Here is a 288358-nt window from a genome sequence, read left to right on the forward strand (position 1 = left end):
CTACTTGCAAAATCGCCAGAGATCAAACTCACCACTGTTTGCCACTGCAGCTATACAAGTCTACAATGTATGAAGCTGCGAGTTAGCAAACTCAGGAGAGTTTGCTTCTAAACACGCCAGATACAACACACTGCTTGATAGAAGCGTGTTGTATCAACACATCACTGTTACACTGCCCTGGCAGTGTTAAAAAGTTAAAGAACAGATAAAAGTTTAAAAAAAAAAAGCGTGAGGTCCCCCCGCTATTTATGCTTAACCCTAGTGCTGCCTGACTAGTGCTGGTCCCGTGAAAATCGGGGAAAAATTTTGCGTGGGGTCCCCCCGATTTTCACTTTACCAGCACTAGGCAAACCAGCCAGGGTTGGCGGCACTATAGCAGTGGGACACACGGCAGGGGTCCCCCTGCCATAATGACTAACCAACACTAGACTGTTCAGCGCTGGGCTGGATTCCTTAGGGAGTGGGGTCCGCTGAAAAAAATGAGCGCCCCCCCTAGAAAGAACCAGCCCAGTGCTGATAGCACTAGGGCTCTTCCTACTACCCCTGGGCTGTGGGTAGTAGGGTAATACGGCGCTAAATGGTTAAAAAAAAAAAAACTGACACCAATTTTGTTTGTGGAACTACAAGTCCCAGCCAGCCAGGTTGCCAAAAACAGTGTGGCCATGCTGGTGCTTGTATAACTACAAGCACCAGCGTACCCACGGCAGCCAGGGCATGTTGGCACTTGGAGAACGACAAGTGCCAACATGCCCTGACATTCCTGGCTTGCTGGGCCCTGTAGTTCCACAAAGAAAAAAGTTAACAAAACAACAACACCCTCATACAAACCACACATATTTATTAAAAATAATAAAACCCACAATAAAGACACTAACCACACTCTTTTAAACCACAACTATTTATTAAAAATAAAAACAAACAAATACTTACCAATGATGTATTCTTTCTTGATCCAATGTCCCTTATTATTTGTACATCCATCTTGCCGGCTTGCCCCAGTCCCAGCCATTTGTACCTCCATAAACGAATCTGTGTCAACTGGAACACTTCACCCAGAAGGGGCACATATTTGTAATTTTCCGATTCTTTAGTCTTGATTGAAGTAAAAAAAAATAAAAGCCAGGAGCCGCCGCAAACACCTCCTACCTAGTAGGAGGTCCGTTTTGCAATGCTTTTACGCTGTTTGCGTAAGAGCTAAGTACTGTATTATGGTATTTTCCCACGCTGGTGGGGAAATCACATATTGCAGTATTTAGCACTTACGCAATTAACGTAGCGCATTGCGCATGCGCTACGCTACTTGCGCAACCTGTATTTACTGTATTACAGGTTACGCAAGTAGCGTAGCACATGCGCAATGCGCTACGTTAATTGCATAAGCGCTAAATACTGTAATATGTGATTTCCCCACTAGCGTGGGAAAATACCATAATACAGTACTTAGCTCCTACTAGGTAGGAGGTGTTTGCGGCGGCTCCTGGCTTTTATTTTTTTTTACTTCAATCAAGACTAAAGAATCGGGAAATTACAAATATGTGCCCCTTCTGGGTGAAGTGTTCCAGTTGACACAGATTCGTTTATGGAGGTACAAATGGCTGGGACTGGGGCAAGCCGGCAAGATGGATGTACAAATAATAAGGGACATTGGATCAAGAAAGAATACATCATTGGTAAGTATTTGTTTTTTTTTATTTTTAATAAATAGTTGTGGTTTAAAAGAGTGTGGTTAGTGTCTTTATTGTGGGTTTTATTATTTTTAATAAATATGTGTGGTTTGTATGAGGGTGTTGTTGTTTTGTTAACTTTTTTCTTTGTGGAACTAAAGGGCCCAGCAAGCCAGGAATGTCAGGGCATGTTGGCACTTGTGGTTCTCCAAGTGCCAACATGCCCTGGCTGCCGTGGGTATGCTGGTGCTTGTAGTTATACAAGCACCAGCATGGCCACACTGTTTTTGGCAACCTGGCTGGCTGGGACTTGTAGTTCCACAAACAAAATTGGTGTCAGTTTGTTTTTTTTAACCATTTAGCGCCGTATTACCCTACTACCCACAGCCCAGGGGTAGTAGGAAGAGCCCTAGTGCTATCAGCACTGGGCTGGTTCTTTCTAGGGGGGGGGCTCGCTCGTTTTTTTCAGCGGACCCCACTCCCTAGGGAATCCAGCCCAGCGCTGAACAGTCTAGGGTTGGTTAGTCATTATGGCAGGGGGACCCCTGCCGCGCGTCCCCCTGCTATAGTGCCGCCAACCCTGGCTGGTTTGCCTAGTGCTGGTAAAGTGAAAATCGGGGGGACCCCACGCAAAATTTTTCCCCGATTTTCACGTAACCAGCACTAGTCAGGCAGCACTAGGGTTAAGCATAAATAGTGGGAGGACCTCACGCTTTTTTTTTTTTTAAACTTTTATCTGTTCTTTAACATTTTAACAGCTGCCGGAGCTCTGGCAGCTGTATGACAGGTCAGTGTAACAGTGATGTGTTTACAACTCACTGTTACAACACAGGAGAATTTGCCAAACACAGGAGAGTTAGCTAAACTCGGGAGTGTTTACATCGCTCAAAATCGCCAGAGATGACCAGCGATTTTGAACATGAGTGTCAAACTCGCAGCTTGATACATTTACCTCCTGGTCTCAATCCCCCTCCCCCATCCCCCACTATTGCATACAACGCCACACTCCACAGCATCCGTTTAAGAATCTTCATTGTTATATTGTTGTGAAATTCTTCTACCTCTTTGGGGCATATTCAATTGTCGGGAAATCCCGCTGCGTAAAAAGTACTACCGTTATTACGGAAGTAGTTAGCTGGATTTCAACTCGCGGCTCAGGGAGCTGCTTGCTGAAATCCAGTGAGAAAATTACCGTAGTAACGTTTTTTCCGCACTATTACCGTAATAACGGTAATAGTGCGCGGACCCCAGGATTTTAGGCGTTTCCGCCGACAATTGAATACCCCCCTTTATGTTTTATAACCATCCCAAGTGGACTTGTTCTTTTTACTCTGTTACCCAACTCACAATGTAACTTGGTGTTGCCGTCTTGGGCTTCAGTTGTTTACAATTTAAAAAAAAAAAACTACACATATGGATGTCACTAGCTAGCACATAACATGTGTATGCAAGGAAGATTGACTCTATGAACGCATTGTGTGTACAATACGCATAATGATTATACTGTTAAGAGTTGTTAATTTATTTTACAATGCAAAATTATTTGTATGTGTTCTGATGTGACTTTTTAGTGAACAGACACTACTGTGTATACTGCAGTCTTTTGTGTGTATCTACATATGGCAAGTAACATATAGGCTGAGTATACTTACACCCAGATTCAAATTGAAACGTAGCTTAAGATACGTTTGTATTTGAATATGTTCAGAACTATGCACAAGTTCTGTGCTCTTTTGAATCATGGCCATTATTCCCCATAACAATCTAAAAAAAAAATTACACATGCTTTCCTCATTTCATGTTTTTTGAACGCGCCTAAGCCTTTTAACAGTTTCTATTGGTCCCAGAGGATGGTACATCTTGTCTCATGTCTGACTTCTCTGGTAGACATTACACATATTGAACTTATGATCCTAAAGAAAAAATTAGCATAGTCCAATGTATTTTAATAAGTGCCATGAAAAAAATGAATACCTGAAGTAACCTTGTTCTTTCATTCATAGTTCTTTGAATACTCAGGAATGCATGTCTTATTCAATTGTTCAATGGCATTGTTCAATGCAATAGCATGTAGTTTCCCATAGAATGTAATTAACCCATTCTGCAAGAAGAAATATCAGTATCAGTTCTTAGTAAACAAAATCACTTTACATCAATCAATATGTACAGTTTTGACACTAATGTCTCTTTTGTTTCCCATTTACATACTAACAACAGTATTACTTATAATCTGGAGAACGACAAATGAGCTCTCTCAATTAGAATCCCATTTCCCTTTATCATTTTTATCTTTCTTATCATTGTTAGCTTTCTTTTCTTAAGTCACCATGCTAGAATTTTAACAGAATCCTTGCTGAACTCCTATTTTTAAGGCAACTGATCTGTGGTTAATACTGTACTAATAATCATGTCCATTTAAAAAATAAAACATAAAAACTATCGAAACATACTGGAAACCTTATTTTTCCACTGGCAAGGTTCCAATATAATCAATCTATATTAACTATAGATTGCATACAATCCTATAGATTGTAAGTTTGCAAGCAGGGCATTTTTAGCTCTCTTTCTGTCTTTATTACCCAGTATTGTTCTATTACTGAGTTTGCTCCCAATTGGAAAACGCTACAGAATTTGCTGGCGTTGTATAAATAAATGATGATGATGATGATGATGATAAACTATCAAGGAGCATCAGCAACTAGTGCTTGCTAAAGTAAATGTTTATTTTCCTTCTTACATTATTTTGACGACAGATAAGATGTCAATCTCCAATTTTAACACAGTTCTCAAATTAGAATGTAAATTTTGAAAGGGTTTACAGTGCATGTAACTTATACACCATCACACAACTAATTGTCACATAATTATACTTCTTTATAGCTTTATTAATTTTTTCAAAAGCATAAAACAACTTTACACCAACTGATTATATTTTAATAATCCTTTATCATTTGATATTAAAATGAACTATCACCATATGTTTGTATTATTTCAATGAGATCAGAAAGTGTGTCTATCTCTTGTCTCAGACTTGATTTACCTATGCTTAAACAACAATCCCTGCATATTAATTGAAAACAGTAGTCCACGCTCACAACATAGACATCACCAATGATAGCAAAGCGTTCTGTAACCCAGTCAAATATATTTTTTTGATGCCCGGCAAACATTCTAACAATTTGTCTTAAGCAGGTTCTGTTGATATCAAGATAAGATCCATATACTAAAATATTTTATTTTATCTCTGTATCCCAAAGGTCATAAAACTTTTCAGTATTTTCCATAGGCAAAGTTGCATATTTTCTTCAGGAACACCGCAAGAAGCGATAACTTGCATCCTTCCAAAGGGCTAAATTAAAAAAATCCACCATTATTATTATTATCGTTTATTTATACATCATGAAACTTGCAGGTCAAAATATATCCATAGCAATGATTGCCATGTCTAAAACAGGATTTATAAGAAAACACAATGAAAAGTATACAAGAAAGCCCCTTTTCCCGTTCTTAATCTCAAGCTAGCGAGACAGCTCATTTTTGCTTCAGACTATAACCCATTAAATCAAGTGGTAGTATATACTACCTCCTCACCTAGGGAAATAAAAGCAAAGAGGGAAAGGGGTGCGTGTTAACACCATCAGCCATCCAACTTTTTCACATGTCATATTCAGGTACTGTAGCTTCATCATATACTATTTTAATCAGTCTCTGTGTGCTAAGATCTCTAACAACACTAACATAAAATCATTAGGCTGTTGGCCCTTTACTTTGAAAAATGTTTGATACAAACTTTCAAGCGTTCTCTGAAAACCCACCTCTTCAGGAAAGATTATAATATTCCTCAACCACCATCTTAACCTCACTAGGTAACCCTAATACCATTATTTACACAATTCACACAAGACAACAACCCTGACAAACATTGCTGTGTGACTGGATCACATAGCATACTAATCCCTTTTTACCTTTGCAATTTGGCTGGACCAATATGCAGTATGTAGATTTAACCTCATGTATCTCACTCCCATTTACCTATAGATTCTAAGCTTGTGAGCAGGGCCACCTTACCTCTTTGTCTGTTTTACCCAGTATTGTTTATTATTGTGTTTGTCCCCAATTGTAAAGCTGGAATTTGCTGGAGCTATATAAATAAATATATGATGATGATGATGATACTTAGGACACTGCCTTTTTAGGTATCCTTCCTAATTACAGTTAAAACAGACAAGAGTCTTCAGTTTCCTAGGGAACCCAGTGATTGTGCCCAATATCACTGGTTGTACATGTCCCTGAATTAAATTACCATTTTTACATTATTCCCTGTAACTCCAAAAGTTAGTTTTATGTTAAAATAAATAACTTCATTGATATGGCATTTTCTAATTCCGGCTATAAGATCTGTCTGACGTACGCCTTTTTCACTCTACTGTTTATTCAAATAAAATGTTCTGATATTCTAGCAACAGTGAATTTAATGATATAACCCTACTATTGTCTGTATGATCTATTTTACTGTGTACTTCTTATTATTCCAATATCTTCATATTTTCCAAAGTTTAAAATTCAAAATCTCTAAAATTATTTTTTTTCATTTAAACTTTATCAATACAAATGTGTCCTCTTTTTCTTATATTTCTGTTTGTACAAGAGCTCTTGCATTTCTGTAAAACTGTCACTGTTGCAACTGTTCACTTTACACAAACCAAAGCTAACAACTCACAGAAGTTAGTTCTTTTTGTAAACAACCTGTTTTGCAATTTAAAAATCTCAGTGGGGCGATTCAATTGCTGATGTGGTACGCGGACATAACCGCGATTTCCAACTGTGCACATTGCCAGTCGTTACAGTTCAAATTGAGTATTATTATTATTATATTTTATTTAAATGGCGCCACAAACGTAAACAGCAGTTGAGTTAGAGAGGGCTTTGTAAGTGAGGGTGATGTGCTTAAAAATGATTCTGTAATGGAGGAGGAGCTGTCATTTATTTAGTACATTCTGCAAAATGATAGCTAGAATCTGATTGGTTGATATAGACAACATCTCCAATTTGCAAACCCACAGTTTACTAAATATACCCCTATGAGTTCAGATTTGACCATGTTAAGTTTAAGGAAATGATAGGAAATACAAGAGGAGATGGCAGAGAGGCAGCATGACACCTTAGTGAGGAGGAAAGGGGAGAGGTCAGGAGATGAGAGGTAGATTTGGGTGTCGTTGGCATAGAGGTAGTGTTGAAGGCTAAACGAATGGATAAGTTCACCCATTGAAGAGGTGTACAAAAAAAAGAGCAGAGGGCCGAGGACAGAGCACTGAGGGGCTCTTACAGGAAGTGGAAAAGATTGGGAAGAGGATCCCGAGTTTGAAACAGAGATGAACCATGAGAGGACAGTTTCAGAAAAGCCAGTGGTGTGAAGGGTGTGCAGCAGGAGAGGGAGGTCAACTGTTTTCAAGGCCGCAGATAGGTGCAAGAGGATGAGAAGTTAGTAGGGGCCCTTAGATTTGGCAGACAGAAGATCATTCGTGACTTTAGTCAGGGCAGTTTCTGTGGAGTGGAGGGGGGCAGGAGCACATAGGATGATAGTTGGAGGGCAAGGGAGGTGAGTGAGGCTGGGGGTGTATGAGAGAAGTAGGAGGAATAGATTTTGTTTCTGATTCCATCTTTTTTGGAGGTGACGAAGGTGGCAAAGTCAGTGGCAGGGTGGAAGGGAGGAGAGGGAGGGGAGAATAAGCAATTGAAAGTGGTGAAGTGGCGATGGGGGTTTGATGACTAAGATATTATGAAAGATTTGAAGAAAGATTGTTTGGCTAGGTAGAAGGTAGAACTGTTGAAGAAGAGGATGAACTTAAAGTGAAGAAAATCTGCCAAGGATCAAGATTTCCTCCAGTGGCGTTAAGCAGCACATGAACATATTCTTAGGAAATGTGTAAATTTAGAGTGCCAAGGTTGGGGTTTGGAATGGCAGAGTGAAACAGAGGTGGCGGGGCATGTAGAGTCAAGGGCAGAAGAGAGGGTGTGGTTGTAAAGGGAGGTCGCCAGGTTGGGATAGGTCAGTGTAATTAAGGGGGAGAGGAGGGTTTCAAGGGAGGAGGAAAAGACAGTAGTGTTAAGTGTGTTAAGATTACACCGAACAAGAATGTGTTTGAATGAGGGTAGAGGCAAGCAAGATGAGGACAGGGTAAAGGAGAGGAGATGATGGTCTGAAAGAGGTAATGGAAACATGGAGAAGTAAGAGAAAGAGCAAAGGTGGGAGAAGACAAGGTCAAGGAATTGGCTAAGACAATGGGTGGAGGAGGAGGTCCATTGTGATAAGTCAAAAGATGAGGAATTGATAAGGATGTTAAAGTCACCCAGGATGATGGAGGGTAGGTCTGATGAGAGGTAGTGACAGAGCCAGGCTGCAAAGTTATCAAGGAATTGGGAGGTGGGGGCTGTAAATGACTGCGATACGGATATAAAAAGGATGGAAGAGATGGATGGAGTGGACCTCAAAGGAGGAGAATGTAAGGAACGGTTCAGTAGAGATGACATGGAAGGAGCAAGTGGGAGAAAGGAGGATACCCACGCCACCACCAAGATGGTCACCAGGCCTGACAGTATTGTCGAAGTCGTATAATTGAATGAACGAAAGTATATTGGTTTAATATTGGTTTGCCGTGTGATTGCAAAGCGTACGCCACGTAACACGTGGCGTGATGCTATCGCACGGTAAAATACGCACGCACACACTCGCATTACAACATTTAGTTATTTATATAATTCATATTCATATTGGTTTCGTTACACTGTAATTTATGAGCAGATAATATTTGGTTTATTATTAGTCTATATATATATATAGTATGATTATATGTACATTTTAGTGTTATTAAAGGTTTAGGTTATAGGAAAGGTGTCATGCCTGATATCATATTGATCCCCTAATCATCAGCAGCTGTCCAGTGCAGTCGGCGAAGAGATCGCACATTGCATACTTTAGTTATTGATATTAGGGAATAATCCTTTGTATGATGCTGGCTATGAAAGGAGCAGACCCCCTGGAGAGACGACCCCCACCTTTGGATTCCTTAGATCGAATCAACTTATGATCTGTTTACCCTGGACCCACCCAACGTCTGGACCTATAGAAACAATCTACGTCATCTCTATTGTTCAAGTGTAACACTGTACTGTATATAATCATAGCTGCACACACCCTGGCCCTCAGTCAACTCTGACACAGTATTCTAACAGATATACTGTCCAGCGGGTCCCGTGGGTGCGCAGCGAGCGCATGCGCTAGCATTGGTATGTACTTATCTTTTGGTATTGGCTGTACTGTACTTTATCATAATATAATAATGTATTGAATTGTTGACTATTTACATCTGCTAAAATAAAATAACAAAGTGCTTTGGAAACACATACAATTGATTGGGCAATGCTTATTTTAAAACGATAGAATTACTTTACTAGTATGGGTGTAAGAAAGGCCTTTATAGGAAAGACCAGCAGGGGAAGCGGTATCAGAGGTGGAGAGCCAGGTTTTGGTGATGGCAAGGGTTGTGAACAGATGGATTTGGCGTTCCAAAGGGCACAGGAGAAAGAGAGAGTGGAAAGTCTGAAAATATTGATAATATTGGCAGAGTTACAGGTGTGCAAGAGTGTTCTGGGTCTAGGATGCAGAATAGGGCAGAGGGAGAGTATGGGTATGGGACATGACCAAGTAGGCATGGTATGAGGAAAAGAAGAAGGGGAAAGAATAGGAGGGGGGATTGAAAGAAGGAATAAAGGAGGAGGCTTAACGAGAAAGAGAGGGATGGAGGGTACGGGGGCATTTGGTGAGTGAGCCACTAAATGTGAGGATGCAGTAAGGAAGTGGGAGGGGGCATGCGGAATTGGCGAGAGGCAGCAAGGGAGAACAGTGGAAATATGACAGACATCATTTGCCAGGATTTCAGGCAAGCAGTCTGCTTAGAAAGATATCAAAATAGAGTATCAAAAAAGAATAATGATATGAAATAAAGGTATAGCATGCTGTAATTTACAGTGCAACAATAGGTACTATTCCAGATACAGCATACAGTAATTTATAGTACCACAATGTGTATTATACCAGCGAAAAGAATGTAAATGGCCCATGAGGAAAAATGGAGAGTGGGAGATTGTCCATATGGCAAATGAGGAGAAAGTTTATAAGGTGACTCAATGGAAGAGTACTGAGGTCCAGGAGAGAGGACTGATGGGAAGAGACCTGGGGGTATATTTATCAAACAGCAATTTTTGAAAGTCGTCGATATCCGGCGACTTTGCATGGTAAATTTAAAGCAGCAATAGCTTTAAAGGCAAGTTTTGCCTTGAAAGTCATTGCCGTTTTAAATTTCCCCTGCAAAGTCACCGAATATCGGCGACTTCCAGAATCCGCTGGTTAATAGGGGGGCACAGCGATTGTAAGAATATTTGCGGGTACCAGACACCCTTACCTGATACCATTACATACATTAATGAGATCAGAAATCATTAGCAAATCTATCTGATGTATGTGCATACAGGGCTTAGGTAATCACAAGGAAATCCATAGATTGTAAGCTTGCGAACATGGCCTTCTTACCTCTTTGTCTGTATTGCCTACTATTGTTTATTACTGTGTTTATCCTCAATTGTAAAGCGCTACAGAATTTGCATAAATAAATGTTGATGAAATGTTCATGAAGGAAATCACTTTCAATCACAAATCTCTGAAGGATTGACAACATGAAGGTCTACAAGATCCCTTTTGAAAGTGTTCTTGGTATCTAAATAGAGGAGTAAAGATGGTACTTCTTTAAATTAGGCCAATATTTCACCTATATTTTCCCAGGCTTCAAATAACTTGATGTGATTATTTATTAAGGATATACATAGGTAGCTTGTGTGATAGTCCTTACTTATCTTATGGATAAGTGTGATCCTTGCCTCAAGAGTTTGGGGGTAAACGTTTTACCTTTGACGATCTTGTTAAAGAAGTTATGTTAATGTAGATTTAATGTATTTTGAATTTTTTTTTAATATGCGTCCAAGAAGTCGCTCGGTTCTGGAGCCTTATCCGCCATTTGGCCCTTCATAGCTTGAATATTTTCCTCTATTGTAATCTTCCTCTGTAATTGCTCAACTATAAAATGTGAAAGCCTAGGCAAGTGACAACCCGAAATAAAGGAGTTACTGGTTCTGTCAGAGTGGGATGAGGTTTGGAATAACTGGATTATAAATATATATATAATATTATATTATTATATATTAATATATAATTTTGAAATTATTTTTCATGTTTTTGTAAAATTATAAAAGTACCCCTTTATAATCTTTGAATGTGAGAATGTTTCTCTGAGCTACCCCTGATCTTAATTTGTGTGCTAAGAGTTTATTAGACATATCCCCTTTTTCATGGTACCCCTTAATAATCCATTTTAACACTCACTTTTCGGAGCATATAAGAAACTATTCAGTTCTCCACTGAGCTTAATCAGGTCATTAAGTAATAATTTGGATAATGTAGATTTATGCTGGGACTTTAACTTCTGGAGTTGACTAGTTAGAACTTAAATCTTCTTAGTACTCTCTCCCCTTTCCCTGTCATCCTCTAGGCCAGTGGTTCCCAAACTTTTGCAGTTCGCGGCACCCTTAGAGTCTCCAAATTTTTTCAAGGCATCCCTCCAAAATAATTATTGAGCAGTCCTGTTTTAGAAGTAGTTGGGTTAAAAAATTGTAATAAGTATTTAGGTCAGGACAGAAATACTTATTTAGTTGTATGCAAAAATGCCCCTCTGCATCCAGACACTCTGCCCTCAGGCACTCTGCCCCCTCTGCATCCAGACACACTGCCCCCTTTGCATCCAGACACACTGCCCCCTCTGCCCTCTGTCACACTGTCCCCCCTCCTCTGCTCTGTCACGCTGTCCCCCCTCCTCTGCCCTCTCTCACAATGTCCCCCTCCTCTGCCCTCTCACACGCTGTCCCCTCCTCTGCCCTCTCACGCTGTGTCCCCCTCCACTGCCCCTCTCACGCTGTGTCCCCCTCCTCTGCCCCACTGTGCCCCTCCTCTGCTCTCTGTCCCCCTTCTCTGCCCCGCTGTCCCCCTCCTCTGCTCTCTGTCCCCATCATCTGCCCCTCTGTCCCACTCCTCTGCTCTCTGTCCCCCTCCTCTGCCCTGCTGTCACCATCCTCTGCTCTCTGTCCCCCTCCTCTGCCCCGCTGTCACCATCCTCTGTCCTGCTGTCACCATCCTCTGTCCCCCTCCTCTGTCCCGCTGTCCCCCTCCTCTGTCCCCATCCTCTGTCCCACTGTCACCATCCTCTGCTCTCCTCCTCTGTCCCGCTGTCACCATCCTCTGTCCCCCTCCTCTGTCCCACTGTCACCATCCTCTGCTCTCCTCCTCTGTCCCGCTGTCACCATCCTCTGTCACCAACCTCTGTCCCGCTGTCACCATCCTCTGTCCCCCTCCTCTGCCCCGCTGTCACCATCCTCTGCTCTCCTCCCCTGTCCCACTGTCACCATCCTCTGCTCTCCTCCTCTGCCCCGCTGTCATCATCCTCTGCTCTCCTCCTCTGTCCCGCTGTCACCATCCTCTGCTCTCCTCCTCTGTCCCGCTGTCACCATCCTCTGTCACCAACCTCTGTCCCGCTGTCACCATCCTCTGTCACCAACCTCTGTCCCGCTGTCACCATCCTCTGCTCTCCTCCTCTGCCCCGCTGTCACCATCCTCTGCTCTCCTCCTCTGTCCCGCTGTCACCATCCTCTGGCCCCCTCCTCTGCCACGATCCCTCTCACTCTGCCCCGCACCAGGCGCCAGTCATAAAAAAAAAAAAAAAAACACAGAAACTTACCAATCCGTCGGGTGCCGGGACCCAGCAGCCTCCTCTCTCCTGCAGCTTGTTACTGACGTCGATATTCAGTGACAGCTGCAGGAGAGAGGAGGCTGCTGGGTCCCGGCGCCCGACGGATTGGTAAGTTTCTGTGGTTTTTTTTTTCTTATGTCTGGCCCGCGGCACCCCAGTGCCAGTGCCGCGGCACCCCTGGAAGCCGCGGCGCACAGTTTGGGAACCGCCGCTCTAGGCGCTTGAATGAGTCACTTTTGCATAGCTCAGGTTGGCAACAGTTCCTGGGTCAGGCACTGATGTATTATATATATTACATTAAATCAAAAGCAAGATATTAGTACTGTGATTCTATGGAATTTTCCTAAGGTAGTCATGAGAGGCCACTTCAAGGGGTATATTTACTAAACTGCGGGTTTAAAAAAGTGGAACCAATCAGCTTCTAGCTGTCATTTTGTAGAATGTACTAAATAAATGATAACTAGAATCTGATTGGTTGCTATAGGCAACATCTCTATTTTGAAAGCTGCGCATTCACAAAGGTCCATTGTGATGTCATGTAGAATTGTTGTGGTCAAGGTGGCTCTGTACAGTAATGTTCTAGTTGGATTTATGCAAGCCCAGTGTTAAGACATGCTGACTGTAAAGGAATTCAAAAATAAAGCTGCTTGGTAAGTAGATATAGAAGAGAACTTATATTCATAAATGACTATTGTGCGTAAACACTTCTGCAATGAAATCTAGAGGCCAGCAATGAGATATATTGATGGGTCTGCAATGAGAGAGACATGGAGGGGGCAAAGGGAAAGACTGAACTGGTAAATGGAGAGATGGAGGGGGAAATGGGAGAGATATGAGTGTAACAATACGGTTTTCCCTCTCTTTTTATGTGAATGATGACACTATTACCTTAAATTTGGGTCATAGGGGAGCTCCTGTCTTAAGTGCCCGGGCCATCCAAAGCCTTAATCCAGCTCTGATGTGTTCCACTATATATTCTATTAAAAATAATTGTTTATTTTTTATTGCTTTAGAATAGGACACAGCTCTGTCAAATCTGCACTGCTAACTGTATACAGAGAGCAACTTTTTAAGTTTATACAAGGGCAAAACAAATGATGAAAGACACAGGAAACTAGTGTTTGCACTGGAGGAAAGAGGACATGCACAAAGCAACACATTAAATTCATCTAACGACAGAAGACATGTTTACATACATACATGTTTTAAAAACGTGGACCATGTGGATCTTGGATAACATGAATCATTCGTGTATAGCTTTTCGATCTGCAGCAAGTCTTTAAATAATATGTATTGCCTTCACATTTACAAAGTAACCATGGCACCGAAGCTAGCACATATATACCTCAGGTGACCACATGAATTCATAGCCCTTAAGTGATTAAAGGCTAAAAACATACCAAAATTTAAAACTTTTAATGATGGAATCGGAAACACAATAGAACAAATTATAAATACGTTTTACAGTCATTTGTGTGTAATTTTTGTAAATCTTCCATTACTCAATAAAGCTTTTGCTTACAAAAAAAAAAAAAAAGTCCAACAATAACAAACAGCCAGACGGCTCGGTAGCTCCTCCTCGGGCGCAGTGACGTCGGTGGGGGCGTGGTATCACGCGTTACCGTGCGCTTTGGGAGCACGTACACGCGCGAAGGGGGTCGGGGTTTGATCTCGCGGACTCCGTTTAGTACATCGACCGCTGCGTCACTTCTGTGACGTCGCCACCAGGACGCCATAATCTCGGCCCGCAGTTGCCAGCCGCAGCCCGAGGGTGACATAACAATAACAGCGTGTCTCTGTCGTCACACGGGGCCTAGGGCTCCTGCGTCCTGGCATCGCGGCCGTCTCGCCGGCTCTGCTTGAGGTGAGTGCGACACTCGCTGCTGTGACGCGCTTCTTGTGTGCCGTATGTTATTGTGTCTTTGTGTATACAGCTCCGACTGCGTGAGGCTCACGTCCTGGAACCCATAGCGCAGGTAACCTCTCCGACTCTCGCTGTGTATACAGCGCAGTACTGCGCCTCAAAGTGGTGGCACAGCTACATTTTGTTGTCGTGTAACACTAGGACAGATTACCATCCATATATCTGGTTGGTGACACCACTACGCAAATGTTACATAATGAAGATAAACTAAAGAGTTGTGCCTGTACTGAAAATAAAATGGAGCAGTTTAAGTTAATTAACTAGACTACCATTGTGTATTTTGCAAGACGGGCATTCACAAAGGTCCATTGTGATGTCATGTAGAATTGTTGTGGTCATCAGGGTGGCTCTGTACAGTAATGTTCTAGTTGGATTTAAGCAAGTGAAGTGTTAAGATATACTGACTTAAAAAATAATGCTGCATGGTAAGTAGATATGGAAGATTACTGACATTTGTAAATGACTTGTGGGTATACATTACTACTAAAATTAGACATAATGGGGACAAAATATACTGCAATTTATAGTAAAATTTGAATATGCAATATTTATAAAATGTCTTGGCATTTTTAAATGAAACCTTGGTTATAATGTATTATGTCACTTAAAGCTTTCAATCTAAGCCATTGACTTGGATTTTCCATTATTTTTGTTATATTTTGTGATCAGAAATTTCTATGAAAATAAGAATTTGCCCTATTTGCTTATTGACAAGCATCATATGTAAATGGTTAAAATAATTGGAAAAAAAAGTGATATACAAATAGTTTATTGAAGCCAGTATATATTGAGCAGACTTCACGGAAATTAGTGATCAGTAAAATGGTCTGATTTGATGTGTAATGTAACAGTACAAATAGCTTTGTGTCCTCAACAAAATACCAGCATATTTAGATTTAGGCCCTCTTTGAAGGTGAAACCTTCATTTATAGCCATGTCAGTAGGGTAGGCCTGGCCAACATGTGGCTATCCAAGTGTTGTGAAACTACAAGCCCCAGCATGCTTTGCCAGAAGATAGCCAACCGTTAACTGGCAAGGTATGCTTGGACTTTTAGTTTCAGAACAGCTGGAGAACCACAGGTTGGCCAGGCCTGCTTTAGGCTTTTACAAAGATTTTTGGAGACCTACTGTTAGTAAAAATCTGATAACCTAATACTATATCTGGGCTTCTGCATATGAAAGTTTCATATGTGTATAACTTCTTGCAAGCGATTCCTTCTGTGTTACCTACATTGGCAAGATCTGCCTTCTGATCTTTTCCTAATGTTCCTTGCTTGGGGTTCAAGCAAGCAGATTTTTATTTGGTTGTGTTTACTATGCTCCTCTGTGAATGGGGAGAAGTTGTTGTCACAGGCCTCCATGGTTCCTATGGTGGCTATTTGTAGCCTTTCTGTTTGTGTTGAAAGGACAGTGGACACTGCGTCTTTCTCTTCTACAATTAAATAATAAAAGTAACTTTGATTTCATGGTTCTTAGTTGGGGGGGAACAGGAGTTAATTAAGTTTAAGGGTATTTATTTTTGTATTCGAATAGGGAAAATGTAGAAGGAACCATCTCTGCAAAAATTGTTTAAATAATGAACGAAAACAAACTGGTAAATTCGTTTTTAAAGTTCACAATGACAACTTTAATATCGGCAATTGATAAACCATAATTATCATAGATTTGTAAGGTGCCATACAGTGTGGAACAGGACATATCCGTGTTCTCCCCAGATAATTTTGCCAGCCGGGTGGCATTAAGAACCAGTTGGGTGGGGTATGTTGTAATATTGAAATATGTTGGATGTTATTGCCCACACCTGCCAGGACTGGTGGTCAGTGGTTTAACACACACTGCTGATTGTAGTGCTCACATAGTGTCTGTTCTAATAGGAGAATAAACCATTGTTTCTATTATAATAGGACTCTGTTGTGCTCCCAAGTGGCAAGTAAAAAACAACTGGGTGGAGCACCCGGGAAATAGGTGCTGGGGAGAACACTGCATATATAAAGCAAGGACATACAAGGCAGACAAAATAAATGCAGGCATGAAAACAAAGGGTATGGACCTTACAATCGAAGTGGAAGAGGGCACAGCTGAAACAAGAGGAGCGATTGTGACTTAGAGTGTAGATTGGGACAGCTGTGAAGGTGTATTGGTGGGAATAGTATCATCAGGGATAAGATAAGCTTTAAAAAAAAAAAAAAAAATGTTTTTTTGAGAATATTTAAAGATTTGAAGGTTGTGGGAATGCCGGATTTGGCATGGTAGGGAATAACAAAAGTGGGTAGAAGTACAGGGGAAGTCCTGTAGTCGCGAGAGAAAGGTGGTTACCAGAGATGAGGCAAAGGTCAGAGGTAGATCAAAGATGTTGGGAGATATAGTATTTTGATATGAGATTTATGAAGGGCGGTGGTGGTGTTGAGGGCTTTGTTGATAAGGTTGAGTAGTTTTAATTGTTTTTGGGGGGACACGGGGAGCCATTGTGGGGATTTGCAAAGTGGTGCAGCAGATGTGAAGCGTTGAGAGAGGGGCATCAGTCTTGCAACAGCAATGGATGGATGGAAGTGTGGATATATGGATGTCGGGAATGCCAGATAGCCGGATTTTGCAGTAGTCAAGATTGGAGATGAGAGAATGGATAAGAGTTTTGGTAGCATGTTGTGTAAGAAAAAGGTGCATTCTGGCAATGTTTTTAAGGTGGAATCGACAGGACTGGGAGAGTGTCAGGATTTGAGGAATAAAGCAGAGGGTGGAGTCAAGTATGACACCAAGGTAGCTGGCTTGGGTGACTGAGGAAATTACGGTGTTATTGATAGTGAGGAAGATTTGAGGGGGGGTGGTAATTCTAGCAGGAAGGATGATGCCTTTTTTTTTTTTGGGGATATGTTGAGCATTGGGTAGCGTTGGGACATCTATGTGGTGACAGCAGTAAGACAGTTGTAAATTAAACAGGATATAGCGAAACAAGTTCACAGTTAATAGATTACACAAGTTATAATGCGCAAGAAAATTGGCGCTAAAATCAGCTTGTATATACACTAACACCACACCAATGTAAGGAACAAAACATGCCAATGGGTTTCAGGGCACATGTCAGTTATTGTATATATCAAAACATATGAGTGTGCTATGAGTAATTGTAGATGGGGCACTACATGCAGCACACTGTTTAAAAAGCAAGCGGATAAACTTTAGTAGGTCATGGGGATCAATGTCCAACCAGTTGTTCATTTTTTTTATTTAGCTTATTTGGAATATTTCGACTATCCAGTTTTGCTCCTACAACATCTCTACATGTACTTGTATGGGATTCTATACCCAATTGAAAGTCATAGATAATGCATGCCCAGCCCACATCTGGTTGGGTAACTTAACCCGATGCAGAAAACGCCAGCATGGAATAGCCCGACTTGAGACCGAAGGTGTCATCCATGACATCGTGGTAATAGCGGCAGCTTGAAAATGGGACTTCTGACAGTTCCAACGAATGAACTTCCCGGCAGCCTAAATTGCCGTCAGTTTCAAGGTCCCAACTGTCATTCGTGCTGTTAAGCTGCTAATTTAAGGAGGCACTGGCTGTCTCCTCTTGTAGGGATATTCCATGTCTGCATTTTCAGCTTCCTGATAATGACTACCACCACAGAGATCCCATAGATCACTTAGTGTTTTCATTTTATTCTTGAAATACAAGGATACTGTATTGAAATGAGTATGTTAGCAGTTTCGGAAGTGATTGAAGTCAATTAAAACTTTTTGTTTTAGCCACTTGCTTAAGGCCTGCTGACTAATATGGTTGATCAGAGTACCAGTACAGATCGGTATATTGGGCCCAGTTGACCCTGAATGCTTTGTCTGAATATTTGAATGTTGTCTTTTTTCTTTTTTTTTTTTTGTATTCTTTACCTAAAAATAACTGTTGTTTTAAAATACCCTCGGGGTACATGCACCATTAGTTGGTCATCTATGGTATGATTTGATCGGTCTGTACCAGTCGGAACCCCAGTGATGTCGTACCCATAACCTGAAATTGACACTTCTAAAGTCATTGTATTGCACATTCTGATTGGAAGTTCTGTGTCTCAGTGTTCCTTGCTGAATGCGGCTTAGGAGTACTTATACGTCTGGTATTATGCCCAAATGGAACAAGATTTTGTTTAGTCTGACCAGATTAAAATGAGATTCAAGTGTTGAATACATTAATAGGGGCATTACCTGCCTATTGAAATGGGGTGGGATTACTTGCGCAAAAGGATTTGTATTTTTTTCATGTGCTCAAAGTTGGAGAAGATCCATGCTCAGTCTATGTACTCGCCAGAAGCGCATTATATGGTAAAGTATATTTTTAGGAGACTTTCCAACAGTGTAACAAATGTGACATGTCGTGTACGGCCCTGATGTTCGTCGCTCAGGGTGAGTTTGAGCTAAATTATAATGAAACAAACTGGGTGTGAAAATAGGTCCTAAGAACAAAGTATTTAGCAAACAAACATGGATGGGGTTGTATTTGCGTGCTATTTTGCACACTTAACACCCCTCCACTCCATGCCCCCCAAAAAGTCCCCAAGGTAGACTTAGCCTTTTTAAATTGTTGCTTATGTGTGTTATACTTTATGGCTCCTGATTTGTGGTTAAAATCCCCTGCTCAACAAAAATATTGTGTTAAAAAAGTGATGTCTTTTTACAGTAAACATCACAAATGCATAACCTACCGGTCACACTCGTGAATACATTTTTTTTAATTTTTTTTTGTAGGTTGAAGAATATTTGCAGATAAAACAGGATTTAGGAACGCTGCTCAAATCTGCACTAAAACCATAGCAACCAATGAGATTTGTTTTCATTCTTCCTGCTCTAGACTATAGCTAGTTACTACTGGTTTATTGCAGTTTTTCACTTTTTGAGCAAGCTTCATTTCATATTTTTCTGTGCTGGCTGATTTTGCTCTCTGGTGGCCTCCAAAATTTTGTCATTGTTATGTCTATTTTTCTTATTGTTTTAACAGGTTACTTTTCCATTATGTTACTGAACTGAGAAATATGATTGCTGCCATTTGTAATCATTCTGCCTGTCTTGTTTCTTATCTTCTCTTGGTTTCTGGAATAGTACAACAATAACAGATAAGTGTTGTGTATTCTTTGCAGCATATCACTTCCTGTACCAAAGAAATGGTGATGGAGAAGCCTAGTCCCCTGCTTGTAGGGCGGGAGTTCGTCAGACAATACTACACTCTGCTAAATAAAGCACCAGACTTTTTGCACAGGTATCGTAATGTTTTATATTTAAATGTTTTGGCAACAGCAGAAATACAAATTGATGCTATCATTGTTGACTATAAATAAGCCTGAATAATATTACCAATAAAATAGTTAATGACAACGTATATCCATTTTGGACAACTCCACAAAGGTTTCCAATATTCCACAATTATTTTTTTTTATTTTTTTGCCATTTGTTTTGTGTTCGTATGACCTCAAACAATACTTTAACCTATTGAATGTTAGCATACATGGATTAGCCTATTGTCAAATAACAATGTTTTGTTACTGATTATAAAAGATCTTAAGACTTTTAAACAAAATGTTACTGTTTGGAGGAGGTTCAGTTGCCAGTGATGTGGCACGCGGACATCGTACTGCACATATTGGCAGCAATTACAGTAGGAATCGCAACTCATTTGAGGTGCGTCGAAAAATGAGCTGCGAGTTCTGTCATATCTCTGCTTTGGTGGAAGCATATTTCAATATAATATCTGATCAAGTGTAAATCGGGGATTTATAAAACTTTTAAAATCTAAGAGTGGCCCTATATATTTTAGAGCCAGGAAAAATGGCTTCCACTTATGGTGAACCATACACATAGCTCCTACCTCCATAACACAGAACTCGCACCTTTTGCAGACGTTACATCCCTACAATTAAAAACATATCCTTTTATCCCCCCTCAGTCTGTTCTTTATGCACTCATTCACCCCACTCCTCCGCTTCATTATTACCCACTCAATCCCTTTCTTCATCCTTTCATCATAAACCCTATGTACATATCTCCATCACAATTGCTACCCTGCCCTATCATCTGCCCTTCATCATTACAATCCTACTTAATTTTCATCCTTATTTACCCACCCAATCCTCAGTCATTATTAATACCCCATCCCCTTCTGCATCATTACCATACTATAATTTCCTCATGCTTTACTATTAGCAGCTCCTCCCTCACTCACAGCTACGTCCCTTATTTACTCATAGGGGGACTGATCATACATAAGTTCGACTCTGAGTACTTCCATTCTCTGTTTGATCTGAGACTTTTTGCTCTGAACGGAAGTGATCAGTGACCAGATCCCCTCTTGGCATGTTTAAATCTCGTGCTCAAGAATGATGTGCAGCATTCTGTGGCATCACTTGTTGTTGGTGGGCAACGCAGAGGGCTCCTTACAGGGGGCTCTCCCACTGCATACACTAGAATTTGAGTGCTGCACGACGCTGCAAATCTTGGAGGAGAAGGACAAACACAGCCCTGACAGAAATGATATTTTTCATGCAGGTGAACTACAGTTATTCCACAAAGTCAACACCTTTAAGTCTTCAATACTGGAAAACATCTAGTTGTAGTAAAGGTGTTCATTAAACTGGCCAGAGCAATAAGGTTAAATATAAACACAAAATAGCTAGAGAGAACATATAATCTTTATTGCCATGCACCTTTTCTCTTCCTTTAAAGATCTGTAATGTTTAGCTAGTCTTTAATACTCAAATTTTTGTTTGGCCTTGTTTGTCACACAGGTTTTATGGAAGAAATTCCTCATACGTGCATGGGGGACTGGACCCCAGTGGAAAACCACAGGAAGCTGTGTATGGTCAGGCGGTATGTCTTACTGCTAAAAGCCATTTTTCTTAAACCTTTTACCGTTGAAATGTTAATCTACCACACATTGTTTAGGAAAATACACCACATTTTTCAATGTAGCTTATTTTTAAATTGGAAAAAGGTATTAAGTGTCTGCACTCAAGTAATAGATATAGTATTGTATTTACTATATGGGTCATATTAAATATTACTATTTTTAATGTTTTCATATAAAAAAAATATCTTTATGGGGATAAGTAATGAAAATGAGAAAAATAGGGAGCATCCCTTATTGTTAAAACTTGGTATATAAGGATGTGGGCGTACATTTTAAGGGGTGGAGCTTAAAATGCCTCAAAATAAAGCAGGAATCCCACTTAAATGTTCTGCTTTGAATGTTTCTTTTTTTCCCTCATTTTAAACACTTATTTAAATAGTTGAATCATGAAATGCTACACTTGTCCTCTGTTTAATCCCTGTATTGTCACAAAATGTGTATTTTCTTTCACAAAGCAAATTGCAAGGACACTCAAATATTTTACATATCACGTGAAGAGGTTAATCGACAACTAAACATACCCAAATATATACAGTTTTTAATATTGTACATTTTAAAGAAAGTTATTGACCAATGAGTTCAATTCTCCTAATGTTGTCTCCTGGCTATGGCCTCATGAAATATCAAGGACATATAGTGTATGTATGACAATATTGATTTTAAAATGATTTTGAGAGTTTAAGAAACTGCTTGTAAATCTTTTTATTGTGCTATTGCAGGAGATTCATAAGAAGGTGATGTCCCTTCAGTTCAGTGAATGTCGCACCAAAATTCGACATGTAGATGCACATGCTACGTTGAGTGATGGGGTAGTTGTCCAAGTTATGGGTGAACTTTCCAATAATGGCCAGCCAATGAGAAAGTTCATGCAGACCTTTGTCCTGGCTCCAGAAGTAAGTGTTGCTTTTTGGTATCTGCATTTAATTGTGGTCAATACTTTTTTAAATACTTTTCTTCAATAATGTCTTACAATCAATATCTAACTTAATTTATGTCCACCCTTTGCTCCCAATTGTTACTGGAATTATTTTCAGTGCATTTTTAATTGGGGAATAACCAAATTGAAGATGGCTGCCATAGAATAGGAGGCTTTTATGTGGAGAGGTCGGTAACAGGGCCAGTATCCAGGGGGTATCCATGGAAGCTCCTGGTTTGGAGGGTGCAGGACCAATTATTCCCTTTTGTTACTCATGCCTTACTGCCATCTGTAGATTTTGACTGTATATGTTTGAGGGAGCAAAGTGTCGTTTCCACAATAAAATGTACTGACGTCTGGGCACTGTGAATGCCCAGTATTGCTTGTAAATGTACTAAATTACTTTCAATTGCCAAGCTGGCTAAAGCAAAATCTTAGTCACGGGAAAAAAACAAAGATTTGTTTTGAAAGGATATCGCTGTGAAAACTGGACAGTTGACTTTTGTTTTTGTTTTTGTTTTGTTTTTTATTAAATATTTTATGTTTTAAAAAGTCCTACTGTTTTATGGTCATAACTTTCATTAGCAAGATTTATAATGTCCCTTCCATTAGAATTGTCCTTATTGGTTATGAACTTCATTTTATTTCGTAGGGATCTGTTCCAAATAAATTTTATGTTCACAATGACATATTTCGCTATGAGGATGAAGTCTTTGGTGATTCAGAAGCAGAGATGGATGAAGGTACATGTTTTGAATCGCCTAATATGTTGGTTTTTTACAGAACTGTCCATTATCTACTTTGTGTGGATCTGGCAGTCAGTGTAATAGTTTTGGAGAAGAAATAAGACCTTGTTAGGTTAATCCCATATTATACATTGTACGAGCTACTTTGCAATATAAATGCCCTATATATGAAACAATAAGACCAGCTGGTACCTCATTGCATACAATGAGGTACACTTCATGTTGGGATGCAGGCTTAAATGTTTTGATCAAAATATTAACCAATACCTCCATGTTTTCATTTTGCTAGATACACACAAACACATGCAGTGTTGAATGCAAGTGCTGACAACAGTGGTCTTAACTTTCTAGTTTTGAAGTAGTGGTCTCTCATGTTGCTTGTTTTTTGTTCTTAAATTGGGGCTAGCGTAGCCGTCGTAGTGGTTGGTCCAGAAATGAGTATAGTTGCTTCTGCACACAGTTGCCTATGGCAGCGTAAATCGCTGTATGTTTTTACATGTACTGTGTATCCTGTAGTAATATCTTCACACTACTGCGGCAACGACTTTACTGGGCAGCTCATGTTGCAATATGGAGAGGGCTGAAAAGGTGGTGTCTCTGGCACATCTCTGCTGACCTGCAGCCTTCATAGGTCCAGGGACCATGGGGGGGTTGCATGCACAGGTGAGATGGCAGAATCACCCTGGACTAAGAATTTAGCGGTTTCTGTTGCTGAGCTTAGAGATCTTGCTGCTTGCCCTAAAGAGGTAAAGGTAGTTGATCCCACCTCCCACTTTCTTTGCCGATACCACAGGAAATAATCCTTTTCCTCAGAGGGTTTTCTGGGGGGGGGGGGGTTCGGGACTTGTAGTAACAGCACAGGCGGAGCCAGCTTTGAGTCAGAGCCATGCAGGGCCTGGTGCAAGTTTTTTCCTTGTTGGAAAGTATTTTGGGAGTCCACGTCAGCTCCTAAGCCTTGGCAACACAGTCAGGTTTAATCTCAGGAGGAAGGTGAATAGCTAGAGAATTTTGACTCTGAGGGTACATCATACTTTGATGACGATACGTCCAAAAGGCAGAGGGTTCGAGCTGTACGACAGGCTCTTAACATTCAGGACTATGAGGAGCCAACATGTCCTGATATTTCATTGTTTAAAGGGGAAAAGAAAATTATTGTGCTGGTTATGTTCCGTCCTGTTGGACTCTGTTTCGGTCTAGAATTCCTCAAGCAAGGGGATTAAAAGGGAGAGGAGTCTTTCGAATTTGTGGAACTTTAATGTAAGAGCTTAATTCCTGGAACAGCTTCTATATCCCAAGGTTGTAGTGTCTCCCAATTGAATTGGAGAAAAAAAAATTAACACAAGTACAAAAATCATGTTAACACCATGCCAAGTACTTCAGTTTATTTATTGATGTCTCAAACCCTAGAATCTGAGGAGGAAGTAGAAGAGGAACAGGAGGAGCGACAGCCAACTCCTGAACCAGTGCAAGATAACTCTAACAATGCTTATTATGACTCTCATCCAGTGTCGTAAGTGTCAATCTGCCACTTTCCCGTATAACTTGCAAATTTGAGTCATTCTCTCACAACTGTTTCTTTACCAAGATTCCTTTCATATTTTTAGGGGCTGACAACTTTTGAATAATGTATGTACTTAATCATTGAAGTGTGTGTGTGTGTGTGTGTATATATATGCATATGCAAGCAGAGTTTATTTTTATGGAATGTTAAGAGAAATCCATTCAGGGAACTTTCAGAGAGAACTGTAAATGAAAAGGGGAAATTACTTTGAGTACATTTACAATTTCGTTATGTCAACTCTGGTTGAAACGTTAGCCATACAACTTGGCATGGGAGAAAAATATAATTTAAAACTCCCTTTTCCCCACTTTATCATATTCCCTGCTACGCATGTACCTACTAAAGCTGTGGGGGCCCATGATCACCCCAATATCATGCTGGCTCAGTTTGGCCACTGTAGGGGTTGCTGTGTATTGGGAGTTGCAATCAGTGACCTGTGTGTCTGTTACACTAAAAAAGTCACTTCTTTGAGGCTTGTTTATTTTCCAGGCTAGCACCACTCCAGGTTGGCTAGGAGCAGCCTCTGGGCTCTTCAGAGCTGGGATTGGTTGTATTTAGTATAAGGTTTATACACTTCTGCTCGCCCTCCACCCTTTAATTTAATCGCCAAGCTCTGCACTGAACAGCCCAACAGCTGGCACTTGTTATTGGGTTGTAAGTTGCCATAAAAACAGAGTGCCAGAAACTGGCCCAGTAGCATGTAAGTAGGTGGATGTGTTGTTACTTTGCCAACCTTATTTACTTAATAAACCTTGCATTTGTTAAAAGCAGAGGACAGTCAATTTAGAAGTGTAATTTTACATTATATTGACAAAGCATATGAATTATAAATTTGCTTGCAGTCATTTAGTTGGTTTGAGTTTGATGGACCTTTCTTTTATCAGTGGAAGTAAAGAGTGCTGTTTATATGTGAAGTAACTGTATATTTGATTTGCTCTTTCATTATTTTACTGTTCCACATCTTGTCCTCCCAGTAATGGTGTAGAAGAATCTTTGGAGGAGCAGATTAATGAACCTGAGCCAGATCCAGAACCAGAAGTAAAGAGTGAAGAAATTAAACCTGAGCCAGAAGAAAAGAACATGGAGGAAATTGAGGAAAAATCTCCCACGCCTCCTCCTGTTGAGCCTATTGTCCTGCCACAAGAACCACCAAAGGTTGAATATTTTAACTATGTATCTGACCTTTTCATTGCCCCCCTCCGCCCACACATTACTTATTGCATTAACAAGTATTTAATTTATAGTTTTGAGAATGGCAAGCTGTAAATTTATTACAAGCTGTGCCTTATGAGGTGATTCTATGTGACAGAATGCTGCATGAGGAACATGGGTGGGTGTAGTGCTGATGCTTGGTGTATTTGTAAAGGAGTGTAATGAGGTCAATTAGGGGTAGCGAGTTTTTTTTTTATGCCTATAAAGTATTTGATCTGTTGCACTGGCATGGTTGTGGAATGCTGTAACTTGGTGACTGTTGTGAGAAATAATTAGGGATATTTTTCACAGGGGTTTATAGGGATATTCGCACAGCTTGTGTTTTATAGATGACTGCAAGTATTTATGGTACAGTATTATTGAGGAAACCATTTCCTGTCAGTATGGAGGTGTTCAGTTGGCTGCCCAGGTTGAATTGCCTGCCTATCTTAAAGTGTCATGGGAAGTGTGAAAAGTGTGAATTCTATGGGTAGATATGGGCTTGGTACGTGGAAAATTGAGGGTTTATTGGACCTGAGGCAAATAAAACAAAAGCATTTACATATCTCATGATGCCAGATTAAGAAGTTAGGAAACCCAAGTTAACTCCATATTCTATGGAGACACCAAGAACCCAGTGCTTTTATATTGTTTATAAAGTACATATGAGGTAAAGTGATGGTAAGTTTATAGAATTTGGTGTTCAATTATCACAATTCTAAAGACTTCCTTCCCTTGCTTCCATTTCTGTAGAATTCACATTTTTTAGAGCCAATATTTTAAAGCCTTCATCAGCAAAAACTGAGATTCAGCAACTGATGCAGTCATTATAAATGGCTATATCTTATTTCCCCCCTTATACCAATGTATTTGATTCACTCTTAATTGATTCCTACCCCAGTGTGTGTGTGTGTGTATATGTAAATTCTTAGTCATGAGAGCATTCTTATTAAAACCTCCCTAATATGTTTGGTTTAACTTACTGTTTGGAAGATTTGAGTATTTCTCCATGTTTGCAATCTCTTGCTTTTTTTTTTAATTTATTTTTTTATTGCAGTTTAGTGGGTTGTAATCGATTGTGTGGCAGTTCCCAATAACAATTTATGCCAATCTATAGATGGATTTATTTTTACATAATGGCATTTTGTGCTTTACTGAATACTTGAAGGGTGGGATATAGAAAAGTTTTAAGGTAAAATCTTTCTTTCAAACCCTGTGATTGAAATAAAGATCTGAAAGTCATATGTATAAATTTGGATGTCACTGATGTAGATAGCTTTAGCATATTAGATGTAATTCAGTGTAAATTTTAAGTTTTGGCATTTATCATTTTCTGTAGGCTTTCTCGTGGGCATCAGTGACCAGTAAAAACCTGCCTCCCAGTGGTACTGTCCCATCATCAGGAATTCCACCCCATGTAATAAAAGCTCCTGCCTCACAGGTAATTTAACTGTGACTGCTCCCCAAAGTGCACATTATTTTTCATTAGGCCTTTTTCCTGTGTCTTTTAAATTCTGATATTTGATTAGTGTTTTTATAATTGGCATGTTGTCTTAAATCAGTCTTGCTATTTTTACTCAATTTCTGAGGAGCGACAGTTTCTTTTATACAGTTGTAGTATTTTCAAAAGAACTGCCTTTTTATAATATCGGCTGTTTTATATGGATATTTGAATTTAAAGGCTAGTCCTTTATGCAGTTTTTAATGTGCCAGGAAAACACTTTGAGAGGTCCATCGATCATATAAATTTATAAAAAGTAAAACTTATGTGACTGTTACAGCTTTTTCTTTTTGTTACTACAGACAAGAGCTGAAAGTAAGCAAGAAACTCAAATTCAGCCAAATCGTACACGGGAACAGCGTCCTCGGGAGCGTCCAGCTTTTCAGCCAAGGGGGCCTAGATCAGGTAAACACACTGAAAAATAAACACTACATTTTTTGAACATTACAGTAATTCTGTGTGGTTGTGCTTTGGTTATACTGCTACTAAATACTTGGTCACAATATACTTCAGCAGGCTTTCCCTCTTGCGAGTGTTTCTAAATACAGTGTAAGCTGAATTGGTTACTAACTGGCATGCCATCTATTTCATGCAGTGAAGATCTATTTGTAGACTGGCAGTGGAAACCTGATTTCAATTAACTTCTGCTTGTCATGTGGTGTACTAGTGAAATTGCAGTATAACACCACAGGTTTTTCTTATCAAACAAAATCGCTGTGTACTTGTTGGTGTTCAGTTTGAGCACTGTTTCTATCAAGAACCTAACAAAACTGTAGAATGACTGGACTCTCATATTCTATCATCAGACAGAGCGTACTGCCGCCATCTTTTAAAGATCCCAACTATAAGAATGAGTTAAAGACCAACTGTTTCTACCTTTGATCTTTGTATCTCATTGTTGGTGGCATTGTATGGTATTTTGGTAAAAAAAAAAAAAAAAAAAGCCACCCCAAACTCTACTGAAGGCTTTCCTGCAGTTTTTGACTAAAACTGCCTAAATGTCTCAAGTGTGAATGAGCTCTTGTGAGCAGCAGACCAGTGTATGAACTTTCATGCTGGGATGCTGCTCAGACAGGCTCCTTCAGGCTTAACTAAGCAAAACCCATACCACTTCTGGAGTGCATCTAAAAGCCTTCAATGTTTTTGCCTCCCTTCCTGCCCTCACCCTTCAGGCAGTTTTGACTTTCCAGTTTTTCCTAAAAACTCTTTTACTGCTAGGAAATTAGAATCCCTTTATCCCACGATTTAAGTAGTTTTAAGTAGTTTTAAGTATTTTACATATTTTCAGTGATTATGTGCTCTCGTGCTTGGCTGTAGACCTAATGAAAAAAAATGATCATTGTCTGTTTGTGCTAATAGGACGAGGTGAAACAGAACAAGGAGAATCTGATAATAGACGCATGTTCCGCTATCCTGACAGTCACCAGCTGTTTGTTGGTAACCTGCCGCATGATATTGATGAGAGTGAATTAAAAGAGTTTTTCATGAGTAAGTAAAACTGAAGGTATTAATGGGAAACTTGCTTTCCATGTGGACATAGAAAAATGGAGCTTCAAAAAAACAAAAATAGTTTGAAAATATCTTTGCTGGAGAACGTGTTCTCAGTAATTATTTTGTCCATTGTAGGGAGTGTTAAAGAACATCATGTTTAAATATAAGTGCATGGTTACTAATGTAGGTTTCTTTGTAAGCTTCAAGAACTTTAAAAGCTACCTTTAGTAGCCAAGTTGGCTATGTTTCCGCTAAAAGCTCTGTGTATGTCTCTTCTACTTAACTAAGAAATAACACCAGAACTCAGAGTTGCATATATAGGCTAACACAACATTGTCAACAATGGCCTAACATGAATATAAATGTCAATGATTGATGTAGTACCTGAAGCTGGCTAGTCCACATCACATGCTTGGGCTTTACTAGCTAGATCAGGGTTTGCAAACTGGTCACTACATGCACTTTATAATGCACACATTGCAACAGTACTCCAATTCTGTGTGCCTGCATTGCTGCAGATGCAACCTGACCATTTGGCAGCACGAACTTCCCAGACCTACATGTGTGACAGGACAGGCAGCACTTAATGAATAAAACAGTGTGTGTGTATATATCTATCTCTCATCTTAGAAAACAGTTTAGCTTTTCAGCAAGTGGCATTGTTTATAATTTAACTCCATTCAATTGTTGCAGGTTATGGAAATGTTATGGAACTTCGGATTAATACTAAAGGTGTTGGTGGAAAGCTTCCCAACTTCGGTTTTGTTGTGTTTGATGATTCCGATCCTGTTCAGAGGATTTTGCTTGCAAAAGTATGTATCTTTTAGAAAATGTTCATACCAAATTTTAAATTTCTTGCTCATTTTTTTTTAAATATATTTTCACATAAAATGTAACATTAAGAACTTGTCCACTTGTTATAAATTAGAGCTGCCTTAAAAATTAATAGACTAGTGGATCTGGAAATGTTAACTGCAATAATTCCAGGAGTAGCTGTGGTTTGTATATGTTAAGTTCTTTTGTGTTGTACATTCTAGCCAATCATGTTCCGTGGTGAAGTACGTCTGAATGTGGAGGAAAAGAAAACCAGAGCTGCCCGTGAAAGGGAAATTCGTGGTGGTGATGATCGCCGAGATATACGTCGGAATGACCGCGGTGGTGGGGGATCTCGTGGAATAATTGGTGGTGGCATGATGCGTGATAGGGATGGAAGAGGGCCTCCTCCGCGAGGTGGCATGGCACAAAAGCTGAGCACAGGAAGAGGAGCAACGTCTATGGAGGGTCGTTTCAATAGTCAACGTCGCTGAAGAGTCAATAACATTAAAACCTACAGTGGTACATTATTCGTCGTGTTTGCATTCTTGTTAATTTTTAGCTTTGGAATGTGACACAGCCTTTTTTTTTTCTCTTCCCCCATAATTTCTTTGATGTGAAAACATCTTTTTTGTTTGCAGTTTTCAATTGAGGTGAACTTTGTTTTTTGCAGTTTCTCAACAGGAATTAAAATGTTAATTTATACATCCCAATTTATGAAAATATAAGGACTGAGATGACCATTAGCACTGCAAGTAATTACAATGACATTGGAGGCCCATGTCCTAGTAAAGTTCTCTGTTGCATCTTGCAAGTATTATGGTTTCTTCATTGGAAACAAAAGTAGTGCGATGCGTGCCTCCTAACCACTTAAAACTTTTGGTATGGAAAGAACTAATGGTTAAGCACTCGTCAAATGCACGCACGAACGATCTCCTATCACGGTTGTAAGAACCCAGAATAGAAGCTTATAAGATGGTGGCATCTGTGTGTTCTGCCACAAACAGCCTGGTGCAAACCATATCAAAAGTTAATTCTCTGGAATTAATTTTAATTCTGAACTTAATCTGATACTACATAAAGTATGAGCAGAAGTAGTCAAATGTTTCATACATGAAGAATTTTTGCACTTGTCCATCTGAGATACCAAGATGGCGGGCTGCTCAGCTGACTCCACCCTGCCAAACTTCCCCTTTTTTCCAGCTTTGTACAGTGAAACAGAATTACAAATTGTACTCAATTGTATTTAGTTTTCTGGTAATGTAATAAGCATGATGGTGCCTTCTATGAACACATCATTCCAGTCCTTGCTGGTGATTTTGTACAGTGAATGATTTGCTGTGCTGCAAAGCCAAACCGCTTCAGTACATTCAAGAATCATTGAAAAGCCTGCCTAACCAAACTGCAGTATCTGTACATCGGTAGAATTTTTTTTTTGGTCTATATGTTTTTATGATCCACCTTAACTACGTTGGTATTTATTTACCAACTGTGGGGGCTACAGTATGTGGATGAGACAAAAGGTCATGTCTGTTTAAAGCCCTTACTGTAACTCTCAAGTGCATATAAAGTGGATAATCTGTACATGGTGCCCTGCAAATGTCCAATTGAACATTTCTGTTGCCCTATTCACGTCCTGTTGAACCTGGAAGCAGAGTATGTACTTTAATGCTCCTAGCAGTGAGCAGCAGCTCTAAATGTATGCACTTTACAATCTCATACAGGGTCATTGTCTTAGTGTTTTTTGTTTGGAATTTTTCCCCCCATTTTCTACTTGCTTTATTTCATACAGACCTCCTCAAGTGGAATCTCCTGGAATGCACCATTTTGGGATAGCCACCTGCCTATAACCATACATTCCAGTAAACTACAAATGTATTGGGAGATACTGACCAGCCTGCCGTAGTTATGTTGGGTAGTGTTCTGAAGGAGAAAGTGTGAACACTTAAAGCTGCCTCTGGAAGTGCAGGAAACCTTAAAATCCATATTAGCAAAAAATACACATGGAGTAACATGCTGCTTTTGATGTATGCAACTGTTTGCTGAGCCTCTTCTGAATCTAATGATTGTGCACAAATGTATTCTTTCAAATTACCTAGACAAAATCAGACTCTTGCATATGTCAGAAATTTTTTTTAAATTTTTTTTTTACACTTGAGGTCTTCTGTTTTTGATAGCAAGTCTTGCACTATTTCATACATTTCTGGGACACAGATTTATCATGGAGAATATATAGATATATTTTACATCTGCAATCTGTTACCTGGAAGTATTGTACTTGAATTCCCTAGCATACAGTAAAACAGGAACTGGCTTTTAATGTCATTCCAATCGATCCGTGGTAAAGTTCGCAAGCGGTTATGTGTTCTTGTTTTTCCTTTTTTACAGTTTGTTTTGGATTATTTTTAGTCTATTTTTTAAACGGTGAACACCAGTCATAACCTGAACTGTAACAGCAAATTAAATGGGACTAAGTATAAGTGTAACATATCCTGCTAGAGGAGTATCAGAGCCATTAAGCTTTCAAGTTTGACTTATGTTTGAATACCTTGAATAAACCTTTATTCATCTGAGACGTTTACCTGGTGGTTGTTCACCTACTTTACTGTGTACATTTAAGTGTTGTCTTAAAATCTTTCAGTAAATGTACCTCATCCAACATGGCAGCAGTCTCCACTTTCATTGTGTTGGGCAGTTAATTTGTTTGTTGTAATAACCTATCATTGCATTTCTGTTTCAGCACAATTGGCATACTTTGATTACCTAGCTGTAGAAGACAGTGGTGAATGATTTATCATCTTTGTTGCTGTAATGTGTTTAACATTATGCCAGTAGAATCTAGTCATCTAGTCCCCTCGAGGGTTTTTTTTTTTTTAAACTTCAGTTTCCATATTTTGAATGTGTTGAAATTAAAACCTTCGACAATAAACTACTGATGTCTACAGCATGGCTGATCTCCATAATTACATTTCTACACTTTCATCAAAAGAGCTCTATAATAATCCATAAATAAACAGTTTTATGGAAGGGGGGTTGGGGAGCACAAACCAAATATGACCACATTTTGGGTGTCCTGTCTCCGAAGTAGTGCCAGCTCAACTTCCACAGTGATTCCAAATTGTAGTTAGGCTGAGTCTGTTTCTAGAGTATCTCCCTGCTGCCCCTACCTGTCCAATTGCTGATTAATGCCAGGAGAAATGTCAAAGATGAATGTGGAATTTTGCGGTTTTTATCCTTTGAGCTGCAGCTCCAGTCTAGCCCCAATTAGAAAATGACCAGCTGTATGACACATCCAACAGGACAAAATGCATTCCTCAAAGGAGACCACTGCTGTGTGTGCTATCTTACTACTATATTATGTTGCAGAAACCTCTAAATGTGTGCATCCCCCCTTTAATACATTGAAATATGACATACTTTGACTTCACACACCCCAATTTTCTATTTCAAATGATGCAATTAAACTTGTGAAGTAATCATTTTCTGATGAAGACTTGCTTTAAGGAAACCCAGTCAAGGCTTTTGTAATGTACTTTTCAGACCTTTTCTTATTTTCTTGAAGTGTAATGGTCTTTAGTTTAGTTTTACTTAAACAAAGTCACTACTCTGTGATCAATTGTAACTTCACATTTAAGTGTGACATGATCTAATTTTGATGGAAAGTTGAGCTGTTTTTAAACCTAATTGGCAATCTGTATGTATAAGCCCAAAAAGACCACTTACCAATTTTACGTTATAGGGCTCTACCTCAATAGGGTGTCAGAAAAATCTAATGTAATTTTGCAAATAACTTATTGATTGCTCTGCATGCCTGGTCACATTTACTGCTCTTGATATTAAATTAGTATACAGTTTCCTACCCCCATAATGCTAAAACATTATTGTAAAATAAGAATACAAATCATATCCTCACTTCATGTAATTTAATACTATCTTTAAATATTTGGAGAAGGTAAGTTAATAAAATGACATCACTCATTAAGTATTATAGGTATTGCTTGGCTAAATTTGGTGAAAATACTGGTCATTTGAGGTTACACAGGCAGGCTGGTCTATTGTAGTGTCCATGTACCTTGACTGTCTTCCCTTGAATATTTATATGCTTCCAAAACTCAGATCTGTCTGAAAGTTTTCTCAGCCAAGGCAGCCCCTGTCAATCCTTATTCTAGTCTTTCTGAAGATATGAAATGTTATGTCCTTCTGTGACTTAATAACATCATGCCCTTTAGTTTGAAGGTGTAATTAAGTATAGGCTTGTACATTTGTATTCCACCAAGACATTCTCATGTAAATATGTACACTATATGGACAAAGTTGCCACACCTGTTAATTGAATTGAGGTGTTTGAATCAGACCTATTCCCAGAGGTGTATAAAATCAAGCACCTAGCCAGGCAGTCTCCATTTGCAAACATTTGTGATACAAAATGGGTTGTTCTTAAGAGCTCCCTGACTTCAAGCGTAGGTAGGATAGGATACCACCTTTGCAAAAAGATTGTGAAATTTCATCTCTGCTTGATATCCTGCAGTCAACTGTAAGTGATATTAGAAAGTGGAAGCATTTAGGAACAACAGCAACTCTGCCACGGAGCGGCAGCCCACGTAAAAGCACGGAGCGGAGTCAATGACTGCTAAGGCGCATGGTGCATAAAAGTTGCCAACGCTTTGCTGATTCCATAGCTTAAGAGTTCCGAACTTCCACTGGCATTAATGTAAGCGCAAAAACTGCAGTGGAAGTTTTATGGAATGGGCTTTCATGGCTGAGCAGCTGCATATGCGCCCCCCACTGTGACCAATGTCAAGTTGGTTGGAGTGCTGTGAACAGGGCCGGATTAACCATAGGGCTAACTGGGCTACAGCCCAGGGGGCCCTTGAAAATGCTCAACAGCAGTATTGATCGGTCGGGGGCGGGTGCGCCCCCGGCACGATCAGTGCTGCTGAGCACTTTCACTGTGGTCCTTCTCCTTACTGAGGAGATCTCGTGAGTCTCACTCTCACGAGATCTCCTCAGTAAAGAGCGCACAGCGTGCCGAAGGAGGAAAGTTCTGGGGGGGGGCGCAGCTCGGATCATGGGGGAATGGAGGCCCCTTAGCCCAGGGGCCTCCATTCCCTTAATCCGGCCCTGGCTGTGAAGCACACACTGGACTGGCGCAATGGAAACATGTTCTGTGGGTTGACGAATCACACTTCTCTGGCAATCAGATGGGTGAGTCTGGGTTTGTCTGATGCTGGCAGAATGTTACCTGCCTGACTGGATTATGCCAACTGTGAAGTTTGGTTCAGGGGTAATGGTATGGGGCTGTTTTTCAGGGTTTGGGCTAGGCCCTTATCTCCAGTGAAGGGCAATCTTAATGCTTCAGCAAACCAAGTAATTTTGGACAATGCTATACTTTCAAATTTGTAGCAACACTGTGGAGAAGGTCCTTTTCTCTTCCAACATGATTGTGCTCCAGAGCACAAAGCAAGGTCTACAGACATGGTTTGATGAGTTCAGTGTGAAGAACTTGACTGCCCTGCACAGAGCCCTCATCTCAACCCCCATCGAACACTTTTGGGTTGAACTGGAACGGTGATTGTGAGCCAGGCCTTCTTGTACAACCTCATAAATGCTCTACAGAATGAATGGGCATAAATTCTCACAGAAACACGCCAGCATCCTGTTGAAAGCCTTCCAAGAAGAGTGGAAGCTGTTATTGCTGCAAAAGGGGGACCAACTCCATATTAAAGTATATATGTATTTGAACACAATGTTATTACAGTACCTGTTGGTGTAATTGTTAAGTGTCTGAATACTTTTGTCCATGTGGTGTATATTTTTCTTTTTAAGGCCATACCCAATGTTATCATACTGTAATATGGTTCCTACAATAGAGCTTTCTTGCATTATGTAAACTTTAAGCAGATCAGCAATACAATACCAGCAGGACCACATGATTCCCTGACTGAATACTATCATCCCGTTAATAAAGCTGCTTCTCTAGCAAATTCAATGGATCTAAAAATGGAAAACTTTCCTCATGAGAAGTGACATCTTGTGCAAGTTTATTTAACACTACACCACCCCCTAGCTTTAACTAGAGTGTGGCGGGATCATTTCTCACTACAGGTAGGACATAAGCTTCTCTGAAATTGAAATAATAAAAAAAAAAAAGTTAAGCAGGTCGATACCCTGCTAGTAATAACAATAACACACACAACTCTGCGGAAGTTCAGACAAATGAGACTTTATCTAAAGTCTGCTTTCTGTAGTAAGGTATACCTGTGGGATGTGTTAAATATGATATTATTTGAATCCCCAAACATTCCGCCTGCTAAAAGAAGGAGGCCTAGATCTGATATTACCCTTATGGTCCTTTCAGACTCAGGAGTTTTCAGAGGAAGAAGGGGAAATTATTTCTGATCCTGAGCAGGTTCAACCTTTGGGACAGGAAGAAAGCACTAAAAGCCAATTTATTAATGATTTGGTTTTAGCAGTGAGACAAGCGTTGGACCTCCCAGAACCGGAGGATACTACTCCTAGAGACAGAAGTCTCCTTAAGAAGGCCAAAAGAAAGGCTATCCGTTTTCCCCCTTCCGTAGAACTTAAGGATATTGCAGAAGGAGCCTAGAAACAGCCTGATAAGAGCTCTGTTCCCTAAAGGGTACTCTTCCCTGTACCCATTGCAGGAGGAAGATGTCGTTTGCTGGGAGAGTATTCAAAAAGTGGATACTCCAATAGCCCTATTGGCCAAGCACACTTTACTCCCAGCTCCAGGTTCTGCATCTCTGCAGGATGTCAATGACCGCAGAGTGGAATCCCAGCTGAAATCTATATGGCTGCGGGTTCTTCCTTTAGGCCCACATTTGCTTCGGCTTGGGTGGCTAGAGCCATGGAAGCATAGGCAGATCAGCTGGCAGAGCCCTTGCAGCACTCTGATTTACATCCCCTGGCTTTGCATTTGAAGGAGGTATCGGGGTACCTTTATAAGGAGGCCCAGAACACAGCGGCTGTATCCTCTTCTATTCAGGCTGCATCTACTTCAGCAAGAAGAATGTTATGGCTGAAACACTGGGAAGGAGATGCAGAATCAAAAAGTCTGGAAACCATTCCTTTTTCTGCAGCAGGTTTGTTCGGTCCGTAATTGGATACCCTGATCTCCCAGGCAACGGGGGGCAAGAGTACTTCCTTGCCGATATTCCCTAGCAGGAGCTGAAACCCTCGGGTCAGCTCCTTTCGTCAGCCTTTTCGGGGGACCTCCTTGCCTAGAGGACAGTCCTTTAGAGGCAGACAGCCCAATTCTCCTCTGCCAGGGGGAAATCCTCGTTTGCAGCTAGGCGCCAGGCCTCCAAGACCCAGGAAAAGCCTGCGTCCTGACGACCTCTCTGTTCTCCTGGAAGGGGTGCCAGTGGGGGGAGTCTGTCTTTGTTTCAGGAACAGTGGGCAGCGTCCTCCCAAGATTCTTGGATTCGGGGCATTATATCAGAGGGTTACAGGATAGACCTGCTGGGCCCGGTTCCACATCGCTTCTTCATGACCCCGCTCCCCCGAGATCCATCAAGAAGGCAGGCAATACAGGATTATGTCGCCTCTCTTTTTTTCTCAAAGAGTATCTGCAGGGTCCCAGATTACCAGAAGGGACAGGGGTTTTTATTCAAACCTGTTTCTGGTCAAGAAACCGGACGGCTCCTTTCATCCCATCCTAAACTTAAAGGGCCTCAATGTGCACTTACGGGTGGACAAATTTCGGATGGAATCCCTAAGGTCAGTGCTAAACGGATTAGAGAAGAATCAGTTTATGGTGTCCATAGACATAAAAGATGCATACCTCCATATTCCCATTTGGATCCAACATCAGTCTCTTCTAAGATTTTCGGTGGGATCCTTCCACTATCTGTTTCGGGCCCTTCCCTTCGGCCTCTCAACGGCACAGAGGGTTTTTTCACGAAGATCATGTCAGTTATGGCAGCATGTCTTCACCTTCAAGGAGTTCAGGTCGTGCCCTATTTAGACGACCTGCTCATCAAATCCCCCACGGAGAATTGCTTACATCATCACTTATCCCTCACCTTGGCGGGTCTCGAGGGCCATGGATGGCTAATAAACTTAAGGAAATCCCAGATGGTTCCGTGTCAACGCATGGTTTTCCTAGGGCTCATTATGGACACCAGCAAAGGGTGTTCCTGCCTGTCGAGAAGAGCCACGACGGACGCCAGCCTAAAAGGTTGGGGGGGGCGGTAATCCTGCACCTCAGGCTCCAGGGACCTTGGTCGGTTCAGGAATCAGCCCTATCCATAAACGTGCTAGAGTTGAAGGCAATTCTACTGGCCCTCCGGGGGGCCCAGTCCCTCCTCCAGGGCCACCCTGTCAGAGTTCAGTCAGCCAATGCCACGGCCGTGGCATATGTCATCAGGCAGGGAGGAACCAGGAGTGCAGCTGCAATGAATATTGCAGCTCAAATTTTGGTTTGGGCAGAACTGGGGGAGTGGTCACTCCATCCGGAAGTTTTCCAGTCCCTGGTTCAGAGGTAAGGTCTTCCGGACATAGATCTCAGGGCCTCCAGACACAACAGTAAGGTTCACAGGTTCTGCGCAAGGGCAAGAGACCTCCTAGGCGGTGGCAGTGGACGTCATGACGTTGTCATGGGAGTTCAGTTTGGGATACCTGTTTCCTCCGATCCCCATGCTTCCTCAAGTACTCAGACGAGTAAGGCAGGGAGGTCTGCCAGTAATTCTAATAGCTCCCTCATGGCCGCGCCGAGTCTGGTACGCGGGCATAATCTCTATGGCGGAAGGACAGGGTTTCCGTTTTCCGTCTCGAGACGACCTTCTTTTGCAGGGTCCCTTCCGTTACCAGAATTTACCTCAGCTCAGTTTAACGGCATGGCTGTTTAAGCCAGCCTCTGGAGGGCTAGAGGTTTTTAATCCAGCGTGGCGAACACTATGATGCGAGCCAGAAAGCCGGTCTCAGCTCGCACCTATCTCCGGATTTGGAAGGCCTATATCGGATGGTGCGAAAATAGGACAGGTCATACGTCCTCCTTTCGTCTTCCTCGTTTATTGGCTTTTCTTCAAGGGGGCCTGGAAGCAGGCCTTCGTTTAGGTTCACTAGAAGTTCAGGTATTGGCACTTTCAGTCTTTTTGTCACCTGAAATTAGCGGATTTGCCAGATATTAGGACTTTCCTTCAGGGAGTCTTGCATATTCAGCCTCCCTATGTTCCGCCTACAGCACCGTGGGATCTCAACCTAGTGCTGGACATGCTTAAAGGGCCTCCCTTTGAGCCATTATTTGTGGCAGATTTGAAGTGGTTGACCTGGAAGGTCCTCTTTCTTTTGGCTATTGCATCTGCGCGTAGGGTTTCAGAATTAGGAGCTCTGTCTTGCCGAGAACCATATCTGGTTTTCCACAAGAGCGGTGTTAAGAACCCTCCCTTCCTTCGTTCCTAGAGTAGTTTCGGCTTTCCATCTGATACAGGAAATTGTAATTCCGGTCTTTTCTCCCATTTCCATTCAGATTCAGAGTCTATGGAAAAGTTAGATGTGGTTAGGGCTCTCCGCATTTCTGTCAAAAGAACTTCTCTAATGAGGCGTACTGATTCCGTGTTTGTTCTTTATGATGCTAATAAGAGAGTCTGGCCAGCCTCAAAACAGTCCATTGCAAAATGGATTACGGCTACCATTAGGCAAGCTTAAATAAAGGCTAACCGTCCGGGGTCAGAGAGACTTACGGCCCATTCTACCAGATCGGGAGGGGCGTCTTGGGCAGCGAGATATGGGGCTTCTGCAGACTAGCTTTGCAGGGCAGCCACCTGGTCCTCTGTCCACACCTTTACAAAGTTTTCCAGTTTAATATATTTGCTTCCGCGGATGCAAATTTCACTCGTAATGCTTTACGAGCGGGGCTTTCAGAGTAGTCCCACCCTTAGGGAGGTGCTTCAGAACGTCCCCATGGTAAGCAGTGTCCCCCAGACTGGATGAAAGAGAAAAGAGGATTTATGTACTTACGTTAAATCCGTTTCTCTGATTCCCTCTGGGGGACACTGCGATCCCTCCCTTCTGCCTTTCCTCTATATGCTCTTGGTGGATTGACCTATCTCCTTGGGGCTTTTTAAATAACTGAGGAGGAAGAGGTGAGGGGATTGTAGAGGGGAGGGGTCTGTAGGCAGTACTAAAGTTAACTAGTTAGGTGCCAACTCCCCAGCTCCCCTCCACAACCCATGGTAAGCAGTGTCCCCCAGACGGAATCAGAGAAACGGATTTAACGTAAGTACATAAATCCTCTTTTTAATCTTTATTATGGATTTAACTTTTGGTGTTGGAGACCAGATAAGTTTAAAGGAAAACAATGATTGTTTAACATCAAGAAAACTATTCTAATTATTGTGTGTACTTAGGAAGTGTAATTACTGGTTTTCTGAATCACTTGTATTTAACAAGACACGAGAAGATTTGATGGCTGCGTTTGAATCTGACATTTAAAACGCCAGTATATTCAACATAATAACCTAAAAAAGAAGAAATAGATTGTTTGCACTGTTTTTCACTATTCAATAAAAATATGTTTTTTTATGGTAAGACAGGTTGCACTATGTGTTTTATATCATTATATGCCACCATGGATTTAACAAAGAAAATCAGATCCAGGCAGGAGAAGAAACATTATACATGCATCTGAACTATTTTTCAAGATGGAACTGTGAGACTTTTACCTTTTCACCTTTTTATTGTAGGAACAAGAAGATATATATATATATATATATATATATATATATATATATATATATATATATATATAGTCACACTTTGTTTTCTAGGAAGGTGGTTCATTACTCTTTAGCGCCATCTCCATTGTTGTAATCTGTTTCTTCAGCAACAAATTGTCAGTACCACTGAAAACTAGAAACCCATAAGGGATTCCACTAACCTATTTTTTTTGTCTTCGTGGAGCTTAAATTTGGATAACTTGATGAAATCCTTAAAGTGACGTTTTAATACAGAATGGTGTATGTGAAATGTTACAATGTTTAACTTTATTAGCAAAATTGCTGGTTTGTGACAGGGGCAAGTCACATCTAGACCTAATAAGTTTCATGATGACATATAGATAGTCAAAAACTCTATGGCATATCTAAACTTGAACTTTATAACTAAGCATGCCACACTGATTTTGATACTACAGTCATGGCCAAAAGTTTTGAGAACGACAGAAATATTGGTTTTCACAAAGTTTGCTGCTTCAGTGTTTTTAGACCTTTTTGTCAGATGTTGCTATGGTATAATTACAAGCATTTCATATATGTCAAAGGCTTTTATTGACAAGTATATTAAGTTTATGCAAAGAGTCAATATTTGCAGTGTTGACCCTTATTTTTGAAGACCTCTACAATTCACCCTGGCATGCTGTCACCCAACTTCTGGGCCACATACTGGCTAATGGTCGCCCATTCTTGGCTAATCAAAGCTTGTGGGGTTTGTTTGTCCACCCACCTCTTGAGGATTGACCACAAGTTCTCAATGGTATTAAGGTCTGGGGAGTTTCCTGGCCAAGGACCCAAAATTTCGATGTGTTGATCCCAGAGCCACTTATTTATCACTTTTCCCTTATGGCATGGTGCTCCATCATGCTGGAAAAGGCATTGTGCATGATGGTGCTCCATCATGCTGGAAAAGCCATTGAACTCATGACTACAGCGCTGTGAGGCAGAAGTGCTAACCACTTAGGCACCGTGCTGCCCCATATTGTCCGTAATTAAAGCATACATATGCTTCAATTACTGTGTATTAGACAGTTTGCATAGATATCTGCTATGTTCTGGACTTTTTGTAGGCTTTTCTACAATGTATAGTCATTACTTATGATCAAGTACTGTGGAATACGTGTTTGTAAAAGTTAAAAACTTTTCAAAGTTTCTAATTGCTAAGGCAAGCAAACGGAAAAATCTCCTTTTAAGCTATGAACCCATATCCCATTGTTTAATTTGCACAAGTTTGCACTATTCTTTGCCTTTCATCAATGCAACAATACAGTGCGGAGGTCAGAGTTTTTACAGCTCTACTGTTTTACAGTAGAGCTGTTTGTAGTATAAGTATAACAAAGCAATCTGTGTCAGCAAAAGCCCACATCATGCTCTAAAGCCTAGCGGTTGGGACATTGGGCTCACAGGGCTGCCATGTAAATGACTGTTCCAGAAGTCCCTACTCCTTTTGGGGAGGATTATATTTGAAAGAATAATTCTAAAATGTGTGTTTTTATTAGGGAGTTGTTGAATACTAAGACTACATATTTAAATAAAACAAGAATTAATTAATTAATAATATCACAATATTCAAGTATCATTATTAAATTGTAAATTACATTATATTACTGCAAAAATGTAAAAGTTAATGTTACAGCAGCAGTTATCATTATATCAGAGCAGCAACAGCAGCAAGTGATGGGGTGGTTCATTTATTAACATGGAAAAATGTGGGTTAATTAGAGCCTTCGTTTCCTGCTTGGTGACATCAAACAAAATGGTGTAGATTTGGAGATTAGAAAATAATGCACTTTATTACACTAAAATGCTAAATGCGATTTTATTCTGCAGAACAATAGATTGCAAAACATTTCTTAAGACCTGGTGAATGTGCATATCTGTCGGAGTCTAGTAACTTGTTTTTAGCCGTGCAAAACAGCGATATTTTTACATTGTAAGTGGCAGCAATTGGAAGTTGGGTGCTATTTGGGACATCTTGTGCTTTTAGTCTTGGTGTTTATTTGTATTGAAGCAACTCCTTAAAAGATGCACATCAACCAGGAGCGGATCTAGAAAAAATTTCTACCTCGGGCGATTTAGGGGGGGTGATTTAGGCCCCGACCCCTTTCTGCCATCTAAGGCTGCCGGCGGCTGCACACTATGTGCAGGTCAGTTCGGCAGTGACAATGTGCTGCCTGGCTGCTGTGATTGTGTTTAAAACACAATCAGAGCGGACCTGCACATAGTGTGCAGTCGCCGGCAGCAAGCCCCTGCTAGGGGGGGCGATTGCCCCGATCGCCCCCCCCCCCCCCTGGATCCGCCACTGACTTCAACATTGTAAATTGAGAAAATAATACAGGACAGGAGCTTGGCTTAGACAGAAAATACATAGACACTTCAGACTTCAGGCTCAACAATACAAATAATAATAATATAATAATAATATTATCATGGGCACCCACAGGCTCAATCATCCAAACTATTCCCCTCCTAAATGTTATACATAAGGAGAACCAAACCTCATATTTCATATATTCTCTTATATCTTCAAAAACTATCTGCTGGCATATACTTATATTTATCCATTTAGGCCCTTTATCCTCTACCCAAAACTTTTGTACATATATAATTTCAAACCAAAGTACAGATATATAAAATAAATGGTTATGCATACAAATATCAACTTAATGCCTTTAAAGGCAATATATATCATTGCAAAATCAAATCTTTCAAAAATAACACCAATACTTGCGATTGCAACCATCCAAGACTGTCCTTCTCAAAGAGACTAGTGTGTAAGGGGAATCACATCATCTATACCATATATTTTCAAACTTCTTTAGCGCCTGTCTGCTGGTGTAAACAAACCTTTCATGCCCTATTGTGGAATTAACTAATGCTGTCCAATATTTAATCGTAGGACTCTGGAGCTAGCCAATACTTGGCTATACTAAGTATAGCCACAATAAACAGATGTATTCTATATAATTGCGTCAGTCTATCTACTGTCTTTATTGTAGATAAGAGAAAAACATAGTTCAAGGTATATTATACTCTCTAGAAAATATTTCAAATGATTTAAAAGTAGCTACATCATACAATTGGCTAATAGTCTTCACTCCCCAACAATACCAGTGAAGCCCCCTTTACTGTTATCCATTTCTCTTAGCTTAGATGTACCCCAATAGGTGCTTTGATCAATATCAACATAGCCTATTAATTTATTACAAACCGTCCAATTCTTAATCGCCTGAAGTAATAATGGAGGGGCGTTAGTATTAATCTGACCCGATACAATGCCTGCATAGGTCTATATATATTATTTATTTGGCACACCAATTTCCAATGCAGGTCATGATATTCAGGGGTCAGGAACCCAGTATTTAATTTGTGCTAACTGGAAAGCATAATAGTACAGTTTCAAATTAGGCTAGGTACACACTGAAGAATTTAGCGACTGATGTGCTGTCTACAATGACTGTACCTTCAACCGAAGGTCCGATCGCTCGGGCGATTAATGCATACACACTAGTCAAATTTTAGACGATTACCGTATATACTCGAGTATAAGTCGACCCGAATATAAGCCGAGGCACCTAATTTTACCACCAAAAACTGGGAAAACTTATTGACTCGAGTATAAGCCTAGGGTGGGAAATGCAGCAGCTACTGGTAATTTTTTTTTCTTCAAAAGCTCACTTCTGTTTAATTACTGTAATTTCAGTCAGAGTTTTAAACACTCAGGATAATCACAGTCTTAAAAAATGATGTCATAACTCAAACATTTCTATAGGGATTCTCACCAGATCTTTTGTAGGTCTATTAAAGTCCATATTAGAGGACTTTAAATGTTTATGTGCCATTCATTCTCATTTTACTCACACTCCCAAAAACCAGGCATTCCAAGGATAATTGTGAATGGTCTTGTATGCATTAGTCTATTTATCTTAAATGAACATGCACTACATGTCTTCCATATATTTTAATGGAGATGTGATGGCTTGCAAATAGTCCACACTTTAACCTTTTACTTTACCAGCGCTGTATATTTGGCACAATATTTTCATGGACCTATTAGCTGCCCTATTTTACAATGTGCACCAACTTAATATAAAGCTACACTGTTTCCTGACCAGCACAACAAATATACTTTACAAGGAGACAGCGAGACAGCGAGACAGCGAGAGAGACAGCGAGACAGCGAGACAGCGAGACAGCCTTTCACTTACCCCGCAGTGCGTTCCACTGACAGGAAGTTCGGCATTTGCGTTCCAAATGCCGAAATTCCTGTCAGTGGAACGCACATGCGTTCCACTGCGGAAGATAGGAGCTCAGGGACCGGACACCAGGTTAGTTCACCCGTGTATAAGCCGAGAAGGCTTTTTCAGTATACAAAAATGTGCTGAAAAACTCGGCTTATACACGAGTATATACGGTAGCAAAAGACCGACCATCTGGGAAGCGACTTTTCACAGTCATATTGTTGTGCGCAAAGATCAGAAATTTGTACACACTTAAAGGACTATGTAACGATATCCCCTAGGAATTTAAATAAGGGGCAGAGCATGTTCAATAGTAACCATCCCAAACCTCATAAAGAAGCGAAGGCTTTTTTATGCGGTTCATGAGGCTGATGAATATTTTAAAGAATTGAGAACAAACATCAGTGATGTAAAAAAAATAAATAAAAGAAACTAGAAAAAAACTTCATGGAGAACCTTATGCAATAAAGCACTAGGTACTTTCAGCATTAAAAAGTAAAATTTTATTGTAATAAAAATATGTTGAAACATTTTTTTTCATGTTTCACTTTATTTTTTGAAGCATAATTCAACAATAAATCTGTTGAATGTACAATGTGTGGTTTATTCTGTGTATTTTACAAATATATGCATTAACAAGTAAATAAAGGTTGGAATATAAAACATCTCAAATGTACATGTAAAGGGTTTTACAGAAAACAGATGCAAGATGCAGAACAAGTTACACAGGTGTACTAATATGCAACCAGACATATATAAAATACACATCTATACACATCTATAGAAAACACAAACGTGTGTTATGTACAAAAATGTATATAATTATGCAGGCAGACAAATGTAATACTCATATTTAACCTTTTTTATTTATGTGTATTGAGTGTACCATCAAATGACATAACTATAATTAAGGATGCAGACATAAGCAATACAGGTATAAATAAAACTTTGTTTGTTATAACACTACACTGACAAAGGTTTATAATTAAACTGGCAGACATATGCTGTACGCATTAGTACAATAGACACCTGCTATTGCTTTTACTGCTAGAAGCACCTAATTACTAAATGAGTGACGTTCAGACACCACACCATGTGGGACTGGTACAGGCATTAGAAATTAACATACACACGCCCCCAAAGGAGTCGCAATTCGAGGAACTATCGGCACATGGTCGTGGAGCGGAAAATTATACACACTACATGATCGTTAGGTGGATTGGCCGGAAAATATTAAACAGTATGACCAATCAAATGAGCCGACAATCGACACTTTGGCACGTCTTTCAACCATCGTGTCACTATACACACTAATCCGTTTTATTCAATTAACAAATTTAGGGCCCATCCCAAAAAGGAGACAACACCTCCCTCAGGAACGGCCACTCCACTGAATCCAACACTTTTGCAGCATCCAAAGAAACCATGACCACAGATGTATTAGAGAGTGACCGTACCTGATGGAGGGTAAATAACCTTACAAGATTTATAGATGTTGAATTACAAGGCATAAATCCCGTTGGATCAGCATGTACCAGTTCCAGTATAACCCTTTTCAACCTCAAGGCCAATAATTTAGCTAATATTTTAACATCTGTTGTTAGTACGATCAACCAAATTCCACAGCGCTGTACAGAGAACTCACATCATTCCTTCCCCAATGGAGCCTACAGTCTAAATTCCCTAACATCATCATCACCATTTATTTATATAGCGACACTGATTCCGCAGTGCTGTACAGAGAACTCATTCACATCAGTCCCTGCCCCATTGGAGCTTACAGGCTAAATTCCCTAATATACACACACAGACGGAGAGAGACTAGGGTCAATTTTGATAGCAGCCAATTAACCTACTAGTATGTTTTTGGAGTGCGGGAGGAAACCGGAGCACCCGGAGGAAACCCACGCAAACACGGGGAGAACATACAAACTCCACACAGATAAGGTCATTCTTGGGAATTGAACTTATGACCCCAGCGCTGTGAGGCAGAAGTGCTAACCACTTATCCACCATGGTTTGGCATAGTTTGGAATACTATCAAACAAGATCCTGGTGTCCGAAAGTAGGCATGAGGGGAAGTAAGAAAGGGGTCTGGCCAACCCCCTCTGAATGAAGGCTATTGGGAAACAATTATGAAAAGAGTATCCACTAGCTCAATATCAACTCTGATTAAAGAAAATGCTTCTAAAGTCTATTTTACATGGTACTACACCCCACACAATTTATCAGCTATGTATCCCTCAACCATCTTAGACTGTTAAAGAGATTATGGTCAGAGAGGTCATTCCTACATATTTAGTGGGCTTGCCCCAAAATTTGACAAAGTACAAAACCTCTTGGCCTCACTCCTTCAGTGCCCTGTGATTAAATATCTCTGGACCTTTCTTCTTTGCTACCCACTACAAGATGTAGACAAGCATTCACCTAAATTAGCTCCCCACCAGAGGCGGAACTAGCAAGTTGAGGGCCCCAGTGCGGGGACGAGGGAACCGGGGTTCCCAATCCTCTGCATCTGCCATGCAGTGGGCCCTATTATCTCCATGGGCCCCCGGTGCAAGGCACCTGTTGCACCAATGGTAGTTCCACCACTGCTTCCCGCATTCTGGTTGCAGTTAAATGCCTTATTGCTAAATTTTGGAAAAAGTGAGACCCACCCCACGTTTCTTCACTTTATTCCTATATTTGGTTTATAGCACGCATGGAAAATTACAGATTAAACTAAAAACCTCGACTGTTTACCAAGGACATCATCAACATCAGCTACCTTTCTAGCAAACCCTTACAATGTCACAGGAACACAGGATAATGTGCTGGTAAGTTTAGCAGATTTGCAGCTACTCTACTTTGCATTTTTTATGTCAAATCTCACGTTTGTTTTGTTTTTTTTTATTAAGTGTTATCTCTATTTTGGTCCCAAAACCATCTTCCCTTTTAATTGTCCATCTTATTAGAATGATGCATAACACTCTATATATCAATGAAAGAGAAATATTTGCACACAAGTTATACGTACTAGGGCTGAGGGCTAAGGAATGTTGTTCGATAACTGCTAAGATCTAAAATGGCATCTAAACCTTAGTATTAAGGTAGATCTAACACTAGAATAACAAAGGTAGTGGTGCTGGAACCTATGAAACCATAAGATAACAATAGTTGGGAATACAGCAATCAGTAAAAAAAAGAACAAATGTACATTGTGTAGTTTATATAAATGAGTTCTCTCTGGGAATCTGTCCAATTTCTGATCAAAAGTCTAATTAAAGTCTAAATAAATTCCCTAGTGGCCTATGAACTAGTGTTTAGGCATGTAACAAAAAAGGGTAAGCCATTGTCATTGTCCTCCCAGCAATGCATTTCAGATGGAATCCTTCTACAGGCACTATGGATCATCTTAGTTATTGCCTGTAGAAGGATTCCGCCCATAGAGCATTGATTACTTTATCTATTTCATTTCCCCTTTGTTTATTTTATACAATTCCAATGCTGATGTGGCAGTGTCAGGGGACCCCCCTCTGTTTCATTCATCACAATCAGCACTAGCAGACGTGCTTCCTTTCCCAGCACCTGGGACACACTCTCATGCGACACTGTAAACAACTTTAATTCATATCCTCATAATCTCCCAACATTCGCTGTCACAATGTTCTCTTTACATGGTCTTCCCCTAAGATTTTCATTCCTTCAATGCATTCTGAGAGCAGTGAAGAGACTAATTTTCCTTGTCAACCTTTATTCTATTGCTGCCCTGCTCTGCCATTCCTTACACTGGTTGCCTGAACTTTACAATATCCAATATAAAATACTTCTACTAACATGGAAAGCCATTCAGAGACCTACAGGAACATACATTGCTTCACTAAATTTCAAAATATCTCTGAACTCGAACCCTCCACTTTGACCAAGATATGCATACTTAACCTCAGTCACCGCTTGCTCTTATTTCTGGGTACAGGGCATTTTGCAGGCTACACTCACTTTGTGGAATACCCTCCCACATACATAGACTTTCCCCTAACCTTCAAGCATTCAAGGAAAACACATTTCTTAAGCCAAGTTTACCAATTTCCTAAACCACCTTATAATCATGCTATTCTACCTGATTACCATACCCTACACAGGTCACACAAAACTTATTTTTTTTCCCTTACTATACCTATACAGACCAAAATTACTGTGTGACTGGATCATATTGCCCCACTAAGCACTTTTTGCCATTGCAATTTAGCTGGACCAATATATAATCTATTCATCATCATTATTTATTTCTATGGTGCTACAGATTGTGTAGTACCTGACATGTTTGAAATAAATGAGACCAGGAAGCATAGTAACAGGTATATGGGTAAAATTGGGCAGAATAATTAATACATGAATGCAATTAACAAAACTAATCACATGACAAATGAAAAATTCAGCATCATGAAAAAGAACATACAAGGTAAATTGATAGAGCACAGACATGAGACATTCTTAACCTCATGTATCAAACACCTATTTTCCTTGGATTGTGAGCGGGATCATCTTACCTCTTTGTCTGTTTACCAATACATAGTCCTGTTTTTACTGTGTTTATTTAAAACTGTAAAGTGCTGTGAAGTATGCTGGTACTATAAAATAAATGTTACTGCTAATAATAATAATAATAATAATAATAATAATAATAAACACAGTGTTTGATTGCTTCCACTAGTCTATGTGCAGGTGTACTCATTGTCCAATCACTATTTTGAGGGGTGGAGTTTTCACACAGTTTGTGCATTGCTTCAGCCCTCATCAGTCAGTGATGCTTGAAGGTACCATTGATTGTACTGCATATGATGCTCATGATGGTTCTGCTGCAAGGGAGATAATCTGCACGTTAACCCTCTACTGCTTCTCCATGACCTTCTACTCAGTGTATTCTGTCATCGCATACACAGCTCATGGCTTCTACATTTGCCAGTATTCGTATCCTACAGAGGTCAAAATATGGAACTGCAAAATCCAGCATGAGCACCTGGAACAGAGGTTGTTACATAGGAATGGGATGTAGCAGGTGAGAGCCAAGCCTGGGTAACTGCGCCAATTCTTGATTTGCTTTGTTTGGAGCTGTGCTCGGTCACCAACAAGCTCCTTTTCACTCACACAGATGTTTTGCTGTTATACTCAGTAATAACTATATTATACAGGTGATTGCAAGTCATTGTAAAGATTGTGTTTTGCTCTCATTTTGTAAATATACCTTCATATTGAGTATACACATGAATTGTATTTGTTAAAACAATGTGATTGTTTTAAACTAATGAAAACTCGGCTGTTCTCTTCTGGGTGTAGAAAGGAAAGTAAAGGAATGCTTACAGTATGGATTGCTGACATTTAAAAAATAGACGCAAATTGCATGGTGTTATGCAAAATATTTTGATAGCCAATAAAAAGAACTATCAACATATGAATATTTAAATGCAAGAGATTCATAGATACTTAGTTTATTGTTAAATGCAGGAGCCTTACTCACGTTATGTTAAAAGAACAAAATAGCTTTTTTAAATATGTCATGCAAAGTATTTATATGTTTTAGTTTAAAAAGTGTCTTCTATGTTGGGTAGCACATTTTACTTGACACTGACAATGATTAGATGTTATCAATGTCTGTTTCAAACTCCCATTGTCCTGTAGATTGTAAGCTTTCGAGCAGGGTTCTCTTACCTCTCTGTCTGTAGGTATTACCCAGTATTGTCTTATTAATGTTTGTTCCCAATTGTAAAGCGCTATGGAATTTGCTGGCGCTATATAAATAAATGTTGATGATGATGATGTTAAATAGAATTATCATGGCTACAATTTGTGTAAATAGAGTTTTTCGGAAGAAGAGGCTCCTGCTTTTGCTTCACTATTCCATACTGTATTTGTATATTTGTATTTGCTAAATTCATAGTCTATGATTGGAGCTGGGAAGATGGTTGATTCCCTCTGTGGTGTGGTGTGGTTGGGGTAGCACTGGAAACACCAAATGGCCAAATACTAACTTTTATCTATTAATTTTAACTATTTTGCCCATCTCCATTTAACAGTATAAATACTAGAAAGCTTGGATATGGCCCCATTATCTGAATATTTGCTATAAAACAAGAGTTCAGTACAAGAGCAGTATTCTCACATAGCATCGCTTTGTACAAATATCTCAGTCTGTTCTGTTTTGCTGTAAGGGTTACGCGAGAATAATATTGTAGTAATTGGTAATCAGTTATGTTACAGTATGTCCTATATATAATTACATCTATGTGACACTTTTAGCAAGATAACACAAACTGCTCCATATCTACAAAATATTGTTATGACATCAATTAAATAGTTCTTTTTAAAATAATTAATATGTGACTTGCATGTATCTAAGAAAGGTATATGCTTTTAATTTAAAAAAAACAGCACAATGAATTACGGTATACATTGCATATATATGTTCGCGTACATGTAATGTGTATGTTCTATACAGTATATACATGCTGCTGGCATTAGTGGTTTTTGCTATATTACAGTGCTTTGTCTTTCAGGCACAGATTAGGGATAATAATGTTTATTGCAGCAGCAGCAGCAGTTTCCCCTTCACACTCCACTAGTTTTAACTGATGACTGCAGAGCTGGAGACATACAAAAGGCAAGGACTCTCCATATGCCAGCCCCTTTATTTACATCCCTGCTATATACTATGTACTGTATTTTACTTCCATGTATAGCTTTTCCAAAATGTACAATTTATATATGTGCCACAAAAATTGACGTGCAGCCAACTTCCAATCGGGCACTATATATCAAATGACCTATATTACTCACAAATCATTTGTTTATTTTTATTATTACCTTTTACTGACTTGTTTAGGACTAGCATATTACACAGTGCTATTACCAACAGAGAATGTTTGTTTATTCACATCCGTCCTTGCCCTAATGAATCAATCGAATTCCCAACATCAAACACACAAATGTGCAAACCACTTGGGACAATTTAGTCAATTATTATATTTTTATTTTTAGACCATGGTCAGAACATTGCAGTCCCTAGAGAAACCTACATAAGCATGGGGAGAACATATAAATAGCACCTTGATTAGAATTAAACCCAAGTTCATTACTAACCACTGTGCCACAATACCACACATCCATATGTACATTTTATTTACATTTTCTGCATAGCAAACATTAAAAAAGACATGTCCTCTCTGCACACTTTCTCTGTTTCCTCTCTGCCCACTTTCTGTTTCCTCTCTGCACACTTTTATTGTTTCCTCTCTGCACACTTTCACTGTTTTGTCTCTGCACATATATTCATATTGTCGCTACCAATAAATATTGTCTGATGCGATTAACGTGGTTCCAAAGCACATAGGTTTTATTCGCAAGGTATATTAAAAGGCAAAGTTTGGTATGCATGAACATCCGCCTGCAAGCACTGACACAAGCTTCTATGAGAACACTCTGGGGTCCAAAACACATAGCTCAACAATTTATACACTGTACAGTTGTAAAAGTAGTTACATCACTGAGATATACAGTTACAGTTGTAAGGTCTTCATTCATTGGTTGAAGATTCGTGCACTCTCAGGTACTCTACTTGGCATTGGTGGATTCCTCTTGTCATTGTTCTTGAAACTGCCAACTGTCCTTTCCAGAGGCTCCCACCTCTAGACCTGTATAACTGTTTTTTTTTATGACCCCTGTGTACTAGCTATTTGGTGTATTAAATAGTGATATTGTTTATAACTTGTGTTCTCAAGGTGCGAATGATACACAAATAACACCAGAAGCGTTATCATAAAATTGCGAGCAGTTTGATACCAAACTGGATGTATTTTAGATGTTGTAAACTTTTTTTAGCTTTTTCACTACATTATATTTTATATGAAAAGTTTGTAAAATACATTAAACAAATTTAAATGTTATAATAAAATTTGCTCTATATGAATCACATTGCAGCTGATTGTAGTGTACAGAAAATATCGAATTTCACCTTCATTCAATTATTTAACTTTGACAACAATTTCTCTGTTTCCTTTCTGCACACTTTGTTTCCTCTCTGCACACATTCTCTGTTTCCTCTCTGCACACTTTCAATGTTTCCTCTCTGCACACTTTCAATGTTTCCTCTCTGCACACTTTCAATGTTTCCTCTCTGCAGTTTGTTTTCTCTCTGAATACTTTCTCTGTTTCCTCTCTGAATACTTTCATTGTTTCCTCTCTGCACACTTTCTCTGTTTCCTCTCTGAATACTTTCATTGTTTCCTCTCTGCACACTTTCTCTGTCTCCTCTCTGCACACTTTCTCTGTTTCCTCTCTGAATATTTTCATTGTTTCCTCTCTGCACACTTTCTCTGTCTCCTCACTGCACACTTTCTCTGTCTTCTCTCTGCACACTTTCTCTGTCTCCTCTCTGCACACTTTCTCTGTCTCCTCTCTGCACACTTTCTCTGTCTCCTCTCTGCACACTTTCTCTGTCTCCTCTCTGCACACTTTCATGGTTTCCTCTCTGCACACTTTCTCTGTCTCCTCTCTGCACACTTTCTCTGTCTCCTCTCTGCACACTTTCAGTGTTTACTCTCTGCACACTTTCATGGTTTCCTCTCTGCACACTTTCTCTGTCTCCTCTCTGCACACTTTCAGTTTTTCCTCTCTGCACACTTTCATGGTTTCCTCTCTGCACACTTTCAGTGTTTCCTCTCTGCACACTTTCAGTGTTTCGTCTCTGTATAGCGCCTGCGGGGAACAGGACAGACGCAACACAAAAGAACTTACCTTGTAAACAATGGTCACCTCCAGTCCGCTTCCGATATCCCAGCTGCGATTCGATCCCGGCAGATCAGCAGCCGCAACCCTTGTCACTTCCAACCACGTCCCTCTAAGAAAGAGACAGAGATTACGGCCATGCCTACCAGGAAAGGGCTGTCCGAGAATACGGCAATGAACGAGGACACTCTCAGTCCAAGCCCACTTGCCGCCTCCTCACTTTGCTCTCGCCAAGGCACAGGGGACTACAGGCACTTGAGGCCAGAAACAGTCCCGCCTCAAGTACCTCGCACACCTCCCGGTGAGGGCCTAACCGAAAGGGGGAATCGAGCGTGATACTCACCGAGACACTCCCACTTCTGATCCGGTTCTCCTGCACCTCCCCGACACCTGCAGATGACAAGGAACACACAGCCTCCCTCTGCGCTAACGGTGAGACTAAAGGTGTGCACCCACAAACACTAAACTGACTACAACAGCGACCAGACCCTAACAACACTCTAATGGTCGGCAACGCAACTAAGTCAAACAACTATAACTAATTAGGTGTGGTGCACTAACGGAACTACTCACTAACCACTACGGGGAACACCAGCCGGTGTTCACGGACTATCCCGGAGGGCGGGTCCTAACCCCCTCACCCAGGTCTAACCAAGGAGACTGTCTCCTTACTATGAGGTCACCCACGGACCCTAAGGACCGGCTGCACCAGGCCCGACTGAGGCTTGCTGGAACAGCACACTAACCCACGGGCCGACTGCCGCACGGAACAGCCGATCAAAACTGAACCGCCCGACTGCCTGTACTCGGGTATCGAACACGTGTCCTTACACCCGGAACCACAGGATAACCTGCACGGAACTCGAGCTTGGGGACCCTCAACCAGAACCATGGGCCGCCCCTGGAACTGCCTCAAGGTGTGCTGCACCGCCACTGACTCACTCAGTCACCCTCACTGGGAACCAGCGTGACCCCAGGGACCTAAGGGACGGGAAAGCTATGTTTATTCTTCCCTGACTATGTGTAAGCTGGTAACTACACTTGTTCCCCACAGCACGGGTTAGTAGAGGAAAACACAGGAAACAAGAGCCTACCTTTAATGGGGGCCTGACGTCTTGCCCCTGGACACAATTATGTAGCACACCCAAAGATACAGTAATAAAGCCAATACTCGCCGCACAGACAGAATAAATACAGTACTTTGCACGCTACTCACCAGAGCACACAGCTGCTAGCCAACCAGTCGGTTGCTACAGCACCCACAGGAGCCTCCGCTCTACTGTACCTCCTAACTCCATGTGCTCACCTCACAGGGCCGCACCTACACTCACAAGGCTCTCACGCCTCTGTCACACCACCAGGGCCTTCCGCCCTTCACACCATGGGCCTCTGCCCAGCTACACACAGAGCCTTGTGCTCTGTTTACGGGCTTTGGCCCCCTCTCTAACTCAGCCCACTACCTAGGGCCTTGTGCCCTGCTACCTAGGGGCACTAGCCTACTTAGGCCTTAGGGCCTTCCTATCTAGCTACTAGGGCCTTGTGCCCTGTCTACAGTCTATGGGCTATCAGCCCCCTGCCAAGGCCATGTGGCCTTTCCAATGGCCTCTAGGCCACTAACTAACTAAGGGCCTTCTGCCCTTTTACACCTGGGGCTCTGAGCCCCCCTGCCTAGCTAACTAAGAGGGCCTTGTGCCCATTTACCACTTTATGGCCCACTACTTATCGAGGGCCTATTGCCCAGTTCCCTGGGCCTTGTGCCCCTAATACAATGTCCCCACGGGCCTTGTGCCCGACCGTGGCCACGGGCCTAGTGCCCGACTTAATGCTGAGCCTACTTACCTGCTCCTCGCAGGAATCTCAGCTTGCCACGCCGTCTTCTGCCTTCCTTTCCGGGACTTTTAGACCCTCCAGCCTGCGGCGCCTCTTCTCCCGTTCGGTGCGGGTCTTCTGGCTGCTCTGGAGGCGGGGGCACTCTCAGCCCTGACAAGGGCTCCCCGCCTATGGTCTCTGCTCTGGCGGCTTCTTCTGTTCTTCTCTCTCCGCCAACGACTGGGTTCTGCCAAAATGGCGCCGGCCGGCGACTTATATAGTCGCCAGCGCGACGTCATCAGCCGGCGCTGATTGGCTCGCCGCGGTGCCAATCTTTCAAATGGCCGGGCGCGAGCCGTGATTGGCTCACGTATCCGGCCGCTGATTGGCCAGCAGGGAAAGATGAGCCCTGATTGGCTCATCCTTCCTCCGTGGAGAGGACCTGCAGGAAAGAAGACATACTTACCGCCGCTGGAGCGCTGGACGGATAAGTCACTTCTTTCTTCGTTTTTCACCCTCTTGCTGGGCACAGGAACCGGAGACATCTCCTGTCCCTCCAGGGACACGGCAGCAGCGGGCATCTTCGCCCGCTTCTCGGGCACCAGCTCCGGGGGCATCTCTACATCTGCATACTTTGTTTTCTCTCTGCATACTTTCTCTGTTTCCTCACTGCACATTTTCTCCATTTCCTCACTGCACACTTCCTCGGTTTCCTCTCTACACACTTTCACTGTTTCCTGTCGGTACACTTTCATTGTTTCCTCTCTGCACATTTTCTCTGTTTCCACTTTCCAAACTTTCACTCTTTACTCTCTCCACACCTTCTCTGTTTCCTCTCTGCACACTTTCATTGTATCCTCTCTGCATACTGTATTGTACTGTACTGTATGAATTTTGTGTTAAAAAAAATTAATAATTAAAAAATTTGCATTGTACTTCCCTCCCCTAAATCTTCAACCAGCCTCAGCGCTAAACGGTCTGGGCTGATTTCCACTATAATAGGAATACCACCGTCCTGCGGCTGCGGTGGAATAGTGAAAAACAACCCCAAGCAGATTAGCAGAGGGGGATTCCACTATGGGAAGGAAGGAGTGCATATATAGTATGCTCCCCCTTTATAGATGCTGCAAGCCCTGCTATTAAAAAGTGCTGGGGCTCTTCCCAACCCCATGGGCTGTGGGGACTGGAGTAATTAACAATATTGGAACCCCTGGAGTTGCAAATTATCTAGTATATTAGACAGAGGTTCCTATGATCCCTACATTTTATACTAAAAGGCAAAAATAAACAGACCTACAAATATTTTTAATAGGCTTCACTGAATAAATTACTCCTCAAAACCCATTTTATTCAATACAAAACTTGAATCATCATCATCATCATTTATTTATATAATGCCAGCAAATTTCGTAGTGCTTTACAATTGGGAACATACATTAATAAAACAATACTGAGTAATACATACAGACAGAGAGGTAAAAGGGCCCTGCTCGCAAGCTTACAATCTATGAAACAATGGGAGTTTGAAACACAAGGGCATGTGCTACATCATATTGCACATTGGACCAGCTAGAATGCAAAGGTAAAAAGTATTGAGTGGGCTGTGAGATCAGTCACACGGCAATGTTGGTTAGAGGGTTGTTGTCTTGTGTTAGCTGTGTAGAGGGTGATAATTGGGTAACCTAGGGAGATTAAGATGCTAGTTGAGGAATATCATAAGCTTGTCTGTAGAGGTCGGTTTTCAAAGAAGACTAGAGGAAAGTCTTGTTGTGCGAAGGAGGGAATTCCACAAAGTGGGTGCAGCCCGAAAAAAAGTCCTGAGAGAAGCAGATCTTGTGCAGAACGGAGGTGTCAAGTTGGGAAATATTTTGAGACAAGTAAGGAGATGTATGTCGGTGCAATTTTGTTGACGGCCTTGTATGTTAGTAGAAGAATATTATATTGGATTCGTTGAAAAACAGGCAACCAATGTAGAGACTGACAGAGTGGCTCAGCAGAGGAAGAATGGTTTGCAAGGAAAATCAATCTAGCTGCTGCATGCAAAATAGATTGTAAGGGTTCAAGATTTTGGGAAGGCCAGTAAGGAGGGAATTGCAATAGTCGATGCGGGAGATGATGAGTGCATAAATTAAGATTGTTGCATTGTCTTGTGTGAGATATGTGCGTATTCTGGAGTATGTAACATGATTTAGATATAGAGTAGTTGTGGGGAACAAAGGATATTTGTGGATCAAGGATTACACCAAGGCATCGAGCTTGTTAAACACAGCAGAGAGATCAAAGAGAATTAGAAGAGAGTAATGGCCTTCAGTTTTTGCTGTGATGAAATCATTGACAACCTTGGTCAGCGCAGTCTCTGTGGAGTGTTTAGAGCAAAAACCTGACTGAAGAGAATCCAGTAGGTTGTTTGCTGTAAAAAAGTGTGTGAGGACGAGTGTAGGCTATTCTCTCGAGAAGCTTGGAGGGGCATGGGATTTGAGAGATGAGGCAGTAATTTCGGAGAGAGTTTTAGTCAGAATTTAGATTTTTCAAAATAAGAGTAATCACTGCATTCTTGAATAGTGATGGAAAAATACCAGTAGAGAGAGAGAGAGATTACAGATTTTAGTTAGAGGTGGAATGAACACAGAAGACAGAGACCTACCAATTTGTGAGGATATGGGATCAAGAGGACAGGAGGTAGAGTAGAAAGATGAGAAGAGAGTAGAAACGTCCTCTTCATTTGTGGGATGAAATGAAGAGAAAGTGCCAGAGGGTGCTACAAAGGAATTGTGCTGATTGCTTGTCGAGGGAGATGTTCCCATTTCAAATTTCTAATGAGAAATAAAATCTTTTTTTCTTCCATCTTGGTCCGTCAGAGTCTAAATAAAACACTTCAAAAAAAATCATTGTAAAATATGACCCAGCAACTCCCTACAAATGTAAAATGCTAAATTGTTATAACTGGAAGTAACTCTGAACTTTGTCCATTATACTGAGACTATTGGGGTCATTGAGGGTCCCAATCTTGTTAATTAAGCTAGGTACACACTACAGAAAATATCATCCGATGCGATATCTTTAACGATTTTATCAGTGACTGAAGGTCGTAATCGGCACGACGATTCATGTGTACACACTTACATGATTTTACACAATTTGCCTTCAGATCTGTTCTCTTTATCTGTCATAGCCATCTGCTGAATACCTTGTGACTCTGCACACTCTATGGAGATCTAATTACACTGCTGGTCTTGAGTGCATACATACTGCAGAATTTGCCCGACATCGTTCAATCGTTTATATGTAGATTTTTAGTCCGGTTGTAGAATCAAATGAAACGATACGGTGTGCTTTGGTATGATAAAACATGATCGTGGGAGTGTACACGCTAATGCAATATCGGACCTAACAGTCGTTTATGCTGAGATTGACACTATACTCTGGACTTTGCTTTTCAGTGACAGCTTCTGGGGAGGGGGGACATAGGGGGTGCACACATCGTGTTTCTATGACCCTATAAAAAGTCCTAGCCTGGGACTGGTTTGTACTGCAGCAGGAGCACTCTGCACTTCTGGTCTCTCTGTTGTGGTGGGCCCAGGGTGTCTAGTTCTTGGGCTGGTTGAACATTTGGGGAAGCACGCTGCCAGTTTTTTAATTGTTTGTTTTTGTATTTAAAGTAGGTTAATTGGCTGCTATCAAAATGGACCCTAGTCTGTCTCTCTCTGTCTGTCTGTGTGTGTGTGTGTTAGGGAATTTAGACATGAATTTAGACTCCAATGGGGCAGGGACTGATGTGTGGTGAGTTCCTTGTACAGCGCTGCAGAATCAGTGGCGCTATATAAATAAATGATGATGATGATGATAGTACATACTGTGTAAGGAAACTCTTTTGTCCCATTAAAAGTATAAGACAAGACTCGATCTTCACCATCTCTGAGAATTCAAATCTCTATATTGAGAGGCAATGGTCTTCTATAGTGCCCACACCACCAATTTTTCTCACTACAATAATCTCAATCTGCAAAATGAAATCTTATTTGCAAAATCTATACTAAACGAGCCATATACATCTTCTGGACTTCAGTGGAAACTCCAACACTCCTACCCCTGTGCAAAATTCTGAATTTCTGCAAATGTGGATATTTTGCTCTGCACCAGAAATCTAGGCACATATGCGCAAATCTAGGACCACAGCGGATCATAACCTGTATTTGAGCTGTGAAGTGGCCATTTTTCCCTTCATAAATGACATCCACAGAAAATATTTTGGTTGTTTAACACACAGAGATAAAGAAAGCCTGTATCAAGTGACTATATTTTCTTGTTCTCTAAATCTTCAACTTATAATAAGTCAGTGAAAATTAAAAGTAATCGCTCAAAAATAAATTCCTCATCAGATGATATCTTACTAGTATTGGGTTTTTGATGGGACCTGTGTTTATGGTCAAATCTAACAGAGATCCATTCGCTCGGCAATCAGCATGGGTGACCTGACCTGATGGTGTATATCCAACTTAATTTAATGTTGTAATAAAAGCTGGTAATTACATTGCTTCAGGTTACAAATTATTTTGTAGTGCTACTGCCATTATTGAACCAATGTAAAACACTTTAAGCACACTATATTAGTTTTCTTTAAATGTCATATACATACATACGAGGAAAGAATGCTACAATGTCTATTTTTTTTTATAAACAATCATTAATCAGTAGGAATATGGATTTTTATCATGAATCTCAAGAATGTTATCACAAATTATGAGGAATATAAACAAGTGTGATCATGTTTGCTGTGTAAATTGTAATATATTTGTAAAATCAATGCTTTAGCTTCACGGTGCCTTATCTCATTCCTTGTTCTGTTCACTGAGTCTCGATTTATGGTACTCGTTCTGCACCATGATTACAGTCATTATTGAAACAAAGGCTTGGCCTGTAGTTAAATATGTGTACATCATGCCAGATAACATTGAAATAATACTAATAGCTATCAAGTCCTTTTTGCATTTTATCTTTCCTGAAGTTTGGAAATGTAGTAGTATGGTTACTGTTAGTGTGAATGTAATTTATTTTAAATGCCAAATAAGCTGTTTTAAGCCTGCATTTTAACATTTAACTAGGGATAATTTTAATGAACCCCATAATATATTGTACACATGAGATTTTGTACACAAGGTAACAATTTTTTATACACTATAAGTACTATCTCATCACATGGACTTGATGTATATGGAAACAAAACAAATCTGGGGTGGGGGGGGGTGAGCTTACTGGTGATCGCACATTTATATTTCCTATCTGTAATGGAAGAAGTGCGTTCCATAACATCCACCTTCCCCAAGGCTTTGCTCTTTGGATTTAAGCTGCTCCCAGATATTGCTTTGCAGCAATGATGGGAGTAAGTTGTCATGGGACCATCATCTGCTAGTTGGGGAAGTGTTGGGTAGAATGTGACTTTAAGTAGACATAACCTTTAATGCCTCTATGGGGCAGGTGTCTCATATCTAACTAATGTTTCAGGCTGATAACCCTTCATCAGGTGTTTTTCCTATTGCAGTGAAGAATTACCATCAAGAAGAAGCTGCAGGAAGTATATGCTCGGTGGACAACAGGCAACCAGGTGCTGTATAGATTGAAAGGAAAATCATCTTCTCTTTCATTGTGTTGTAATATATTATTATGGTTCTGAGGAATTCACAAAGCCATTTAGAGAGCATCAAAGAGCAACTGCACCTCCATAAGCATACAAACACAACTACATTCAATTACAAACATAAGTACTTTTCTTAAAAAATGTAGGCTTTATGCTGCAAACTCACATTTACTTTAACCCTGCAGGAAACAAATCACAATGAGAGGTAAAATCCAAACTGTTGCTCTTGGATGTGGATGCACGTTTGGCTAGTGACACAGGAGTGCTGTGAGTGACCTCAGCCCTGAAATTCAGTGCTTTTTGATGAGAATGATGTTTTTACAAAAGTTAACTAATTAATCCATGCCATGTGACTGCAAAAATAAATTATGTGGTTAAATTCAGTAGCAGAGCGTTTTGTACTGGGTGAAAGGGGTAATGTTGGATGATCTGCTATCAGGATGCATGACGTTGATGGATGTACCCTCCACTTAAGATTGGGGAAGACCATCAGGGAGATATGGAAAATAAATAGCACTTTGGATGTTCTCAAGGAGGGCTGGGAGCAACAGAACCCAATGTGATCCAGTTTGTGTCAAAGTTGTAAAACAGGTTGGGGAAGATCACACCTTTGGTACAACAACATATACATGAGGCACAGGCGAGACAAAAAAGAACCTACGATAAGTCAGCAGTAGTTAGGGCTTTCCAACCAGGTGACAAAGTTCTGGTCCTGGTACCCACACAAGAGAGTAAGCTCTTCACCCATTGGCAGGGGCTATATGAGGTGATTGAGGCTGTGGGGCCTGTTAATTATAAAGACAGGCAGGAAGGCAGGATATAACCTATTCAGACATATCATGTCAACTTGCTGAAACCTTGGCATGATAGGGAGAAACCACAAGCCGCGTTGGTAAACGCAGTTGTGCAGGAAAACAAAGTTCCCATGAGAGACGATCTGTCCCCAGGGCGGAGACGACAGACTGAGGAAATGGTTCAGAGGAACCTTGACGTGTTTTCTGAGGTGTCCGGCCATACCACGCTCATAGAACACAACATAGTTACACCTTCAGGGGTGTTGGTGAGAGTAAGACCATACCGCATTCCTGAAGCTAGACATGTAGCTGTGAAACAGGAGATTAGGAAAATGTTGGACCTTGATATCATTGAGGAATCCAATAGCAACTGGAATAGCCCTATTGTGTTAGTGGCCAAGCCAAACGGGAGTATTCGTTTTTGAAACGACTTTAGGAAGTAAAACGAAGTCTCCCATTTTGACACATATCCGATGCCCCGCATTGATGAATTAGTGGACACCTTAGCCAATAGTCGGTACCTTACGACATTAGATCTAACCAAAGGCTACTGGAAAATTCCTGTAACACCATCTGCAAAGGCTAAGACAACCTTTTCAACCCTAGATGGGTTGTTCTAGTATAAAGTTCTGCCTTTTGGGGTGCATGGGGCTCCCGCCACCTTCCAAAGAGCCATGAATCGTCTCCTAAAACCACACTAGGAGTATGCAGCTGCATACCTAGATGATATAGTCATCCACTCCCAGGACTTGGAGACACATCTACCCAAAGTGGGGGCAGTATTATGGCAGTATTATACTCGCTTAAGGAGGCGGGTCTAACCGCCAATCCAGAGAAATGCGCATTGGCCAAGCATGAGGCCAAATACTTGGGGTATGTTATAGGACAGGGTCAGATCAAACCCCAAGTTGATAAAATAAAGGATGTCAGAGATTGTCCCACCCTGTGCAGAAGACCCAGCTGAGAACCTTTCTGGGCCTAGTGGGCTACTATAGCCGGTTTATGGCTAATTTTGCCACTAGGGCTGCCCCTCTGACAGAACTCCTAAAAAAAGCTTGTCCAGACAAGTTGGTCTGGTCGGAAGCAGCGGAGGCCGCCTGGCAGGACCCTCAGGTGGCTCTGTGTTCAGCACCAATATTCCAAGCACCGGATTTCAGCAGGAGATTGTATCTCCAAACAGATGCCTCTGGAGTAGGTTTTGGTGCTGTGCTGTCGTAGAGATTTGATAGGACAGAGAAACCCATCCTCTATCTAAGCCGCAAACTTCTGCAAAGGGAGAAGAAATACTCCACGGTGGAGCAGGAGTGGCTAGCCATCAAATGGACTTCCGAGGCTCTCAGGTACTACCTCCTGGGTAGGGAATTCACCTTGGTCACTGATCATGCACCACTGAAGTGGATGCACAGGAGCAAGGAGGTGAATGCCTGGGTAACTAGGTGGTTCCTGGTGCTGCAGCCCTACCACTTCACAGTGGAGCATAGGCCAGGAATTCTACACACAAATGCAGATGCCCTTTCCCGCCGAGATGCGCTCTCCACAATGTCAACGTTACCAAGGTTGGGGACGCTAAGGGGAGAGGTATGTGGCAAATATGCCTCTTTGCCATAGTTCCCCTATAAGGGATCTGATAAAAACACAGCCATTCTGCAGCAGCAGGCTGCAGACAGGGTTAAAGGTTCCCTGGGAACTTCTTTTAGCACACACATACACATGTGTTCCATATGGGTGTGATTGGTTTGCTGTGATTTGTTTGTAGTGCTTGGGGTGAAGGATAAAGACACTGTCTCTATGTGTGGGTGGGACCACCAATGCCAGTAAGTGGCCAGCTTGCAGACAGGGAAGTAATGTCTAGCCAGATGTAGGTGGTTTTGTGTACTGTTTCTGATATGATTGCTGAACCAGCGTTGGAACTGTTTTACCATCCTGACAACTGCCAATAAACAGTTAAATGGTTCAGCATACCTGTGTCTGATTCCTGTGAATGCTGTACCTTCTCACAACATATACATACACATGCATACATACACATACAAATATACATACACACCTACATATACATACATACATACATATATACACATATATAGATATACATATATAGATATATATATATATATATATATATATATATATACATACATATATATATACATACATATATATATATATATATATATATATACTGTAACAAAAAAACAGGCAGGGCGCCTCAATGTGCATTACCAAACGTATAAAAAAGATAGATATATTATCTCCATCCCAGCCTCATTCATTGGCGGCAGAAATGACAAGGAAGGGCATGGTGTAAGAAATACAATTGTATTTTATTAAAAAAGGTAAAACAATGCACTTACATGAAGGAGTGCTAATAGATGTTGACAGGATAGGCTCAACGCGTTTCGTCCTGGTGCAACGGGACTTCCTCAGGAGCAAAATAACAGATACATATACAACATACATTTCCAGCCTTATATATAGCCGAAGCGCCATCTTGGCGCATGCGCAGATGCCGCCCATCACGGCGAATGCGTCCAAACAACTTTATTGATGCTAACAGGAGCTTATCGGACAATAAAAAACAAATATATACAATATAATAGTGCCCATTCATCATATGCCATCTAAAAATATGTGGCACAGATGTAATAACCCCTCATGCATGAATGATTCTAACACTATTAGTATACATCCAAAAATATATGAAAGTGCCTTGTAAGACAAAACAATGACATTAATTTGGCCAACTTGATAGTAATGAGTGCCATTAATTCGTTGAAAGAATCTATATACAAGCTATCCATATAAAAAAACCCTATAGCAAACATTTGTGTCAGCGCATGCGCAGATGTCATTACTCATCGCGCATAAGCTCCTGTTAGCATCAATAAAGTTGTTTTGACGCATGCGCCGTGATGGGCGGCATCTGCGCATGCGCCAAGATGGCGCTCCGGCTATATATAAGGCTGGAAATGTATGTTGTATATGTATCTATTATTTTGCTCCTGAGGATGTCCCGTTGCACCGGGACGAAACGCGTTGAGCCTATCCTGTCAACATCTATTAGCACTCCTTTATGTAAGTGCATTGTTTTACCTTTTTTAATAGAATACTATTGTATTTCTTACACCATGCCCTTCCTTGTCATTTCTGCCGCCAATGAATGAGGCTGGGAGGGAGATAATATACATCTGATTATCCAAGAAATCACTTCATGCTGTCATCTAGAGATTATCTGGTACGCAGTTCATACTTCTATATATGAGTGGTCTATGTGGGTGTTTTATACAGGTTATTCACTTCCACTTCGGGCTTATATGCTTCCTCTCACGGTAAAGAGGTTTAATAGGTGGTACATGTGTTCACAAGTGGTGTGATTTTATAGCTTGACAGTACTACTCTATGTTGCTCTATTTTCTGCATTGTCTGTTATTTGACCTACTGGGAGGAACAGCCTATGAGGAGGATCTTCCATCCCTGAATAGACGACCTAACTATACCTCACGGTACGCAGTATATTACCTCTATCTTTTTTATACGTTTGGTAATGCACATTGAGGCGCCCTACCTGTTTTTTTGTTACAGTGTCTTCCATTCTGGACTAACCATCTGGATACAGGTTATCGTGACTGCCGCTCATACTTGAGCTAAACTACACATCTGGAATTTTTCCGTTGGATATTGTACCTAATTGACACTAATATTGTTGTATTACGTTGTGGTTACTAGCGCCATTGTATATCATTTGTTGGCTTTTAATATATATATATATATACATACACATTTATATATATATATATATATATATATATATATATATATATATATATATATATACACACATACATATATAGATACATATATATATATATATACATATACATACATAGAAATATACATACATATATATATATATATATATATATATATACATATATATATATATATATATATATATATATATATATATATATATATATATATATATATATATACACACATATATACACATATCATATATATATATATATATATATATATATATATGTGTGTATAATATATTATATATAATATCTATAATATAAAAGCCTAGTGCCGTGTGTTAGTCTGTGTGTGAAAAAAACAAACAAGCTGCAGCGCCACCTGCTGGGCGGAGTTATACACTGACCTACTAAATTCTTAGCATTATCTAATATATAAAAGTAAAAGCCTAGCGGCGTGTGTTAGTGTGTGTGTGTAAAAAACTATTTTCTCAGAAAGGGCTCATCCAATTGACCTGAAATTTGGTATACTGACATTATTTGACAAAAAAATTAGAATAGTGAAGTCAGTTAACTTCCATCATCCCCCCTTCCCCCCGTGGGAGGGGTAGTAAAGGCTAAATTTACGAGTTGAGGGGTCACACTCATTTTCGTGAGGTAATTTTACCTCATGAACACACATTGAAAAGGGCGCTTGTGTCGGGAAGTAATGCTTTTCCCCTGAGGAGGCCTGGGCTAGGCCCAAATGCATGACAAGAACCTTTTTAAGACCTTAAGTAGCTTGATTTGACTAGAATGCATCAGTATCATGCACGGGTTAACTTGTATTATATATATTAGAGATGTTCACTGACCCCATTGTTTTGGTTTTGGTTTTGGATAACCAACTCACACCAAAGTCCTTTCCCTTCTGGCCAGTTCTAACATTATCAAATGCTATGCTTTTTTATCTGGGCTAAAGGCTTACCTGCGCTATATGTACTAGGAGAAATATAAATATGTCTTTAACTGCTCACTTGAGAAAACTTGAGACTTTACTTGTAGGATACAATTGCATGTTACTCCTCGTATGTTGCAAATTGGTGTGGTGTACACTAATGTGCTCTTTGGCCTTGCTCAACTAATGCTTTTTAAAAATGCCTTGGTGGCACCACAAATTTATTGCAATCTTCACACACTTTTATTTGCTTAACAAAATCATGGACATCAAGCCATTTTGACCACAGAGCTTTACATCCATAACATGTAAATGAAACATAAATAAAATGGATACTATGGGGCAGATTCAACTGGCCGCTATGTGCTGCCGCACATTGCCCGGTTGCTCACATTGATGATGACAAGGCGATGTGCCTCCATAGGCTGTTCTGAAGACACCTCGCGCCAAATTGAATCTGCTCCTATATATTTAAAAATGTATTTAATAACTTTTTAATAATTTTTCAATTTCAGAATATTCTGCAGATCCAAAGCACATGTTATCTCAGGAACTAAACTTGCCAAAGAAATACAGAAAGAGGTCCAGAGGGATGTGGAATCCTGGTTGTGTCTGGGGAACAAAAGACCTCATCTTAGTGTTATACTAGTTGGTGACAACCCTGCAAGCCATACCTATGTAAAGAATAAGATCAAAGCTGCAACCACTGTAGGTAATAACTGTAAAAAGAAAACAAGAAGTTTGTATCTATGACAGCAATAGGGATGAACTTATATATGCTCTTAATCAGGCCTAGGGCCAACATGTGGCTCTACAGATGTTGTAAAACTACAAGCCACACTGCGTGCTTTGCCAGTAGAAAGCCAGCCATAGCTAACAGGTTATGCTGGGACTTGTAGTTTCACAATATCTGGAGAACCACAGATTGGCCGGCCTGCTCTAAATCATTATGTCTCATATTCAAAGATATTGGTGCTGCCATAATGAGGCAACTTTCTTAAGCAGCTGTATTTGGGGCCTTAAACATTTTGTGAATTAATTTTAAAAATGTTTTGCTATGTATAGATATATGATTTTTATTGTATTTATTGATCCTATTTATTTTATTCTGCTTTATTGCTTATCATAAACTTTGATCAGGTGACCAAATACTATTCACATGATTTTGTGTACATAGAAGTTTTAAAGGGTGCATTGACACCAGTTTGCCCCTAAGTTTTAAACATTGTGTAAGATAAATAGGGAATGTCACATTTGTTAGCAGAGAATTTATGGCAGGGATGCTAATGATAGCACTGAGTGGTCTGCGCATGCGCAGACCCATCTTTTATGTTTTTCTCTGTTCAGCCATTTGCTGATTGCTTTTCACGTCCCCTTATCCTCCAGACTATTTAAGTCACCTGTTCTGCCAATATGGTGCCAGATTTTCTTGTCCGGTAGCCTGCTAAGCTGCTGGATTGTTTGGCTCCATTGTATATCTGGGGTATCCAGGTATTGTGTATGTTGAAGGGTTTTTTCCTCCTTTTGGGTTTCAATCTCCTTAATATTCTGGCAAATGTATGTATGAACATTTAATACCGTTATATATATATGACTATTACCGTCAACCAACTCCTCGCAAAAGGTATTTCTAAATTGACCCAAGAAACATCATTCTTATATTCCCTTATATCGACAGACTTCAAGAATAATCACAAGATATAGCTTCATTTAAAGTGTGTTGTATTATATTATAGAACAATAAACAGCGTAACAATATTTTACACAAAATATAGATTTTGTGCCATTCATCATTCTTATTGCCTGTAATATACATATATATGTAATTGTGTGTGTGTGTGTGTGTGTGTGTGTGTGTGTGTGTGTGTGTGTTAGTGTATGTATGTGAATGTATTGTGTGATGCAGTGGGAGGAGGTGGAAGACCCATGTGACCTGGGGGTAGGGAGACCAAACACACACACTCCATTCATCTCACTCAAAGTCCATAATGAAACTTATTCTTACAATGTAGTCACTGTCACGGGCACTAGGCGTTGCTTACCTGAGTTTCACCAGATGGAACTCTGCTAGAGAGGCGGGGTTATGGCACGCACCTCAAAGCAGGCAGGTGAATAATTGGAGCGACACAACAGCAGGAGAGTAGAGATAGTCTGAGGAAGTCAGCGACTTGCAGCTATGGTTAGAGGAAAGTCAGCGACTTGGAGCAGTAAACTGGAGGCTGAAGATAATGTAGACACGAGGAGTGGACGTGGATAGGTGATGGTAGGTAGAGGAGGAGTCAGTGGTCTGCGTACAGCAAGTTGTACCACTGCAGTGATGGGAAGGATAGTACTGGTGCAGGTAGGAAGCAGGGTAGTCGGTGTTCTGCATTCAGCAAGTTGTACCACCTCTATGGTGAGGAGTCTGGTCCAGATGTAGGTAGGTAATAGAAGAGTCAGTGGTCTGCGTATAGCAAGTTGTACCACCGCTGTGATAGGAGGACTTGTCCAGGTGCGGGTAGGTAGCAGGGAAGTCAGTGGTCTGCGTGCAGCAAGTTGTACCACTGCTGTGAGAAGGAATGAGGACTTGTCCAGGTGCAGGATAGTGAAGTTGAAAGGCAAACTGTGGCTGTATGGAAACAGCGCGAGTAGAGCAATGTCTTGTGAGGCAGAGATGGAAGGCACAATGAATAGTCTGTATGGAGTAGATGCCTTGCAGGGAGGAGAAGCTGGTCACAGCAGATATGCACAATAACTCTAAGTAGTAGCGTGAGGGGATATCGTAGCTTGAGTGAAAGCTTGTCCTAAATGAAGCAATGCAGTAACACAGTCTATATGGGTACTTGTACCCTGTGCAGCAAACAACAATGGATACAACTGGTATGCGAGCAATAGACAGTAGGGCATACCCAGTTGTGTAGATCCGGAATCAGCTGAGAAGTGAAGCGTTGTAGCGGTATGGGAACCGCCGCTGAGTTGAGCAGGGAGCAGCGTGGAAGCTGAAGCACGAGTAGAGCTGGAAGCAGTTTGGAAACTGTACACAGGAGTAGAGCTGGAAGCAGTTTGGAAACTGCACACAGGAGTAGAGCTGGAAGCAGTTTGGAAACTGCACACAGGAGTAGAGCTGGAAGCAGTTTGGAAACTGCACACACCTATAGAAGTTCACTGGGAGTGAGACTTCAAGATCAGGCCCCTACCTAAGGCTGCAGGTGCCTTAAGTAGGGAGGGGTGATTGATCCATCAATCACATTAGTGGTCAGGTGTAGTTGTTAAAGGGACCTGCGCATGCCCAGTGCGACAGGATGGCGGACGGCCGCGGTTCCACACAGGTGCGAGCGGGAAAGATGGAGAACCAGTGACCAGTGAACCAGTGACTCCGGTGAGTGACAGTACCCCCCCTTTTAAAGGTGGGCACAGAACACTTGGAACCGTGTTTGGCCGGAAATTTTTGGTAGAATTTTTTAAGCAGGACTGGAGCGTTAAGGTCCTCAGCGCGAATCCAGGATCGTTCTTCTGGTCCGAAGCCCTTCCAATGAACGAGGAATCGGAAAGTTCCTCGCGAAATTTTAGCATCCAGGATCTGAGAGATCTCGAACTCCTCTTCTTGATGAATCTGTACTGGTTTAGGTACAGAAGGAGGAGCAGAAAAACGATTGATAACAAGAGGTTTGAGCAAAGAGACATGGAAGGCATTGGAGATCCGGAGGTTCTTTGGTAATAGTAGCTTGAAGCATACTGGATTTATGACTTGAGTGATCTTGTATGGTCCGATGAAGTGTGGCGCAAACTTCATGGACGGAACCTTCAAGCGGATGTTTTTTGTAGAAAGCCATACACGGTCTCCAAGCTTGAGTGGTGGAATGGCTCGCCTCTTTTTATCTGCGAAAAATTTGTATCTGGCTGATGCTTTCCTCAGGGATGATCTCACCTGAGTCCAGATGGTTTTAAAGTTTTGACAAAGTCTCTCCACCGCAGGGACTTGGGTGGGAGGGAGGGCAGGAAACTCTGGGAGAGACGGATGGTGACCATAAACCACGAAAAAAGGAGTTTTTGTTGAAGACTCATGGTACATGTTATTGTGGGCAAACTCAGCCCACGGGAGTAAATCTACCCAATTATCTTGATTGGCAGAGGAAAAGATTCTTATGAAGGTCTCGAGATCTTGATTGACCCTTTCGGTCTGGCCGTTTGATTGGGGATGGTAAGACGATGATAGAGACAGTCGGATACCCAAGTTCTTACAATGAGCTCACCAGAATCTGGAGACGAACTGCACTCCTCTATCGGACACAATCTCGGACGGACAGCCGTGAATTCGAAAAAAACTCTTTAATAAAATGGTCAGACAAGGTAGAAGAAGATGGTAATCCGGTGAGAGGGACGAAGTGAACCATCTTGGAGAATCTATCCACCACTACCCAGATGGTATTACATCTCTTGCTAAGAGGAAGTTCGGTGACAAAGTCCATACTTATGTGGGTCCAAGGTTTGGTAGGGATAGGTAGTGGTTGGAGCAATCCCCCTGGTGTTCTGCGGGAAGACTTAAATTGAGAGCAGATCTCACAAGCGGCCACAAATTCTCTGACATCCTTTCTGATAGAAGGCCACTAATAACTCCGGGAAAGGATCTCATAAGTCTTTCGTTCACCAGAATGTCCAGAGAAGCGTGAAGAATGGTACCATGACAATATTCTCTTGCGTAGAGATGGTGGAACAAGAGTTCTCCCAAACGGTAGCACATTGGTGGACGAAGTGGCCAAAGTCACACATTTGGGATCCAGTATAGGATGATCGGAAGAATCCAGGATGTCAGAAGGAGGGGCAAATGCCCGGGATAAGGCATCTGCTTTCCTGTTCTTTGCAGCAGGTTTGAACGTTATAATGAGTTTGAAGCGAGAAAAGAAAAGTGACCACCTCGCCTGTCGAGGGTTTAGACATTGGGCTGTTTGTAAATAGAGGAGACTTTTGTGGTCGGTGAAGATGGTTACAGGATAATGAGCCCCCTCCAGTAAATATCTCCACTCCTCCAATGCGACTTTTATTGCCAACAGTTCTTTGTCACCGATGGTGTAGTTCTTTTCCGCGGGTAGAAGACCCCGGGAGTAGAAGGCACAAGGATGGAACTTCTGTTGTTCAGATCTTTGGGAGAGAATAGCTCCTAGTCCGACATTGGAGGCGTCCACCTCGAGAAAGAAGGGAAGGTTTACGTCAGGCTGCCGAAGAAAAGGGGCGGTAGAAAATGCTTCTTTAAGGCTTTGGAAAGCATGAAGGGCATCGGAGGACCAGTGTTTAGTATTGGCGCCCTTCTTGGTAAGGGCCACAATAGGAGAAGCAATAGATGAGAAGTTCAGGATAAAACGTCTGTAATAATTCGCAAACCCCAGGAAGCGTTGTATAGCCCTGAGGGTAGTTGGCTGGGGCCAAAGTAGAACGGCATTAACTTTGTCTGGGTCCATCTCCAGACCTACTCCGGTCACGATGTATCCCAAGAATGGAATTTGGGATAATTCGAAGGAGCATTTTTCTAATTTGCAGAATAGGAGGTTCTTCCGCAGTCTGGAGAGAACTTCTGCCACATGTTGATGGTGGGAGACAAGATCTTGAGAGAAGATTAAAATGTCGTCCAGATAGACTACAACGCACACGTATAATAGGTCTCGGAAGATCTCGTTCACGAATCCTTGGAAGACAGCGGGGGCATTACACAGTCCAAAGGGCATAACTAGGTATTCGTAATGCCCATCCCTGGTGTTGAATGCTGTCTTCCATTCGTCGCCTGACTTGATCCGGATTAGGTTGTAAGTGCCACGGAGATCAAGTTTGGTAAAAATCCGAGCACCTTTTATACGATCAAAGAGTTCGGTGATTAGAGGAATCGGGTACCGATTTTTTACGGTTATGGTATTGAGCCCCCGATAATCAATGCAGGGTCTTAAGGTCCCATCTTTCTTTTTCACGAAAAAGAAGTCCGCTCCAGCGGTAGAGCTGGAAGGTCGAATGAATCCGCGATGAAGGTTGTCCTTGATATACTCTGACATAGACTGTGTCTCTGGTAGCGAGAGAGGGTATACCCGGCCCCTAGGAGGGTTTTTGCCAGGTAGTAAATCTATGGGACAATCCCATGTCCGATGAGGTGGCAGGCATTCAGATTGCGCCTTATCGAACACGTCAGCGAACGGGGCATACTGTGGAGGAAGACCCGGAGGACCAGGTGTTATAGATGATCTGTTGATTTTGAGTGGTACCACTCGGGTTAGGCATCTATGATGACAATCCGGGCCCCAGGATGTGACTTGGGGAGTACTCCAATCAACTTGTGGTGAATGAAGCTGAAGCCATGGAAGGCCAAGAACGATGGGACTAGTAGTAGCAGAAAGGACCAGCAAAGAGATTTTCTCTCGGTGTAAGGCTCCAATTTGATGGGTCAAAGGAGTCGTACAGTGGGTGATAAGTCCATTAATGATGCGAGAGCCGTCTATAGCGGTGACCGCTATGGCGGTTTTTAACGGGGCCACTGGTAGGAACCACTGGTTAACAAGAGCACTGGAGATAAAGTTGCCGGCAGCGCCGGAATCCAGAAGTGCTTGAGAGATAAAAGATTTGGTGGCTGAGAAGATGGTAACATCAAATGCACACACTTTGGAATCCATAGAAGATGGAGAGGAGTCCAGGGACCCTAACCTTACCTCTCCAGAACTGGTTAGGGCCTGGTATTTCCCGACTTCTTAGGACATGAGTTCAGGCTGTGAGTAGGGTCAGCACAATAGATGCAGAGTCTATTTTGTATTCGTCGATCCCTCTCTCTAGATGTTAACTTAGAACGTCCTACCTCCATGGGTTCCACTGGAGGAGGAAGATGACGAACTTGAGGTGATGGGCGAGTGAACCCCTTAGAGGTGCTTGTTCTTTCAGACTCCCTCTCACGGAATCTCATGTCTACCCTATGGCATAGGGAAATTAGATCGTCCAAGGAGGAGGGTAACTCTTGTGTGGTCAGTGCGTCTTTGATCTTATCCGTCAGACCCTGCCAGAAGGCAGCTATCAGGGCCTCGGTGTTCCACTGTAGTTCAGAGGCGAGTGTCCGAAACTGAATGACGTACTGGGCCACAGAGTGTGATCCTTGGCGTAGTTGGAGAATGCTGGAAGCCGCAGAGACAACGCGGCCAGGTTCATCGAAAATTTTGCGGAACGTGGAAATGAAGAGTGCACTATCCTCCAATAGGGGGTCATTTCTCTACCCACAGAGGGGAGGCCCACGCAAGAGCCTGTCCGGAAAACAGAGAAATGAGGTAGGCAATCTTGGCACGGTGAGTGGCAAAATGGTGAGGTTGAAGCTCGAAATGGAGAGAGCACTGATTCAAAAAACCTCTACACCTCTTGGGATCTCCATCATATTTTGAGGGAGTAGGCAGGTGTAGCGTGGAAGCAGTAGACACCTGGGATGGCACTGGGTAAGGAGAAGGCGCTTGAGGTTCAACAGTCGCTGAAACAGTTTGTAGAGGAACTCCTCGGGTGGCCAGAGTATGGAAACACTGGAACAGATGTTGCTGCCAAACATCCTGTTGTTCTACCCGAGTGATCAGATGCTGCAGCATCTCCTTAGCTGTTGGTTCCAATCCTGGGTCTGTCATGGCCTGATCTTACTGTCACGGGCACTAGGAGTTGCTTACCCGAGTTTCACCAGATGGAACTCTGCTAGAGAGGCAGGGTTATGGCACGCACCTCAAAGCAGGCAGGTGAATAATTGGAGCGACACAACAGCAGGAGAGTAGAGATAGTCTGAGGAAGTCAGCGACTTGCAGCTATGGTTAGAGGAAAGTCAGCGACTTGGAGCAGTAAACTGGAGGCTGAAGATAATGTAGACACGAGGAGTAGATGTAGATAGGTGATGGTAGGTAGAGGAGGAGTCAGTGGTCTGCGTACAGCAAGTTGTACCACTGCAGTGATGGGAAGAATAGTACTGGTGCAGGTAGGAAGCAGGGTAGTTGGTGGTCTGCGTTCAGCAAGTTGTACCACCACTATGGTGAGGAGTCTGGTCCAGGTGTAGGTAGGTAATAGGAGAGTCAGTGGTCTGCGTATAGCAAGTTGTACCACCGCTGTGATAGGAGGACTTGTCCAGGTGCGGGTAGGTAGCAGGGAAGTCAGTGGTCTGCGTGCAGCAAGTTGTACCACTACTGTGAGAAGGAATGAGGACTTGTCCAGGTGCAGGAGAGTGAAGTTGAAAGGCAAACTGTGGCTGTATGGAAACAGCGCGAGTAGAGCAATGTCTTGTGAGGCAGAGATGGAAGGCACAATGAATAGTCTGTATGGAGTAGATGCCTTGCAGGGAGGAGAAGCTGGTCACAGCAGATATGCACAATAACTCTAAGTAGTAGCGTGAGGGGATATCGTAGCTTGAGTGAAAGCTTGTCCTAAATGAAGCAATGCAGTAACACAGTCTATATGGGTACTTGTACCCTGTGCAGCAAACAACAATGGATACAACTGGTATGCGAGCAATAGGCAATAGTCAATAGTCAGTAGGGCATACCCAGTTGTGTAGATCTGGAATCAGCTAAGAAGTGAAGCGTTGTAGCGGTATGGGAACCGCCGCTGAGTTGAGCAGGGAGCAGTGTGGAGGCTGAAGCATGAGTAGAGCTGGAAGCAGTTTGGAAACTGTACACACAAGTAGAGCTGGAAGCAGTTTGGAAACTGCACACAGGAGTAGAGCTGGAAGCAGTTTGGAAACTGCACACAGGAGTAGAGCTGGAAGCAGTTTGGAAACTGCACACAGGAGTAGAGCTGGAAGCAGTTTGGAAACTGCACACAGGAGTAGAGCTGGAAGCAGTTTGGAAACTGCACACAGGAGTAGAGCTGGAAGCAGTTTGGAAACTGCACACAGGAGTAGAGCTGGAAGCAGTTTGGAAACTGCACACACCTATAGAAGTTCACTGGGAGTGAGACTTCAAGATCAGGCCCCTACCTAAGGCTGCAGGTGCCTTAAGTAGGGAGGGGTGATTGATCCATCAATCACATTAGTGGTCAGGTGCAGTTGTTAAAGAGACCTGCGCATGCCCAGTGCGACAGGATGGTGGACGGCCGCGGTTTCACACAGGTGTGAGCGGAAAAGATGGAGAACCACGTACCAGAGTGGAGGCACTCACACTCCGGTGAGTGACAGTCACCATCCAAAATGGCTGACTTGCCATGCTTTGTTACAAAGCATTTTGGCTCACAAGGCCTCACTTGCCAACAATGTGAAGTCAGTACAGACCCACAAAGCATGTTGGCTCACAAGGCCCATTACTCATTACAAGCAATATTAGCCAGTCCACCACAAATAGCTCTCTATTCAGCAGTTAACACACAATGTACACTGGCCAATTTTAACACATGGTATTTCACATAAAGCACCAATGTTTCCATGACCAAAACTTAACCAACAAAGAACCATGCATAGCACAAACGTCTCCATTTATATCAACAATCTATCCCAAACACAACAGGAAATTAAACTATGTATAGCATAAATGCTTTCATTTAAACCAACAATCTATCCCAACAAGGTATGCATTTATTTAACTCTGTCCATATCAATCCAATCACATTTACCATCTGTATTCAAACTTTCATTCTCATATACTCTACACATAATCATTCATTCCCATGTAACATTTATGTATCCATACTCACTCACCTTTTACTACATTCAAGCTCCATCATTCACACTAGCCAAAGCCTAGGGCCTGTTCACTTAGGAGCAAAAGCTGCATGTCCTCTCCGTCCGAGCACCAAGCATGAAGAGAGAGATTATTTCTCTCTGTACAGTAAAAGCCTTTCTTGTGGGCGGAGTCTAGAACCTGGCTACAGTCTTTCATATGTTAATTACTGGCCAACTGCTGAAAACCTGTTTAAGTATTTACAACTCATAGTCCCAGGTGGGGGGAGGATTTTTTCCTAGTCAGTGTGTTAATTCAATTGTAGCTGACTCTGTTATATGTTATAAAATGAAACATAAATAATAGATTATTTATGTACTCTTCATCAGTGTATCCATTCCTATTCTGCAGATCCTGGTAGCCAGCGCTTTATGCTTCTCAGCTAATCTTGGTTTCCTGGTATTGTGTATCCTAATCAGGGCCATCTTAACAACATTATGTGCCCCCAGGCAAAGCAGTGCTCCAGGGCCCCTAGATATAGATATAGATATAGATATATAGATGTATACAGATACAGATATAGATATAGATATATATAGTCATAAAGGTGGTCGTCGTGAAGGTGGGGGGGGGAGCAAGGTCTGCATTTAGGGTATAATCACTGAATAGCAGGCACTATTCAAATGTGGATAAAACCTTTATTGTCTTCAAATGTCAAATGTATGTCAATTTAAAGTATATGACAGTATATGCAATTTCCAGACTGATATTTCTATTTTAGGGATTTCCAGTGAAGTGATACTAAGGCCCAGTAGTGTTTCCCAGGAAGAATTACTGGATATTTTAAGCAAGTTAAGTGATGACTCCAGGGTCAGTGGTCTACTGGTACAATTACCATTACCAGGTAAGAAAAATGAATATATTTATTATACACATAGTTATTTTCAAATAAATATATGTTAGGTTTATTGCCATGTTTGATATTCTATTATATTGTTGTTCATGTTACCATCCTTTTCTGCAGAATTGTATTTTATGTTGGTGTACAAAAAATACTATTAGGTACTGTACTCTACATTACTGTGATAGCTTATAGCAAAGTAGTTACTAAGCAGGATATAATTCTACAAAAAGAACAAAGGAACTTTTCTCATCATTGGCTTGCGTTGGACATACTCCCATTTTTCTAGTGTAAATGATAAAAATTTGAACTGCGCATGACCACAAAGAGAGCGCTTGTATATGTCTGTAAAACTGCAGAGATGGAACGCGGGGGGGGGGGGGGGGGGGAGGCTGGAAGGGGTGGTCTATCGTAGGCTGAGTACTTTTAGACTTCCCTCACACAAATACGACTGGGACCAGCATGGAGATGCATGTACGCTTGTCAGGAGCCATCAGGGGTGCAGGGGGGGGGGGGGGAGTACTGATTACCGGGGTCCGGGTATGTCAGGAGGCGATATATGGTGATTCAATTAGCCATTCATTGAAAATCATTAACCAATACTACTCAATGGGGTAGATTTACTAAGCAGTGGTTTTATGTGCGCTTCACAAACCTCCACATGTCACATGCAGCTTCAGAGCCAAACCAATAAATTTACTAACCTGCTGTTTGGAGGCTGAAGACTCAAACCACATCCACAATGTGTCAAAGTTTGAAAAGTCCCAACCGCCAAACATAGGCTGTTTTTTTTTTAAGACATGATTCTGCTATGTGGCCTGTAAAAAACAGAAAAAACGATTTATTAGGGATTCAACATTGACTTTTTAAACATGGGATCAATAATAATTAATTTTTTAAGCAGCTAATATTAATTAATCGTTTTAGTAAGGATCCAATATAAATTGTGTATTTTATTACATGGGTGATATTACTTTAGTATTTTATAATGAGGCAATATTAATGCATGTGATTACGGGGGCAAAACAAAAACAGACATAGATCCTCTGCACTCACCATGTACAGACTGGGGTGCAAGAGGGGGTTGCCCACATTGTATAGACAAGAAAACAGGGACAGTCTGCACTCTCCAAACACATAATTAATGCTGTACCAATTACTGTTCTATATTAAAAACAGGGAATGTTAGTTCCACATATTGCAATATATGTTAAGCTGACCAACTCACGCTAAAGTCTTCCTATTCTGGTCAGTCCTAACATGTGCAGAGGATCTATGTATGTTTTTGTTTATACAATGTAAGTCCCATGACTCTTGCATCCCATTCTTTACATTAATTAATTCCAACTTGTGTCAGGTGAGTCCCAGGTCACCCATGGCTGCTAGTGCTAGGGAAAGTCTTGCCTTTAAAAGCTGTCTGCAGGTAAGCCTTAAGCCCAGATAAAATAGCATAGCATGTGATCAGGTTAGGACTGAACAGAATGGGAAGTCTTTGGCGTGAGCTGGTCAGCTTAACATATATTGCAATATGTGGAACTAACATTCCCTGTTTTTATTATAGAACAGTACTTGGTACAGCATTAATTATGTGTTTGGAGAGCGCAGAGTGTCCCTGTTTTCTCATTTAAAATGTTGACAATATTATTAGCCAAACCCTAACCCTATTCCTAACCCTAACCATACAATACTATCTACATTTGAATTTTCAAACTAATAATACTGTCAACGTTTGAATTGTCAACCTAATGTTGTAAACTTTCTGAATGTTGTCTGAATGAATATTTAACCATCGATGGCATATCGTTTAGTAGCAGATCATTTAGATTCCGTGAAGATGACATTAATTTAATGGGGAATGAAGAGACCAGAAATAGAGGCTTGTTAATTGTGGGGAGTAGAGTTAAATAGAGGAAGCTATTATAAATAACAGGGAATCAACAATGCTATGTAGATTGTGAGATAAAAGGAATTAGTGACAATATAATTATTAATGTTTATTTATACACTATAGCACCAATCCTATTACACAGCACTGCACAGAGAATATATAATATTTCACATCTGTTCCTGCTTTATTGGAGCTTACAATCTAAATTCTCTACCTCTCACACACAAACTAGGGTCCATTTTGAAAAAAGCCATTTAACCTACCACTATGTTTTTGGACTGTAGAGGAAACTGGAGCTTACAGAGTAAACCCATGCAAATATGGAGAGAACTTACAAACTCCACACAGTTATTTCCGTGGTTGGTATCAAACTTGTGATCCCAGTACTTCGGGACAGCAATGCTAACCACTGTGCCTCCATTCTGCCCCAATAGCTATATCACTCTATGAATATGAAGCAGAGTGAATGTTTAACTTACAATAGTAATCTTAAAGAACTAAGTGATAATAGTGTAATTTTAGCGTTTCTTATTAAGGGTATTTAATTCCATAATAAAGGTAGAGAGAGGAAGAAGCAAAAATGTTTCTTTGAAAGATCGTGTTAAACAAACAAGATAACACAGTCATAGAAACTTAATGAGCCCAAACATATTAAACAAGGTTTCTAACAACACAATCACTAACAATTTAATGACTCAATAATAATTGAGGCTCAAGGAATTTCTTATGAATACACCTTAGACTAAAGCAGACTGAGTCCCCAATGTTACATCTTATTAAGAGAAGCTTTATAAGACTATTAAAGTAGTGATTATAACCCTATTCAGTAGTTCTGATTATATTATTTTATTATTATATTGGTACACAAGTAAGAAAAAGACAGAATAAAGTCATGAAATAAAAATTTCCATTAGTCCCAACACTGACTTTCTGTGAAGTAATTCAGACCACAAATTGAGGTTAGGTGGGAAATAATATTCTATCCTTTGAGAATAGACTGTAATACATATTTTACACATTAATATCCAGAGACAGCAGTGAGCATAAGTTTTGGGGATAATGAGAAATAATAACTATCGGCATGAAAATAACAAACTTAATGCAATGATTGAGGTGACATAATAAACATCATTTCCATGAAAGTACTCACCGTGTCTGTGACTTGAATGTTACTAAAAGGGGTTAAACAGGATTTCAGCACTCAATTTTATACTCACCTGTCACACAGGCTAATGATTGAGCTGAATCACACCCCAAAGCTGTTCTCTCACATCCATGTACAACTTAATCATTTCCACCAACTATTGTATTAGTGCAATTGGAGGCTATAAGTCTGTTACACAAATGTACACGCTGGCACACACTAAATCACACAATGCTCTTTAGCCAACAACAAAATTCATACTCTAGCATTCATAGGATTACCAGGAATCAAAGGGTTAACACAGTTAAGCAATACTTCTCTTCTTAAAAAGCTTATGGAATTGATAGAGTAACAAACTTATTATATTTTAGATTAAATGTAAAAAAGCACAGGGCTTTGGATATCATAAAAACTACAAAATGCATTCAAAATAAATTAAATAATAGAAAATAAAAGGGGAAAAAATGACACAAAATAGAATACTTATGTAGTATAATCTGCATGCAAGGGGAATGGCAGAAGTGGACAGCTTCTCGTTTCGATTAATTCCTCAAAAGACTGACAACTTCTCCCTCCCTGACATGTCATTATAAGAAATCATGCAGTACATAGCCCCTCCTCTTTATGATGTCAGCCAAAGAAAATGAGTGTGAATGCTAAAAGGGTTTAGAACTCTAGTATTGTAATGGACTTTTTCATCAGAACTTCTTAAAAATATAAACTCTCTTCCCAGGAACATGGAAGAAATATAATTTCACAGTCACTAACCATCTACATGCCAAATATCAATGTGACATATTCATCTTAGAGGGAGATATATGATTTTACTTGTTTCAATGTACAGCTGCTATCTATACCTGCAACACCTCATGTAGCTCCTGTATTCTTAGATTGGCACAGAGATCTCCCAAAACATGAAATATGAAGAAGAGTGTTTTGAAGTCTCATAGTTTTGTCATGAAACATGGTGATCACTCTAGCAAGTCAGATCAGTTGCCTAGCAACAGTGGATGGCTTCCTTTCTCTGTCAGGCCGCAGTGGATTGCATCTTGACGTGCTAAGTGCTATGTGATCACCTCTCCATACCCAATTGATTCTTATGTCCTTTCCATTTCAAGTTACCATGGATTGCGCTCTATTTTGCCCAGGAATCTTTGATCACCACTACCTGTCAGATCATGTTACCAGCATTGTCTCCTGTCAGTAGGTTTCCTCATATGTTTGTTATGCAGTTGTCTCCCCCGCATGTCCATTCAGTTGCCAGGATTCTCCTTGCTAAGCGAAAGTAGTTATGCTAAGATCCGTAAGTCTGCTGCTGCACTTCAGACTGTTGCCTAGCAACCACATTAGCATCCTCTCAGCTCATGCAGCCGGTGACTCAGTGCATCAGTTGGCTGCTAGGTAAATAGCAACCAGCCTCTCATCAGCTCTCAGTCTGGCAGTGTCAGCCGTACAATTACAATCACACTCATGCACCTGATCACCCTGCAGTTCTGATTGGTGCTGCTACCTTTATAAGCCTTTTTCTGGCTTCATACCAATACTGTTGATAGTTCCTGCTTGTATCCTGACCTATTCTGTTATCAGTGTTTGACTCGGATTGTTTAAAGGATTCTGCTGTCTCCTCTACTCCTGACCCTTGACTTGTTAAATGCATATATATCTCTACCTGTCCTGGCCCCTGGCTTGTTTAAAGGAACAGCTGTCTTCTCTACTCCTGATATTGGCCTGTCTGTTTTTTTGCATTAACCCCTGCCTGTCTAATTCTCAGTTTGCAACACTACACCATCTGGTTGCTTGCTACCCCCAATTGTGTTCTGTCCACTCTATCAGGCAATTGTTAATCAACAACTACTACTACACGAGCTTAAGACTTGGGGGGACACTGAGTACTTTGGATAAGATCAAGTTCCTTGGAAAGGGGGCTGCTATAGATGAATATCTCGAGAAGTGATTCTAGTAGTAGAGGATCATATATACATTGCCCTTAACATGTTTATATGTAATACATAGGCCCTGTGTGAGGAATCATCAACATCAACATTTATAGTATGCAACTCATATTATTGGAAGCTGTAATTTATAATATTCCCTTATGCATATGGGATAGAGATGGTTAAGTTATATAATAAACCCACAAAAGGAAAATAGCATAGTACTCAATATATTGATTAAAATTTTGTGCAAATGAAACCATAACTATATAAAAGTCGTTATGGTAAAAATTTAGGTGTACAATAGAGATTAAAAACCAACAGAGTGTTACCCTACCATGTTTTAAATATTTTTTTCTTTTCTTTCACATCACTTTCCTATTTTAAAATATTTCCTTTGGTTTTAATCTAAGCCCTATTTATTGAGACCGGAGAAAAATTCTTCCTTGGATATTTCAGAAAATCACTGTATACCTGCCCAATGATATTTAAAGTGGTGATAATGCTCCTTGCTAGGGGAGTGCTAGGGATTTTGTAACAAGAAGCATGGAAGCAGTTTCTGGCACTCAAAATAATTGTGCTGTCTGCCAGTTGTATAAATGAATCTGCTGCCAACTGGAGACAATTAAACTACCATCAGCCAGCAGTGTTCATCAGTTTGAGAACTGGGGCTTAACTACAATGGTTGTGATAGCCTCTGCACTTTCTAGAACTAACAGATCTGGACCAACACCAGTGGTGAGAACTGGGGTCTACTTGCTTGCTATCAGATTGGGAATCTTGCATATTCAAGCAATCTAGTAGCTAGTAGCCATGTCTGAATGTGAATTGCACAGTAGCATATAGTACAACTAAGACACAGCACACTGGTGTCACAAGGCTCCAAACCATCCATATAAAACCAGAAATTTTAATAGGATTGTCAGCAAGCAAAAAGAGTTTGTAAGAGGTGAGTTGATACATTGAGAAAGATTCCAAAACACCACAAGGTGGCAGTAAATACTAGTGTAAAAACAATGCATGTGTCAAATTTTGCACATCTTAATTATACTGCAAAATTCTACCAGCTAAGTGCAATATCTCAATCAGGGCAAGAGTGAACTTAGTAATATTAGTAATATAGTAATTTGCACAGCCTCCTCTTTTAAAATGTTCATTACAGCAATTGACACTATTACATCAAAATGTTTGCTTGAGATGTTCATATACTGAAAGGTTTGAACTGTTTAACATAATACCTATAAGCAGTAATTTTAACAGCACCACTCAAAGAAAAGTGACTCTAAAGGTAACAGGTTTGTAATTGCGGAAAGGTGAAGTAACACAACAAATGAGATATGATTTGACCAATAAGTCGGACAATCATTTAATCTAATAATAAGCTTACTTAATTTTTAGAATTGTTACGTGAACACTCACATTTTACATGTTATCTTTACTTACTTACCCATATGAGTGCTATCTATATTAATTTCTTACACAGGGCAACACTTAAGAAACATCAGATTACCATAGACATGGAGTGAATTTTCTTCTCCACAATCTATAAAGTCATTTTGGTGTGCAGTCACAGCTAATAATATGTTTGATTACTTACCTGGAACTTATTGATACCACCTGTGACTGTTATAAAGAGTGCTTTTATGCTCATATCTACTCTTTACAAATCTTTATTTTACTTTTTAGTTATGTCATGATTGAGCGCACACTGGCATAATGCCTACTTTTCACTGGCATAGTTCTCTATACTGGCATTCAGCATAATTCTTCTCCCTCCTCAGCTCCTCCATACATTTATTTGAGAGGAGCACAGTGATTGTTTCATGCACTGACAAATAACATGGTCTGCTCCTTCTCCTCCTACATAAGTGTATGAAGAAGAGCTTTGGAGAAAAGAGGGCCGTATGTTAGTACAACTAGATAAATACCATTACTACAGTCTACAAAGTACTAACCACCCTAGATGTCTTAACCCTCATGTCCCTAAAGGTAGCCATGTGCGTTTGGTATCCCCTAAATGGGAGACAGCATACTTAAATCTATTGACTTTAGAACAATTACATGGAAATAACTTGTCGGAGGATTTGAATGCCATTGTTTGCTTTGGATCAATCACTTTGTCTTCCTGTGCCCCAGTCATCAACATAAATTGTAATCTATATTGGGCAAGGGAACTATGCTTTTAAATTCCAGTAAGCTCTACTAACAGATAGTGTGCATTTTTTACAGGTCATAATGTTAACACCCTGCTCTTTATCACCCTTATATAGTGCCTGTAATATTGTTGACTCTACTATGTCATTCCTTAAACTTTGTAGTTTTTAGGGCAATGATGGACAACCTGATACACTCGCTAATAAGTTAAAACAATACGTTTAATCAAAGAAAGAGACACCTATCTGTAATAGCACCTCAGTAGGCATATTAAATAAGTGTTACAAGCTATAACAATCAAATCTGTCAAAATTTAACAATAAAGCAGGAAGGTGGTTTGGGCCACAGGTGACAGCTCTGAGGGCTGTATGTGGCCCTAGAGCCCTTTGTTGCCCATCACTTTCTTAGGTTTACTGGTGAACTCATTGCCTGATATTTATGACTATGACTACTGCAAAGGAAATAAAAAGTAGCATTTCCCATAGCAACCAAATAAATTCTAAATCATTTTCCAGTTTGAAAACTGAAAGCAAACTAATTGCATCTCAGTGATGTCACATATGGACATGCTCACTTTCCTATTTTCTTATGTCATATCACAATGATGACGAATGCTCTTCAACTTCTCAAATTGTCCTTAACATGATTAAACGATTTGATAGACATTAACATTATTATTGATTATTAAAGTGCCAACATAATTTAGGGATGTATATATTAAGAAGTACATTTAGGACATTATAAAAATTACATTATTTTAACATTTGCATAACATTGAAACAGAGTAGGATTAAGAATTTGACGCTAGGACTGAGGACTTCAAAGGTCAGTGTTTCAGACTTCACAACTACCCAGTGAAGAGTGCACTAGATTTTTGAATATTCTTAGTATAAAACAAGTGAGGCATTCAAAAGGATGTCACTTGTTAAGTTATTTAATCGTGACTAGTTACTGCAGAAATAGCACAATTAATAGATAGCTGTGGAACAATTAAGTCAGGTAATAGATCAAGATATAATACTGTAAATTAATACTTTAGATAGAAATTGTATTATAGCCACTGGGTGGTGCTATCAGTTAATCTTAGAGATTAGTGTAATATTCAAAGCCTAACCAAAATATTCATCTCACTCTGCATTTATTCGCAGAATTGAGTTCACAGTCTTACCCCAAACACACTACAGACAAGGATGAACTGATTGTCGCTGTTTCATCTGTAATTATTCAGAGAAACATGAATTTGCAAATATATTGCAGAATGGCATTCTGAGGAATGGTGCAGTAAAAGCTCCTCTGGGAAACAGCCTCTTCCACAACAAATATATGTATTGTATGATGTCATTTAATATACTAATTCAATGATAAAGCTTTGTGAAATATTTAAAAAATATTTAAAAAAACATAAAGGAAAAAGTGCAATGTGAATTGTCAAGAATAAAATGATAAAGGTCCCATCTATCTAATTTGTCTATTGAATGATAAATTCATTCTGTGTGCTTGTTCAGTAGAGAACACCGACTCCTCGGCAATACATTGTTAAAGTACATGTTGTCATTCTAAAGGATGTAAGTTTACAAGTTGTAAAATAGGAGCTAATAGCAAGGCAAACATGCTAATGACCATTTAATAATTAATCTCAGTAAACACTCACAAAGGCTGTTTTCAGTTTATCCATCAATAAAGTTCCTTTTCTGCTCTAAATTAACTCTTTGCGTTATATGTATGTATCAATATATATTATTCACATGAACACCATAGCATTCATCTTAGACATGACACTTACAATCATATACACGGCCCTTATAATTTCCTTCCAGCCACTTGCACACAGATGCTGCTATGTATTTATGCAGAATGAATAGATATGCCGTATACATTTAGATACACATAACACATCATAGGCATATTGCAGGAAAGATTGCATGCAGATATGAAGCTTCATATAAATTATACATTCTCATTGACATACTCTTCCAGGGTCGGACTGGACCAACGGGGGACTGGACTATCCCCCGGTAGGCCCCGACCCTGATCGCTCCCCTCACCGTTAGTGGGGGGAGCGGGAAACGTAAAAAAATAAAATAAAAAGTACTTTCATGACCACGGCGCTCATCGGCTCCTCTCTGCTCCATCCGCACTAAATGTCAGGCATGACATCATCACGCCCGACGTTCAGTGAGGACCGCAGCAGATAGAAGTTTGGAAGAAGACAAGACAGGAGAGAAGAATAGAAGAAAGAAGCAGATAGAAAAGGTAAGTGAAGGAACTAAAGTAGGGGGGGAGCATGGCAGAGTAAGGGGGGAGCACAGCAGAGTGTAGAGTGAGCACGGCAGAGTGAAGGGGAAGCGCAGAGAGTGAAAAGGGGGAGCATAGACAGCATGGCAGAGTGTGAAAAGGGGAGCACAAACAGCATGGCAGAGTGTGAAAGGGGGGCCAAAGCAGCATGGCAGTGTGAGAAAGGGGGACCAAAGCAGCATGGCACAGGGTGAATGGGGGCCAAAGCAGCATGGCCAGGGTGATGAAGGAAGGCCAGGAGAAGTGGGAAGCAAAAGCAGCATGGCATAGGGTGAAGAAGGGGTGCCAGGAGAAGGGGGGGGGCAAAAGCAGCATGGAGGGCGCAGTGTGATCATAAGGAGGCACAGCATGGTGATGAAGTGGCACAGTAATGTGTGTGTGATGGCACAGCGGGCTTGTGGCAATGTAATGTGTGTGTGGTAGGTGGAGGCTAAATAATGGGTGCTATTTTGTTTGTAGAATGAAGGTGGGGCAATTTAATTTTATATTGGGGACTATGAATTTAATATGGGGTGGTTTGGGAGCTATTAATTGAATGTGGGGCTGAGTTTAAGGAGCATGAGGTCTATTTATTAAATGTGAATATGAATTATTTAATGGCAATGACGGTTGCGGGAAATAGATATATTTATTATACGTAAATGCGATAAACTTATTGCAGGGGCTGTCTGGAGAGAGGGAAATAGGTTTATTAAATGGGAATACTATTACTTTAATGTTAGGGCTGGAGGAAGGCCTAAGTATTAATTGTGGGTCCTATTGATTTAACACCGGGGCCGGTTGGAATTTTCTAAATGTACCCATTACTTTTTCCAAATAGGGCCCCCAACATTCCAGGATCCAGACAAGACACAACCAAAGAAACCAGCAGCCACAGGTGGTAAAAGTAATAAGAACAGGTAGGACAGTCTGTCAAATATTCTGAGTCTAGTGCAGGCTTGGCTAACCTGTGGCACTCCAGGTGTTGTGAAACTACAAGTCTAAATCTAAATCTAAATCTAAGGGGCAGATCAAGACTGTTTACTTTTTATATACACACTGCATACTTTATATACTACACTATGGTGCTAGCTGTCCTTCGTGGGCTGACCACTCCCCCTCTAGTGTCTCGTCTTGCCTCTATGATGGCTGACCACACCCCCTCTGGTGGGCCCCTAGCATTGCAGTCCCCCGGTGGGCCCTTCATGTCCCAGTCCGACACTGTACTCTTCAATATTAATCTTACACATAATATACAACAGGATAACATTGATAGTACAATATATTTTTATTTATTTATATAGTGCCAATTATATTACACAGGTGTTACAGCTAACAGCTTGTAGAACCAGTTGTAGAGGTCTTCACCTATAGCAGCCTCCTTTCCCGTAGAGCTAGTTACACTCACAGGTACTCGGCTGCCCCCAGGACTTAAACTCAATGTAGTACAAGCTTATGAACGTACTGCCGCCTGAGATAGCGGGAAATGGAACAAGCGGAGTAAGGGACAGGCTAAAGGTCTAGGGTCTGAAGCAGGAAACGTGGTCAGGTACAGGCAAATGGTCAGTGTTGGCAGCGATCAAAGGAGTAACAAGGCAGCGAGCAAACAATCAAGGTCCAGGTTCCAGGCAGAAGGTCATACACGGTAATCAATCCAAAGCTCTCACAAACAGCAACTGGATTAGGCAAGCAGACAAGGTACTGAGCACTATAACCAGCAGGGAGGCTAAGCCCTCCTTGCCTTAAATACACATGCTGCCCAAGGAGGATGCAGGATCTGCACATCATGACCTGAAAGAAAGTAGAATTGCCCTATTCATATGAATCTACGAACCACAACAAAACAACATGCTTTGAGTAACAAAATATTGTGCTACACCAACCGTTGAAAGCCTTGGTTGTGCTTTGGTTCTTTTTTGACAGATTCTTACATCGTTATGCCCATTTGTCTTTCTGGTTCAGGGGATTGCTCATCCTCTGTAGCTGGACTGGTTGTAAAGAAAAATGGATATATAAAAGGACGAAAATCAAACATATACATTGTATATCTCTTCCAAATTCTTGCCTTTGAATTCAGCCAGTTTTCCCCTTTTGTAAGCCATGTTGTCACTCACCGGACCGTGAGTGCCTCTTCCCGGACATTTAGGAACCGTGGCCGTCCTCCATCCTGAGGGACTGCGCATGCGCAGCCCTTTCCATACCTCCAGTGTATGTTCCTTTAACTAAATTGGCAGATCAGGCAACCTCCCTATATTAAGCACCTGTGGTCAACACCACGTTGCCTGATCTTGGAGTCTCATTCCCCATGAGTCTCTGAAGGTGTTCCTGTGTTTCCTCGTTTATTCAGCCCAGCTGATTCCTGTGGTTTCCAAACCACTTCTACCGCTGTGGTTTCCAAACCACTTCTACTACTGTGGTTCCCATACCACTTCTACCATCTACTGTGTTTCATCGTGACTGTTGAGCTGATTCCTATCCGCTGCCTCCGTGCACTACAGTCTTCTAAGCACTTCAACTCTACCATGTATCATTGGGACTGTTAGCTGATGCCTATCCGCTGCCTCCGTGCACTACAGTCTTTCATTCACATCCACTCACCTGTTCATGATTGTGACTGCCAGCTGATTCCTATCCGCTGCCTCCGTGCACTACAGGCTTCAACCTGCAACTCGTCTGTGTTTCATCATCGTGACTGTTTGGCTGATTCCTATCCGCTGCCTCCGTGCACTACAGTCTTCAACCTGCAACTCGTCTGTGTTTCATCATCGTGACTGCTAGCTGATTCCTATCCGCTGCCTCCGTGCACTACAGTCTTCAACCTGCAACCCGTCTGTGTTTCATCGTGACTGTTTGGCTGATTCCTATCCGCTGCCTCTGTGCGCTTCAGTCTTCAGTCCTTGTCATCTCTCCCGTGTTTCCTTGAGTCTGCTGCCACTATTGCTACCCGCTTCTCTCCGTGACCAACTGTTCCAGTTCAACTCTGCTCCGGTGTCCCATCGTTACTGCACCTACTGGTTGCTATTGGCTACCTCCATGTTCCCGCAGAGACCCGCTGCTGTTACTTCTCAGCGCTACTCATCCATCTACTACTGATCCGCTCTCCACGCCTTCCTGTGTTCCCTGCTGGTCTACCTACCTGTGCGCTGCACCTGCTAGACCACCGCTTCACCCATCCAGGGACTTTGGATCCTGTCGGCCTCCTGCCCTTCAGGTATCTCTGCACTCCTGTCTGACTGCCTTCTCCTGAACCACGGTATGCATACTTCCCATTGACTGTGCTGTGTATTGCATACCTTGCTGGACTGTGTTGGTTCTCCTCTGGAGTATACTATCCGCTGAGTCTATTGCCATCATTGACTGTGTTGGTTCTCCTCTGGAGGGTACTATCTGCTGACTCTATTGCCATCATTGACTGTGTTATCTCATGCTGGATTACTTCAAGAGACTTTCTACATTGGCAGTGTTGTTCAGTCATTTATACATTTATATTGTGCATATTACTGTGGATCATAGTCAAGGTGCCCGTGTATATATTGTGTTGCAGTCTCTCCCCGTGCACCTCCTCACATATATATTCAGTGGTACAACTTGCTAGTAGCAGACCACTGACTCCTGTTTACAGTTTCACCCGTTCCAGTATCCTCTCACATAGCAGTGGTACAACTTGCTAACGCAGACCACTGACTCCCCGGATACCTCCACTTGGATTCCATTCCTTCACTCAGACAGCGGTACAACTTGCTATCCGCAGACCGCTGACTCTCATCACCTCCTCGTTTCTGTTGGACATTCCTCCTCACTATAGCAGTGGTACAACTTGCTACCGCAGACCACTGACTACCTTCACGTGTCCTTTGTCCATACAGTTCCTCGTGTATTACTACTTCCATATTGCCAGTGCTGCTAGTCATAGACTTTCCTGAGCATCTCATCATCTGCTATTTCCTGTTCCGTGATCACCCCGCTACCAGAGTACCATATTACCACCTATACTGCTCTGGTAAGCCTACCACCTGGTGATCCCTGGGTAAAGACTCCTAGTGCCCGTGACAGTAAGATCAGGCCATGACAGACCCAGATACGGAACCTACCGCTAAAGAGATGCTGCAGCATCTGGTCAGCCGTGTGGAGCAACAGGATGCTCGCCAACAGCTGTTACTTCAATGTTACCAATCTTTAACCTCCCAAGGAACATCTGGACAGACCGTTACAGCTAATGTTGAAGCTCCTGTGCTTTCCTCCGTTTCCCCAGGGCCATCCCAGGTGTCTACAGTTCCTACGCTACACCTGCCTACTCCGTCAAAATATGACGGGGACCCCAAAACTTGTAGAGGTTTCCTTAACCAATGTTCAGTCCATTTTGAACTTCAACCTCAAAATTTTTCTACCCATCGTTCCAGAGTGGCCTATCTTATCTCATTGTTTTCTGGACAAGCCCTGGCTTGGGCCTCCCCTCTGTGGGAGAGAAACGATCCAATTCTACAAGATAGTGCCAAATTCATTTCCACGTTCCGAAGTGTGTTCGATGAACCAGGTCGTGTGACCTCCGCTGCTTCCAGCATTCTTCGTTTGCGACAAGGCTCCCATACAGTAGGACAGTATGTCATTCAATTTAGGATCTTAGCCTCTGAACTTCAGTGGAACTCTGAAGCATTAGTTGCCGCCTTCTGGCAGGGGCTCTCCGATAAAATTAAGGATGCACTGACTACCCAAGAACTTCCTTCGTCACTAGAAGATTTGATCTCTCTTTGCCATCGTGTAGATATGAGATTTCGTGAAAGAGAGTCTGAGAAAACAACGGCTGTCAAAGCACCTCTTCGTTCTAACCCTCAATTTCGTCCAGCTCCATCCTCTGCGATTCCCATGGAGATAGGACGTTCCAAATTATCTTCAGAGGAGAGGAAACGAAGAGTAAAGAATAGACTCTGTATCTATTGTGCTGATTCCACGCATATGCTCAGCTCTTGCCCTAAGAGATCGGGAAATGCCAGGCCCTAACTAGTTCTGGAGAGGTGAAGTTAGGGTCCCTGGAGTCCTCTCCATTGTCTATGAAATCTAAAGTCTGCGCTTTCGATGTTACGATTTCCTTTGCTACCAAATCCTTTGAGTCACAGGCATTGATTGATTCCGGAGCAGCAGGAAATTTCATTTCTAAATCACTAGTGAATCAATGGTCCCTACCAGTGATCACTTTAAAAACACCCATTACTGTGACGGCTATAGATGGATCACGCCTCATCAATGGTCTCATCACCCAGAGTACGTCTCCAGTAACCCTTCAGATTGGTGTACTACACCATGAAGAAATTTCGTTTTTAATTCTTCCAGTTACGACAAGTCCGATTGTCTTAGGCCTTCCATGGCTTCAGTGTCACTCTCCCCAGATTGACTGGCGCACCCCTCAAGTTACGTCTTGGGGGTCTGAATGTCACCATCGTTGCCTCTCTCAAGTTATTCCTCTTAAAGTACAGCAATCTTCCATCTCATCTTCCTCCCCGGGACTCCCTCCTCAGTATGCTTCATATGCCGATGTGTTTGATAAAGCTCAGTCTGAACGTCTTCCTCCTCATCGTTCTTGGGATTGTCCGATCGACCTTCTACCTGGCAAGACTCCTCCCAGGGGTCGGGTCTATCCTCTCTCGTTACCTGAAACTCAAGCCACATCTGAGTACATACAGGAGAATCTCCAGCGTGGGTTCATTCGACCTTCCACCTCTCCCGCTGGAGCTGGGTTCTTCTTCGTCAAAAAGAAGGATGGATCATTACGCCCTTGTATAGATTTTCGTGGACTCAACGCCATTACTATCAAGAATCGGTATCCCATTCCGCTGATCACTGAGCTATTTGATCGCATCAAGGGAGCTCGGATATTTACTGTCACTCACCGGACTGTGAGTGCTTCTTCCCGGACATTTAGGAACCGTGGCCGTCCTCCATCCTGAGGGACTGCGCATGCGCAGCCCTTTCTATACCTCCAGTGTATGTTCCTTTAACTTAATTGGCAGATCAGGCAACCTCCCTATATTAAGTACCTGTGGTCATCACCACATTGCCTGATCTTGGAGTCTCATTCCCCATGAGTCTCTGAAGGTGTTCCTGTGTTTCCTTGTTTATTCAGCCCTGCTGATTCCTGTGGTTTCCAAACCACTTCTACCTCTGTGGTTTCCAAACCACTTCTGCTACTGTGGTTCCCATACCACTTCTACCATCTACTGAATCATCGTGACTGTGAGCTGATTCCTATCCGCTGCCTCCGTGCACTACAGTCTTCTAATCACTTCAACTCTACCATGTATCATTGGGACTGTTAGCTGATGCCTATCCGCTGCCTCCGTGCATTACAGGCTTCAACCACATCCACTCACCTGTTCATGATTGTGACTGCCAGCTGATTCCTATCCGCTGCCTCCGTGCACTACAGGCTTCAACCTGCAACTCGTCTGTGTTTCATCATCGTGACTGCTAGCTGATTCCTATCCGCTGCCTCCGTGCACTACAGTCTTCAACCTGCAACCCGTCTGTGTTTCATCGTGACTGTTTGGCTGATTCCTATCCGCTGCCTCTGTGCGCTTCAGTCTTCAGTCCTTGTCAACGCTCCCGTGTTTTCTTGAGTCTGCCTCCACTATTGCTACCCGCTATTCTCCGTGATCAACAGTGCCTGTTCAACTCTGCTCTCCCGTGTCCCATCGTTACTGCACCTGCTGGTTGCTATTGGCTACCTCCGTGTTCCCGCAGAGACCCGCTGCTGCTACTCCTCAGCACTACTCATCCATCTACTGCTGATCCGCTCTCCACGCTTTCCTGTGTTCCCTGCTGGTCTACCTTCCCGTGCGCTGCACCTACTAGACCACCGCTTCACCCATCCAGGGACTTCGCATCCTGCCGGCCTCCTGCCGTTCAGGTATCTCTGCACTCCTGTCTGACTGCCTCCTGAACCACGGTATGCATACTTCTCATTGACTGTGCTGTGTATTGCATACCTTGCTGGACTGTGTTGGTTCTCCTCTGGAGTGTGCTATCCGCTGAGTCTATTGCCATCATTGACTGTGTTATCTTATGCTGGACTACTTCAAGAGACTTTCTATATTGGCAGTATTGTTCAGTCATTTATACATTTATATTGTGCATATTACTGTGGATCAAAGTCAAGGTGCCCGTGTATATATTGTGTTGCAGTCTCTCCCCGTGCACCTCCTCACATATATATTCAGTAGTACAACTTGCTAGTGGCAGACCACTGACTCCTGTTTACAGTTTCACCTGTTCCAGTATCCTCTCACATAGCAGTGGTACAACTTGCTAACGCAGACCACTGACTCCCCGGATATCTCCACTTGGATTCCATTCCTTCACTCAGACAGCGGTACAACTTGCTATCCGCAGACCGCTGACTCTCATCACCTCCTCGTTTCTGTTGGACATTCCTCCTCACTATAGCAGTGGTACAACTTGCTACCGCAGACCACTGACTACCTTCACGTGTCCTTTGTCCATACAGTTCCTCGTGTATTACTACCTCCATATTGCCAGTGCTGCTAGTCATAGACTTTCCTGAGCATCTCATCATCTGCTATTTCCTGTTCCGTGATCACCCTGCTACCAGAGTACCATATTACCACCTATACTGCTCTGGTAAGCCTATCACCTGGTGATCCCTGGGTAAAGACTCCTAGTGCCCGTGACAGTAAGATCAGGCCATGACAGACCCAGATACGGAACCTACTGCTAAAGAGATGCTGCAGCATCTGGTCAGTCGTGTGGAGCAACAGGATGCTCGCCAACAGCTGTTACTTCAATGTTACCAATCGTTAACCTCCCAAGGAACATCTGGACAGACTGTTACAGCTAGTATTGAAGCTCCTGTGCTTTCCTCCGTTTCCCCAGTGCCATCCCAGGTGTCTACAGCTCCTACGCTTCACCTGCCTACTCCGTCAAAATATGACGGGGACCCCAAAACTTGTAGAGGTTTCCTTAACCAATGTTCAGTCCATTTTGAACTCCAACCTCAAAATTTTTCTACCCATCGTTCCAGGGTGGCCTATCTTATCTCATTGTTTTCTGGACAAGCCCTGGCTTGGGCCTCCCCTCTGTGGGAAAGAAACGATCCAATTCTACAAGATAGTGCCAAATTCATTTCCACGTTCCGAAGTGTGTTCGATGAACCAGGTCGTGTGACCTCCGCTGCTTCCAGCATTCTTCGTTTGCGACAAGGCTCCCATACAGTAGGACAGTATGTCATTCAATTTAGGATCTTAGCCTCTGAACTTCAGTGGAACACTGAAGCATTAGTTGCCGCCTTCTGGCAGGGGCTCTCCGATAAAATTAAAGATGCACTGACTACCCAAGAGCTTCCTTCGTCACTAGAAGATTTGATCTCTCTTTGCCATCGTGTAGACATGAGATTTCGTGAAAGAGAATCTGAGAAAACAACTTCTGCTAAAGCACCTCTTCGTTTAAACCCTCAATTTCGTCCAGTTTCACCTTCTGTGATTCCCATGGAGATAGGACGTTCCAAATTATCTTTAGAAGAGAGGAAACGAAGAGTAAAGAATAGACTCTGTATCTATTGTGCTGATTCCACACATATGCTCAGTTCTTGCCCTAAGAAATCGGGAAATGCCAGGCCCTAACTAGTTCTGGAGAGGTGAAGTTAGGGTCCCTGGAGTCCTCTCCATTGTCTATGAAATCTAAAGTCTGCGCTTTCGATGTTACGATTTCCTTTGCTACTAAATCCTTTGAGTCACAGGCATTGATTGATTCCGGAGCAGCAGGAAATTTCATTTCTAAATCACTAGTGAATCAATGGTCCCTACCAGTGATCACTTTAAAAACACCCATTACTGTGACGGCTATAGATGGATCACGTCTCATCAATGGTCTCATCACCCAGAGTACGTCTCCAGTAACCCTTCAGATTGGTGTACTACACCATGAAGAAATTTCGTTTTTAATTCTTCCTGTTACGACAAGTCCGATTGTCTTAGGCCTTCCATGGCTTCAATGTCACTCTCCCCAGATTGACTGGCGCACCCCTCAAGTTACGTCTTGGGGGCCTGAATGTCACCATCGTTGTCTCTCTCAAGTTATTCCTCTTAAAGTACAGCAATCTTCCATCTCATCTTCCTCCCCGGGACTCCCTCCTCAGTATGCTTCATTTGCCGATGTGTTTGATAAAGCTCAGTCTGAACGTCTTCCTCCTCATCGTTCTTGGGATTGTCCGATCGACCTTCTACCTGGCAAGACTCCTCCCAGGGGTCGGGTCTATCCTCTCTCGTTACCTGAAACTCAAGCCACATCTGAGTACATACAGGAGAATCTCCAGCGTGGGTTCATTCGACCTTCCACCTCTCCCGCTGGAGCTGGGTTCTTCTTCGTCAAAAAGAAGGATGGATCATTACGCCCTTGTATAGATTTTCGTGGACTCAACGCCATTACTATCAAGAATCGGTATCCCATTCCGCTGATCACTGAGCTATTTGATCGCATCAAGGGAGCTCGGATATTTACTAAGTTGGATCTTCGTGGTGCCTACAATTTAATTAGAATCCGTTCCGGTGACGAATGGAAGACCGCGTTTAACACCAGAGATGGGCATTACGAATATTTAGTAATGCCCTTCGGGCTGTGTAATGCCCCCGCGGTTTTCCAGGGTTTCATCAATGAGATCTTTCGGGACTTATTATATGTATGTGTCGTTGTCTACCTGGACGACATATTGATCTTCTCACAGGACCTGCCTTCTCATCACCAACATGTGGCAGAGGTCCTCTCCAGACTACGGAAAAATTCATTGTTCTGTAAATTGGAAAAATGTTCATTCGAGTTACCCCAGATTCCATTCTTGGGGTATATAGTTTCCGGAGTTGGCCTGAAGATGGATCCAGACAAAGTAAATGCTGTACTACATTGGCCTCAGCCAACTACTCTTCGTGCCATCCAGCGTTTTTTAGGTTTTGCCAATTACTATAGACGCTTCATTCAAGACTTCTCATCCATTGCTTCTCCCATTGTGGCCTTAACTCGGAAAGGGGCTAATACTAAGCAATGGTCATCTGAGGCTCTCCAAGCCTTTCAAATCCTCAAAGAGTCCTTCTCGTCTGCTCCCATTCTGCGACAACCTGATGTGACACTCCCCTTCTTCCTAGAAGTAGATGCCTCTAATGTGGGCTTAGGAGCTATTCTCTCCCAACGCTCGGAGCAACAAAAATTACATCCTTGTGCCTTCTACTCTCGGGGTCTTCTGCCCGCAGAGAAAAACTATACTATCGGGGACAAGGAGTTGCTGGCCATCAAAGCTGCATTAGAGGAATGGAGATACTTGTTGGAAGGAGCTCGCCATCCGGTGACGATCTTCACGGATCATAAGAACTTGTCATATTTGCAATCTGCTCAATGCTTGAACCCTCGTCAAGCAAGATGGTCTCTTTTCTTTTCCCGTTTTGAATTAATTATAACCTTCAAACCAGCTGCTAAGAACAAGAAAGCTGACGCTCTATCTCGAGCTTTTGTGACGTCCTCTGATGTAGAAGAGGTTCCCAACCATGCTATTCTAGACCCCAAATGTATTTCTCTGGCTGCTTCATCCACCAAAATGCTACCATTTGGGAAGACCCTCGTGCCTCCTACTCTGAGGAGGAAAATCCTTTCGTGGTTCCATGCCTCTCGTTTTTCTGGACACGCCGGTGAACATAAGACCTTTGAGATTCTCTCTCGTAGTTACTGGTGGCCTTCAATGAGGAGAGACGTCAAAGAGTTTATTGCTTCCTGTGATTTATGTTCTCAGTTCAAATCCTCCCGCAGAACTCCAGCAGGGTTGCTGCGACCACTACCCATTCCGTCCAAGCCTTGGACCCATATTAGTATGGATTTCGTTACTGATTTGCCACCAAGTAAGAATCACAATACTATTTGGGTAGTGGTAGACAGATTTTCGAAGATGGCTCATTTCGTCCCTCTGTCCGGTTTACCTTCCTCGTCTACTCTGGCTGAACATTTCATTAAAGAAATCTTCCGCATCCATGGATGTCCGTCTGAGATTGTGTCAGATAGAGGAGTACAATTCGTTTCCAGATTCTGGCGGGCCCTTTGTAAAACCTTGGGCATACGATTAGCACTCTCATCGTCTTACCATCCGCAATCTAACGGACAAACGGAACGAGTCAATCAAGATCTTGAGACTTTTATTAGGATGTTCTCTTCAGCCAACCAAGACAACTGGGTAGAATTGCTCCCTTGGGCTGAATTCGCCCATAACAACATGTACCATGAGTCATCATCCAAAACTCCATTCTTTGTGGTCTACGGTCACCATCCGTCTTTTCCGGAATTTCCTGCCCTCCCGCCCACCCAAGTTCCTGCTGTGGAGACTGCTTGTCAGACCTTCAAAAATATCTGGTCTCAGGTCAAAACCTGTTTAAAGAAGACATCTAACAAATATAAGTCTTTCGCAGATAAGAAGAGGCGGGCTATTCCACCACTAAAAATTGGAGATCGTGTCTGGTTATCTACCAAAAATATTCGTTTGAAGGTTCCATCTATGAAATTCGCCCCTCGTTTTATTGGTCCATATAGGATCATTCAAGTTATCAATCCAGTATGTGTTAAACTTCTTCTTCCTAAGAATCTTCGGATCTCCAATGCCTTCCATGTGTCCTTGCTCAAACCTCTCATCATCAACCGTTTCTCGACTCCTTCCTCAGCACCGCAGCCAGTTCAAGTTCATCAGGAGGAGGATTTCGAGATTACTGAGGTATTGGATGCAAAAATTTCGCGAGGAGTCCTCCGTTTCCTCGTTCATTGGAAGGGCTTTGGTCCTGAGGAGCGTTCATGGATCAAAGCTGAAGATCTTAATGCTCCTGCCCTTCTGAAGAAGTTTTATTCCAAAAATCCGGACAAGCCCGGTTCCAGGCGTTCTGTGCCCACCTTTAAAAGGGGGGGTACTGTCACTCACCGGACTGTGAGTGCTTCTTCCCGGACATTTAGGAACCGTGGCCGTCCTCCATCCTGAGGGACTGCGCATGCGCAGCCCTTTCTATACCTCCAGTGTATGTTCCTTTAACTTAATTGGCAGATCAGGCAACCTCCCTATATTAAGTACCTGTGGTCATCACCACATTGCCTGATCTTGGAGTCTCATTCCCCATGAGTCTCTGAAGGTGTTCCTGTGTTTCCTTGTTTATTCAGCCCTGCTGATTCCTGTGGTTTCCAAACCACTTCTACCTCTGTGGTTTCCAAACCACTTCTGCTACTGTGGTTCCCATACCACTTCTACCATCTACTGAATCATCGTGACTGTGAGCTGATTCCTATCCGCTGCCTCCGTGCACTACAGTCTTCTAATCACTTCAACTCTACCATGTATCATTGGGACTGTTAGCTGATGCCTATCCGCTGCCTCCGTGCATTACAGGCTTCAACCACATCCACTCACCTGTTCATGATTGTGACTGCCAGCTGATTCCTATCCGCTGCCTCCGTGCACTACAGGCTTCAACCTGCAACTCGTCTGTGTTTCATCATCGTGACTGCTAGCTGATTCCTATCCGCTGCCTCCGTGCACTACAGTCTTCAACCTGCAACCCGTCTGTGTTTCATCGTGACTGTTTGGCTGATTCCTATCCGCTGCCTCTGTGCGCTTCAGTCTTCAGTCCTTGTCAACGCTCCCGTGTTTTCTTGAGTCTGCCTCCACTATTGCTACCCGCTATTCTCCGTGATCAACAGTGCCTGTTCAACTCTGCTCTCCCGTGTCCCATCGTTACTGCACCTGCTGGTTGCTATTGGCTACCTCCGTGTTCCCGCAGAGACCCGCTGCTGCTACTCCTCAGCACTACTCATCCATCTACTGCTGATCCGCTCTCCACGCTTTCCTGTGTTCCCTGCTGGTCTACCTTCCCGTGCGCTGCACCTACTAGACCACCGCTTCACCCATCCAGGGACTTCGCATCCTGCCGGCCTCCTGCCGTTCAGGTATCTCTGCACTCCTGTCTGACTGCCTCCTGAACCACGGTATGCATACTTCTCATTGACTGTGCTGTGTATTGCATACCTTGCTGGACTGTGTTGGTTCTCCTCTGGAGTGTGCTATCCGCTGAGTCTATTGCCATCATTGACTGTGTTATCTTATGCTGGACTACTTCAAGAGACTTTCTATATTGGCAGTATTGTTCAGTCATTTATACATTTATATTGTGCATATTACTGTGGATCAAAGTCAAGGTGCCCGTGTATATATTGTGTTGCAGTCTCTCCCCGTGCACCTCCTCACATATATATTCAGTAGTACAACTTGCTAGTGGCAGACCACTGACTCCTGTTTACAGTTTCACCTGTTCCAGTATCCTCTCACATAGCAGTGGTACAACTTGCTAACGCAGACCACTGACTCCCCGGATATCTCCACTTGGATTCCATTCCTTCACTCAGACAGCGGTACAACTTGCTATCCGCAGACCGCTGACTCTCATCACCTCCTCGTTTCTGTTGGACATTCCTCCTCACTATAGCAGTGGTACAACTTGCTACCGCAGACCACTGACTACCTTCACGTGTCCTTTGTCCATACAGTTCCTCGTGTATTACTACCTCCATATTGCCAGTGCTGCTAGTCATAGACTTTCCTGAGCATCTCATCATCTGCTATTTCCTGTTCCGTGATCACCCTGCTACCAGAGTACCATATTACCACCTATACTGCTCTGGTAAGCCTATCACCTGGTGATCCCTGGGTAAAGACTCCTAGTGCCCGTGACATTTACTAAGTTGGATCTTCGTGGTGCCTACAATTTAATTAGAATCCGTTCCGGTGACGAATGGAAGACCGCGTTTAACACCAGAGATGGGCATTACGAATATTTAGTAATGCCCTTCGGGCTGTGTAATGCCCCCGCGGTTTTCCAGGGTTTCATCAATGAGATCTTTCGGGACTTATTATATGTATGTGTCGTTGTCTACCTGGACGACATATTGATCTTCTCACAGGACCTGCCTTCTCATCACCAACATGTGGCAGAGGTCCTCTCCAGACTACGGAAGAACTCGTTGTTCTGTAAATTGGAGAAATGTTCATTCGAGTTACCCCAGATTCCATTCTTGGGGTATATAGTTTCCGGAGTTGGCCTGAAGATGGATCCAGACAAAGTAAATGCTGTACTACATTGGCCTCAGCCAACTACTCTTCGTGCCATCCAGCGTTTTTTAGGTTTTGCCAATTACTATAGACGCTTCATTCAAGACTTTTCATCCATTGCATCTCCCATTGTGGCCCTAACTCGGAAAGGGGCTAATACTAAGCAATGGTCATCTGAGGCTCTCCAAGCCTTTCAAATCCTCAAAGAGTCCTTCTCGTCTGCTCCCATTCTGCGACAGCCTGATGTGACACTCCCCTTCTTCCTAGAAGTAGATGCCTCTAATGTGGGCTTAGGAGCTATTCTCTCCCAACGCTCGGAGCAACAAAAATTACATCCTTGTGCCTTCTACTCTCGGGGTCTTCTGCCCGCAGAGAAAAATTATACTATCGGGGACAAGGAGTTGCTGGCCATCAAAGCTGCATTAGAGGAATGGAGATACTTGTTGGAGGGAGCTCGCCATCCGGTGACGATCTTCACGGATCATAAGAACTTGTCATATTTGCAATCTGCTCAATGCTTGAACCCTCGTCAAGCAAGATGGTCTCTTTTCTTTTCCCGTTTTGAATTAATTATAACCTTCAAACCAGCCGCTAAGAACAAGAAAGCTGACGCTCTATCTCGAGCTTTTGTGACGTCCTCTGATGTAGAAGAGGTTCCCAACCATGCTATTCTAGACCCCAAATGTATTTCTCTGGCTGCTTCATCCACCAAAATGCTACCATTTGGGAAGACCCTTGTGCCTCCTACTCTGAGGAGGAAAATCCTTTCGTGGTTCCATGCCTCTCGTTTTTCTGGACACGCCGGTGAACACAAGACCTTTGAGATTCTCTCTCGTAGTTACTGGTGGCCTTCAATGAGGAGAGACGTCAAAGAGTTTGTTGCTTCCTGTGATTTATGTTCTCAGTTCAAATCCTCCCGCAGAACTCCAGCAGGGTTGCTGCGACCACTACCCATTCCGTCCAAGCCTTGGACCCATATTAGTATGGATTTCGTTACTGATTTGCCACCAAGTAAGAATCACAATACTATTTGGGTAGTGGTAGACAGATTTTCGAAGATGGCTCATTTCGTCCCTCTGTCCGGTTTACCTTCCTCGTCTACTCTGGCTGAACATTTCGTTAAAGAAATCTTCCGCATCCATGGATGTCCGTCTGAGATTGTGTCGGATAGAGGAGTACAATTCGTTTCCAGATTCTGGCGGGCCCTTTGTAAAACCTTGGGCATACGATTAGCACTCTCATCTTCTTACCATCCGCAATCTAACGGACAAACAGAACGAGTCAATCAAGATCTTGAGACCTTTATTAGGATGTTCTCTTCAGCCAACCAAGACAACTGGGTAGAATTGCTCCCTTGGGCTGAATTCGCCCATAACAACATGTACCATGAGTCATCATCCAAAACTCCATTCTTTGTGGTCTACGGTCACCATCCGTCTTTTCCGGAATTTCCTGCCCTCCCGCCCACCCAAGTTCCTGCTGTGGAGACTGCTTGTCAGACCTTCAAAAATATCTGGTCTCAGGTCAAAACCTGTTTAAAGAAGACATCTAACAAATATAAGTCTTTCGCAGATAAGAAGAGGCGGGCTATTCCACCACTAAAAATTGGAGATCGTGTCTGGTTATCTACCAAAAATATTCGTTTGAAGGTTCCATCTATGAAATTCGCCCCTCGTTTTATTGGTCCATATAGGATCATTCAAGTTATCAATCCAGTATGTGTTAAACTTCTTCTTCCTAAGAATCTTCGGATCTCCAATGCCTTCCATGTGTCCTTGCTCAAACCTCTCATCATCAACCGTTTCTCGACTCCTCCCTCAGCACCGCAGCCAGTTCAAGTTCATCAGGAGGAGGATTTCGAGATTACTGAGGTATTGGATGCAAAAATTTCGCGAGGAGTCCTCCGTTTCCTCGTTCATTGGAAGGGCTTTGGTCCTGAGGAGCGCTCTTGGATCAAAGCTGAAGATCTTAATGCTCCTGCCCTTTTGAAGAAGTTTTATTCCAAAAATCCGGACAAACCCGGTTCCAGGTGTTCTGTGCCCACCTTTAAAAGGGGGGGTACTGTCACTCACCGGACCGTGAGTGCCTCTTCCCGGACATTTAGGAACCGTGGCCGTCCTCCATCCTGAGGGACTGCGCATGCGCAGCCCTTTCCATACCTCCAGTGTATGTTCCTTTAACTAAATTGGCAGATCAGGCAACCTCCCTATATTAAGCACCTGTGGTCAACACCACGTTGCCTGATCTTGGAGTCTCATTCCCCATGAGTCTCTGAAGGTGTTCCTGTGTTTCCTCGTTTATTCAGCCCAGCTGATTCCTGTGGTTTCCAAACCACTTCTACCGCTGTGGTTTCCAAACCACTTCTACTACTGTGGTTCCCATACCACTTCTACCATCTACTGTGTTTCATCGTGACTGTTGAGCTGATTCCTATCCGCTGCCTCCGTGCACTACAGTCTTCTAAGCACTTCAACTCTACCATGTATCATTGGGACTGTTAGCTGATGCCTATCCGCTGCCTCCGTGCACTACAGTCTTTCATTCACATCCACTCACCTGTTCATGATTGTGACTGCCAGCTGATTCCTATCCGCTGCCTCCGTGCACTACAGGCTTCAACCTGCAACTCGTCTGTGTTTCATCATCGTGACTGTTTGGCTGATTCCTATCCGCTGCCTCCGTGCACTACAGTCTTCAACCTGCAACTCGTCTGTGTTTCATCATCGTGACTGCTAGCTGATTCCTATCCGCTGCCTCCGTGCACTACAGTCTTCAACCTGCAACCCGTCTGTGTTTCATCGTGACTGTTTGGCTGATTCCTATCCGCTGCCTCTGTGCGCTTCAGTCTTCAGTCCTTGTCATCTCTCCCGTGTTTCCTTGAGTCTGCTGCCACTATTGCTACCCGCTACTCTCCGTGACCAACTGTTCCAGTTCAACTCTGCTCCGGTGTCCCATCGTTACTGCACCTACTGGTTGCTATTGGCTACCTCCGTGTTCCCGCAGAGACCCGCTGCTGTTACTTCTCAGCGCTACTCATCCATCTACTACTGATCCGCTCTCCACGCCTTCCTGTGTTCCCTGCTGGTCTACCTACCTGTGCGCTGCACCTGCTAGACCACCGCTTCACCCATCCAGGGACTTTGGATCCTGTCGGCCTCCTGCCCTTCAGGTATCTCTGCACTCCTGTCTGACTGCCTTCTCCTGAACCACGGTATGCATACTTCCCATTGACTGTGCTGTGTATTGCATACCTTGCTGGACTGTGTTGGTTCTCCTCTGGAGTATACTATCCGCTGAGTCTATTGCCATCATTGACTGTGTTGGTTCTCCTCTGGAGGGTACTATCTGCTGACTCTATTGCCATCATTGACTGTGTTATCTCATGCTGGATTACTTCAAGAGACTTTCTACATTGGCAGTGTTGTTCAGTCATTTATACATTTATATTGTGCATATTACTGTGGATCATAGTCAAGGTGCCCGTGTATATATTGTGTTGCAGTCTCTCCCCGTGCACCTCCTCACATATATATTCAGTGGTACAACTTGCTAGTAGCAGACCACTGACTCCTGTTTACAGTTTCACCCGTTCCAGTATCCTCTCACATAGCAGTGGTACAACTTGCTAACGCAGACCACTGACTCCCCGGATACCTCCACTTGGATTCCATTCCTTCACTCAGACAGCGGTACAACTTGCTATCCGCAGACCGCTGACTCTCATCACCTCCTCGTTTCTGTTGGACATTCCTCCTCACTATAGCAGTGGTACAACTTGCTACCGCAGACCACTGACTACCTTCACGTGTCCTTTGTCCATACAGTTCCTCGTGTATTACTACTTCCATATTGCCAGTGCTGCTAGTCATAGACTTTCCTGAGCATCTCATCATCTGCTATTTCCTGTTCCGTGATCACCCCGCTACCAGAGTACCATATTACCACCTATACTGCTCTGGTAAGCCTACCACCTGGTGATCCCTGGGTAAAGACTCCTAGTGCCCGTGACACATGTGTTCTGATCTTGGCTATTTGATGGGTACCTTCTGGGAGGTGTCTTCAAGGAAGACAGTGTTTAGGGAATTTTAGCTCAGCATTCCTTTGTAAAATGACGTATGCAACTGGATCCTCTGAAATGTGACAAAGTAACATGTAGATATTTTCAGCGGTTACTCCACATTCTTCACAGTTTTCTGTAAGAAGTTCCATATCATATTGCATTGTTGGTGTCAGCAGAACTTTCCTACCTCATTTTTCTAGGATTTCAATTCTTGTGAAGTGTCGGCAGAGCTTCTCATCAAGCTCGGTTAGCCAAAGTATCACTGTAAGAAAAGGTAGCTTCTAGGAAACGTCCCCATCCTGTCTTCGATTGAATAAGGTCACCTTTACCAGAGTCACCTTTACAAGCAATGTTCAGTTTTTAAGCAAAGGATTGGTGGATAAATTGGTATGCTCGACCTGATGTTTCCCATCGAGATACAAGTGCATCTTTTTTACATTTTCAGTGAAAGGGAATATTTGAGGAACTTTGACTCCATCAGAGGTTTTAAGACAGGCAATGAGATCTGCTTATTCCATCTTGTCTCATAGATGTTCCTGAAATGTTGTGCTTTTTCCACTATATCAGTTCAGCCCTCCATTATTGCTTGGCATTGCACAATGCTCAAAATCTTTTGCAAGCCATGGCTGACCTTCAATGCCACCGAGGATGCCTTGAATGTGCTGGATACCAGCTTCAAAGCATTTACTGCATACAAAAAGTTTGATGGAATGGTAAAGTCTTCCATTTTCTCCAGAGGGGTAGCTCTTCTGATATGTAACAGTAGCATTCCCATTTCTCAAAGTTTCTGCCAGATGTACTCATGTTTGTCAACATCTTATCCGACCCAGTGGTGAAGATGCTGCCCTATTTTCATGATACATTCTCATAATGCATCTGTCATTTTTTATTGTGAATAAAAATATCATTCAAAAGCTTCCAACAACCACCGTTGATGTCAGGTGGAACAGGATGAGCAATGGCACACAGAGAACCTATTTTCTTTCAGGTTTCGGTTTTTCGCACCTTTGGTTTAGCTTACATTTCTTCATTTGTCACCACAGGTATTTCCTGCAGGCACCACTGCATGAAACCTGTGGGAATCATGTCTATTTATGGTTGGTTGCATGGAATCAGAACACAATGTCCTGTCTCCTTATTACCTCGGAGTTGTGCGCAGTTACCTCTATTCCAAAGATGTTCAAATTGCATGAACCGTTTCATGGAGTGCTTGGAAAATGTAAGTGTCCAGGCAACTAGTCTCATTACGATGAGCATGCTCAATATGCCAGGCTATTTTTGAGGCAGATTTCTATACATTGCTCTCCAGGCTATAAATGGAGCTGTCGCTAACATTATTGAGAATATTCATATTTAGACTACCTTCCTTTCAACAGGAGAAGGCTGTGGTTGTCTCCCTCTCAAATTCCCATTATGTGTAGAAAGAAGGGAAAGTTGCTATCCCCTTTTCTTTCGGCATACCTAGTACCCTGGTGGTTCTATGGCGTGGCAGAGGACACATAAGCAAATGTGTGTATGAGCCTGCAGTTCCACTGATAATCAGTGGTGGAGTGCACACACATTATCCTCCATGGCATAAACACACACACATATGTCTTACAAAAGTAACTCATTGGTACATTCCAAATTTTATTGTTGGATATTTTAGCAAGGTCTCCTGCATTGACTAGCATAGACAGTTACGTGTGGACTTCATTTTGTATCCCTGTTGCGGCTGAAGTCTCCAGAGTGTTGGTTTGTAAACAGGTAAATGTCCTTGCAAGTATAGGAATACAGTACACACACACTAGGGTCTATTTTGTCAGAAGCATTGTGTGTGTGTGTTACATATTTCATTACAGTTCCCATGTTAGCAGCATCAGCACAGCATACATATTTTGTTATTTGTTATATTGTTTATGACTCCTTATCACATAATTGTTGTCACTATACCTATATCACCATTGCCAGGATATAACTCAACTCCTAATCCACATTTCCCATTCAATTATGCAAGTACTACTAAAACTACATATGTTATATCATAAACTCCATATGCTATCTCCAAATCATGCTATATGCAAACTCCATAATATGCTATATGCAACTCCATATATACACCACAAACTCAAATAAACCAGTTAACAATGGGAGAGAAAAGTGAGACTCTCCTGCGCCATGATGGGGAGATTAAAAAACCTTGAAAGACAATAGGAAAAACCACCCACACAATGAGTTGAGTGCCTACTCTTCCTATAGTATCCTAAACTACTCCTTAACACCTGGATTCAAATTCCGAGAGTTGTTTAACTAATCTCTATTTTAGTGTCTTCTTTGGTGTGGTTTTCATGATGTCATCCTCTTCGCAAAGTAAGCTGTAGGTCTTGCAAAGTACAATTATCTTAGGCATCCGGTTCAGGTCTTCATCTTTGTCCAGGTCCTGCCGCTCTGTGTTCCTCCCATTCATCTTAAGGTCAATTCTGTCATCTGCCAGTGATAGCATCTGCTACAGCTGGACACCCTCCTGATATCAGCACTTAGCAGGGACGCAAAATAAATTCCTTTTTACCTGCAATCTGTCGTTTTCTTTATCAGGTCTGTTTGAAGAGTTCTTTTGATACTCTGCAGTTGTACATTTCTCGATTCCTAACATGGGAAGCAATCCTCCCCTTCCAGATGTAATTAATTGTCTCCTCCCCCCTACTTTGAAGATTTATGCTTTTACTCCAAGTGTCCACTTTCTTCTGGAGTTTCCAAAAATCTGATTTTGCTACTATATGCAAGTGTTATGGACTGAACTTTACATTATTTAAACAACCAGATGTTATTAGGGAACTCCAAACTGCCTTTCTTATAAGTCAGATAATTAAATAGATTTGTATCCATTAATTCAATGATGCAGCTGAAAACAAAAATGCCATCAATACTATATGACTGAAATAGCTGGAAAACTTAATAAAACATTTACATTTCTAATAGATTCTTATATAGCTATCAAAATAAAATGATTGGTAACAAGCTGAAAGGGTTTAATACTATCATTCTAAAATTGTCATGTCTGTGATTAATCTCTAACTGAATGCTATTATCATTGTAGAAATATATATTCTACAATGTGACATAGTGACATACCCTAGCTAAAGGGAACTGCAAATCCTGCTGTTATTCCTAGGTAACACACACACAAAATGGTCTTATTATCAATACAGCAGTAACTAGGGCATTAGTGACCGCAGCTATTTCTCTGTCGAACTGGGTCGCTGGAGTCAAAAGTGAATGTTGTGTGTTTCGCAAATGCTTCATCCTGGGAAGTAAGAAAACTTTTGCACAATTATATAAATTAATAATAATATACTTATGCATTTTATATGCTAAATTTCTATAAATATGATCTAAGAAAGTATATATAAAAATAAATGGTAAAATGCAGAATAAGTGAAATGTTATTAATACTTGGTCAATATCATGTCTTAGCTCTTTGCTTTGGGGGGAATTCAATTCTTGGTGATGTCACAATGATGTCCCACTGCGCACATTACCCCTTTTTACGATAAGGAATCTCTGCTCATTTTCCTGGCCACCTCAATGAGGTGCGAAGAGAAATGAGCGGAAATAGACCGCAAAGAAGTGCTTTCCCGGAGCATTCCAACGACATTCTGCAGCATATTATGCAGAATTGAATTCCCCACTTTGTTTAATTGATAATACCCAGTCTTGTTTTATTACTATGTTTGTTTCCAATTACTAAAATAATATTTTAAAAATATTTTAAGGGACAAATATTTAAAATTTAAAAGCTGGGACCGTCCACGCAATTATGTACATGTAAGAATGCAACACAGTGCAACTTTTATTCCTACATTATCTTTAGCTATGCAAACCCCACCCTGGATACGGGACATAAAAAGCGCATAGCTGACAATTGAAGGCAGCAGGGCCTCGTGGGATCAGTCACAACGGGTGAATAGAGCAATATATTATATATGATCTGGACAAGTTTACTATCTAAACTATGTTTTAGGTAATATTATATCAATGTCACAGATCAATGAATCACATTTTAGATTGTAATCTAGTTGGTCTGATCTGGTCTCTTCCAGCTACTTGCTCCATTAACTCTTTGGCAAGCAAATAGAATATCAGTGCAACAATTGGGATTCCTTGCTAGGTTCTGTGCATAAGTCTGTGGTACATATCCTGCCCTATGGTGTCATCTTACAACAGAAGAAATTCACTAAAATATATGAAAAAAAGGAAATCTTTAGATCTTGACAAACACCATGTTTGCTGTGAGGTGAGGCTGTCACACCTGAATTCCTGACATAAACATTGTAGCATTGCATCAAGCTTGCATTCCACTTCTGTACTGCAGAAATGCTGCGTTAGGCACTTGTTAATGAAAGGAATTACATGATTACATGAAAACGTATATGCTATGAAAATATATAATGAGTCATTATGAGTCATCCACATGTAAAAGCGTGACTGAAATTAGAAGAATATAGGCAACATGTTTTTGTACTGTTTATATTGACATTATCACATTATCACATTGAAATAGCTGTGTCTTTAGATAAGCTTACATGAACAATCCAAAGAGGCTCAATCTTAATTTAATATATTTAATATCTGATAAAGTCCTAGAACAGAAAAGCTATGATTTTCCAGGCCCGGAAGGAAGTCAGATGTGCGAAGCAGAGGTCACATACATAAAAGGTCTACCCATATCTGCTTCCGAGTATTGGTAAATACTGGCAAACAGGATCATCCACCCCCAGACAGTGATAAGGGCCAACAATGTGTCAACATATCTTTTCATGTAAGCATTACTAACAAAGAATAAATAAATGCCTAAATTGCACAACTTAAAGATAAAGCAAAGGGTAGCATACAAAAAGCTATAATCTGTAAAGTAGATTTACAAAAAAATATAACAAATTAGCAACATGACCTTTCTTGTGATTGAAGGTGACACAGATTAGTGAATTGATTTGATAACTTTGGACTTTGCATGGATATGACAAATAATTTTATGGACCAAGATTTCAGTTTCAATTAACAAATAGTAATGCATACAAAGTACTTTTCTTGCTATATTTATTGCTATGAATAAATTATACACATACATTTTTATTTATTTATTAATATTATTATAATTATAATATACCTCTTACTGCATTGGTCTTATGGGGTCATATGAAACTCTTGTCATTTATGCAGGGATCGTAGGAAAGCCACAATTGCTACCTAGGCGTTTGTGTTTTACTGATGTGATGGATCCACTGATACCTCGTAATGCTCGGGCAATGTTTTCATCTGGGCTGCTACCTCTTGTGTGTTTATCGAAGGCAGTGGTGTTGTGGATGTCCCTTCCTATGGACTTAAATGGGACTTCACAGGAGAGGGGCTTTGACAACACTACTGTTTGAAACAGACTAACCCTCAGAGCAGTGCTGGAACATTTTTTGGGACTATCCAATTGGAAGAATGCCTTATTTGTATTTTAGCTGTCTATAGTGAACTGTTCCCAAAATTAAATTGTACATTTTTGAGAGAGCTTCTCTTTAAGTAAATGAACATTTTTTTTTAATTAGGGGATAACAGCAAACAGTGCTACATACAGTAGCTCACACACATATCTGCTACATGGATCTTTGTTGATGTTCAGGTGTTGATGTTCAAGGTGAAAATCCGTGGCAATTATCCATAAATGTAAAAAAATAAATAGCTGTAATAATTATTGTGTGTGAATAATTAAGAGCTTTTAGACAAATCCTTCAGTGAATGTAAACCTCACAGTGAAAGTTCATGATAATTAAGTTTGTTGTCTATATTGCCACCTTTATAATCTGTAACTTGTTTAATGGTTGGTGTGTAGAACAGAAATAGATGAATCATCTGTCTCATATTGATGATTACAGTCTGGCTGCAAGCCAGATGAATGCAGACCTACATTTCAGTGACTGATTTGTCTGCATCACTTAGATATTCAGAATATAATGTCAGCCTTATATAAACATTTTTGGAAATGCTGCATGTAGTTGCTTAATTACCACAGTTCTTTTTAAAAGGCACTTAATTATATACCAACTAAAAGACCAGTTGCAATTATATGAAAGCACACTTGCCAACTTTTGTTTTCTCCCCTCCGTGATCTCACGGAAGGGAGTTCAGCTGGAAAGTGTGGGAGAGACTGTCATCATAGCCCAGTCCCTGTTGCGATCCAAGGCATTACATGGGCTTGACTATACAAATTGCCTCATTAAACCGCCTCCGTCTGGGATCCAGGAGAGTTCCAGGTGTCCGGGAGGACTCTCTAAAATTTGGGTGCTCCCTGGACATTGCGGGAGAGTAGTATGTATGAAATTGTATGTTATGTTATATCACATTTATATGATGGTTGCATAATTGCATTGATGGATACAGCAAACAAGTGAAATCTCCCCTGTCCTTACACTGTTGTTGGAGGAAAGGTAAAAAAAAATTCCCCATTCAGTTGTTCCATTGTACATAAAAATAAATTCTGACATTAATAAATTCAAACTTCTATAGCAGAAACACTATTTCTCTTTCAACCATGGTGGGCACTGGACATACTGGGTATGGAAGTGCACTGTGGGCACTTTAAATCTTCCTCCAAAATTCCAAGCTCCTCCCCCTCTATACCCCCATAGGCTGCATTGATATCAGGTTTTTTTTCAAAGTGCCCACAAGGGCTGGGCACTGATGTTAATGGCTGCTATTGGCTGACACTGTTTTTAAATCTTTTCTTTATTTTAAACTACCAGTCTTCTGATTGGCATCTGCACAGCATTAGCAGCTGGAGGATGCATGAAGTGGGCTCAGGAGGTACTGCGGTTTTGAATTACAAGATCAAAAACTTTGTCACATGCAATAACCGAAATGTTGTGCACTAATTGGAATGCAAATTTGGTTTGTTTTATGTTGGGCAGACATCTCATCCTTTAAAGGTCCATTTGGCGGAGGATCATCATAATATTCAGAGAGGGCTTGAACACCATTCCGTTTCTTCTTATTTGAAAGAAATACCACAATTGCTCTATAAATTTTGTTTTTTGAGGATAGAAAAAGGAGAAGATAACTGGAGAAGGAGGGACTCATAAGATTGCTCCAAACAGAAATTAAATGGTTATTTAAATGAAAACTCTTGCTCCACATGGATTGAACCAAGATTTGGGGGTGTATTTACTAAACTGGAAAAGTGGAGATTTTGCCTGTAGCAACCAATCATATTCTAGCTGTCATTTTGTAGAATGTACTAAATGAATGATAACTAGAATCTGATTGGTTGCTGTAGGCAACATATCGACTTTTTAAAATCCGCAGTTTAGTAAATATACCCATTGGAGTTGAAGTGGTTCTTGGAGTAGTTTTGCCTTTCATCCTGTTTTATATATAATTTTTTGTGTATTGTAAAGTTCACTGCTATAGTTGTATCCGTCTTTTTGTAACTTACTTTGTATAATAGCCTAATTTTTTATAAGTTTAAATATATGTTTTAGTGAGAACAATGTAAATGCTAAACATAATTTGTGAGTGCATTGTCTCCCATTTCTGTTATGTTATGTTGAGAACTCTGGTAATATGGTAGCCTCTCTTGGCCATTCATATAGTTGAAGATAGCTTGAGGAGTTTGTTTCCTCTCTAAAAAGAATACTGCTACCTAATCATTTTATTTGGGACATAATATGACTTTATTGTTTTTTTATGCAAATATAAGTTTATTTATATTTAAAAGCTCTAAATTCGTGAATTTCGCTATGTAATAGCTAAAATGGCCATATACAGTATAATGTTATTTGTTTTGCCTACATTATGCATTACATGCATTGTTTAAGATGTATTTTCACATTACCTAATTGCTCATTTACAGTAGACACATTTTTAGTGAAGAAGTTTGTTCTTAAATTCATACACATGTTAGTGGAGTAATAGGGATTATAATCTTTATTGATGTTATTTTGCTTACATTTCTCTTAATTAATTAACATTCAATATTATGCTATATTTATGATGCACATTTCAATATATCGTATATTTTAAAATCAGCTTCCTATTACAACCAGAAATGCATTCCTATGTGTAGTTACTAATTTTTATGTAATGAGGCTAATTGACTCTATAAAAAACAAAAAACTGATATCTTTCCCCACATCACCTTGACAAAGACTTATTTAAAGCTGAAACGCGTAGGGTGCCAGGCTGGTGTGTCCAGACTCCAGAGTGTGAATATTTATGAGGCACGGAGATGCAGAGTCCACCTTTGCACTTGTCTTATTACTCAGTGCCCTGAGCTATAGTTCATCCTGTATGGGTACCAGCATTTATTATTGATTTATTGGAATCATTTTAAGGTTTTGTGATACATTTTAAAATGTGAGTGTATTTTATATTGGTGATTAATTGCTCTATAATATAGGGTAATACACTAGATATCGTTTAATTTCATTTTGCATACAATATTTGGAGTTTGTCCGTATTAAAGTAGTTCCTGCCAAGAGAAAAAAGGTCTGATAAAACAATTGCAGAGGAATATACATGAAGAAAAGGGTGTTGCTTTTCAAAGTGTCTCTTGTTAGTTTAATTACAATGGGGAGTGATGTAATCAATTCAACTGCATGAGGATTTTTAAGTTTACGTTTATAGTCCCACTCAGTGTTTTTCACCATTAACACTTTTATTTATATTTTGCAAGGATGTATTACTTTAGATATGTTTTTCTCTTTCTCCTCCTTGTCTATGTGGTAAACATTTGGATAAAGGATTGAAAAAACTGAGACTGTTGTTCGTGGAGGGTTTCAGGGATTTATTTGGATCTTCTTTTTCACACATTTGGATGACGGACTTCTTCTGTATGTCATTTTGTCACTGAATTTTCTTTGTTTTACCAGTAAACACTACAGTGGTTTCACTAATTTGTAAGGTTTGGCATCTAAATACCCAGCTTCTTTGCCTATGGCAGGTTGCTCACTGGTGGGAGCCTGTTTGCTTCTCTTCCTGGACTAATGGTTAGATTCCACAACAGATCAACAAACTTAAACTTTTGTCAGGGATACAAAAAAGATCTCACAAAGTCCCCGTCCAGATGGTTTTTCACTGCCAGCCTTCTTGGAGACAAAACAAAGCTGTTTGCTTGACACAAAGCCATTCAGTCCTAGGTCTCCTCAGGAGAGATTCAGTTCCAGAATAGCTGAACATATTGGGGTTTTAATCATATTTTAATCATATCTCTTCTTGGTTCAGAAACTGGATGGATCCTTTCAACCCATTCTAAACCTGAAATCACTGGACTTCCAGCTTGGGTTGGACAAGTTCAAGATAGAGTCCCTGTGATATGTCATCAACGTCATGGAGAAGGGCAAGTTTATGTGGTGTCCATGTACATGAAGGATACATATTTGCATGTCCCAGTCTGGGAAGGACACCAGTGTCTTCTCAGATTTGCTGTACAGTCCTACTATTTTCATCTTTGAACTCTACCCCTAGGCCTGTCGACAACACCAAGGGTGTTCACCAGTTTTGACATGCTGCTAGGTTACCCTGGTGAAGTATGTTGGTAGATGTGCGCAGACCTCTGTATTTTGGTTCTAAAATCTCGTATTTTGCATTTGGTTCTGGCTTTTTCCAAAAATCCTCATGTGTTTAGGTTTTAGATCTGGATTTAATTACAACCTGTGAAAAATAGGTAAACATTTTATTTTGAGCTGTTTTTATTCCTACATTTCTGTTTATAACATTAACATTAATTTACAGTCATTCAGTCTATTTTCTAATCTCTTCACAACTGTCCAAACTTTCGCCAATTTTGACCAAAGGCTGCAGCGAGCTGGTTGGCTAAAATTAGTGACAAAGCAGCTGCACAAATAAATGGCAGTTTAGTAAAAGTTATAATCACTACACTAGGGGGCTTGGATAGATGGAGGGGTCTGTCCAGACCCCTTATAGCTGTACTGCCTTTATCTGCCTGATGGCAGCGCTGAGTGCAAGACCCATGCTATAAATAGGGAGAGCTCAGTGTGCCTCCTTGTGTGCCTTAGTCAAGGAAAACAGTTTAAATTGATGGACACAGTGACATAATGGTTGTGGTAGGAAGACACCAGCAGCTTCTGAGTCTTACATGTTCAAATAGTTGTAGGTCAATATCAAGCCTTAAGCTCAATACAGTGAAGACTGTTTAGAGGTTATATATCCTGTGCCATTAATCTTGCATGATGGATAAGAGCCAGTGTAATGAATCTAGCAGATTTTCAACATGTACAATCAAAGTCTCCCTTTGGAATGAACCATACGGAAAATAAACCTGTGCATAACTTTATCATACCTAAGATGAAAAGAGATTCTGAAAAAGTCTGTTTTGTTCGTTGTAGGCTAAACTGAAGAGAATTCAATGACATCCTGGATACTTGCTATAAGGAAAAACTAAATATGGACTGCGAACTGAAGTTTTTAGAAATTAAACTTGTTATCAATAAGTGTCACGGGCACTAGGAGTCTTTGCCCAGGATATCACCAGATGATGTACTTACCAGAGTAATATAGCTGGTACTATGGTTCTCTGTTAGCAGGGTGACAACGGAACAGGAGAATCAGCAGATGGTGAGAGAATGCTCAAGGAAAGTCTATGACTAGCAGCAACTGGTAATGAGTAGATGTATGTACACGAGGAACCAGATGGACAAGTAAACGTGAGGAGAGTCAGTGGTCTGCGTGCAGCAAGTTGTACCACTGCTATAGTGAGGAGGAATGTCCAGGAGTAGCGAGGAGGTAGTGAGAGTCAGTGGTCTGCGTATAGCAAGTTGTACCGCTGTCTATAGTGAAGGAATGGATTCCAGGTGCAAGTAGGTAACGGGGAAGTCAGTGGTCTGCGTATAGCAAGTTGTACCACTGCTTATGTGAGAGGATACTTGAATGTGGTGTCACAGGGAAACAGGAGTCAGTGGTCTGCGTCAGCAAGTTGTACCACTGCTATATATATGTGAGGAGGGACACGAGGAGATGAATGTAATGCAGAGAATACACGGGGCACACAGAACTTGATCCCACGATGATATCCACAATACAATAATAACTGACAAGCGCTGCTTGAAGTATACAAAGTCACTATAGCGATCCAGGTAATAGGAAACAAAGTCAATGGTAACAATAGCTTCAGTGGATAGTAGACTCCGGAGATGAACACAACACAGTCCAGACGGATATGCAATACAAAAGCAAAGTCAATGGAAAGTATGCATACCGCGGTTCAGGAGAGCAGGCTGTCAGAGAGACATGCAGGGATACCTGAACGGCTGAAGGCCGGCAGGAGGAGAGACCACTGGAGGATGGAAGCGGTAATCAGGTTGGTGCAGCGCACGGCAGGTAACCAGTATCAACGGAGTAATACTCAGGAAGCAGTAGTAAGTAAAACTGGAAACATGATGAACACGGGAGAGTTGAGGCTGTCTGGTATCCGGCAGTAGTAGCGGAGGCAGCGGAGAGAAGACACGCTGAACACGGGAGAGTAGAGGCGGTCTGGAATCCTGGTAGTAGTAGCGAAGGCAGCGGAGAGGAGACACGCTGAACACAGGAGAGTAGTGACGGTCTGGAATCCGGCAGCAGGAGCAGATAGGAATCAGTGGAGAGCTGACACGATGAACACAGGAGAGTGGAGACGGTCTGGAACCCTGCAGTAGTAACGGAGGCAGCGGAGAGCAGACATGCTGAACACAGGAGAGTTGAGGCGGACTGGAGTCCGGTAGTAGTAGCAGATAGGAATCAGCTGAGTGCAGGCACGATGAACACAGGAGAGTTGAAGTGGTCTGGAAACCACAATCGCAGTAAACAGGAATCAGCTGGAGCTGAATACACGAGGAAACACAGGAACACCTTCAGAGGCTCATGGGGAATGAGACTCCAAGATCAGGCAACCAGGTAATGATCACTGGCGGTTTAAATAGGGAGGGTTGCCTGATCATCCAATCAATTAAAAGCAACAGGTACTGAAGGTTTAATAAGGGCTGCACATGCGCAGACCCTCAGGATGGCGGAGGGCCACGGTTCCTGAACACAGGAGAAATGGCACTCACAGTCCGGTGAGTGACAATAAGGTTTAGAGCAAAACTTTTTTGAAAAGGGAACAGAGATGAAAGAGAGGCAGAGGAAAGTTCTGGTTCCTGGTAGTACCCAAACCAAGTTGCAACAGATATTTCTAAAGGTTGTTTAACCGTAGGAAATATGGTATCAAGTGTCCAGGAATGGAAATTTAATTGTCCCAACATATTGATGTTACACTGAATGTTGCTCATCTGAGAAATAGGGTTTCAAACATAATGGTCGTTATTAAAGTGCTGTGTGGCAAAGTTAAAGAAATGAACACATGTTCTGCAATAAAAGTAGCCTGGATCCAACACCGAAGTTTGATAGTCATGCAACAAAAAAGCAGGTTTCAATTTCCTTGATATAGCTGAATAAATATGATAGCAACTTCAATATATGCAACTTTTGTAGACCAAAAACCTATTAAAACATCAGGACCACTATGTCTAATTCCGTTTAATTAGGAAATTATACATTTGCAAGCTGTATAGTGGCACAAAGGATCAGAAAAGGCAAACATTCTACAATTCTACAATTATCTTTAAAAGAGTTCATTAAGCATTGCTGAAACCTTCTGGGAAAGAGACTTTCCAGACCAATGGCTCAGAAAAAGAAGCACAGACTATTCTTTTACAGATACAGGTGTGTAGCAAAAAATATTTTTTTTATTATTATTGCAGTACCGTGTTAGCCAGAAAAATCTGTTATGTTAAATACTTTTGTGTCAAAAAAGACAAAAGTATTATAGGAGTGACACCTTTATTGGCTAACCAAAAAGATACAGGTGAATGTTCTAATATCCTAGGGACATCAACTATGTTTCAGAATCAAGTCATTGTTCCTCAAATAAGTACATCCCACCAAAACAACAGTGACTCTAGAGAATCTAATGTCTTCATGTATGATGATTACATCAAATTCTATGACAGACCCATTACTCTTAAAAAGAAGTGAACAGGAAACTTTTAGACCAGCTAACCAGTATCAAACTAATCAGAAACAAAACAGTATTCTCAGTAAAAATATGATGTCTATGTACAAATAAAAGAACCCCAATCAAGATAATTTTGTGAGCTGTGAAAAAGTATCAATAAAACATCCCTATACTTAATTTTGGAGGAAATGCAAATTTCTGATGACAATTTCATGTCCAAAGAACTGTTAATAATTTTTTTAAAGAAAATATTCATCATTCTTATCATTAAATAAAAAGAAGAGAGATGCAAAGATCCACTCTTTGAAAAAGTTATCCAATAAGGAAAAAACAGGTCTCTCTAGAAAGTTGTGCACATATGACAAATACTACAGAATGTTTGCAAATCAATCAGAAATTACTAAATAATGAAAACAGACTAAAATGGCTTTATCTACTGAAAACAGTCCGCCAAGTTGTCCTCAGGTAGCTGTTTTTGTGTCTGTTTGTACGCTAGGCTGTACTCTGTACGATTCAAGGCAATGAAAATGGACACCTTCTAAACAAAAGCCAGTTGATTTCTTCATGGGCTGATAGCAGAGAAGATGAAGATAGTCAGTATATGTCTCAAGAAATATGTCTCAATGAAAGCTCATACACACACACACACACACACATATATATATATATATATATATATATATATATATATATATATATATATATGTACACATGTTTATATATGTGTGTATATGTGTGTTTATTTATATGTATATGTTTGTCTTGTATATCCAGGGATTTTGTTTTCTTTTACTAATAAGGGAAAACAGTGCAAATTAGAAAATGAAGAAATAAAATTGAGGCCAATCGTATTAACACAAGTTTAAAAATGCATTTTAGGCTTTATATTTAGCCATAATCCATTCCTAGATTCAGATTTTCTTCTGGTGTCCAAAATCTTTTGTTTCCAGTTCCAGCTAGAGATGTTCGGGCTCGGTTCTCCCAGAACCGAGCCCACCCGAACTTCACCGATCCGAGTACCGAGTACTTTCGCGCACCCTCAGAAGTGAAAACAAGGAATAATGTCATTGTTGTATCGTCGGATGTCGCGAGTTTTGGATTCTATAAGTACCACCCTCCACGGCGATCAAGCGCCATTTCACAGAGAGACACAGAAGGGGTAGCGCCGTTTTTGGCAGTCTCTAGTGCAGTTGGGCAGCATCATATCTAAAACAGAAGGAGGAGGGGTGACAGTTTTCTTAAAAGTCTCCAGTGACATTCTACTGATGTACATCATCCTCACACAATGCTAATTCAACCCCGCTGGAATTCACCATCACAGAAGTCTATGTACTTTAATGTAATTGCTGGTAATGGCCTTCCCCATGGAATTTGTAGTTCATTTTACGACAGAGCTGTCACGATTTTTGAGTAATTCTTTTACACCAGACCAAATGTCAAAATGTCGTGCTGACTCATTTGCATCACAGATTTCTCCTTATCCAAACCGCTCATCTTTAATTGGTGTAATACAATTCATATCAATAGTCACCAAAATAAATACTTAAGGTAATGTGGAGATTTAAAACTAAGATGGTGAAAATAATTTTCTAGCTAAGTGGGAGTTTTTTTCATCTAGAAATATGTTTTCTTCTATGCTTTCTAATACATGTAGAAAGAATAGAGACCTAGATGGTTGTCTTTTCCTAGCAGCAGTTGCCAAAGAAACTGAGGGATGATCAATCGTCGTGTCATGTACAACTTCAGCTGTCAGCTTGCTGACCAGGAGCTCATTGCATCTCTTGAGATCTGGGTTAGCTGGACAGAAAGAGAAGACATAGCTCTTAAACCTAAAATCATGCACAGTTGCCAAAATGTAGTGATCTGATTTCAAGATGTTGATATCTCTCGGATCCTGGCGAACCAAATAAAGTACTTGATCTAAAAGTCCTACATAGTTAGCGGAATTGCTTAGTTTCATCTCCTCCTTCAATTTTTCTAGTTGCTTTTCCAAAAGTCTAATTAGGGGAAGCACTTGACTCAAGCTAACAGTGTCTGAACTCACTTCACATGTGACTACTTAGAGTGGTTTCAGCACCTTGCACAACACGGAAAGTATTCTCCACTGCGCTGGACTAAAGTACATTACCCCTCAAATTTGATTCTTCTTGCAGCAGCTGTAATCTCCTACATGCTGTTGCAGAATGCTGAAAATGACCCAAATTATTTCTTTACACAGAGGGCATCTCCTGCATGTCACTGTCATTTTTTAAAAAGCTCGGTACCACCAAGTTGATTGTGTGAGCGATCAATATGATGAAATTCTCTCTGCTGTAATGCTCTCACAATATTGGTGGTGTTATCATAAATGACATATCCTTAGTAAAGTCCAAACGGGATAAGCCATGTTGCAATGACATCCCTTAGTTTTTCCAAGTTGTCATCAGTTTGCCTCTTAGTGTAGCCGGTGATACACAAATTACAGCTGGGTGAAATCCATCACATTCCCTGTTTTGCTCACACAATCTGCTTGGTGGTACAGAGCTTTTTGAAAAATAACAGGGACGTGCAGGAGATGCTGTCTGTGGCCCGTTAACTTTCGGGACATTTTCGCATTCTGCAACAGAATGAAGGAAATTGCAGCAGCTGCAAAAACAATTTATTTTGCCCTGCCACCAACTGAAGCAAAAGTGGTCACAAGGTGGAATTCCACACTTTATGTGCTTGAGAGGATGGAGGAACAGCGAAAAGCCATCCACGTTTACTCCACGAGCCATTACATTGGGAAAGGAGGGGGAATGTATTTTAGTCCAGCACAGTGGAGAATATTTTCCGTGTTATGCAAGGTGCTGAAATGAATCGAAGTAGTCACCTGTGAACTGAGTTCAGACACTGATAGCTTGAGCAAACTGATTCCCTTAATTAGACTTTTGGAAAAGCACCTTGAAAAATTGAAGGAGGAGATGAAACAAAGAAATTACACTAAGTATGTTGGACTTGTAGATGGAGTACTTTAATCGCTTCCCCAGGATCGATAAGTTATCAACTTCTGGAAATCGTATCACTACATTTTGGCGACTATGCGTGATCCTAGGTTTAAGAGCTATGTCTTCTCTTTATTTCCCACTGTCCCAGATCACAAGAGATGCAATGAGCTCCTGGTGAGCAAGTTGACATCTGAAGTGGTACCTGACCCAACAGCGTCCCCTCCTTCAGTTTCTTAGGCTACTGCTGCTAGGAAAAAACTACGCTTTTCTAAGAGACCCAAGGATGATGCAGATGATTAAGCAGAAAATTTTGACATTTGGTCTGATCTAAAAGAATTGCACAAAAATCATGACAGCTCTGTCATAAAATAAACTACTAATTCCATGAGGAAGGCATTTACTGGCATTTAGATCACAGTACAGAAACTTCTGTAATGGTGGATTCCACCCGGGATTAATTAGTATTGAGTGATGATGATGTACACACTGATGAAGATGAGGATGATGACAATGTAGATTGCAGGTGCTGGGATCTAGCTGAGAGAAGGAAGCAAGCTGTTGCTGGAATGCTTATGAATATTTGGGTAAAATTACATGTTGGCAATTTTATGTTTTTCTACAGTAAATTTCACCTTTATTAAAGATGTGTTTTTTTCTTTAAAAAGGTTAAAGCTTTTGTTTTACATTTTTGTTTTTGACATTTATGTTACAGAGACTTTTTTAATGATGGCATCCTGCAGGGTTGAATTAATATTGTGTTAGTGTAGTGTGATGTACACACTGATGGATGAGGGTGAGGATGAGGCTGAAGATAATGACAGCAACATCTTTCACTGTAGAGTTCATTGAGTTACCTTAGCTGCCTTAAGCCCATTACCTTGTTTTGTGTGTGTGTGCGTGTGTGTGTGGGGGGGGGGGAGGGGGGAGCAAACAAACCAAGCACTTCAGCCACAAAAGTGGCACTCCTTGTCGCTGAAGTACTCAGTTTATTAAAGTATACCTGTCCTACTTAAGATTCATTATAAGGATGGGTGGGAGGGTCCCAAGGACAATTCCATCTTGCACCACTTTTCTTTTTCTGCCACTGCTGTGTGGCAATGTTTTCTAGATGTGCTATGAACTGCCATGTGTTTGTGTCATTGCTCTGTCGCTTAGCATCCAACCAGGTCGCTGCAGTCTTTGTCCAAAAGTGGATGTTAATATTGTTACTATAAATGACTGTAAATGAGTGTTATTGAGGTTAATAATAATGTAAAAATAAGAAAAGAGCAAAGCTATTTGATTTTAGCATATTTTATCTATTTTTGTAAAAAAATATCCAGATCCAAAACTAAAACATGCGAGGGCGGTTTTGCCAAAACCAAAACATGAACTTAATCCAGATCCAAAACCAAAACATGGGGGTCAGTGAACATCTCTAGTTTCAAGACCAGTGATACCTCATGATTAGGTTGAAATTGTTTTCATTGCAAAAGCTGAATCCCTTAGAGAGATTTATCTCCTCAGGAGCTTTATGACTGCTACACTATGTAGCCTCTTATTTTCTGTAGAACACCTGCTATCTGCTCTTGGAGGTGTTATATTAATATCACTGAAAACATTTTGTCTTCAAGCTATGAGCCCTTCTCATCTCCTAACATTTGTCTACCAATCCACCCCCTCATTAATTCCTTACATTCACTCTCTTGCAAAGACTTGATGCTTGCTGCAGCAAAGTAAAACCTATAATCTTGAAAATATTTTCATTAGAACAGATTTATAATTACAAAAAAACTTTAACCAATGCCCATTTTACAGTATTCAAGGGGTCAGGACATGGTGTAAAATCTGGATAAAATGACAGAAAAGGGATCACAAACCAGTAAAAAAAAATGGGGAAAAAAATCACACTTATACAAGGAAATTTGTAGCTGAATGCAGGGTTTATTATGAGGAGTAAGAATCAATGATTATCTTTATGAAACACAGAGCAACATTTTAGGGGCATGACTCTTTGAAGCAATGGGCATAAATGATTGTCTCTTTATGTTTTGACACAAATATCAATTACTATAGGTACATACATGCAATCCATAGAATGCTAACATAGCAACATCCGAGATACATCGGCAAAAACATATACAATACTTGCATGAAGGATATAGCAATGAAGGATTATGAAGGATTATGCATTGTGCACAACATTAGCACAATTGACATAGTGAACACTTGCCAGTATGGCAAATAAGTATATACATGAAGTAACATGTCAACAATATCCACAGAATATAAAATGTGAAACAATGTAATGTGCCCATCAAAATGCACTTTATTGTCCTCAGAAAAACGCATTGAATGTGCCCAACACGATACCCATTGATGTTCCCGATTGTCACTTAGCACAGCTCAGACTCTGCTGGCTTTTTTCTCCATATCTGCATCCATTCTTAAGGTCCCATCAGGGAGACACAAATAAGCCGTTTCCAAACTTTGGGCCTGATTCATTAGGGAAAGTTAAGTAAAAAATTGAGTAAGTAGTCTCCTGGACAAACTTATGTTACAATGCAAGGGGTGCAAATTACTTCTCTTCTTTCCCGGAGCCGCCCCGTTCCCCCCCCACTCACTCTCATTGCAGCATTTACCCCCTTCCCCTACATCACCTTTTTTAAGGTGTACCATCTGTTTTCAGCATGCCACCTTTTCCCCACACCCTGTATTATGCTTAACTCTCCGCCCATATATTCTTCCTTTCCATGGGCCCCCATAATTGGGTTGAGGAAGGGGGGGGAGACCATGGTGAGTGATATTGGTGACTAGCCCACTTGCTTCACTCTTTTCTCTTTGCCTATTGCTTGGCTATGTATTCTATGTCCTCTGGCCACTTCGTTCACTCATCAGTTAAAGGCACCACTGGAGTGAGGGTAGGGACGGCCTGCTCTGATAAAAACCCAACCTCCCCATTGCGCATATGCACTATGGCAGAAGAATCCGAACCAGAGGTCGATGTGGAAATTTTGAAGTGTTGGTATGGAACTTTCACTTGTAAATAAAAGGCCGGTGTCCTGGAGCCACCTAACCCCTGCCAAAGGTCTAGGGGTTCTGATAGATTGAAATAAATCTTAGATGCATTTTAACACTATATAGTATAATATAAAACATATTAAATGATGCAAGGCTATTCAGCCTGTGTTCTCCATCCTTCTATGTCCAATTACCTTTCCTCTGTGTCCCTTCACCTCTTCCTCATGTCTTCATGTAGGGACCGTGGATAAGTGGGGAAGGCAGGTGGAGTGGAGCGCCTCTCAGGCACAGTGCCCCTCCACCTTGCTTATTCCCATGATCCGCTGGCCCTGGCTGCCTGTAAGGAAGTGGGGTGGAGAAATGTCCCACTTTGAGCACACCACACAATTTTTAAAATAATTGTGGCTTTGAAAGGGAGCAGTGGAGGTGGGCCACATCTGCTGACTGGCCCCATAGCATTCACACCCACTGCTACAACTATAGTTCCACCGCTGTATAATATATTTAACAAAAAAATATTTTTAGTTTATATTGTTGTAAGGCTCCATAGATCTACAATGGTAGAAGCTGTAGCAAGTTTTTTTGAGAGCTATGGACTGCTTGCTTTATCTGCATAGAAATCTAGTACAATTTCAAGTGAGCTGGATCTCATCTTCAAATAAAGGACATCTCTTCACTAAAGGTGGAAAATCCTTTAAGCCCTTTAATTAATATACATATACATATACATATGTATATAGAGACTCTTTATTGTGAACATAATAAAGCTTCCCTGTTTGTGACACTTTAATTATTTCTTTGGAGCCAATTATGTTTTCTCTGTTCTCTGAGCAGCATTTAATATATCTGGCTGCAAGGTCATTATCAGGTTGGGTTAAAATGCAATGTCTCTGATTACATTATGTTTTATCAAATAAGTCAATAGCTTTTATATATGTTTTATATTTATTTTAAAATTAAGTTAATTGCACTTGCATTTATGCTCACATACAAATTTACAATGACAATCTATAAAAATTCATATTGAATGAAGCTATCTTTTAAGACGTTTTAACAAAAGGGATACTGTACCAGAAAATATAATGGATATTAGAATTATGCCTCCTTAAATGTTTTATTTTCATTCTTAAAAGGACATACGGCTGCACATTTTTAAACACTGTACAACTTGCAATTAATTTAAAATAGAATCCTGTTTATCAACAGCACAGAATATAATATACTTTTATACATTTATATACAGCATCGGCAACATTCCAGTCTGTTTCCTTCTCTCTAGTTCTGTTTGCCTGGCTGTAATGAAGGTGGGCACAAAGCACCTTGCTCTTCTTTAGGTATCAGCAGTGGCACCAAGAGGAATTTGGAGCCCTGGTATAGCAACTTCTTGGGGTCCCCTCCATTGATGATTAGGAGAGTTCTTTACAGTGTTAGTTTTCCAAAGTACCTTCTTGACTCCTGTACCGCATGCACTTTTGGGTAGTCTTATTTTTAGCGCCGGTACGGTGCGCTGTGTGTGTTAAACCATTCACATGTACTTCACACATACTTCAATCCAAATTTAGGATAAATATACATGTTCATGCACTTGTGAAAGGGCTCCCAGACTCAGTAGCCTAGTAGTTACTTTCTCTCAGCAGTCACATTATAGGGAGTCTTTTTTTGTGTTTTATGTGGTCTGCTGAGTAACAGTATTATCCTTGCTTTTCAAGTTGCCTTACTTGCTGACACTCAATCTCAGACTACATAACTGAATAACAAACTAACACACTTACTCCACATCAGCATCACAGCAGAGGAAGAAAATACCTTCCTAGTGTTCAAATATATTAGTCGGATAAACCCTGTGATCATTTCCACTTGTTGTGTTACTTATTAATTGCTATACTGCTGTTAGACAAGTGTAATAAGTGGAGATATGTAAAGTTCTTTGCAGAAAGTCAACACAGGCTATTAGGCAACTTAATAACTTGAAAGAAACATTGTATAATATATGCCATATATCATGTGTAAGCAATTGTAATGAATGGCATAATTATATTTTTTTCATGTTAAACAAATAGCAAGATTAACATTTCAATTAAAAAATAATAATTTCAGAACATATCAACGAGCGAGATGTCTGTAATGCAGTTGCCCCAGAAAAAGATGTTGATGGTTTTCACATAATAAATATTGGAAGACTTTGCCTGGATCAGACATCCATAATCCCTGCCACTGCTGCTGCTGTCTGGGAAATTATTAAAAGAACAGGTAAGGAAATTGCATGTATGGATGAGTTAATGACTACTTAGATTTTATATACATCTAAAAAGTTATTTTAAGTATACATCAGATTTGCTTTCCATTAATTTTTGCTTGGCCAAGTAACATCATCAACAGTTTGTTAATATTACTATGAACTTCTGTGAACGCTATTGTTTGTTTTTGTATGCTTTGCATGTACTTATGTAAGCTATTGCCAAGTGGGTTGGGCTAGAGTTCCTAAACTTTGTAGCCAACTAGACATGTAGTTTATGAAATGTCACTGCCAGTTGGACAAAATATTTGCTTTTGCTTCTGTGAATTATGTCTGACTTATCTTGGTTAGAAATATTTGTTTCCAGCCTCACCATATTACCAAATGGACATGTTTCAGTATTTTTAGCTGTAAAAACAGCCATCATGTGCTTCTATAACAAATCTTTAAAAGATGAAAACAGTTAATAATGTTATATCTTCATGTATTTTCTTAGGAATAGAAACATTTGGTAAAAATGTCGTAGTTGCAGGACGATCAAAGAATGTTGGGATGCCTATTTGTATGTTACTGCACTCAGATGGAAGACACGAGAGACCAGGGGGTAAGGTGTTATTTCCTAAATAACATGATAACAGTAAAATTATATCTACTAATTATGAATTGGAACACTGCAGGTGGCAGCTTGGTTACCTTCAGAAATTAAGCCTCTTCCATCTGATCTGTAAATAACCTTGTTTCATCATTGCCCTTATTGAACATTTCATCTGCAAAATATCAAAGTCTAATTCAACCTTTACTGAACAATCTAAATTGAGTTGTCTCATGTGTAATGTGACATACAACACTTTTTTCTTCCATGTATCCTAAGTATTTATCCTTTTTCATATATACCTACTTCTGACTACTGTAATACATTTTGAGTACCTGCTCTGTCACTTTTTTCAATACCCTTAGGGTAGTGGCATACAGTTGCTTTTGTGGCCACACATTAAATTCAGCATTTATGCAATGTGTATTCCACTACACTTATGTTAATGCAGTGTTGCTATCACACTAGCACTGATAAGCTATAAATGCAGCATCCACAGAGTGTAAGTTAAGCACTACAATGAATATTAATTGGATAATAATTTGATTTCCATAATAGTCAATATTATAAAACACAACTGTCCTTCTTATGATAATACATCTTCAAACTGAAATGCCTTATTTAAGAATATTTGTATTTCGGTAAAATATGAGGTTGCAGCTCATTATTAGGAAACCTTGTTTAAAATAAATGAATGTCACTTTTAATTATTCTCATCCCAGTGATAAGTTTCAGAGTTCCCCAATAAAGTAAGTATGTTTTTATAAGCATTGCACAAATGGTGGAAAAGGATCCCCAATGTGGCAAAATAAAACATTTTATTTTAGAACCAAAAACTGTAAGGTGGTGGAAAAAACCGCAGGCAGTTCGGCAAAGCCCAAAAACAGAATATCCCAACCCCTTTGGATATCAATCAACGTGGTGTTAGGACTCCCCCGAACCCTGCATAAACTTTTAGAATAGGAGCAGAGGTTTTCACCTATAGCAGCTGCCTTTCCTGTAGAAATAGCTATTCTCACATGTACTCATATCCCCCAGGACCTACACTAGAAAAAGCTTATGCTGAAGGCACGGGTAGCAAAGAGTAGGAGGCTGGAGCGCAACTCTAGGGGTAAATGCAGGGAGTAACCATAGCCAGTCCAAAAGGTCAAAGGTGAAGAGCAAACAAGGAGAGGCCAAAGTCAGTCCGGAAAGTTAGGGGCAGACAACAAGCAAGAATAGTCCAGGGGCAAAGCCAAAGGATGAATGGTAGGCAGCAAACAAGACTGGTCCAGGAAACAAAGCCAAAGGATCAGGTAACAGGTGTCCAAACAGCAGGATATCAGACTCAGAGCAGCACAGCAATTGCGGGACAAAAAAGCTGTTATAAGCAGAGAGGCTAAGTCCTCCCTGCTTTTTAAACAATGAAGGTCCATTCAGAAGGGGGATGATGTCATACCTCCAGAACATTACAGGAGACTTAAATCTTGTGACTGCGGTCTCAATCGCGTCCCCGGCTTCTTGTCAATAGCTGAGGCAGGAGAATACAGAAGCATCCCACCTTCCTAGGCAACTGCTGGGACAGAAGTACGAGCCACTGCAGCTGCACAGCGGCTGAGGTAAGGTTCAGGCCATCACGACTCATAAAACATGGGAAACATTTTCACCCAAGTGCAAATATTATCCTTCACCTTTACTTGGGGATCAATTTTCCTGGGTAATCCATAACCCGCAACTCCACTGGACTGAAAGGAGTGCAACTATATGTTGGTCTACAAGGGCAGTACTTGCACCGAAACTATAGCCGACTCTTCAAAGGGAAACAGGTTCAGAATGCCTCAAACCAACTTAATGTGCACTCAACAAGCATTGGCTGAAGACTGCACAGTGATTTCCGCCCACAACTGAATTCACTTTTCTTCTAGCTTTATCCATTACCCTTCCATCAGAAAAGAACAGCCATTCCCTCCGGGGAACTAGATCAGTCCAGCATAGTAGCAGGCCAGACCATGATTCATGCACCCAGGCCAGGTTGGATTGAATCTGCAAAATCAAATCCATGGATGTACCATGGGCAAAATTGTTACCTCCCAGATGAATAACCAAATTATGGGGACCCCCCTCCTGGAGATTTTCCCAAACAGGAGGCCAACGCAAACCCTGCTGACCCAACCAGTAAACCACTACAAACCTCGAGAAGAAGGAAGTGTCTCTAGTTGCTCAATGAAAGTAGCCCAGTGGACGAATGAGTGGCCCAACACCCAAATCTGCAGCGGGGTCTATTGAATTATAAGGTAGGAAGAAGAACCAACAAACTGCTAAACAAACACAGAGCAGGGTCTCCACATCGGAGAAACACAAAAAGTGGAAAAAAAAAACACGCCACATGGTGGCCAGTACAATAGAGATAGAGAGCAAAATGTAAGCAAAACCATAATGAAAGAAAAATCAAGAAATATGTTTACCCGAAAAGGTGAAAAGGGGAGAAAGTAAAAAGACAAAGAAAAGAAAAATGGGGAGCAGGAGACACAAGCGAAGGTTAACAAATAAAATAGTTTGTGGTGCCAATAGCCAATCAAGCTCACATATAGAGGAGAAATTAGGCAAAATCCCTTTGCGCCCTTGACCCCAAAAGCAACAAGCAACCAAAGACATATGTCACCACAAAAGAGAGACAGCAAAGAACAAGAGAAGATCATCAGGGAAGGCCTCACTTAACACCTGTAAGCATTAGACTTCCACCTGCCTATGTCCTTAATGTGCTGGACAGATGCAATTGCTACTTTTGCGGATGTGGCAGCCCAAATCCTAAAGAAATGGGTTCCAAACTGAACGCTATCCGAACCCATTACACCAATCGCGCACTTAAAAACCACCGAGATGAGGGACACGTCACCATGCACCAGCCACGGCACTGCGTCCTGAGGACTCAGATGGGCAAAATCAGTGACCACTTTAACCAGGCAAACTGAGCAACCACTCCTGGGAGACAACGTAACCCCCTACCAAGGTGATCTGATTTGGACCTGTGCACCTCAAAATTCTCAGAGAAAGCATGCCAGAAGACGGAGCAGAAAGAGGAAGAGGCAATCAATTCACTCACCCTAAACCCCCAAAATATAACATTACAAAATAGTGCACAGTTGTAAGCATCATGCGCCACCCCTGCAGCTGTCCCCAGCAAGCCTACCAGCATGGTATCGCTAACGGGTCTCCCCTGATCCAGGGGAAATCCATATGGCCATGTTGCTTGGAAAAAAAGGAGATACCCGCCAGAGAGGCGGACATCAGCGACCTGGACTTGCCAGTTCTGTAACCAGCCCAAATAAAAGCAAGCAGAGTGGCAGGGGCAAGTGATAACTCCACTAAACCTTCTACGTTGACTTAACAATCTGCCAAATGACAAGGACAAGGAGGACCAATGAAGGATGCCCCGGGCACCAAAGACCTAAATTTGTCCCAATAAGCTAGCGAAAAAGCATCAGCAAGCCCGTTCCCAACATTAGGAACAGTTCAAGCTAAAATGCCAATGTCAAAAGTCAAGCAGCGCAACACCAGTCGATGTAGCAAGGTGATCACCAGAGGGGAGGAAGCACTCTGTTAATTAATGGCCTGCACCACACCCGGGTTATCGCACCAGAAAAAAATTTGCTTCCCCTGAAACCTGGACACCCACAACTCGACAGCAACGAATACAGGGAAAAGCTCCAGAAAGACCAGTTTAGATGTCTAGCCGGAGAGCAACCAATCACCGAGCCAGGGTGCTGAAGACCAATCACCAGCAAAATAGACACCAAGCCCTGTTTCCCCCGCAACGTCAACTCTCTGCTAACACCAGGAAGCGGGCCACAAATGCAAACCATAAAATGCTGCAGAAAGACATCACAGGCTGGCAAATCCTCCTGGATCTCAGCGGACCAGGAAATTCCAGCAATGAGACAGTCAAGAATTTAAGGACACCTGTACTTTTTATGGTTTATATAGCATTATTATTGTATGTAGCTAGTTTTATTTAAAATACACAAAAAAGCCAGTTCTTCTAAACTGCACACCGATTTTTATTTTTTTTAAGTTCAAATGAAATGGAAAGGATTTGGTTGTTTTTCCCTAGTTTATACTGCATGGCAAAATCCACATATGTAAATATAATCCCAGTTATGTCTAGGAATGTGCACCGGCCACTTTTGGTGTCTCGTGTTTTGTGTTTTGGATTCGGATTTGCTTGAGGTTTTGGGTTCGGATTTGTTTCGCAAAACACCTGACGAAAGGTTTTGGTTCGGATTTAAGGTTTTGGATTCGGATTTATTTTGAAAAAAACATAAAAAGTGTTAAAATCAAGTTTTTTTGGTTTATTTCCACTCCTACGCTATTATTAACCTCAATAACATTCATTAACAATCATTTCCACTAATTCCCAGTCTATTCTGAACACCTCACACCTCACAATATTGTTTTTAGTCCAAAACGTTTCACCGAGGTAGCTTTCTGGACTGCATAGTGCAGTGGTCCCGGTACACAATTTGGTACCGGGGCCACAATATAATAAAAAACCCTCAACTGGTCTGAATTCCACCAAACAAGTATCTGGACTGCGTAGTGGAGTGGTCCCGGTACCCAATTTGATACCGGGGCCACAATATAATAATAAAACCCTCAACTGGTCTGAATTCCAGGGAACAGATGGCGGACACCGGATGGACGTCTAAAACCAACATAGCAGTTAAGGGCGCAGTTCCTCTTTTTTGTGACTGCACAAACAATTAACGTAGTAATAGAAATGACAGGTTTTTTTGGGTTTTAAATATAGAAAGAAAGAAGGTAGTACTAGAAATGGCAGTTATTTATTTATTTTTTTAAATAGAGAAAGAAAGAAGGTAGTAATAGAAATGGTAGTTATTCGAATCCCCAGGAGAGTCTAAGTGGGGTGAGCCACAGAGAGATTATTTCCCTCAGTTTCTCTAACAGGTTGTCAGTGTCCGCAAATTATCTGCGGCACAGGAGAGTACCACTGGACTGTACTTTAATAGCAGTACCTATTATTTTTGGGTACAGCAACAGTGAATGATCGTAGTTAGACTTTTAAATAGCAGTACAAGCTAGATTTTTTAAAATTTTGTAATATTTTTTTCCAATTATTTTTTTTTTTTTAATTAATCTTTTATAATTTTTTTTTATAAAAATAATTTTTTTTTGTTTGAACTTTTGGATAACTTGGAAATAACAATGCCCTTAGCAGAACAGACCACAGGACACAGGAAATACAGAAAGAAAGAAGGTAGCAATAGAAATGGCAGTTCCTCTTTTTTGGAACTGCACAAACAGTGATGAAAAAGAAGGTGGAGCTGTTGGCATGTCACGGTCCTCTTCAGAGGACAATCTCCTGACCAGCAGGTCTTTGCACCGCTGTAGACTTGTGTCCGCCGGAAACAGAGACACAACATACGCTTTAAACCGAGGATCGAGAACGGTGGCCAGAATGTATTCCTCTGACTTTAAAAGACTGACCACCCTCGGATCCTGGCAAAGCGTACGAAGGGCTTCATCCACAAGAGCTACATGCTTGGTGGAATCGCAATGGTTTACCAGCTCCTCCCTCACTTTTTCCAGCTGCTTCTGCAAAAGCCTGATCAGGGAATCACCTGACTCAAGCTGGCAGTGTCGGAACTGACTTCTCGTGTGGCAAGTTCAAATTGCTGCAGAACCTTGCACAACACGGAAATCATTCTCCAGTGCGCTTGACTCAGGCGCATCCCCACTCCTTTTCCTATGTCGTAGGTGGCTGTGTAGGCTTGAATGGCCATTTGATGCTCCTCCATCCTCTGCAGCATATAGAGGGTGGAGTTCTAGCACGTCACTACATCTTGTTAATTTAGATTGCAAGGCTTGTAAATACTTTGAAGATAAAAAAAGCAGGCTGCACAGACTGTGGAGCTAGAAAGTGAAATTAAATGGACCACGTTACTTTGGTGGCTATCTATGCCCCCCCCCGCCCTACACTTGTAGTTGAATATAAAAAAAGCAGCCTGCATAGACTGTAGAACTAGAAATTCATATAAAAAAATGGACAAAGGCAGTTTGGTATCTGTCTGCATCATAATCATCAACATCCTCCTCAGCGCCAGCTACATCAATATCCTCCTCCCGGTGTACAACATTCACACCTACATTAGCCAAATCTGTAACTTGACTGTGGGTGATACTTCCAGCATATGCAGAGGGCGTGCTGCAAATGTTGGAAGGAGCCACCTCTTCCCGTACAGTGATGGGAAGGTCAGGCTTCGCAACCACCAACACCCTTGGACTCACCTTGGGGATTTGTGATAATTTCTCTTTAGAAGGCAGAGTTGTTTGCTGTGTTGTTGCTGACAGCATAACACTCTTAAATTTTTTGTAGGGGGGGAGGAGGGCTTAGTTCCTTGGGTGAAGCTGAACCACTAGTCATGAACACGGGCCAGGGCCTAATCCGTTCCTTGCCACTGCGTGTCGTAAATGACATATTGGCAACTTTACATTTCTCCTCAGATGATTTTAAGTTTCTCTTTTTGCTACTTTTACTGAACTTGGGCTTTTTGTATTTTACATGCCCTGTACTAGGAGATTGGGCATCGGGCTTGCCAAACGACGTTGATGGCATTTCATTGTCTATGTCATGACTAGTGGCAGCAGCTTCAGCATTAGGAGGAAGTGGGTCTTGATCTTTCCCTACTTTATCCTCTAAATTTTTGTTCTGCATTATATGTAGCACAAGAGTGTACCCCGAAGCCACACACACTCGGCAAAGCCTTTAAAAATTATATACGGCACAGTAGAGTACCACTGGACTTATACTGCTGAATCAGTGAACTTTGTAATATAGCAGTACCACTGGACTTATACTGCTGAATCAGTTACCTTTGTAATATAGCAGTACCACTGGACTTATACTGCTGAATCAGTGAACTTTGTAATATAGCAGTACCACTGGACTTATACTGCTGAATCAGTGAACTTTGTAATATAGCAGTACCACTGGACTTATACTGCTGAATAAGTGAAATTTGTAACATTGCAGTACCACTGGACTTATACTGCTGAATCAGTGAACTTTGTAATATAGCAGTACCACTGGACTTATACTGCTGAATAAGTGAACTTTGTAATATTGCAGTTACACTGGACTTATACTGCTGAATCAGTGAACTTTGTAATATAGCAGTACCACTGGACTTATACTGCTGAATCAGTGAACTTTGTAATATATCAGTACCACTGGAATTATACTGCTAAATCAGTGAACTTTCTAATATTGCAGTACCAATGGACTTATACTGCAGGATTGTTTTTGGCTATTTTTTTTTTTCTTATAATTACTTTTTTTTTATTTTTTTTTATAACCTTTTTAAAAAGATTTTTTAACTTGGGAATAATGGGGAAATTACAATGCCCTTAGAAGGACAGAGCACAGGACACAGCACCACTGGACTGAACAGGACACAGCACAGGACCCAGCAGCACCACTGAACTCAGAAGGACAGAGCACAGGACACAGCACCACTGGACTGAGCAGAACACAGCACAGCACAGCACAGAACTGAACAGCACAGCACAGCACAGCACAGCACAGAACTGAACAGCACAGCACGAGATATAGCAGGACAGAGGACCACCTAACACAACCTCCCTCTACCCTGATCAATGCCCGAGTGAAGATGGCGGCGACTAGCGGGGAATTTATAGGATCCGAGTATCGCGAGATCCGACAGCGGGATTATGACTCAGAGCCTCGGTTTCAGTTTTGCAATTGGCGGGAATACCCGGATCTGTCTCGGATCCGGTTCGGATCGGCAACGTTCGGGTGGGCTCGGATTTCAGATATCCGAGCCCTCTTATCTCTAGTTATGTCACATTGTGGGATAGTATGCCAAATTGATATGCATTTGATTATGCACAATTAAAGGTGACCAGACTTCTTTAACATAGACTGCCCTGTCTGTCAACTTCACCTGGCATATCATCGTTCATAACATACACTCCAATCAACACTCCTCAAATAGAAACACTCCTGACTCACTCATTTTTGCAGATGTCTTCCCTGAGCACATGTGAATCAATCACTTGTGCTCAATGTTCCATGTAGCATGCAATTAATACAGCAGCATGAAGACTTGTTTGAGGAAGACTTTGCTAAATACACTACATTTTTCGCTGGTTAGCGGCTGATTTGCTTTATCCTCCGAAGTTGTTTAAGAGGTCTTAAATATTATTACAATTATCACTATCATACTCTCAATTAAAACTGTAAATTACAGCAATAGCTATACTGTGTACCAATGCTGGGAGTTGAATGTATGATCATGAGTAAATTGACACTTATTTTCACTTATTTTTAAAGGTGACGCAACTGTAACAATTACACATAGATATACTCCGAAAGATCAACTGAAGAGCCACACTAAAAAAGCAGATATAATCGTTGTGGCCGCAGGTAAATGCTTCACTTTTTTATATTTTCAGCAAACTAACTACTTTCACTAAACCATTAATTGGATAGTTAGTTACATCTAAACAATCACAAAAGAGTCTCCAAACGACTCAGTGTAATGGCTCCTCTATATGCTCTGGGTAAAGCACTTCCCGCTGCTGTATAGGAGTCTTGTTCTTCCATAATGATGGAAGCGATACTTCAATATAGCAGTACAACAGTTTCCTCAACCTGTAATAATGAGCACCAGCCAGATAATAGAGTCAGACGCGTTTCATCGTCCAAGCAATTTCATCAGAGGATAACGTAACTACAGGAAAAGAACAATTGCAAGTATTTGGCTAAAAATGTGTCAGTTTGTCTGCATATTGGCATGATCAAGGATTCTCTGTAATTAGTGACTATTTTCAGAGACAGGATCTGTAATCACCTATATTACCATTAAGCAGCTAATGGTCTGAAACATTACTTGCATTCTGATTAAATTTAATTTGGTTTACCAAGCACTTTTTATTTGATCTAATATGTAGACTAAACAACACTTTATATATTATCCATAGGAAGATCAATTGGCTTTTGAGTGATTTTCAGTGCCGATAAGTAATTTTGATCACTAATTCACACAATTTGTGGGATATTTGTAAATATTTTTTTACTAAATGTGTTTTTTGATAAATATTGTGTTATTTTAATAAGATTTTTCACAGACTTTATTGACACATTAGCTCGTAGTGCCCCCTCACTTTTCACGTCAGGCTAAACAAAGAAAAAAACCCAACTTAAAATCTGTCTTCCTTCAAGATAAAATTACATAAGGAAAAATAAATAAAGTAAAGAACACTAGAAACAGCGAATGTAGCAAAATCATCGGGACCAACGTATTGTCAGATAAAGCCATAAATTTTGACTTTTAGCTAGTTAATGTTTTGTAAAGTGTAAATAACATTGTACTTTGATAATATGGATCTCCTTTGTAATTTAATTTAAACTGGAGGTGGAAACCCTGGGACATAGCCAGCCTAGAAATCTGTGTCAGGCATGGGTTTGTCTGGAACTATTCACAATAGGCTCTCTGCTGCCTTTCATAACTCCCCCCTCTCTCAAAATCCCCAGCAGCACAGTACTTACCTAATGATTCCTGTGAGCTTCTCATCGTCTTTGCTCTTCAGTTGGCTTCTCCCGGTTCCTCTGCACTGACGTGCCACAATGTTAATAGCTGACATCTGTGATGCTTAAAAGGGCAGAAAACTGGTATCTTTAAATATTTGTGGTAGATTGGGCAGACTGGGCAACGGTTGGCCAGTCTGATGGTGATCAGCAGGCACCCCATCCACACTTTCCCAGAAGCTCTGAGCACTGCACTGCCCTGTGTTTCGAAGGGAAAAGATGAGATTGGAAGAAAGCAGCAGAACTGACCAATTGTGTACTACGAGTCTCCTCTATGCCAACAGGAGACATTTAGCAGCAGAGACGGAACTAGTAAGTGTTGGGTCCCGGTGCAGGGAGTCGGTGAGGAGGGAACCAGTTACCCTGACATGCAGCAGGCCCCATTATCTCCATGGGCCCCGGTGCACAGCACCTGTCACACCAATGGTAGTCCTGCCACTGTTTAGCAAACTTGGAGTAGACATGTGTTGTTGGGGGAGTTGTATGGTTCAGAGGTACATATTACCCTATACCCAGTGGCATTTTCATTGCAGAGTTTTCATCACAGACCCATCCACATACAAATATGTGATTTGCAGAAATTATATGTGTAACACCCCCCTAGTGGTGTTCTAGTAAAACCCTGCACTTCAGTGAATACAGGGGAGGTCACCTAGAGGGTAAGCTAGAAGTTTATAAAAAGTTACATAAACTGGTTACCATGGTGATAACCCGGCCCAGCCTGTGAGACTGAGTGAAAGGAAGGAGGGGCTGTCATTAAGGGGGAATAGAGATAGAGAGAGACAGAGGAGAGAAGACACAGGAGAGGAGATATGGTAGCTGGGGACCTTGGGTGGAAGCTCCCAGGCTCCCCCAGCATTGCCTGGCTGTCTGAGTGTGGTGACTGAGCCAGGGCAAGAAATGTGTGACCTGGATGAGGGGGAGAACTCCATGTCACTATAGAGAACCCAAGAGAGAGGGGGACACTTCGCATGGAAGAGGCCCTGGAGTGAGGGCTGCTACAAGAGGCAAGGTAGCTGTAGTGTCAGATTCTGAGGCTGAGAGTACACAGAGTGACGTGTCAGAGCACAGGAGACATCATCCCCGCAGAGGAGGGATGAGCTGCAGTTGAGAGGTACACAGAGTGTGTCAGAGCTGCATGGAGGAGAAGCTGCCTGCCTGTTAGCATCCATGTGAGTGCCCTTGCACAGGAGGGTGATCTGCAGTGAGTATGGAGTGCAAGAGACATGTAAATTATGTTATTTAACATCTGGATAACATTAAGAACTGTGCTGGAGAGAGTGAGGAGATGTATATATTTTTCTTTATTGCTGCAACCATTATGATTATCGTGCTGGAGAAAGAGGAGTGTAAATAAAAGTTCAGTTTATCATAGAGATGGTCTGGCGCCCAAATTATTGTGACTTCTATTACACTGCACCAATGTGACATCACCTGTGTCCCACTAACTACAGAGAAACACCTGCATGTGCAGGGACCCCCTGATCATCTACACCAATGCCCATCAGCTAGCCAGGGCTTGAGAAGGAGGTGCACTGTGTACCCTTTGCACACCACACTACACACAGTGACAGGGGGTTACATATGCTTTATAACTCAAGGCAAATCATTGTAACTAAATTAATCTCTACATATAACTGACCAGGTCTACTGTGCATGATGTTAGTGGCTGAAGAATCTACAAGTAAATTTCCAGAATCATAACTTTCTGTAAATCAAACTCATTTCAAAGATAAAAGGTTCCTCTGAAAATAATGCAATGTTTGCAAATAGATATTAACAGATCATTAATAGATCATGGTATGTTTGTAATATTTAGATTTTACCTATACAGGGAAAGAAATTGGTGAATGAGGGACACCAAAGATATTGAAGCAAGTGCTTCCACACAGTTGTGGCTCATGCATTAATTAAGCAAATAATATTGCAGCATAGTCATGTATAAAAATGCTGGATTGCCCTGGTTGCCTATAATTATGGCTAGCATGACTACAAGGGAAAACCTCAGTGACTTTGATAGAGGGGTGATTGTAATGTTTTAGAATAGAACTCTGAAGGTACTACATCATCAGTAAACAGCAACATTAGGTGGAAGCGCATACTCCAGAATAGTGATACCTGTTTAATAAATTGGAGTGCAATTCAAAACAGGCATGCAACTACAGGTTAATTGACTGTACATTTCAACCCGTGTGAGAGCAACCACTTTAAAAATGGTCCAAGGAGAACTTCACAGAAGAAGATATTATATGCAGGTTGTATAAACTGGTCATCACACCTGGCAATGCATGTGAGTGAATTTAGAGGTTCAAAGAACATGCAATTGTATACTGAGCAGTGGGGGAAGGTGATGTGGTCAGTTGAATTATCCTTTATTATGACTACAAATGGACAATGTCTGGCACCATCCTAAAGAACTCTACAGTTCTGAGCGCCTTTACTTCTATAATATTATGGGACATGATTTCCTGGTATGGTTTGTAGCTATTTTCTTAGAAGCTGTGGTCAATGCTAATGACTACATAATGGTACAGAGTGATACGTCTTTTCTGATGGCAGGGATATCTTCCAATATGACAATGCCCCCATCCACAGAGTATATGTAGTCACCCAATGGTTTGATGAGCATGACAGTGTTGTTGACCATATGTATATCATGGTCTTCTTAATAGATCTAAATCCAATCAAGTATTTATGGGTTATTCTGAATGATACCTGTGATAGTGTTTTCCACCACCTTCAGTCAAGTCTTGGAGGAGTGACCTTCATGTGGAAGGATGGTGCTGCATTCCTACTGTTGTTAGACTCAATGCAGTGCTGCATACAAGCCATATTGGCTGCACATAGTGGTCCAATGCCTTATAGTAAGTGACTTTTTATTGGTGTTCCCATTTTTTGCCCACTACACTATTTTTGTGCATAAATTATATCATTTTATGAACAATTAGTAAACCTGTCTTATATTGATGTAACCTTATAATCATATTTAGAGATCTTGTTCAATAAGTAAGGCACTTCCTATAATTTACTGGAACAAGGTTTTGGTTCACAGACTTCTTTAAATGCTGTTGGAAACATATTCCCAGGATCTGCCCAAGCCGTAAGTCAGATAAACTTGATATATGGGTTGTCTAGTGAAACCAAATGTTTTTTTCATCTTTTCTCCCACTGGTGCCAGATATAATAAGTAGGCTTTTTCAATGCAATCCAATTACTTAATGTTTGCAAGAGGAAATCAGAATTGTTCTTTTATTTATATTGTAATACATGAAACTAATAATTAGTATAAACATAATCCCTTGCAGCTGTCACACAGAATTATTCACTGGCTTGATGATGAACTATTAACATAGGGAATTCAACTTTCTCCAAAGTATCTAAGATATATACTTAGAAAGACACTATACTGAAATGTTCTTCTCTTGAAAACAGCACACTTTATAAATATTTCACTTAAAACAAACGGTATTACAATGACGCTTTATTACAAGTTATTTCTTAGTCATCCTTCTTATTCATGATATACTGGCTACTGTAGGCATCATAATTTTGCTGCCTATGATATTTCATTTAGCCTCAATAATGTGCACCACATGACAGTTGATTAATACAGATATGTGTATAAATGTTTTTATGCAAAACAATGTATGTCCATTTGTTTTCGTTTGTATCTTAGTTTAACAAATATATATTTTTTTACGACAAAACTTAGTAGTCAATATGAAAAATTGGCAAAAAGATAGATGGTCAGTATTTCAGTGTGTCCAATCTCAGCAAATGAATCTCAAATGCATATGTAGTTATCGTGGGGTGAGTGTCGGCTTTTAGAATACATGGCAAAACATTACCGTATGTTAGAATGAACAGTCTTAATATCTCACAGCACACTTCCACATTCTTGCTTCTCTGTCCACCCATACACTGATTCTCTCAATGTGCGCCGATCGCGTGCCAATTGTTATTCTCAGCAACCTGATTTCAGGTGCGATATAATTGTTCGATTATACCGAAGAAGTTGTATATGATCCGAATATGAAGATAAGTAAAAAAAATAATCAGGAAACTATTAATAATTCTTCATGACGCGTTTCATCACATCCTAGTGATTTCTACAGAGGACTGATCCTGTTTGGGCATCTCTCAGATAAAGGTCCCCACCTGTTCAGCCACTAGTTGCCAGGGATAGCATTTTCTACAGTAACTTCTCAGCTCCGTAACCTTTTTACCTGCATGTGAGTTCTGACTTTGACCCTGGGTTTGGTCATCAGTGACTTCTGGCTCTGACTCCTGTCTTTAGAAATCAAGGATTTCTGGATCTGATTACTTGGTTGGTGTATGGACTACTCCCTCTCTGCAGCACACTACAGGTGGTCTTGCCATCATTATATTGTGTGCTTACTAGTGGTGTCTCGACTTACCTGCTTCACACTGTCTCAGGAGGGACCGCTATCTCATATAGTACTGTGCATACTGAACCCTGCTGGTTGGGCTTGGTCCTAAAACAGCAGACTGCATTATCATTGTTTTACTTGCACACCAGCTTACTGTGTGCCATGTGTTTCCTTCCATACTGCGCCATTCACCATCTGCGTCAGTGACTTCATCTTTACTGTGTCATTATTATTTGGGCTTGCAACAACTAGACACTTTTTCAGTTTCACTAAAGTATGATTGTGCATTTTGCCATTTGTAACTGATAAAAGCCATAGTTCTGTTTATTCCATTCATTTTCTATATTTGTAGTTATTTTTGGACAATTTTTTTAAAGTAATTGTTCTATAGAGAATAATTACCAATATAGGTTTGGTTTCTTTTATGAAAAGGTTCTCTACATTTGTTCATAATATACTAATTTTATTTATTTTCAGGGTTGGGTGTCTGATGTTTAAAGCTCTAGGTCAGGCTTGGCTAACTTGTGGCACTCCAGGTGTTGTGAAACTACAAGTCCCAGCATACCCTTCCATCAATAAGCTGCTATATATTGGCAAAGCATGCTGGGGCTTTTAGTTTCACAACACCTGGAGTGTCACAGGTTAGCTAAGCCTGCTCTAGGTGTTTCTATAGGACTCTGAAGTCTCTAAGTGACTGATATTCTGAAATCTCTATTTGTTTCATTTTTGTGGTAAATAATGATGCAAAAAGATAAAGGAAAGAGAAAATATACATTAGAAGTATGTGTGGAAAATGTTGGGGCCCTGTTTGGAAAAAGTATAGGTACATGAAATAAGGAAAGCCTTGCAAACAGTAAATATTTTACGACAACCTCCCCCTAACCAGTTACAACATTAAATAAAAAACACCCATGTATGATTAGGCCTCCCTTCCTGCCACCCGACCAGTCATTTATTTAATAGATTTCACATTTAATAAATAAATCTATATCCCCCCATACAGACCCAACATTAAATTAATAGCATTCACATTTTTTAAATATTTCTATGTCCCTTTATGCTTTACACTCACTCATCCCTAGCTTCCTAACTATCTAAAAATGTTGCCTTCCATTCACTACCTTTTTGCTTCCTGCTTAACTACCATCTAGCACTATGCACCACAGTTCCACTCATAAGTGGTCAGTCCTCTCCTTTCCCTTCCCCTACTCCAGCCATTATCTACATGTGTCTACCACCTACTTCTTTTCCCTTTTCCAACATCTTCTACCCTCTCAATCACCTCTTTTCTCTCACCCCTGGTATCCAATAGTATTTCCTAATATCACCATTTGCCCACCTCATGTACTGTCTCCCATTTCCCTCCTATACCATTCCATGTTATTCCTTGTCCCATTTCCTCTTTGTGCCCCCCTTTCTCCCTGAGACCTTCACTATTTACCCTATCGGTTTACACAAATTCCCCACCACTGAACCCTGTAGCCCCACTATTCTTTTCTCCCTTCCCCTCAGCCACATACTCTCTTCACTGCATACAACCTCTACCCCCTCACTCCATCACCTACCACTATTGATTCCTCCAATTCAACCTCCCAATCGCTGCCCTTACTTACTATCTCACCTTCTGTCCCAGCTGCAAGAACTGCCTCTCCCATCCAACGGCCCTGCCCTATTCCCACTATCCACCTTCTGTCCACCTCCTGCCACTATCCTACCCTGCCTCCAAGCACCTCCAACACCTTCTCTTAAGTTCTTTTGCTTTACCTGCGCATTCTGGAATACAGATATGTCTGTAATAAGCGTGCTCCAATCCATGACTTTCTCCTCTTCAATCTACTTGCACTCACTAAAACCTGGATCTCACCTTCTCACACAGTCTCAGCTGCTACTCTCTCCTTTGGTGGTCTATCCTTTACACACACTACGCATTCTGACGGTCGCAAAAGTGGTGGGGAAGGCATCTTTTTATCTGCACCTTCAGCATGGTTTTTCTCCTTTGAGACTCACACCATACATCTTTTCTCCCCTTTCAAATGCTCACCCTCCTGGCCCCACCTCTCACTTCCTCTACAATTTTTCCACCTGGCTCTCCCATTTCCTTTCCTCCAACATACCCACCCTAATCCTTGGAAACTTTAACATCCCTGTTGATACCCCCAATCATTCTAAGCCCCTATCTTGGCACTTCAAGCTCACTCTCTACCTTCAGAGATTCTCCAGAAGCACCCAGTAGAATGGGAGTAAGTCCCACTCCGAAGCAGACTTTATCCATTTTACCCTATCATCCTATTATGCTGCTCTCTCTCTTGCCAAAGAGTTCTGCTTCAAAGCACTTATCTCTTTCCAGTCGAAGCCCCCCATTGCCAATTTTTCACCATCAACTCCCTTCTCTGCCCCTTGCCTCCCCCCCTCTGTCCACGACTTTGCTTACTTCAAGGGAAAAATTTGCACAAGCCACCATGAAATCTCTTCCTTATTGCTCTCCCTTCCCCAACCACAGACCCTGCTACTCTGTCCACCTTTTATAGCCCATCGCCACACTGTCCACCTTCACTGTTGTCACAGACTTTGATGTCCTCTCACTCCTTCCCTCCTCTTCCTCCTTAACCTGATTCATTCTATCTCCTTAACTCTCTCTTCTCTAACACTTGCAGTCACCTTTTCAACCTTTCTTAATCTACAGGCATCTTCCATTCTGCCTTCAAACACTGGACCCTGCCTCTCTCTCTCCAGCTATTACCCTATTTCACTACTCCCATTCCTTTTCAAACATCTTGATCAGCAAGTCTATAACCATTTAACACACTTTCTCACTGTTCACTCCCTCCTTGATTCCTTACATTTAGGCTTCCCCTCTCTCACTCCACTGAGATTACCCTCACCAAGATGACATATGATCTACTCTTGGCTAGGGGACTGAAGGGTGTCAGTGGGTTTCCCTGCTATAATGGCTGATAAAGCTATGTGCTTGTAATAATAAAATCAGGGGGCCCCATGCTTTTGTCCCCCACGATTTTGCTATTTTTTACATTTGTTGCTGTTGTTTTTTTGAACATTTATTGCCATTTTTGTTGTTTATATCCAGGGGAGGGCTGGCAAGTTTTAGCCCAGGGGGCAAGACGTGACTCAGTAGCCTATTAGGAACATTTTAAAGGAAAAAAAAATGCAGGTGGCTCAGTGACCCAGTACAAGGTAGCCCACTATGGGACCGGCTTGGTGGTCAGATGCCCCCTGCCTCCCAGCCCAGCATGTCCCTGTTTACATCTATTTATTTATATCAACATTTTGAATGTTAACATTACAACCCTGTACACATTTTACATGTCAACATTTTGAATGTGTAGACATTATGAATGTTGACATTTTAACTGAATAAACATTATGAAAATGTAGACATTATGATGGTCGACATTATGGTCTAGTAATTTCTAATGTCAACATTCTGAATGTCAACATTTAGACTAGATCCCCAGTGACCCATGGAAAATGATAAATAGTATAGACACCTCTTAAGCAAGAAACAATATGTCTTTCTGTTTGGCACAACTCTTGCCCTGCTCACACTCTAATATTTTATTATATCTGATTTACACACCTTACAACAATGCCCCTTTATTCTCTTCTAATATATTTATCTTTTACCATAGTTTACTCCAACCTAGCATCTAACCACTGCTACCCTAACACCAATGTATCAATACTATCCATATAATACCTATAAATAATAAATCTCCCTTTGTCTATCTATCACCACTATTCATTTTACTATCTATATAATATCTATTGCTGATGTGTCTTTTACTCTAAACCTATACCATTATTTATATGGAGATACCTCCTTCACTTAAAAACAATATCACTCCATTACCTTCTCTCACCTAATAATACCCCCCTAATTCCTCGCATATATACCGCCAACCCACCCCCACACTCTACTCCATGACCCTTACCTCCCTTCCAATATCCGAACCACCTATTTCCTCTACCTTCCCTACGTCTACACATCCTTAACTAACCCCTTCACTATCAAAATCCACCTGTTCCTATTGCCCATCTCTGCCTTGACCTCAACATTTTGTTTATTATCCTTCTCCAGTCATTCCACTTTACCTTCATATGTCTATTTTTACACCCCATAGCTCTCCATACCAGGAACCTCTTACTTTCACTCAGCCCACCCATCCACCTTCTATGACCATGGTTGTATTGCCATATATAATATCTATGGACCACAGCTCCTGTACAACAAGACCATAACAATTTATTGAAAGCAGCCATCCACATCTATGGACAGATAAGTATGGCCTCTTAAGAATGGTAAGAGCAAACAGACAATTTACCTTGGAATTTAAGCAAATGTTAACCCCAAGGGAGTCCCGCATCTCACCAGGAAAAGAGCTACGATGTTGCGCCTACCTATGTCTGACATGATGTGAAAAGACATATCTGACAGGGAAGAATAAGAGCCTCGAGAAGCTGTTATTGCTGCTTATGATTCTGCATCTGTCATATTTAAAATCTTTACCAACAAAAGTCATCTTTCCTGTAGAGGTAAAGTATACAGTTAAAGATAAAAATGTAGAAATGAAGGCAGATTTAGCCCACACTGCTTACTAATTAACAGATGTGGAAGATGCACAAGATAATATTGAATCATTAGTATCAGAAGCCCAAATAAAAGATTAGAAAACAGGCTAACATGATTCACTCACTAAAACTCATGTTAGATAATCTGGAAAATTACAGACAAAGAAACAGCACCAGGATTAATGCACACTTAATCTGTAATGAGACCGAGCTGTGATTTCTGGCGCTGGTTTCACCTTGAAGTTGAGATACATGCCAGGTTTATTTATTTACTTTTTTTTTTTTTTTTTTTTTTTTTTACACTCTGCAGAGATTATTGCTGCTGATGATCATCAGCACCTATCTTTGACCAGAGGTTAAATACCTGCATGAGAGATGCCTGCTTACTGGAGATTGAGTTTACAATAAGCCACATCTCCAGAGGGTGTGTCATACTTGCATGTGCACACCCTTAGTGTACTTCAGTTGAACTTGCATGCTATTGATCTGCCTTTCCAAGCATAGGGCTCGCAAGTGCAACATACGTGGAACTCTAAACTCCATGTTATTTTACTGTACACGATCATTAAATCATCCAACTCTAGATGAAGCCTTATAATGTAATTATTATTTACATAAAAAAATGTTGTTTATTTTTTTTACTTTAATTACCAGTATTTAAATTTTAGACAAATGGTATCTAGACATGAGGTCTATTGGTTCTTATTATATAATATTATTATGCAAATTATGTACAAATAGCATTGAAAGCAACAACACTATTAGGGGCATATTCAATTGTCGGCAGAAACGCTGAAATTCTCGCGCACCGCGCATTATTACCATCATTACGGTAATAGTGCGTGGAAAAACCCTTATTACGGTAGGTTTCTCGCTGGATTTCAGCTTACAGCTCCCTGAGCCGAGAGCTGAAATCCAGCTAACTACTACCGTAATAACGGTAGTAGTTTTAACGCCGTGGAAACCCACGACAATTGAATATGCCCCTTAGTATATTAATTATTTAATTACCGTGTGATCTATATAAGTAGTACATTGTTGTTATTTTTTATCTTTCAGTCATGTGCTTTTTTTATGTTGATGTTTCTTCAGTCTCTGAAGAGAGAAAACTTGCGTACAATTTTCCCAGCACATTGGAGAGGTTGAGCTGTACCTTCTATAGAGCTTTATGGGAACCATGTACCACCTGTAGTAGATTTTATACAAGTTTTTTTTTTTTTTTAATTAGAGTCAAAATTAAGGATTTAACTATTTTTTCTATGTCTTTTCATCTGGAGGTCTGCCCAAGTCGATCTCCCCATTATTAAGTTCATGTTTAGGGATAAAGGCTTGTTTTGCCATTAGTATTGTATTGTAGATGATAACGATCATACTTTGGTTCAAGGGTCCAAAGATGTCCAATTTTGGGAGAGTTAATAAAGGTCCGAAGTCTCTGCACTCACCTTATCACCTCACCCTACAACCTGTCCACTCGACCCTATTCCCTCCCAACTACTCTGCTCCCTCTCCTCCACTGCATGCTCACCTCTAACTCACCTCTTCAACCCCTCCACTCCCACTATCTTTTGGGGTCCCATAATAATAATAATAATAATAATAATAAGGCTAATCATGAGTCTGATAAAAAAAAAAAAAGACAGTTGCTGTCAACGCTTGTCTGTAACACTGCATGTCTGAGTGTATCTAGCAAAATGAAAACAAGAGGTATTAGTTCATATTTTGATCAAAACTTTTAATTTGCGTCCCAGCGTCAAGGGCATCTTTCAGGTCCTACAATGGTAAAGAAAAAGTCACCAGGTGCTAGTTAGGAATATAGGTTAATACAAATTCAATAATATATTAAAGTAGAGATAAACCTGCAGCCCTCCACACAAAGCAAGTACTGTGAATTGTTATACAAATGAAAAACTAAAAGAAAAAACTACAAGTGGCAGCAATGGTGAATCTAAAAACCAGCATATTTTATTACATATAAAAGATTAAAAGTTATAACACGCTCAGCGAGCCATTGAATAGCACCATAACTCAGATAAAGCACTGTTGTAACAGCTGTAGACAGTGTCGGACTGGCCTGCCGGGCAGCCGGACTATCCACCAGTAGGCCGGCAGGCTTGAAGCTCCGCCCCTTCGCTGTTAGTGCGGCGCTAATGGCACACTAACAAGCTGGTTTTTTTTTTGTTTTTATTTTTCTTCAAGTGCCGGCGATCGGCTTCTTTCTCCCGCATGTTCCTGTACCCAATCACGCTGCTAACAGCATCTGACGCTGTTAGCTGCCCTATCAGTGTATTGCTTAGTGTGGTCACGTGAGATCTCACATCTCACGTGACCACACTAATCACAAAGAGCGCCCACAGTGACAGTGCAGCTAACAGCGTCGGATGCTGTTAGCTGCGTGTGAAGATGACAGAAGCGCCGGCATCTGGAGAGAGGAGGAACAGAAGACAGCAAGGTAAGTGCATCTTATTAAATATCAGGGGGGTGTGTGACACATAGGATGAGGAGGGGGAGATGACTAGGGGGGATTAATGAACTGGCCAATGGGGGGGAGCTTATAAATTGGATATGGGGGGATTAATGATCTGGCTAGTATGGATTGGATAGGGGGGATTAATGGAATGAAAATGGGGTGGTAATGAACTGACTAGAGGGGGGGGGGGTTAAGGAATTGGATAGGGGGGATTAAGTCTGAATATCCGCACAGCCCTGACAGTGAGGTGCAGTGGGAGGACATCTAAATAAAAGTAATTTTAATCTCAGTTTACTGATCCTTAATTCAAATGGCCCACATACTAGACAGACTGCAGCACTCATCTCTCCTGCCACTTTTCCAATGCCAGCAAGTGCACTTAGATGTTAGAAGTGAATGGCCATGTTCAGCCTCCATGAAACTAAGGTCTGGCTGTACAATCATGAAATATTCACACAGAGAATATATAATAACAGACAGTTATAAAGATGACTGTGTGGGTATATATATATATATATATATTAGGGATGTGCACCGGCGACTTTTGAGGTCTCGTGTTTTGTGTTTTGGATCCGGATTTTCGTTATTTTTGAGGTTCGGATTTGTCTCGCAAAACACTTGACGAAAGGTCTCGGTTCGGATTTAAGGTATTGGATTCGGATTTTTTTTGAAAAAAACATAAAAAGTTTAAAAATCAAGTTTTTGGGCTTATTTTCACTCCTAGGCTATTATTAACCTCATTAACATTCAATAACAAGCATTTCCACTAATTTACAGTGTATTCTGAACACCTCACAATATAGTTATTAGTCCAAAACGTTGCAACAAGGTATCTTTCTGGACTGCGTAGAGGAGTGGGTCACCACAATATATATTAAAAACCCTGAACTTTTATGAATCGCACCAATAAATGTACCTGGACTGCGTAGAGGAGTGGGTCACCACAATATCTTAAAAACCCTGAACTTTTATGATTCGCACCAATAAATGTACCTGGACTGCGTAGAGGAGTGGGTCACCACAATATCTTAAAAACCCTGAACTTTTCTGATTCGCACCAATAATTGTACCTGGACTGCGTAGAGGAGTGGGTCACCACAATATCTTAAAAACCCTGAACTTTTATGATTCGCACCAATAATTGTACCTGGACTGCGTAGAGGAGTGGGTCACCACAATATCTTAAAAACCCTGAACTTTTATGATTCGCACCAATAATTGTACCTGGACTGCGTAGAGGAGTGGGTCACCACAATATCTTAAAAACCCTGAACTTTTATGATTCGCACCAATAATTGTACCTGGACTGCGTAGAGGAGTGGGTCACCACAATATATTAAAAACCCTGAACTTTTATGATTCGCACCAATAATTGTACCTGGACTGCGTAGAGGAGTGGGTCACCACAATATATTAAAAACCCTGAACTTTTATGATTCGCACCAATAATTGTACCTGGACTGCGTAGAGGAGTGGGTCACCACAATATATTAAAAACCCTGAACTTTTATGATTCGCACTAGGGATGTGCACCGGCGACTTTTGAGGTCTCGTGTTTTGTGTTTTGGATCCGGATTTTCGTTATTTTTGAGGTTCGGATTTGTCTCGCAAAACACTTGACGAAAGGTCTCGGTTCGGATTTAAGGTATTGGATTCGGATTTTTTTTGAAAAAAACATAAAAAGTTTAAAAATCAAGTTTTTGGGCTTATTTTCACTCCTAGGCTATTATTAACCTCAATAACATTCAATAACAAGCATTTCCACTAATTTACAGTGTATTCTGAACACCTCACAATATAGTTATTAGTCCAAAACGTTGCAACAAGGTATCTTTCTGGACTGCGTAGAGGAGTGGGTCACCACAATATATATTAAAAACCCTGAACTTTTATGATTCGCACCAATAATTGTACCTGGACTGCGTAGAGGAGTGGGTCACCACAATATATTAAAAACCCTGAACTTTTATGAATCGCACCAATAAATGTACCTGGACTGCGTAGAGGAGTGGGTCACCACAATATATATAATAAGAAAACCATCAACTGGTTTGATTCGCACCAATAAATGTACCTGGACTGCGTAGAGGAGTGGGTCACCACAATATATTAAAAACCCTGAACTTTTATGAATCGCACCAATAAATGTACCTGGACTGCGTAGAGGAGTGGGTCACCACAATATATATAATAAGAAAACCATCAACTTGTTTGATTCGCACCAATAAATGTACCTGGACTGCGTAGAGGAGTGGGTCACCACAATATCTTAAAAACCCTGAACTTTTATGAATCGCACCAATAAATGTACCTGGACTGCGTAGAGGAGTGGGTCACCACAATATATATAATAAGAAAACCATCAACTTGTTTGATTCGCACCAATAAATGTACCTGGACTGCGTAGAGGAGTGGGTCACCACAATATATTAAAAACCCTGAACTTTTATGAATCGCACCAATAAATGTACCTGGACTGCGTAGAGGAGTGGGTCACCACAATATATATAATAAGAAAACCATCAACTGGTTTGATTCGCACCAATAAATGTACCTGGACTGCGTAGAGGAGTGGGTCACCACAATATATTAAAAACCCTGAACTTTTATGAATCGCACCAATAAATGTACCTGGACTGCGTAGAGGAGTGGGTCACCACAATATATATAATAAGAAAACCATCAACTTGTTTGATTCGCACCAATAAATGTACCTGGACTGCGTAGAGGAGTGGGTCACCACAATATCTTAAAAACCCTGAACTTTTATGAATCGCACCAATAAATGTACCTGGACTGCGTAGAGGAGTGGGTCACCACAATATATATAATAAGAAAACCATCAACTTGTTTGATTCGCACCAATAAATGTACCTGGACTGCGTAGAGGAGTGGGTCACCACAATATATTAAAAACCCTGAACTTTTATGAATCGCACCAATAAATGTACCTGGACTGCGTAGAGGAGTGGGTCACCACAATATCTTAAAAACCCTGAACTTTTATGAATCGCACCAATAAATGTACCTGGACTGCGTAGAGGAGTGGGTCACCACAATATATATAATAAGAAAACCATCAACTTGTTTGATTCGCACCAATAAATGTACCTGGACTGCGTAGAGGAGTGGGTCACCACAATATATATAATAAGAAAACCATCAACTTGTTTGATTCGCACCAATAAATGTACCTGGACTGCGTAGAGGAGTGGGCACTGGGCACCACAATAAAATATATAAAAAACCTTCAACAGGTCTGCATTACACTACACATACGGCTGCTCCTCCATCCTCTCCATCATATACATGTTGGAGTTTTAGCATGTGACAACCTCTTGTTTTTGATAATGTCAGTGCATTTTGAATATTTTTCAATTTGCCCCACACCACTGAATGTACTTTATCTATGATACGCATCTATCTATCTTGACTGCGTAGTGTGGTGGCCCCGGTACACAATTTGGTACCGGGGCCACAATAAAATAAATACACCCTCCACGTGTCAGAATTCCACCAAACAATACCTCCATCAACCCTCTAAATCCCACTCCACTGATGGCGGACACCGGGCGCACGTCTAACACCAACATTGCAGTTACAGCCGCAGTTATACGCTTTGCAATAGGGTGACTACTATCGTATTTGGTGGTCATGGCAAACGACTGTTGGACGGTCAATTGTTTGGTGAAAGACTTAGCGGTCTTACGAAGATGACCGACTAACAGCAGCAACAGCAGCAGTGGCAGTAGTAGGCGTACCGCTGCAGGATTCCTCGGATGAATCCCGTATTGAGGAGGACTCAGTCTGGCTGGTGACTTGGGCTGCAGGACTGAATCTGATGGAGATTGTGGAGGAAGTTGACGAGGAGGGTGTTGCTGGTGTGTATCCAACTGGACCACGGGATTTAGGTGTCCCTGTACCGATGAGGGTCCTAGCCCCAGTTCCTGAACTAACCACTGAACTATGAAGGTTATTCAGGTGACGTATAAGGGAGGATGTTCCTAGGTGGGCAAGATCCTTACCCCTGCTTATTTGAGCTTTACATAAGCTACATATTGCCATACATTGGTTGTCTGGATTTGGATAAAAATAACTCCAGACCGAAGAGGTGCATTTTTTGGTCTTCTGACCAGGCATGACGATGGGCTTTTTCATCCCATGGACATCAGCTGTTTCCCCCCCTGGTGCCTCATTTACAATAACCACATCACCATCCTCATCATCAAGTTCCTCCACAGCGCCAGCTACATCATCAATAGCCTCCTCCCGAGCCACCTCTTCCCGTACAGTGATGGGAAGGTCAGGCTTGACAACCACCAACACGCTTGGACTCGCCTTGGGGATTTGTGATAATTTCTCTTTAGAAGGCAGAGTTGTTTGCTGTTTTGTTGCTGACAGCATAACTCTCTTCAATTTTTTGTAGGGGGGGGGAGGAGGAGGAGGGCTAAGATCCGTGGGTGAAGCTGAACCACTAGTCATGAACACGGGCCAGGGCCTAAGCCGTTCCTTGCCACTCCGTGTCGTAAATGGCATATTGGCAACTTTACGTTTCTCCTCAGATGATTTTAAGTTTCTCTTTTTGCTACTTTTTCTTAACTTGGGCTTTTTGGATTTTACATGCCCGGTACTACGAGATTGGGCATCGGGCTTGGAAGACGACGTTGATGGCATTTCATCGTCTATGTCATGACTAGTGGCAGCAGCTTCAGCATTAGGAGGAAGTGGGTCTTGATCTTTCCCTACTTTATCCTCCAAATTTTTGGTCTCCATTATATGTAGCACAAGATACTGCAGAATGTGTGAACTTGGTAATATTGCAGTACCAATGGACTTATAATGCTGGATTGGTTTTGCAAATTTGGTTATAATTATTATATATATTTTTTTTTTTTTAAATTTTTTATTTTTTTTTACTTTTTTTTTATTTTTTACAAACTTGGGAATAATGGGGAAATAACTATGCCCTTAGAAGCACAGAGCACAGGACACAGCACCACTGGACTGAACAGGACACGGCACAGGACCCAGCAGCACTACGGAACTCAGCAGGACAGAGCACAGGACACAGCACCACTGGACTGATACTGCAGAATGTGTAAACTTTGTAATATTGCAGTACCACTGGACTTTTACTGCTGAATGTGTGAACTTGGTAATATTGCAGTACCAATGGACTTATAATGCTGGATTGGTTTTGCAAATTTGGTTATAATTATTATATATATTTTTTTTTTTTTTAATTTTTTATTTTTTTTTACTTTTTTTTTATTTTTTACAAACTTGGGAATAATGGGGAAATAACTATGCCCTTAGAAGCACAGAGCACAGGACACAGCACCACTGGACTGAACAGGACACGGCACAGGACCCAGCAGCACTACGGAACTCAGCAGGACAGAGCACAGGACACAGCACCACTGGACTGATACTGCAGAATGTGTAAACTTTGTAATATTGCAGTACCACTGGACTTTTACTGCTGAATGTGTGAACTTGGTAATATTGCAGTACCAATGGACTTATAATGCTGGATTGGTTTTGCAAATTTGGTTATAATTATTATATATTTTTTTTTTTTTTAATTTTTTTATTTTTTTTTACTTTTTTTTTATTTTTTACAAACTTGGGAATAATGGGGAAATAACTATGCCCTTAGAAGCACAGAGCACAGGACACAGCACCACTGGACTGAACAGGACACGGCACAGGACCCAGCAGCACTACGGAACTCAGCAGGACAGAGCACAGGACACAGCACCACTGGACTGATACTGCAGAATGTGTAAACTTTGTAATATTGCAGTACCACTGGACTTTTACTGCTGAATGTGTGAACTTGGTAATATTGCAGTACCAATGGGCTTATACTGCAGGATTGGTTGTGAAAATTTTGTGGTAATTAAAAAATATTAAAGTAGTTTTTGGTATTTTATAAAAAAAACTTTTTTTTATTTTTTTAAACACAGGGGAATATTGGGGAAATAACTATGCCCTTAGAAGCACAGAGCACAGGACACAGCACCACTGGACTGAACAGGACACAGCACAGGACCCAGCAGCACCACTGACCTCAGAAGGACAGAGCACAGCACACAGCACCACTGGACTGATACTGCAGAACACAGCACAGCACAGCACAGCACAGCACTAAACAGCACAGCACTAAACAGCACAGAACTAAACAGCACAGAACTAAACAGCACAGAGGACCACCTAACACACCCTCCCTCTACCCTGATCAATGCCCGAGTGAAGATGGCGGCGACTAGCGGGGAATTTATAGGATCCGAGTATCGCGAGATCCGACAACGGGATTATGAGTCAGAGCCTCAGTTTCACTTTTGAATTTGGCGCCAATACCCGGATCTGTCTCGGATCCGACTCGGATCCGCAACGTTCGGGTGGGCTCGGATTTCAGAAATCCGAGCGCGCTCATCCCTAATTCGCACCAATAATTGTACCTGGACTGCGTAGAGGAGTGGGTCACCACAATATCTTAAAAACCCTGAACTTTTATGATTCGCACCAATAAATGTACCTGGACTGCGTAGAGGAGTGGGTCACCACAAGATATATTAAAAACCCTGAACTTTTATGATTCGCACCAATAAATGTACCTGGACTGCGTAGAGGAGTGGGTCACCACAATATCTATTAAAAACCCTGAACTTTTATGAATCGCACCAATAAATGTACCTGGACTGCGTATAGGAGTGGGTCACCACAAGATATCTTAAAAACCCTGAACTTTTATGAATCGCACCAATAAATGTACCTGGACTGCGTAGAGGAGTGGGTCACCACAATATATATTAAAAACCCTGAACTTTTATGATTCGCACCAATAAATGTATCTGGACTGCGTAGAGGAGTGGGCACTGGGCACCACAATAAAATATATAAAAAACCTTCAACAGATCTGCATTACACTACACATACGGCTGCTCCTCCATCCTCTCCATCATATACATGTTGGAGTTTTAGCGTGTGACAACCTCTTGTTTTTGATAATGTCAGTGCATTTGGAATATTTTTCAATTTGCCCCACACCACTGAATGTACTTTATCTATGATACGCAATACGCATCTATCTATCTTGACTGCGTAGTGTGGTGGCCCCGGTACACAATTTGGTACCGAGGCCACAATATAATTAAAAAACCCTCCACGTGTCGGAATTCCACCAAACAAGTATCTGGACTGCATAGTGGGGTGGCCCCGGTACCCAATTTGATACCGGGGCCACAATACCTCCTCCAAACATGCTACAGACAATTCGTCATTGAGAGACCACAGACAGACAGGGTCGAAGTGTTATTGTTTGACTTTGTAAACCCAAAAAAATGTCCCTGTTGCACATAGTCGTGCAATGAAGACTGACTTTTTCATTTAAAGGCACGATCTTTAAAGTGTAGTGTTTGTAAGTCTAAGTCATATTATACTTTTGGTAAAATTGGTTTATTTTGTTCCTCTTTATGGTAATTAATTAGTAATAGAATTAAAGTAGGAAATAGAATTAAATAGAATTAAAGTAGGAAATAGAGTGGTATAGAGTTGTAGTGTGGTATAGATAGAGTGGTCCACACAATATAATAATAAAACCCTCAACTGGTCTGAATTCCACCAAACAAGTATCTTGACTGCGTAGTGTGGTGGCCCCGGTACACAATTTGGTACCGGGGCCACAATACCTCCTCCAAACATGCTACAGACAATTCGTCATTGAGAGACCCCAGACAGACAGGGTCGAAGTGTTATTGTTTGACTTTGTAAACCCAAAAAAATGTCCCTGTTGCACTTGCACATAGTCGTGCAATGAAGACTGACTTTTTCATTTAAAGGCACGATCTTTAAAGTGTCAGAAAGAGAGAGAAGACACAGGAGAGGAGAGTTGTAGCTGGGGACCTGGGGTGGAAGCTCCCAGGCTCCCCCAGCATTGCCTGGAAGTCTGAGCGTGGTGACTGAGCCAGGGCAAGGAATGTGTGCCCTGGATGAGGGGGAGAACTCCATGCCACTATAGTGAACCCAAGAGAGAGGGGGACACTGCACATGGAAGAGGCCCTGGAGTGAGGGCTGCTACAAGAGGCATGGTAGCTGTAGTGTCAGATCCTGAGGCTGAGAGTACACAGAGTGACGTGTCAGAGCACAGGAGACATTATCCCCGCAGAGGAGGGATGAGCTGCAGTTGAGAGGTATGTTGTTGAAATAGGACATGCACACTTTAACAAACCAATCATTTCAGCGACAGGGCCTACCAAACAACTTTGACTGAAATGATTGGTTTGTTTGGGCCCCCACACCAAAAAAGCTATTCATCTCTCCCTGTACAGACTAAACAGGCTCTACTGAGGCAAGATGTCGTCCTCATCCTCAACCTCTGATTCCTCTCCCCCTACAGTGTCTACTTCCTCCTCATCACACATTATCAATTCGTCCCCGCTGGACTCCACAACCACAGGTCCCTCTGTAGTATCTGGAGGGCAGTGCTGTACTTCATTGAGGAATTGATTATTCATTTTTATAAACATCATTTTTTCAACGTTGTGAGGAAGCAACCTCCTTCGCCGCTCACTGACCAGGTTCCCCGCTGCACTAAAAACTCTTTCCGAGTACACACTGGAGGGGGGACAACTCAGGTAAAATAGAGCCAGTTTGTACAGGGGCTTCCAAACTGCCTTTTTTTCCTGCCAGTAACAATATGGACTGTCTGACATGTCTACTTGGATGGTGTCAGCAAAGTAATCATCCACAATTTTTTCTATTGTCACAGCATCCAATGCAGCGAGAGTAGACATGTCTGCAATGGTTGGCAGGTCCTTCAGTCCGGACCAGATGTTATCAGCATCCCCGCCAGTGCCTCTTTTGGGAAAACTGAGCTTTTTCCTCGCAGCCATAGATGTGGAAGAAAATGAGGGTGGAGCTGTTGGCATGTCACGGTCCTCTTCAGAGGACAATCTCCTGACCAGCAGGTCTTTGCACCGCTGTAGACTTGTGTCCGCCGGAAACAGAGACACAACATACGCTTTAAACCGAGGATCGAGCACGGTGGCCAGAATGTATTCCTCTGACTTTAAAAGAGTGACCACCCTCGGATCCTGGCAAAGCGTACGAAGGGCTACATCCACAAGAGCTACATGCTTGCTGTAATCGCAATGGCTTACCAGCTCCTCCCTCACTTTCTCCAGCTGCTTCTGCAACAGCCTGATCAGGGGAATGACCTGACTCAAGCAGTGTCGGAACTGACTTCTCGTGTGGCAAGTTCAAATGGCTGCAGAACCTTGCACAACATGGAAATCAGTCTCCACTGCGCTTGACTCAGGCGCATCCCCACTCCTTTGCCTATGTCGTAGGTGGCTGTGTAGGCCTGAATGGCCTTTTGCTGCTCCTCCATCCTCTGCAGCATATAGAGGGTGGAGTTCCAGCGCGTCATAACCTCTTGTTTGAGGTGATGGCAGGGCAGGTTCAAGCTTTTTTGATGTGCCTCTAGTCTGCGGTAGGCACTGGCTGAATGCCGAAAGTGTCCAGCAATTTTGCGGGCCACCGCAAGCATCTCCTGCACACCCCTGTCACTCTTGAGGTAATGCTGCACCACCAAATTAATGGTGTGGGCAAAACATGGGACGTGCTGGAAATTGCCCATATTTAATGCCCGCACAATGTTACTGGCATTGTCTGACACCACAAATCCCCATGAGAGTCTAAGTGGGGTAAGCCACTGGGAGATAATTTCCCTCATTTTCTCTAATATGTTGTCAGCGTTGTGCCTCTTATTAAAGCCTGTAATGCACAATGTTGCCTGCCTTTGCATGAGCAGCCATTTTGTAGATGCTGCTACTGATGCAGCTGTTGCTGTTGCTGCAGAAGGGGATGCATCTACCCAGTGGGCTGTCACAGTCATATAGTCCTTCGTTTGCCCAGAACCACTTGTCCACATGTCCGTGGTTAAGTGGACAGTGGGTACAACCGCATTTTTAAGAGCACTGAGGACACTTGATCGTACTTCTCTGTACATTTTTGGTATCGCCTGCCTAGTGAAGTGGAATCTCGAGGGGATTTGGTACCGGGGACACAATACCTCCATCAACCCTCTAAATCCCACTCCACTGATGGCGGACACCGGGCGCACGTCTAACACCAACATTGCAGTTACAGCCGCAGTTATACGCTTTGCAATAGGGTGACTACTATCGTATTTGGTGGTCATGGCAAACGACTGTTGGACGGTCAATTGTTTGGTGAAAGACTTAGCGGTCTTACGACTTCCCCTCTGGGAAGATGACCGACTAACAGCAGCAACAGCAGCAGTGGCAGTAGTAGGCGTACCGCTGCAGGATTCCTCGGATGAATCCCGTATTGAGGAGGACTCAGTCTGGCTGCTGACTTGGGCTGCAGGACTGAATCTGATGGAGATTGTGGAGGAAGTTGACGAGGAGGGTGTTGCTGGTGTGTATCCAACTGGACCACGGGATTTAGGTGTCCCTGTACCGATGAGGGTCCTAGCCCCAGTTCCTGAACTAACCACTGAACTATGAAGGTTATTCAGGTGACGTATAAGGGAGGATGTTCCTAGGTGGGCAAGATCCTTACCCCTGCTTATTTGAGCTTTACATAAGCTACATATTGCCATACATTGGTTGTCTGGATTTGGATAAAAATAACTCCAGACCGAAGAGGTGCATTTTTTGGTCTTCTGACCAGGCATGACGATGGGCTTTTTCATCCCATGGACATCAGCTGTTTCCCCCCCTGGTGCCTCATTTACAATAACCACATCACCATCCTCATCATCAAGTTCCTCCACAGCGCCAGCTACATCATCAATAGCCTCCTCCCGAGCCACCTCTTCCCGTACAGTGATGGGAAGGTCAGGCTTGACAACCACCAACACCCTTGGACTCGCCTTGGGGATTTGTGATAATTTCTCTTTAGAAGGCAGAGTTGTTTGCTGTTTTGTTGCTGACAGCATAACTCTCTTCAATTTTTTGTAGGGGGGGGAGGAGGAGGAGGGCTAAGATCCGTGGGTGAAGCTGAACCACTAGTCATGAACACGGGCCAGGGCCTAAGCCGTTCCTTGCCACTCCGTGTCGTAAATGGCATATTGGCAACTTTACGTTTCTCCTCAGATGATTTTAAGTTTCTCTTTTTGCTACTTTTTCTTAACTTGGGCTTTTTGGATTTTACATGCCCGGTACTACGAGATTGGGCATCGGGCTTGGAAGACGACGTTGATGGCATTTCATCGTCTATGTCATGACTAGTGGCAGCAGCTTCAGCATTAGGAGGAAGTGGGTCTTGATCTTTCCCTACTTTATCCTCCAAATTTTTGGTCTCCATTATATGTAGCACAAGATACTGCAGAATGTGTGAACTTGGTAATATTGCAGTACCAATGGACTTATACTGCTGGATTGGTTTTGCAAATTTGGTTATAATTATTATTTTTTATTTTTTTTTTAAATTTTTTATTTTTTTTTACTTTTTTCTTATTTTTAAAAAACTTGGGAATAGTGGGGAAATAACTATGCCCTTAGAAGCACAGAGCACAGGACACAGCACCACTGGACTGAACAGGACACGGCACAGGACCCAGCAGCACTACGGAACTCAGCAGGACAGAGCACAGGACACAGCACCACTGGACTGATACTGCAGAATGTGTGAACTTGGTAATATTGCAGTACCAATGGACTTATAATGCTGGATTGGTTTTGCAAATTTGGTTATAATTATTATATATTTTTTTTTTTTTAAATTTTTTATTTTTTTTTACTTTTTTTAAATTTTTTAAAAACTTGGGAATAATGGGGAAATAACTATGCCCTTAGAAGCACAGAGCACAGGACACAGCACCACTGGACTGAACAGGACACGGCACAGGACCCAGCAGCACTACGGAACTCAGCAGGACAGAGCACAGGACACAGCACCACTGGACTGATACTGCAGAATGTGTAAACTTTGTAATATTGCAGTACCACTGGACTTTTACTGCTGAATGTGTGAACTTGGTAATATTGCAGTACCAATGGGCTTATACTGCAGGATTGGTTGTGAAAATTTTGTGGTAATTAAAAAATATTAAAGTAGTTTTTGGTATTTTTTAAAAAAACTTTTTTTTATTTTTTTAAACACAGGGGAATATTGGGGAAATAACTATGCCCTTAGAAGCACAGAGCACAGGACACAGCACCACTGGACTGAACAGGACACAGCACAGGACCCAGCAGCACCACTGACCTCAGAAGGACAGAGCACAGCACACAGCACCACTGGACTGATACTGCAGAACACAGCACAGCACAGCACAGCACAGCACAGCACAGCACAGCACAGCACTAAACAGCACAGCACTAAACAGCACAGAACTAAACAGCACAGAACTAAACAGCACAGAACTAAACAGCACAGAGGACCACCTAACACACCCTCCCTCTACCCTGATCAATGCCCGAGTGAAGATTGCGGCGACTAGCGGGGAATTTATAGGATCCGAGTATCGCGAGATCCGACAACGGGATTATGAGTCAGAGCCTCAGTTTCACTTTTGAATTTGGCGCCAATACCCGGATCTGTCTCGGATCCGACTCGGATCCGCAACGTTCGGGTGGGCTCGGATTTCATAAATCCGAGTGCGCTCATCCCTAATATATATATATATATTTATATTACACTTATGGAGAAAAGTATTCAGATGCTTGACCATTACACCAGCAGAGAGGAAAAAGCAATGGGGAGGTAATGGACTGGCTACAGGGATGGGGGGGGGGGGGGGGGGTTAATGAATTGGATAGGGGGGGTCATAAACTGTCTGGTGCGGGTTGATAAAAATGACAGGGGGGATGAATTGGCTGATGGGGGAGGTGATGAAATAGCTTGTAGGGGGCAGGATCTTTGTATTGTGTGGCAGGGATTTTTTTTTTTAAACAGAAAAGAGCATGGCAGAGTGTGCAGGGGGGGCCAGGTCAGCATGGTAGACTGTGCAGGGGGGGCCAGGTCAGCATGGTAGACTATGCAGGGGGGGGCCAGGTCAGCATGGTAGACTGTGCAGGGGGGGCCAGGTCAACATGGCACAGTGTGAAGGGGGGCCAAAGCAACATGGCACAGGGTGATGAAAGGGGGCCATGAGAAGGGGGGAGCAAAAGCAGCATGGTGGGCGCAGTGTGATCATAAGGAGGCACAGCATGGTGATTAAGGGGCACATTAGTGTGTGTGATGGCACAGCGGGCTTGTGGCAATGTAATGTGTGTGTGGTAGATGGTGGCTAAGTATTAATTGTGGGTCCTATTGATTTAACGGCGGGCTGGTTGGAATTTTCTAAATGTACCCATTATTTTTTCCAAATAGGGTCCTCAACATTCCAGGATCCAGACAAGCCGCAACTAAAGAAACCAGCAGCCACAGGTGGTAAAAGTGACAAGATCAGGTAGGACAGTCTGTTCTGAGTCTAGTGCAGGCTTGGCTAACCTATGGCACTCCAGGTGTTGTGAAGCTACAAGTCCCAGCATACACTTCCAGCAATAAGCTGCTATATATATTGGCAAAGCATGCTGGGGCTTGTAGTTTCACAACACCTGGAGTGCCACAGGTTAGCCAAGCCTGGTCTAGTGGGACAATCCTGATTTTTGGTGACTGTCTAATCTAAGAGGCACGACTAGACTGTGTACTCTTTATAAACACACTGCATTCTTTATATACTACACTATGGTGCTAGCTGTCCTTCTTGGGCTGACCACTCCCCCTCTAGTGTCTGGTCCCGCCTCTATGATGGCTGGCCACACCCCCTCTGGTGGGCCCCTAGCGTTGCAGTCCCCCGGTGGGCCCTTCATGCCCCAGTCCGACACTGGCTGTAGAGACCCAAAAGTCCCATTATAGTAGCATACAATATAGGAGAATGTCCAGCAAGGAGCGCTTAGGTACAAGAATGCATCCACACAGTTGTGGCTTTAGTGGGAATAAATCCAGCAATAATTAACTATATACATAGAGCTCTAGCAGACTTCAGTCCAAAAATTGTCTACTCTTTAGCAATCAGATGGTTATTGTACCTTACAAGGACTGGTACTTACTTGTTCCTGGTTTCCTTCTACAAGTCCTCAATCGGATCCTTATGATTAGATATAGCTGTCAACGTTTATATGCCAAAAGTATTATAACTCCAATTCCTTTGTATGTCTCAATAAAAAACGTGTATACACGAAAATCAAAGGAAAGGTGTCTGTGCTTGCCAGCGTCTTTCTAATGCGTTTCTCTGCCCCTTTAATAGGTGCTTTTTTTTTCGGTCCTACACTGACTATATGCTTTAAAATACTGTATCTTTGAATTATAGGCAATGTTTTCTTAATCTGTTAATGCTTTGACTAGAGATGAGCGCACTCGGATTTCTGAAATCCGAGCCCACCCGAACGTTGCCGATCCGAGTCGGATCCGAGACAGATCCGGGTATTGGCGCCAAATTCAAATCTAAAACTGAGGCTCTGACTCATAATCCCGTTGTCGGATCTCGCGATACTCGGATCCTATAAATTCCCCGCTAGTCGCCGCCATCTTCACTCGGGCATTGATCAGGGTAGAGGGAGGGTGTGTTAGGTGGTCCTCTGTCCTGCTATATCTCGTGCTGTTCAGTTCTGTTCAGTTCAGTTCTGTGCTGTGCTGTGCTCAGTCCAGTGGTGCTGTGTGCTGTGCTCTGTCCTTCTGAGGTCAGTGGTGCTGCTGGGTCCTGTGCTGTGTCCTGTTCAGTCCAGTGGTGCTGTGTCCTGTGCTCTGTGCTTCTAAGGGCATAGTTATTTCCCCATTATTCCCAAGTTTTTAAAAAATAAAAAAAAGTTATAAAAAAAATAAAAATAAAAAATTAAAAAAAAAAATAATTGTAACCAAATTTGCAAAACCAATCCAGCAGTATAAGCCCATTGGTACTGCAATATTACCAAGATCACACATTCAGCAGTATAAGTCCATTGGTACTGCAATATTACCAAGTTCACACATTCTGCAGTATCTTGTGCTACATATAATGGAGACCAAAAATTTGGAGGATAAAGTAGGGAAAGATCAAGACCCACTTCCTCCTAATGCTGAAGCTGCTGCCACTAGTCATGACATAGACGATGAAATGCCATCAACGTCGTCTTCCAAGCCCGATGCCCAATCTCGTAGTACCGGGCATGTAAAATCCAAAAAGCCCAAGTTAAGAAAAAGTAGCAAAAAGAGAAACTTAAAATCATCTGAGGAGAAACGTAAAGTTGCCAATATGCCATTTACGACACGGAGTGGCAAGGAACGGCTTAGGCCCTGGCCCGTGTTCATGACTAGTGGTTCAGCTTCACCCACGGATTTTAGCCCACCTCCTCCTCCCCCCCCCGCTACAAAAAATTGAAGAGAGTTATGCTGTCAGCAACAAAACAGCAAACAACTCTGCCTTCTAAAGAGAAATTATCACAAATCCCCAAGGCGAGTCCAAGGGTGTTGGTGGTTGTGAAGCCTGACCTTCCCATCACTGTACGGGAAGAGGTGGCTCGGGAGGAGCCTATTGATGATGTAGCTGGCACTGTGGAGGAACTTGATGATGAGGATGGTGATGTGGTTATTGTAAATGAGGCACCAGGGGGGGGAAACAGCTGATGTCCATAGATTGAAAAAGCCCTTTGTCATGGCTGGTCAGAAGACCAAAAAATGCACCTCTTCGGTCTGGAGTTATTTTTATCCAAATCCAGACAACCAATGTATGGCCATATGTAGCTTATGTAAAGCTCAAATAAGCAGGGGTAAGGATCTTGCCCAACTAGGAACATCCTCACTTATACGTCACCTGAATAACCTTCATAGTTCAGTGGTTAGTTCAGGAACTGGGGCTAGGACCCTCATTGGTACAGGGACACCTAAATCCCGTGGTCCAGTTGGATACATACCAGCAACACCCTCCTCGTCAACTTCCTCCACAATCTCCATCAGATTCAGTCCTGCAGCCCAAGTCAGCAGCCAGACTGAGTCCTCCTCAATACGGGATTCATCCGAGGAATCCTGCAGCGGTACGCCTACTACTGCCACTGCTGCTGTTGCTGCTGTTAGTCGGTCATCTTCCCAGAGGGGAAGTCGTAAGACCGCTAAGTCTTTCACAAAACAATTGACCGTCCAACAGTCGTTTGCCATGACCACAAAATACGATAGTAGTCACCCTATTGCAAAGCGTATAACTGCGGCTGTAACTGCAATGTTGGTGTTAGATGTGCGCCCGGTGTCCGCCATCAGTGGAGTAGGATTTAGAGGGTTGATGGAGGTATTGTGTCCCCGGTACCAAATCCCGTCGAGATTCCACTTCACTAGGCAGGCGATACCAAAAATGTACAGAGAAGTACGATCAAGTGTCCTCAGTGCTCTAAAAAATGCGGGTTGTACCCACTGTCCACTTAACCACGGACATGTGGACAAGTGGTTCTGGGCAAACGAAGGACTATATGACTGTGACAGCCCACTGGGTAGATGCATCCCCTTCCGCAGCAACAGCAACATCAGTAGCAGCATCTACAAAATGGCTGCTCGTGCAAAGGCAGGCAACATTGTGTATTACAGGCTTTAATAAGAGGCACAACGCTGACAACATATTAGAGAAACTGAGGGAAATTATCTCCCAGTGGCTTACCCCACTTAGACTCTCATGGGGATTTGTGGTGTCAGACAATGCCAGTAACATTGTGCGGGCATTAAATATGGGCAATTTCCAGCACGTCCCATGTTTTGCCCACATCATTAATTTGGTGGTGCAGCATTACCTCAAGAGTGACAGGGGTGTGCAGGAGATGCTTGCGGTATCGCGCAAAATTGCTGAACACTTTCGGCATTCAGCCAGTGCCTACCGCAGACTAGAGGCACATCAAAAAAGCATGAACCCACCCTGCCATCACCTCAAACAAGAGGTTGTGACGCGCTGGAACTCCACCCTCTATATGCTGCAGAGGATGGAGGAGCAGCAAAAGGCCATTCAGGCCTACACAGCCACCTACGACATAGGCAAAGGAGTGGGGATGTGCCTGAGTCAAGCGCAGTGGAGACTGATTTCCGTGTTGTGCAAGGTTCTGCAGCCATTTGAACTTGCCACACGAGAAGTCAGTTCCGACACTGCCAGCTTGAGTCAGGTCATTCCCCTGATCAGGCTGTTGCAGAAGCAGCTGGAGAAAGTGAGGGAGGAGCTGGTAAGCCATTGCGATTACACCAAGCATGTAGCTCTTGTGGATGTAGCCCTTCGTACGCTTTGCCAGGATCCGAGGGTGGTCACTCTTTTAAAGTCAGAGGAATACATTCTGGCCACCGTGCTCGATCCTCGGTTTAAAGCGTATGTTGTGTCTCTGTTTCCAGCGGACACAGGTCTACAGCGGTGCAAAGACCTGTTGGCTGGAGATTGTCCTCTGAAGAGGACCGTGACATGCCAACAGCTCCACCCTCATTTTCTTCCACATCTATGGCTGCGAGGAAAAAGCTCAGTTTTCCTAAAAGAGGCGCTGGCGGGGATGCTTATAACATCTGGTCCGGACTGAAGGACCTGCCAACCATTGCAGACATGTCTACTCTCGCTGCATTGGATGCTGTCACAATAGAAAAAATTGTGGATGATTACTTTGCTGACACCATCCAAGTAGACATGTCAGACAGTCCATATTGTTACTGGCAGGAAAAAAAGGCAGTTTGGAAGCCCCTGTACAAACTGGCTCTATTTTACCTGAGTTGTCCCCCCTCCAGTGTGTACTCGGAAAGAGTTTTTAGTGCAGCGGGGAACCTGGTCAGTGAGCGGCGAAGGAGGTTGCTTCCTCATAACGTTGAAAAAATGATGTTTATAAAAATGAATAATTAATTCCTCAATGAAGTACAGCACTGCCCTCCAGATAGTACAGAGGGACCTGTGGTTGTGGAGTCTAGCGGGGATGAATTGATAATGTGTGATGAGGAGGAAGTACACACTGTAGGGGGAGTGGAATCAGAGGTTGAGGATGAGGACGACATCTTGCCTCAGTAGAGCCTGTTTAGTCTGTACAGGGAGAGATGAATAGCTTTTTTGGTGTGGGGGCCCAAACAAACCAATCATTTCAGCCAAAGTTGTTTGGTAGGCCCTGTCGCTGAAATGATTGGTTTGTTAAAGTGTGCATGTCCTATTTCAACAACATAAGGGTGTGTGTGAGGGCCCAAGGACAATTCCATCTTGGAACTTTTTTTTTGGCATTATATGACCAATCAACAGTCGTTTGCCATGTTCAAAAAGTAAAACCAAATTTAAACAAATTCAAGAAATTAAACCAAAAGTAAAATGCCCTGTCATAATTTAAAACAAGAGGTATTGACGTGCTCTAAAACTACTGTATTGTTGTTTATATTTTATAAACACTACACTTGAAAGCTTGAGTCTTTCAATGAAAAAGTAACTCTCCATTGCACGAATATTTGCAACAGGGACAATTTTAGGGTTAAGAAAGTCAACTAATAACACTTCGACGCTGTCTGTCTTTATAAACACTACACTTGGAAGTTGGAGGCGGTATTGTGGCCCCGGCACCAAATTTACTACCGGGGCCACTCCACTGTGCAGTCCGTATTTGGGTGTATCAGATATTAAACAACGGTGACAGTTGATGCCCAATTTTTTAATTATATTGTTGGCGCTGTAAAAAATTGTGTTCCGGGCACACCACACTACGCAGTCCATACTGTCAGTCACCGGACTGTGAGTGCCATTTCCCGTGTATCCAGGAACCGTGGCCGTCCGCCATCCTGAGGGTCTGCGCATGTCCAGCCCTTTCAAACCTTCAGTACCTGTTGCTTTTAATTGATTGGATGATCAGGCAACCCTCCCTATTTAAACCACCTGTGATCATTACCTGGTTGCCTGATCTTGGAGTCTCATTCCCCATGAGCCTCTGAAGGTGTTCCTGTGTTCCTCGTGTATTCAGCTCCTGCTGATTCCTGTTACTGCTATTGTGGTTTCCAGACCACTTCAACTCTCCTGTGTTCATTGTGTCTGCACGCAGCTGATTCCTATCCGCTGCCTCCGTTACTTCTACAGAGTTCCTGCTCACTTCAACTCTCCTGTGTTCATCGTGCCTGCACGCAGCTGATTCCTATCCGCTGTCTCCATTACTACTACAGAATTCCTGTTCACTTCAACTCTCCTGTGTTTATCGTGCCTGCATGCAGCTGAATCCTATCCGCTGCCTCCGTTACTTCTACAGAGTTCCTGTTCACTTCAAGTCTCCTGTGTTCATCATGCCTGCACTCAGCTGATTCCTATCCACTGCCTCCGTTACTGCTACAGAGTTCCTGATCGTCTCAACTCTCCTGGGTTTGATCGTGTCAGCTCTCCGCTGCCTCCACCTCTACTACTGGATACCAGACAGCCTCAACTCTCCCGTGTTCTTCATGTTTCCAGTTCCACTTACTACTGGTTCCTGAGTATTGCTTCGTGGATTCTGGATTACCTGCCGTGCGCTGCACCAACCTGATTACCGCTTCCACCCTCCAGTGGTCTCTCCTCCTGCCGGCCTTCAGCCGTTCAGGTATCCCTGCACGTCTCTCTGACAGCCTGCTCTCCTGAACCGCGGTATGCATACTTTCCATTGACTTTGCTTGTGTATTGCATATCCATCTGGACTGAGTTGTGTTCTCCTCCGGAGCCTCCTATCCACTGAAGCTATTGTTACTATTGACTTTGTTTCCTATTGCCCGGATAGTTATTGTGACTTTGTATACCTCAAGCAGTGCTTGTCAGTTATCGTTGTATTGTGGATATCATCATGGGATCAAGTTCTGTGTGCCCCGTGTATACTCTGCTTTACATTCATCTCCTCGTGCCCCTCCTCACATATATATATATATAGCAGTGGTACAACTTGCTGATGCAGACCACTGACTCCTGTTCCCTGTGACACCAGTTTCAAGTATCCTCTCACATAAGCAGTGGTACAACTTGCTATACGCAGACCACTGACTTCTCCGTTACCTACCTTCACCTGGATTCCATTCCTTCACTATAGACAGCGGTACAACTTGCTATACGCAGACCGCTGACTCTCACTACCTCCTCGCTACTCCTGGACATTCCTCCTCATTATACTATACAGATACTATTTTTGGGTGTAATGCAGACCTGTTGAAGGTTTTCTATATACTTTATTGTGGTGCCCAGTGTCCACTACTCTACGCAGTCCAGATACTACTTTTGGGTGTAATTCAGACCTGTTGAAGGTTTTCTATATATTTTATTGTGGTGCCCAGTGCCCACTACTCTACGCAGTCCAGATACTACTTTTGGGTGTAATTCAGACCTGTTGAAGGTTTTCTATATATTTTATTGTGGTGCCCAGTGCCCATTACTCTACGCAGTCCAGATACTATTTTTGGGTGTAATTCAGACCTGTTGAAGGTTTTCTATATATTATATTGTGGTGGCCAGTCCTCTACGCAGTCCAGATACTATTTTTGGGTGTAATTCAGACCTGTTGAAGGTTTTCTATATATTATATTGTGGTGGCCAGTGGCCACTACTCTACGCAGTCCAGATACTATTTTTGGGTGTAATGCAGACCTGTTGAAGGTTTTCTATATATTTTATTGTGGTGCCCAGTGCCCACTACTATATGCAGTCCAGATACTATTTTTGGGTGTAATTCAGACCTGTTGAAGGTTTTCTATATATTATATTGTGGTGGCCAGTGGCCAGTCCTCTAAGCAGTCCAGATATTATTTTTGGGTGTAATTCAGACCTGTTGAAGGTTTTCTATATATTTTTTATTGTGGTGCCCAGTGCCCACTACTCTACGCAGTCCAGATACTATTTTTGGGTGTAATGCAGACCTGTTGAAGGTTTTCTATATTTTTTATTGTGGTGCCCAGTGCCCACTACTCTACGCAGTCCAGATACTATTTTTGGGTGTAATGCAGACCTGTTGAAGGTTTTCTATATATTTTATTGTGGTGCCCAGTGCCCACTACTCTACGCAGTCCAGATACTACTTTTGGGTGTAATTCAGACCTGTTGAAGGTTTTCTATATATTTTATTGTGGTGCCCAGTGCCCACTACTCTACGCAGTCCAGATACTATTTTTGGGTGTAATTCAGACCTGTTGAAGGTTTTCTATATCTTATATTGTGGTGGCCAGTGGCCAGTCCTCTACGCAGTCCAGATACTATTTTTGGGTGTAATTCAGACCTGTTGAAGGTTTTCTATATATTATATTGTGGTGGCCAGTGGCCAGTCCTCTACGCAGTCCAGATACTATTTTTGGGTGTAATTCAGACCTGTTGAAGGTTTTCTATATATTTTTTATTGTGGTGCCCAGTGCCCACTACTCTACGCAGTCCAGATACTATTTTTGGGTGTAATGCAGACCTGTTGAAGGTTTTCTTTATATTATATTGTGGTGGCCAGTGGCCAGTCCTCTACGCAGTCCAGATACTATTTTTGGGTGTAATTCAGACCTGTTGAAGGTTTTCTATATATTATATTGTGGTGGCCAGTGGCCAGTCCTCTACGCAGTCCAGATACTATTTTTGAGTGTAATTCAGACCTGTTGAAGGTTTTCTATATATTTTTTATTGTGGTGCCCAGTGCCCACTACTCTACGCAGTCCAGATACTATTTTTGGGTGTAATACAGACCTGTTGAAGGTTTTCTATATATTATTTTGTGGTGGCTAGTGGCCAGTCCTCTACGCAGTCCAGATACTATTTTTGGGTGTAATTCAGACCAGTTGATGGGTTTTTAATTATATTGTGGGGAACACTCCTCTACGCAGTCCAGAAAGATACCTCGTTGCAACGTTTTGTACTAAAAAAAAAAAAATATTGTGAGGTGTTAGGTGTACAGAATAGCCTTTAAATTAGTGGAAATTATTGTTATTGAATGTTATTGAGGTTAATAATAGCGTAGGAGTGAAAATAAGCCCAAAAACTTGATTTTTACACTTTTTAGTTTTTTTTCCAAAAAAATCCGAATCCAAAACCTTAAATCCGAACCAAAACCTTTCGGCAGGTGTTTTGCGAAACAAATCCGAACCCAAAACATTGAGAAAATCCGGATCCAAAACACAAAACACGAGGCCTCAAAAGTCGCCGGTGCACATCCCTAGCTTTGACTAATACAGATGATTAGTCAATGACTAAAGCGTGTACACAGACAGCAACACATAAATGATATAGGCTATAGCAGAGGTGGGCAAACCAGTCCTCAAGGGCCAACAGTTCCTATTTTTAGGATTTCTGTCTGTAGAAACAGCTGGGATAATTACTGACCCAGCCAAATAGATTAACTCAGCTCTGCATGATTAAAGAAATCCTAAAAACATGAACTGTTGATGGCCCTTGAGGACTGGTTTGCCCACCTCTGGGCCAGAGGTTCACTAAGCTAGTAGGCAAAAGACTCACATGTAATTTGTGATCCAAGAGGACACCAGACCACTAATCAGACACATGAGGAAGACAATCTTATACAAACTGTTATCCTCATGCATCACAATGTAATCCTGGTGGCAGGCAGGAAACCCTGGTGACATGATTACCATTGTTTACTAGATGAAAGATGAAGAGATGATCTGTAAGTAATAATCTTTGCAAAGCCCCTAGCTTTGGGGTAAGTGTTTAAAGGCTATGACATAGGCTAGGATGTTTATGATGTACCAGCTTATTGTATTGCATGGTTAAGCTTTTCAACTAAAAGTAATTAAAAATTAGTATTTTAATATATTAGTCACATGGAAAAAAGTGCATGCACTTGGTAGCATTGTAAATGTTAGAAGGAGAAATTTGAAATAAGACTATATATTCTGAGTAGCTAGGGAAAGAATCACAGCAAAAGCGAACATTAAATATGTCTCCCTTTTACTACCCGGAAATAAAAAGATATGTACTCAACTATAGAACATAGTTGCCAACATTGGCAACTTGAGTCCCGGGAGTCAGGTGGGTGTGTGGGGGCAGGGCTCAAAGAATTGTGTCATTAGCCCCACCCTCAAAGCAGTCATCACTGTTTCGGCCAATAAAAATAGGGGGCGGGGCTACAATGACACAACACGGCTACACTCTCCCTCCGTTTAATTTACCGAGCCACCAGGAATCGGGAGAATTGTCTGCTCTCCCGGGAGTCCGGGGGACAGACCCGAATTTTGGGAGTCTCCCGGTCATTCCGGGAGAGTTGGCAAGTATGCTATAGAAGCAAAAGGAAGTCCAATCTGCATTGAAAACACTGCGCTAAAGTACAATTTTGGATCATACTACTGGCAGTAGAAAGAATAAACTTTTACAAGCATCCTATTTAAAATGATTTATTACTAGTTTTATTGAATTAGATAATTGTATTTCTACTCTGTTTTTACTCATTTTTGAGTAAAAACATTATTTGCAGTATATTCTACCAATGGTATAAGGTAAAAGAATATAAAAAAAAGTTAATGTTGATTTCATGCTATTTACATAGTTGGAAACAAAACTTATGATACACAAAATAAAAAGGGTAGTTTTTGCCTCAAGTAAACAGGAAATTAAGTAATGAAATCTGTCTTGCAATCAATTGTTTTTAATTACATTATTTAGGTTGATACACTGCCAGAAAATTACATAGCCCTGTTTCTGTTTGTATTGGGCTATGGCTTGTGTTTGATGCGTGTGTTCCCTATTGAATAACTCTGATATTTATTCCAGGTATTCCAAAGCTGATCACAGCAGACATGATTAAAGAAGGGTCCGCTATAATTGATGTTGGCATTAATCACATAGAAGATCCAGTTACAGGAAAAACAATATTAGTTGGAGATGTGGATTTTGAAGGTAATTAATTTCTAGAATATTTAACTGTATTTTTCTTTAGTTCAAATGTCCACCTTTACACATCTTATATTATTATAATTGTTGTCAATTTATAAGGTGCCACAGTGCTTCACAGAACCACACTTTGGGGAAAACCAAGCATATATAAAATATTGACTTATTAGGTAGACAGGCTAAGGGCATACATGAAAATGAATAGTATCTTGTAAGAGCTTTCAATCTAGTGGAGAAAAGGAAGAGCAAAGGAGTATGACTCAGAGTGGAAACATGGAAGTAGCAATGGTGAATTAATGTGACTAGTATAGGTGTGAGTAGGGCAGGCTCCAGTATAGAGGTGAGTTTTCTCAGAGCATTTCAAGACTGGAGGAGAGACTGATCAGGAGTGGTAGGTAGTGGTGATGGGAGTGCAAGAAAAATGTATTTTATGGTACTTTAAGGGTTGATGGCTAGTTAGACGTAAATCAGTACTCTGATGTCATAATGGAAAGCACTTGCCATGGCAATATAGTTTTAAGGTACTTTCTATGCTTTAACACATATAAGCAGTTTGATGCGTATATTGACCAATGATATACAGCTATTCAAATTTGTACCTTATATGTATAATGTGTCCAGGCAGAACATCCTGTCTCTAGTATAAAAGTCTAAAAGCTGTGTCACAGCAGCAGCCTCATCCCAGACTGACTACAGTGGTGCCAGCAATAATCTGATTTCCAGCACCGGTAGTGACGGGGCTCCTGGAGCAAGCATGACCGATTTATGATTGGCATATGATTATTTCGTACTCTCAATAAATTGTTATAGTTGTTTGAGACTTGTTTCCTTTTGTTTGTTATTTAACACTGTGTATCCAAAGTACCTGGTTCCACTTGAAACAGTAGTGGGTCCGGAGAAGTCTTGTAGGCAGGAGTGAGTGGTGGTTATCAGAGAGGAGGTGAGGCACAGATCTATGAAGGCATGAGGGAGAGTACTTTGGTATCAGGCTCGAGATGTACAAAAGTCTGGTGTTGTTGAAAGTTTTGTAAGTGAAGGTGAGTAAGTAAATTGAATTGGACCACATATGATGGTGTGTGTGTGTGTATGTGTGTGTATATATATATATATATATATATATATATATATATGTATATAAAATTAACATGGTAATTGCGCTATTTACTCCTCCAGTTACTCGTACCCTCTTTACACTTTTCTTTGTGCTATTTTTACTCCAACTCCAGTCCTATTTCCCAGTTAGTTACAAGCAAAAACCACACTCGAAGTTTCTATTTTGATGCTGTATGGTACTGTACATACATATACTTGTTATAGATAACCCACAGTCACAGTGCAACATAGAATATAAATATACTTCAATAAATGAATACAACACTCTTTGATGTACATTGTAAATGTAGTGTTTATTCCTTGGTTTGCTGATCCATTCCTGTATGGGCAGTTTTGCTCTAATTTTCGTGTCTATTTTACTTGTAAAATGCTGTGCTGCTTAATCTTTATTGCTGTTACTGTTCCTTGTGTGTATTGCTGATTACTATGCCTCACTATTTCTGTTTCCTCTCTTGATAGAGTATCTCAGTCATTCCTGCTGGATGAGAATAAGACAGCAAGAGCAGAGCACTGTTCTAGCTTTTAAATGCACCACATCAGCACATGTACAGTGACGTCATCAGGCATGTGCTTCCATGCACAATGCAGTTGTGTGTTGTATTTGTGGGCAGATGTTACGTCTGTGCAAAAACCTTTCTTCTACATGCTGGTCTATTGGAGGTCTCTTGCTAGTTTTTTGATCTTGCGATAGATGATGAATATTTGAAGGTATAGGTATTACAGGATGAATGAGGAGGTTGAAGAATGTTTGTGTGTGTGTGTGCGCCATAGCTGAACTTGCTTTCCCATCAGAAAACTTCAGTATCTTCTTGCAGGATGTGCATGACTCTTGTTTAGTTGAAAAATGCTCCAGTCTAATGGACTCTGACTGTCATTGAGTTTCTCTGGATGTCTCCACTTCATTGTGTTACGTCTCACGAGAGACTTCTATGAGTCAGAGTTGACACATGCCTTTCCAAGAAGTGGAGTCTAATGGACCCCCTGGTCTTCACCAAGAAGCGCTGCAAGGTGGGATGGGTTTTGCTGCCAGAGGCCCACAGGTCGCGGCCCTTAAGTTAACCCTCTGATGCAATAAGTGAGATGCTCTAGATGAGAGATTCGGAGAGCAGACTCTGAAGCAGTAGGGTGTGGCAGGATAATTAGCTAAGATAGATCAGAACGCACTGAAAAATCCGGTCACGTTTCAGTGGAACACTGGGTCAGATAAACTGAAAAGATACCACAATCAGGAGAGTCATAGAGACGGTTACACCAATATTTTGGCAGCGGAAGACAATAATAAACCAGTTCAGATACACGGAGGTACAGGCAACAGAGTAGTCAGAACGAATGGCCGGGTCGGATACACAGGAGCACAGCCTGGTCAGATACACAAGAGCTCAGACAGCAGAGTAGTCAATAGGAATAGCCGGGTCGGATACACAGGATGACGGGCAGAAGGATAATCCAGGAGCAGTGGTCTAACAAGGCAGAGGTCAAACACGAGTAATCACGAGGAAGCAGCACAAGATACACAGAGGAAGTGAGCCAGACGCCAAGCTGTAACTTGTTGCTCTGACACAGGCAGTGTGTCAAAGCGGGCAAGATATAGGAGAGATTAATTCAAATTCCCTGCCTCCGTGTCACATGACCGCAGCCATGCACCGCCCGAAAGAACAGAGCAGCGTCTACAATCGAGAACAGGAGCGAGGAATAGGTAAGTTTCTTACAGTACCCCTCCGCTTAGGGATGGACTCCAGATGCCCTATAAGGCTTGTGTGAAAAAATTTTATGAAAGCTTTTTAAAAGATCAGGGGCATGGAGGCAGGAGCGCTCCTCAGGTCTATAACCTTTCCAATCGACCAAGAATTGCAATGAACCTCTGGAAATGTGAGTGTTTAGGATTTAGTTAATCTCGTACTCTTGATCTTGTATGGAGATCGCCGCAGACTGTTTCTTAGAAGAAAACTTGTTAATAACAAGTGGCTTCAGAAAAGACACATGAAACACATTAGGAATTTTCAAAGTGGGAGGAAGTGCCAATCTAAAGGCTACCGGGTTGATGATTTCTGAGATTTTGAAGGGACCAATGAAACAAGGAGCGAATTTCCTGGAAGGGACCTGAAGCCTAAGATTCCGGGTAGACAACCATACTTTGTCACCAGGAGAGAGTAGAGGTGTAGGTAGTCTCCTTTTATCATAAGATTTTTTACTTAAGGTACAGATTTGTAACAATCTGCGTTTGATTTGATCCCAACTAGATGAAAAATTTTGCAAAAGAGAATCCACAGCAGGAACTCAGCAGGAACAGATGCAGGTAAGTCCTGAAATGGGGGAAGTTAGGGATGAAATCCCTGAAGAGCAAAGAAAGGAGAGACTGCAGTGGCTTCATGACAATGATTAGTATGGGCGAATTGTGCCCAAGGTAACAGATCGACCCAATCATCATGCTTGGTTAAAGTACAGCATCTGAGGAATTTCTCGAGTTCCTGGTTAGTTATTTCAGTCAGTCCATTAGTTTGGGGATGATAAGCAGATGAAAAATTTAACGTGATCCCACAAACACAAGAGAATGCTCTCCAAAACGTTGCCACAAACTGAGTTCCACAGTCAGAGACGATAACATCCAGACAACCCTGAAGATGAAAGACTTCTTTTATGAATAACTGAGGCAGATGGTAGACCCTTCAAAGGAAGGAAATGAGCAGCACGGGAAAGGCGGTCTGTACTAAACCCATACCATGGAGAATCTCTTGGAAATCGGTAAATCTATTATGAAATCCATAGAGATGACTCCCAGGATGAATAAGGAATGGGAAGTGGGTGCAACAACCCATAGGGAGACTGCCAAGGGACTTTATTTTGAGCACAAGTAGAGCACGCGGCTACAAAATCTTGCACATCCGAGTGTAAGGAAGGCCACCAAAAACCATGACACATTAGTTCCTTGGTTTTCTTGGTACCGTAATGACTGGAGAAGCGAGAAAAATGAGCCCACATGAGAAGCTTGGGGCGCAGATGGAGTGGGACAAAAGTTTTCCCGCGTGGAATAGTTAGGTGAGTAGAAGTGGTGGCCACAATACATTCTGGATCAAGGATAAGTGTTCTACAATCCACCTCAATCGGTAGACTCAAAGGAACGAGAGAGAGCGTTCGCTTTTTTGGAACCAGGCCTGAACGTAATAATCATATCGAACCAAGAATACAATAATGACCACCTGGCCTGTCGAGGATTGAGACAGGATACAGATTGTAGATATAGAAGATATTTATGATCTGTATGTACCATTATAGGAAATAAGGCCCCCTCCAAGTGATGTCTCCATTCTTCCAGTGCCAATTTGATGGAGAGAAGTTCCCTGTGTCCGATACCATAATTTCTTTCCGCAGCAGACAATCTTCGAGAGAAAAAGCCACATGGAGAAAGTTTTCCCAAGGAGTTCTTTGGAAATATTATGGCTCCAACACCGAAAGAGGAGGCATCCACTTCTAGGAGCAGAAATAAACTTCAGAGTCAGTAAAGTTCAGATCTTTCTCAATTGAAATAAAGGCCTCCACAGCCTCAGGAGACCAAAGCTTAGAATTGGCAGGCTTCTTAGTTAATGTGGGAATGGTTGCAACCAAGGAAGAAAACCCCTTGATGAACTGTCTGTAATAATTAGTAAACCCCAAAAACTGTTGAATCGCCTTAAAACCCACCGGCTGAGGTCACTCCATTATTGTCTTAAGTTTCACAGGGTCCATTTGAAGACCAGAACCTGAAGCCATGTATCCTAGGAAGGGAAGATGATCCTTTTCAAAGACACATTTTTTCAACTTGCAGTATAATTGATGTTGTCGGAGCCGATCAAGAACTATGGAGACATGCTTCCGATGGGAGGTGAAATCTGGAGAAAATATAAGGATATCATCCAAGTATATCACCACAAATTGATAAAGAATATCTTGAAAAATGTTGTTGATAAAATTTTGAAACACTGCGGGGACATTGCATAGCCCAAAGGGTATAACCAAATACTCAAAATGGCCATCATGAGTGTTAAATACCGTCTTCCATTTGTCTCCATGTTTGATACGGATTAAATTATAAGCAACTCTGATATCCAGCTTGGAGAAAATAAAAGCCCCTTTAATTCTGTCAAACAACTCAGAGATTAATGGTAGAGGGTGTTTATTCTTCACAGTGATAGCGTTCAGTCCTCTGTAGTCAATAAGAAGCCGGCCCTGGCAGGAGAAGAAGATTTTCTAATAAAACCCCACTTAAGGTTATCCTCAATATAAGCGGACACGGACTGTGATTCGGGTGGTGATAGCAGGTAGACTTGCCCAAAAGGTGGCATCTTATCTGGCAAGAGTTCAATGCTGCCGTGCCAGGGTCTGTGGGGAGGTAACTTAGAAGCCTCCTTTTCACATATATATCAGAAAAAGAGCTATATTTTGGAGGAATAACAGAGGATACCTCGGATACAGAAGGGGTAGCCCCTAAGGACCTTTCTATCTTTAGAAAACATTGAGAGTGGCAAGCGGGTCTCCAAACAAGTACTTCAGCCTTATGCCAATCCAGAGTGGGGGAATGGAGTCGAAGCCAAGGAAGACCTAGTGCCAATGGATTTATAGCCTCAGAGATGACCAAAAAATGAAATATTCTACTTATGTAAGGCTCCAATCTGAAGAGACAGATGAATATTACATCTCCTAATAGATCCTCCTACAATGTGACTACCATCTATGGCAGTAATAGCAATAGGATGATCCAGGGTAGTCAACGATAATTTGGTTACTCTGGCAGCAGTTATGAAATTCCCTGCCGTTCCAGAATCAATGAGAGCAGGAAGAGAAAGCTGACTATCAGCATATTGAAGAGCCTGAATGGAAAAACTGGAATCAGATGGAGAAGAAGCGAAGTCACCTAACCTGACCTCTCCAGAGCCAGTTAGGCCTTGTCGTTTCACGGCCGTTTGAAACAATTACTCAGAACGTGACCTGGTTATCCGCAGTATAAGCATAAATGATTCTTGAATCATCTCTCTCTCTCTTTCTCCCCAATTGCATGGGTTCCTCAAAAGGTGCCACAGGATTCTGAAAGTGAGGAGCCAAATGAAACCCTCATTGGCGGGACATCTTCTCTTGAGTGCAATCCTGGAAATGTATATCAATCTGATTACTGTAACGATCTGCCTACACCTTGCTGTTTTGTATTGGCACCTCCTGCCTCCTGGACTACTGGACTTTATTATTTGTGTTTCATTTTATGTGTTAGCAGCAGTACCTCTGATCACCAGAGGTGCTGCTATTGTGCCTGCTTCTTGTCCTTTAGGAGGTAACCTTGTTGCACTATTATCCCTTGCACGTGGGTGTTTCCCTATGTATATGTGTCACTCCCAACATACATTGCTGTTTATTGTTGTTGCTTTCCATTCTGCTGTGCTTGTGGTTTACCTGCTGCCTGGGACCTCTCCATATCACCGCTTACCTGCATCAGCCGTGTACCTGGTATTTACTTCTGCATTTCCCTGTAATGCTCAGTTCTATACCATCAGGTTGTACTTCTAGCAATAAATATTGTGTCTTTCCACCTTATCCCTGGCTCCTTAGCTGTATTCCTGCATTGAATTGTAACAGTATAACCAGGACAAAAAACAGCTTAGGAGTCATGTGAAAGATTTCATTCTGGGACCTTTTTTCTGCAATTCATTTTTATTTGTTTTTGCAACAAATCTGCTTTACCAATTTTGGAATTGCCACAGCTACAGACTTTACAAATGGACATAATCTTGCATAATTCTCAGCATGCTAAATTTTCTGCTTTACTTATGGACTCACTCAGGAGACTGTCAGATTCTGTCTCTCCTAATGCCAGACGCCAAGTGAGCCAGACGCCAAGCTGTAACTTGTTGCTCTGACACAGTCAGTGAGTCAGAGCGAGCAAGATATAGGAGAGACGAATTTAAATTCCCGTCTCCGTGTCACATGACTGCAGCCGCCTGGAAGTACAGAGCAGCGGCTGCGATCGAGGACAGGAGCGAGGAACAGGTAAGCTTCTTACACATTGCAGCTGAGCAGCCAGTTTCTCAGCTTCTCTCAGAAGTGTCTGGACAGATATCTGGGGTGACTAGGTTTTGCTCTTTGTCCTCCATAGACACTCTTCTAGAAAGTTCACTCAAGGTATTGAGTGCTCAAATGGTTCCTGGGAGCTTGGAATTATGGTATTGGTACCAAAGACTCCAAGTTCTGTGGAATGCATGAATGAAGTAGGCTGGATAAGTATTCCATAGAGGACACAAACCAAATGCAAATTAGCAAAGTCTCACTATGTGGGGGACCTGTTTCTTCCATACCCTAGCGATTAGAATTTTAGCTGAATTACTTATATGAGCAATGAGCTTATCTCCATGTTTGGTACGTGCAGCAATTGGTTTGTTAAAGGGTAGAACAGCAGGGAAAGCAGGTATTTGAAAATCTGTTAATAACAATCTCCCAGCATTGGGCAGTAAGTGGGCACTCCCACCAAATGTCAACGAATGTCCCCACACCCCGCAACATCTCCAGCAGAGATCAGAGGACTGGGGATACATCAATTTATAAGGGGCAAAATACCATCTGGGATATAGTTTGCATGCATTTTCTCTCAAAGCTACATTTATTGAGGTTTTGGCTATTCCACAACTTATGTGATCACAGATTGTTGTCTCTAGAGTGGTGTTCAGATCTCTCATGTAAGCTTAATGAGGATCCAGGATGTGTTGAGCACAGAGTGTAGCGTTGTTGAGCACAGAGTATAGAGTTATTGAGCATAGAAACCAGGCCTTTGTAGTTGACAGAATAAATACAGGTGCGCTCTATTTGAGTTAATTGTCTTGCCTTGGATGATTTCATCTGTGACTGGATGAAATTCTCATAAGTGAATCGATGAAATTTGAAATTTGTATATATTGAAAAAAAATTGATTGTACTATACCACATTTCTTGCATAAATCAGCAAACTGTTATATACAGTTTCCCACGCACTGTCTAAACTGTAAACAGTGTCATTAATAATGTTTTTTTGACCACTAGATTCATTTCCTGTGTTGGAGAATAATTAAGTGTGCGCTCCCTCAGGTGTTTAGTGTCAATCAGACGGAGTGTTGTGTTCTTTTAGTCCCAAATTCGGATAAGCATGGGATTATGGGATTGAAAAAAGGTTAACACAAATTACTTATGATTTTTCGTATGTTAATGGCCATCTGCACATGAATGCCTACATCGCTTTTCAACTTTACATATTATGATATCAGTAGATGTTGCCTTATCTTTGAATGCATTAATTTCTGTATGCAATTCTGTTATCCTTTCATTTTTCTAAACACAGCATTTTTCCTTATACAATTGCCATTGTAGTGTGCAAATCTGTCCACCTCTATCAGTATTATATTGATCATTGTATACCAATAGTGATTTCAGGGTTTAAACTCTCTTAACACACAACACTCACACTGAATTACCATTTCAAACATTAACCCTGTTGTACTTGACTCTGCATGCTGTACTGACAAAATCCTTTCCCAATAAGCCTCTACCAAGTTTTCTGTGAGTCTGCAGCTGCTTGGTAGTCTTCTTAATGAACAACTGTTTGGTAATACACATGGGAACATGTTCAAATGTTTGTTAATATATTTATTCTAAAAGATTGACCCTTCAACATGACATCTTCTGGTAACTTAGAGTTAAGCATACTCTCTTTTGATAATTTTTTAATAGTATTTAAATTCATACTCAACAAACCTGATACAGAATTAATATTACCCAGTGACCAATGTTACCTCTATCTTTGGTGTGGTATCAATGTCCTCTTAGCGATTCTTGCTGATGACCACCTTGCAACAGTCTGTTCCTCAGTTTTTTTTATGATTTCAGGCCAAAGTCATTCTCCCTTTGTGGCTTAAGGAAACATAAAGGAACAACTATCAAAGGAGCTGAACTTTAAAAATAGGCTATCTGCGATTAAATGTACTTCTTCTTCCAACCTCTTTCTAGCCCACAGGCAAATAGCGATACAACAGAATCACCACTTTGTTAAACTGTCCTCACCTCTTTACCTGAAACTAAGGTTTACAATTATACCAGCAGTTCCACCACTTTATTCCAATATGAAATTCATAATTGAAATCAGTTATATTTGGGCCACCATATGAAATAGGGAGGTAATGGTGGTGGGTGGGGTACGTTAAAATGTCACTGTAAACCCCGACAACGTTTTAAACGACAGAGGAATCATGTTGGCTCTAATCCCTAACAGTACTGAAATGACTACTTACCACATGTCAGACCTGCAGTTTTATCGGACTTTGAAATCGCCGTCCAGTGTGGAATCCGAATGAGCTAAACACCTACACTATGAAATGACGTCTTTTACTATGGACAGACTGAAAATGGCAGTTTAAAAGTGTCAATACCCAGACCCCATGCCTTTATTACATTATCCTATATCATGTTACATACATCTAAAAAACATTTCCAGAATTCGCACATATCTCACGCAAGACACTTCAAAACCTTAATTCATGCACTTATCATCTCCCGCATTGACTATTGCAATTCCCTCCTTACTGGTCTTCCCCAAAACAGACTCAAACCCATACAATTTATTTTGCACGCTGAGACAAGATCGATTGTCTCTACATTGGTTGCCTGTTTTCTACCGAATCCAATATAAAATACTTTTACTAACCTACAAGGCCATCAACAAAGCTGCACCAACATAAATCTCCTCTCTTTTCTCAAAATATCTCCCAACTCGGCAACTCCGTTCTGCACAAGACCTGCATCTCTCATCCACCTTCATTACATCCTCCCATTCCCGATTACAGGACTTTTTTCGTGCTGCACCCACTCTATGGAATTCTCTCCCTAACACAATAAGACTCTCCTCTGGTCTACAAACTTTCAAGCATTCTGTGAAAACCCTCCTCTTCAGACAAGCTTATAAAATTCCTCAACCACCCTCTTAACCTCACTACATTACCCTAGTACCACCCGTTACACAGTTTCACACAAGACAACTACCCCCTGACCAACATTGTTGTGTGACAGGATCATTTAGCTTATGAGTCGCCTTTACCTTTGCAGTCTGGCTGGGCCGAAATGCAAAATGTAGACTTAACCTGTGTCAAACTCCCATTGTCCCATAGATTGTAAGCTTGCGAGCAGGGCCTTCTCACCTCCTTGTCTGTTTTACCCAGTTTGTTTATTAGTTTACTATGTTTGACCCCAATTGTAAAGCGCTACGGAATATGTTGGTGCTATATAAAGAAATGATGATGATGATACTGTAGGGATTAGAGCCATCGTGATTCCCCTGTCATTTAAAACATTGTCGAGGTTCACAGTGCCATGAAAGTGAGTACCACCGATGTTGGTATAAACCTTCTAAAGTTTTTAGGGTCTTCTTAGGTAGCTTCTGTCCTTTGTACCACCTAGTAACACAGACTCCCAATGGACCACACCCAAACTCTCCAAATTACTACTTTACTGAAATAAATGTAGTGACCAACAGAGCATAGACCACCACCTATCTGTTTACTATGCAATTCAGCAAAATATACAGTGATGTACGTTGCTGCCCCGAACTCGCAGGTTGCAGTCCTCAGGGCTGCCACAGGATGTAGTACTTCGGAGAGAAGAAATCAGCACAACCACAAGTGTACACAGGGGCATGGTGGAGCAGTAAGATGAGTCAGAGTCTTTCACATGGGCGCAGAGGAGTAACCCAGGCAGATGGTCACAACAAGGCAAAATGGTACACGTACGGGGGACAAAGGAAGGAAAGAAGCAATAGGCAAAAGCAGAGTCAAGGGAAGCCAGGTTCATTGCACAGTGAATTCAATCAGGAGAATGGTCAGCACAGGCAGAGGTTCGGTACACAGGAATCAATGAGGAGAATGGTCAGCAGGCAGAGGTTCGGTACACAGAAGTCAATCGGGAGAATGGTTGATCAGCAGGCAGAGGTTCAGTACACAGAAGTCAACCAAGAGAATGGCCAGCAGGCATAGGTTTGGTACACAGGAGTCAATCAGGAGAATGGTCAGCAGGCAGAGGTTCGGAACACAGGAATCAATCAGGAGAATACCCAGAGAGGGGAGACTGGAGCAAGCACAGGGGAACAAGTACAGGGGGTACATTTACTAAACTGCGGGTTTGAAAAAGTGGAGATGTTGCCTTTAGCAACCAATCAAATTCTAGCTGTCATTTTGTAAAATACACTAAATAAATGAAAGCTAGAATTTGATTGGATGCTATAGGCAACATCTCCCCTTTATCAAACCCGCAGTTTAGTAAATATACCCCCAGGAGTCAGAAGTTAGCAACAACCTTGTTCTGACAATGATTGAGTGTCAGAGCGCTTTTTAAATAGTAAAGCAGATTTGAAAGCCTGCCCCGGCCAACCATCACGTGAGACGACACCTGGACATGCTGGGCAGCCACACAAGCAGGACAGGTAATATCGTAGCAAGGATAACCTGTGGGCTTATGTGATCATACAACAGGTGGAGCACTGATGCTTTGGGAACCACCCTTTGCTTCAAATGATCCTGCTGTGTGAGAAAGCGATAAAAGAGTTTAATGAGATGGTGCTGGATCTACAAAGTAATGTACTTGGGTTAAAGAGAGGTATGACTGCTGCTCCCACCTATGGTCCAACAGACAGAGCTGACCAACTAACAGGTTAGAGCAGAGGGAATAGCTGGTACAGATTGTAATGTGGACATTTAGCTGTAAATAGCCCAGATGAAATTATGGGTTTCAGTGATTCTAAACTGAGACTGACAACCATGGAGAACTGAACTGCAGAGACCAAGACAATGGTCCTCCCATTTTTGCTTTACGGCAGTTCTGGTGGAAGGAATAAAGACTGTTTGCTTGTGTACAGGCTCTCAAATCACCACCATGTCCCATCAGGATTATTTAAATCATATTAGATGGATGCATATAAAGTGAAGGGGATAATCATTGGAATACTGGCTACATCAGCTAATAATCTGACTACTCCTGTCACTGAAGTATTTGGGCAGAAACTGAGATGCAAGGGAATATTGCTGATAAAGCAAACTATCCTAGATAGTACACTAAGTTATTTTGGGCATTACTGTGCTATAGGAAATAGACAGACTATTATTTAAAAGGCATGGCCATCAGTAGGGTTGCCGAGAGCAGGTACAAAGTACTGAGGTCTGGGCCAGTGTAGTGGGAACAGTCACTAACCTTATGTGGTCACAACCTCTTTAGCAGTAATGGAAAGGGCCCCAGGAAGTTGCTGTACAAGGGCCAGGAATTCCTCATTGGTGGCCCTGGCCATCAATTCAGGTGTCAGGTGATGGATTGCAACCGGCGACACAAGAGACACTGTACAAAGTTCTAATGAAGTGTTGTAGTCAGCAAAAATATTTAAGGAAACAGGACTGTTTGAGTAGTACGGTCCTCCCTGATGTTCCAAACATATATTCCAGGTAGGAAAGGTTTAGTTCTGCCATTATAGTGTGTGTGGCAAGGGAGGGGCCTGGCCAAAACCTTATGGATAGACATTGCTCCTGTAGAGAGAGACCCCGGAGTGATGGAATCTGCATGTCAACTGCTAGCCAGCCTGGACGCTAAGATGATACAATATACACAGCTGCAATTGTTGTTGTTGTTTTTTATTACCATTGCAGCCTGGACACCAAGACTGATGAGGCAACTGATAGCCCCTCAGGTAGGAGCTCACTTGAGTATTGAACTGTGTACATCTCAATATCAATGACTACACCCCACAACGGGTTGCTGCCCTGGTTGACGCAACACTATCACATATTACTACACACAGTCTCTTCACATCCAAGTATTGTTTTTGCTAGAGAGTGTACCTAACCAAAGAAGCATGAAATGCATTAGTCAGGGACTTTACAAATCTGACCATTTGAGTCAGTTCTTTCAATGAAATGTAATTTGGTGGATATTTCCGATTTGACATCAAATAACTATTATTGGTAATGGTCGATATGAACTGTCTTTACTTTGTGTTGTTATTTCCTGATTTTATGCTTGCAATTACATTCGTTTCATTGTGCATCATTGCAAACTTGCAATATATTATGTAGCTAGTGGAAGTGAGCATCATTCCATGGAAAGTAGGGAATACTACTACTCCCAAGAGAGGGGTAACATCAGGACCTTTTGTACATTCACATTAGTCATTTAGGCGCACACTTGCAAAATTGTGCCTGTATGAAAAACTGGCTCAACCCATAGAGGTAAAATACATAATTTTGTCACCAAATCTTTTTCACAGTGGTATAAAACCTGTTACTAAGCTGCCAACTCAGTCACGACAGAAGCATTTGCATTGCTAGATTTTTGCTTTTAGTTTTGTAAATAACCCCCTTTGACTTCAAAATTTGTTAATACACATTTTATAGAGGATTCAGTGACTCAGACATTTCATAATGCTGACTTGGTAAAAATTAGAGCCTTGAATAAATTAAGAATAATGAAGATGCAATGTGATTATAAAGCATCATTATGATTCATAAGATTCTCCTTGTGTGCGCCCTCTTTTATTAACAAGTTTCAACTATTTCAACAGGATGTCTTTTTTATATTTCTCATGCCTTTCTTATATTAATATTAGTAACGCTTAACCTAAAATGCAGTTTTTTTTATTCTGATACTAGCATTAAAAAATATAAATATGGAGTTTATGTATTTATTATCTGCTGTATGATTATGGTAACACTAAACCTAAAGCAAAAATGGGATATTTATGTTTTTACCGGAAAACATGTAAGTTATTCTGCATATGAGACTTCACTATTGCATCAAGAGAGCCCCATAGTTAGAGAGAGGGAAGGAGTCACTGCTTGAATGTGGAGCACAGTTATTACAGAGGGGAAGAGTCCCCAGATAAAGAGTCCCTGCTATAGGAAGGGAGAACACTAGAGAGGGGGGGAGCACTGCTTGGAGCAGGGAGGCTGCAGAAAGGAGAGTCTCTGGATTAGGGGATGGTTACTAAGAAGCAGTGGAGGGAACCCTACAGAGAGGGGGTGTGCTGTTAGCAGCAGCATGTCTACAGTAAAAGGAGATTCCCTGGATAAAGGGATTGTTACAATATGGAAAGAAAGTACCTGGATTAGGGAATGGTCACAATTTGGAAGGTGAGCCCTTGGATTAAGGGATGGTGTGCAAGAAGTCTGGTTGAATCAGCCAGTTTGCCTTCACACATAAAAAGGAGGAGTTTGGAGATATTAAACTGTATGAATGTAACCACTGCGAACTGTGCAGGAGTAGATTGACATCATGTGTACATCTAGCGTTGTAAATTGACATCTCCCAGTGACTGTGAATGTGTGGCCTCAGCACTATTACCCAGAGGAGACACACCAACAACAGGTTCTTATCAACATAAGGCTGGTATGAACTGATGAAAAGTGTGTGGTTAGAGTGTGACAGACTGGGACAGAGGGGAGGAGGTGCCGGGACTTCCCTGCAAATTTAGTAGCAGATCTGTGTTCTGCTTCCACAAGGGGCCAAAATACATCATAACTGTGAGAATGTGAGTAAAATGGAACAGATATGAGGCCACAAGTTCAGAGAGCTACAAGAAGGGGAATGAGTCCCCATATGGATAAAAATTAGACCCTATGAGAAAAAAGGGGGAAACCAATAAAGAAGGGGGGCCACTGCCAAAGCAGTGTGGAGCCAATGAACAGTGGCAGCATTGAGGATCAGCCATATTGAGTCCCCGGACCTGATTCAGGTTCGGTTGCAGTTTGCACGCAACTTGCGTTTAAAAAATGTGCACAGAACTTTAGCGTAGTTCTGACCCTTTTCAAAACCAATACCAGTATCTCAAAATACTTGCCGTGTGTTAACAAACAGAAGACAGTGCAGGATATCCACATACATATGTGCAATATAAAGTCCCACCAGAACGCATGCAAAATAAAATTCTATAAAATGAATTAACAACTCATAATACTATAATCATTGATAAAAACATGTGTGTTAAAAAGTATATGTTTGTTTTACATAAAATATATGAATCAGGATGTTCTTAATGCGTACTGTACATACAATGCGTTTTTATATTATCTCTTACTTGCATACAAATGTTCTTTGCTATATAGTGGCACTCATACATGAACTTTTTAATACAAAGACAATGCCGTGACAGTCATCATTATCAGTTAACACTTACACCTGTCCTGTAGCTGGTGCAAATGATACAGCTAAAAACACATACTTTAGAGAAAAAGGATTGCATCTGTAACAGAATGCCCTAGGAACGTCCTTGCTGTACTTTGCCTACGTTCTTTCAACTCTTCCCACCCCCATTTCGCCCTTCCATTCGTAGGCAGTCGTAAGTGTTATTTGCTTTTGGACATACAGTAGCACTCACTGGTGTAAGGTCCATTTCTGAGCATGCACAGAGCTATTTCACGCAAGATATAGCATGCAATGGGACTTGAGTCGGAAACATAAATCAGGCCCCCCCATTTCTAGGGGGGGAGAGCATGCAAAGAGATCCTGTGTAAGACAGAGTGTGGTAGTATTCAATGTGACCTAAAAGGGCAGAGAAGACACCATAGAGGGTATTATAGCCCATAGGGTGAGTAAAGAGCATGCAAGAGGACACTAGTGATCAGGGCCGGAGTGGCCATCTGGCATTTCTGGCAAATGCAAAAAGGGCCGATGGCCAGATGGGCCGGTCCGCATGCCCGCCAAGCAGCAGCACTCTCGGCGGATGGAGAGTCAGTGACTGCCGCCTATGCCAGTAATCACATGGGATGGCACCACATGACAAGTGCCGTCCCAGGTGATTACTTGCATAGGCGCAGGAAGGATGTAACAGGTAAGTGTCTGTGTGTGTGTAATAGTGTCTGTGTGCTAATAGTACAGTGTGTGTCTGTGTGGTTAATAGTACAGTGTGTGTCTGTGTGGCTAATAGTACAGTGTGTGTCTGTGTGGTTAATAGTACAGTGTATGTCTGTGTGGCTAATAGTACAGTGTGTGTCTGTGTGGTTAATAGTACAGTGTGTGTCTGTGTGGCTACTAGTGTGTCTGTGTGGCTTATAGTGTGTTTATTTTAAATGTAGCGTGTGTGCGCGCGCAGAATTTTAATATAATATGTGAGGAAAGGGAAGATCTGAATATAGTGTGGGAGCTAGGCTATTTAATGGTGGAGTGTAGGTGGGGGCTAATTGTTTATGGTGAGGTGAAGGAACCTTTAATTTAATGCTGGGGTGGTTTAGGGCTATCAATTGAATATGGGGCTGATTTTGGGGAGGAGGGCTATTTATTAAATGTGAATATGAATTATTTATTGCCGGGGATGGTTGTGGAAAATTACTATATTTATTAAACTTTAGTGCTATTTAATTTATTGCTGGGACTGTTTGGAGGGAGGGAAATATGTTTTGATTAAATGGGTATACTGTTAATTTAATGTTGGAGCTGGTTGAAGGGAAATAGGTCTACTTATTAAATGTCAATATTATTATCGTGGGGACTGGAGGGAGGCCTAATTATAAAACGTGAGTGCTATTGTTTTAACACCGGGGCTGATTGGAGTTTTCTAAATCTCATGTACCCATTTTGTTTTCAAAATAGGGCATTCAATAGTCCAGGATCAAGACAAGAAGGAACTGAGCTAAAGAAACCAGCTACTACAAGTGGGGAAAGTGACCAAGACAGGTAGGAGAGAGCAGGACTGTCTGCCAACTGTCCTGAATCTGGTGGGGCAGTCCTGAATTTGGGTGACTGTCTCACTTAGTCAGTATTTGGTCCGACTACAAGGACAGTTGGGAGGTATGTCCCGCTTCACAACTTACTGCTTGTGAAGGCAGAGCTGTGTGCTTCTAACAGTAGAGTCTGTATATTTGTCTAAAATAATAACCATGTTACATAATAGGGGCTCTGATGTCTTAAATACCCTGAGCCTTAATCCAGCTCTGGTTAGCGGAAGGGAACTGATAGCTGCTCCCAGTTCCCGGACAGGACACAGACTGCAGAGCAAAAGGCAGAGAAAGCACAGCGAGTATATGTTATATCCCAAGGAATAATGCCCACACAAAGGAGGGGTGATTAACTGGGCTGGAGCGAATAAGGAGATGCACATCTTTATTTTCGTGTATTTCCATTATACTTGTAATTCAAGTATTGTGCTGCAATGAAGTGGAATATATAGTTTATTTTTGTTTAGATGGTCTGGCTCCCAAATCATTGAGATACCTGTTTGCACTGATCCCTAAGTTACCACACCTGTATTCCAATACCTTAAAAATTCATTGCTGAAAACCTGCATGTGCAGCACCCTGTGGTCATTTATACCCCTACCAGAAAGCTAGTCAGAGCAGAGGAAAGACAAGTGAGGAATCGCATTACTGATTTATGCACCCCACACACACAGTGACAGGTGGCTACATACATGTTATGTTTCTTTGCAACCATTTACAATTTATGAGAAGTAGTGCAGATAAAATGTGTAGTTTGATTCAAGAGATGATCTGACATCCAACTTTTGTAATAACTTTTGCACTGCACCACTTGGCACCTGTGCCCAGCCTTAGGCGACATTGTGTTAAATACTTGCACATACAGGAACCCTCTGTTCTTTAGCCAGAGCTAAGGAGGGCAAAAGTAAGAGGTTATGTCGCTTTTCTATTCAACTGACACCAACCACACACTCTTCCAAGTGGTTCACACAATGTTGGCATTCTGAAATGCTACATTTAAATTTGATCCAATGGAAACTGATCTGTAGTGCCAAACTCAGAATATATATATGACTTTTGAACAAGCAGGAGCGGGTGTGGAGGTCTGTGTTGGCATGGATGTACTCAAAGGGGATCTAACGTATGATCTTTCTAGTGTCAAATAATATGAAAAACGGAAATATATTTTTCTAGTAAACAAGTAACCTTTGTGCTTTGATAACATGGTATTATGATTTGATATTACTTCAGAATATCTTAATTGAAATGGCATAACCCCTTATTATGAACAATTGCATACATTGCAAATAAAAACAAGAAAATATACTGTAGGTTTCCATGCCTGTTTTACTAAAGGCTGAGTTGTGCATTCAAACAGTGATAAAACGGTTACATATCTTATCATTTTAATTTATAGTATATTGCAGTATGTATACTTTAAATAATATCATATACAACTGTCTAGCTCTGCTAATTAAATTGGGCGGTCACTACAGTACCTTGTAAAGCCTGAATCCACAGTGTGCTTTACCAAATGCTCACCAGATGTTATTTTGACATACTGTATCCTGTTGTACTCGCAATCAGACATAGGAAAACATGGTAACAAAACAGCAAGTGTCACAACTGCCACCAAGACCCGAGCATTCCCTGGTGGCACCTATTCCCTCCCCAATTGTCACAGGTCACATGACCCAACTCAGCACCATCACCCCCCCTCCGTCCACCACAGCAAATTGCATGATCTATCTCATCTGGCACTCAATATACCTTCAATTGTCAGGAATATAGTTTAACGACTGTGAAAGGTTTCAGAGCTACGCTCTTTGTCGTTAAGTGCAGGGAGCAGAGTTGGTGAGCAGGGAGGCGATTATTCCTTCTGGATTCACCAACCTCCCTAGGTCTGCCTCTAGGCCTGGGTGTGAAGGGGAGAGTGAATGATATTATGAGCGGGATAAATGGAGATTGGTGATGTGAGGCTGTTAATGAAGAATGATGATGATCAAAAATAATTGAGAGGGTAATGATGAATGTGGAAGGAATAATCATCATCATTTATTTACATAGTACCACCAATTCTGCACTACTATATGTGATTCACCTCAAAATCTGCACCATTGGAGCTTACAATCTAAATTCCTAAACAAATTCCTAAACACACACACACACTAGGGGTGTCCTCCTGACCCGAAGAAAGAAGACTTCAAGCCTATTGGAATTGGAACAAGTATGGGGGCCTATGTGACCCGAAGAACAGAAGATTGTTTTCAAGCATTGACTTTTGGAATTACAAGTATTTGTGTAAAGAGGGTGTTTTTTTGTTTTTATTAGGGTAATATTATTTTTATTAAAATGTTGTGGTTTTTATGAGGGTCTAGTTGCTTATTTAACATTTTTGTTTGTGGAACTACAGGTCGCAGCAAGGCATTGGTGTCAGGACATGCTGACACTTGTGGTTCTCCAAGTGCCAGCATGACCTGACTGCCATGAGTATGCTGGTGCTTGCAGTTCTACAAGCATCAGCATGCCCAGACTGTTTAGGGCAGCCCGGCCTGGCTGGGACTTGTAGTTCCACAAACAAAAATGGCGTCTGTATTTTTTTCTCATACTATCGCCGTTATTAACCTACACTCACCGCTGAGTGGTGTAGGAAGAGCCCTAGTGCTTTCAGCACTGGTCTGGTTATTCCTAGAGGGGTGGGGGGAGGCAGGTTTTTATTTGCGGACCATACTCCCTACAAACATTCAACCAATCACAAATTACTATTCGTTTGTAAATGACGATTTTCAGCTAAACACTGCCGAGTTTAATGTGCAGCAAATCGTTAGAGATGAACAGAGATTTTGAAGTTCAGAAAAAATATTGCTGTTTAATACATAACGCGGCAAATCACTGTTTATCTCTCGCGATTTGCCGTGATTTAAAATCACTGAAAAATTCGGAGCTTGATACATTTACCCTCTGATGTCTGTGTAAGAGCAAAATAGTAGTGCTGGGAGTGAGACTTGCTAAAATGTCAGTACAGAGCGTGGATGGTTCCTGAATGTAGTGGAGGGGACCTGACCAGCAACACCCAAATCGGAAACCAGAATCTTTAGGTTTTCCCATCAAAATGCATAAACATGTATACACAAAACTACAGTACTGTTGAAGTTTAATAATTGGATGAAGGTGGTAATAAATAAATACAATCAGTTGCGATGCGATTAATACGCAACATAATTATTATAGTAACAACATTTAAATATGTTTAATGTATTTTTTTATTTTTATTTTATTTGTATTTTATTTTCTATCTTTTAATATAAAATATAAAGTGGTGAAGAAGCTAATTAATGTTTCCAACATTTAAACTACTTTGAGTTTGGTATCATTCTGTTTGCAATTGCATGAGAACGTTTCCGGTGTTATTTATGCAGCATTGCGAACGCTAGTTATAAATAATATCACTTTTCATACACCAAAGAGCCAATTTACAGGGATCATAAAGGAACCAGATTATACAGGTCTAAAGGTGGGAATCTGAAGAAGGACACCTGGCAATTTCAAGGTAGAATGACCAGAGAAATCAACCAATGACACGTCAAGTTCTTGGGAGGTCAAGACCGTTCAAACCATGAATATTAACCTTAATACTGAAACTGTGCATCTTTGTGATATCATTGCGTTTTACAATTGTACAGTATATAAATTGTTCACCTTTGGCTTTGGAAACCAGAACATTCTGATATAAGCTTGCGTTAGTGTTAACAGTGCAAGTGTATGCATACCAAACTTTGCCTTGTAATACTTTGTGAATAAAACCCTTTATGCTGTGGAACCACAGCGGTCGCATCGGAGAATCTTTATTGCAAACAATAGATACAGACATAACACTACAATTATTGTTTTGTTCAATTTCTTTATTTATAGGTAGACCTGTAATTTTACTATGTACTATGTAGAGGTAGAGCACCATGTTTTAGGTGGTGATAACCATAATTCAACCACGAGTTTTAGTGGGTGGGCTTTTGCTCAGTTTTAGAACTTTTTATTTATTATGTAAATTCTGTATGTTGATATTTTGTGTGGACCAGTATGTGGACCAGTGCTAGAATAAATCTAATGTGAATACATCTCAGTCGATTTCACAGTTGATGTGAAAAGCTATTTTATTTTATTTTTCAAATTTGTTACTTCTTCCTTTAGCAGGATTCACTATAGAGGGTTCTTCTAACATTATTATTTGTTTTGTCTTTTAGAAGTCAAAGAAAAAGCAGCTTTTATCACACCTGTTCCAGGGGGTGTGGGACCAGTGACAGTGGCAATGCTTCTGAAGAACACACTAACGGCCACCAAGAAACTTGTTTACTAAAACATTGTCTCATATTTAGACAAAAAAAATCTCAAGGAGACACAACTACATGCTGACCACATGGATAATAATTTAAAATATATTGTAATCAATAACTTTGCTCCTACTACAAAGAATATGCAAATGAGGAAATTGAATATATATGCATGTATATGTGCTGCACATGTGCAAATGGCAGCACTCTGTCACAAGCAGAGTTGTGCATGGAAATGGAGAAGCTTGTGGAATTGTACTAGCATACTGTTGGTTCAAATGGTGGTAATTGCATTTACGATAGTGTAAACACCGACAGTGTTTACACCTACAGAATTATTACGATACTGAAGAGAGCAACATGTAACAGACCTACTTACCTGTAAACAAACACAGGCCAGATCCGATGTGAGGGGAGGGCGACACTTCTAAATTATGTCACTTCCAACCGCGACTTGGATTTTTTTCATCCTTAAAGTGGCAACGCACGGACCCCTAAAAAAAGGGTTCGTGCGTTGCCGCTCTAAAAACTGAAATGTCCAAGTCGCGTTTGGAAGTGACGTCCTCACATCGGATCTGCCCTGTGTCTGTTTACAGGTAAGTAGGTCTTTCTCACATGTCGCTCTCTTCAGTATTGTAAGAATTCTGTAGCTGTAAACACTGTCGGCGTTTACACTATTATTAAGTAGTACTACACCCGGTTCAAACGTAGTGTTTTATTAGTTACAGTGTAGCATGGAAAAATCTTGTATTCTACTCTTGAAACAATCACACACACACACTATTACAAGCAAAACTGAAGCAAAAGCTGGTGGGCACAATAAACAGCATGCCTTCACCACCTGAGGCTACCAGCCCTGTATACAGATCCTTGCGCATTATACCAAAAGAGTATAAGCAACGAAGACACACACACAAATTCAAAATAAAATTTAATTGACTAGTAGACTTTCTAAAGCCCTGCTTCACCCCATTATTAAATAAAAAATCAAGCACTGTGGCCATTCGAGGATTTGGCGAAGGGCTACACTGCCTGTTTTTTTTAATTATTATGTATTTTGTTTTATGCAATGCACTGTGCATGGAAAATTAATTTGTCTTATTAAAAATAAAGGATAATACCTGGCTGGCAGTTCTAAACTGATGCTGAGTCCTTTTGCAGAATTAGAATAGCTGCTCCCTGAAAGCACTGCCTTCTCCCCCAATTTTATCTCACTACACATCAGACTGGTGCGCTTACTCCATATATTCCTAGGATTACTTTCACCTCACCCAATCATCTCCTCTGCAATCTTCTATTCCCCTGCAAATATGACCATCTTTCTCTGAAGACCTATGAGCCTTTCTTGGATATCTAAGTGCTCTTGTGCAAATTGAAACACACGGAATGTCCAAATCTGGAGAGCTGCTGTGCTTCGTAAATAACCTCCACATTTAAAATACACACAAAGCAGTGCAATTTTAGTTATTGTTTAGGTTGGTGATTAAATTATAAGTTATTGTTCCTATCTCTTATTAAAATTTTCAATTGAAAAATACAGTATATATTACTACAAACTAAATGCACCCACTGGGTAGATGTGCGAAATGGAGATGTCTTACAAACTTCCACTGCGTCACCAACTGCTGCCTTCAAACAGAGACCAATAGACAAACACAGCAGAAAGACACACAAAACAATTTCATTTTTGAATTCCACAGCAAAGTAACATGCAATAATGATACTCATTTTTTTACTTCTCATTTCTACCACTTTATGTTTATATCTATTTATAGTTTGAAACATAAATGCAAGTGTATCATATGCAATGCGTGTAAAATATGTTGTTAGCACATTAGAACTTGTGAAATATGTGTATGTTATTTGCTAATAAGACCTATGTCCTATCTATGCAATAAAAAAAAAACATTGTGAAGCATGCTGGCTATTCAAAATGTCCTGGTTTTAAAGCACAATTTACATATTGTCTTCCGGTAATATCAGCAATCTACTATAAATTAAGATGTATTATATATGTATATTTTCATTTAGTACATGCAAATGGCAAAATGAAAACTAAAATTAAAGGGGGGCTCAGTCTACAATTTTAATTCATGCATCCTAATTGATAATTAGGTGTTTTAAAAATAATTTCTGTTACTTTTTCACAGTATAGTGATTTTAGTATAGTGATATTTTTCCATTTGATCGTTCCCGTAATATAACATAATCAGCCAGTACATCATATGGTATTATACAGTTCATCATTTTCATCTTTGCTAACCTAAAGTAAATGTTTTTGAAGCTCAGATAGATTTTATTTTCAAAGTATTTGTATAATCATTATTTAATTATGTATAATTTCACCAGAGATAACATCCGTAAAAATTATTGTCACCTCAAGGACACAATTGTTTTACCCAATGTGTATTTGGCTCTAATGTTAATTTAAAACTGTGTTTGTCATCAGTCATTCATCATGAAGAACTCTTCTGTCTGTTAGGAACCCCTCCAGTCGGTACAACACAACCCGGAATCTACTCTGCCAATCAGGTGTTCACTGGAGCCCATAGTGGTGTGGACAGACTGGGCTGCAGACTGACAGGTTTGTGAAGTGTGTACCGGCTGGGGAGAACCCAGGTAAACGAAGTGAAGTTTAAGCAAAGGTCAAGGGCCCGCAGCAGATAGCAATTCCAATAAACAGGCCGAGGTCAAGGATCACAAGCAGACAGGAAGGTCAGTAAACACGCCAGAGGTCAGGGTCACGAGATACACAGGCAGGGTCCAAATCCAGTCAAAGGGTCATACACGGGTAATCAGCAGAATATTCAACGGACAGGAACAAGGCACAGAGCAGGTCAGCAGACTGGCAACAGGAGCTATAACCGGCAATGAGGCAGCAGACCTCACTGCCTTAAGTACCCAGATGGACCAATCAGGGCTTGCCCCTGGACAGTGCACACTTGCAGGCTAATTGCCTGCTACACTAGACACCAATCAGGGCTTAGCCCTGTCACACACACCTGCAGGCTAATGCCTGCTAATTCAGCCCACAGGCTGAATCTAATAGTTACAATATGCGCGTGTGCGCCCGGCTGCCGGGACATCGCGCTGGAGTAGCGTCCGGCCGTTGCCCAGCTAACGGTCGGGAGTTGAGAGGAAGTGACAGGGAGGACAGGAAGCGAGCCGCGGCGGCTGTGAGTACCGCCGCGGCTCGTGACACTGTCCAGATACTTTCCCTGTTTGAGTTTAACTGTCACTAAGGTTTCGCAACTTCTGGAAAAATGAATGGCTTTCCTATTAATGTTTCCTTTCTTCGGTAGACTAATGAATTGGGATGTTCAGCTTTAGGTAATTGTTATGGTGAGTTAGGAAAGCATGGGTAAGTATTTTTGTGGGCGCAATCACCGTCTTCACACCTTTATTTAATATTGCAGCCTAACCACTACTTAGTCAGACTTTAATTTGAAATTGCATTTATTAAATCCCACAAATTACCAGTCTTGAGAAAGCAGCTATGACAGGAATGTCTAATCTGCCTCACCTGCCACATCATAGAACAAGTGGTACATTGATATTCTTAACTCTACTACATGCAACACTCTGACAGTCAATCTATCTAATATTAGCATTATGATACACCAGAGTGGGATATCTGCCTGACTTGGGGTAGCATTGTTTCTTTATGGGAACCAAAGGAAACTATTTAAAATGAATGTGCTGTTAGATATTGGTTTGGCTGCTACATCTGAATGAAAGGTGTGGGATTACATAGAAGTAATTAATGAAGAAGGCTACTCACTATGCTAGGTATCAAAGTAACATCCCAACCCTTCAGCTAGCACAGTGTTGATATCCAAGACATGTAAGAATCTTAAATAAACCAACTCAGATGAACAAAGCCAGTTAACTTACAAAAAAAAGATGTAATTCAACAGAGACTGCAGATGAAAACATCAGTGCACTGATAAATACAATAGAAAATAGTATGTATATTGCAGGTAATATAAACATCTAGGTAAACACAGAATGATAAGTCATAACAATTGCAAAATTGTTCACAGAGTCTAGCTGGTGGCTCCCAATTAAAGTTTTGAGTAGTCCATGGAGGTTCCACCTTACAACTTACAGAACGTAAAGGATTTGCTGCTAACGTCTTGGTGCCAGATACCACAGGTCACCTTCAGAAGTCTTGTGGAGTCCATACCTTGACGGATCAGAGCTGTTTTGACAGCACGAGGGGGATCTGTTAGGCAGGAGGAGCTTTTAATGTTGTGGCTGATCGGTGTATATAGGTAAAGCAGAAATGTGTTCTTACAGGTACATACAAAATTATCATGCAGTGAATTGCTTGAAACCACATATTTTCAAAAGTTTATCTTTGTAAATCTTAGTAAAATATTACCATGTTTTCCTGGCCTCACCTTAATATTGTGAAATGAGTATATAACATTGTATACATGCTTATAGTTTCTAAATTTTAATATTTAATATATATGTAGCTCGGGGATTTGTTTAATTTACCTACTTACGTTTTACTTATGTATTAGCATGTTGAAGGAGAACTGTCATCAAATCATAATTAATATGTTAAGTAAGAGGCAGGAAGCTATTATCCGCATATATGTCAGAATGATAGTATCATAGCTATCAAGCCATAGTCTCAAACCCCTACTGAGTCCTGTTACAAAAGATGATACCAAATATAGAAACAAATGCAAACCGTTTGTTAATTAGACTTAAGCAAATGCTAAATATATTTATGTTTAATTCCACCAAGTAGTAACTTTATGTTGTGCTCACTTAAATCATAGATACATCAGTTTGTCACACTCCAATACTAAAGATGAAGGTCCCTCTTATATATGTTAACTTTGCTTTTGACCTTATTTATAGTCTGTCTGTTTTATATATGCATTTTAAGTAACAAACAAACAGAAGCAAATAAGCTTTAGGCTTAGATTACTTCCACATCTAGGAGTAATAACTGTCTTTCCTTGTGTGCTCTCCAGAGCTGGTATGTGGCCTGTCTCAAACAGACAGAGGAAGCTGCAAATAATTTTGGAAGATTTTTGAAAGCAGTGATTGAAAACTATCAGGAGGACCACAATTAAAGTCTGTAAAATTAGAACAGGCTTAGGCTCGATAACAGATATGTTTAAACGTTAGCTGTTATGGCCTTTGGGAAGAGCATCAAATTAAAGGGATTTTTGGAGCCATCACCGGCAGACTTCGTGCTCTTCCCCATCGCAAATTGTCCTAGGCCATAAGTATCTGTAAGAAAAGCAATCATGATTGCGATCATTTTACTATAGATAAAAGGAACAGGCTCCTTTGAATAAATTGCCACATTAAATCATTTCTTATTGCGATTATTAAGGTGTGTAATATACAGTGGGTCATAAAAAAGATGCTTTTGTGACTAATGGTACAAATTCTTGGACATGCTATTAATATTGATACTGTAAACAAATTAAAAGTATTTTCTCCAATAAATGACACAATGATACATTCACTATTACAATGTTTAGCACACATTAATTTTTTGCAGTTTTATTTTTTACATTCTTACTACTTACTTAAAGTATATTGAATTGAGTATAGGGATATATAGATCTCTATATCTATCTCTAGATATATATATATATATATATATATATATATATATATTTATTTATTAGAGATGCTCACTGACCCCCGTGAAGTGGTTTTGGATCTGGATTAGCTTTGTGTTTTGGCAAAATCTCCCTCATGTGTTTTGGGTTTGGTTCTGTATTTTTTAGACAAATTGCTAAAATATGCTAAAATCACATAATTTAGCTTTTTTTTTTTATCCTACACTATTATTAACCCCACTAACACTCATTTAAAGTAATTTGCAGTCAATTTTGACCATCTCACAGGTCACAATATTATTTTCATACACTTTCAAGCAAAGATTGCAGCAGTTCTTGCCAATGATAAGAAAAAGGCCATTGTCATGCCTGGACATAAGACCAAAAATTCACCTCTTATGTATGCAATTATTTTTACACAAATCCTGACAACAGTTGACTAGCCATTTGTAGCGTTTGTAAAGTCATACTCAGTAGAGGTAGGGACCTTAAGCATCTAGGATCCTCATCCATGTTATGGCATTTTAAGCGAGTTCATGGAAAGCTGTTGGGATAATAGGAAACTTATGTAAAAAAATAACAACAAGCAGTCCAGCATCATCTACCTCTCTTCTCTCATCTAGATCCCAGCACCTGCAATCTACACCCCCAACACCTTCATCATCAATATTCTCGCAAGTGATGGGAGTTAGTCCTGTATCCAAGTTGCTAAGGCTAGATGACTCCTCCACTAACCATGATTCCTCTGAAGAATTATTGAGCGTTAGTCCCGCTGCTGCTGCTGCTGCTGGGGCTCGATCTTCAACCCAGAAAATTACTACAAGTAGTTTACAACAATTGACTGTTAAACAATCCTTTGAAAGTAAGAAAGCTGTCACCCAGTTGCAAAGCGGATCACAGACGCCATGGGGACTATGCTAGTATTAGATCTGCATCCAGTATCCACTATTAATGCAGCTGGTTTTAGACAGTTACTTGAGGTCTTCTGTCCCTATTACCAAATTCCATCACAACACCATTTTACTAGAAAAACTATTCCTCACCTGTACCAGAAAGTTCATAAAAATTAAATTTTTAGGCTACAAAATGCCATTCTACCCACTGTACACTTAACCACAGATATGTGGACAAGCGGAACTGGGCAAACTAAAGATTATATGACTGTGACAGCCCACTGCGTTGATGATTCGCCTTCACCAGCAGGAACAGCAGCAGCATGTACCCAAGTACGTCACATTTGTCAGAGACAGGCTACTCTGTGTATCACTGGCTTCACTAAGAGGCATACAGCTGACAATCTGTTACAAAAACTAAGGGATGTCATTGCAATATGGCTTACCCCGCTTTGACTCTCCTCAGGATATGTCATTTCTGATAACGCCACCAATATTGTGAGAGCATTACAGCTGGGTGAATTCCATTACATTCCCTGTTTTGCTCACACAATAAACTTGGTGGTGCAGAGCTTTTTAAAGAATGACAGGAATGTGCAGGAGATGCTGCCTGTGGCCCGTAAAATATCTGGACATTTCAGGCATTCGTCAATAGTGGGTCGGAGATTGCAGCAGCTACAAGAGCAATTTTATTTTCCCTGCCACCAACTGAAGCAAGAGGTGGTAACAAGGTGGAATTCCACCCTGTATATGCTTCTACAGATGGAGGAACAGCGAAAAACCATCCACGCTTACTCAACAAGCCATGATATTGGGAAAGGAGGGGGGATGTATTTTAGTCAAGCGCAGTGGAAAATACTTTCCGTGTTGTGCAAGGTGCTGAAACCATTTGAAGTAGTCACCTGTGAAGTGAGTTCAGACACTGCTAGCTTGAGTGAAGTGATTCCCTTAATTAGACTTTTGTAAAAACAGCTTGAGAAACTGAAGGAGGAGATTAAACAAAGCAATTACGCTAAGTATGTCGGACTTGTAGATCAAGCACTGTATTCGCTTCACCCGGACCCAAGAGTTATCAAAATCTTGAAATCGGATCACTACATTTTGCCGACTGTGCTTGATCCTTGGTTTAAGAGCTTTGTCTTCTCTTTGTTTCCAACTGCCCCAGACCTGAAGAGATGCAAGGAGCTCCTGGTGAGCAAGATGACATCTCAAGTGATACGTGCCAGGACGGAGTCTCCTCCTTCAGTTTCTCACTCAACTGCTGCAAGTAAAAAACTTAGCATTCCCAAGAGACCCAGGGATGATGCAGATGACAAAATTTTGACATCTGGTCTGGTCTAAAAGAATTGACCAAAAAACGTGACACCTCTGTCGTAAATCCACCTGATCCTGCTACCAGCATCCAAAGGATGGTGGAGGATTATGTTCACAGCAGCATAGAAATAGACACATCAAACAGTCCCTTTACATACTGAGATGGAAAAAGGGAATTTGGAGACGCATGTACCAATTCGCTTTGCACTGCCTAGGCTGCCCACCCTCCAGTGTGTACTCGGAAAGAGTTTTTAGCAAAGCCGGGAACCTTGTCAGCGATCGGAGTAAGAGGCTACTTCCTCAAAATGTGGAAAACATGATGTTCATAGAAATGAACTTCAAGTTCCACGAGGAAGAGCTTTCCTGCCAGTTACATCAAAATACTGAGACTTCTGTAATCGTGGATTCCAGCGGTGATGAATTAATAATGTGTGAGGATGATGTACAAACTGATGAGGGCGAGGATGAGGTTGAGGATGATGACACAACATCTTGCCACAGTAGAGTTCATTAACAGCACTGTTACCTTAGGTGCCTTAAGGCCATTGTTACCTTGTTTTGTGGGGGCCAAAACAAACCAAGCACTTCAGCCACAAGGAGTGGCACTTTTGTGGCTAAAGTGCTTGGTTTGTTAAAGTGTGCATGTCCTTTTTAAGAGCCAACATAAGGGTGGGTGGGAGGGACTAAGGACAATTCCATCTTGCACAAGTTTTTTTTCTGTCACTGCTTTGTGCCAATGTGTCCTAGATGTGCTAGGAACTGCCGTGTGTTTGAGTCATTGCTCTGTCGCTTAGCATCCAGTCAGGTCGCTGCAGTATTTGTCCGAAAGTGTATGAAAATAATATTGTGATCTGTGAGGTGGTCATAATTAACTGCAAAGGACTTGAAATTAGTGTTAATGAGGTTAATAATAATGCAGGATCAAAAAAAAGAGCAAAATTATGTGATTTTAGCATATTTTAGCAAAAAATAAATAAAATTCTAAAAAAATACAGATCCAAAACCAAAACACATGAGGGCAGTTTTGCCAAAACCGAAACCAAAACACGAAGCTAATCCAGATCCAAAACCAAAACCAGTTCATGGGGATCAGTAAGAATCTCTAGTTTAGACTCCGCGCCTCCTTTTTTAGCAGTGCCAATACCAATAAGTAGGCCTCAGTTTCCTGCTAGCCGTGACTGCATACTCTGGCCATGACCACTGAAGTAACAGGTGAACCATCGGCTCATGATCTGTTACTCCATCTTGCTCACCGTGTTGAAAAGCGGGAGTCCGAGCAGGCCCAGCTACTTCAATGTTTCCAGGAAGTAGTTTCCCGGCTGGGTACTCTGCAGGCTTCGCCAGCTATCTCCCGGTCGGTTATTGTTACTTCTTCAGAAGTGGGGAAGCCAGTTGCTACCACCTCAGCAGCATCTGCTACTACTTTACAGATTCCTCCACCTGAAAAATTTGATGGGGATCCTAAAAAATGTTGTGGATTTCTGAATCAATACTCAATTCAGTTTTAAATCAACTCAGCATCATTTTCTTTGGAACGTACTAAAGTGGCATTTATAATTGCATTACTTTCCTGACAAGCCTTAGCCTCCCCTCTTTGGAAATGAGACGATCCCTATATAAAAATCCCCCTCTTTCATTGATGTCTTTCGCTAAGTCTTTGAAGAGGCTAGGCGAGTCTCCTCTGCAGCATCCAATCTCTTAAACCTGCTTCTGGGTTCTAAGACCATGGGTCAGTATGCAGTCCTCTTCTGCATGTTTGCTTCCTAATTAAAGTGGAATAATAAGGCGCTCGTGGCAACCTTTTGGCAGGGACTAGCGGATCATATTAAGGATGAATTGGTCTCCTGTGAGTTACCTGCTGATCTTAATGCCCTAATTTCACTCTGCAATCATGTGGACCTGCGTTTCCGGGAACGCACTCAGGAAAGAGCAACTGTTAGGCATTTTTCCCCACGTCTGGCTCCTCAGTTTCAGAACCCACCCTTACTACCTGAAGAATCTATGCAAATAGTGCGGTCTCAACTGTCTCTAAAAACACATGAGAAACAAAACCTTTATTTGTACTGTGGGGAGTCCGGTCATCTGATTTCCAAATACTTTTCATGGCTATTTCTCTGGAGAGTCCTAGTAGGCCTTTCTTGACCTATGCCATTCTGGCATCAAAACTCCATATATCTATCCGCAGTGGATGGCAATCGCCTCTCTAATGGTACTATATCCCAGGTTACCGTTCCTTTTTGACAGACTGTTGGTGTGCTACATTCTGAATGGATTGAATTCCTGGTCCTTCCGGAATCTGTAATTTTGGTAATTTTGGGACTTCCCTGGCTCAGAATTCATGCACCACAGTTTGATTGGGAGTTGGCTCAAGTCACTTCATGAGGTCCATAATGTTTCAAAGGATGTCTAGGCTCCGTGAAACCTATTTCAACAGCTGTCCCCTGCCACATGCTCTCCTCTCAGCCGTCTTTTCCAACATCCTATGCTGCTTTTCAAGATGTATTTTCTGTAAAACTGTTTCCGAGGTTCTGCCTTCTCATCGGCCCTGGGTGTGTTCCATCGATATTATTCTGGGTAGACCTATTCCTAAAGGCAGGAATTATCCCCTATCTCTCCCAGAGAACCGTGCCATGTCTCCGTACATCTTGGAAAACCAGTAATAATGATTGATTAGGAAGTCATCGTTGCCAGCAGGGACTGGATTTTTCTTTGTAAGGAAGAAAGACAGATCGCTTTGCCGCTGCCTTAACTACCACCAATTAAAAAAAAACTATGCTCTTCTTTCTCTGCGTTTTTGGTGGCCCATTATGCATGTCAATGTTCAAGAGTATGTAGCCTCCTGTGAGGTCTGTGCTCAAAATAAGACACCTAGGCGTTCTCCTGCCGGGTTACTAATGCCCATTCCTGTTCCAGAACGTCCTTGGCTTATTATTTCAATGGATTTTGTCACTGACCTACCTTCCAGTAATGGATTCAATACTATTAGGGTAGTTGTGGACAGGTTTTCAAAAATGGTTCACTTTGTTCCATTAAAAGGGCTACCTTTGGCATCGGAACTGGTTCAAGTCTTTATTTAGGATATTTTTCATCTACATGGGTGCTCCTAGGAAATTATTTCGGACTGCGGTGCCCAATTTGTCTCACATTTTTGGAAAGCTTTCTGTAAAGAATTGGGACTAGGCCTAAAATTTTCCTCTGGATTTCATCCCCAGGCCAACAGCCAAATGGAACGTTTTAATCAAGAACTGGAGTTACTTCTTTGATGCTTCTCCTCTGGGAATCACTCGGACTGGTGCATTCTACTACTTTGGGCTGAGTTCACCCATATTTATGACATCTCTCGACTCTTCAGGTTCCTCCCCGTTCTTTACAATGTTTGGTACTCATCCCATTATGCCCGATTTTAATTCTTCTCCTGCTTCTTCTGTTACGACTGCCAATTCCCTGGTTCTTGATCTGTCCCATATCTGGGCTTCTACCTAAGACAAATGACCAAAATCTTCTCACTAATACAAATGGGCTGCGGACCGCCATCGTAGGACTGTTCCTATTCTCCAAACCGGAGACAAAGTATGGCTTTCCTCCAGGAATCTCAGGCTCCGAGGACCGTCCATGAAATTGGCTCCAAGATTTATTGGTCCTTTTCCTATTAACCAAGTCATCAATTCCGTGACTTACAGGCTCCTTCTTCCCCCCTCTCTTAAGATTCATAATATTTTTCATATATCACTACTCAAACCTTTGGTACTCAACAAATTTTCCAGTACCATCCACCCGCTGCAATATCCACCTCTGACAATGAGTTTGAGATTAGTCACATCCTGGACACTCGTCAGTTTCATGATCACCGCCAATATCTTGTCCATTGGAAAGGGTATGGCCCTGAAGAGAGATTGTGGGTTTATGAGGAAGATATCCATGTCCTTCGGCTACTAGCCTACCTCTTAAGCAGCGATCTTCAAGTCAGCCTTCTTCCAGGAGAGAGGGGGTGGTACTGTCAGACGCCGTCCCCACACATTTACCCAGTGATAGGGACGGATGCCTTCCTCTGTGGAAGCGCTGTGACTTATCTCTTCTTCCTGGTCACAGCCAGCAAGTAGATGCACTTCTTCGTTGCTAGCCAATGGGACCATGGCTGTTTGGGAAACAGCTGTTCTGCCATCTTACTCACCGCCACCAGCAGTGTCTATTTAAAGGAGGCTCTGGCGCCATTCTGGTGCCAGAGTATCAAGGTCTCCTTATGCTCCAGCGTTCCTATTTGCTCCCAAGCATCCTGACTGACTCCTCGACTCTAGACTTGGTTTCCCTGACTTCCCTTTTGGATCTCCTTCTGGCATTAACAGATTTCCTGGCTTGACCTATGGCTTCCTGACTACACTCTTGTCTGACCCTGTTGTACCTTTCTGCTCGCAAAACCTGACCTCGGATTGCTTGACCTCACTTATTCACCTATTACTTCACTGGTGGCTAACTAGGAGGGCCATGACCTGCGTGTCTCTGCAGCTAACTCTAAACTCTCTTGCGGGGGTCCCTGGCAAAGACCAGAGGCATGTTTAGACTCCGCACCTCCTTGTTTAGCAGTGCCAATACCAGTAAGTAGGCCTCAGTTTCCTGTTAGCCATGACAATGGTTGCCTAGTGAGACTAATAGTTTCAGAACTATAGTGGTTTGCAGTCTGGTTCAGTTTCTGTACCAGCTACATATTCTGGTTAAAATCAGGATTTCAGGAATTATACCTCCCTTCTCTTTCCATTGAACCCAAATTTGTGCATTTTGCCTGGAGCATGGCATGCCCATTACCTGGCAAAATCTATTTCTGGTCTACCTGTGTCTGCCGCTAACCAGGTAATTGACTAAATCCATGTTCTGCACCTGCTCCAATCTCACTCTGGGAGGCTAACTTCTCAAACTTCTCTTTACTGCAGGACTTTCCAGTTCACACTGTAAATATGTTGGACCTCCCTCTGGCTGTTAATCAGGTCCACTCTGATCAGCTGTGATTATACAGTGCTGCTATGGTGATGGTGATCTCATGATCCCTTATTACATGCAGGCCAATTTTTTTCAGCCAACATTCATACTCTGATTTGATTCAACTATATTGTAATTATTTGCTCTTATTAATGTGTTTTGAACAGAAACCATTTGGTTTTATCTTCATGCATTTTCTCTATGGTGGCCTTAGGCTGCTAAGCAACAGTTTGGCGCACTTGTTCAAATGATGATGGTTTGTAAATACTATAAGTACTTCCTTTTGCAACCTTGATCAACACTGAAACATTAGTCTAGGTTCTTCCATTCAAGTCTTGTCAGTGCTTCCATCGTGACTTAGATGTTTAATAGTTCCTTTATGATATGCACCCAGAAGCTCTCTCCGTTTTGGTGTTCAATATATTCTATTGAGCTAATCCCACTAATACCCTCTTAAACCAGATGTTGCAGCTGGAACAAACTGACATTTGATCAGAATTAAAACAAGGTAGAATAATTGTTGTAATTCATTTGAAGTTCAAATATATCTGTCCATTTGGTCAAAAACTGCCAACTGACAGGGCGTTTGACAATTTTGAGTACAAGAAAAAGGAAAATAAAAAGCCAGAAAATTTCAACCAAAGCACAAAACTCTCATCCACGTGTCTATAATGCCTCGTAAGTTTTCCTTTGCTTATATTATATGGTATGCTCCTAATTTCACAGAATTTAAAAAATCTGAAATATGGGAAGATTTACATTGACATTTGTAAATGTCAATAACATAATCCTACTCCATGTGAGGATTAGTCATGATTTACCCTATGGGATCAAAATAAATAATTTCAGCATATAATATCCCAAAACTGAGTGGGCTATCTTTCTGATTGAAACTATTTGATGTCTGACCTTTCAGCACACAACAAATATACATAAATTTTTTACAAAAAAGAGGTACTTTAAACATTCCTGGCAAGTTTCAGTACACCCACTAGTTTAAAAATGGAGTTTACTGTGCTTCTTGACAGATCAAGTTATTTAAGTTGTTCATCATATGGCTGTAGGGGGTTTTGCAGCAGGTGTAGACATTTGTGAATGGTTTGAGAAGTCAGGTGACTCCCTCTTCTATAAAAAGAAGTAGAACAGGGAAGACACTTCACCTGAAAATTCTATTAATACTTCAGAGGGAGACCGAACAGAGCGTGTCTGGTTTTAACAATGGCTTTATGCTTTCTGTTCTTATTACTGACATGCGGTAAGTTTTCACTTTTACTATTTTAATTACTCTGCAATTTAGAATATATGTCTTGTGTTATAGTACACTATATTAATTTGCTTTAAAATAATGTATAAGTAAATAAGAATTTAAAACACTTTTTTCTGTAGCAAGCATACTGATTCACCTGAGGTAACGTCTTGTACTATGATTGTTGTCAATTTCTATCCAATTGAGAATTTCTTATGTTGTCTGCCCCCTTCTCCCCCGGCAACAGCACTCTGTTTACAACACTTGTGTGCTTTTTCCCACTAGCCACTTTTATCTCACAAATCTCCATATTTGAGACTCCTAGCTACACAAATCTAACACAATGAATGGAGCTATAGGTTCCTATAACTATTTTATTTTATTTGGCAGAATAATGGAGAATTGTGTGTGGGAATTTTATGGCCACATGTCTGTCACAGATTTTAATGTAATTTTAATGTATTGGAGAGATAACTGTTCCAACCACTGTAATTTGGCCATTCTCTGAGAAACAGTGGCAGCAGGGTAGTTGTATAAATCTGAGAAGCACTAAGGGTAATTTACAAATGACAAAAATGCCTTTTATCGCCTACTTGTCAGCTTAGTGTATTCCAAATTGCACACCCACGCCAATCAATCTGTGCCTGGGTCCTTGTAGGTTTGCGGATACATCTGAAAATAAGAGTGAAATGTCCCTTCAAAACCCAACCCACTATCAGATTAGGACCGCCCCCTTTATTCATATAAACATTTTCAGTTTTTGCCTTAAAATACTGCTTGTTTTAGCTTGATTTGTGTCTTAAGCTAATTATGAGAGTGAGGGGAAATTTGGTTTAAACTTATTACTTTTCTATGTATGATAAAAGCTTTTTAATGAATTAATTGGTTGATATGCACCTAGAAATGCACGGTACAAGTGGTAGGTGTAAAATGCATCCCAATAAAATTATAGGACTAAAACCAAAATATTAACTCCCCTTATGGTTGAGAAAAATGGCTTTATACTGTCCAAAAAGCACTGTTAATGCACTACTTGCAGTCCTTTATCTTATCCCTCTACCTCTAAGTCATACTCAGCAAGGAACACCTGGGGGTAAATGTATGAAGGTCCGGGTTCTTCAACACTCGCGAGTTCGGCGTCTTCAGCGCTTAAATTTAAAGCGGCGCTGCCTTGTAAAGGTCCCTTTACAAGGCAGCGCCGCTTTAAATTTAAGCGCTGAAGACGCCGAACTCGCGGGTGTTGAAGAACCCGGAGCTTCATACATTTACCCCCTGGTCTGTCTAACTCCCCCCATTGGCCAGTGGAAACTTTGGCAACGCCACAGATGCCCTCATCTTGGGCAGCAAATCCATGTGTTTCCTCACAAAACAATGTTCAATTGTGCAAATAAAGCCATGTAACATAAGAAAAGAGAATTTGCACTGCGGTTTTACACCTTCGGCTGTTTGTAAATGACCTTTAATTTGCTTTACAATGATATTATTTTGCTACATGATAGATGTGGCCTCAGATGTTGCTCTATGACTGTCTCCACACTACAACTCTGTAAGTTACAGTTCAACTACAGCTGGAGGGGTAGACTCAATCTAGGTCAGGCCTCTGAAAACTTTGTACTTTGTTTTGTCTCTGTAAATAATTTTTTAAGTATAATTACACGTATACCATTTTCATTATTATTATTATTTTAATCAGTGAAAGTTTAAGTTTAATCAGTGTTGTTTTTTTTTTAATTCAGCAGTAATGACCGTGTCTAGTGAAGAACCCACAGTCACCATATCGCCGTCAACAAGCACTAACGAAAATGTTTTTACTAAAGGTATGTTCTATTAAATATTGTGTCTAAAATGAGGAAGTTCCAATTAAGAAGCAAACAAAGCTTGTTGACAAACATATAGGTGCACTGACATTACAGCTGGAACAAACTAAGGGGTTTATTTGTAATAGTGTGGTGATAAGGCTGATTTTCTATCGACATTTATTGTGATGATAGAAAATCTCCTATCGCCGCAATTTGGCATTAAAATCTTGGTGACACTGCTGAGCAATACTCAGCTGCCATGGTGACACTGGTCCGGAAAAATAAAGTTGAACTTACCGCATTGCTGTGCCAGTCTCAGGGGAACTGCACATGTGTGACCAGCTAGCCAGTTCAAGCATGTACAAAAGAATTAAAACGCACAGTTGGGCTTTCAGCTCAACTTACTATTAAAAGAAAAGTTAAAAATAGATTGGAAAGATAAAAAAAATTTGGGGGAAGAATTCACAATTGAAAAAATGTTTTACTTTAATAATACAACATGTTTTCATTCATTTTCCACTGTTATCACAATCATCAACATCAACATTTATTTATATAGCGCCAGCAAATTTTTGTAGCTCTTTACAATTCAGGACAAACAAAGTAATAAACAATACTGGGTAATACAGACAAATAGGTGAGAAGGCCCTGCTCACAAGCTTACAGTCTATGGGATCCTGAGATAACAGAATGCAGTTGTTGAATAGGAACCCCTGTGCTTTGCATGGGGAAGCTATCACCAGTAAGACCCAGCTACTCTTGCTGGTCAGCGTAGGCTATCACCAACGGTGACCTCTTGGTGTATAGGGCTTCCTATATGTAATGACATGCTTTTCGCCTTTTAATAGTCCTATTAGACTAAAATCTCAGGAAGGGGAGATATTTCCAACTAGTAAAATGGGAAAGGGAATGTGTAGTTTGTTATTAGTATGAACTATCCATTATAAAATTATTTCTTAAAAATTGCGTATTTTATATTAAGCTCATTATTGAAATATTGTGGAAGATTCTATTAATAGCAAAGTGCCACTGTAGCCTCGTGCAATCAAATCAGGTTTCATAAGTAATTTTATCTTATGTGTGCTGGTAACTTTCATATCGTAAATTCATCACTTGGTAGTTTCTTACTAAAGTAGTTTAATACATCAGGCTTATAGCATAGTTGCATACGCTCCCAGAATGTCTGTGAGACTCCCAGATTAGAGTGGGATCTCCTGGTTTCAACAGTGAACAGGGAGTGAAGGACATCTCGCCTGCCTGCACGCTGATTTGACCTGCTCACTTGATGATGCAAATGACACAATTAACTCACAAGGAGCAAAGGAATTACCATTTGATGGGGCAAGGATGGTGTGTTATCTGCCCCCCCAGGCCAGTGTAGTTTTGAGCCAGGCTCCTTGCAAAGGCTGGTGGATGAGAGTCAGACGACGGATTCTCCCCATTCGTTCCAGCTGTGTTTTACTGTGTTTCACTATAAACAGCTGGGGAGAATCCTCAGCCTGTCTCCAGGCCGCCAGCTGCGGCCTTGAACTGTGCAGATGCACAATTCCTGGGTCTGCTGTCATACTCAGTTGACAGCTCCTAGCACACATGTATAGTGATCTCCGACTTGCCATCAGTGATCTGGAATAGGATTTTGCCACCAAGAGAGATTAAAGAGTTTATGCATTTAATTTACTAGAGATCTACGGTTTGTATAGTAAAGCTAACATAGGTTTAAGTGCACTGCATTATAAAGCCACTATAGCTTTGAGGGTGGTCAGCACTGTAACACCATCATAAGTTTGAGGGTCCTGCATTATAAAGCAATAAGAGGTTTGGGACATCTGCATTGTGAATTTATAAGAGATTTGTGAGTTTTATTAGTTACTTCCAGAATAGGGCTGTCATTGAATAGTAGCCACTAGTAAGCATTGTGTTTTGAGTAGTGGTGAGGATAACACTTTCTGTATTGCATAGAGATCACTAAAATGTTCTCAGTATTACATATTGGTTACTAGGAGGCTATCTACTGTATATTATGATGATGTTGCTAGAAAGTTCTCTGTATGAATATTGTTTATTAAGATGCTCTCCATTTTGTATGTGGGCCACTACCCTACACTCTGTATTGTATATTGATTATTAAGAGGTTCTCTGTAGAAGACACTAAAATGTGTAATGTAATGGATACTGTTTATAAAGATACTCTCTGTATTGCAGATTGGTCATTAAGTTGCTCTCTGTATGGTATTTATTTCTTAAAATGATCCTTGCATTGTATATGACATTAGGAAGCTATTTGTATTGTATATTTATATTGCTCACTATATTGTACAGAGGTCACAGGAATAGTGCCTGCATTAAATATTGGTGAGATGGGGCTTCTACAGGGCATCCGGAAAGTATTCACAGCGCTTCACTTTTCCACATTTTGTTATGTGGAAAAATGGAATAAATTCCCTTTTTCCCTCAAAATTCTAAACACAATACCCCATAATGACAACGTGAAAAAAGTATTCACAGCCTTTGCCATGAAGCTCAAAATTGAGCTCAGGTGCATCCTGTTTCAACTGATCATCCTTGAGATGTTCCTACAGCTTAATTGGAGTCCACCTGTGATAAATTCAGTTGATTGTACATGATTTGCAAAGGCACACACCTGTCTATATAAGGTCCCACACTTGACAGTGCATGTCAGAGCACAAACCAAGCATGAAGTCAAAGGAATTGTCTGTAGTTCTCAGAGACAGGATTGTCTCGAGGCACAAATCTGGGGAAGGGTACAGAAAAATATCTGCTTCTTTGAAGGTCCCAATGAGCAAAGTGGCCTCCATCATCCGTAAATGAAAGAAGTTCGGAACCACCAGGACTCTTCCTAGAGCTGGCCGGCCGTCTAAACTGAGCGATCTGGGGAGAAGGGCCCTAGTCAGGGAGGTGAACAAGAACCTCATAGTCACTCTGTCAGAGCTATAGCATTCCTCTATGAATAGAGGAGAACTTTCCAGAAGGACAACCATCTCTGCAGCAATCCACCAATTAGGGCTATATGGTATAGTGGCCAGACAGAAGCCAATCCTTAGTAAAAAGCACATGGCAGGCCGCCTGAAGTTTGCCAAAATGAATCTGTAGGACTCTCAGACCATGAGAAACAAAATTGTCTGATCTGATGAGACAAAGATTGAACTCTTTGGCGTGAATGTCAGGCGTCATGTTTGGAGGAAACCAGGCACCGCTCATCAGCAGGCCAATACCATCCCTACAGTGAACCATGGTGGTGGCAGCATCATGCTGTGGGGATGTTTTTCAGCGGCAGGAACTGGAAGACTAATCAGGATAGAGGGAAATATGAATGCAGCAATGTACAGAGACATCTTGGATGAAAACCTGCTACAGAGCACTTTTGACCTCAGACTGGGGCGACGGTTCATCTTTCAGCAGGACAACAACCCTAAGCACACAGCCAAGATAACAAAGGAGTGGCTTCAAAACAACTCTGTGAATGTCCTTGAGTGGCTCAGCCAGAGCCCAGACTTGAATCCGATGGAACATCTCTGGAGAGATCTGAAAATGGTTGTGCACTGACACTTCCCATCCAACCTGATGGAGCTTGAAAGGTGCTGCACAGAGAAATGGGCAAAACTGCCCAAAGATAGCTGTGCCAAGCTTGTGGCATCATATTCAAAGACTTGAGGCTGTAATTGCTGCTAAAGGTGCATCAACAAGGTATTGAGCAAAGGCTGTGAATACTTATGTACATGTGATTTCTTAGTTTTTTTATTATTAATAAATTTGCAAAAATCTCAAAAACTTTTTTCACGTTGTCATTATGGGGTATTGTGGGTAGAATTTTGAGGGGGAAAAAGGAATTTATTCCATTTTAGATTAAGGCTGTAACATAACAAAATGTGGAAAAAGTGAAGCGCTGTGAATACTTTCCGGATGCACTGTATGTATTGCATTTCATTATAACTCATTTACAACAATTTTCATGTATTTAATTGACTACACACCCACATTAGCAAACCACACCCACACATTTAATTATGCCGGTTTCTCCATTGTGGCACTCTGGTAGGAGAGTCAGTGCGGACTTCTGTGTTCTCCTGTTTGCAAGGGTTTCTTCAAGGTTGCTCTGTTTTCCTCTCACAGTCCAAAAATGTCTGTGCTTGCTTGGTATGGAATTTAGATTATAGACTCAAATGGGGCAGGGACTGATGTGATTGATTAACATTCCTTGTATACAACTGTGTAATATAGTAGTGGTGCTATTTAAATAAATTATTAGCAATAAAAGCCCTCTCCACTTTCTTGTGTTTGTCCCCAAACCAAAAGTTTCCAGCCCTCCCATTAATATTTCCCCTCTGTCAAGATGGTGTTGGCAAAATCGCCAAAGCGACAGGCTAATAAATGAAACCATTAATTTGTATGTAACAGTATTGGATTACAAAATCTTTATGATGTAATATCTAAGGAATATAGACCTAAGGTATATATTTATCGGTAGGCCTATTTCTACTTCGACAAGGCTGGGGGTATTTTTGGGCTGCTTACCGCAGGGATAAAAAATCCTTATTGCTGCTACTTATCAAAATAATATTTCCGGGTCAGCCAAGGGAGCTCTGCTTCACCAGGACAGTCTCTGCAGATACATACATGCACATTGAAACTGAAAGCCCAGATTTGGGTATATATAATATTAAAAAAGTAAAAAAATAATAGATTTTATTAAAAAAAAATATTGAAAACCTTTATAAATTAAAAAAATAGTTAAAAAAAAAATAAAGGCTTAATCATACAAAGACTTATCGCTAATGATAAGTTTTATTGCTGGTGGTAACTTTTTGCTTTAGGATGAAGCAAAAAAAAGCCATATTGCCAGGTAAAATTGTCAGTAGTGCTTTTCACTCATTGATGATTACACACTAGTGATTTTTAATAAATAATAAATACTAAATCAAAATATTGTAATATATTTCATTATAATAACACATTAACAAACTAAAATGGAGACAACCAGTATTCATTCAGCCTAATTCTGCGTACATTTTATGCTGTTGGATGTTGCTTTTTATTTGTGGTTAGAGCAATTTCAATTTTAATAATCACTTATTAAATCTGGAGACAGCAGCGTTGCTATTGCTCTTTTTTCAGAAATGTGTTTTGTCTACATATTGCCAAATTTAGTACTAAATTTGCAGCTGTTATGATACACCTTGTTCAGATAGCGTGACTTTCCAGCAAGCTTGATAATACATATATAGGTAAACAGACAGAATCAAACACTTAATATATATATCAGAAATCATCATAGAGAATACTTTCCTGCTGATTTTAGCAGAAGAGTGCTGCCATCTTTTGGCAATGAAAATTAAACCAGAAGGGTTTATAATGTAATGTATGTCCATACTTGTCTTCTCTCTCAGAATGTCCAAGAGACTCCAGAATTTTGGTGAACCCTCCCCGACTACCGCAGAGTAGACCATCCTCCCAGATCCCTCAATGATCAGGGGCGCACGCAGGGGGGTTTCTGGTTCTCCAGAAACCCCTCCCCTCCGCGAACAAATGGGCACGAAAGCATGTATAAACATGTTAAACACTGCCCCTTTCTACAGCACAGCCGCGGACGCTTCTTTGACAGCGCCGCGGCTGCTGTACAATTCAGCATTGCCGAAATTGAGCTGCTGCGCAGGTGCGGCCGCGATAGCTCCTCCCAGGCATATCCAGGCATTACATCACTGGCTGCCCTGCTGAACGGTGAGTCCTAGGGACACTGGGCTTATATGGAAAATTATATAGATAACTAGGTCTGGTACTTGTGGAGGCATATAAGTGATTTTATTAAATATTGGAGTACAGGGTGAAGCCAGATACTGCCCACAAGCAATCTTGTATAGTGCTTTATCATTGATTCATAGACCCAAGACTCCATCTCTGGTGAGTCTGCAGGGTTGAGATGCAGAGTTGTGTGATATGTATAAAGATGGTATTATAGGATCCTCTAACTTATTAATCCTCACTAAAGTAATTACTGGAGCCTGCCTATAAGCTAGTTGGGAATTGAATGCATGACCCCAGTGCTGTGAGGCAGAAGTGCTAATCACTAAGCCACCATGCTGCCCTAACATTATATATATTGCATATATGTATGTAATATAGCCAAACTTGTGTCATGGTATCAATGTATTTTCGTTGTTGTTCAATTTTTTAATGTGCGTTAGCAATGTTAGTTTTAATGTGCGGTATCATTACTAGTTTTAATGTGTGTTATCAATGCTATTTTGCTTATTGTGGCACTTTATTTTTTATGTTTTTTGTTTTTTTTTGCTTTGTTCTGAATTAATCTATTTGGAACCCGCCCCCTTAAAAATCCTGCGTTTGCCCCTGATGATGATGCAATTTGCATTGAACTGCCAACACCCTGCTGTGTGATAACGTGGTAATGCCTAGCACTCTGATAGCACTAAGTTGCCCCTTAACCTCCTCCCATATCCATAAAATATCCATTCATTGCTGTGTGCACCAGTGGCAGGTGCACGTGGCATGTGTTCACCGCTAGCAGTAAATCCATTTTCCTTCCTCTCGCCCGAGCAAGACACAGCTCTCCTAATTAGCACAGTAGGACAGAGCCCATAAATACGGAGTCCCTCCAAAACTGGGACAGTTGGGAGGTATGGCTAATGAAGTTGCCATGACTTCCCTCAATGTCCCCTCTTGGAAGGGAGCTCCTAAAAAGTAAGCAAGTATGTGTATGTCTTACAAAGCAAGATAATTTTGTCAGCTGACTCTATGGCCTATCCATTAAACCTAATTATCTAGATATAAATTGATATACTGTACACAGGTGTCCTTTGATGATCCCACAGACATTACTTTACAAAACTTTACCAAACGTTAGTGACCAGTCTTCTTAGACAAAGACAAAGAAGACAAAGATGTGTTTAGGCATAAAAAGGATGAAAGAAAATGAAATAATAATAACAATAAATTTGAAGGTAAATCAAAAGAAAATGTATCAAGCATTAATAAAATATGTTTTACTAATATTTGATTTTTTTTCTTTAGATAAAGAATTGAAAAACATCACACAAGAAGAGACTGCATGTCCTGGAGAGTATGCCAGCTTTTGCATCAATGGGGACTGTGTTTTTCATAAAGCTGTCGACACCCCATTATGCAGGTACTGTACACATCCTCCGTGTATTGTTTAGCAGTGCTCCTCATAGTGACTATAGGTGGAAGTACTTGATGATCCTATCTTTGTTTTTGACATAATCCCTGTGCTGCAGCAATTATTTATCTAATTTTTCTCTTTGTTTCTCTGAACTTTCAGTGTTATAGATAATAGATCCTACTGTAAATATGGGATAACACACGCCCACTATAAAATAGAAGGATATTAGAAGTGTCTTTGCAGTTCCATGACCACTGTTGTAAGAAATATGACTGTAGTTTTGTGATTTTACATTACATGTTCACAGAATGTCTTTGAATATGCTTAGAATTTACAGTACAAGTTACATTATCATATAAGCATTGACAGTGATCACAAACATAGCTAAAAACAGTTTTTTCCCATGAATACTTAACTTTGTGTCATGATCCTTTTGTGTCGGCACAGGTTGCACAAGTGTATCCGCATATTTTAAATTCTTCTTAGCTAGCATGTGCGGGAATGATAATGTAATGCAAGTCAAAAATGGGTTTCCAGTTTGACAGAGTGTGGAATTTGGATTGTAGCTTAGGGGAAGTTATCCCTCACATTAAAAACAAGTGTTTTCATGGCCTGTACAAACTGGATATTTCTCAGGACGGTGGCTGTCTATACAATTATGCAGAAAATTCCGATTCTCTACATAGAAAATGTATTACAATGAAGGAGTATTACAAAGAAGGGGTACACTTGTTAGCAGGAGTCTCTTCCTTCTGAAAAGTCAAGCTCTGTTCCTTAGTCTATGACATACTTGCCAACCTTTTTAAACTTCTTTCTGGGAGATCCCAGGCAAGGGGCGTGGTTGCAGGGTGGGAGGGGTGGGCGTGGTGAATCGCCTCATTTTGGCCCCGCCCCCACGACAAAAACTGCATTTTGTCGGGGGGCAAAGTGACGCGATTCACCGCAAATCGCGTTATTTTGACAGCAAGATGCCATTTGCGGGATATTTGCCTGCTCTCCCGGGAGTCCGGGAGACCTACCCGAATTTTGGGAGTCTCCCGGACATTCCGGGAGAGTTGGCAAGTATAGTCTATGAGCTTCTGTCCAGCAATCAGATCTCAGCTCGTGACCTGTCCCCATCACCCTTTTCCATATCACTCCTGTCTGTTGTCCCCGTGTTATTGATGTAAGAGCTTGAGGTAGATGCAGGGAGAGTAAGTAGCCTTACTTTGTGTCAGGAAGACTTATAAAAGCAATGTCATATTACATTTAAAATAATAAAAATCTGAAATAATGAATCAGACTAATATGATGTTTGCATGCGTTTATGTAAATACTATCACAGGCTATGCAGTGCATGAGACCTTCCACCAACAAGGAAATCTTGCACACAAAAAAACAACCAAAAGTGCACATAATGACCTAATTCGGTCTGTGAAGTAAAATAGGATGGTTAGATCAGTGCAAAAACATGGAATAGCAGACTGCACTGAAATTACTGTATATACTCAGCAATGTCTCCAGCCAGAGCCTGCGCTGGCAGGTTGTTGGATGAGGTAAGAGTAAGTTCATTGGAGAATACGCTGCTGTTAATGATGTTGAGTAAGTGAATAGATAAGAGGTTTGCAAATGCAAATGGATCACAATTATTTATAAATGTAGTGCTTGAAAACGTCATAGAATTTATATTATTGTAGGTTAGATTCTGATTTCTTCATTAAAGTGATAAACCACTTTTGCAATGATGCCGGATGATGATGAAATGGCAAAGAGCAGCAACGTTTTTGTTAAGCAAATGTTCATTATCCCTTTACTTTAAATGGTAATCTACAGTATGTTCATTGATATACTGTACTTCCTCTTTATACTTCTGTTTATAATGCCAATAGATGTGTCCTCTCAAGAATAGTGCATTAAACTGCATTATCCCTGTTATACTCCCTACATAAAGCTATTCTCACTATACTAGCAGTTTGGAGAGGGAGCACTAAACATATAATAGAGCATAATATAATATGCACAAAGTTGTTATATGTGGAATATTTTTACAAACTAGTTCTGTGCTTTTTACTTAGGTGTTCATCCGGCTTCACAGGGGAAAGATGTGAACATTTCATTTTACCAGCAACATACGGAAAAGAAATAGAAGCAACATATATTGCTATTGGAATAGGAGTAGGATTGTTGATAAGTGGATTGATTGTCTTTGTCTTGTGCTACAGGCAGAAACGGTATGTAAAGAAAAATAGTTTAAGTATAATGTACTGTCTAGATGCTGCAGAGTGTGGTTTAGTCCGGTGCTGCAGAGTGTGGTTTAGTCCGGTGCTGCAGAGTGTGGTTTAGTCCGGTGCTGCAGAGTGTTTTTTTCTGGTGCGGCAGAGTGTGTTTTTAGTCAGGTGCTACAAGTGCAATGGTCAAGGGCTTGCTGGCATAGTTTAACCATGGGGCAAGCACACTGCATGGTCCCTCTCTAAAAGGTAGTTCTAGATATAAAACTTGGGCTGATTTATCAAAAGGCAAAAAGAGCTTCTGCTGTGGAAAACGTATGCTATTTTAATGGTTTGTTTACCCTTTGCCCTATATTTTAATGGGGATAACCCCTCTCTTGAGAACCTAGGGCCTGATTCATTAAGGATCTCAAATTAAGAAGTTTCTTATTTATGTCTCCTGGAAAAAAACATGTTATAATGCAAGGGGTGCAAATCAGTTTTCTGTTTTGCACATAAGTTAAATACTGACTGTTTTTTATGTACATAAGTTATATATTATCAATATTTGAAGCATTCTGCACCTGGAATGATATTTTCAGCAGCAGAACACTGCTTCTCACCCCCCATTTTGCTATGGCAGTTGGTAATGTAATTTTCCGCCCCTGAAAATACCCTTTCAAGTGCAGAATATATAAAATATAGATAATTTATAAATTATATTATGCAAAATGTTCTCCGTCCTTCTGCTGCCCCTGATCTTCTGAGCATACGTGGTAACCTCAACATTTTGAGGTATGGAAAGAGGGACAGGGTTTGTCGAATCTTGTTATTTTTGGCACCGCCCCTGTGATGTAATGACGCACACGTGTCATTTTACAGCAGGGGACGGTGACAAAATTATGCGATTCCACGAGAATCGCGTAATTGCGGCTATAATTCTGCCCCCTTCACTTGGAAGTGGACAGATGCGGGAGGAATTCCTACTCTCCCAGGAGTCCGAGAGACCTACCCAGAATCTGGGAGTCTCCCAAAAATTCCCTGTTTCAGCTTTACTGTGCTTAATTGTGACTCATTACATCTATAGAGGGTATATTTTTTTTTATTATAAACAGTTATTTGGTTTTCCTCCTTGTTTCAAAATACAGTATTATGAAGGTTATTTAAAGGACAACTTTAGTATGGGAAATTACTTCTGGATAGTGATACTAGGATAACTTTGCCATTGTCATAATCCTGAACTAGTTAATTACACAGACGTCAGCAAAGGCTTGCTCATAATTCTTTCTTTTTAATGCCAGTTGTAGTTTATAATGCTGAGCAGAAGTCATGAATGATAGTACTCGCTTACATTCCATTGGGATAATCTTTCACACATTTTTCTGAAGTCAGTAAAAAGCTTTGTTTATGGCAGAATGTGTTTGCGGTCTGAAAGGTTAAGGTGAAATTTACAATGTAGTAATAAACTATACATTGATGGTTATAAAAAATATTACGCAATTGGTAGAAAAACGCCCAAAACATTTCTGCCAACACTCCCAATTACAAAACAATTTTAGACAAGGGCAGCCCATTTTAAGTGAATCAATGCCATTTTTGGATGCAAAAAATATTGACTCTCCAGGGGAAAGTCTGAACTTTTGTCAGGTAATTCTGAAAGATCCATTGCAGCACAAAATGCATAACAATATACATAATACATCAATTATGTGAACCTTTCTATTCTAAATGTAGTGGAAAATGATCAAAATAAAGAAAGTAATCAGCTGTTTCTCCGTCACTTGTGCGATTGTTCACTGTAAATCCTCTGCAGTGTATAGATTGTATGAATGAAAAGGGGAACTTCTGGTTGTTAAGTTATAAGTTCCCACATTAATATCACACAATATATGACCATGTTGTTTGCAATTGAAAGTCTAATAGACAGGTTTATCTGATTAAAAGTTTGCCTTGATAGCAGCTTTAATAAAGCCAGGAATTTGTCTGCAAGTTCCCACAAATCTAATTGTAGATGCGTTTTTTTTTAAATCAAGACTTTAAAGTAACATTGTTTTGTTCACTTAGTATATGGCAACCTCTTCATTTTCTTTTTGCTTTTGCTGTATGTACTAATACTATTATTTAAAATGTATGTTCTTTCTTTCAGATGCAAAAAGTCAACCCAAAATTATGGTATGTGTAATGGAGAGGAAACCCTATGAATTCTGAATGTATAAATCTGCCTGCACTGAAAAATGGATGACAGCGTTTTCACGTCACAATGAAAAGGATGTTCTGTCTACTTATTGGCCACAGTTGCTGTAGTGACTTTATAGCAGCCAGTCATTACCACTTACGTTCATTCTTTCATTAGGCTCCATTCACTTAAGCTGTTGAGCATGTATACTGGTTGTGTTACGAGCCGCAGCGCTAACCGTGATGGCTCAAGGACCTTTTTGTCTCCGTGTCCTGGCTGTTGCCCAGGCAGCTGGGACGTCCCTTCCGGTTCTCGTGTCACAGCGGTTTCCTTGGTGACTGGGACTCCTTGCTCACTTCCGCCCCAGGTGTTGACAGGAGCTGTGCGCAAGTGTAATTACTTGACCACACTCACCTGGGTTAGGGGTGTGTGTTCTGGCTCCAACTCTGATTGGCTCACCTATGTTTAAAAGGCAGGGAGGGCTTAGCGACCCTATCGGTTATAGCATTTTTGCTCTGCAATAGCTGTACCTGCTCCTTGTTTTGTGAACTTCTACCCAATTACCTGTTTTGACCCTTAGCCTACTTAATGGACTCTGATTGTTTGCTGATTGCCCCTGACCTCTGGCTTGTATTCTTGGACTATCTTTCCTGCTGCCAGCAATGACTTTTCAGCCTGTTCAACAACATTCCTTGCTTGCCTCTGACCCTCGAACTCAAGCATGGCCCTGGTTATCCTGTGCTTCAAGTTGCCTCTCACAGCTTCCTATCTCCACGTTACCAGTTTCTGAATATAAGCTTTTACAAAATCTGAGTGTAAATCCTGGGGGCATCCAAGTACCTGTGAGTGCATCTAACTCTACGGGAAAGGTGGATGCTACAGGTGAAGACCTCATCTGCCTTTTCTGAAAGCTTATGACAGTACTGGGAAGCCGTAGATAATTCTGCCCCAAGAGACTATAAAAGTGTTCAGCTGCTCTGCTTAAAAACTTGATTAAAGATCTAAGCTAAGAAATGTGAAAATGAATCCTCATCAACATCATCAACATTTATTTATATAGCGTCAGCAAATTCCATAACGCTTTACAATTCTTTTAAATATTTCCATAATAATTTACTCTACCTCCTGTAAAGTAGACCTAAGGGCAAAATATTGTTGTACCCCAACAGAGGAGGTTTCCAATAGAATATATTGCATATCTGACAATTAGGAGACAAAAAAGAGATCCTGGAAAAAATTCTAGGTATAGTTATGAATAGGGCTTTGATTTGTTATTTGTTTGTTTGTACATACCATGATATGTCCATGATTAGGTTACCAGTATTCAATTGATGGTGACAAAAGTGGTAGGCATGCTATGGCTAACTAAACACATTACAGACTGTGGAACTACAAGCACCATCATGCCTTGGCTGTAGGTACCCGCTCGTATAAGTAGGTTCACAGTAGTATCTAACTGGATAAAAGACACAAACACTGTATTAAAAAAACTTTAAATCAAATAAAAACAACCCCAAAAGCCTAATTTACTTTTCTTTGCTGTACATCAACTGTGACCAACCCTGTCTGACCTAGTCTGTTGTTGCTTAGGATAAGGAAATCATGCTAATACTACACACTCTAAGGTTTTCTATAGAAAATGTATTTAAATGAATGTAATATGTGTATTATCAATACTCTTAGACAACTAGTAGTATTACAAATCCCAAACTTGACTGTAGTCATTGTACCTTCACCTTTTCTGTTCCTGTAAGAGTGCGAGTCAGGAAGGTCTCCTGTCTTGGATATGATAACGTTTCAAGATTACAGAGAAGAACCACTCAGACCAATTCCTTTTAATATAAACTAATTTAGTTGGTTAAATAGTTTTGCAAGTGATATTTCCTTTTCAGCTGCCATCACCCGTATGAACGTCAGCCACTTCCCTTGTGCTTGGGTACATAAGGTACTCTAATCTTTAGTTCCACCACATGGTTATCTGAAGGTTACAAATAGAGAGCATGATTTTGGTGACAACACCACTCAGCCACAAGCACTTAGTAATCAGGTACAAATAAGTGGCAAAAGAGGAAAAGGACAGTTTCTTACATTGGCAGATAGTGGCTGTACACTGTAGGACATATGCAGATGCAGGGGAAATAGCATTTGGGATGTTAATTAAGTAAAAATGTAAACAATAAGTGACTTGAGTAATATATCCCTGGTATCCTGAATTACTACCTCATCCAAGGGGAAAAAACACTGAGGCAGGCATGTTTATAAATTAAATGAATAAGCTTAAGATGGGAACTGATCTTGTCTTACTAAATTAATGTTGTACTCTATGTTCTGCTTCACTTATTGTGCCATTGTATACTTATCATGTCATACACTGCTTTATTATGCTTTATTGTGTTTTATATATTGACATTTGCTTCCTTGGTAAACTATTCTGCCACACTGTGCCCTTGTAATGTCTTGTGTGGTACTATGCACTGCTCTGTAAATGACTAGACTGCCCTCTGATAATAAATACCACTGTGTGATATTACATGCTGGTTAAAATGTTGTTGACTCTTGTATATTTCACATTCATGAAATATATTCTTGGTGGTGGGCAAGAATCAGAAATAGACTTATGGGCAGTCTTACATTTATGCAATTTGGTATCAAAACACATTGTCCTGGACCAACAATTTAATCTGCTGGTTTAGAATGTATGATCTTTGGTACTGGGACTTGACTTGAAATGATTCACCATGTTCTCAAGAAACAAGGTGGGTGAAGAAAGGAAATTAGAGATCTTCACTGACCCCCTTGTTTTGGTTTTGTATCTGGATTAAGTTTGTGTTTTGGTTTTGGATTCGATTTTGAATCCCGATTTTTTTTTTTTTTTTTTTTTTTTTTTAAATTCTCTAAAATCCCGATTTCCCCCCCCCTAAAATCACATAATTGGCTCTTTTAATCCCTACATTATTATTAACCTCAATAACATTAATTTCCAGTCCGTTTTTGTCAAGTGACAAGAGCACTGCTACCCCTCCTGTTTCTGTATGAGCAATGGCACTGAGCAATGGCACTGGAGAGTGACAAGAACACTGCTACCCCTGTTTCTGTGTGAGCAATGGCGCTTTATCTCCTGGAGAGGGAGGTACTTATGGAATCCAAAATTTGCGAGATCTAACAACGCAACAATGATGTTGTGCCTCGATTCAGATTCGAGGACAGGCGAAAGTAACGAGCTGGCTTGCGAGCCTACTCGGATCTCCTAAGTTCGGGTGTGCTCGGTTTTTAGGAAAACCGAGCCCGAGCATCTCTAAAGGAAATGAATGATAGAAGAAAATAGAAGCAAGAGGAAAACAAATTGAGAGAAAGCGAGAGAGTGGAAGAAAGATTTAACAAAATATAAAATAATAGAAGCAAAGAAAGAATCATAAAAGAAAAGGGAGAAAGAAAGAAAGAATTTAAAAAGGGGTAAAGAGAATGAAGAATGTAGGGAAAAGAGGGGAAGAAAAAAATCAATAGACAGGCAGAAACAAAGCAGTAAGAAATAAAAAGGATGGATGGAAAAAACCTAGATAGACAAAAATAGGTAGAAAAAAGAGTCATAATGAGTTAGATACACTAAAACAATGCTGTGTGCCCAGCCCTAAAATAGGGACCACATGTAATCATAAAATAGGATTTACAAAGTATTTTTGTACTTTATGACTTTTGTAAATGCCTCTTAATATGTGTTCTGACCTTTATTAAAGGCACCTACATGTCGGTGTAGACATGGCCTCTTCCTTCTACATGTCAGCTCTCAAGCAACACGTTACTCCAAACAGGGGTTAGTTGTAATTTATTTTAAGTTTGTTATTTCATTATTTCCATTAAATCAGGGGTCTGCATTTTCCTAAGAAGTTGATTTTAACTAGTCTATACTACATTTTTTAGAAACAAAACTAAAGTACCAAAGTCCTCGTTTTACCTGACCATACAGTTTTAAAGGGCAGGTATTCAAGAGACACATCTACAAAATAAAACTGTTATGAATGAATATTACCAGATGGGTCATTTGTAGTAGGAATCTGCTTTGACTGCACTTTTCAGATAACATGTTACACATTTAATATGATGTGATCTTTCATTACTATAAAGCCAAGCAAATAATTTTTGGTACAGTAATACACATTTTATTATGCAATGTAATGTCTATATTCTAGATAAGCTTGGTATGTGAAGTCATGGATAACCTTTAGCATATAGCAAAAGAATTTTGTTAGAAGCTGTGTGAACAGACTGTGTCGCACACAAAAGTGCAGGGAGGAAATATGACGCATAACAATTTTTGTATGTGTAGAAGTAATAGTTGCAGGAGGCCCCTACGCCTTGCCATCTAGACCTTGTAGTGGACAATAATGACATTCACTGAAGATGATACAGTTAAAGGCAAGTCTATAGTAATGGGGAATGTAATAAGGATACATGAGGATGGATTGTGCTCAGCCATAATGTAATACAAGCTCCACACAGCAGTGAAATCACCTTCAGTGGCGTAACTAAATGCACGTTTCCTAGTGCACAATCTGAGTGCACATGGGTCCTAGTGCACTGTCACATCATCCCCACCACACCCCTAATGACTCTTACAAGCTTATACAGACCTAAATGATCAACATTTTATACAACCCCAATTTCTGGCATGTTGTGCAGTTTCTCAGCTCTTTCAGTAAAAACTTCCGGCTGTCACCCCACAAGACAATACCTAGACCTGATAGTAAAACTAGTCTCTTTTCCCACGGGGCACAGTAGACAGGGAAGCCCAGAAATTACTCATGTGCACTAGTATGGTTTTGTCACATACAGGGAAATCTGTACTTTGAATAGATACTAGGTGCATATGTCATCTGACTTGTCTTATCTTGCAGTTTCAGTGTTGCAAATACCTTTTTTTAACAAGGTAGCCAGAGGCAATGAATTAAATTAACAAGAGTGCTGGGGCTAGTGAAGATTGCACAATTCAAAGAAGGGTCTGCACTTAATATGACCTCTAATTATCGGGAAGAGATCTACAGTCCAGACAACAGGATGGCTCACGGTTACACTCCAGCCCCTGATAATGAGCACACTACCATGTAACTCTCCCAGACATTACTGCAGCTTACAACTACAGTCCAGCACTTTTCGACAAACTAAACATAGGCAAGGTGCACAGAATATTTTGCCCAATGTGTTCTCTACAATGATTGTACCTACGACTGAAGATCCGACAGGTCAGGCAATTCATGCACACGACTTACCTTCAAATCTCTGCTCTTCATCTGGTCCTATAGTCGTTTAGAGAATGACAGCACAATAGTTACTCGGTCCTGTCACACTGATTAACCACCTTGTTATACCTATCCACATGTCATAAGGATTTTTGTTCTGTAACTCTGAAACGATATATTCAGTCTCAGAACAAACTGTCACTCACCGGACTGTGAGTGCTTCTTCCCGGACATTTAGGAACCGTGGCCGTCCTCCATCCTGAGGGTCTGCGCATGCGCAGCCCTTTCCTATACTTCAGTGTATCTCCCTTTAACTCAATTGGCAGATCAGGCAACACTCCCTATATTAAGCACCTGTGGTCAACACCACGTTGCCTGATCTTGGAGTCTCATTCCCCATGAGTCTCTGAAGGTGTTCCTATGTTTCCTCGTGTATTCAGCGCTGCTGATTCCTGTGGTTTCCAAACCACTTCTACCTCTGTGGTTTCCAAACCACTTCTACTACTGTGGTTCCCATACCACTTCTACCATCAACTGTATCATCGTGACTGTTTGCTGATTCCTATCCGCTGCCTCCGTGCACTACAGTCTTCTATACCACTTCAACGCTATCATATTCCATTGTGACTGTTTGCTGATTCCTATCCACTGCCTCCGTGCACTACAGCCTTCTCTCCACATCCACTCACCTGTTCATCATCAAGTCTGTGAGCTGATTCCTATCCGCTGCTTCCGTGCACTACAGTCTCCAGCTTGCAACTCGTCTGTGTTCATCATCGTGACTGTTAGCTGATTCCTATCCGCTGCCTCCGTGCACTACAGTCTCCAGCTTGCAACTCGCCTGTGTTCACCATCGTGACTGTTAGCTGATTCCTATCCGCTGCCTCCGTGCACTACAGTTTCCAGCTTGCAACTCACCTGTGTTCACCATCGTGACTGTTAGCTGATTCCTATCCGCTGCTCCTGTGCACCTCAGCCTCATCTCATCTCTCCCGTGTTTCCTCGAGACTGCTGCTATTATTACCATCTGCTTCTCTTCGTGATCAACAGCTCCTGGTCTACTCTGCTCTCCCGTGTTCCATCGCTATTGGTACCTGTTGGTTGCTACTGACTACCCGGATACCTCCACTTGGATTCCATTCCTTCACTCAGACAGCGGTACAACTTGCTATCCGCAGACCGCTGACTCTCATCACCTCCTCGTTGCTGTTGGACATTCCTCCTCACTATAGCAGTGGTATAACTTGCTATCGCAGACCACTGACTACCTTCACGTGTCCTTGTCCATACAGTTCCTCGTGTATTAATACTTCCATATTACCAGTGCTGCTAGTCATAGACTTTCCTGAGCATCTTATCATCTACCATTGCCTGTTCCGTGATCACCCTGCTACCAGAGTACTCTATTACCATCTACATTGCTCTGGTAAGCCTACCACCTGGTGATCCCTGGGTAAAGACTCCTAGTGCCCGTGACAGTAAGATCAGGCCATGACAGACCCAGATACGGAACCTACAGCCAAGGAGATGCTGCAGCATCTGGTCAGCCGTGTGGAGCAACAGGATGCCCGCCAACAGCTGTTACTTCAGTGTTATCAGTCATTAACCTCCCAAGGAACATCTGGACAGACTGTGACAGCTACTCCTGAGGCTCCTGTGCTTTCCTCCGTTTCCCCAGTGCCATCCCAGGTGTCTACAGCGTCCACGCTTCACCTGCCTACTCCGTCAAAGTACGATGGAGACCCCAAAACTTGTAGGGGTTTCCTGAACCAATGTTCAGTCCATTTTGAGCTCCAACCTCAAAATTTTTCTACCCATCGTTCCAGAGTGGCCTATCTTATCTCTTTGTTTTCAGGACAAGCCCTGGCTTGGGTCTCCCCTCTGTGGGAAAGAAATGATCCAATATTACAAGATAGTGCCAAATTCATTTCTACATTCCGAAGTGTGTTCGATGAACCAGGTCGTGTGACCTCCGCTGCTTCCAGCATCCTCCGCCTACGACAAGGATCTCATACAGTAGGCCAGTACGTCATTCAATTTAGGATCTTAGCCTCTGAACTTCAGTGGAACACTGAAGCTCTAGTTGCCGCCTTTTGGCAGGGGCTCTCCGATAAAATTAAAGATGCACTGACTACTCAAGAGCTTCCTTCATCACTTGAAGATTTGATCTCTCTATGCCATCGTGTTGATATGAGATTTCGTGAAAGAGAGGCTGAGAAAACAACTTCTGCTAAAGCACCTCTTCGTTCTAACCCTCAATTTCGTCCAGTTTCACCCTCTGTGATTCCCATGGAGATAGGACGTTCCAAATTATCTTCCGAGGAGAGAAAACGAAGAGTAAAGAATAGACTCTGTATCTATTGTGCTGATTCCACTCATATTCTCAGCTCTTGCCCTAAGAAATCGGGAAATGCCAGGCCCTAACTAGTTCTGGAGAGGTGAAGTTAGGGTCCCTGGAGTCCTCTCCATCTTCCATGAAATCTAAAGTCTGCGCTTTTGATGTTACGATTTCCTGTGCTACCAAAACCTTTGAGTCACAGGCATTGATTGATTCCGGAGCAGCAGGAAATTTTATTTCCAAATCGTTAGTAAATCAATGGTCTCTACCAGTGATCACCTTAAAAACACCCATTACTGTGACGGCTATAGATGGATCACGTCTCATCAATGGTCTCATCACCCAGAGTACGTCTCCAGTAACACTTCAGATTGGTGCCCTGCATCATGAAGAAATATCGTTTTTAATCCTTCCTGTTACGACAAGTCCGATTGTCTTAGGCCTTCCATGGCTTCAGTGTCACTCTCCCCAGATTGACTGGCGCACCCCTCAAGTCACGTCTTGGGGGCCTGAATGTCACCATCGTTGCCTTTCCCAAGTTATTCCTCTCAAAGTACAGCAATCTTCCATCTCATCTACCTCACCGGGACTCCCTCCTCAATATGCTTCATTTACTGATGTGTTTGATAAAGCTCAGTCTGAACGTCTTCCTCCTCATCGTTCTTGGGATTGTCCGATCGACCTTCTACCTGGCAAGACTCCCCCCAGGGGCCGGGTCTATCCACTTTCGTTACCTGAAACTCAAGCCACATCTGAGTACATACAGGAGAACCTCCAGCGTGGGTTTATTCGACCTTCCACCTCTCCCGCTGGAGCTGGCTTCTTCTTCGTCAAAAAGAAAAAGATCATTACGCCCTTGCATAGATTTTCGTGGACTCAATGCCATTACTATCAAGAATCGGTATCCCATTCCGCTGATCACTGAGCTATTCGATCGCATCAAGGGAGCCCGTATTTTTACTAAGCTGGATCTTCGTGGTGCCTACAATTTAATCAGAATCCGTTCCGGTGACGAATGGAAGACAGCGTTTAACACCAGAGACGGGCATTACGAATATCTGGTAATGCCTTTCGGGCTGTGTAATGCCCCCGCTGTTTTTCAAGGCTTCATCAATGAGATCTTTCGGGACTTATTATATGTATGTGTCGTCGTCTATCTGGACGACATATTGATCTTTTCTCAGGACCTGCCTTCTCACCACCAACATGTGGCAGAAGTCCTCTCCAGGCTACGAAAAAATTCATTGTTCTGTAAATTAGAAAAATGTTCATTCGAATTGCCCCAGATTCCATTCTTGGGGTATATAGTTTCCGGAGTTGGCCTGAAGATGGATCCAGACAAGGTGAATGCTGTACTACATTGGCCCCAGCCAACTACTCTTCGTGCTATCCAGCGTTTTTTAGGTTTTGCCAATTACTATAGACGCTTCATTCAAGACTTTTCTTCCATTGCATCTCCTATTGTGGCCCTGACTCGGAAAGGGGCTAATCCTAAGCAATGGTCGCCTGAGGCTCTTCAAGCCTTTCAAACACTCAAAGAGTCCTTCTCTTCGGCTCCAATCCTTCGACAGCCTGATGTGACACTCCCCTTCTTTCTAGAAGTAGATGCCTCTAATGTGGGCTTGGGAGCCATTCTCTCCCAACGCTCTGAACAGCAAAAATTCCATCCTTGTGCCTTCTATTCTCGGGGTCTTCTGCCCGCAGAGAAGAATTATACTATCGGGGACAAGGAGTTACTGGCTATCAAAGCAGCATTAGAGGAATGGAGATACTTATTGGAAGGAGCTCGCCATCCGGTGACGATCTTCACGGATCATAAGAACTTGTCATATCTTCAGTCTGCCCAATGCTTGAACCCTCGTCAAGCAAGATGGTCTCTTTTCTTTTGCCGTTTTGAATTAATAATAACCTTCAAACCAGCTGCCAAGAACAAAAAAGCTGACGCTTTATCTAGAGCTTTTGTGACGTCCTCTGATATAGAAGAGGTTTCCAACCATACCATTCTAGACCCCAAATGTATCTCACTGGCTGCTTCATCCACCAAAACGCTACCATTTGGGAAGACCCTCGTGCCTCCTACTCTAAGGAGGAAAATCCTTTCGTGGTTCCATGCCTCTCGCTTTTCTGGACACGCCGGTGAACACAAGACCTTTGAGATTCTCTCTCGAAGTTACTGGTAGCCTTCAATGAGGAGAGACGTCAAAGAGTTCATTGCTTCCTGTGAATTATGTTCCCAGTTCAAATCCTCCCGCAGAACTCCAGCAGGGTTGCTGCGACCACTACCCATTCCGTCCAAACCGTGGACCCATATTAGTATGGATTTCGTTACTGATTTACCACCTAGTAAGAATCATAACACTATTTGGGTGGTGGTGGACCGATTTTCGAAGATGGCTCATTTCGTCCCTCTGTCTGGTTTGCCTTCTTCGTCTATCCTGGCTGAACGTTTCATTAAAGAGATCTTCCGCATCCATGGATGTCCGTCTGAGATTGTGTCAGATAGAGGAGTACAATTCGTTTCCAGATTCTGGCGAGCCCTTTGTAAAACCTTGGGCATACGATTAGCACTCTCATCGTCTTACCATCCGCAATCTAACGGACAAACTGAACGTGTCAATCAAGATCTTGAGACTTTTATAAGGATGTTCTCTTCAGCCAATCAAGACAACTGGGTAGAGTTGCTTCCTTGGGCCGAATTCGCCCATAACAACATGTACCATGAGTCATCATCCAAAACTCCATTTTTTGTGGTTTACGGTCACCATCCGTCTTTTCCGGAATTTCCTGCCCTCCCGCCCACCCAAGTCCCTGCGGTGGAGACTGCTTGTCAGACCTTTAAAAATATCTGGTCTCAGGTCAAAACCTGTTTAAAGAAGACATCTATCAAATATAAATCTTTCGCAGATAAGAAGAGGCGGGCTATTCCACCACTAAAAATTGGAGATCATGTCTGGTTATCTACTAAAAACATTCGTTTGAAGGTTCCATCTATGAAATTCGCCCCTTGTTTTATTGGTCCATATAGGATCATTCAAGTAATCAATCCAGTATGTGTGAAACTTCTTCTTCCTAAGAATCTTCGGATTTCTAATGCCTTCCATGTGTCTTTACTCAAACCTCTTATTATCAACCGTTTCTCAAATCCTCCCTCAGCTCCGCAGCCAGTTCAAGTTCATCAGGAGGAGGATTTCGAAATTACTGAGGTACTAGACGCAAAAATTTCGCGAGGAGTCCTCCGTTTCCTCGTTCATTGGAAGGGCTTTGGTCCTGAGGAGCGCTCTTGGATCAAAGCTGAAGATCTTAATGCTCCTGCCCTTTTGAAGAAGTTTTATTCCAAAAATCCGGACAAGCCCGGTTCCAGGCGTTCTGTGCCCACCTTTAAAAGGGGGGGTACTGTCACTCACCGGACTGTGAGTGCTTCTTCCCGGACATTTAGGAACCGTGGCCGTCCTCCATCCTGAGGGTCTGCGCATGCGCAGCCCTTTCCTATACTTCAGTGTATGTCCCTTTAACTCAATTGGCAGATCAGGCAACACTCCCTATATTAAGCACCTGTGGTCAACACCACGTTGCCTGATCTTGGAGTCTCATTCCCCATGAGTCTCTGAAGGTGTTCCTATGTTTCCTCGTGTATTCAGCGCTGCTGATTCCTGTGGTTTCCAAACCACTTCTACCTCTGTGGTTTCCAAACCACTTCTACTACTGTGGTTCCCATACCACTTCTACCATCAACTGTATCATCGTGACTGTTTGCTGATTCCTATCCGCTGCCTCCGTGCACTACAGTCTTCTATACCACTTCAACGCTATCATATTCCATTGTGACTGTTTGCTGATTCCTATCCGCTGCCTCCGTGCACTACAGTCTTCTATACCACTTCAACGCTATCATATTCCATTGTGACTGTTTGCTGATTCCTATCCACTGCCTCCGTGCACTACAGCCTTCTCTCCACATCCACTCACCTGTTCATCATCAAGTCTGTGAGCTGATTCCTATCCGCTGCTTCCGTGCACTACAGTCTCCAGCTTGCAACTCGTCTGTGTTCATCATCGTGACTGTTAGCTGATTCCTATCCGCTGCCTCCGTGCACTACAGTCTCCAGCTTGCAACTCGCCTGTGTTCACCATCGTGACTGTTAGCTGATTCCTATCCGCTGCCTCCGTGCACTACAGTTTCCAGCTTGCAACTCGCCTGTGTTCACCATCGTGACTGTTAGCTGATTCCTATCCGCTGCTCCTGTGCACCTCAGCCTCATCTCATCTCTCCCGTGTTTCCTCGAGACTGCTGCTATTATTACCATCTGCTTCTCTTCGTGATCAACAGCTCCTGGTCTACTCTGCTCTCCCGTGTTCCATCGCTATTGGTACCTGTTGGTTGCTACTGGTTACCTCCGTGTGTCCGCAGAGCCCTGCTGCTGCTGTCAGCGCTATCATCCATCCGCTGCTGATCCGCTCTCCACGCCTTCCTGTGTCCCGCTGGTCTCTACCCTCCTGTCAGCATTGGATTCGTATCTCATCAGCTACTCCTCTGCTAGATCATCTCCATGCTCCTGGGTCCTCCATGAGTCCAGTTCCACGTTCTACTGATTCCTGTGGATTCGTGTCCCTGTTGGTCTACTTACCTGTGCGCTGCACCTACTAGACTCTTCCTCATCCATCCAGGGACTTCTCATCCTGCCGGCCTCCTGCCGCTCAGGTATCGCTGCACTCCTATCTGACTGCCTACTTCTGAACCACGGTATGCATACTTCTCATTGACTGTGCTGGTGTATTGCATACCTTGCTGGACTGTGTTGGTTCTCCTCTGGAGTCTGCTATCCGCTGAGTCTATTGCCATCATTGACTGTGTTATCTTGTGCTGGATTACTTCAAGAGACTTTCTATATTTGCAGACCTGTTCAGTCATTTATATATATTGTGCATATTATTGTGGATCGTGTTTAAGGTGCCCGTGTACATCCTGTGTTGCAGTCTCTCCCCGTACACCTCCTCACATATATATTCAGTGGTACAACTTGCTGAAGGCAGACCACTGATCCCTGTTTCCTGTATCACCTGTTCCAGTATCCTCTCACATAGCAGTGGTACAACTTGCTATCGCAGACCACTGACTACCCGGATACCTCCACTTGGATTCCATTCCTTCACTCAGACAGCGGTACAACTTGCTCTCCGCAGACCGCTGACTCTCATCACCTCCTCGTTGCTGTTGGACATTCCTCCTCACTATAGCAGTGGTATAACTTGCTATCGCAGACCACTGACTACCTTCACGTGTCCTTGTCCATACAGTTCCTCGTGTATTAATACTTCCATATTACCAGTGCTGCTAGTCATAGACTTTCCTGAGCATCTCATCATCTACCATTGCCTGTTCCGTGATCACCCTGCTACCAGAGTACTCTATTACCATCTACATTGCTCTGGTAAGCCTACCACCTGGTGATCCCTGGGTAAAGACTCCTAGTGCCCGTGACACAAACAAATTAATTCTTCCATCTACAGTATTCTCATTTAGTCACCAGGACATATTCATTGCCGGCATCGTCTGAAAAGACCCTGAATTTGTAAACTCTATGGAGATTGTGACCGTGAATGCATACACACTACATGATCAGGTGATTGGAAGGAGATTACTAAACAGTATGACCAACCAAATGAAACGACAATCGCCACTTTTGAACGACTGTCGTTCTTTGTGTAAGTATACACACTAATGCGATATGTGGCCAAGCCGTCGTTTATCAGGTGATTGGCCCAATAATTGACTGAAAAGCCTCCATTGTTTTACTTAGCCTTACCAAGCACTGTGGAGGAATCTAATTCCAACCATCTTCCTGGATACCTCTACCAAACTGCCAAATACCATTTCATCTTGTCATCTGTTGTTTCATTCACTGCTTGGTAAACACAACTTGCTAATTTCCCATTGTGTGGTGACTGTAGCTGATTGAAGGGGATATTGCACCTCAAAACCATTTCCTAGAGATATGACAAAATGGAAGGGGCATAGATAAGATATATTGAAGAGACAGCGAATGTCTCCTGGCTGGAAAGAGGAGTTCTGTATCCAGCAGACAGCAGAGATGGTGCTCTGGTATTAAAGAGTTTTGCAAAAAAGTACTGTCAGGACAGCTGGGCCTGAGCCATACCTGCTTGGAATAGTATACAATTTTAAAGAGATTTCATGAAGGCACCCTATCACACTCCAGTTTAATATATTCTTTAGTAAAGGAAAATAATCATACAACATGATGCAGAAATATGTTGACAACATAGTAAACTGAAATACCTGCTACAGAAATAAACAGCCAGTAAGTTCATTAAATGTGGAAACATTACACCATTAAAGCATACATGGGAAAAGCAACATCTGTTTTCTAAAGACAAAGTAAATCCACTATTTGACATTATTACTGAGCTAAATAACAAATATTAGTTTACTGTAGTGTTTATATTTAACTAGAGATGGCCACCATGCTACCTGCCACTCTTATGATGAAGGTTACCATGTGAGGAGGGAGGTGTTTCTCTAACACAGCATCATCATCATCATCATTTATTTATATAGCGCCAGAGAACTCACTCACATCAGTCCCTGCCCCATTGGGGCTTACAGTCTAAATTCCCTAACATACACACACAGACAGAGACAGGCAGACAGACTAGGGTCAATTTTGTTAGCAGCCAATTAACCTACTAGTATGTTTTTGGCGTGTGGGAGGAAACCGGAGCACCCGGAGAAAACCCACGCAAACACGGTGAGAACATACAAACTCCTCACAGATAAGGCCATGGTCGGGAATTGAACTCATGACCCCAGTGCTGTAAGGCAGAAGTGCTAACCACTACAGCAGACACAGAGTGACCGACAATTTGACTTGTTTTGCAGAAAAGTGCTTATTGGTGGATTCATACACAGGGTTATGGCCAGCAACATCCCATCAGCTCAAATAACTGCAGTATCAGATGCTTTAAAGTGTGATACTTTATAATATAACAGAGCTGCAGGGGAATATCTTGTTAACACTAAGCAATATACTTTTTGTTCATGGTTCATATCTGAACATTCCAGCGGTTTTGGATCATTAAAATAAGAATAGAAGAACACTGTATCCCTATGCTCCCTATAAAGGTCAGCGACGTTATAGCTGCATAACATCAGATTTAACCAGTCATAAGCCATTGGTCCATGGCATTGTACAAAAATATGTCTTTGAAAAGTTTACTACAACCTGATGTACTCTATGTGGTTGTCATAATTAATGAAAAAGAGTGTGAATGGATTGCTTCTTAAATTGTGCTGAAATTCACACATCACCCGATTGATAGTAGTTTTCTTTTACAATCTATTGATGTTGATTCCATATCTGTGTTCAAGAAATGCTTCAGCATATCTAGATGATATAGCTTAGTCAACCCCCTCAACATTCTAACAAAACACAGAAGGACATTGGACTGTAATTTATAGTAAAACATATATTACAGAATCCATATAGTCCACTTTAGGGAGATGGACTGTAGGCAGGGACAGCAGCTAACAGGTGTAAATAAGGATCTTTATTTTAAGAACATGAATGTAGGGAGGTTATAAACTACTGCATTTTTGTGCTCCCTAAAAAGATTGGGGAAGTTATAGCATAATAATTCAACTTTATTTGGAATTCTAGATCTTGCCATTAAAAAAAAATCAGCAGTCTCCTTTTTAAGATTGCTATGTCATGAATGGGTTATTTTATACTTTCCTGACTAGACCATGTCTCACAAATTAGTTATGTATCAGTTAAAATTAGGGATGTGCACTGGCCACTTTTGGTGTCTCGTGTTTTGTGTTTTGGATTCGGATTTGCTTGAGGTTTTGGGTTCGGATTTGTTTCGCAAAACACCTGACTAAAGGTTTTGGTTCGGATTTAAGGTTTTGGATTTATTTTGAAAAATAAAGCACAGCACAGCACAGCACAGCACAAGATATAGCAGGACAGAGGACCACCTAACACAACCTACCTCTACCCTGATCAATGCCCGAGTGAAGATGGCGGCGGCTAGCGGGGAATTTATAGAAAACGAGTATCGCGAGATCCGACAGCGGGATTATGACTCAGAGCCTCGGTTTCAGTTTTGCAATTGGCGGGAATACCCGGATCTGTCTCGGATCCGGCTCGGATCGGCAACATTCGGGTGGGCTTGGATTTCAGATATCCGAGCCCGCTCATCTCTAGTTAAAATTAGAAAAGCTACTTTGAGAACTCAAGTCAATTTTATATGGTTTCTTTTTAGACACAAAGAACTTTCTACTTTTTATTGCAGGGCTATATTGGCTTATGACAAAGTAAGCGTCTTCAACCATGTAATTTTGATGCTGTGCACCCTATACCCCATGATTTTAATTATTTCCATATACAGAGGTATTATTATTAGTAAGTTAGTAAGTAAAGAGGTGTGAGTTCGTACTTGAAGTGTTATTTTACTCAGCTCAGATATAGGATCTTTAAATTAGGGTGCAGTGTTAATGTATCCACTTTTTATTTCTTTAAGTCTTTCAGCTAAGGAAATCAGTCTCAGCTCTTCCCTAAATTTAGCAGTTATTCGATATAACAAAAACTGAAATACCTGTTATTCTTACCGACAGGACACGCCTCAAGCCCTTTTGAATGAATTTTCCTAGCTACTACAAAGGTGTTACTAACAATAGACAAGCTCAGCTTCACAAGCATAGTGCCATTAATTTGTCTCTGTCCCATAATCCTCTTATCTCCTTCCAATGCCCTTTTGTTAATGCTGTTATTCAAGTGTGATAATTGCCCCACAACAAAATAGCTTAGTGGTGTGGTCTAGTGACAGAGGGCAGGCCTGACATCATTGGAGGTATGGTGGTCTAAAAATGAAATCAAAATGTTAGGTATTAGAGAGGCACTAGTGGGTGGGATGGTGTTAACGGTGAGTATCCCCTGAATGGCAGGGGAGCTGATTCTTTGGAACCCTGTTGCTCTGATGTTTGTCAGTGTCAGGGTATTTACATTGCAAAATTTATTTTGGTGGGCATTTCCTTTATATTTGTTATATTTGCGATTGTAACCTTCAGTTTTAATTGTGCTTGTTATAAAAATTTGTAAAAAAAAATGTATATAAAAAAATTTCTAGTTATAAAACTGTCACCATTATTTGGTAACATAACATGTTGTTTTAGCAATAGTTTGTACAGTATTTGAGCTGTCAGGTTCATTTTACAATTATAACAATGTGCTTATTTTAATGTCACATTAAAAAACCTATTAGGGAATTAATGATAAAAAAATATTCCTTTCCAGGGACATGTGGAAATTCACTGTGTTTTATGTTTAGGTGCCCTCTAAAAGTCAGGAAGTCATATTTTTGTTATCTTATATTGTTGTTTATGCTGATATAATTTATTTATACTACGTAATATAAACATCCACAGCTGCAGAGAAGAAATATAGACTTTAATAGTTGGATAACAGAGGCAAGCATTTCCGAAGCACATTCAATGTTTACATTCCCTTAGCTGTCATACCAATAATATGACATCAATAACATCCTGACTGCAATATTTTTTAAGGAAACTATACTTGTTATTAAGACAGGAGTATATGTTAATAAGCCCTGTCATTGTCAACCAGCTGCCTATCTCTTGAGTGCTAAGATGATAAGATCAGTTATTGTCATGCTTTTAGTTTTTGGAATTTAGGTTATTGCATCATTTTAAGCTGGTACTTCACAAAAAAATCTGTTTTGAAATATTATGCATTGAGTATTGCTCAACTGCCTCATTGAGATTTTAATGTTTGATTGGGGCGATAGGTGATTAGAAAATCAGACTTATGTCCACATTCTCATAAATAGACCCCAAGGGGTAAATGTATCATGGTGCGATTTTGCAAATCCAGCGATTTTCTCGTGAGAGTTGAAACTCAGATGTATGAACCTGAGATTTCATGTAAAATCGCCAGAGTTGTGTTTCTGTCAAAATCGCTATTTACAAAATAGATAGAGATCAAACTCTGGACTGTTTGCCACTGTAGCTATAAAAGTCTCAAATGTACGAAGCTGCGATTAAGCAAACTCTCCTGAGTTTGCTTTTAAAAATCACTACATACAATACGCTGTATCCTAGCAGCGTGATTAGTAAACACATCACTGTTACACTGTTCTCCCTATACAGCCAGAGCTCCGGCAGCTGTCAAATGTTTAAAATCAGATAAAAAAAAAATTAAAAAAGTTTTTTTAAAAATGTAAAAAAAAAAAAAAAAAAAAAAAGTTTTTTTTAAAAAAAGCGTGGAGCCCCCCTGTCTGATCCCTATTAACCCTAGTGCTGCCAGCCCACTGCTAGTTATGTGAAAATTGGGGAAAAATTTTGCGTGGGGTCCCCCCGATTTTCAGTTAACCAGCACTAGGCAAACCAGTCTGGGGTGGTGGGCACTATAGCAGAGGGATATGCGTCAGGGGTCCCCCTGCCATAATGACTAACCAACCCCAGGCTGTTCAGCGCTGGGCTGGATTCACTAGGGAGTGGGGTCCACCGAAAAAAATGAGCAGGCCCCCCCTCTAGGGACAACCAGTCTAGTGCTGAAAGCACTAGGGCTCTTCCTACACCACTGGGCAGTGGGTGTAGGGTAATAATGGTAATTTTATAGTTAAAAAAATAAACGTACGCTATTTTGTTTTGTGGAACTACAAGTCCCAGTCAGCCCGGGCTGCCATAAACAATGTGGGCATGCTGATAGTTGTATAACTACAAGCACCAGCATACCCATGGCAGCCAGGGCATGCTGGTGCTTGGAGAACCACAAGTGCCAACATGCCCTGACACCCACGGCTGGCTGGGACACGTAGTTCCACAATGCAAAATGTTAAATAAACCACAATGCCCTCTTAACAACCACATACTTTTAATAAAAATAATAAAACCCCAATAAAAACAATACACACCCTCATTCATACCACTGTCGAAGTCAGCAAATTGGATAAAGTCATTTCAATTAAAGTCTAGCAAACTTGGTTGTCTTTGTCTGAAAAGATGCGTACGGTACGCATCGACGTACAAGGGCACGCTACAGCGTGAAAGGGCGTATGCATCCACTACACGTGGCAGCAACAGTAATTGGTCTTTTACCATACATTCGCACAAACACGCATACTTATAAAATAATACACATTAATGGTAGTTGCAACACATAGTCAGTTATGTCGAAATATAGTAGTATTTATATGTTATATCAGAGTTACATGCATATTAGTGAAATACACGGAACGGGTTGAAGGAATAACATCATGAGTGGTATCATAATGAACCTTGTTACATATCCTACTGTTTGGTTCACTCTGCAAGGGAATCGCAGAGTGCATACGCAAGTTATGAATGATAGGGAATTATGAACTACTTAAGACTAAGGAATCCTGGTGGGAAGAGCAGAGCATACCCCCTGCAGAGATGACCCTCTCCTTTGGATTCCTTAGGATGAACCAGCCAATGATTGACAACCCCTTGGACATTCCTTAGACCCGGACCAATAGATGCAAGCTATACCATCTTCATTGTATTACTGTATTTGATTGTGTATATAAGCAGCAGCTTGTGATCCAGAGTGCAGACATCTTGTCCCCAGACTTCAGGATTGAATGACTGCACTGGATCCAGAGCGCCTGCGATAAGTAACGGCTGTATTTACTATTACTTCGCTTGAGCATTTTATTCTACTTATTGCGAATAAATCTTTGTGCTTTGGAAACACAAATCGAGGTTCGACAATCATTATTGGTTAGCGATAAAACGCACATAACACCACATACATTTATTAAAAATAACGAAACTCCAAAATACTCACCAATCAGATTTCTTCCTCTTTCATCAGCAGCTTTTAATCCAAAAATGCTTGAAAGCCATGTCCATATTAACATGTATCCAAAGTCCCTACTTGAAATGTCCATATAAATTTGTATTCAAAGTCCCTGCTTGATATGTCCCAAAAGTATTTGCAATTCCAAAGTCCGTGGCTACATTTCTTTTTATTGGCAACATACATAGTAATATATATATATATATATATATATATATATATATTTCTTGAGCGCAGAATGCAACTTGTTTTAACAATTTAGATAAGTAGATGTTGCAAAATTGTGATTTGCGACAAGATCAAATGAATTGCTACCTCTAAAAATATGCTATTTTGCAGCAAAAATCAATTTGAATTTATTTTGCATATTTTAGAATATGAAAAAGAAGTCAGGTGACAAAACGGAGAAGACAGGTCTTTGCAATTTACCCCTTTCACATTCCCAGTACAGTATAGTCAACTCATAGTTCATAAGCATAATGCATCTTAAAATAGCCATGGCAGCTAGAACTGAACTTATTAATGCGAGAGTAAAAAGGATCATGTTTGCCTTGTTTGTGGCTATAGAAATATAGGATGATAATGTAATAATAATAATAATAATAATAATAATAATATTAATAATAATTTATCCAGGTACATATGACATCATGTTGCAGGATAAATTAAAGACACTTAGTCATATGATAACACACCTGATTTCATTATCTTGTGAACAATCCTGCATATGAAGTATTGCATTGTCTTGGCCTTATCTGTGTGGAGTTTGTATGTTCTCCCCATGTTTGCGTGGGTTTCCTCCGGGTGCTCCGGTTTCCTCCCACACTCCAAAAACATACTGCTAGGTTAATTGGTTGCTATGAAAATTGACCCTAGTCTCTCTCTATGTCTGTCTGTGTATGTGTGTGTATATATATGGGAATTTAGACTGTAAGCTCCAATGGGGCAGGGACTGATGTCAGTGAGTTCTCTGTACAGCACTGCGGAATCAGTGGTGCTATATAAATAAATGGTGATGATGATGATTGTCGAAACCATCGAAATGAATGATTTGGACTTGTTGACTTGTTTTTTAAGCTTTTTATTTCAGTCATTGACCATAGTGAAAGAAAAATTGGCATGCTTAAAGACTGAAAATAAAAAATGCTTGCTGATAAAAAGGGCAGACATGATGATTTTTAATGCATACATGACTACTATTGAGATCTCTCTTCCGGGAGGGGAGCTCTCGCTGGCGATTTTTGGGGGACGTAGCCAAGTAGAACTCATCATTTGGCCCCCATCCACTGAACTGTCACAACCATTTTAGCCTATTACAGTGGAGGGGTGGGGCAATAAGACATGAATCGCATCGCTAAGCCCCATCCCCATCAGTTAACTAATGAACGGGCCAGGAACCAGGAGGATGTTCTGCTCTCCCGGGAGTCTGGGAGGACTCCCAGAATTTGTGAGTCCTCAGACATTCCGGGAGAGTAGGCAACTATGTTTTAATGTAGGGTTGCTGGAAACTCTCTCCATGAAATGCAGAGGAGAATGGCAATTTGAGTAGAGTAATTTCCATAACTTGAGAGCTGCTAGCTGAAGTGACTTGGGACTTATAAGGATGCCACCATGTTGTATGCCATTACAGCTTTTTCAGGCATGTTCCGCTGGAGGAAAATCGATCCAGGACATGCTGGATGGTTTGTACCTCACTGTGAGCTTAGAAATGCCCTGGAATCCCCCAGCAGATGCTAACGTCAATGGCTGGGGAGAGAGAAGTCTGAGTCTGTCTGATCAACATGCCCCCCCCACCGGTGGGAAAATAAATAGAAATGTTAGATTTGTGAAACAATGGTACACTTTAACATATATTTAACTGGAAGAAGTATTTTTTTGCTGTATTTGTAAATAAAGTGTGTTTATTTACTGTTTATTTATTTGTTTCTTATTTATATTTATAAAGTATATTGGTTATACAAGTAGCCAAGATAATATTATATTATCTATATACAGACAGTAATATTTAACCCCTATAGCGGCTTGATCCTGATGTATATATGAGCACTATATAACATTTTATAAGTAAGTATACTTACAAATGTGTAAAATGTACATAAAATTCAAGTAATGTCTATTCATGCAATCTATAGCACAAATCATAGAACAAATAATATTCTAGAAATATAGTTGTGCTACAAGTATTATTAATTAGATTAATTAATACATTTTAGATTCACACACTTTTTTTTCTCTAAGCAGCAAAATTCTTATTAACTAATACATATAATTGGTAACTTAACGGCTTGTTTTTTGGTAGTGCACATGGCTGGATTTAACCTAAATTGTTGTTGTAATGGGCAGGTATAATATGCCATGGTAGTATGCAATGCAGATGGATATCTGCTTTTTTGTGTATGATATACTTGTTTATTTTTTTATATATATTCATTTTTATTGAAGCATAAAAAACACATATTGCTGTTATCGAATATAAACATAGTAGAAATTAGTTCCAACAATCAGTGCTTAAATAAATTAACATTTTCTCACAATATCTTATTTCTTTTATTACAAACGAGAAATTGACAAGGAGACATGTGGGAAGTTTAGTCAATGAATTAAAGTTACTCACTTAACAATAATGCTGTTGGCGGCCCATCATCACATTCATGGAAGCATTTCCAAACTTTTGTTTCTTTTTGTACTGAGATCTCAATCCAATCCATGTGAAACACATGAAGGGTTTTCTCTCTAAACAGTGACGGGGGATGAAAAGAGGTCTGGACTTAGACCTGGAGTATAATGTTCCTTGCTACGGTTGAGATTGCAAGTAGTAGTTATTTACAACCCATTTGTACCTTATATTTTTTAGGTAAGATTCCAAATCTAGCCCACTCTGGGGCCAGTGGGATAAAGTTTACCAAGTGGTCATTAGAAAATCTTCAGACCCGGGTCCAGAATCTTTTGATTGGCGTACAGTCCCAGAGACAGGGAGCTACTTCTGCCCTAGGGCACCCAGACTTTGAGCATGAGTGATATGTAGCCAAACTGATGAGAGGGTGATAGATAAGACCTATGATATATATTTAAAAACATTTCTGCATATGTCATCGCTGGGAGAATTTTGATCAAGTCTGTCAATGTATGTAAGGTGTGTAATAAGATATAAACTGTTTGATATTCAAAGCATTCTGTCCATTGTGATAATCCTGTCTTTGATTTTTCATAATTAAACTGCCAGTGTAAAAGAGCGTAATTAATTGAAATGGCCCTATGTTTTGCGGTTGGGGCTGACAGTGCTACATCCGGCTACATTTAATGGGTTATCCCAATCATGTTGAAAAAACGTTCTCGCCACAATACTGACAATGCTGGCATTGTTGAAAATATAGATTAAATGGTCTAATTATTTCACATTTGTCTGTTGTTTGAGCAAATGTCAAGAGACTTTTGCTGTATTTGTCAGTTAAGTGTTTGATGGTACTAACACCCTCTTTACCCCATAACGTCAAGGGGTAGGAAGTTATGCAGTCTTGGAAATCTGGATTGCCTAAGAAAGGAAGGTGTATGGGAAGCATATGGGTTGAGGAATCTGTGGTGAATCTGATGCCACAGCTTACATGTGGACATGAGAAGAGGGTTATTTATGTTGCATATGGTCATATACTTCTTGATCATGTACGTGTATGAATGTCATCAAACTGAACTCAGGTATTTTTATCCAGTGTAGATTTCAGTATTGTGTAACCGATCTTTGAAATATCTCATCTGTGCAGCTTGACTGTATAGAGCAATGTTAGGTACAATCCATTCATTTCGGATTGAAGTTTAATTAGGCACATTCTTGCATTTTTGTTTTCCCAGATAAACTTAAAAAATATTGAGCCTATATTAGGAATATCTTCATGCTTTAGCAACAATGACAAAACCTGGAGGGGGTATATCCATTTTGGGAATATTATCATTTTAAGTAACTTTGCCTTACCACCATAGGAGAGACACAGATGACCCAAGCACCTTACCTCTCTTTTTTTTGCTATTGTCTTATTTAATGTATACAGGAGATTAATGTTTTTTGATAGTTGTATGCCCACGTATGGTATAACAGCCATTGCCCATGTTATATTAATGTCCTTAGCCTATAGCAGTCATGTAGATCCTTCTCTCAAACAGAGTGTCATTAATTTTTCAAAATTGACTGTGAAACTTGACATAGAAGAAAATGCAGCAATATTCTTCAAAAGGCAACTGAGAGAAATCTCAGGACTGGCGATATAAATTATATGTCATAAGCAAATACATATGACATTATTTTCCTACTTCCCATCTTGATACCTTCTACCAAACCCTCTAGCAAATGCCAATTATGCAATACTCTAAGTCAAAATGTAATGGGGACATTGGGCAACTTGACGGGTACCTCTTGACTTCTCGATCTTATCCCCTTTTATGCCATTGATCAATAGGGAAGTGTTAGGTGAATTGTAGATGGACTTTATTAAATCAGTAAGTCCTCTCCAAATTGTCTGAAGTACCTCATGCAGGTAAAACCATGCAAACGTGTTGAATGCTTTCTAGGCATCCAGGCTGAGAAGCATATTTGACGTATGACTTGAGGATGATGCAATAACTGCTGTGATCGAGGTTCTAACACCATTCACCGAGTGATGACGTGTGACAAACACAAGTTAGTGTTTGGTCAGCAAGGAGGGAAGTATAGATTGTAGGCTACATGCCATTATTTTTGCCAACAACTTACCAAAGGGTAATGGGTCAATAAGATCTTTCCAATTGGGGATCTTTTACTGGTTTGGGTATAAGTATAGTATGTACATCATTAAAATAGAGATATTATGGATGCTTTCTAAGTAGTGTGCAATACAATATTAGTAGTGTAGGTACTATTTTCGTATATAATCACTGAAACTATTTCTTGAATTGCTATATCTGACTCTAACACCTCTCTTTGATCTGCGCTCAATACAGGAACATCTGCTGCACTCAATAGCTTATGCAAAACTAGAACATTGGGTGGGGTGCCTTAATACAGCCAAGAGCAATATTTCTGGAATGCTTCACCAATTTCCTCTGATTGGATATTAGTATGTAGGAGTGTGTGGATCTGAGGGCTACTATATGGCCTCGTCTTTTAGACAATCTGCCTTTTAAATGGACATTCATGCAAGAGCTATTCTAGGTTAAGTAAAAGTTGGCTGCTGTTTGCAGACAAGCCAGATGGTGGTAGTGTTGTGTCTTACATACTGGTATTACACAGTTATAATCATGTTCAGGGGTAGGGATTTTAAGAATGTCATACATGAAGCTGAGAGGAAATAAAAGATCAAAAAGCAAAAGTAGCTAACATTTTTCAGAGGTGATTCTGAAATGTAATGTGGTCATGCAGCTATGTAGGCGGACTTATAAACATATTTGCAAATAATGAAATGCATTTTAGATTTGTAAATAACCCCTATAATATTGCTAGGTATGCATAAATGAATGAAGAGGAAATGTCGGCATACTGGGATAATAATCTCTTATTTCTATTTCAAACGGAAAAAGTAAAACATGTTTTCAACATGTAGTTTTCATGCTATGGTTATTTTTTATGCTTTTGTAGAGGTTTTTTTCTTTTTGGCTCAATGTTTCTGAATCAATGGGTTGTGACAGAAACAACTTTTTATATCATATCGAGTGAGTCATTGTTTTCTTCTTATTGAAAAATGATTGCATACCATCAACTTATAACTTAATTTTTTTCTTTATATTCGACCAATACCTCATTTTCTATTGATGAGTTACCTTTTTTTATTGTATCCCGTGTTTTTTTCTTAATGAGTTACCTTTTAATAACAATAAGGTACTGATTTTCTAAAAGAGAAGTAGTCAAAAAGAAATATTTCATTAAATAATCATGATCTTACTAAGCTGAGATACAGCCCCGTTTACCATGTATGTGCTTAGCCTATCTGGGCTAAGCCTATTTACGCTTTGCCTATCTAGGTTTGGTGCCAAATTAAATTGTTCCCTTCTCATTCCTTGCACAAAGCATCAGAAACATTTGAATAATAGTTGTGTACACTATAAAAAACAAATATTATCGATTATTACCACTATTAGGCATATCATCATGATAAACACCACTAAATAACAATTTTGCCAATTTTGCGTCAAAACCATTTTTATTTTTTAATTCACTTAATTTTACTGGGCTTCAAAAGTTTCAGACAGGAAAGTTGCATGGAATGGAAAAAATATAATATGGATATTATAAGTGTCATCAGAGATGCTTCATTATAGGGAAACCCTTACCTCTATCAGAAAAGCAATGCTAGCTTGGTTGATTGCTGTTGCCATCTCTGATTGACTGCTAGACTCACTGAGCCCAACTGTCAGCATCCTGGAGAACGTGTCAAAGGGGGCAGCAAAATACTCACTACCTCTTTCATTTCCCTGCAGAACTTGGATCAATTGTTCCTCTCTACTATCTCATTACCTAATATAGCTAATAAACATTCACCTACATCTATCACATTACTCCACCATGCACCTACTAAATGTACCTTCTCTCCTTCTCATACTCACTTTCACCACACTTCACTCCAAACTCTTCTTCTCTCAGCATACTATTTCTCCCTAGACTATTATTATTTCCCCCACACCACTTAACTCTTCACTAGTTTGCACTCATGAAATGTTTTGTTTCCTGCACCTACCTGACTCACCGGCCTATATAAGAGTGCAAACCTCAGACACACAAATCATTTTCACATGTCCTCTTTCTTGCCCTGCTCCTTCTCATGGATGCTATTGACATTGTACCCAAACCTGAGCCTCAACCAATCCTCATTATCTGCTTGCACTCCTCTTTTAACCCTAAAAATTTCCATCCACCTTGTACTTCCAATCTCTCCAACCTTATCATTAAATTTACACTATCCTCACTCCAATTTGCCTGTGCATGTTGAAGTATGAGATCTAACTAACATCTATCCATGATCTATTGATTTCAGAATACCTCAACCTCCTTGTCATTACAGAAACCTGAGTTACCTCATCTGACACTACATACCCTGCAGCTACCTCCTATTCGGGAATCTCCCTCAGTCACACTCCCACTCCCAGAGTCAGAAGCAGACAAGTTGATGGAGTAGTCATTCTACTTTCTCCATACTGCTCTTTCCGAGTCATACCCCGAAACACTCATTACCTGTCTATTCCATTAAAGTCCACAGTATCAGTCTACCAAGTCCTTTGTGTGGCTGTCATTTATCACCCCCAGGTTGTTTCCAATCAATTGACAACTTTGCTTCCTGGTTCACTTATTACCTATTCTTTGGCCTGCTGATCTGCCTGCTTTCATACAAGGCTATTTCGACATTTCGATTGACAATCCAACAGTCTCTGCTGCCACAAAACTTATTTCATTTACTTCTTCCTTTGGTCTCTCCCAGTGGATCTGCCGCCCATCTTGTGTTGGACAAACATTTGACCTTGTATTCTCCTGCGTCTGCTCCATCTCTAGTTTCTCTAACTTAACCCTTGCACAATCTGATCACAATGCCCTGTCATTCAGCTTCACTATGCCTCATGCTCACCCACATGCACACAAATCCACATGCATATAGTGACATCTAAATAGTCTTGGCCCTATCCACTTCTCATTTTCTCTAAAACAACTAATTAATCCTATGAATACCCTGTCCTGCCCGATCAGGCTGTCTCTTTTAACACCAAAACACTGAATTCAGCCCTACACAATGCAGCACCAGACACCACTTATAGTTTATGACAGCACAAACATTGATTACAGTATACCAAACAGACCCGTTAGCTGCATAAGTATTCCCACCTGCTGAGCATCAATAGAGGAAGGCTTATTTCTATGCTGACTTTCTCCACTATAAATTCATGTTTTCATTTTACAAGAGAGCCCTTTTCACTTGCCAAGCAAACACTTAATTTCTCAAATATCCACAGTCTCCTAACTCCCATAGCCACTTTTCCACCTTAAACTTGCCTATCTGCCCATCTGCACCTCCTTTCCCTTCCTCCCTCACAGCCAACGATTTTGTCTCCTACTCTAAAGACAAAATTAACACCATTCAATGAGACATTTTCTTATGCCAAATACTGTACATTCCCCAAACCTTCCCCAATCCACCACTATTTAACTCTCTCCAGTAACCAAAGGCAAAGTCTATGTACTCATCTCATTATCTCACCTTATGACCTACCCCCTTGACCCTATTTCCTCCCAAATTCTCTGTTCCCTCTCCCCCACTGCTTGCTTACTTCTAGCTCACTTCATCAACCTATAACAAATTAAGAAACATTTGGACACAAAGTATAATTATATAGCCTTAGCAAGAGTTTGTTGGGATCCACAAAAATCATTGTACTTACTACACTTTATTGCTGTTTTGGGGACCTTTGAACAACTTGAAAATAATGTTTTGTGGTTAAAGTAAAAAAAAATGATTGACTAATAGACATCAACAAGACCTTACATAGTTACGTCTGCATATATGTGGAAAGTTAATTTTATAGCCTACGTACTATATGTTATGCGCATGAGATACGCACGCATGTACTATTGATTGTCTCTGCAGTAACATAATAGGAAGCGCTTCTAAGAGATTATTTATTTATTATTGTTCACCTCATCAACCTGTCTCTCTCCACTGGCACATTTCCACTAATCTCGTCAATCCTGAAAAAAGACTCTCTTCACCCAGTCTTTCTATCCAACTATTGCCCTATTTGTCTCCTCCCCTTTGCCTCCAAAGCACTTGAGTGACTTGTGTACAACAGCCTCACTTGCACTCCTTTCACTCCATCCTTCTTCCACCCACCATATTCCACTAAGTCTAAGGGTCAGTTCTCTTTACTAATCCTCCTGGACCTCTCTGCTGCTTACCACGTGCTTCTCTTGTACAGACTTCAATCCATAGGCCTTCATGACACAGTTCTTTCCTGGTTCACTTACCTACCTCATAACTTTATTTGCTCCTTAGGCCTCCAGTATCATATCTATGCTGATGACAAAACTAACTCACCTCCCCTGACGCTCCCCGTCTGTACTTTCTCTTACAACCAACTGTCTCTCTGCTATCGCCACATGGATGTCACAATGCTGACAAAGTTCAACATGTCCAAAACAGAGCTTATCATGTTCCCCCCTCCCACAGTCACCACCTGTCCTCCTCCCATCTCCGTTACCATCAATAACAACACAATTTCCTCAGTCTGATAGCCGACTGGCTTTGTGTCATACCTGACTCCGTCCTCTGCTTCATTCCTCACATCCAGGCTCTCTCCCAGTTCTGTCCCCTCCACTTTAGATATTTTGCCAGAATACGCCCTTTTCTTACACAAGATGTTACCAAAGATCTTATCCACTCTCTCACCATCTCCTTGACTACTGCAAACTTCTCCTTTCTGGCTTTATGGAACCCATCTGTCCCCATTTCAATTCAACTTAAATACCACAGCAAGACTGATCTTCCTCTCGTTGAATCACTTTACAAATCCATACACTGGCTTCCTGAGTCCTCCAGCATCAATTTCAAATTAGTCACCCTCACCTACAAAGCTCTCAAACTACATCACCCATTCATAAATCTCAAATCTCATCTCATAATACTCTCCCTCTGCCATCTTAGTTGTACCTCTGACCTGCACTTCACCTTTTCTCTGGTAATCACCTATCACTGCTGGCTAGAAGATTTTTCATGTGCCAATACCCACTTATGGAATTCCGGTCAGACTCTCCTGCAGCCTTCACATTTTTAAATGGTCTCTGAAATCCTATTCTGATCTATACTACCCACCCTAAAGCACCCTCATAATTGTCACAAGTTCCTTTCTGAGCCACACTTGTGCCTCACAGTTTCCAGTACAGTAAACAGTAAGCACAGTAACTCAGTACGCTCAATGCACAGCTAGAGAGGGCGGGGAAAGGGAGAGGGAAGATCCGCATACGACGGAGCCCAAGAGGGAGGGCACGGAAGACAGGGAGACCCTCAGAGGGGGGAGGTGGGAGCGAGAGTGGACGGGGGGTGTAGGGTCCTCGTGGAGGAGGGCTAAGTAGCTGGAGAGCAGAGTTAGAAGTGGTGGAAACAGGAGGAGAGAAGTCCCTGCTCAGAGGAGCATACAATCTAAGGGGTGGGGTGGACAGACAGAGACGCAGGGGAGAGAGGGAGAGTAGGGGGAACAGAGGCAGGGAAGGGGAATGAAGGGGGAGAGGCAGAAGATAAGGTAGGAAGTTAATTGGAAGACTGAATTATAAATAAATAATAAATAATAAATTAGTAATTTAGTAATAAATTAATTAGTAATAAATTAATATAAATAATAAATTAGAAAATAAGCTCTCTCATTAATGGGGCCATCCCTTCTCTTGTGTGCGATTATTGTAAGTCTCTGTTTTATGCATGTCCTCAATCCCCACTGTCCAACACTGTGGTGCACTCTGGGACCTTATATATCAATAATAATAATAATAGTAATAAAAAAGGAGCTGTGGTTGTATTATATTCCATCACCTGTTGCCCCCCCCTTAAAGCTACAGCCACTGCAGGAGGTGCAGCCACTATGGGGATTGAGTGGAGGGGGGCCAGGTAATCCCAGATCACCCAGCTAAGACTCCCGATGTGTCCAGTGCATGCAGACAGACTGGGGATTCGCTGCATACGCGCCAGCTCTACACATGCTCATTAGAGCAGATCGCGAGCCTCTTCTGAGCATTTGCTTTCCAGTGTGTGTCCTGTGAGGATCCAGTTGGGCTTCCCTGCACTTGTGCTGAACCTGTCATGCTTAATGAAGCAACAGAGCAGGGGCCCGAGAGGCTGGAGTAGCATTGCTAGAGTGGCATTGGTAGCTCTCCCCAAATTTTTTCATAGGACCTGGTGATACCACATTCTACCCTTGCCCCCCACCCCCGCATGTTATTAATAAATATATATATGAAAAAAAAATATTTATCAAGATTTCAACCAATCAGAGCTGAGAGGAGAATCTATACAAGAAATTCTCCTCTATAAATCTCTTAGTGCATGTGTCATGACACTCCAGATAGAGGGATTATTTTTATTTATCTTTACTGCATTGGATAAAGAGAAGATCAATGCTTTGAGTGTAAAATTAGTGGGGCGGCAAAGAAACACCACAAATGAGGGCGGGGGAATTATTTTTAAGCCTGAATCACACTGCTCCAGGTGGGGCCAGGCTAACCCCTGTAAAGCATAGATGGACTATGTCTGGCTGCATATTGCTCCTAGTGAAGCTGGGATGAACTCCCTTCCCAGGTGTTTTTTTTCTTTAAACCAAGCTCCCCACCACATGTTTGTCTGAAACAGAGTTAATTTAGTTGTACTCTCCTTATTTATGTCATTAATCTTTTTTTTATAAATTGCTGTCCAGATTCAGCAGCTGGACAGCATACAGCATAGGTTAGCAATGTGCGCACTCTGTATGGGATTCCACAACAATCACTTCTGTCTCGCTCCACATTGGTAAATATCACGGGATTAAACTAGTCACTGATCACTGCTTCTTATCACACGACTGACAATTGTTTAGTAGAGATAAGTAGCACTGAAGAGTGTTGTGCTGTAATAGCTCATCTAGCCCACACTAGTAAGAGCACACCTTAATTATGGTTCACAAACAAGACTTAGGGCTAGATTTACTAAACTGCGGATTTGAAAAAGTGGAGATGTTGCCTATAGCAACCAAACAAATTCTAGCTGTCATTTATTTAATGCATTCTACAAAATGACAGCTAGAATCTGATTGGTTTGCCACAGGAAACATCTCCACTTTTTCAAACCTGCAGTTTAGTAAATATACCCCTTAATCTGGGTCCCCCAAGAAAGTTTAGGAACTTCATAATTTAATCAAAGTCTTTACTTGATCGAAATCACTGGGGATAAATTAAACTCATACTGTTTAGGGAGTTTTGTAAGTGTAAGAGTTAAACAACTAATGACATGGCTGAGTCTTTCAATCAGACTGGGTGTGAGAAGTGAAGGAAACAGGGTGAGGATGAGGAAGGAGTGAAAAAAAACCCTTTTTCTCCACTATTGCAACCACCCCTGTCATATTTTATTGCTCTCAGAGACATATGATATCAGAAGATTTACTTCAAGGCTTAAGAAACTAACTTCCGCTGGTGGGCTGAAAAGACCAAAAATAAAGGAAAGAGTGGGAAACAAAATCTCCTCCTACTGTATTGTGCGTCTACACTGCAGCTTTAGCCAATCCAGTTATCTAGCAGGACTGGTTATATAAATGACAGGCTGGCTCAAAGGTAACAGCAGAGCTGAGGAATTAAGAGTAGCATTCCTAAGTGAGAGGGAAACCTGTCTGAACACTGAGCTGCATTAGTCATCCTTCAGAGCTTTGCAGCACTTCCATACAGAGGTTATCCCAACTTCTACAAGTGCCATCCAAGAAAAGACTGACAGTAAGCTTGAGGATCTGAAGATCAGGAACTTCACCTCTCATCACCAGCTGACAGTATGGATTGTTGGAGAAGAATTTTCAGTGTACTAGTTTTCTTTTGTGAGTAAACATAATGCCTGGCATCTGACATCTTAGATATGTATATATTTTTATTGATATATGATAAATAATAGCTTGATAATCAGATTACAATGTATGCTCTATCATGAGCTAGGTCCTCTCTACCCTTTATTTAATTTATTTTGTCTACCTTGTATGTCGCTACCTTATGTATGATGTGTTTTTCCCACTGCCCGCCTTTACACAGCATTGTGGTGCCTAACAAAACAATGACAAAAATAATAATAATAATAATGATATTAAAGATTACTGTCATTTGCAATTGGACGCCATCACCTAGGAACACTGTTACAGTTTGAGTATTACAAGTAAATATAAGTAATGGGAACATATATGGAATCTACATATGGTCATTGCCTTATATTAAAAATACGTTTATTAGAATTAATCATTTTTCTTAACATGCATGGGCACATACCGTTATTGCAGGTATTATACACCTTTATATTATTAGTTATACAATTTCTAAAAAAAAAAGTTTGTTCTGGTTTAGTCTGTGCCTTTTGGAAATGGGACAGCAATTAACAAATAAGTCTACAATATCTTCGAAAAGTTTTTAAATGATTACCTATATATGTTTTTCATAAATGTTTCATTAATCTTCATAGGTATAAGATTAGAGAAACCACAACATGTGTGTGTATGATTTTATTTATATAGATAAGAATTTCGTTAGTAATATGTTATTAACAATGTTTTAGAAATGCACATTTTCAATAACTGTTTGTTCAACACCAAATTTATCAGATAAATATTGTTATTATTTTTTTATTTTTTTTAAAAAGAAGTGCCCGTCTTATTCTATTTGGTTGGTATACTGTATTGTGTATGAGTGTAATTCTGCAAAATTAGCAGATTGCACTATCATTTCAAGTGTCCACTTCTTATTAGCTAATAATGACATCACCAGCCTGGAATCTAGTAACAATGCAATGTAGAGCACTGTCTACGTAACCATTTGACAGAGATTGCCTAACAGATTATTTTTAGTTATGAGTTGAGCAAAAGTAAGTTACTGGGGTGGGCAGGATTAAAATATGAGCATGCAAACAGGTTAATTAGTCCTTGTAAAAATTCACTCCCTGCTTTCTTTACTATGAGACATCTTGCAGGATACTTCCATGCTGTTAAAAGACACAGAACTATAAAACCATTTTGAAGTCACAATTAATTTCACTGTAATATTTCATTTGGTAAATCACTTGTCTAGGAGGTAATTGTAGGGGTAAGCAGAGAGGAACATTCTATAAGTCTAGATTGTGCCTGCTGATAAATACCAGGTTTAGTTCCTGCGACACATTCTAAGCATTTTTGTTCTCAGGTGTCGTTGGCTTTAGTTTGGAATTGTGCAGTATATTAAAAGCTCTTGACATAATAGGCTTTTTTAAATTGCCATTAAACTTAAAATGCAAGTTTATCCAAATTGAAAATATTTCTTGTATTTATTCATTAAAATGTGTAAGTTGTCTTGTTGTAAATCTCCACTTTAGGCTCCAAATGACTTTCTTCATTGTCTTTCAATAGATTTAGTAATCTATTGAAAGGCAATTGAAGCAGTCAATTAGAGCCTAAAGCTGGGAAGGAGCTTTCAACAACTGTCAAATTAATAAATGTATAATTTATCTAGTTTCATTGCCACACTTGTCTTTGAAGGTTGTCAAGAAGGATGTATCTCTAGGACTAAATTTATGGAAAGGCAGCACAGTCTGAGACCTAAGGTGACACAGTGTGGGGCCTAAGGTAGCAGAGATGCAGGAGCGGTAGGCTGTCCTTTTAGCAATATTTTTTTTCTTACATATGTCAGTATAAAAATAATACTTATAATCATTTTAAGTTACTTTTATACTGGTGAGACATTATGGAGTTTAGGGTCATGGAGCTATGTAGCGATGAAGGAGAAGATGAAAAGTGGGACAAGATAAAAGCTTAGGGAGGCAAAAAGTTAATTCAAGTGTTGCTCACCCCTGTACATTTAGGCAGCACCATACATATGGTCCTCAGTATATGTATTGCTGTGCAACTACAAGTCCCAGCATGCTCTCTAACAGCTAGAGAGCCACAGGTTGTTTAACTCTTGTATACATGCTGGCAAGTTAAGTAAATAAAGACTATATTACAGCATATTTAGCTTATTGTCAGCACTTGTTCATGTTAGATTAATACTTGAGCCTGCCTTTTGATTTCTATTACTATATCAATTTCTATCAGACGGCAAACAAATTTAGAGTATGTAGTTACGGTATTGCGTGTCTTCGCTTTTATAATGCTTTTATAGATTAGGAGACAGGTAGAGAATGTCTGTAATCTGATCTACCTGAATAGCAGGTAGGCAATATCCAGGAGTGCCCTGTTTATCTCGCATTCCTCAGAATAATAAACTAGCAAAACTGGAGCTAAGTTAACTGCAGTTGGAAGTGAACCTGAAACCGTAGTGTGGGATATAGCAAATCTTTACAAGAAATTGACATGTTTGTGGTTTCAACAGTACAAAGATGGATGACCTCCTGCTGTTGAAATAAATTTCTCATGATCATCAGCCCAACCAGGCTTTAGGAAACTGAATGTCTAAGATCCAGAATTAACTTAATTATAAACCTGGCAACATTTTTTGGCCACTGCCGTTCATAATTATAGGTTGTAAATTTCATTGGTAACCAAACCCTTCATGTAGTTTCTGTTTTCTTGTTTTCTTTTCTTTTTATTCACATACCAGCAGAAATCTCTACAAGCATCCATGTAATGATCCTATGTTCAGTATCCCACAATTTGGGTTCAAGACATCCCCTTTGGTATTGCAATTCAGGTTATATCACACAACAGGAAAAGGGCTGAATGTATGTAAAATATTACAGTATAGTCTATGGCGGTTGGTAGGGGCCACAAAAAAACACACAGAAGTTTTCATCTGATCCATAAGCCACCATTAAACAGCCCTGCTATATACCATAGGTAATTGACTCATCTTCTGTCAACCAGAAAATTCAGACTTTTTTACTGCCTCTTGTGTGTTAGACTCGGTATCTGCATGTTAAGATATGCAATCAGCAATTGTGTGCAAAGTGCAGTGCTAGTATAGCTATAGTTATAGAGGATTATCCAAAGTCCAATAAATTGCCCTTAAGTTAATCATTAATCTGAGAAGTAACCCTGATGTTAAATTTAAGGTATAAAATGAATCATCATCATCATCAGTTATTTATATAGCGCCACTAATTCCTCAGCAAGGACAGAGAACTCACTCACATCAGTCTCTGTCCCATTGGAGCTTACAGTCTAAATTCCCTAACACAGACCGAGAGTGACTAGGATATGGCTCACACAAACTGGTAACACATATTATTAATAACGGAAGATCACTTAAACAGACATACGTAATTAACATTTGGGCTACATAATTGCATTACTTTCACCAGAACTCTAGAATAGATGTTGACATAATACTGTGCTTAAAGTTTCTTTGTATCAATTTCATCCTGAATGTAACACCAAATTTAGGTTGTTAAGGGAACATTAAACCTATTTAGAAAAGTGGAAAATTGTGGGTCCAGTTTCAGTAAAAACTAATCTCATTGCTGATAAATACCTTTATAACAATACACACTGCAAAATAAACATCCCAGTGCCTAAGCAATATGGTCATAATTAGAATAGATTCTTGACGCATTTTGAGTTGTTGCATCTAATCACAAGTTAAATATTATATCAGAGGACCTTGAGGCACTACAATACCCAAAATGGCATATCTACTAGAGATGTTCACTGACCCCCGTGTTTTGGTTTTGGTTCTGGATTAACTTCGTGTTTTGGTTTTGGCAAAACCGCCCTCGTATGTTTTGGTTTTGGTTTTGGATCCCGATTTGTTTTCTAAAATCACTATTTTTGTTTGCTAAAATCACATAATTTGGCTCTGTTACCCCTGTTTCTGTGTGAGCAATGGCACTGAGCAATGTCACTGGAGACTGGAGAGTGACAAGAACACTGCTACCCCTGTTTCTGTGTGAGCAATGGCGCTGGGTCTCCTGGGGTGGGAGGTACTTATGGAATCCAAAACCTGCGAGATCCGACAACGCAACAATGATGTTTTGCCTCGATGCAGATCCAAGGACGCGAAAAAGTAACGAGCCGGCTCGCGAGCCTACTCGAATCCCCTAAGTTCGGGTGGGCTTGGTTTTCAGAAAACCGAGCCTGAGCATCTCTAATATCTACTGATTATGATTATAAAATGCTTGCTTGCCCTTTGAATATTCCTTTTCAATAAATTTTAACTTATAAAAGCCCAAAAATAAATAGTAAGAATTTCATCTAGCATGAAAAATAGGATTTTTATTGTGTAGTTGATAATTATTGAAAAAAAAGGCTTTTACAGTGTACGTTATATAACCATTCATCTAAAATAACTGTGCTTCATATGACTGCTCCTGAAATGACCCCCTCTATATCACACCCTACAAAGAAGTACATATATTATATATATATATATATATATATATATATATATATATATATATATATATATATATATATATATATATTTGTTCTTATTTGGTATTGTGGCAAATGGAGCCAAGCTTCAATAATATCATCTGTTTCTGCATTAGCTAGCAATGGTTGGCTTGTTTCGTGCTTTTTTGCCATGTCATCATCATACTTTTTTTTGCTCACATGGTCATTTAAATATACAGTGATCGCCAGCTATATCAAGATTTGTCTTATCAGTGCTTTCTCTTTAGCTGTACTAATAACTGTAATCCTCCACTATTGTAGTCACATTCCACAAAACCACATAAGTGTTTGTTGTACTGTTGAGAATGGCATTCCATTAAAAAACAGTGTTCTGTAATCGCTCTTTTCTCTAATGCTGGGAAATATGATGTAACACAGTGAAGTAACCACTGATCTAATGTGTCAGTAACTTATTAGCCATAGCTGACAGTAAAATGAATTAACTTAAACTAATAGGGTTTACTGTTGGCGCTTTTTGACTTTGATGTGTACATCTGAATGAGTGAACATTATGTAAAAATTGCTGTTCTTGTAATTTTTTCTTGTTGAATTAGTTTAAAATGTATATTGTTTTCAGCTAGTGTGTCAGGACACACATGTTGTGGAGCATGACAAACACCCAGGGGCTGATTCATTAAGGAACGTAACTGGCGATGTTTTGCATATAATATGCATAATAAACTGTGCAGCAGCTTCCGATTCACCTTTGTTTGCAAAGGACACTTATGATAGCTTACAGTTTTAGGGAGGGAACTGGCTGGCAAAGGGGTGTAGGCCCATAGTCAATGTACAGTATGAGTGTGCCAAGCTCAAGCGCACGCAGAAGCAAGTTCTGGGCATCTCTAAGGTGCTTGTTCTTCAGCCATATCTCTTTCTCCAGTTACAGGTCTAGTCTAAAGCTGGGTACACACTACAGAAATTTCGACCAACTTTTTATGCCGAGCGATTTTACATGCGATCGATGGTCCGATCGCTCGGTCCATGAACTGCATACACACTAGCCTTGTTTAGGACGATAAAGGGAAGAGCGGATGTCCCTTTAGCGACTTTTTACAGCCATGTTGTCGTGAGCAATGATAGTAATTTCATACTCACTGTTGTGAATGTCGGAAGTTTATAAACACTACACAGCGGAAATGAGATTGAAACTAAAATATTAAACGGTACGACCAACCAAATGAGGCGATAATCATCCATTTGGGCAGACTTTTGACCATCGTGTCACTACACACACTGACCCGACTTTTGAACGAGCGGTCGTATGTCGGCTGTTTCAGTCGATTATTGGACGAAAACAGTGTAGTGTGCACCCAGCTTAAGTGTCGATTACTAGTGATGAAGGTTGAGTATGTATGCTAGAACATGCAGATTATAGGCACAAAATCGCTGTTTACGTCCCTTAATGAATCAGGCCCTGAATGTGTTAGTACATTATCCTCTTAAGGCTAAGTTAATTTGGCAAAGAAGGAACACATAATTTTGGGGGTGGAAGTATGACTGCCCCCGAAACATCATGTTCCTTCTTTGCTCTTGAAATAAGTATACCCCTAAGGCAGATGATTCATTAACACTTTTCATGTGCAGCATTTGATCCAATTTTTATGAAGATACAAAATGACATGCTTTTGTGTTATGATTAGAGGATGGAGATCCCACTAGATTATATGTCTAATAGAAAATTATTACAATAAGTTGAGAATATAAAATGAGATTTATATAAATTAAACAAAATAGCTTTAATCGGGGGAGGGCAGGCAAATTTTAGCCTGGGGGCAAGACTCGACTCAGCAGTCTATTAGGAACATTTTAAAGGGGAAAAAAATGCAGGTGGCCCAGTGATCCAGCCCGAAGAAGTCCACTATAGCCGCTCTGCCCCCTAGCCCCCAAGCCCTGCCCCTGGCTGTAATTCACTTAGTTAAGGATGTTGGCAAGTGCAAAACAAAAACGAAAAAGTTGAAAAAAAAAACCAGCTAGGGGGAAAACTTCTCACAACCTCATTGTGCTATAAGCAAGGTCTATGTAGCTTATAAAATGCTGATATTTTTAGTTATGGGGTGAATTACGACAGTTTATCGGATATGCTCCTATATAATATATAATATGATAGACATTGATCAGTAGCTGCGATGAAGGTACGCAATCTGCAGTCATGTGATCTGCAGTATAGTGATTTAAAGTTCTAATAGTGCAAGGGGTGGAGGCGGGTGTTAATCCACTTATGACGGCTCCCTATTTCTCATTGTCAAAAGCTTCAAAGTGCTGACAACTCAACACAGATGAAGAAAACAGGGCTTGGTACACACTTTGATCTCACCTTTTACCTGAAATCCTGTGAAAATGATGACACTGCTTTTAATACAGTGTCACAAGGTGGAAACAGCTAAGATAGTGTTTACTTTTATTTATTGCGTAGGTGGGAGTTTTATAGCTAAGCTCAATCAGTTTGAGGTCAGTTGGCACCATGGCATGCTGCACTACAAAGTTGCCTGCCAGATCACTTTTTAGTTCATTAAACTGAGAACTCCTTTTCCACTTATTAGCATAATGATGGGGCTCCCGTGCTTAGTCATATTCAAAATTACCAAGGCTGGTAGGCCTCATGAGCACATTGAGTGAGGGAGATAGTGGATTAGCATCATTTAAGGTTTTACTATTTCAGGAAGGGACTTTCAGAACAGAACAATTGATAAGTTGTCCTTTAATGTCAGACTAATCCCAACCACCACCATCTTCACAAGCAAAGATACTAGCTTGTTTGTATTATAAGTCACAAATGTGCCAAACTTGTGGTCATGCCATTGGTTAGGGGATATATGCAAGATTGTTTTGATACTTGTTGCTGGGCCATCTATCATATGTTTAATGTAATCAATCTTCCTCTTTACAGTTTATATATATGTGACATAGCTGCCGGTGTTATACAAACCTGAATATCATTTTTAGTCAACAACTTTACTGTCAATCCAAAAAATTGTCCTTCACCAAAGTAAATCACTGTGCAATTCTTTTCCAAGTCCCGTGAAAGACTCTTTCACATGAGCATAAATGTGCTGCACTGTTGTAAAGCAGAGGTTAGCAGTGATATTGTGATGTGGCCTGATGCAAATATGGGAGGTATAGGAGGTGAGCAAGGTTGTTTTTCCTTTGTATCGTTAGCAGATGGTACCAGGTGCATAAGAGTTAATTTTCATGCTCCATATAACATTTTGGAGCTTTGCATGCATTGACCAATTTGTTCGCTCAAGAGCAGAGTGGGGGCTTTTGGAGCAGATGGACTAGCATCATCGGAGCCACCATACCACAGGCTCCCTACCAACTGCATGAGTTTTCCGCTAGATACCCTGTGCTAGCACATAGATAGCATGTGGTTTCAACGGAGCCCTGATAGCAACTACATTATCTATGTTATTGAACTTGCAATGCTTGCTGACGCAATGCATATCAAAGTTTCTAAAAGTTTACTAAACCTCTTCTTTTCTAATAATAGCATTTTGTTGGGGGTCCATCACTTGGCATCTGCACAATTCACCAGGACCTCTGCTGATCACCTTTCATGCTGCTTGGTTCTCTTCATAACAGGAGAGATCTGACACAGTGGCTTTAAGGACCATTTAAACGATAGTGAATGGAAGTCATCCCAGGGAAGGGACCCCTTTGAAGTTCTATTATTTGGGAAGCAAGGAGATTTACCAGACATTTTAAAGTAGAAACCCTCTTTAATATTTTATGAACCAAATGCTACCATTAGAGACACAGTAGAGTTATATGGAAAATGTAATGCAGTTGTTATAGCATACAATTGATTGCCTAAGATAAAAGGAAATATTTGATTAAAGTTTATGTATTTATTATACAGATATGGGACAGATTGCATAAAAGCAGCTAAAGGAAATATTTGACCTAAAGTTAATACATAAACAAACAAAACATAAACATCTTACATTGTTACTATGGAGAGTATGTTATTGGTTACAAAGCATGGAGCCAATGTTTACTTTTGTCTAAACAGATTAGAACATTGGCTTGCTAAAACATGGGCAGTATATTACACTGTTTTAGTTATACCACTTTCATACTGCCGCCCGGGCAATATCCCGGGTTAACCCGGGATATTTCCGGGGCACAGGGCAGTATAGATAAGAAGATTCCCGGGTCAGGTGGGTTCATACTGCACCTGACCGACCCGGGTTTTGGAAAAAAAAAAGTGTAAAAAAAGATTTTAATTAAAAAAAAATACATAAGAAATGTTTACTTAACTTATTTTCAGCCAGCGGTGTCTCCGGTGCGTTGCCGGCTGTCAAGGGGACCTCTGGGTACTAAAATGACGTAATTTCTAGTCCATTAGAAATGACGTCATTTTAGTACCCAGAGGTCCTCCTGACAGCCGGCAACGCACTGGAGACACCGCTGGCTGAAAATAAGTTAAGTAAACATTTGTTATGTATTTTTTATTAATTAAAATCTTTTTTTTTACTTCCCAATTTTTTTTTTTACAGTATGAATGGTGAGACCCGGGAATTACACGGGTTGCACCATTCATACTGCAGGCGAGCGGGGTCCAACACGGGAATTACCCCTCGCAAAATCCCGGGTATAAGTCCCGGGATTTTAGACCCGGGATTTTGTGGTTGGACTATTCATACTGCACCAAGACCCGGGTTTTTCAGCCTGCCTCTGCAATAACCCGGGTTTTTGGTGCAGTATGAATGGGGTAATCAATTGTCATTCAACCTCCCGCCCCCCCCAGTACTTAACTATAGATTTCACACATTCCGCTCTTCTTATTGAAAGGTGCAAAAACGCCAAGGAATCCTCCTCATAGTAGTCTGCAATGCAGCAGAATAAGCAACACGCAGAATTCACACATAAGTATTAAAAAGAGGGCTGATATGTGAGCTGCTATATTATCATCCAAGATGAAGAAAGTGAATACTGTAACATTATAGGGACCACACTGTCTCCTTTGTTAGATGTTCTTCATGGAGTATGCATATAGAACAGACATAAAAGCTTAAACTATAGGCTTCAGCTATGCTTGAGTATATTGTACTTTTGATGAGTGGATCCTATTTATACTATGCACATTTGTGTTTTCAGCATTTATGTGCTCTTTTGCAATTAACCTGACACAGAGATAATAACTTTATGTTAACTAGATCTAAAACCACAAATATAAATTGATTAATGCAAGGAACACATTTTTGGAAGTGTTGCGCAGGTTACCATTGGTAGCAGAATGGATTCTCACTACCAAAAGGGAAAGGAAGACAGCACCAAGCATCCCATTTTTTACCTCCTCAAAATATGTATTTCTCTCATTCTTAATTATATAAGAGATACTAATAGAGGAAGGGTGCACCCGATCAACAAATACATCATTTATACAGATTGAGGGGAAAGAAAAGGATGATCTTATGGGGCACTCTTGAAATGAGTATAAAGAAATATAAATGTGTATTGACTTCGTAGTTAAAATCTTTAGATTCTCACTACCTCAATATGGAGTCGGCTGCATTGATATTATAAAATTTAGTGTTTCATCTACGATTCATTGAAGGGGCCATTTTGGATTACACTTTAAATGGAAAATTAAATGAAAAAAGCACATAATGTACTGAGATGAGATGAGCAAGAATTTTGAAGGATTTATTGCATGGGAACTAAGTATCTTCCAGGACCTAATTTGACCTTGACAAGCTTGACCTTCTGCCTTTACTCAAAAAAGTTATATGGACAATCTGTAAATATAGGACACTCAAAATTTCCTGCAATGCCACAATTGAGTTTGAATTTGTGATAAAAAATATGACATTTTATTTTAGCATATACATACATGTATAAACACATATGTATGAGAGCAAGAGAGAGAGAGCGAGAGAGAGAAGTCCTACTTGGACTTCACAAGCAATTCTGAAGTCACCACTGACTAATATAGTTATGCAAGAAATCGTTTCCAGTCTATGGAATGTATTACAGGCAGAGTCACTGGTTCCCGGTATGCAATTAAGTATGTAAAGCATATGTAAAACTTCTGAAACAGATGAAGATGACAATTTGCATGGTTAATATGATGATATTTCATCTTAATACGATGATGTGTTAAGACATGTATATATTTGTTCCACTGGCGCATTTCTTCAGAAAACTTTCATCCACCTCTAGCCTCTTTTTTTCAAGAAAGTTTTGACATATTGTAGTTATGTTTGTTGTTTCTGGCTTGTTGGAGATGGGCGGATTGAGGATGTGATTACTGCAGTGGCACTCCCACAAGCTATCACTACATATTTGTCAAAAACAAATATTGATTTTGTCAAACATCACAGGCTGACACCAAGCTTCCGATTGTACAGTCACAACTACTTTGCAAATAATTGCAGAGTGTTTGCTGTAGAACCATTGTTTCTGCAATAGTGGTTGCTTGCAAAAGTAACAGAAGTACGCAAATAGCTATTTCATTTATTATCATAATATATTGAGTTCTCCTTACTTTTTCATAAATGCCTATACTCAATTATTAATTAATTTCTAAATCTATGGTATACAGGGACTGGCTGGGCTGGAGGCCAGGCGGTATCTGCCCCTCGGGTCGGTCCCATAGTGGGCTACCGTGGGCTAGGTCACTGGGCTACCTGAATTGCTTTTCTTTAAAATGTTCCTAATAGGCTGCTGAGCTGAATCTCACCCCCCGGGCTAAAAATTGCCATCCAGCCCCTTATAGTAACATTACTGGCACACTGGTATTTTGTGCAAAGGAAAGCGAGGAAACAGACATAAGAGACTTTTAAGACTAAAATGGTGGCACAGTGGTTAGCATCCCCTTGCAGCCTCAGGTTTCAATCTGACTAGGGTGCTTTATTCATGACATTTGTATGTTATCTCCATGTGGGTTTCTTCTAGGTGCGCTGGTTTCCTTAAATGTTCCAAAATATACTGTTAGACTCATTGGCATTAGCATTTGTGTGTCTGTGGTTACAGATGTATCACATTCCAATCTTGCACAATGGAGCAACACTAAGTACACTAGATTGGGTTTAGTCAAAGAGAATTGACGAATTCGCCAACTAAATATGTATACATTAACAAATGATAATTGCAATAGTTTCACTGTATCTAACCAGATAGTCCAATACCTGACGGAGGAGTTGAAGGGAGATTAATGTGACTGTATGTAGGAATGACAGGGACTTCATAACATAATGAGCAGTGTTTGAGGAGGGGGTGGTATATCATACCGCTACTTCTCCTACTGCCTTCATTGTAAAACTATTAAATTCCATTCACTTACATTTGCATTATATTTTTCATACCGCCACTTCTAAATTCCCATACTACCACTTTATAATACTGATAATATACTCTAAAACTTTGTATGTAAACTTTAAAACCAGGCAGAGATGAGATTACTGAAATGAGATAAATGGGGAACTGTGTGTGATCTTTTCCTTGCCGTGTGTGGAGGGAAACATGGCCAAATCCATTCTGGAAAATACTTTTTTTGTACTAGCTCAGAGCTGCATCTTTGCAGGTGATGTCTTGTACTTTTAATGAAACGCGTCTTTCGCTTCCATGTTGCACTTCAGTGAAGAATCACATTTCTTGGAGCACTTCGAGCAATGTAATGAAAAGCTTAACACACATAAAATTACCACATGTAGGAAAGACAGCCTTGTGATTAAATCATGATCAAGACTAAACCAAGCAGTGCTTCAGGAGAAAAACTGAAAAGATTATTTTAGTGAAAGGGCTGGTGTTAATGTAGTAGGAGGTTTGTCATTGTTGGGACGTTTGCACTTTTGCACATTCCACCAGTGTAGATATTTCCTCTACAGACACACTTCTATGCTGCAAAGGCGTCTTCCAAGACCAGAGGGTAGGTATGCACCCAGATGTGTTGTAGGGAACCACCCAGCGTGCATCCGGTGCGTTACGCAGATGACCTTCTGTGTGTTTGCATGAGATTTTTAACTGCGAACAATGTCATTTTTATTATAAATGTTTATTTGACAACAATTGCTGGAGCAGGTTTTGAAGTACAAAATCACGGATAATAGTTTTAAATTCTATAGCTTGTCTACTTTCGGAAAACCAGTGGTTTCTGTGGGGCAATGAGTTTTATAGTCTGTAATATATTTTATTGGCTCATACAAAGCGTCACAACTAGCCCATCCCCCTTAGGTGTAAAAAGTAAGCAGACCTCTGGCAGCAGTAGAGTTATACTGCATTCTTTTGTTTTATTGCTATTTTTTATTAACCAAGATTCATTTTACATTTTTGTCTTTCACAGCTTTTCACTTGCTACAGCTTGTGTGCAGCACAACGGTTGCTCCCCTATGTAAACCTGGAGACCCTGTGGAGAGTTGTACAACTGCAATGGGTAAGACACAATCACATTTTTTTCACCAATAACTTTATCAATATAGACCTATATCAAATTATGTTATGAAACAAATTGAACAATTCATTTTACATTTCCAAATGATTGCATGTGCACATAGTTTCAACAATAGTTTGGTTTAGTTATGAGTAGTGAAAGCAAAAAAAGGAATAGTTAAGTAACTCCTTGCATTAGTCAGTATAAAATAATAGTAATTATTAATAGATGATTGCAAATAAACACTGATATAAACATAGCAAATAAAAACAGATTTTTAAAAAACAAACAAACTGCAAAGGAATATTTTCCATTTAAAATATTGTAAGAACCTCATTTGCACACTTACAAAAACTTGTATGCTCTTACAGCAAGTGCTTCTAGAATGCAATTTTACTATATTTTCTGCGTATTTCACTGTACATATGTATTTACGATATTTTATTTTTTTATTAGTGCAAACAACTGAAAGTCAACGTGCGACAGCAGTAAAGATAACCAAATGTGATGCAGAAATGAGTAACTACTGTATGAATGGTCAATGCTTGTACCTGGTGGAGTTGGATGAACACTATTGCCGGTAATTAAACATCATTGAAATACCTACTTTTTCTCCTTTTGCATAATTGTATGCTTGTTGTGCGGCTGAATGCTATTGTTTCCTATCTACCATTCAGACTGAGACAGGTCCACTGTTTGTGTACTTCGTTAAACATAAAAACAAGTAGTGTCCAGGGATTAGAAAAAATATCTTTCCCCACAGTGACACAGAACTTTATCTCAAATATCTTCAGGTCTGACCAGCATCTAAAATCTTTAAACACATTTTTATGAATGCTGCACATGGTTCTATAAGACAATGAATCCCAGAGAAAAAGAAACACATTAAAACACATGAAAGTGAGCAATGCCTAATAAGTACACAGGCACTTAGATTATTTGTCCCTCTATGTGGCTTATATTGTACTTTATAATAATGACTGCAAAGAAAAAAAATCATTATGATGATAATTATTTGCTCTGACTGTTTTGTAAATTGTAAGTCCGTGATCTTGGAGGTGGGACAAAATTTTTGATAGTAACTAGAAACTTTTACAAACTATTTTCTCAAACTTACTTCCACTTTGACTCACTGCTAGATGTAGTTATAATCCAATAATAATGAAATTAAAACCTTTTCTACTCACTATTGAAATAATAATTAATAAGTATTCTCTTTGTTTCTAAGGTGTGAGAGAGGCTATTTGGGCATTCGCTGTTCTCACATGGACCTCATCAAAAAACCCGACAGTGAGGAATACTTGGCACTCACCATCTTCCTAACATCTGTGCTGCTTCTAACAGCTGCCTTGGCTGCATTTTTCGCATATAATTGGTAAGTGTTTTAATATCACAATCATATATGTTATTGTTAATATGTAAATGTTTAACTAAGAAAAAAACATTCATTTTTTTCTCATATGTTCCATGTTTTATTTATATGTGCCTCCTAAGTATTTCTATGTTTTGCTATTTTTGAATAACTTCATACTGTGGTTATATGAGTGTGTACATGATTTTTAGACTTTGTTTTCCTGCACAAGAGTAGAATCAGTGAAACATAGTAATTATAAAAAGAAAACATTAATTAGGAGTGTTTCAAGTTTTTACATATATGACTCTGCATAGTTGGTTTTAAAGGGATGGTCTAAGCGCAATCACTCAACTTAAGTAGTGCTCATCTTACTCCTAGTCAAAGTGAGGATTCCTTGCTGACAACCCAACTTTTCTCCTTAATTTAATTTCATTCTGAAATGTCCATTAGTGCCATTAACATGCTCAAAAGAGTTTCAATGTTCTGTATTGAAGAATGAGGAATGTGTCATTGGACATAAGCTGTGGTGGGATCTGCTGCTGTACAAAAAGTAATGGCATGTTTCTTCTTTATTCCGCAATTCACAATGGGCCTGAGTCATTAGGGGGAGCAAAGCAAAATAAGGAGTAACTTTGTACCTGGGCAAAACCATGTTGCATTGGAGGGGGATGTAAATTTAAAATGTGAGGAGAGATTTATATTTGGGATAGGGTATTTCCTAGATCAACTTTAAATTTCAGTTTACGAATAAGCTATCAAATATTTGTGTGCTACATGAACAACAGTCAGTATTTAACGTATGTGCAAAACAATAAAGTAACTTGTACCCGCTGCATTGTAACATGGTTGCGTCCTGGAAAAAACTCATGCCCTACAATGTCTGAAAGTCTGAAGTGTTTTTGGAACTGATGAAATGCCTGTAACCTAGTGACGAACAGGGGAGAGCATATGATACCACTTAACGTTCCTGATTGGAAAACCTAGACATATTAGGCCACTCTCCTTATTCACCCCTGCCACTCCCCAATCTATACAAACCACACCCCTAAATTGCAAGACCATGCCCACAAACCGTGAGAGAGTGCCATCTTAGTTGGTGGGGGCTATGGAGTACTGCATATATTTATGTAGGGGAAAAAATAAGCTAAAAAAATAAGCTAAAAACTAATTCAGCCAAAAATTTGTTCTAAAAAAAAAATACAATCATACTGTAACGTGATACAGAAGATATAGTAAAACATGTGGTAGTTTAACATTTGGTTCTTAACACTTCAATAGACATTTACTATTACATTTACTATTACAGCTAACAGTTGCTTATAAATGTCTCTCTTTTCTCGCTAGGTATAAAAGTAAAAAATCAAGCCAATCTGTCCAGGAGTACAAAGAAGTCAATACGCAAAACATATAGAAATTCCTGCTTTCCATGAAGGTCAACGAAAGGCTGATGAATTTGTGGTGTTGGTGACACAGCCATGCATTTGGAAGACAAAGCCTTAACAAAAGGATTCATTTCTTATGTTTTTGTATTGTTCAATATTTATGTTTTAAACTTATATTATGCACTGCAGGTCAACCATAAATGTGTTATTTCTATTGGTGTTGGGCTAGTTTGTATGTATTTGTGTCCAACACGTTATAGTATGTTTGTTGTCTGTAAATATTTGATAAAGCAACCAATTTTTGTATGCTGCGAACTCACATTTTATATGGAATATTTATGTACTTTTTATTTGTTTAAATTTTATTTAAAAATTGTTTTGTAATGTTTAAAAAACGAGTGTGGCTGTTCCATGTTTGGTGCATCACATAATATATTATGCAGTAATTCTCATTGATTGTGCAAAAATGTGGAAAATGTACTGTAGTTTAATTTGTTTTTATAGATTGTATAAAAACTAGGCCAATTGTCGAAATTTGGGCCGGTATACAGTGATATGCTGTGCCGCCACTTCTCCTACTGCTTTTAGTGTAAAACTATCAAATTCTATTCACTTACATTTACCATCCCATCGCTACTAAATTTCCACTTTGACCACTGAATATACATACAAATGCTTGCAGGACGAGTTGTGTTCAGGGTGTTTATAATTGCTAGCTCCTTCCATATCATCTCTAACTCCACACATTCATAGCTAAATTCATGCTTTGCATTGTATATAACTGCATCCATTTTTTTTATAGACTATGCCCAATTTGAAAACGCCACTACCATTTTTTATAATTAATTTAGTATTAAAAAAAAAGAAAACTTGTTGCACTTCTGAATTACGCTCATGGCTCATCAATGACCCCATTGACTTAGAGAACCTTATGTGTGGCAGGCTCTATTTTTCCTTTAACAAATACAAGTCCAAAGGATAGAGTACTGCATTATTACATATTAAACTGATTATTGCCTTAACATGTTTATCAATTGTTATTATATTGTACTGCATATATTTTGATATTGTGTGAAAGGACTCCCTTACTTGAATGGCTATTTAAGAATAACGTTCATCAAACATGCTATATTTCTGACATACAACGATTTGTAAAGTGTCGTAGAAGCATTAGATCAGCATGTCAGTCTTATCTTAACAATGCATTTTTGTAACATTATTATGACTTATGAGACTCATTGAAGAATTCAAATTGTGAGTAACTTTAATGGAGTGCTACAATATTATAAGTTCTTGTTATTGAATGAAAACGGGTGGACAGTATTTTTGAGCCGCAATATTTACCATTAATTTGTATATATTTGTTAAAGTGTACCTATCACGTACACACAGTATTGGCAGCCATTTTATGGGCGGAGCCAATATCAATGACAACACAGTCTCATGCCTAGTCATGTGATTAATTCCTTGTGAAGTAAAAGGTTGTAGTCTTATTAATATTGCCTCTATCCACAAAATGGCTGACTCCAATGAAAGCAGGTGATTAGTACACATTACGTCTAAATTGCAAGAGCCTCTATAAACTGAGTACAGCTCTTGATGTACCATTCCTATCATGATAAGTAAGCACATGTCAATCTGGATGTATCACTATTTTAAAGAATATTGCTGACTCTTTCTAAATGACTGCCATTTTGTCTTTGTCTGTATCAAATAATTCTATTGCACCAAGGCAGATAATTTCTACTATAATTTCTAAGCAAGTCAGTGGTTGGAGCAATTTTGTCAACACTTCAAAATGGATATATTTATTTCCAAATTAAACGACAATTGTTACTAACAGGAAATACCTTGATGCATTATTTTGGCAACAATTATGTTTTGTCATAAAATGTGTTTAGTTAAGAACTTATGCAATTCAGTAAACATTTCTGGAGTTGAAATAAACAAATTCTACTGTTATATTATTTTCATGTGAAATGTCATGCAAACAAAGATAAAATTAGAAAAAAACATGGGTCTACTAACGGTTGTAGCCTAAAGAAACAGGCCTGGACACTGATATGTGCTTATTTAGTTTAAGAGCTAATCATGCAGTTTAGAGTTCTAAATTTTTCCAGGACTATGAACAAAAATTGGTAGTGAAAAATTGATTATAATAGGGTGCCTATTTATAAAGAGATAACCATGCAAAAACTGCTTTCCCACAATGTTTTAAGTAAAATGTTAATTTAAGAAAAGCCTAATGCATGAGATATTGGAGATATATCCTGTGTTAGGAAAATTAATGCATTAAACCGCAGTCCTCCTAATACTCAATGGGGTTTGCAGTCTGGCAATTTTATCAAGCTCTGAAAAGCTTAGCTAAAGATGGCGTTAGCCATTGAATTCTATGGGGAGAGCCTCACAAGAGAGAGATCTTTGGATCCCTCTGTGGCAGTGTTGCTGCTCTCCCTTGCGCTGTTTTCCGCAAATGGCATCTGCAGAAAGTTGTGCATGCACAATAAAGACTCAGGGTCAGAACCCTGAGTCTTCAGTAGAAAACATAATCGCTAGGACAGCCTCCTATCAGATGCACTGTCTTGAAATGACTTTATTAGTAAATTGCCTGGAAGAGTCATCCATCACCGTTGCAATGACAGATGATACTTTACAGGACGAAAAGCAGGTAATTATTAAATAGGTCCCTAGGTCTCCCTGTTTTTCATGGTTTTGGAATAATTTAGGATTTGTTTGGTAACTCTTAATAGGAGTGTACTTTCATGCCCTTTAAGACAAATTAGAAAACCCTCATCATATATGACAGTCTGTATAGGTTCCCCCCACCATCACCCATTATATGTTAATCAAAGGTTACTACCAATACCCATAATCCCATATGTAATCTTGATACCTGTCTATTTCTATTATAACAGTTTTAAATAATTGAGAATAAGTAATAACAGATAGTGAAAACTGAATAAGCAAATAGAGTAATAGAAAAAGTAAAGTATAAATTTAGCACAGGGGGGTACATATAAAAGGGGTAGGGTACATAATTGCGACAATGGAAATATCGGCACTTAACTTGCAGACATGAAAATGTCTTAAGGCTAAATACCGACACTTCTATTATGCTGATAGCTTGACAATGTCTACAGTTTTTTCTAAAATCAAAAACCAAAACCAAAACACAAAGTTAATCCAGATCCAAAACCAGAACTAAAACCAGAACATGGGGGTCAATGAACACCTCTAGTATCTACTAATAGCTGTCATGAAGATAATGCAGGAATAGAAGGAACATTAAATAACAGGAGAGATCTGGATGAAGGAGATTTGTACATAGTGCTGTGTTACTGATGTAACTGTAGTAAAGCAAAAAGTAAGAAAATAATATAAATATTTCTGTGAAGAAATTTACATAGAGACCTATAGATATACAGAAGTTGTTACAGGGGTCGATATTGCAACATAAAAATTACTGTAAAATAACAGACACACCATGAAAAAAATATTGCATTTCAATAAAGACTTCCAAACCCCTCTTTTACCTACGATTAGAAGCGCCTGCATTCTGTGACAGTCATGGGTATCCTGGCACTGGTAGTTCTACTAGTGCCAGCATACCCAAGCACTCTATGGCTGCCAGAGCTTGCTGGGCCAGTATTGCCACAAAAAATTGGTTTTCAATATCAAAAAATATTAACTGAATACCCAACACCAGCAGCTGTTGGGAGGGGCCCCAATGCTTTCAGAACAAGGTTTTTTTTCCTAAATGGAGGGGCCCACATTATTTTTGCTTGCCTGTTTCACAGACAAAGTTCCGCCCAGTGCAGAAAAGGCTAGGGCTGTGTTACATTATGACTGGGGTACCCTACACTGTGTGTTGCCCTGCTATAGTGTGACCAGACCAGACTTTTATAGCCTGGTGCGCGTTTCAGACCCCATGCTGTTCATTCCCTCTCATTAGCGGTAACCAGCCTAGGTTGTGTGTTCTGGTGTTAAGACCACTTTGGGGGAGGGGGAGGGACACCATTTTTTAAATTTCTTTATTTAAACCAACTTTTGTACACTTTAAATAAATCCTCCTCCTAACAGAAGTATCTGTGGCTGTCTCCACCTCTAATTAGATGGCACGTACGTTAACATGCTTTTACTGTACTCAGTGAAAGCTTGCCCACCCCTCCACCTTTTCACTTTCGCTAAGCATAAAGAGTTCCAAGTGTAAGATGTGCCAGAATCTTCATATGCATATGTTTTTTGTGTGCATGCAAACAGCGGAAAAGTGTATTTCATGCTACAAACATAGACATAGGTCCATCCCTACATCAGGCCCATTGACTGCATTTTCGGGCATCTTTGTTCTGATAGTATGCCAAGACTGAAACTGTTAAATCACCCATTAATTAAATGTTAATTTAACTGTAGACTATGTGATATGATGTTCCATTATTCACCTATTTTTAAACTTGCACATGCAAAGGTCTGATCCTCTATATCCACCCACAAAACTCAAGACACAGTGGGCCTGATTCATTAAGGAAAGTAAGTGGAAAAAAAATGAGTTTTTTCCTGAATAAACCATGTTACAATTCAAGGGGTGCAAATTAGTTTATTGTTCTGCACATAAGTTAAATACTGGCTGTTTTTTCCTATAGCATACAAATACTTGATAGCTTTATTTTTACACTGAAATTTAAAGTTGATCTAGGACATACCGTATCCCAATTATAAATCTGCCATCACATTTTAAGTTTACCTCCCCTCCAATGCAACATGGTTTTGCCAAATTGCAATGTTACTCATTTATTTTGCTTTACTTTCCTTAATGATTCCGGCCCAGAGTTTGTGCTAGCCAAAGGTATCCTAGGGTGGAGATAAGTGCAGATTGCCACTTAGCATGGAGCATGAGGTTAGAGAGCCCCCAACGCTAAGCTATGCACTTACACTACTACATTAACAACACCCAGTAGAAAAAAATGGCTACATAACTGTTACAGGTTACAAATATTACGGTCCTGAAATACTAGAAAATAATTAAAAAATATTAAAAAGCGATTTACTAAAACAAAATGTGGATCTCATCAATTCAGCAACCCTCAGGTTGAATCATGTATCCTAGTATATTCATAGAGGAAACTGGCATGGCTTTTCTTCACCACAAAGAGATCCAATTGAATTTCTGAGTTTTATTCCTTATGTAGATTTCTACTTCAGTTTCAGAAACAAATGCTATCTTTGGACAGTAGATGACAGTAATACTCTAAGCACAATTTAAGAACTGTATGTTCTATTAATTTATGATAGATGTATTAGGCATATTTGATAGTAGAACAAAGGAAAGTTCCTTGCTAGGAATGATAAACAGTCAGAACCTATCCCTATCCCATTCATCACCAAATTCAGCCTTGACTCTGTGAAAATTTAACATATTTTCAAAAAACACTGGAACATACTGTTAGGAGACAACACATTAAAAGAAATTCTCCCAGAGAAACCCAGATTCATATACACCCGAGAAAATAATCTTAGAAAGAAGCATGTAAATAGTACCATTCCCCCCAAGATTGCCCCCCTGAGAGGTACATGGCTTAAAGAAACAGAGAAAGGCTTCTATCACTGCCACCGATGTTCAGCATGTAAAAGAAACCATATTCACAGTCCCAAATCTATTACTTCATTCCAATCCAGTGTCTTTAGAGAGGAATTCACCTTCACCAGCAGACTTACAAGTGACACCATATGGGTAATTTATCTTTTGCAATGCCCCTGTGGCTTACAATATATTGGGAGGACTATCAGGAAGCTTAGGGTGAGGATCTCTGAACATCAGAGGAACATCAAAATAGGTTTCGAAAAACATAGTGTATCAGCACATTTTGCCATTCATCACGCACAGGATCCTTCCCTGCTCCAATTTATGGCCACAAGAAAAGTTGATAGGCCATGGAGGGGTGGTGATTATGTGAAACTTATCTCCCAAAAGGAGTCTGAATGGATATATAACATGAAGTCCCTAGCACCACAGGGTCTCAATATTGATTTTGAACTGGGCCAATTTCTTTAACCAGCCACCGTTATTAAGTCTTATTATATCCAAAGAACATCAGGGTACTGACCTATTTCGCTATGTCTCCCATCTATACTTACCTTCATTTTACATTACCCCTACCTTTGATAGGAGTTTTCTGTTTATGCACGTATCTGTACACTGTTTGGAGTATCTACTGGCCTCATACTATTGGCCACTGTGGCTGTCAATCATGAACTTTCTGTTTGGAATGGGCTTTGTGATATTTTCCTCCCATTATGTAGATCAGTAATGTGATTGGCTGTCCGAAATCGGTCTACCACAGCTGGAACCAATGAAAGTCCTGGGCAAGCCTACCTATCATAGAGGAGGGCGCTCTTTATAAACTCTACAATTCTGTCACAGACCACCACAACTATTATACTTGAAGAAGCCTGCCAGCGAAACGTGTTGGTTATACACGCTTTATCCTCACCTTTTACCTGCTTTTATTGTGCCACCTCTTTGGAGCGCTCCGAGAAAGTTTCCCATACCACAGCCGCATACGCAGTTTGGATGAAGCCGCGGCCGTGACTTCTCCATTCTACATTACTGTTTAGGTACTGCATCAACACGCTACTACACACTCTGTTGGATACAGTAGAGATCTCGGAAGGAGTCACTACCTCTCCCCCGTCAAGGGTAAGTCCTATCTACGATACTGCCTCCCCGGACTGAGCCTATTAGCTCCACCGTAATTTATGAGGTCATTGCTTGAACAGCCCCTTATGGACAATACAGGGGACTTTCCTGTACCTGTATACCATGAGTAATTTATCTGCCTCTGACATACCAAGAGGCTGAATGGACTATGATCACCTAGCAATATTTGGATCTACCCTTTAATACTTGGTGCTCTGTTATCTGGCGGTCAGATATCTGTTACATTGCATCAGTCTGACTTTGTACTCTGTGGTCTGTGACACATCTCATAGAGACTTTGATTATTGATTATCGTATATTGCATTTTTTATACACTCATGCATGTATGCAAGATCTACACCAGTGAGTGTCATTGAATGGCAAGGCATCCGCCTTTAGAAATACCTGCCTAGCTTATGAGCAATAAAAATTGCTTTACATAGTAACATACATAGTTGATGAGGTTGGAAAAAGACACAAGTCCATCAAGTTCAACCTATTTTGGATCTCCTGCGATCCTGCACTTATATTTGAAATTAATCCAGAGTAAGCAACCGCCAATCTGTTTCAATTGTGAAAATCCCCCCAGACTCAATATTGCAGTCCTATTTTTACCCTATATCCACTACTATCCTTCATTTTAAATTAACGGTCGTATCCCTGGATACACCTTTCCGCTAAAAATTTGTCTAACCCTTTCTTAAACATATCTATTGAATCTGCCATCACAACCTTCCCTGGCAATGAATTCCATATCTTGACTGCCCTTACTGTAAAGAACCCCTTCCTTTGCTGGTTGTGAAATTTCCTCTCCTCTAACCTTAGGGGATGACCACGTGTCCTGTGTATGGTCCTTGGGGTAAAAAGTACCCATGAAAGCTCTCTGTTTTGACCCCTAATGTATTTGTATTTGCTTTCTCTGAAGCTTATATACTTCTGTATTTACTATATCCCATAGCTTCAATACTTATACCTTATAAGGTTTTTTCTATGTTGAGCTACTTGCTGTGGAAGTTTTATACACTGTGAAAATATTCTCCCAAGATTTATTGGTGTTATATTTTTTATTTTTCTGCACCTAGAGGATTGATTTATTTACATATTTGATAGTAGAACAAAAGACAGTACATAGCCTATTTCAGGCTATCTCTATGTGGTCTTACCATTTTTATACCATGGTCTGGGAATGTGAAAGTGTCTCCATTTCAGAGTTTTAATAATCAACAATGATACACACATAAAAATGGACAAATAACTGGAACTGTTTCTTTGTATGAACAGATAAATATTTTCACCATATTATTCAGACCCCCAGTTACCCAGTGGACACCTTTGAACAACATATAATATAGATCCACATTTTAATATAATTTGGCAACTTGTAATTTTGGGCACTTATTAGGCCCATGATGTCAGACACCTGTGAAATGGTAAGCTTTGCCTAGGCCTAGGGAAAGTCACATTTAGTAAAGAAAATCTTTCTGAGCACTACACTTTTATGCTGCAAAACAAAGTATTTAATCTTAGCTTACATTATAACATCAAAATACATTCTTCTGGCCCTGCCTCCTCCACAGTGACCTCCTCCATGGCCTCTTCATCCAAGGTCTCCTCTATTATCACCAGAATTCGGCCCTGGAGTTATCCTCCAGGAGTGGGTAAAGGGCTTGGAAGGGAAGTGGGGAAAGGATCACCTCCTCCTGGGAATCCTCCCTATCTACCTTCTTGGCCTCCTCCCTGTCATCTGTCTGAGCCTCTTCCCTTACCTGTAGATTTTCCCGGTATAGGCAGTGGCTGTGGCATAGGCGTTCTGTTCAGAGAAATATGATACACTAGTTTTTTTTATAGGTTATCTCTGTCTTAAACATATAGAGAGACATCCAAATAAGGTTGCAATGTGAAAATCCAATACCACACACGGAGCATCATTGGCAAAGATACACACCTCTACACCACTTTAATATGGACTTGACCTGGGAGGTTTATATTAATCACATTGTCACGGGCACTAGGAGTCTTTGCCCAGGATATCACCAGATGATGTACTTACCAGAGTAATATAGCTGGTACTATGGTTCTCTGGTAGCAGGGTGACAACGGAACAGGAGAATCAGCAGATGGTGAGAGAATGCTCAAAGAAAGTCTATGACTAGCAGCAACTGGTAATGAGTAGATGAATGTACATGAGGAACCAGATGGACAAGTAAACGTGAGGAGAGTCAGTGGTCTGCGTACAGCAAGTTGTACCACTGCTATAGTGAGGAGGAATGTCCAGGAGTAGCGAGGAGGTAGTGAGAGTCAGTGGTCGGCGTATAGCAAGTTGTACCACTGTCTATAATGAAGGAATGGATTCCAGGTGCAAAGTCAATGGAAGCTATGCATACCGCGGTTCAGGAGAGCAGGCTGTCAGTGAAACGTGCAGGGATACCTGAACGTCTGAACGCCGGCAGGCGGAGAGACCACTGGAGGATGGAAGCGGTAATCCGATTGGTGCAGCGCACGGCAGGTAACCAGTATCAACGGAGCAATACTCAGGAAGCAGTAGTAAGTAAAACTGGAAACATGATGAACACGGGAGAGTTGAGGCTGTCTGGTATCCAGCAGTAGTAGCGGAGGCAGCAGAGGGAAGACACGCTGAACACGGGAGAGTAGAGGCAGTCTGGAGTCCGGTAGTAGAAGCAGATAGGAATCAGTGGAGAGCTGACACGATGAACACAGGAGAGTTGAGGCGGACAGGAATCCGGCAGCAGTAGCAGATAGGAATCAGCTGAGCGCAGGCACGATGAACACAGGAGAGTTGAGGCGGACTGGAATCCGGCAGCAGTAGCAGAAAGGAATCAGCTGAGTGCAGGCACGATGAACACAGGAGAGTTGAAGTGGTCTGGAAACCACAACGTAGTAGACGGGAATCAGCTGGAGCTGAATACACGAGGAAACACAGGAACACCTTCAGAGGCTCATGGGGAATGAGACTCCAAGATCAGGCATCCAGGTAATGATCACAGGTGGTTTAAATAGGGAGGGTTGCCTGACCATCCAATCAATAAAAAGCAACAGGTACTGAAGGTTTAATAAGGGCTGCACATGCGCAGACCCTCAGGATGGCGGACGGCCACGGTTCCTGAACACAGGAGAAATGGCACTCACAGTCCGGTGAGTGACACACATACTGATTCTGAAACATCACTATTCCAGAGCAGGCCTTGTGCTTTGTTCAATCAAGGTTATTGCAAGTCATATTGCTTTGTAAACATTATTCTTCGATTGAAAGATTTATAAGTTTTCAAAATACGTATTAGTGCTGAGTAGCTTTCTGTTATTAGTATGTGACCTTTAGGCTTAATACATTTCTATCTATATGTATTTCTGCACAAGTCTTTTCAAATATTTTGGATAGTTTACATTGCAACATACTTATCTTTGAACAATTCACACAGTTGGCAGGACTTTAAGCGTTAGCTCAAAGATAAAATTTTGTGACCCCCCACAGGCAGTCTAAGGGGACAGCAGGTTGTCCCCCAACTGTGTGGAGACAACGGCACTGACATGCATAGATGATCAGCTGGTGCAGGGGGTGGGCAGGATTGACACCGAAGTTGCCCTAACCACACCACTATCTCCCAGAGATAAATTTCAGATCACAATACATGCACAAAAAAACACTACTGATTACTGTTTTGTTTACATAAATATAAACACACTAACAGCAATAGCTGTTTTTCCCACAAATATACACAAATCAAATTTGTCAGTCTGAATGCAAATAAAACTCCTAAATCCTTTGCACTTATACTGCAACCTAACCAGTCTATTGTAGAATCTGGCCATGGTCTTCAAGATTGCTGAGTATTTCAGAGAAGATCACTTAGAGATTTTAAAAGGATGCCTAGGTAAAAGTCCACTCAAGACACAGATTTGCGGGTTGTTAAATTTATATGGTACAATAATTTTGAACATTTTTTATAGGAGATGACTCCACATATACGCACCAACTTTAATTTTTTTGTTTTAAATGTTGTACTGCTATCTACTAATATTATGCAAAAACTTATAATTTATTGAGTGAAACATAGAAGTTTTTGTTTGTTTGTCCCATCCACTATGTTGGCTGAAGATACAGATACAGTGGAAGAAGAGGAGGTGGTGGAGGCCCGTGATGTGGAAGAGACAAAGATGGATGTGGAAGCAGGAGGCATTGGCCAGCCTTCCAACGTACAAGATTTCTTTCATAAAATGCTCCAATGAAATCAATTCCTAGAAAACATCACCCATGACATCAGCACAAATCAAACCCATCTCCTTCACACTTTCCAACAAATTGGCACTACCATGACCAGTTTCTCCAACCTCATTGCTTTATATGCCAGGACTAACCCTCCTGTCCCAATCCCACATGTTTCCTCTCCTTCCCATATGCCACATTTCCCCACTCCTACTCTTCTGCCAAATTTCTCTCCCCTGGCCCCTATGCCCCAAGTTTTCCATTGGTATTCTCCCCAACTTTACCCTTCTTATCCTCCACACTTTAACCTCTTTGTCCTCCTCAGGTTTAACCTCAGTATCCTCCACAAAATTGCCATAACTATCCTTCCCAAGTTTACCACATAGCCTCACTGCCATCTCCAGTCCCAGTGCCATCTCCAGCCTTACTGTCTGTTGTCCCACTGCCCTCTGCTGCTCCAGTAAACAGAAGTCAGCTACTAATGTCAGCCAAGGGGGCAAATGATTCTACAAGTACACCTTAATGCAAAGAGTGTTAATCTTTTAGAAAAATATAAAGTGTCCCATCCGCGCTCAAAATAAACTGATAACAATTGAATAAATAGTTGATGTCCTAATGGATATTCTAACCTTAAGTGAAACACCTGCAAGTACAATGATCTAATGCAAACACAACAGTAGGTTCTCTGTATGGGTATAAAGAACACTTTGTGTAAACACTGAAAACAATAATATAATGTCTGAATGGTCCACAGAGGAATCACAAAATAACAGTCTCAGGTAGAAAAAACAGATGTATCACCATTATTGACTTAATCTTGAGGTTATTCGTAATAAAGTGTCCCAATGAAAATTTGATGTAGACTGTTCCTTGGGGAGTTCTTGTCGTGTAATTGTATGGTTCAAGAAATACTGCAAGTAGACAGTGTCACGGGCACTAGGAGTCTTTACCCAGGGATCACCAGATGGTAGGCTTACCAGAGCAATGTAGATGGTAATAAGGTACTCTGGTAGCTGGGTGATCACGGAACATGAAATGATGACCGATGAGATGCTCAGGAAAGTCTATGACTAGCAACACTGGTAATACTGAGGTAATGATACACAAGGAACTGTATGGACAAGGACACGTGAAGGTAGTCAGTGGTCTGCGATAGCAAGTTGTACCACTGCTATAGTGAGGAGGAATGTCCAACAGAAACAAGGAGGTGATGAGAGTCAGCGGTCTGCGGGTAGCAAGTTGTACCGCTGTCTGAGTGAAGGAATGGAATCCAAGTGGAGGTATCCAGGTAGTCAGTGGTCTGCGGTAGCAAGTTGTACCACTGCTATGTGAGAGGATAATGGAACAGGTGATACCGGAAACAGGGATCAGTGGTCTGACATCAGCAAGTTGTACACTGCATATATATGTGAGGAGGTGCACGGGGAAAGACTGCAACACAGGATATACACAGGCACCTTATACACGATCCACAGTAATATGCACAATATAGGTATATATATATATGTAAATGACTGATCAGGTCTGCAATCTAGAAAGTCTCTTGAAGTAGTCCAGCACAATGATAACACAGTCAATGATGGCAATAGACTCAGCGGATAGCAGACTCCAGAGAGAACCAAACACAGTCCAGCAAGATATGCAATACACAGCACAGTCAATGAGAAGTATGCATACCGTGGTTCAGCAGTAGCAGTCAGATGGGATTGCAGCGGTACCTGAGCGGCTGGAGACCGACTGGATAGGAAGTCCCTGGATAGGAGAAGCAGCGGTCTAGCAGGTGCAGCGCACAGGTGAGTAGACCGACAGGGACACGAATCCACAGGAGTCAGCAACACGTGGAACTGGACTCATGGGAAACCCAGGAGAATGGAGATGATCCAGCAGAGGGTAGTAGAAGAGATACAAATCCAATGCTGACAGGAGGGTAGAGGCCAGTGGAACACGTGAAGGCGTGGAGAGTGGATCAGCAGGAGATGGACGATAGCGCTGACCACAGCGGCAGGACTCAGCGGCACACGGAGGTAACCAGTAGCAACCACAGGAACCAACAGCGATGGGAAACAGGAGTGCAGCGCAGGGCAGGAGCTGTAGATCACGAAGTGTAGCAGATGGTAATGAAAAGCGGCAGTCTCGAGGAAGCCACAGCAAAGATGAGATGAGAGTGTAGTGCACGGAGGCAGCGGATAGTAATCAGCTGGCAGTCACGATGTTGAACACAGGCGAGTTGCAAGCAGGAGACTGTAGTGCACAGAGGCAGCGGATAGTAGTCAGCTGGCAGTCACGATGTTGAACACAGGCGAGTTGCAAGCAGGAGACGGTAGTGCACAGAGGCAGCAGATAGTAGTCAGCTGGCAGTCACGATGTTGAACACAGGCGAGTTGCAAGCAGGAGACTGTAGTGCACAGAGGCAGCGGATAGCAGTCAGCTGGCAGTCACGATGTTGAACACAGGCGAGTTGCAAGCAGGAGACTGTAGTGCACAGAGGCAGCGGATAGAAATCAGCAAACAGACTTGATGAGAAGCAGGTGAGTGAGGTAAAAGCTGGAGTACACGGAGGCAGCGGATAGCAATGAGTAAACAGTCACATTGATATAAAATAACGTTGAAGTGGTGTAGAAGACTGTAGTGCACGGAGGCAGCGGATAGGAATCAGCAAACAGTCATGATGATACAGTTGATGGTAGAAGTGGTATGGAACCACAGTAGTAGAAGTGGTTTGGAAACCACAGGAATCAGCAGCACTGAATACACAAGTAATACAGGAACACCTTCAGAGACTCATGAGGAATGAGACTCCAAGATCAGGCAACGTGGTAGTGACCACAGGTGCTTAATATAGGGAGGTTGCCTGATCTGCCAATTAAGTTAAAGGGGTATACACTGAAGTATAGAAAAGGGCTGCGCATGCGCAGACCCTCAGGATGGTGGACGGCCACGGTTCCTAAATGTCCGGGAAGAGGCACTCACGGTCCGGTGAGTGACAGTACCCCCCCTTTTAAAGGTGGGCACAGAACGCCTGGAACCGGGCTTGTCCGGATTTTTGGAGTAAAACTTCTTCAAAAGGGCAGGAGCATTAAGATCTTCAGCTTTGATCCAAGAGCGCTCCTCAGGACCAAAGCCCTTCCAATGAACGAGGAAGTGGAGGACTCCTCGCGAAATTTTTGCATCTAGTACCTCGGTAATCTCAAAATCCTCCTCCTGATGGACTTGAACTGGCTGTGGAGCTGAGGGAGGAGTTGAAAAACGGTTGATAATAAGAGGTTTGAGCAAAGATACATGGAAGGCATTAGAAATCCGAAGACTCTTAGGAAGAAGGAGTTTCACACATACTGGATTGATAACTTGAATGATCCTATATGGACCAATAAAACGAGGGGCGAATTTCATGGATGGAACCTTCAAACGAATATTTTTTGTGGATAACCAGACACGATCTCCAATTTTTAGTGGTGGAATAGCCCGCCTCTTCTTATCAGCGAAAGATTTATATTTGACAGATGTCTTCTTTAAACAGGTTCTAACCTGAGACCAGATATTTTTAAAGGTCTGACAAACAGTCTCCACCGCAGGAACTTGGGTGGGCGGGAGGGCAGGAAATTCCGGAAAAGACGGATGGTGACCGTAAACCACAAAGAATGGAGTTTTGGATGATGACTCATGGTACATGTTGTTATGGGCGAACTCAGCCCAAGGGAGTAACTCTACCCAGTTGTCTTGATTGGCTGATGAAAATATCCTTATAAAAGTCTCAAGATCTTGATTGACACGTTCGGTTTGTCCATTGGATTGCGGATGGTAAGAAGATGAGAGTGCTAATCGTATGCCCAAGGTTTTACAAAGGGCTCGCCAGAATCTGGACACGAATTGTACTCCTCTATCAGACACAATCTCAGATGGACATCCATGGATACGGAAGATCTCTTTAATGAAATGTTCAGCCAGGATGGACGAGGAAGGCAAACCAGACAGAGGGATGAAATGAGCCATCTTCGAAAATCTGTCCACTACCACCCAAATAGTATTATGGTTCTTACTAGGTGGTAAGTCAGTAACGAAATCCATACTAATATGGGTCCATGGTTTGGACGGAATGGGTAGTGGTCGCAGCAACCCTGCTGGGGTTCTGCGGGAGGATTTGAATTGCGAACATAATTCACAGGAAGCAATGAACTCTTTGACGTCTCTCCTCATTGAAGGCCACCAGTAACTTCGAGAGAGGATCTCAAAAGTCTTGTGTTCACCGGCGTGTCCAGAAAAACGAGAGGCATGGAACCACGAAAGGATTTTCCTCCTTAAAGTAGAAGGCACGAGGGTCTTCCCAAATGGTAGCGTTTTGGTGGATGAAGCAGCCAGTGAGATACATTTGGGGTCTAGAATGGTATGGTTGGAAACCTCTTCAATATCAGAGGACGTAGCAAAGGCTCTAGATAAGGCATCAGCTTTTTTGTTCTTGGCAGCTGGTTTGAAGGTAATTATTAATTCAAAACGGGAAAAGAAAAGAGACCATCTTGCTTGACGAGGGTTCAAGCATTGGGCAGACTGGAGATATGACAAGTTCTTATGATCCGTGAAGATCGTCACCGGATGGCGAGCTCCCTCCAACAAGTATCTCCATTCCTCTAATGCGGCTTTGATAGCCAGTAATTCCTTGTCTCCGATGGTATAATTCTTCTCTGCGGGTAGGAGACCCCGAGAATAGAAGGCACAAGGGTGGAATTTTTGCTGTTCCGAGCGTTGGGAGAGAATAGCTCCTAAGCCCACATTAGAGGCATCTACTTCTAGGAAAAAAGGGAGTGTCACATCAGGCTGACGAAGGATTGGAGCCGAAGAGAAGGACTCTTTTAATGTTTGAAAGGCTTGAATAGCCTCAGTAGACCATTGCTTAGGATTAGCCCCTTTACGAGTCAGGGCCACAATAGGAGATGCAATGGAAGAAAAATCTTGAATGAAGCGTCTATAGTAATTGGCAAAACCTAAAAAACGCTGGATGGCACGAAGAGTAGTTGGCTGGGGCCAATGTAGTACAGCATTTACTTTGTCAGGATCCATCTTCAGACCAACTCCGGAAACAATATACCCCAAGAATGGAATCTGGGGTAATTCGAATGAACATTTTTCTAATTTACAGAACAATGAATTTTTCCGTAGCCTGGAGAGGACTTCTGCCACATGTTGGTGGTGAGAAGGCAGGTCCTGTGAAAAAATCAATATGTCGTCCAGGTAGACGACGACACATACATATAATAAGTCCCGAAAAATCTCATTAATGAAGCCCTGAAAAACAGCGGGGGCATTACATAGCCCGAAAGGCATTACCAGATATTCGTAATGCCCGTCTCTGGTGTTAAACGCCGTCTTCCATTCGTCACCGGAACGGATTCTGATTAAATTGTAAGCACCACGAAGATCCAACTTAGTAAAAATACGGGCTCCCTTGATGCGGTCAAATAGCTCAGTGATCAACGGAATGGGATACCGGTTCTTGATAGTAATGGCATTGAGTCCACGAAAATCTATACAAGGGCGTAATGATCCATCCTTCTTTTTGACAAAGAAGAACCCAGCTCCAGCGGGCGAGGTGGAAGGTCGAATGAACCCACGCTGGAGGTTCTCCCGTATATATTCAGATGTAGCTTGAGTTTCAGGTAACGAGAGTGGATAGACCCGGCCTCTGGGAGGAGTCTTGCCAGGAAGAAGATCAATCGGACAATCCCAAGAACGATGAGGAGGAAGACGTTCAGACTGAGCTTTATCAAAAACATCGGTAAATGAAGCATATTGAGGAGGGAGTCCCGGTGAAATAGCTGAAATGGAAGCTTGCTGTACCTTGAGAGGAATGACTTGGGAAAGGCAATGATGGTGACATTCAGGCCCCCAAGACGTGACTTGAGGGGTGCGCCAGTCAATCTGGGGAGAGTGACACTGAAGCCATGGAAGGCCTAGGACAATCGGACTTGTAGTAACAGGAAGAATTAAAAACGATATCTCTTCATGATGCAGAGCACCAATCTGAAGGGTTACTGGAGACGTACTCTGGGTGATGAGACCGTTGATGAGACGTGATCCATCGATAGCCGTCACAGTAATGGGAGTTTTTAAGGTAATCATTGGTAGAGACCATTGATTAACTAACGATTTGGAAATAAAATTTCCTGCTGCTCCGGAATCAATCAATGCCTGTGACTCAAAGGTCTTGGTAGCAAAGGAAATAGTCACATCAAAAGCGCAGACTTTAGATTTCATAGACGATGGAGAGGACTCCAGGGACCCTAACTTCACCTCTCCAGAACTAGTTAGGGCCTGGCATTTCCCGATCTCTTAGGGCAGGAGCTGAGGACATGAGTGGAATCAGCACAATAGATACAGAGTCTATTCTTGACTCTTCGTTTCCTCTCCTCAGAAGATAACTTGGAACGTCCAATCTCCATGGGAATCACAGCGGGTGACACTGGACGAAATTGAGGGTTAGAGCGAAAAGGTGCTTTAGCAGAAGTCGTTTTCTCAGCCTCTCTTTCACGAAATCTCATATCAACACGATGGCATAGAGAGATCAAATCTTCAAGTGACGAAGGAAGCTCTTGGGTAGTCAGTGCATCTTTAATTTTATCGGAAAGCCCCTGCCAGAAGGCGGCAACTAGGGCTTCAGTGTTCCACTGAAGTTCAGAGGCTAAGATCCTAAATTGAATGACGTACTGGCCTACAGTATGAGATCCTTGTCGCAGACGGAGGATGCTGGAAGCAGCGGAGGTCACACGACCTGGTTCATCGAACACACTTCGGAATGTAGAAATGAATTTGGCACTATCTTGTAATATTGGATCGTTCCTCTCCCACAGAGGGGAGGCCCAAGCCAGGGCTTGTCCTGAAAACAAAGAGATAATATAGGCCACTCTGGAACGATGGGTAGAAAAATTTTGAGGTTGGAGCTCAAAATGGACTGAACATTGGTTAAGGAAACCCCTACAAGTTTTGGGGTCTCCATCGTACTTTGACGGAGTAGGCAGGTGAAGCGTGGAAGCTATAGACACCTGGGATGGCAATGGGGAAACGGAGGAAAGCACAGGAGCTTCAGTAGTAGCTGTCACAGTCTGTCCAGATGTTCCTTGGGAGGTTAATGACTGATAACACTGAAGTAACAGCTGTTGGCGGGCATCCTGTTGCTCCACACGGCTAACCAGATGTTGCAGCATCTCTTTGGCGGTAGGTTCCACATCTGGGTCTGTCATGGCCTGATCTTACTGTCACGGGCACTAGGAGTCTTTACCCAGGGATCACCAGATGGTAGGCTTACCAGAGCAATGTAGATGGTAATAAGGTACTCTGGTAGCTGGGTGATCACGGAACATGAAATGATGACCGATGAGATGCTCAGGAAAGTCTATGACTAGCAACACTGGTAATACTGAGGTAATGATACACAAGGAACTGTATGGACAAGGACACGTGAAGGTAGTCAGTGGTCTGCGATAGCAAGTTGTACCACTGCTATAGTGAGGAGGAATGTCCAACAGAAACAAGGAGGTGATGAGAGTCAGCGGTCTGCGGGTAGCAAGTTGTACCGCTGTCTGAGTGAAGGAATGGAATCCAAGTGGAGGTATCCAGGTAGTCAGTGGTCTGCGGTAGCAAGTTGTACCACTGCTATGTGAGAGGATAATGGAACAGGTGATACCGGAAACAGGGATCAGTGGTCTGACATCAGCAAGTTGTACACTGCATATATATGTGAGGAGGTGCACGGGGAAAGACTGCAACACAGGATATACACAGGCACCTTATACACGATCCACAGTAATATGCACAATATAGGTATATATATATATGTAAATGACTGATCAGGTCTGCAATCTAGAAAGTCTCTTGAAGTAGTCCAGCACAATGATAACACAGTCAATGATGGCAATAGACTCAGCGGATAGCAGACTCCAGAGAGAACCAAACACAGTCCAGCAAGATATGCAATACACAGCACAGTCAATGAGAAGTATGCATACCGTGGTTCAGCAGTAGCAGTCAGATGGGATTGCAGCGGTACCTGAGCGGCTGGAGACCGACTGGATAGGAAGTCCCTGGATAGGAGAAGCAGCGGTCTAGCAGGTGCAGCGCACAGGTGAGTAGACCGACAGGGACACGAATCCACAGGAGTCAGCAACACGTGGAACTGGACTCATGGGAAACCCAGGAGAATGGAGATGATCCAGCAGAGGGTAGTAGAAGAGATACAAATCCAATGCTGACAGGAGGGTAGAGGCCAGTGGAACACGTGAAGGCGTGGAGAGTGGATCAGCAGGAGATGGACGATAGCGCTGACCACAGCGGCAGGACTCAGCGGCACACGGAGGTAACCAGTAGCAACCACAGGAACCAACAGCGATGGGAAACAGGAGTGCAGCGCAGGGCAGGAGCTGTAGATCACGAAGTGTAGCAGATGGTAATGAAAAGCGGCAGTCTCGAGGAAGCCACAGCAAAGATGAGATGAGAGTGTAGTGCACGGAGGCAGCGGATAGTAATCAGCTGGCAGTCACGATGTTGAACACAGGCGAGTTGCAAGCAGGAGACTGTAGTGCACAGAGGCAGCGGATAGTAGTCAGCTGGCAGTCACGATGTTGAACACAGGCGAGTTGCAAGCAGGAGACGGTAGTGCACAGAGGCAGCAGATAGTAGTCAGCTGGCAGTCACGATGTTGAACACAGGCGAGTTGCAAGCAGGAGACTGTAGTGCACAGAGGCAGCGGATAGCAGTCAGCTGGCAGTCACGATGTTGAACACAGGCGAGTTGCAAGCAGGAGACTGTAGTGCACAGAGGCAGCGGATAGAAATCAGCAAACAGACTTGATGAGAAGCAGGTGAGTGAGGTAAAAGCTGGAGTACACGGAGGCAGCGGATAGCAATGAGTAAACAGTCACATTGATATAAAATAACGTTGAAGTGGTGTAGAAGACTGTAGTGCACGGAGGCAGCGGATAGGAATCAGCAAACAGTCATGATGATACAGTTGATGGTAGAAGTGGTATGGAACCACAGTAGTAGAAGTGGTTTGGAAACCACAGGAATCAGCAGCACTGAATACACAAGTAATACAGGAACACCTTCAGAGACTCATGAGGAATGAGACTCCAAGATCAGGCAACGTGGTAGTGACCACAGGTGCTTAATATAGGGAGGTTGCCTGATCTGCCAATTAAGTTAAAGGGGTATACACTGAAGTATAGAAAAGGGCTGCGCATGCGCATACCCTCAGGATGGTGGACGGCCACGGTTCCTAAATGTCCGGGAAGAGGCACTCACGGTCCGGTGAGTGACAGACAGTGTACAAAACCTCAAACAAAGCAGATGTTAGGGTCAAAAGACCCAATTAAAACAGGTTAAAAATAACTGGTCATATATTAAACAACCTCATATGAGTCTATCAACCATATATAAATGTATGATGGCCCAAAAATCAGTAATCTTGTTCTCAAATATCAATTAAAAAACTTTAATATAATTGAAATTAAAACGTCATCATTCACATCGTTCCTGTATAAACAATAATAATAGTACAAATGCTAATTCACACTATCAAAGTATTGGTTGTTAAATCTTATCAGATTGCTATCACTTGCACAACAAATAATCGCTGTCCAAAGAACACAAGTAATGTGGCATACTGCGTATACAGAATATATAAAGGTCCTCTATCACATGCAGGGTGACGGATCTGTATAAATGGCTCACTATAGGTGTTGTAAGAGACCAAAGATAAAAACTCCTTAACCGCTGTGTTCTTGTTGTGCATTGAGGAAGTCCGGGGGTCACGTGCGTTCCACTGTGGACCGCACGTACGCAACTTCCTGTCTATGCGATTGTGGAGAATCAATGGGAGTGTAGTAACCAACACGTTTTATCTCATAGGGAAGACTTTTTAAGGTTGTTAATCTCTTGCAAAGGTGGTAAACCTACCATTTATAACTTCAGTGTATACCACTATATTTAGGACATCAAAGGGTTACTTAAATAATGATGTGATAGACAATAGTACCTATATAGTTTGATTCAATATGCAGTGCTGTTTTTTCATGTAGCACACAAATACTTGATAGCTTATTTCTACACTGAAATTTAAAGTTGATATTTGTGTGCTACATGAAAAAACAGTCAGTATTTAACTTATGTGCAAAACAGAATACTAATTTGCACCCCTTGCATCGTAACATAGTTTTTCCAGGAGACTTAAATAAGAAGTTTCTTAAGTTAAGATCCTTAATGAATCAGGCCCTAGGTTACTATAGTAACTGTACACATACGAATGACATATGTACAGAGCAGAAACACTTGGAAAACAGACAATAATGTTCTTTAATTGTCCATAGTCAAAAAGATTTTAATTCAAATTATTTGTAGCTGCTATG

At 41.1% G+C, this 288358-nt stretch overlaps 4 protein-coding genes across 7 annotated transcripts; all 4 read left to right on the forward strand.

Annotated features, from left to right (window-relative positions):
• Window positions 1–13085: 13085 nt before the first annotated feature.
• G3BP2 (G3BP stress granule assembly factor 2) lies at window positions 13086–32208 on the forward strand. 4 transcript variants are annotated; one of them, XM_075202084.1, is made up of 12 exons: window positions 13086–13167; window positions 19568–19686; window positions 21209–21290; window positions 22050–22223; window positions 22899–22989; window positions 24400–24502; window positions 25528–25708; window positions 27084–27185; window positions 27548–27650; window positions 28605–28733; window positions 29430–29548; window positions 29774–32208. In XM_075202084.1, exons 2-12 carry the CDS (start codon window positions 19592–19594, stop codon window positions 30041–30043), a joined length of 1449 nt encoding a protein of 482 aa, XP_075058185.1. In that variant the 5' UTR covers window positions 13086–13167; window positions 19568–19591; the 3' UTR covers window positions 30044–32208. The 4 variants fall into 4 exon arrangements, with proteins under 4 accessions (XP_075058185.1, XP_075058178.1, XP_075058192.1 ...); XM_075202077.1 differs by lacking the exon at window positions 13086–13167 and adding an exon at window positions 14124–14381; XM_075202091.1 differs by lacking the exon at window positions 13086–13167 and adding an exon at window positions 14411–14493.
• A 17121-nt stretch (window positions 32209–49329) lies between these two features.
• Window positions 49330–192473, forward strand: MTHFD2L (methylenetetrahydrofolate dehydrogenase (NADP+ dependent) 2 like). Its single transcript, XM_075189544.1, has 9 exons — window positions 49330–49561; window positions 60632–60694; window positions 66732–66928; window positions 76615–76737; window positions 125386–125538; window positions 126021–126128; window positions 134467–134559; window positions 170846–170971; window positions 192024–192473. The coding sequence occupies exons 1-9, from the start codon at window positions 49449–49451 to the stop codon at window positions 192134–192136; spliced, it is 1089 nt and encodes a 362-aa protein (XP_075045645.1). The 5' UTR covers window positions 49330–49448; the 3' UTR covers window positions 192137–192473.
• A 13586-nt stretch (window positions 192474–206059) lies between these two features.
• On the forward strand, window positions 206060–221940 carry EPGN (epithelial mitogen). Its single transcript, XM_075189545.1, has 5 exons — window positions 206060–206137; window positions 207865–207945; window positions 214972–215086; window positions 217135–217290; window positions 219413–221940. Exons 1-5 carry the CDS (start codon window positions 206101–206103, stop codon window positions 219465–219467), a joined length of 444 nt encoding a protein of 147 aa, XP_075045646.1. The 5' UTR covers window positions 206060–206100; the 3' UTR covers window positions 219468–221940.
• Window positions 221941–251028: 29088 nt separating this feature from the next.
• Window positions 251029–269014, forward strand: EREG (epiregulin). The gene is made up of 5 exons (XM_075189546.1): window positions 251029–251421; window positions 264230–264319; window positions 264773–264896; window positions 265545–265691; window positions 267015–269014. The coding sequence occupies exons 1-5, from the start codon at window positions 251379–251381 to the stop codon at window positions 267079–267081; spliced, it is 471 nt and encodes a 156-aa protein (XP_075045647.1). The 5' UTR covers window positions 251029–251378; the 3' UTR covers window positions 267082–269014.
• The last annotated feature ends 19344 nt before the right edge of the window (window positions 269015–288358 follow it).

The sequence above is a fragment of the Mixophyes fleayi genome, chromosome 1, assembly GCF_038048845.1.
Source record: "Mixophyes fleayi isolate aMixFle1 chromosome 1, aMixFle1.hap1, whole genome shotgun sequence".
Taxonomy (NCBI): Eukaryota; Metazoa; Chordata; class Amphibia; order Anura; family Limnodynastidae; genus Mixophyes; species Mixophyes fleayi.

Coding starts and splice junctions, on each gene's coding strand:
- EPGN (XM_075189545.1), top strand. CDS start 206,101: ATGGCTTTATGCTTTCTGTTCTTATTACTGACATGCG. Junction 206,138..207,864: donor GTTCTTATTACTGACATGCG/GTAAGTTTTCAC, acceptor TTTTTAATTCAG/CAGTAATGACCGTGTCTAGT. Junction 207,946..214,971: donor CGAAAATGTTTTTACTAAAG/GTATGTTCTATT, acceptor TTTTTTCTTTAG/ATAAAGAATTGAAAAACATC.
- G3BP2 (XM_075202084.1), top strand. CDS start 19,592: ATGGTGATGGAGAAGCCTAGTCCCCTGCTTGTAGGGCGGGAGTTCGTC. Junction 19,687..21,208: donor GCACCAGACTTTTTGCACAG/GTATCGTAATGT, acceptor TTTGTCACACAG/GTTTTATGGAAGAAATTCCT. Junction 27,186..27,547: donor TAAAAGCTCCTGCCTCACAG/GTAATTTAACTG, acceptor TTGTTACTACAG/ACAAGAGCTGAAAGTAAGCA.
- EREG (XM_075189546.1), top strand. CDS start 251,379: ATGGATTGTTGGAGAAGAATTTTCAGTGTACTAGTTTTCTTTT. Junction 251,422..264,229: donor CAGTGTACTAGTTTTCTTTT/GTGAGTAAACAT, acceptor TGTCTTTCACAG/CTTTTCACTTGCTACAGCTT. Junction 265,692..267,014: donor GCATTTTTCGCATATAATTG/GTAAGTGTTTTA, acceptor TTTTCTCGCTAG/GTATAAAAGTAAAAAATCAA.
- MTHFD2L (XM_075189544.1), top strand. CDS start 49,449: ATGGCTTCTACATTTGCCAGTATTCGTATCCTACAGAGGTCAAAATAT. Junction 49,562..60,631: donor ATAGGAATGGGATGTAGCAG/GTGAGAGCCAAG, acceptor TTCCTATTGCAG/TGAAGAATTACCATCAAGAA. Junction 170,972..192,023: donor TGGAGATGTGGATTTTGAAG/GTAATTAATTTC, acceptor TTTGTCTTTTAG/AAGTCAAAGAAAAAGCAGCT.